Consider the following 231,372-nt stretch of genomic DNA (forward strand, 5'->3'; position numbering starts at 1 on the left):
CAGAATCGCTATATTCTCCATCATTATGATGCACTACTGCAACCTGCAATTTTGGTGCGCTGTTTTTCGGCAAGCAATTTCATCTCTCTAGTGAAACAATCTCCCTACTCGTCGCATTCATCCCCCGAAGACTTCTAATCTGAAGCATAGTTTGCCGCATTCCAAGCACTCCGAGTAAAGCAGGAACTTTCTTTTCTCGCATCATACGGAGGAGGAGGAGGAGGAGCAAGATTTATTAAAAAGAAAGGACAAGCAGGTGTCTTTCTGCTTGTGCGGGAGGCGCCAGTAGTCCAGGGCTCCTGCGGCTCTTGCTGTCTCCCGGGCCCGCCGCATCAGTTGCTGCTGCTTACGAGGGTCCGAACTAGTCAGCACGGCCTCCCACTGCTCGGGTGTGGGGTTGGGTATTCGCGGGGCCGCCTTCACGTTGGGGCATGCCCATGTGGTGTGATATAGCGAGGCGTATTCATTACAAAGGGGACATTTGTATGAATATAGTGTAGGGTGTATTGCGTGTAGTCTGCTTAAATGGGGGTATGTGTTGGTTTGTAGTTGTCGCCATGTTACGGCATCTTCACGTGAGAGGGTCTTGTGTGGAGGCGCGTATTGTCGTCTGTTCAATCTGTGGTGTTGTAGTATGGCGTTGTATTGTAAAGGTACGGGCTCCATGGATGCGGCCGTATCCCTCTCTTGTGGCGCCCGGGAGGCATGAGCTCGGGCTACAGCGTGCGCACGCTGATTTCCACGGAGGGACTCGTGTCCTGGAGTCCACACTATTTCAACGTCCGGGAATTGGGAGGCTTGTTTGAGGAGTCGGTGGGCGATTGAAGATATTCTGCCTCTCGCGTAGCTACGGCAAGCCGCCTGGGAGTCCGTAATAATTGTGACGTACTCGTTGGTTGGACTAGAGGTGATGGCCAAGGCGATGGCTGTCTCCTCCGCTACGAGGGCGCTGGCAGTGCGGACCGTCATCGAGACCACCTCTTGAAGGTTATAGTCGACAACGCTGGCCGTCATGGCTGCTTTTTGGGGGTACTGCGCAGCATCTGTGTATAGTGTGGTGGGGAGACTGCCATATTTTGTCTGTAGAGTTTTTGCGCGAGCTTGGCGACGATCGGCATGATGTTCCGGGTGCATGCTTCTGGGGATAGGGGCTACCTTGATGTGTTCCCGGAAGTTGGGGGCCAGATGAATTGCCTGTTCGTGGCCTTTGCCGTGTGTGGGGTAGCCTAGGCGCGCTAGGACTGCTCTTCCTGTTGGTGTAAGGGCTAGTCGTTCTCGTTGGCTTGTGAGGTGGGCGTCTCTAATTTCTCTTATATTATTATGGACTCCTAGGGCTTCAAGCTTGAGTGTCGCTGTTCCCGGTGGAAGGCCGAGCGCTTGCTTGTAGGCTTTCCGAAGAAGTACGTCTAATTGATCTAGTTCCTTGGGAGTGAGGGGCAAGTACGGGGCAGCGTAGGCAATGCGGCTGATTATCAGGGCCTGGACGAGCTGTATAATGTCGTCTTCTTTCAGTCCGTATTGTTTGGTTGTGATACGGCTGACCATTCGCATGATTTGGAAGGTGGTCTGCTTGAGACGTTGGATGGTGTATGCGCCTCCGCCGTCCTGTTGTATGTGGAGTCCGAGAATGCGGACGCGGTTTACTGTGGGTATTTCTTTGTCGTCGAGGGTGAGTGTGATGTGGGGTAGTTCATTGAGTTTTCTTCGTGATTTCTGTCGAACGACTAATAGTACTGATTTCTCGGGGGAGCACCGGAGACCACTTGTTTTTGCATATTGCTGGACGACGTCGGTCGCTTGTTGAAGGGCGTCTTGTTTCTCTCCTTCGGAACCAGTGGTGGTCCAGATAGTGATGTCATCGGCGTATATTGCATGCCTGATTCCTGGTATTGCGTTGAGTTTGTCAGGTAATTTCATCATAGCAATATTGAAAAGGGTGGGTGATAGAACAGCACCTTGTGGGGTTCCTTTGTTGCGAGTAGGTAACGTTGGGGTTCTGAGTGAGCCAATGCCTATTGTGGCCGTGCGGTTGCATAGAAAAGCGCGTATATAATTGTAAGTATTACGACCACAGTTCGTGAGGCTTAGGTTTGTAAGGATGGTATGGTGAGTCACATTGTCGAAAGCGCCTTTGAGATCGAGTGCTAAAATCGCTCCGGTGTTGTGCGGTGAGATGTGTTCAAGGACTTGTTCCTTCAGCTGAAGAAGGATGTCGTGGGTAGAAAGGTGGGGCCGGAATCCGAACATTGTTTCGGGAAAGAGGTCGCTGGATTCTAGGTAAGGTTGAAGCCGGTTCAGAATTGCATGTTCCAGAAGCTTCCCTAGGCATGAAGTCAGTGAGATTGGTCTCATATTTTCTAAGCTGGAGAGTTTGCCTGGCTTCGGAATGAGAATGATGTCCGCGTGCTTCCAGTCTGCTGGTAGCGTACCCGCTTCCCAATGATGATTAAAGAGGTCAGTAAGAGATAGAATGGTGCCATCATCCAGATTGCGCAGGAGCTTGTTATTTATTTTGTCCTTGCCTGGGGTGGTGTTTCGTGTGAGTGCATGGAGTGCTTGTTGCACCTCAGTGATAGTGATCGGCTTGTCGAGGTCGTAATTGTCGCTCCCGCTGTAGGTTGGAGGTTGTCCTTGTGGGGGTTCGAAATCGCCTATGTACCGCGCCCGCAACTCCTCCAGGATTTCGTCATCAGAACCCGGATGGTTGTGGAGGATACGTTGAATTGTTTGCTGGCTACTTGCCTTGCTTTGTGTGGGGTCAAGAAGATGGCGTAGCAGCGACCATGTTTTGGCCGTGCTAACATTACCCTGCAACTTGTTGCATAGTTGTCGCCAGTTGTGACGGGTGAGCTCCCCAGCATAACATTCCGCGGTTGCCGTGAGTTTCGCTATACGTAGTTTCAATTTACGATTATGTTTTTGGCGCTTCCATCTCCTAACAAGGCCTCGACGTGCTTCCCAGAGGTGAAGAAGGTGCGGGTCTACGGCCGGTATGTCTGTGGTGAGTGTGATCTGTTTTGAATGTCTGGCTACGTCTTGTAGGAGCTCTCGTACCCACTGCTCGAGATCCATAATACCGGTTGAGGAGTCATCCGCTCACTCTTTGCGAAAAGCTGTCCAATCTGTGAGCGTTGTCTTTTTTATCGGGTGGCGTGCATGCGTAACGTTCAATGTTGTGGCAAGTATGCAGTGGTCACTGCCCAGAGTTTCCTCCGTGTTGTGCCAGGCAGCTTGCTGTATCCCTTTAGTGAGGGTGAGGTCAGGGCATGTATCACGGGAGACGCTGTTTCCTAGACGTGTGGGGTACGCGGGATCTGTGAGGATGGTGAGACGGTGCTGCTGTATGGTGTACTGGAGTGCAGTGCCTTTTGATGTGGCTGTCGTGTAGCCCCATGCCTGGTGAGCCGCGTTGAAGTCGCCTACAATCAGCAGACTATTATTTTTGGCTATGCCAATCGCTTTAGTCATCAAGTAGTCGAACTTGGCCTGCTTCTGCTTGGGTGGGCTGTATATATTCAATATGAAAAGGCTCTTCTGGCCTCGTTGGAGCGGCAGGATCTCAATTAGGTTATGATCGACATCACTGCCGTCTATTGTATGTTGTGTGGTTGTGAGCGTTTTAGCTGTAAGTGTGGCCACGCGGCTTTCAGGCGTGGTGGTATGTGTGTTGTAGCCAGATTGAGTTGGGTGTGTGCCTGTTTCCTGTAGTGCGATTACGCTTGGTGTCGTTTTGGCATTACTTATGTACTGTCTTAGTGACCCTTGCTTGCGTTTGTAGCTGCGGCAATTCCATTGCCAGATTATGAGTGGGTTTTCGTTCCTGTGGTTGGGTTTGCTATTCGTCTTGGCTGACGGGTGGATCGGCAGGGTGTCCGTGCTCTACTTCCTGTTGTACTAGTGTTCTAACTTTCTTGCGTCGCTGATCTTTTGCGAGCCGTGTTTCTTCAATAACACTTGCCAGTTGCTGGATGCTTTGTTGCATTGCTAGGAGCTGCCGTTGCAGTACATCAACTTTCTCCTCGACTTGTGCGATTTCTGTCGGTTTTGCTGATTCCGCGAGAATCATCGGTTCAGAACGTTCTGAAGATGATGGCATTGAGGGTGCGGTTATTGGTGTGGAATGCTGAGTGGCAGTACGAGTGGCGTATAGTTCTGCAATCTGCGTGCGAAGTTTGTTGTTTTCTTCATGAAGGCGTTTGTTTTCTTCTCTGATGGCCTTTAGCTCAGCTAGAATTTGCAGTTGAACATCAGTATTGTTTATGGGTGAAGAATTGTGTGGGGTGGGTGCTGTGTGTAGACGCGATGACAGGGTGTTGTCTTGGTGGGCTGTGTGAGAGGGGAAAAGCCGTGCTGACCAGCTCACCGCTTGTGATCCCGGTACAGCAGGTCCGCTGAGGTTCCGGTTCCCTCCTTGTTGGCTCCGCGAGCAGGAGCGAGACCTGGAGCGGGAACCCCTCCGTTGCTGGTCTGTACGTGACCGAGACTTCGACCGTGAGTAGTCTCGGCGGCTGTTTCTTTGGGATGCTGAAGATGCCTTCTTTAGTCGATCAGGGCACTCCTTGGAAGCCGTAGGATGAGGCCCCTGGCATAAGGCGCACCGGGGGTGACAGGGGTGGTCCTGAGTAGGGTTCCGTGTACCACACTGGGGGCATACGATTGCTTCTGGAGTTGGGCATACATCGGTCCGGTGGCCGACTTGGTGGCAGATGCGGCAGAAATGCGTGGTTGATCGGTATGGTTTGCATCGCACTTCACCGCTGTAGTATCGCACGTAGAAGGGTACAGCCTTGCCAGTGAATGTGATCACTGCCGTAGCAGTTTGTCCGAGCATACGGGCATGTAAGATTTCTCGGCCAGGTGCATAGAGTCCGTTAAGGAGGACTTCTGTGGGAGTTCCTGCGGGAATGCCGTGAATGACCTCTTTGACGGAGCTGTCGGGTGCCGCCACGTATGCCGTGACTGCAAATTCTCGACCGCCCAGGTGAATTGTAGAGATGCGACGGATGCTCATAGCTAGCTCTTCGTTTGGTGTGCTAGCAATAGCGATGTTTGTATTGCGTCAATTCTTACAGTAAGGGTCCGTACGTGCTCAGTAGTGGGGTGCTGACATGCCAGCTTGATGCCTTCAGCAACCTGTGGCGTGGTCCAGGTGGCAAGGTTGAGTCCTTCTCGGGGGCGGATGATTACCTTGAGGTCATTTCGGGGTAGCGGTGGTAGTCGGGCTTGTCGGGGAACCGATGGGTGTCGGGGTTGGAGGGGTGGATTGGTGGAAGTCGATGTTTTCTTCCGACCGTACTTAACAGTGAGCCAGTCTCCGCCGGCAGGTTCATCAGGAAGTGGGATTTGTGCGTGCTCGAGATTCATCTCGGTGCCATCATTGGTGGCCATTGGTGCGCCGAAGTGGGCCAAGGTCTTCGGCTAGACCGTACCCGTCGTTAGGCTTAGCTGGGCGGGCTCCTCTTGCGAAGTTCAGAGTCCGGTAATTCGTGAAGCAAGCGACTCACAGTATTGCTTTGGGTGTCCACGTGTTCCGCTCGACGTAAGGAGTCGAGTGAGGCTGGTTGTGGCGGCGCTGACGTCAATTATCCAGGGTTTAGCGATGTAAAGGCGGAACCCATGTGCGGTGTAACCGTGCGCAGCCTCTTCTTCTTCTTCACTCATCATACGGAGCAAAAGCAACAAAATGGAATGCATGATCGATAGGTGAATAGAAGCTCTATTTTTGAGCACAGGAGTGCGTAGGGTAAACCTCCAGGCCATTATCACTATTTTTATTCCCTTGCGTGGCACATTAAAACATAAAGTAAAGAAAATGATAACAACATAGCCGATGACTCTGTAAACTATATAAAGCTCAATAAACTGCGCTAAGAGATACTGCTGCTCTCACATGACTTCTATTTTCATATTGTGCTGACTTTTCCCCTTTAATAGGCCAATAATCTGGAATCTCGATCCCACTAAACAGGCACAACCTTAGTGTCCTGCTAAGCGAAGATGATTTAGTCCTTTCTGAGCTATATTTACTCGTTATCATTATTTATACATTTATCATTATCATGCTTTAGCTAAAAGTTCATGATCCACTGGTTTCTATTACGCCGTACTTTACGCCGTACGAGAAACTGGAGCTTCCAGCCCCACGTAGGCGAATACCTACCCACGCAAATACATGCATAGATACGCACGCACACATACATACATACATACATACATACATACATACATACATACATACATACATACATACATGCATGCATGCATGCATGCATGCATGCATGCATGCATACATACATACATACATACATACATACATACATACATACATACATACATACATACATACATACATACATACATACATACATACATACATACTGTCCTCATGGTGCCGTCGCGGTCACTCCATCGTCGTATTATAACTTCGTCATCCGACTTTCATCACGTTGTCATCGTCACGACATCGCTGTCACACTGGTCGTTGTACGATCGTCATCACTTCGGTAACGTCATTACACTGTCATGGTTACACTGGTACTGGTTACACTGTCATGGTCATTACACTGTCATGGTCATTGTCGGTGTTTCATCGACGTCGATGCTTGGCCGCCGTTTTATCGTCATTAGGCCACCGTTGTCCGGCTATCGCCGTTATTGCGTCGTCGTCAGAAAGTGGCTATCACAATTTCTTGTGTTACAGTTGTCGTCATGCCGTAGCGGTCCTGCCAGCGTCGTCACTATAGCTTCGTTATCCGGCAATCGCCTTGCCGTAGTCGTCACACCATCGTCGCCATACAGGCTTCATGATACTGTCATCACGCCATTGGCATCATACACTCGCAGTCATTCACCGTAGGCATGCCATCGCCCTCCTCGCGTCACCTTTATGCAGTGGTCGCTATTCATTCGTTGACAGATCTTGTATTACGCATTCATCCGTCGTAATGCCGTCGTGGTATCATCGTCGTCATTCTATCTTCAGTTTCGGACTCTCGTCAAGCAGTCGTCGTCATATGATCGTCGTCACACGCTCGTTGTCCCACAGTCATCGTCATAGTGTTGTCGTATTATGTGCGTTGTTTCTCTGTCGTGTTACCAACGTCATCACTTCAGTAACGTCATCCCGATGCATCATGCCATCGTCGTCATACCGCCTTCTTCGATGCATTGACACTTAATTTCTTCATTTGACCGTAACGAATCTGTGTCATTGAATCGGGATTACGCCCCATTGCCACGCCATCGTTGTCACTGCATCCTCGTCAGAGAGTGGCTATGATGCAGTCATTGCCACACCATTGTCGTCACGTCGTGGTTGTCGTTCCATCATAGTCATTTGAGCTTCGTCATATGGTTCTTCACATGCCATTGTTACACCTTCCTCGTCATGCACACGTCGTGAGGTAACTGTTTTTACATCATCGACATCGCGCTGTCATCATTATACCCTCGTTATCATTTTAGAATTGTCATCACAAAGCCGTAATGCCGTCGTCGTCATACCGTATTGTGGCTACATGCATCGACATTATGCCTTCTTCGACACTCCACCGTCGTATGTGTATCGACGTCATACAGTCATCATTATTCCACCGTACCCAAGGACGACTTTCACAAACAAGTGCGATAGGAAAATGGGCTCCAATTCTCGTTGTGAAGGTGGGTAGCCAGCGAAGCTGTGGTATCACCTGATCCGATAGACCAATGTGAGCTAGCCTTCAAGTGGGTCCCACCAAGCCTGGGCACGACGCCCTCGTGCATATTGATGTTGCTGTTTCTTTCATAGCTCATCGTATTAGCACTGCTCTTAAGGCGTCGTAACTGTGTGTAGTAGGCTTTGGGCAGGAACTACTGCGTCCTACCTAGCCTGAGCACGACGTCGTTGTGTACATTGGCGCTGCTGTTCGCGTCGCCCCTCATGTGTTCGCCTTGCTCCTCGGGATTCCGAACTATCTGTGGCCTTTCTAAGGCGCTATCAGAACAGAAATGAAATCATTTGCTGGCCACGTGGTTCTTTTATAATGAAACTGCAGTTACGTCACTCCCTGCTTCGTATGCTACTGTTGCCGCTTCCCAGGATCTGCCGCTCATACAGCCGCAAATGTTTACCGGAAAACCTATTCGGCGAATGCTATGCGCGAAGGCGAGTTTTCTGGGTTTCTTTTTAACGCGACAGCGTTAAGGAGCTCGTGTCGCAGAAAAGCCGGTGTCGTCGGCATCGGCGGCGTTGGCCGTGAGCGATAAATCCCAGCAGGCACTTCATGAATAAAAAACAACTTGCAGCATGGGCCATGGGTGGGAATCGAACCAGGGTCTCCGGAGTGTCAGACGGAGACTCTACCACTGAGCCACGAGTTCGATGCTTCAAAGCGGTACAAAAGCGTCTCTAGTGAATGCGGTGTTGGCTTAGAAACGAGATCTAAGGCTCAGGAACGCCAGGTAGCGTCGAGGAGTGAGGACGTGTTTACGCCGGCTCCGCGAACAACCAAGGATTCTGGTGGTTTTTCTGGCAAAATGATCTGCGATAGTGCTACAATCGATTTTCGGAAGTGACAAGGACCCTGTGGACAGAATTGTTTGTCCCTGTGAGTCGATTTTCAGTGATTTTACGGCTAAAAAACTGTAACCGGAGCACAACGCCACGCTAAGCCTCACCTCGGCTTCGGCATGGCCCCGGCCGTGGACGGCGTCGACGGACAGCTCCAAGCCAGCGGCGGCTCCCAGAGAAGCGGCGACATGGAAGTGACGGTGGAAGGCAACGAAAAGGATCCTAAGGGACCCGACAACGAAGGATGGTTCACCGTTTTGGCGAAAAGGAGGCAGAAGACCGTGCCAGCTGGCGCGGAGACGACGCTCGGACGCTCGGCGGACGCTCGGCGCGACGCGCTCAAGAAGGGAGCAGGGAAGAAGGAAGCGGAGCTATCGGTAGCATCGAACCTACCGAGACTGCCTGCCACGGGCTGGAAAGTGACTCTACGACTACGAGAAGGCCTCTCAGTGCTTCAGAAGGCACCGGAAGTCAGCCTCGGAAGAGCAGTGCGAGAAAGCGCTGGCGTCAGCCTACAAGAAGCCAAGGGAGACCGCTTCGTGATAAACACCAAACAAGGTACGATCATCTACCACACATTATCTATGGAAAATGCTAAAAGAATAAGCAAGATAGATAAGATCAGAATCGGAGATAAGGACTACGGGGTCGTCACGTACGTGAACGCACCGGAAAGCTGTGGGCGTGGAGTTATTCACGGCATAGAGGAAATGTACTCCGATAAAGAAGTCCTAAGCAACCTCAACGAGGACGAAGACAACCCGACAATTCTAGAAGCAAGAAGAATGGGCAAAACCAGAACTTTCCTCCTAACTTTTGACGACGAGGAAGTCCACGCAAGGTTTTCTTCATGGGCGCTATCCTACGGTGCTTCCTATACAAGAAGAGGTACGAAGTATGCTACAAGTGTGGAGGACTCGGGCATAGATCAGACGTATGTGACAATGACGAACCGAGGTGTAGAGGCTGTGGGGTAACCAGACCACAAGAAGGACATCAATGCGAACCCCAGTGCCAGCTCTGCGGCAAAAACCACGTCACCGGGGATAAGAAGTGCAGGAATTTATTCCGCACCCCGTACATCGTGAAGAAGAGACAATGGGAGCAAAAACAAGCGGCCGAGGAGGCGAACCAAGAGGAACTTCGTAAAAGCAGGCCAAGCGAGAGATCGAGCAGCATGACCAGGAGCCGTTCAGAGTCCTTCCCGAGGCTACAGACGCCGCAACACCAGACACAACAGAAGGAAACAAGTAACAAGGTGAGCTGGTCAGACAAAGTCTCCCAGGATTCAGACAGGGATAGAGAAAACCAGGAGCTAAAAGCGCTTATTAAGAGGCAGGAAGAGCAAATCAGAATACTGATTGACGATAGGAAAAAGGAGAGAGAAGAATTTTTAAGGATAATCGAGGAGATGAAAAAAGAGAAGGGTGGAAACAGTAAGACACAGGAAGAGAGTGTAGGGGACAAAGAGCCCAAAACAGATCGGCCCCCGCTCAAAAAGAAGAGAACGGGAGAGACAGAGTCAGATAGTAAGATGGACAAAGTTACTCAGGATATTACTCTGATGAACGGAGCTATGATGCAATTCATGGAACAAACTCGAGCGGAATTTGAAAAGCGCGACATCGCCCTCAAAGCAGAATTTGAGAAACGCGACTTCGCTTTAAAAGCGGAATTCGATTGGTTTAAAACACAATTAATTAACATTCAAAATGCATTGGCAAAAGAACACGATCTGGCAGTGGAATTGTAGGGGCTTCCTGAAAAAGAGGGCAGTCCTACAAACATTCCTAACTAACATCGATAAACCAGACGTCATTGCGTTGCAAGAGTGTGGGAAAAATGCAAAATTGGCCGGCTACACAGCCTACACTGGGCAAGGAGATAACCGGCAGACAGCTATTTTAGTTAAAAGAAACTTAGCAGCAGTCCTACACGAGACTGACACAAATAATATTGATCACGTCCTAATTGAACTAGTACCGAGGAAAAGAAAAGATAGGAGCCTATACGTTCTCAACGTATACAGCTCTCCTAAGCAAAAAAAGAATTGTGGCTTCGATCAGCTCATCGAAAGGTCCAAAAACATTGCAGGTAACAGCCCCATAGTCATAGTCGGAGACTTTAACGCGCAACACACGGCTTGGGGGTACAAAACCTCGCAACCAAAAGGCAGGGAATTATGGGATACTATCTCCAAGCATGGACTAACCCTACTAACAGATCCTCAAATTCCGACGAGAAAAGGAAATAGCGTTTCCAGGGACACCACACCGGACCTTACTCTCATAGGGGGACACATAACCGCACGATGGTGTAACACGGGAGAGGACTTGGGGAGCGACCACAGAATTATAGAGACTGTGGTAGAACACGGCATACCAACTCCCAAACCCAAGCAGATCGAAGCAGTAAATTGGAACCTCTTTAGGGAGAAATGTGCCGAAAACGAGGAGCTCAAGGATGTAGGCAGTTGGAGCAAAGCACTCTTGGAAGCGGTTGAAGAGGCCACCGAGAAGGTGGAGGCGGACGAAACGCAGGAGGTAGTAGACCGGAAACTGGTCGGATTATGGAGGAAAAAGAAGCAGCTAGAACAAACATTGAAAGAGAATAGAAGCAATAGAAACATTAGGAGGGCATTAGCGCACCTGAACGGAGAGATTGAAGAATACGCACTCGAACTCACGAAACGAAATTGGAATAGCATATGTGAACAGATGGATCACAAAATTGGTAAATCAAATGCATGGCAACTATTGAGGCACCTACTTGATCCCCAAAGCAGCAAATCAGAGACGCATAGAAACATGCAGAAATTAGTGTATAAATACGAAGGCAGTAACAGACAATTGTTCGCTGAAGTTAAGGATAGATATCTTAAATGTGGTCCGCAACAAACACTGCCGGACTACAAAGGGGAAGAGAACCCCCTCTTGGACAGCCCCGTCACCGTAGGAGAAGTCAGGGCCGAGCTGAATCGACTAAGAACGAAAACAGCTGCAGGACCGGACAGAATCAGCAATCGGATGTTGAGGAACCTCGATGACAAGTCAATAGTAAACCTAACAAATTTTATGCAAGAGTGTTGGGACAAGGGTAAAATCCCCAAAGAATGGAAGGAGGCTAAATTAGTCCTAATTCCAAAACCGGGGAAAAAGCTCAGTCTCGAAAACCTCAGACCAATATCCCTCACGTCATGCGTCGGGAAACTAATGGAACACGTGATACAATCTAGAATTAGCAGATACTTGGAAGACAAAGACATGTACCCTGACACAATGATAGGCTTCAGAGCACACCTATCTGCGTGCGATGTCATGCTACAGCTTAAAGAGCAAATTATCGACCACCAAACGAGGGACACGAAAGCCATCGTTGGCTTAGACGTGGCCAAAGCATTTGACAACGTAGACCACAAGGCAATCTTAGAACAATTGAATAGCCTAAACATAGGTAGACGTACCTACGCGTATATAAAGGACTTTCTGACTGACAGAACAGTAACGGTCAGTCTAGGTGGTAACGAGGAGAAAGGGATAGAGCTCAGCAATAAGGGGACACCGCAGGGCTCGGTGCTTTCACCCACTCTCTTTAACATAGTAATGATGGGACTCCCGCACAAACTTCAGGACTTACGAGGTCTAGAACATACGATCTATGCGGACGACATCACCCTATGGATAAATAGAGGAAGTGACGCCTACATAGAAGAAACGCTGCAAAAGGCCATCAATAGAATTGAAGAGCATTTAGAAAAAGCCGGACTTAAATGTTCAGCTACGAAGTCGGAGGCTCTCTTCATCAGTCCACAGAACATGCGAAAGAAAATTCCTAACCACGGGATAAAACTCACTGTTAATGGGGACGCAATTCCGAACGTAAAAGCTATACGAGTGCTAGGCATGCACATTCAGGACAATCTAAGAAATACGGAAACGATTAGAAAGCTTGAAATGAGCGTAAGCCAAACTTGTCGACTCCTCAGAAGAATCGCCAACAAAAAGGCAGGCATGAGGGAGGCTAACCTATTAAGGATAGTACAGTCCTTCGCGATCAGCAAGATCACATACGCAACACCGTACCTTAAACTAACAAAGGCCGAGAAAAACAAAATAGAAATCCTTATTAGGAAAGGAGTTAAAACAGCCCTAAACCTGCCACCATGCACATCTACACAGAGGATACTAAACATGGGCATTTCAAACACCCTAGAAGAGTTGATCGAAGCCACACTAGTCTCCCAGCAACAGAGACTAATGCGAAGCAGATGTGGTCTGAGAATTCTAGCGAAACTAGGATACAAAACTAACAACAAAGTAAGAAACACGGGAGCCATCCCGTCACAAATCAGAGACAGGATACGCATACCACCACTCCCGAAGAATATGCATCCCAGCCACCACCAGGACAGGAGGAAAGACAGGGTTAAAGCGTTACAAAAATCACTATATAAACAGCAAGGGGTGTTCTACACGGATGCAGCAGAATATGAAAGCAGACCAGGTTTTGTCTCAGTGACGACACAGGCTAACGGTGAGAACTCAAAGAGCTGTAGTACCCCGCAAAACAGTGTGGAGGTTGCAGAGGAGGTGGCCATAGCCCTAGCTTTGACTCAAAAAGGGGTGAAAATCATAGTGTCAGATTCCAAAACGGCTATCAGGAATTATACCGCAGGGAGAATCTCCAAAGAGGCGCTCAACATATTGGAGAAAGGACCAATTCCAGAAGAATTAGTGAACCTTATATGGACTCCTGCCCACGAAGGCTTGCCCGGCAATGAGAAAGCGCATGCATTGGCCCGAGAGCTTATTTACCGGTCCACCAATGCAGCCTCTACAGCCAGGGAGCCCCTACAAAAAGAGGAAGGTGTAAACACTTACAGCGAAATTCTCGATTATTATAGAATGGGAAGGAAAACACTGCCAGAGGCGCATAAGAAACTAAGTAAGCAAGAAGAGATAACATGGAGGCAACTCCAAGCGGGGGTGATCTGCAACCCCTACATTCTGAAGAGATGGCACGATAGCATTGAGGCCATGAGTTGCAAACACTGCGGGGCAAAGGCAGACATGATCCACATACTATGGACATGTCCTCGATACAATAAACCAGACAGGGATAGACAATCCTGGGAGACTTTAATGACCAGCTCAAAGGAAGATGACCAAAGAGAAGTCATCCGCATGGCCCTAGACACCGCTGAGCTCCAAGGAGCATCAGCCAGCTGAACGGGGAGGAGTAAGCCGAGGAGACAGGAAGACTCTTGCCTCCTCGGGGCTCTTTTTGCGGGTGCAAATAAACGTTATTTCTCTCTCTCTCTCTCTAAGGCTCAGGCGCGTCGCTTGCTCAGGCGCACATTTCGTCGCCGCGCCAAACGCGGCGCTGCTCGACGCTCACCGCGTCCGATGCGGGACGCGTAGTCGCTGCGTCGTAGCCCACTGTCTTACACCCCTTGGCGGGTCGACGGGAACGCTGTCGCGTTCCACTCTTGAAGGCGAAGCTTAAGCGTCCTCCAATTTTTTTTTTTTGCGATAACGATTATATGAACACTCCTAGCGCATTTCTGCCATCGACGTCGCCGTGACGTTTCGTATACAGTCCAAAGGCGATAAAATCATCGCCGCGCCGTATGAGGTATGTGCGAGTGAAAGCGTGCGAGGGTGAGCCGGCGATCCTGCTCAATCTCGCGAATGAAAGAGGAAGCGTGCAGTCTTCCGCCACGCGCAACGCCTTGGGAGCGATGGTAGAGAGTGCGTGGGTGTGCGGCTCTCCTCCACGCGGCCCGTGCGCCCGTGCGCTTCCACCCGGGCCGCTGTATCTTGAAGGCCATTTGCGACGGGCACAAGGTCCACTATGGGCAGAGAGGAAGGTACGCGTTTTACTCGGGTCGGCGTGGTTGGCCGCCCGAGCTGCTACGTCTTGAAAGCCATCTACGGGGTCTGTTCGATTCGCCTGCACCACTGTGAACCAGTTCATGGTGGTTCACGAGAAATTCAGAAACTGTGCAGCTCGATTCAGGAGGTGCAGGATCAGCGAAACACTCGAAACGAATGCAAAGGTGCAGACGCGGTGTAGACGTTATGCTATGTCAGACTAATGTGCACGGAGAGCGTACGTTTGAGAGGTCCTGAACTGCAGGTATGATCGGTTTCTGGGGCGTAAGTACACAACACCAGTTGTGTAGACACATCACACGTTCGTAAGCGGGCTTTTTACGGTGCTCGCGCCCGTGTGCTGCGTCGTCTGCTGCGCCGCTGCTTCGCACCTGTATGCCTGCACCAAGTCGGCACCGACAGTGGAGCAAGTGTAGAAAAATCATGAACCAGCCCTGCACCTTTCCTGCGCCTTTTGAAACGAACGTCGCGGTTCTGCGGGCACCGTTGCTTCACCGCTGAAACGAATGGCAGGGTGCAGCACCTCGCGAACTGGTTCAAGTGGTGCAGGCGAATCGAACGTACCCACGATGTCTACAGAGTACACGGCAGGCTGCGTTTTCGCGAGCGGCAGCATGAAGGGGAATTCGCTCACTGCTGCTGGTGCGCTTACTCACTCCAGCGTTTTGACGGCGAGTTTCCGCTGTCATCGAGTGATATGTGTTCATGATACCTTGTGCGCGGGTGACACCATGGTTGGTAATTTAGTTAGTGTACCTATGTTTACAACTTTATATGTCCTAGTAAGGTTCGTTACTATAGCTCTCTGCTAATCTTCTATCGCAATCGAGGCTTCACCTTTCGGGCGAAATTACGACTGTTCCCTTCCTGCGGCGCTCTCTTCCGCGCCGCGGAGGTGCGGAAGGGAGCGCCATCTGGCGGGGCTGCGAGGGAGCCAGCGGCGCGTGCCGCTTTCTGTGATTGGCTGACTTGTTGCTCACGGAGCGGACAAGTGCGTTGGAAAGTAGCGGTGCACAGCTTCGCTGTAAAATCGAAGGATGCAGGAGTGTATCTCATACAGCCGAAGCAGCGGAACTCTCAGAATTACCACTACCAGTATTAAATAAACGTGACTATATAAAACAATGTGTTGCTTCCTTCCTCGAATGCTAATAGCCGTACGATTGATAGTCATCGTCAGATGAGATTTCTTGTATATTTTAATAAGAGTAGAGCGGGTACGATATGTGATTTATCATTTTTCGGAGAAGGCCCTAGAACGGCGCGCTCCTTCTGCAACTCCCCGTGTACCGCCCATTGTTTGAACGGTAAAGAAACCCAAGTAGTCAAACTTAATCCGGAGTCCTCCACTGCGGTATGCCTCCTAAATGCATCATGGTTTTGTTACGTAAAACGTCAGACTCTAATTTTTTTCTTATTGCTGAGTGGCGTGTGCGTGTAGGCGAATTGTTTTTCTGATGGTGTGATGATCCGTCTCCGTATTACACGGCACTATATGGTCGAGATTGCGGGTGATATGGTATCCTTATCGCACGATTTCTCCTGTAGGCCATCTCACTGCTTTGAGCATCGTTCACATCATGAATTCACGCATGGAAAGCTCATTCTGAAAGCAGATAGGAAACTATCGCTAGCCACACAAAATAAAACAAGCAGTTAGAATCAACTAGTCAGCTGTGTCACAGAGTTAAGGGATGCTTAAACCGCTCGACGGTACATAAATAGGACAAATAGAGAACGCTACTGTGGTTTCTCCGAACTCATGCAGTCTAGTAACGTTTGCTGCCGGGCTAATTGGTACACGGCTTTTAGAAATTGTTTTAGGCGCTAAAAATAAGACGCGGACTACAGAATAAAGACACGGACAGGCGCACGGCTTGTCCTTGTCTACTTCCCAAATGTAGCCATAGCATAACTTCATAAGAAGGCGGGAATATGCAAAATTTACTAAATATTATATCGTAGCTTTCACTACGGCTTTGTATTAGGGGAAGTAAATCACTGTTTTTCGACATTTACTTATTCGTGGTTAACCAATCACTTTCTTTACTGTGATATCATGGTCATTGTGTGCGTCTTGGCCTGCGCTGCGTTGGCCACCGACAAGGGACGTAATTTATAATAGTTTATTTATTTATTTATTTGTAATACGCTCAAGGTATATAATTCTACATTGCAGAGGCGAAGGAGGTGAATAGATTCCAAGAGTAAAGAATCCAGGATTAGTTCTAGAAATTCAGAGTGCAGGGAAGAAGAGCGATATGAAAAAACTAGTAATGCATTCATAACAACCAAAGCGGAGGCTTACATAATATTAAAATACAGAAAGAGCCCACTTTTGCAAACAGACAAAGTGCACAAATAAGTACGTAATTATGCCATTTGTCACAATACGTTATTTTATGTTGATTAGTCCATTCTTAAGAGGAGTGGGGTCACTGATGCTTACTAATGATGTAGGTAGATTATTCCAGTCAACTGAAGTCCTCGGAAGGAATGACTGTGAGCACGCCAAGGTGTTTTGACGGGGTACGTTAACTTCATGTACGTGATCACGAGGATACGAATAATAAGGCGCAGGCTGGATCCAAAGTAGTCATGAACATTCGAATTTTGAACATTCGGCCATTCATATGAACATGTAAGCTCGCGTATGCTTACATACCCATACGTTCTACTTCCCATGCTAATTTGGCAGACTAGTCTGCACAATTATGCAAGTTTGATTTTGGTCGCAATTATAGTTACTCTGGGGCAGGGGAATAAATCTTATAACGGTCATGAAACACATTTATAGCGCTCCGGAGGGCGTGAATACGCTATGGACTACTAAAGCCGCGGTAACCCAGGCCCTTTAACCGTAGCTAACATATCACCTACAACGTACGCCTTATTCTCACCGAATATAGACCAGGTTCCGCGTTTAATTCACCGAGGCCTGCGAAGAAGCCAACTACCAACGTAGTATAACGTAGAAGAGAATGCTGGGGGAGTTGGTGTTCCACAGTGAAGAGAAACAACGCGAAAAACAAGATATGAGAAAGACATACGACACGACTGCACACTGGAAGCTGTAGTTGACCACTAGAAACCCAAATGCTATGTAATATATTTGTGTTTCTGACAATAAAGTACCCTTGCTGTCTGCACTCGTGTCGTATTCCTGTCTCGTCCCTTGTTTATCGCGCTATTCGTCGCCATTGTCGTATAACGCATGAAGAAAGGGCAAAACGAAGTTTGAGCATTTATGTGCAATTCTTTTAAGAAAAAGTAACGAAAGTTGATTTTAAGTTGGAACGACACCATCTTTAATGTAACATGACCATTCAAAATTTTGTCACCTGCATATAAACATGCGTGTGTGTACGTTTGTGTGAATTTCATAACAGCTGTCATAGAGTCGTTCCTCTATTCCTTGTGTGACACTTGTGTCAAGCTCACCTATGATTTCAGGGGAGTAGTCCAGGCCATCTCATGGACAACATCTCCTTAAGCAAAGATAATGACAAAAAAAGAAAACGTGAATGTTGCGTGACAGCTCAGCGGTTAGCACGGTTTGCCACTGCGTCAGCACCTTGAGTTAGAGGCGCTCGTGCGGCGTGTTTCGATTTTCTTCGCGGACAGCGCCATGTTCACTACATAGAGAGGCAATGGGGCGACGTGCAGACAATGGCGGTGCGGCGACCACAATCTAACGGGCATCGTCATCATCAGGCTGGTTACGCCCTCTGCAGGGCAAAGGCCTCCCCCATACTTCTCCAACTACACCGGTCATGTAATAATTGTGGCCATGGCGTCCCTGCAAACTTCTTAATGTCATCCGCCCACCCTAACTTTCTGCCGCCCCCTGCTACGCTTCTCTTCCCCTGGAATCCACTCCGTAACCCTTAATGACCATCGTTTATGTTCCCTCCTCACTACATGTCCTGCTCATGCCCATTTCTTTTTCTTTATTTCAACTAAGATATCCTTAGCTCGCGTTTGTTCCCTAACCCAACGAGCTCTTTTCTTATCCCTTAACGTTACACCCATCGGCCTTCTTTCCATAGCTCGTTGCGTCGTCCTCAATTTAAGTAGAGCCCTTTTCGTAAGCCTCCAGGTTTCAGCCCCGTAGGTGAGTACTGGTAAGACACAGTTGTTACACCCTTTTCTCTTGGGGGATAATGGCAACCTCCTGTTCATGATCTGAGAATGCCTGCCAAACGCACCCCAGCCCATTCTTATTCTTCTGATTATTTCAGGCTCATGATCCGGATCCGTGGTCACTACCTGCCCTTAGTAGATGTATTCCCTTACCACTTCCAGTGCCTCGCTACCTATCGTAAACTGCTGTTCTCTTCCGGGACTCTTAAGCACTGCTTTGGTTTTCTGCAGATTCATTTTCAGACCGACCCTTCTGCTTTACCTCTCCAGGTCAGTGGGCATGCATTGCATTTGGTCTTCTGAGTTACTAAGCAAGGCAATATCTTCAGCGAATCGCAAGTTGCGAAGGTATTCTCCATCAACTTTTATCCCCAATACTTCCCACAGCAGGTCTCTGAATACCTCCTGTAAACACGTTGTGAATAGCATTGGAGAGTTCATACCTGAATGTCTGACGCCTTTCTTTATTGGGATTTTGTTGCTTTCTTTATGGAGGACTACGGTGGCTGTGGAGCCGCTATAGATATCTTTCACTATTTTTACATATGGCTCATCTACACCCTGATTCCGTAATGCCTCCATGACTGCTGAGGTTTCGACTGAATCAAACGCTTTTTCGTAATCAATGAAAGCTATCTATAAGGGTTGGTTATATGCCGCACATTTCTCTATCACCTGATTGATAGTGTTAATATGGTCTATTGTTGAGTAGCCTTTACGGAATCCTGCCTGGTCCTTTGGTTGGCAGAAGTCTAAGGTCTTCCTGATTCTATTTGCGATTACCTTAGTAAATATTTTGTATGCAACGGACAGTAAGCAGATCGGTCTATAATTTTTCAAGTATTTGTCGTCCCCTTTCTTATGGATTAGGATTATGGTAGCGTTCTTCCAAGATTCCGGTACGGTCGAGGTCATGAGGCAGTGTGTATATAAGGTGGCCAGTCTTTCTAGAACAATTTTCCCATCATCCTTCAACAAATCTGCTGTTACCTGATCCTGCCCAGCTGCCTTCCCCGTTTTCATAGCTGCCTTCCCCGTTTTCGTAGCTCCCAAGGCGTTCTTTACTTCGTCCGGCGTTACTTGTGGGATTTCAAATTCATCTAGGCTATTCTCCCTCACATTATCGTCGTGGGTGCTACTGGTACTGTATAAATCTCTATGGGACTCCTCAGCCACTTGAACTATCTCATCCATATTAGGAACGATATTGCCGGCTTTATGTCTTAACGCATACATCTGATTCTTTACTATTCCTAGTTTCTTCTTCACTGCTTTCAGGCTCCCTCCGTTCCTGAGAACATGTTTAATTCTATCCATATTATAGTTCCTTATGTCAGCTGTCTTACGCTTGTTGATTGACTTAGAAAGTTCTACCAGTTCTATTCAAGCTGTAGAGTTAGAGGCTTTCATACATGGGCTTTTCTTGATCAGATCTTTCGTCTCCTGCGATAGCTTACTGGGATCCTGTCTAACGGAGTTACCACCGACTTCTATTGCACACTCCTTAATGATGCCCATGAGATTGTCGTTCATTGCTTCCACACTAAGGTCCCCTTCCTGAGTTAAAGCCGAATACCGGTTCTGTTGCTTGATCCGGAATTCCTCTAGTTTCCTTCTTTCCTCTAACTCATTGATTGGCTTCTTATGTACCAGTTTCTTCCATTCCCTCCTCAAGTCTAGGCTAAGTCGAGTTCTTACCATCCTATGGTCACTGCAGCGCACCTTGCCGAGCACGTCCACATCTTGTATGATGCCAGGGTTAGCGTAGAGTATGAAGTCTATTTCATTTCTAGTCTCGCCACTTGGGCTCCTCCACGTCCACTTTCGGCTAACCCGCTTGCGGAAGCCGAAAGCTTTCGGCTAACCCGCTTGCGGCTAACCCGCTTGCGGCTAATCCGCATATTATTCGGTTCTGCAAATTCTACTTATAACTCTCCCCTGCTATTCCTAGAGGCTATGCCATATTCCCCCACTGACTTGTCTCCAGCCTGCTTCTTGCCTACCTTGGCATTGAAGTCGCCCATCAGTATAGTGTATTTTGTTTTTACTTTAGCCATCGCCGATTCCACGTCTTCATAAAAGCTTTCGACTTCGTGGTCATCATTACTGGATGCAGGGGCTTAGACCTGTACTACCTTCAATTTGAACCTCTTATTAAGTTTCACAACAAGACCTGCCACCCTCTCGTTAATTATAGAATTCCTGTATGTTACTAGCTATATCCTTAATAATCAGGAATCCGACTCCTAGTTGTCGTCTCTCCGCTAAGCCTCGGTAGCACAGTACGTGCCCGCTTTTTAGCACTTTATATGCTTCTTTTGTCCTCCTAACCTCACTGAGCCCTATTATATCCCATTTACTACCCTCTAATTCCTCCAATAACACTGCTAGACTCGCCTCACTAGATAACATTCTAAGGTTAAACGTCGCCAGGTTCAGATTCCAATGGCGGCCTGTCCGGAGCAAGGGATTCTTAGCCCCCTCTGCTGCGTCACAGATCTGACCACCACCATGGTCAGTGTCTTCGCGGCTGTTGGGGACTGAGGGCCGGGGTTGGATTGTTGTATTCATATAGGAGGTTGTGGCTAAGTGCTGCACCATGGTGGCCAATCCTTCTCTGGTCTATCATACGCTAATGTCTTTCAGTTCTAATCAACATGGTTTTCAGAAAGGCATGTCCTGCGAGACTCAACAATCTCTCTTCCTTCATGACATCAGCTCACATCTTCATCAAAACCTACCCAGAACCTAGATTTCTAAAACGCTTTCGACGGGGTTCCTCATGAACGGCTTTTCCTGAAACTATGGCGTCTTAATCTTAACCCTTGTGGTCTTCAATGGATACGCAACTTTCGGAATAATCGTCAAGAGTTTGTTTACGCTGACCAGTGCTCGTCTAAAGTATCAAGCGCTACCTCCGGCGTGCTGCAAGGCACTGTCCTGGGACCACGACTCTTCTTAATATACATAAACGATTTACCGAGAGGGTGTTCGCAAATTCCTTTGTTTGCTGATGATTGCGCATTAATCTGTCGTCCTATTACTAATGACGCTGATTCTCGTGCTCTCCAGTATGAGCTTAACATCATTGAAACTTAGTGTATTATTTGGCTAATGTCTCTCAATGTCCGAAAAACGTCACTAGTTACTTTCCGCCGTAGCAAATCATTTATCTCAGCTAATTACATTATCAACGGTTCTGAAATATGTGCTGTGTTTTCTTATAGGTACTTAGGTACTAACATGTGCAGTAACTTCTGTTTGTGCTTACACATGTGGAGCAGTAGAAATGATGCCAATCGTGCACTATACTACCTGCGCCGTGATTTAGGTCTTGTTCCACCTTCAGTAAAACTATTTGCATATTTAACACTTGTTCGACCCAAAATCGAATCCGCATGCAAACCTAACCTTGCAACACCAATGGAATCCATACAGAATCTTGCAGCAAGGTTCGTTCACTCGCACTACTACTCTTACAACACTAGCGTCACTAAACTTAAGTCACCTGTGAACCTTCCAAGCCTCGGGCGCCACCGCAAAACAGCGACACAGCCTCTCTTTTACAAGTTTTATCACTCGCTGCTTCACGAGACCGACATTAAGCCTGGACATCGCACTTCCTCTCATCCTAGGCATTAAAAGGCTGGTTATCCCCTTGCAGCTCGCGCAACCGTTCATCTTAACTCTTTCTTCGTTCAAACAGCGAAAGACTGGAATCATCAACCTGTTGAATTGGTGCACCACTCCGATCATTCATCGTTCAAGGCATTCATTGCAAATATCACCTAGATATGCCCACCCGTCTTGCGAAACCCCAAATGGGGTATTTGAGGTATAAATAAATAAATAAATAAATAAATAAATAAATAAATAAATAAATAAGTAAATTATTTGAGCATTCTATCGGGAGTCAATCGACGGAGACACGTACAAGACAAAGAGACAACACTTTTTGTAATGAAGGAAAGTCTTTTTCTCAATGCCCTCAGTCCAGAGCATCGCCTTCGGCATGTTTCAGCTTAGCAACGTATCGTACATACCGGCTGTTTTTACAGCGACACTTTTTTTTGCGAACCTTCCCGGACTTTCCTGACCGTGGCTGCTCGGCCCTGCTGGATGCTTATGCGGTCTTATTGAAGGGCGCATACTTACAAAAAAAAATTGTGTGCTCGATGGTGCGACGTATCTTCCATCCCCCTGAACAGTAGCCCGAGGCTCTGATCATTAGGCCAGAATCGCTTTTTCTTTTTTTATATATATGTATTAGACCACAATCCCACGTATCCTTCAATCGCGCCAACGCCAACTAGCCCATCGAGATGTTTGCCGCATGTGTCAAATTGCGATGGACGGCTGCGCGAGGAAATGTGCACCTCCTCCTTTCCACACGCCAATTTCTTTTACGCCGAATGTACAGGAATGAAATGAGCTAATTGAGAACATTTCAATATCCGCATCGCAAAAGCTATCCTTGATATAGAGTTAAAAATGGGCGTTGCATCTGCGTGACTATTCTTCTTGAGTTCGAAGAACAAGAACAGAAGAAGAATGGACAAATATGGAATCCAAATCAGGCATACCTAATAAACAAGCTTGAATCTTTACAAAATAAAGCAGCACGTTTCATCAATAAAACCTACTCTAGAACATCCAGCATCATGCCTTCACAGAGTCCCTCCAATTACCCTCTCTAACGACAGTCGTCGTTAGCAGTGCTAACGACGACTGTTAGCACTGCTTTCCTACTTCCGCAGATTGTATCATACCCCGTCATCCTTTACGGCATCCGATATCGAACCCGTACAAAGAACTTTCCCCCGCCTCGACCATCCCTTCATAGTGCGTTCCATGTTTGCGCGTACGAATGTCCTTCGACAATCACCGCTCTTTGTTCTTATTCATCATTGCAACAAGCTGCCAAAAGAAATTGCTCATATACATGATCGTGGCTCTTTTCTAAATCATTTGAAGTGCAGTTTTACGCATGTAGAGCGAAAACAGAATTTTGTGCCTTTGACGCATTTAAGTGCATTTACATGCTTCGTACCGAGTTTTTTTTTTTTCATAATGTATGCATTTCTTTCTTTTATTTTATTTATAATTATTTTAATTTTCTTGTATTTGGTGATGTATGCTACGGTGCTCTATATTGCCTTAACCCCCAAATTGTGTTTGAAATATATTGTTGTTAAACCCTCCCTCTATGTAATGCCCGTAAGGGCCTTTAGGGTATATTAATAAAAAAAAAACTTTATTCAAAGGTCCGACGAGTTATTCGATAATTGGCGAACATCCCCGCCTAGGCGTCGGCCAGGAGACCTTGAGCTCTGGCGGCTTCCTCCGCCCGCTGGGCGGCCCAAAGTAGCTCTTCGAGGGCGGAGCTGAGCAGCGTAGTCTCCCAGCGCGTTCGAACTTTTTTCTCCCCTGCGACAGCGTTGTTCCACCACCTTTTCACGTGCATTTACGAAGAAAAGACGGGAAAACTAGCCTAAAAAATCGCAATCGCTCGGCACCTAATTAAAACATGCATTAAATAACACGATGATTATTTACTTCAGGGCGTGTGCTACAGTTGCGAAGTTGAAACCACATAAGCGCAGTCATATTTGCACAGCACAACTCGCAAGGCTAGAACCACTTTCCCGAAGGCGTGTTATAAGAAGTTCGGGAGGAACTTCGTTGTAAGTGTAATACGATTTCGAGCATCTTTTTCACTCGTCGAGGCAGCCCAGTGGCTCCCGCGTTGCATCTACCGAGCTCGAGGTTGTGGTTTCAATCCTGGCAGGGCGGCCTCATTACGATGTGCGCGGAACGCGAAAATCCCTCGTGTCCCGTGCCTTGGGGGTATCTTAAAAAATCCCAGGCGTCCACAATTAACGTAGAGTCCTTCATTATGGTGTGCCTATTAATAAGATTGTGGTATTGACACGTAAAACCGCATAATTAGATTTCTTATTTCTAAAGTGACGCTAGTCTTAGAATTATTTCCGTGTGTGCATGGAGTGACTAGGGCTCTGTTAACGTTTCGCCATTTTAATGTGTGCCGAAGTGACTGTGTTAAAAATTATTTAGTGAATATTTCTAAACACCAAGACATTGCAGTTCATCGAGGAAGTAAGACTCGTCTCCTGAGGTTGTTCAACTCAAAAGACCAAACTGTCAATACTGTGCTACGTGTTCCCTTCGACCATAAAAATATTTCGTCTAACTACAACAGTAGCAACAAAAACACACCAAAGTGGAGATGAAAACGCAGAAGTTGTACTAAAGTGTAAAAAAATATGGCACTTAAGCTTTGCATAATCACCGCAACAACATCCAACATGCATCGAAAAAAAATTAGGGTAGTACTTTAAATATCCCAAACACAGGAAACGTAATTCTTCGAGGCTGCATGGTAAAACACCTTACAACGCGATGAAATAATGTGAAAAGCACAAGTGGACGAAGATAAAGTTTTTCGAGTACAAACTGAATACGAATAGTGAGGATCCAGTATGCAATCGATTATAGAACTAAATATTGAATACACAAGCGTGGATGCCCACATTCACAGCAGAAATATTTATTTCGGTATATTTAGGTCTCATATTTGCGCTGATGAATGGAAAAAGAGAGCTAACTATCAACGATGATTTGGATGACTTTTAAACACAAGATGACTCATTTTCGCTAAAAGCAAACCGAGCGAATAGTTTGACCTTTCTTAGATACTGGTTATACACAAGATTTCGAAGAATATATGGCATCTGCATGACTAGATTCCCCAAAGCGCTAAATACATGGTTGCCGAAGAAAACATCAGGGACCGCATACAGCATGCTTTTTTTATGTTATCCCAGGCATTGGCCGGCGGAGTTCGATATTGATATGTCCGGCATCAGGACTGGCCCACTATTTTTCTTGCGAACTGTGCTAAAGCAAGAAGGTTCTGTAAATTTGGGCCCAGCAGTCGTATAATGACACAGGTAAATTACCCGTTGCTAACAAAACATCACAGGTTCTAACGTAAAATATAGAACCACTAGATGCCTAAATTGCAAACAGCACCAAGGGGCAGGCTACAAGGAAACGTGGCATGTTACCGTGTACGCTTCCGCCGCAAGACCGTCAACGAAACACCTATTATCCATTGTGCTTCTACATTCCTTGAATTTTATCTTTTTGACGATGTTTGACTGCTGATGATTTGCGATACTTTGTTCAGCAGACGGAGAAAAGTAACCAGGCTTTATCAGCCGATTGTTGTGGAATGTAACACTACTTGGAATTTTCGGAAAGGCCGAATAGTTCATTTTCGAATGCGAATAGCATGCGTACAAGATACAGTTGGTATTGAAAACGTGGAATATTCGCCCACCCGAATTGTGAACAGCTATAGTAACTTGAAATGAAATGCTAATTACGAGCTAATCATGTGCGCTGACATATTGCAATTCTTCTGCGAGACCATATGCTTATTAGGGGCCGGAAATAAAGAAGTTCATCACCCGAGTTAATTCGAGCAGACAGCCCTCCGAGGCGGCGGCTCATGTAAAAAGCGCGTGTCGCGAGAATGAAAAGGTCTCCAGGAAGCGCATAGCAACACTATGGCGTCGTTTATATCGCGACAGTATAACTAGTCTGCTGGTCTTTCATCGATCATTCTGCACAGTCGCAAACATTTCCTGATACGTTCATTTCTTTTTTTACTATAGTTTGTTCAGGCCAGCCAGAACAATGGAGCCGCTATCGCTTGCTTTTTTATTTTAGTTTTTGCCGAATGCATGTCTGTTGACACGAGACTGCTGCAATGACTTACGTGTCAGCGCCAGGACGAAGCAACCAAACGCCATGCGTCAACTTCGTTTCCTTCGAATACCACGTATTGACGAATTTTATTGAAAAACTACTGGGCTAGCAGCTCTGGGCCGTCCAGTGAGCCGACGATGCGGCCAAGGAGTTAAACCTCCCGATCCCAACGTGGGAATAGTGCGCTCTATTGGGCCTTGCGCCCCGTAGCTACCAGGACCTTTCAGTAAAGTTATTCCATCCATCCATCGCGTATTATGTCGAAGTCAATTATTTCATTATTAACATTCCATTGACTGCCGTTATATATGCATTCAGTTTCGGTCTTGCCCGTTTTCTTTAAATGTGTGCCTATAGGTGACGCTGCCGCATAAATTAATGCATGGCGCTACAAAACAATAAACTGTTGCCTCTAGGTTGCATCGATATTTTTGAGAAACGAGAAGCTGCACTACAAAGTTTTAGCAAGTCACGCATCAAGAAAGCAGGATCACACCTAAACCGCATCACACACACAAATCGAAAACCACATCATACACATCTTAGTGTGATTACAATCTTAGAAAAAAAGATTGCGATAGGTAGTAAAGGGCCCAGCACACAATTGTGCCACTCATTACTACCACATTACAAGCGAATACTATCTTCGATACATCAAACTAATAATATTTGCAACCTTTACTAAAGGATTACTAAATTTCACCGAGAAGTTATGATGGGCAACACCACCGTCACCTGTTGTAAATTAAGTTGGGATCTCGTTTATGAGGGGCGGTTGAGGTCACGGAGCTTTTACTTAAATGTATTGCAGCTCGCAAGTTCCATCTCATGATTGCCATCCCACAACGTCGCCGTTTTTCTAACATAAAAGACCACATTGGCAAGCATGACAATTCGTTCGCCGTGATTGTGATCACTCACCCGTTCGTATTGCATCAAACACTCCTCAACGTCGACGCCATCGGTCCCGTTAAACGTTCCAAGGTCTCGAGGGTGGGCTAACACAATAGTAGTCCGTGGGGCTGAAGCAGATTCCGGCTGGTCTGCCATGGTGGTAGCACCGCAGTGCCAGCCACTGCGGAGCACCGTCGTCTGGCGAGAATAACCCACACTTCCACCACAGCGTGACGGAGTGTAGAATACGTGAAAGAAAAGGCAAGGAGAATTTATATACAGAGAGTTTACTGAACTGGATAAGATGGCTGAACATGCGCGACCGTGATCGTCTTCTTCGTGGCTTGTTACAGAGCTTTGATGCACGACCACCGTAATAGTGAGATAAAAAGGTATATCAAATGCGCTAAAAAGGTTTCCAGCAAATGCGCCACTAAAAAAGCGCAAATGTACTAGTAGTGTGTGTTCGCGCGTGTGAAAGCCCACTTTGTATATACTTCGTGGCTACGTTGAAACACATAGTGCTGCTTACAGACTCACTTGAAGGAAAAGGCACGATGTTAACGTGTGCCTTTGCGTCTTGATCTGCAAGATTTACTGCGTAATCAGCATGAACCTATTACCGCTAGCTGTGTTCGCGATATATACGTCTAAACTTCATGTATAACGCACCTAGAGCGAGAATAGCTAGCAACGTGTTTTACTTGTACTTCAATGGTTCTCAGGTTATTGTTATTGGTTCATAAGGTCCACGCTAACGTAATGTGCTTAGCAGTTACCGTGGTCCTCGACCAGATGACACTACACGTGTAATGATCTCCCCAGAAGCACTGAGAGAGGTGAATTTGCAACCTAGCAGCTAGATATTGCTGTAAAGCTGTGCAGATGGTGGGGAACTTTGAAATTTGGCCGCAAACGTCAATGCCATCATTAACTGTGACATTTTGATCGAAGTGAGTCACGCATCAAGGAACACGTCATGTCCAAAGGTGATTAAAAATATCTATCATACATGCTGAGATGCTTAGACGACTTCAAGTGAGCGACCTTCATAATAGATTTGACGGTTTCTTTTAATTTTCGTACTGATGTTAAAGCAAGCTCCATGTTCAGTGTGCCTGCGAATTTCCTTTTTACTAGGTGGCGTTTGCAGATTGTCAATGCGATCATTCGCTTTCTTCTGCGGGTGAAGTGCTCACTATGCCACTGTACGTCTTCTTTGTGACGTCACGACCTTTGCAGGTAGTGTTACACACACTTTAAAAAAAACAGTGTAAAAAAGACGCACACAGGAAACATACAAGAAGTCGCTAAACAGGCTGTATGTTTCCTCTGTAAGTCTTTTCTTGGCTGTTTTTTTTTTCCTAAATGCAATGCACCAACTAGCCCAAAAACGTGTTTTACTGGTTACGACCACGTTGCTATAGACAGAAAATTTTTCAATGCTCCACTGACCACTTCTTCGTGTAAACTCAGGTTGAAACTCCTACAAATAGGCTGCTTATCTGCCGGAGTGACATCATATTCGATGGCCGAGCTCAGAGCACTCTCCTTGTGCCGCTGAAATGTACGTATCGATAAGCCCAAGCAATCTTACCCAATCAATTCATACCATCCACCATGTTTTTTGCCTCCTGCCTGTCTGCACTTACTACAAAGGGCACACAGGCAATGTTTTGGTTGAACGGCAATACGCAATGCGCTTTAAATTTGTATTCTGAACAAATTGCACTCAACGAGATCGCTGATGACCACTTTAGGGGCTCGTGTTGTGTTCTCCTTTGAATGACGTTTGCGGATGGGTACGCGAAAACATAAAGCACCAAACTAGCGTCGCCTTGTACTGGCAGTGAAGCAGCGTCTTGATCAGAGAGATAAACTTCTGACAATACCCAGTAACTGAAAAACAGTCACCGCGAAAGAATAGACAATGTTCCCTTGTTGTTACAGCTTTTGTCCAACAAAGCTGAAACGGAATAAGAGATGCGAGGTAGAGAAAACATTATTCATTTTAGAACAAGTGTCATAATCTTTGTTAAATATCAGTGATTATTCCGTTCCTCAACTCGGAATTTGAGCTGGAGGATCTCAATCCGAGCACAATTTGTCTTCTGTACGCACAAGCAACGTCCTCTTCGTTAGCTACAGTCTTGCCTGTGGTGACCTCCCCTAAATGCACCTGAAACCAACACCACACTCAAAGGTCTAGACACACAAAAACCGACAAAAGTCGCGTAACGAAAAATACATGGTGCCCTATGTGCCTTTTATGCCGGGGCTTGCAGCCGAATCTCCGCAGCGGTATTTAGGAATGTTTTTGGTGTGTTTTTTTATTTGCAAATTGGCAAGAGTGCAGTCGGTAAAGCTGAGGTGGCCCGTCGACGAGGCGGTAATCAAAACGACAACTACCATCTTTGGCCTAATGTAAACGACAGATAACACCAAACGCACATTCGTGGTCCTAAGGGTTACTGCAATAGATACATAAAAAAATACTATCGATAATGAGCAGGGCATCCGTATCAAAGCATGAGCGCAGGAGCACGTACAGGAAATTCCGGAACGAAACGCTGCGGACCAGCATCTGGTGCAACAGTGAGCGTTACCGACGACCATATCACTGGCTGATCATAATGATGATGATGGCGACGACTACATTGCTCACAGTTCGCCGCGCTCCGGTAACCCGCCGTGGTTGCTCAGTGGCTATGGTGTTGGGATGCTGAGCACGAGGTCACGGGATCGAATCTCGGCCACTGCGGCCGCAGTTCGATAGGGGCGAAATGGGAAGACATCCGTGTACTTACATTTAGGTGCACGTTGAAGAACGCCAGGTAGGCAAAATTTCCAGAGTCCTCCACTACGGTGTGCCTCATAGTCAGAAAGTGTTTTTCGCACGTAGAACCCCATAATTTACTTTTAATTTAACGGGTTGGTGTGCTAGCAGCTATTTTGCAGCGTTAAAGCTCTGACATTAGTTATCGTTGGGCATGAATAAGGATTTTTACACGTCACTTTATCTGCGTTGCTGCCGGCGTGGTAGGTGCTAGGGTAGAAGTGCCAGGCTATGGAACATGTTGGTAGAACTGACAACCAGGTTAGTTGGTAATGATTTGTTACAAGACGGTAGCGCATGAGAAGACAACGACAAAGAACAAAAGTTAGTCTGACCCAAAGAACATGTTAGAAATTGTCCGAAGCGAAGCTGGCGTTAGGCACGTAATGAAAAGCTATACGGTTGCGCGTTTATCGCGTAAAGGAAATTATCGCGCGCACGCTCACTCGCGTACTCGTGCTACGCAGTGTGAGAAATCTTACGTAGGCTTGTGCTGCATTGTTTTCTCCTATTTGTCTTAAATATGCATAGTGACAATGGTCCCCTGTGGTTGGTGTACGACCAAACATGGGAATCATATTCATCTCAAAGGAGTTAATATTAAATTGCAGCATGCTCTTCAAATTCGAAATGAAAGCTAGCTGAATGTATGAAGCATACCTATGCAGTTGAATACTAGGCGATACACCTGCCGTGAGTTGCCTCGAATAGTTAAGTTGTACGTAGCCGTGGTCGAAGACCCATTTTATATATATATATATATATATATATATATATGTGTGTGTGTGTGTGTGTGTGTGTGTGTGTGTGTCGATTACGCCTTTCCTACTCATAATAATAATTATAAAATGACAATTAGATCAAAAGTGTCATGAGCAAATTGTAGAGAGAGAGAGAAACAACTTTATTGAGCCGAGCTCGACATCTTCTTAGACGCCGTCGATGGAAGTGGTTCCCTCTTCACGGGACCCATATGCTTCCCTAGCCGCCTGGCCCCTGGAGATCAGGACGAGCTGGTCTTCCAGGGCGGTGCTGGTTAGCAAGGTCTCCAATCGCTCGGTAAGGGTGGATGAGGCATGGGGTAGGGTAGTGGGGCAGTTAAGAGGTGGGGGGATCGCCTTGATGAAATTACATACTCCAATGACGTGTTGGAGCGTGCCTAAATGAGTTTTGCAGAAGGCACAATCCTTCTCGTACCTTTCCGGGTACATCTTGTTTTGAAGGTAAGGGTGCGGGAAGGATCCTGCCTGTATTTGCCTGTAGATCGCTTGCTGTTCTCTGCTAAGCGATTTGTGAGGATCGGGGTAACGGTGCCTCTCCGTCTTATAATGGTTCGTAATGTCTCTGTAAGTAAATATGGACTGTGGCTCATCTTCCTCAACCGCGGTGTTCCATCTCTCGGGCGAACTGGTGGGCAAGTTCGTTGCCCTCCAGCCCAGAGTGAGCCGGTGTCCATATTAACTCAACTTTCCTTTCAGGTACGTCGCGTTTACTTTGGAGAATATCTAGTGCCGCAAGAGACACCCACCCCTTCCTGTAGTTGTTATACGCCTTTTGCGAGTCGGTGACAATTCTTCCCACCTTGGGCTGCGCGAGTGCTAGCGCTATAGCGGCCTCTTCTGCCACCTCTGGAAAAGACGTCTTGATGGAGGCGCAGGTTACGAGAACATCCCGCGTCGTAACTGCCAGCGTTGCTTTCGATGAAAACTTGGGTAACGAAGCGTCTGTGAAGAGAGTGACCCCCTCTTCCTCTTCTACTATTTGACCCAAAATCTCCGTCAAGGCCGCTATACGAGCTGCTCTGCGGCCGTCGTTACGACCCGACCTCATGTTTCTAGGCAGTGGCTTACTGTGGATTTTATGCACCCACAACCTGGGTAACGGCCCCGTTTCCTTCCGCTCTGCCTCTTGCCAGCCCAACTTGGCAAGAACGCGACGTCCCGCCGACGTCTGACTGAGCCGAACTCTTTGATTAGATAGATGAGCTTCTATTAGCTCTTCGACGACGTTGTGCTTGGCCATGCCGAGAAGCTTGTCGGTCGAAGAATGCTTCGCAATGCCCAGCGCCATCTTGGTTGCCTTTCGTATAATGACGTTCAACTGGTCCCTGTCTTTTTTCAGTAACTTGAGGTACGGCGCCGCGTAAACGATGCGCGACGTCAAGAAGGCCTGGACGAGCGTCAGTACATCGTGCTCCTTCAATCCCCTTTGTCTGTTTGTGACTCTTCTGATCATGTTCGAAATTTGTTCCGTTGAAACTTTGATTTTGTCGATCGACGCTCCCGCCTTGCCATTGTTCTGGAAGATGACACCCAGGATACGTGCTTGCGTGGTTGGTGTTATGGTCGTCCCGTCGATGGTGATGCGTACGTTCTCTTGGTCTCCTTTCTTTCTTCTTGGCTTGATGACGAGTAACTCGGACTTCTGGTGCGAGCAACTGAGGCCGCACGATTTAGCGAACTCGTGCACGGTCTTTGCCACTCTCTGAAGGGTCTCCTCCATCCAACTCTCCGACCCTGCCCTCGACGTCCACACAGTGATATCGTCTGCATAGAGAGCGTGATCTATGCCCTCTATGTCTTGAAGCAAAGTCGGGAGAGGGAGGAGTGCCAGGTTGAAGAGAAGCGGCGAAAGAACCGATCCTTGCGGAGTGCCTCTGTCTCCCAGGGCTATCGGTTCCGACTTCTCCTCTCCAATTTTGATGGTTGCCGTTCTATTGGTTAAGAAATCCTGCACATATTTGAATGTCCGCTTTCCGCATCCCGTTTGGTGCAGGTTACGAAGAATACTTTCGTGTGTGACGTTATCGAAGGCCCCCTTGAGATCGAGCGCCAGGATAGCTCTTGGCGTAGGGGTCTTCGCTTGCTTGATAACCAGCTCGTGTATTTGCACCAAGACGTCTTGCGTGCTCAGGTGCCTCCGGAATCCGTACATGGTCGGTGGCATCTGATCAGTGATATCCAAATGTCTCTGAAGTCTCTTGAACACCATACGCTCGACCACATTCCCTACACATGACGTGAGGGAGATGGGGCGTAGATTGTCTACGTGGGGTGGTTTCCCCGGCTTCGGAATGAAATGCACCTCCGCTTCTTTCCATTCTTTTGGTAACGAACCCTTCTCCCAGGACGCGTTAACGAGGTTTAGCAGTTCAGCTCGGCTTTTGTCGCCCATATTTTTTAGCATCTTGTATGTAACGCCGTCAATTCCCGGTGCGCTGCCTTGATTACTTTCATCGATGGCCGCAACCAGCTCCAGTTCGGTGAAGGCTTCGTCCATCTCGACGTTGCTATCGCCTTCATACTCGTGAGTCGGGTTACCGCTCTTCTCGGTCTTGAGGTATATACTTGTGAGTTCACGAATGAGCTTCTCCCCGTCACCGTCGTAACTGTTGATCGTTCTTGTGAGGTCTCGGACGCATGCGCTCTTGCTTTTTAACGGATCTATGAGGTGTCGCAACAGCTTCCAAGTCTTCTTCGTAGACAGTGTGCCTTGCAGGTCATCACACATCTTCATCCAGTTTTCCCTGCATAGTTGTTCCGCATACTCGGTCACTTGCTTGTTGAGCGCGTGTATCCGTCTGCGAAGCTTCTTGTTATGTCTTTGCCTCTTCCACCTTCGAGTAAGACCGTGCCTGGCCGCCCACATGTGACTAAGCCTGCTGTCTACGAAGGGAATTTGCGTGGTAGTAGCAATCTTCTGCGTAAATTTCTTTAAAAATTCGCGTTGCTTTTTGGCCCATGCCTCGTACGTCTTGGTGTCTTGGTTTTCATCCTCGCCTTCACTGTCTGCGCTTCTACGTAACCGGTCCCAGTCTGTAATGTTGGCTTGACCCAGTTTCGCCTTGATGTCAGTCCCCCCGAGGGTTACACAAATTATATCGTGATCCGAGCCAAGATTTTCCCCCGTGTTACGCCAAGTTACGTCGAGGTTCCCCCGAACTAGCGTCAGATCAGGTGTGGTGTCTCTGACCGTGCTAGTGCCTGTCCTGGTTGGTACGCTCGGTTCGTTAACCACCTCCATGTCGTGGTCCTCTATAGCTTACACCAATTGGTTTCCTCTTTTGGACGAATATTTATAACCCCACATCGTGTGGGCGGCGTTAAAATCTCCTAGCACTAAAATCGGTCTTGTTTTTGCTTCTTTAATGCAGTCCAATATCGTGCCTTCAAAGTCAATGACCCTGCTGGACGGTCGGCAATAAGCATTCAGGACGAAAAAGTTCTTGTCCCCCCCACTCTTCTGCTGTGAATTTCGATGACCGTATGTTCGCAGCCTCGCTGAGCGGTCACGTGTTGTGTGGCCGCCACGTTGCTGCGGACCAAGATCGCAGTACCCTTTTCGCTAGGGTCCGTATACGTAATGTATCCCGCGAGCTTGGCCCGGCCGTTGGTCTCTTGTAACGCTATGATATCCGGTTTTTGGTCCAATTTATCAACGAATAGTTGTAACTCACCGTTGCCAAGATGAAGTCACCATGGCTTAATCTACGGGTCAGGCCGCGAAAAGTTGGTTCCGTGCGCAAATCTACCGCTCAAAAAGTAGAAAATGACGAAGACTAAAGGAAAGCAGAAAGAGACTGCGGTGTTATTTCAATGGAACTGTAGGAGCAAATTGTAGAGCAACATGAAAAATTCCCACTACAGCTTCCTGTTGCTCTGTACGAGCTACATAACAATTCAGCAGAGACAGACTGCCTACATGTGGGAATGCGAAAGCATTATATTCGCTTATTCGAAATGGTTTAGATAGATATTTTTCAGACGCATTAAAATTCTTTCTGCTGAATCCGTGGGCGTGTTTGCGTTTACGTTGGCCACAAGCGGGATACCTTGGGAGAATTTAGCTCCAGAGCGATTAATTTTATTTTATGGCTAACAGTAGACATGTGGTGAGTATGTCGTCTTCTATTGTGTTCCCTTGCCTCGTCTTCTGAGACGTCCTCACCTGCGGGCCCTTACCACCCGCATAGGCAGCCAGGGCCTTACGGAGGAAAATCTGGGGAACACGTCGATGAATGGCTGACACATTACGAAAGGATGAGCAAGAGAAACAAATGGGACTCGAAACCACAACTTACAAATGCAGCTCTCGCTAACTCACACGCTGCTCAAGCGTCTGGCATGAAAATTATGAGGGCACCCTGACAACCTGGAACACTTGCGTTCAAGAAATCAAAAACTGTTCCGATGACATCACTGCCACGAAACAGCATTCCAAGCTGACTCTCACCTAAAAGGCTCGACTTTCTGGTGAGATGTGCCCCGCACACATTGAGGAGATCTTTAGAGCTTGTAAAGAGGGGAACCCATGTTTTTCAGAAGACAAAGTTGGCCATCTACTCAAGAGAATTGCAGAGGACGTCTATAATACCATCGCAGGCAAGGATAACTTGAACTCGGTTTCTGACTTCATACGACATTTCCTTACGTTTTAAATATTGAAGATGCACCGAATAACGACACAGTTTGGTTGGTTGACCGACGCAACTACGGTGGCAATCGTTGACGTCATCTCGTCGTCGAGTCTTGCCTCAACGGCACGCCAAATCGTTCGTGAAAAGCTACTCCAATGCCAAGTTCCTTCATACTCCCCATGTTTCCCGAGTACCTCCCAGCCCACTCCTACCTGGCAGTCGGTGAACGCCACGGACGGCGTCAAACATGCGGAAAATCCACGCGTCATGGCATCATTGTCGGCGAGGTCCGACTACCAACAGCGCTCTCGTTTCACCCGCAAATACCGACGACCCTCAAGTGTTTACGATACAGAGACCAGTGTCGGTTATTCTGCATATCTCGGCATCCCCGCGTACTTCGGAGAGCCGCGCAAGCATCGACTTCCACCTCCCACTATGTATTATTGCTGTGGTGCACCAGCCCCCATCGCACGGTTCGGCGGACCCCGACAGTCATCTCGGTACAAGCTGTGCACCCTCGGTGCTATGACGGACCCCTGAGTGCTCCGTTGCCGACCCACGCGACATCGAGCAGTGGTTCCTGGTAGTGAAGCTTGAAGAATTCCTCACCCACCTGTTACCGGAGACTGACACCACCACCTGAGCATCGGACACGCCGTCACACATCGCCACAGGAACGCTCACTGCCGCCACCACCGAAAAACTAATAATCGCGGCCGATGGGGGTGAGCTCGCTGAAAATTTGCTGTTCGGAGATATACATCCTCCCATTTTTATATTAACGAAGAAGGTCTGCATACTTGTTGATTGGGTGCCTACAGAAAGCATTGGTGGACACGGGTGCAAGTATTTCAGTGATGAGTCTTGTATTTCAGGTAGTGAGTCTTGTATTCAGTAATCAGTCTTGGCAGAAGCGACATTGCTCGCGCACCAGCTCACGCATCTCTCTCTGCTTGTGCAGGCTATCTTCTTAACCAAAATATTCTCAGAAGACCACCCGAATTAGGCTGGACCAACTGCTCGTGTCATCAAGGAAGCTATCTTGTGAAGCAAGATCTTCACAGAAGACCCTCAAGCGGTGCTTGCTTCTCCCGGTTTCGCTACTTAAAGGCCATCTTTAGCTGATGTCGACCAGTCTTGGCAGCTGCGGCAGTGATCGCGCACCAGCTCACGCATTCCTCTCTGCTCGTACGGGCTACCTTGTTAAGCAAGATCTTCACAGAAGACCAGCCAAATTGGGCTGGACGAATCGCACGTCTCATCGAGGAAGCTATATTATCAAGCAAGATCTTCACAGAAGACCACCAGGCGGTGCTCACTTGTCGCGGCATCGATACTTAAAGGCCATCTTCATCTGCTGTCGACCTGTTTTGGCCGCAGCCGCAGTGCTCGCGCACCTGCTCACGTATTCCTTTCAGGTTGTACAGGTTGGTTATGGCAGCATCTACCGTTTTCGTAGGTATCCTGCTACTATCACTGCTGCCAAGAACTGTAGTTATGCTACTTTTGTCCTTGCATTAAGTTTTTAGCGTTTTTAGTATAGCGCTGTTAGATATGCCCAGCTGTGCTGAGCTCACTGAGATAATTGATGAACTGGAGTCAAAACTTCTTAATGAATCGGATCGTAGAAATGATCGCATTTTTGACAGGATTATAGTTAACATGAGCACACCTGGAGTTGCCGTGCTGAAGATAAAGAATCACGTGGACAGCATTTAGTCCAGTCTAATGTTTCTGAATAATCTGGTTGACAAGCTGTGCCGTGAAAAGGCCTCATTCGTGGCAGAAAACAAAGCCCTGAAAACGGGAAACTGTTCCCATTCCCGAAAGGCCTCCGAGCTCGAGAAGTGCTCTCGCATGAACACCGAAATCAGTGGTTTCCCCTGTACTCAGCGCGAGGACTGTGTTGCAGTTTTGGAGACGATGGGCGGGAAATTGGATATCCCGTGACTTCCTCTCACATCGATGTTGTTCATCGAGTCTCTACTAAAAATAAGGGTAAGAAAAACCCAATTGCTAGATTCTGTTCTCGAACGAAAAATAATAGTTTTATCAGCAAGGCACGAAAGCCAAGGCTCTGCCAGAATGACACCGGCAAATAGGACAACAACATTCCTATATTTCTTTATGACCACTTGATACCGCAAAATAAGGCACTATTTTTCAAAGCTCTGAAGCTAAAGAAAGCAAGAACTGGAACCACTTGAGGACGGATAATTGTCAAATTTAGGCTAGAAAGACTATTGAGAGCCGTGTTTGTCGCATTGCTGATGAGTCTGACCTTTCTGTTTTCGACTAACTGCCTCTAACTTATATGTCATTACCATCCACCAAGGATTCTTAGCTGTCAACTTCTGCGCTGAATAAACTCATGTCGCGTGACTACTATATAATTATTCACTTCAACGCTAGAAGTCTCCGCAAGCATTTTAATGATTTTCAGCACCTGTTTTCGACACTAAACACCTTTTCAATTATATGCATGTCTTAAACCTGGCTTAGGGATGATGACAAGGACCTACTCTGCTTTAGTTTATACACTTCTGAGTATTCTCACAGAGAGACGAATGATCACGGCGGTTCAGCTATATTTGTCTCATCTTACATTCCATATAAACGACAGCCTGACTTGGAGTTGAATATCACTAAATATGACTCTGTGTTTGTTGAATTTCATTCCCCCATCTTCAGTCCTAGTGTTTGACTCCATTTATGGCTCAGCTTCTTCGTTAGTTACTACCTTCTCTAGTGCGCTTAGTCAAACCATGGAAAACATATCATCCGCTAATTGTTACACAATAGCTATGAGCGATATCAACAATAACCTCATAGATACCAATTCATCTAATTCTTCTAGTTATTCAAGCATCTTGCATAGCTTTGGATATGAAAGTTTAATCCTAACATCGCCGATGGCACCTTAATTGATCACGCATTATCGAGTTTCACACATTCGAGAATGATAGAAAGCTGAGCCACTTGGTAAGGATTCATTACGTAAAAAAGAGGTGAGGCGTGCAAACAGGACACAAGAGTAGAGAAGTGGACAACACGAACGCCGACTATCAACTGAAGGGAGCACTGAGGCGAAAAAAAAAGACACAAAACTCATCTGCGCAAACTCAGGAATGGTATCACGACGTGTCAGTCGGGTACATGTGCCGGTCTACGTGAGAAAACTGTTAAGGCTCCACTCTTGTGTCCTGTCTGCACGCCTCACCTCCTTCTTTGCATAATTAACACATCCACCTGATGCTGGCATTGTTACCACCAATAATACTAATGCCTATCCTATCGTTACAAGCCTGCGCATTCACTCAGCCTTACCTGACACGTCATTCTACAAAGTTGTAATTGACAGAGTTGTTCCTTGCTAGCCTAACTAAAACTGACTTGTCGAAAGTTGTATCATATAATGAACCTCAAAAAGCTTTTTCGCAGTTTTTACCTACACTTTCATCGCATTTCAGCTCCCCTCTCATAAAATAAAATGCAAAAGAAGGAAACATCGGTACAAAAACCATGGCTTACAGATAGCCTTCTGAAAGCAATGCGGTCTCGTGAAAATTTGTTTAAAAAACAAAGAAGCAACCTTTTCAATACTAAACTAATTACACGTTACAAAAAATTTCTAACATACTTACTGCACAGCTGAGAAGTGCGAAGAGCAATTATAACGAACAAACAATTATAGAACGTGGCAGTAACACAAGGAAAACGTGGAAAATCGTTAACACCTTTTTCAACCGTAGCCCTCAGGACATCCTTTCGAGAATCATTCACAATGACATGGTATACATTATTGCGCTTGATATTGCAAATGTCTTTTATGATGCTTTCTTCAATAACACTTCTGATTCCGCTTCATGCTGTAACATGTCCTTTAAACGCTTACCTCATTCATTTTTCCTTTTTCCAACAACACCTGATGAAGTAATTTCAGTAATTAGAACCCGTAAAGCCACTAGTGCTGGCCTAGATAATATTAACGCTTACTACGCTAAAATGATCGCGCAACATATCACTAACGTACTCTCCGCTATCTCTAAACTGATTTTTAAATAAAAGAATAAAACTTGGTGCTGGGCTAGTTGGTGATGCATTCTTTAAAACTGATGGTAGCGCTAAAAAGGAACGGACACACGATGAAAAGACGACACGACGACGAAAAAACCGGTGTTTTTTCCGCGCGAGATCAAACGCGGTCGAGTCATTCCCGTTTTCAAAAAAGGTGATCGCACGCTTACACAGAATTACAGACCCATTTGCTTTCTTCTATTTTTTAATAGAGTTATTGAAAACTTATCGAAAAGTGTCTAAAAAATATTTAGATCAATTTAGTATTCTTTGCTCTTATCAGTCTGGCTTTCGTTCTGACTTTTCAATTAATCTAGCACTTATATATCTTACTGATTATCTCAAAAAGCGATTGATGAAGGTAAATTAGCAGCCTCGATATTTGACCTATCCAAGGCCCTTCGACACAACTAATAAGACAATTCTTTGTGCTAAACTTGAAGCCATTGGAATAACTGGTCCGCCTCTACTTCTTATCCGCAGTTACAACAGAGGAAACAATTCTTTAACATTTCTGGGTACTGCTCTATAGAACCTACTGCTATAATTGGTGTGCAACAAGGGTCCATATTAGATTTTCTACTTTATCTAACTTATAATAATGATCTGCCTAGTCGCCTTCCTTCATCGAGGTGTATTCTGTACGCTGATGATACTACTATATTTAGTTCTAACAATCGTATACTAATGCTAAAATGTCAGCTAAATGAAGACCTCTTGAAAATTTCCACATGGTGTGAACTTAACAAGCTGCATATTAACCATAATAAGACGAACTTTGTCTTCTTTGCCTCCGATCAGCAATCGCCGGAGCACCTTCAGTCTATTTCTTTCAACAATCACCTAATCACCGCAGTTGATCATCATCCCTATTTAGGTGCGGAATTTTATCATCTTAAATTTCACCTTCACATAGCTAATGTGAAAAAGAAAATGGCATGCGGAATACGCGTTTTAATCAAAGCACCACCATATTTTTCATTTCCTACTCTCGCGTCGCTGTGTTATGCTTTTGTTCATTCTCATATTAACTATAACATTGAATCACGGGGAAACAACAGTCACCTAACTTCGTTGCAAGTCAATAAAAATCGAGCTTTTTGACTAGTAACATTATCATCTCCTAGCATTAGCGCAAATCAGCTGTTATAGGCACATAATATTTTGAATGTGACTGATCTTGCTAAATGTAACCTGGCCATATTTATTTTTAAGGCATTAAACAATGACATTCCAGTGACTAGCATACCAAGGACATCCCTCACTAATATATATAATACTAGATTTGCCGGAAATCTGAACTTCATTTTAGCCTTCGTTCGCACCAACTATGATAAGCAGTCGTTACACTTTTCGCCTTTATCTATGTCGAACTCATTACCATTCCCTTTAAAATTGTTCAAAGCTCACAGATTTCGTACGGAAATTAAGCATTTTCTTTTAGCTTCCTCCGACTTTCCCATTTGAATGTAGTATGCATTGAATTTTCAACTTTCACTTTGTTTCCCTATTTGTCTACCGAATTTTTTTACTTTTTTTTCTTGAGCCATTTTTGTAGTTTCACATTTTGTTGACTAATCCGAAGCTTTTTTAATGTTTTATACATTCATCTGCCGCTTTTCATGTTCATTTATGCCTTGTCTTCTAAATCCTTTATTATCGTGAATTTACATGTTGACATTGTTGTGTGTATTATTAATTCTAGTCATCATGCGCAGGTCCCAGTTCAGTCGCTAACTACGGCCCCTCCTTCTGTATCTACTTATAATGCAACTATCCCCATTTTTCTCATGAATAAAACTGATTCTGATTTAAGAGAACACCACGCTACAGAGTGATGTTACGGCAAGATCGAAGTTCTTCAAGTTCTTTGGAGTAGGTAGCGAATCATTACGTCTCGTTGGTGTGTGGACTGTCGACGTATCATATGCAGTCAACTTTTTACCACCAATATTGTAACTACAGCCCCATGCACGCATGGCGTAATTTTAGGCATTGGCTTTTTGACGCAGTGTGATTCTAGAGCTGACGGTCGAACTGGGGAGTTGTTGCGTGGCAACATTCCACCCGGGCTTCTGGAGAACAACAGCCTATGCCACGAAAGTATCTTTCACTGTCTGTGGAGGCACCATAGTGCCAGTGTTCTCGATTGTCTGCGTTGCAGTGGCTTGTGTGATAACTACACACGATAAGCTCGATGCCACTGTGGAGTCCATTCGTTCGGCTTGTAGGAAAAAGAACATTGTGATTCCTCACTGTCTGGTGCCAGTGGAGCATGGGCTTTTGCGTTTGTGGATTATGAATTACTCCCTGGAGCCGGGGATACTACTTGGCAGCCTGAAACTTGCCGCCTTCCGAGAAGCCGCGCATTTGACAGTTGCTTCACCGACGGATGCAGATTCACCAAGCGAGGTGGGAAGCCTTAGATCTACACACTACTGTGTTCTTCGCATGGTCAACAAGTCATTCAGTGCCAGTGAGCCGAGTGCCTTGGCCGATGTTCTGCCAAAGCGCCTTCGATTCCATCGTCTCGCACACGTCGCAGGATCGAGACAGGTATGGCGCATCCGATGAGACAAAAGCCTTACCGAGTTTCCCTCGCAGAACGCAAAATATTCAATGAGCAAGTTCGCGAAATTCTTCAAAAAGAACAGTTAAAGAGACGTGCAGCCCTTTGGCGGCTCCAGTGATACTCGCCAAAAGGAAAGACAGAACCTGGAGATTTTGTGAGGTTATCGACGCCTAAATTCGGCCACTAAAAAGGACGCATATCCACTTTCGCGGATTCGTGACGCAATTGGCTGCCTCCCTTGAGCCTCATATTTTTCTTCAGATGATTTGCGCAAAGGATATTGGCAGATACCGATGTATACGGCGGACAAGGAAAAAACGAAATTTGTGACACCAGACGGATTTCAATGCAGTTGCACTCGGCCTGGGCCACGCCGCTGCAACCTTTGAGCACCTTAAGGGTACAATTCTGCGCTGCCTGAAGTGGGAGAACTGCATAGGCTACCTTGATGACGCAGTGATTTTTGGTCGCACACTAACTGAACACACTAAGCGCCTCAATGTTGCCATCAGCTGTATCGAGAACGCTGGGCGCATTCTGAACTGAAAGAAGTGTCATTTCGGAGAGCGGCAAGCATTTATATTTGGTCACCTGTGCGTAAGCGTGCCATCCAACCTGATCCACAGAAGGGTGAAGCCGTCAAAGCGTTTCAAGCACTATTGGTCTGTGAAGGAGCTGCGCACTTTCTTGGGACTGTGCACTTACTTTCGCCGCTTTATTCACCAGTTTGATGACATTGCTTATCCATTTGCATGTCTTGTACGAAAGCATGCACCTTTAGATTAGACTGTTGAGTGTGAGGCCTCTTTTTGACAAATTAAGCTTATTTTGACCTCACAATCTACTCTACGACACTTTGACTCTTCCTCACTAAACGACATTGATACAGATGCTAGTGGTGTGGGCAATGGTTCTTTACTGGTCGAACCCATCGATGGCAGAGAACACGTTATTTTTACGTCAGCCGCTCGTTAAGCAAGCTAGAGCGTAGTTATACCGTGACGGAACAGGAATGTCCTGCGGTAACCTTCGCACTATAGGGGTTTCGCTCGTACTTGTATCGCTGACACTTCACAATTGTCACGGACCCCCACTCACTCTCTTGGCTTGAGAACTTGCGTGATCCATCTGGTCGACTTGCGCAGTGGGCCCTTAGACTTGAAGAGTATGGTTTCACTGTATCGTACAAGAACAGCCGGCGCCATGTTGAAGCTTACTGCCTTTCAAGGATGCCACTTGTTTCACGGACTGCGACGCTGACAATTTCGACCACTAACTCGTTTCGCTAGCATCTGTGTTTCCCGACAGCTATGCATTCAAGGTTGAGTCAATAAAGAACTCGAGTTTACCACCGTTCTTTTTCCGCTACATATAATTCTACACTAGCACGCCGTTTCTGTGTTCGCGATTGCGTACTGTACATGCGGAACTTAATTACGACAGATGCACCCATTCTGTTAGTGGTTTCAGAGAGCCTCCAATCATCTGTTCTACGTATCACGCACGATGACCCCACCTAAGGCCGCTTGGGATCAGTGAGGACTCTGGGCTAAAGAACGCTTTTTTTTGGCCGAACATCCCTCAGACTACTTCAAAAACGTTGGCAGCTGCATGGCGTGTCAGCGTCATAAACGTCCGAATAAAGCTCCCACCCGTCAACCTCAGCCTTTGCTGCCTCCAAGCTTCCATGTTGAGCAAGTTGGCATTGACCTTCTGGGCCCTTTTGTAAGATCCTCCGCGGGTAACCGCTGGATAGTCGCATACGTTGACTACAATACTCGTTACTGCGGGACGGCAGCCATACCCACCGCCATTGCAGCAGTGGTCTCTCTTGTCGCACTACATCACCGTCCGGCATGGGCCGCCTCGAGTGATAATCACCGACTGTGGCCGCCAGTTCACCGCAAAGATTGTGCAAGTACTGCACTTACGTCCTTCTGACACTGGACGGCATACTATGACCAAATAAATGGCCTTACAGAGCGTGCCAACCGAACGCTTACCAATATTATTGCAATGAATGTCGCGTCGGACCAAAAGAATTTTGATGGTATTCTTCCATTTATGACATATGCTTTCAAAACTGCGAGACACGAGACGACTTGCACCAGCCCACTATTTCTTCCGTATACACGCCCGCCTCGTTGTACTCAAGACAGCTTCTTCCCTTTGTCGACTACTGACAGACGTTCTATAGCTGAAACGCTCTCGTGCCGAACAGGCTCGTAGGGTTGCCTTATCTGCGTACGCTAGATGCACAGAACACATCAAACGCAAGATACAGCAGTCGTTACTGCTGTCTTGCGTCAGCAGTCGTCGGCAGTCGTCGCAGTCGTCGCAGATCAGCAGTCGTCGTCGTCGCTGACACGCCTCGTTACCTATGCCATTGGCTACATGGTCTGGCTGTGGAGTCCACTACGAGAACGCAGTCTCTGCACAAAGCTTTTCGGCACACTATGATGGACCATTCCTGACACTCGACCGCCTAAGCGAGGTGAACTGTAACATAGCGCACCTCACCAGAAACGGCCGATGTTCTGCCCGAACTAGTATAATGCATGTCGCCAGGCTCAAGCGATACACCCAGCGCGAGGCCACCTGACTCACCCAGCGGGCTTAGTCTAAACGAGGTGCATTGTAATCACGCGTTTGTACGTGCGAAACAGAAGGGAAAGAGAGATAGAAGAGAAGGAAAAGGAAGACTTTGTTTTTCTGTCTGGCCTCTTCCCATCCACTGCTTTCACGCCGAGCCTTCTGAATGAACGTCTCGCGCTCTGTTACAATATTGCTTCGCACTGCTCGCCTTTTCGTGCGATCACGAAAAGGCGAGCAGTGCGAAGATGACGAAGACGATGAGAAGCTAGCGCGGGCTGTTGCCTCTTGGCGAAGTGCAGCGTATTTTTTTGTAAATATACTTGTACGTAGCTTTTCGTCTGCGTCTTCCTACGTAACATATCTGGTGGAGGTGGGCGTTCCCTGTACCTCGTCACGGAGCTTCGAAGTGGACGGTACGTCGAGCCTTCCTTCATGGCTCCCGGCGACGACAACCGGCCTCCCCGGCTCCAACACTTGCTGCCACTTCGACGACCTAAATCACTCTCCCCACTCCCCGTGATCCTAGCGGATTCTCGGGCAAAGATGGGGAAGACGTCGATGACTGGATCAGCCTGTATGAACACGTAAGCCGCAATACCCGTGGGACACTACTATTATGCTCGCCAACGTAGTCTTTTACCTCGGTGGCACACCTAGAGTTTGGTATCGCACGCACGAAGATGAGCTCACCAGTCGGGATTCACTTAAGACACAGCTTCGGGACTTGTTCGGCAACCCCTACGGTCACCAACTTGCCGTGCAGAAGGCGCTTTCCGGTCGTGTGCAGACGTCAACAGAGCCCTATGTCACGTACATTCAGGACGTCTTGGCTCTGTGCCGCAAAGCTGACACCCACATGAATGAGTCAGACAAGGTTGCCCACATCCTCAAAGGAATTGCCGATGACGCCTTCAACTTGCTCGTTTGCAACAACGTAGCGACTATGGATGCTGTTATAAAAGAGTGCCGCCGCCTGGAACTCGCTAAAAGCCGACGTATTGACCAGCAGTTTGCCCGTCTGCCCAACACCGCGGCGACATCTTCCTGTGCCGACACTCCTCATCCCAACAACACTGCCGATGTTACCAGGATCGTCTGGCGTGAGATCGAGGCCGCCCATCCGGCTTCCTTCGACTCCAGTCCCACCAACACATCTGCAGTCACGGTCTCACTGATCCAGGCAGTTGTCCGCCAAGAGTTCGAAAACATGGGTCTTCACACCATCTGCTCGGCCCATCGTCCTGATACCCGCCAGGCTTCTTCGATTCAGCCCCGTCCCACACCTTCTTATCCACCACGTTTCCGCAACCCATCTGAATGGCTCACTGCTGACGACAAGCCCATTTGTTTCCACTGCCATCGAATCGGGCACATTTCTCGGCACTGTCGCAGTCGCTGCAGTTCCCCGACCCGGTGTACTTATACCGCCTACTCTCGCCCCCCAGGTGGCCCTTCTCGTCCCTATGCCGCACGCTCCAATAACGCCGTCGCTGATTCTCCTGCTCCTAACCGCTCCTATTCTCGTTCACCTTCGCCTCAACAACGACAACCTCGCTCTCCCCAGCCTCGTCGCTTCTATTTGCCGACTCCCTTCGGACGCCGCTCCCAGCCGGAAAACTAGACGATGCAGCGCTTCGAGGTGACGCTGCATTGCTCCCTACGCCGCCAAATCCTCTACTGACGTTGCCCACTCATCTCAACCTTCTTGACGTGCAAGTCGACGGTGTTTCTGCGTCTGCACTCATAGACACTGAGGCGCATTTGTCCGTAATGAGCGCTGAACTTCGTAACCGGCTCAAGAAAATTATCACGCCCGCCACGACGCCTGTGGTCCGTGTCGCCGATGGCAGAACAGCCCCCGTAATTGGTATGTGTACCGCCCGCGTCTCCTTCACCGATCGCTCAACAATCGTGCTATTCACAGTCATCGCCCACTGTCCCCATGACATCATCCTCGGCTTAGACTTCCTCTCCGCACATTCTGCTCTCATCGATTGTTCCGCTAGTACTCTCCGCCTTGACCTGCCTGTTCTGGATCCTGCTGAACCACACCCCAGTCGCCTCAGTTCCGTCGACATCGTTCGCTTGCCACCTTCGGCACTGACCTACGTTGACCTAGTGTCTTCCCCACCAGTCCCCGACGGTCACTACATCGCGGCTCCTATGCAAAACGTCCTCCTTACACACGGGATCACAGTACCTCATACTGTTGTATCTATTACGGCGAATTGCATCTGCCTGCCAGTGGTCAACTTTGGCTTGACGACACAAGTGCTGCCCCGCGGGATGTCTCTGGCCCAGCTTTGCTCATTCGCGGATCACTCAGTAGCATCCATTGCAGTAGACGACACTTCATCCGATGCTCCTCTACCATCGCAGTCGGCAAATTGTACCATCGCTGACTTACAGAACCTGATTGCGCCCGACTTGCCGTCCGAGCACGCTCGTGAACTCTACCGCGTTCTGTTTTCCTACCACGATATTTTTTACTTTAACGATCGTCCTTTGGCCCAAACTACAGCTGTCAAACATCGCAATAATACCGGCGATGCCCCTCCTATTCATCGCCGCCCGTATCGAGTGTCACCAGCTGAGCGTCAAGTTATTCACGCAGAAGTTCGCAAAATGCTTGCCAAGAACATTATTGAACCATCATATAGTCCATGGGCGTCACCTGTTGTACTGATCAAAAAGAAGGATGGCTTATGGCGCTTTTGCGTGGATTATCGGTACCTTAACAGGGTTACCAAAAAGGACGTGTATCGCCTACCTCGGATTGATGACGCCCTTGACTGCCTCCACGGTGCTCGCTATTTCTCCTCTATTGACCTTCGCTCAAAATATGCCTCGGGTTGCCACGGCGTGCCTCCAACAAAGGCACAATTGAGGAAGCCCACGTATGCCCATTACCGATATACCTGTCCCACGAACCACTTCGTGTGTATTTACGCTTACTGACACGACACCGTTGCCATCCATTGACGTCTGTTCTACATGAGCGTCCGGAAAGCAGTTTCACAAGTGCACTCCGCTGCCATCTACCCCACATAACAACAGGCTATGTCCTTCCATATCACCCCGTCAAACCACCATGGGTGATGGTTCAACCTTCCGTATGCGTACATGTCCCCCGGCATACTAAAGAAATCATTGGTTCCCGTCAGTGGACTACAACAACTTGCTCTCGCGTACATCTGGTCAGAATACCAGACATATGTTCATGTGTACACAGACGGCTCCGTGTCACCTAAGGTATCGACAGCAGCTGTGGTGATACCAGCCCAACAGATGACTCGAGGTTTCATACTAGACCATAATTCAACATCAACCGCTGCAGAGCTTGTGGCTATTCGGGAAGCGATTCGCCACATCTGCGGGGAAAGACCTCAAGAGTGGTGCATTTTCACGGACTCAAAACCCGCGCTGCAAATTTTGGGATGCTTCCTGCGCCACACCGCATATCAGGTTCTGGCCCTGCAGATCACCGAGCTGCTTTCATACGCTCAAGAAAAACACCACCGCATAGTGTTCCAATGGATCCCGGGACACTGTGGGCTCAACGGTAATGAGATGGCCGATGCTGCAGCAAGGCGCGCCCTCAGCAATGGCCTGCGAACTGTAGTGCCATTCTCCAGACCGGACATCACATGCCTCCTGTCGGAATTAATGAGGAGTGCGACGAGGAGATACTGGGCCCAGCCAGACGCTCGTCACGTCCGCCTTAAAAGCCTGGTTCCCGATATGAAATTTCCTATTCTGCGTGGAATTCCACGCCCTCATACATGCCTGATACACAGACTGCGATTAGGCGTCGCCTTCACGCGCAAATATTTGCACATTATTGGACGGACCGACTCCCCGGACTGTTCAGTGTGTGGCGCGGTAGAGACTATAGAACATGTGCTCGTGGTGTGCCCTGAGTATGCGCGAGAAAGACTGACATTGGCAGGTACATTGAGACAATTACACAATGGACCACTGTCAGAGGACCTTTTGCTAGGCGCGTGGCCACAGATTGGCAGACGACAGAGACAATGCGTGCACTTTCACGTTTCCTAGGTGACACGGGCCTGGACTCACGCCTGTGATACCAGTTGTGTAATGTGTCATTCACCTCGTTCCTCCCATTATCATCCCCCATTGTGACCCTTTTTCTTCCCCTCTTCCCCTTCCCTTACGTAGAGTAGCAGGCCAGATGCTCCATTATCCGGCCGACCTCTCTACATTTTCCATTCATTAAACTACCTCTCTCTTCGCTCCGGCTACTGGCAGATTGCCGTGGACGATCGCGACCGCGAGAAGACTGCTTTTGTAACACCCGACGGTCTTTATCAATTCAAAGTGATGCCGTTCGGTCTATGTAACGCCCCTGCCACTTTTGAACGCATGATTAACTCCCTTCTTCACGGTTTCAAATGGTCCACGTGCCTGTGCTACTTGAATGACATTATCATATTCTCCCCAACGTTCGCTACGCACCTCGAGCGCCTCTCAGCAGTCCTGGACCTCTTTTGTCGCGCCGGTCTGCAACTCAACGCATCGAAGTGTCAATTCGGCCGTAGCCAGATTACCGTCCTTGGACATCTCGTTGACGCGAACGGAGTGCAACCGGACCCAGGCAAGATCCATGCTGTTGCGCACTTCCCTGTTCCGAAGTGTGTCAAGGATGTGCGCCGCTTCATCAGCCGTTGTTCGTACTTCCGCCGTTTCGTGAGAAATTTCGCCGCCATAGCACGACCACTAACCGAGCTTTTGAAAAAAGACGCCCCTTTCCAGTGGGGCGATAACGAGGCCTCTGCATTCTCGCTTCTCACCGATCTTCTCACAACGCCTCCCGTTCTGGCCCATTTCGATCCTTCTGCGCCTACCGAAGCCCGTACTGATGCCAGCGGTCACGGAATTGGCGCAGTACTCGCACAACGCCAGCATGGCCACGACCATGTTATCGCTTATGCCAGCAGGCTCCTCTCACCCGCGGAGCGCAACTATTCCATCACTGAGCGTGAGTGTCTGGCCCTAGTTTGGGCGGTTGCGAAATTCCGCCCATACTTATATGGCCGACCCTTTTCCGTTGTCACAGACCATCACACGCTTTGTTGGCTATGCTCACTGAAAGATTCTACAGGAAGACTTGGTCGCTGGGCCTTAAGAATATTCGTATACTGTCACCTATAAATCTGGCTCTCTACACAAGGACGCTGACTGCCTGTCTCGCTACCCGGTCGACGAGCCTGAAGATGCCGACAGTAGTAGCGCCAACGGCATTTTCTCTGTGTCTGCCTTCGCTAACATCACCGATGAGCAGTACCGAGACCTATCGCTGCGAGCACTTATCGAGCGTCTGCACTCAACCCCTACCGACGCATCCGTTCGCCGATATGTCCTCCAGGGCGGCATTCTGTATCGAAGGAACTTCCTCCCTGACGGCTCTGATCTTCTTCTTTTCGTGCCAAAACAGCTACGAGAGACTGTGCTCCTTGAGATGCATGGCGCACCCACTGCAGGACATCTTGGGGTAACCCGCACGTACGACCGCGTCCGCCGCCGCTTCTACTGTCCTGGTCTCGCTCGCTCCGTTCGATGCTATGTTGCTGCCTGTGATCCCTACCAGCGTCGGAAAACACCTCAGGTGCTACCTGCCGGTCATCTCCAGCCGATCATCGTCCCTGTGGAACCGTTCTTTTGTGTTGGATTAGACCTGCTCGATCCCTTCCCACGTCATCCTCTGGGAACAAATGGGTAGCCGTCGCGACTGATTACGCCACCTGATACGCTATCACTCGGGCTCTCCCTACCAGTTGCGCCACTGACGTCGCGGACTTTCTTTTGCGTGACATTATCTTGCTTCATGGCGCCCCGCGACAGCTGCTTACTGACCGTGGTCGAAACTTCCTTTCTAAAGTTATCACTGACATTGTGCGTTCCTGCTCCATTCAACTCAAACTGACTACCTCATACCATCCTCAAACTAATGTCCTGACAGAGCGGTTAAACCGTACTCTTACCGACATGCTGTCCAAGTACGTTTCCAAAGACCACCATGACTGGGACATTGCCCTTCCTTACGCAACATTTGCGTACAATTCTTCCCGGCACGACACCGCCGGATTTTCTCCATTTTAACTACTGTACGGTGGCGAACCTACCTTGCCCCTAGACACGGCACTTCCTCCTGCTGCGATCTCAACAAGCGAGTATACGCGCGACGCCATCGCCCTCGCCGACCATCCACGCCAGCTTGCCCGTGCTCGACTGACGACCTCACAAGCGACTCAGCAGTGTCATTACCACGCCCGCCATCGTGACGTACAGTTTCCGCCTGGTGCGCTCGTGCTCCTGTGGTCGCCCTCCCGTCACGTCGGCCTTTCAGAGAAGCTCCTTTCGCGATACACAGGGCCCTACCACGTGCTGCGCCAGGTGACACCTGTGACTTACGAAATTGCTCCTGTTGGTTCAACCTCGTCCTCTCTTCTGGCATCAAGTGATGTCATGCATGTCAGTAGGCTCAAGGCCTACTACACTGCTTCCGAGTCCGATCTTTAGTCGCTCCGGGACGGCGCTTTTGCAGCCGGGGCTAGTGCTACGGAACAATATGTGCGATCACGAAAAGGCGAGCAGTGCGAAGACGACGAAGACGATGAGAAGCTAGCGCGGGCTGTTGCCTCTTGGCGAAGCGCAGCGTATTTTCTTGTAAATATACTTGTACATAGCTTTTCGTCTGCGTCTTCCTACGTAACAATATCATGAGACATTATAAGGCTGTAGCTGCTTAGGACAGGGCAGCCATTTCAAAGGTTAGAGTTCGAAGCTTTCTCTTTGAATTAGATTGATGTATTGGAAGTCATACAAGAAATTTCTCCAATTATCCACGCACTCGGCTGACGCTGCGAATGATGGATAAAATGGGCGGAAATATATGACGCACAATAATCTCCTGACGAGTAATGAGTACATGTATTAGATTTTCTGCAGTTCCTTATCCTGAATCTCCTGCCTCACATTCCGGCTGCCGTAAGTGCTTTTCTTATAGACAGTGCAATTGTTTTATATGCATGTTACGGAACTGTGGTTGAGAATTACGTGAAATCGTGCCTTCCACAAGCCGAAATATTGTTTGGCTCGCCTGTACGGCCGCACAAATTTTATTAAGAGCCTTCATATTTGTAATGGCGTCGACAGTGGATTGGATTGGAACCAACTTTATTTATGCCTGCACTTGGGCGCTCGCGCGCCCCGACGAGGGCCTATGTCATCCCCGAAGTGGCCGTTACTCGGCGCGGGTCTCCGCTCGCCGTTGCCGGCTCAATGGGTCCGTGCCGTTTGAGCACCTCGAGGACCTGCTGGACGGCCCAGAGCTCATCGTCTCGGTCGTAGCTCTTCGCGGCTGCCTCGAGCCGCGGTGGGAGCATTCTTTATTTTGCTTCTTCTGGATATTTAAGGCAGTCCTACAAGATGTGCGTGTAGTCTGCCGTCTCCCTCCTGCACACTCTGCACATATCTGTCGGATGTGTCTCGGGGTACATGCGATTCGTCAGTCTCGGGCTCGGTAGCGATCCGGTCTGGTGCTGTCTCAGTACTACCGCCTCCACTCGACTCAGTCTCGGGTGCGGGGATGGGAGAGTTCTGTGAGCCAGGCGGTAGGCCTTCGTGATTCCATTGTAATCCGTCATGCGGTCCTTGGTTCCGAACCACAACGGACGGTCGGTCGCCGGGGCGCGGTTGGTTAGCGCTCGCGACGCTGCGTGTGCCGTCTCATTATGGTTCTCATTGCGTTCCGACGAGTCGCCCGCGTGCGCCGGGAACCACTTGAGTCGTACTTTTCGTTCTTCTAGTTTGAGCGCTCGCAGTACGCGCTCAGCCTCCCTGCAGATTTGGCCTTTGACGAAGTTTCGCACCGCCTGTCTTCAGTCACGCAGCACCATGTGGCAGTCCGCGTCGGCGATGGCCAGGGCGATGGCTATCTCCTCCGCTTGTTCCGCTCCGGCGCTTCTCACACTCGCTGCTATCCTCATGGCGCTGGTTGACGCCTCTATGACGACCGCTGCGACACGAAACTCTCGTAGGAATATACTGTTAGAGGAGACGAGAATTCTTCGCCTTCTTGAATTGGCATCAGTAAGTTCAGATTGCTTTTCGCTTTTAGCTATGATGACATACATGCGACGACTCTCCCAAAGCGCTTCAAGGTATGAGTCACTGCACAAGTTTGTGTTTAGTGTTTGTGCTTGAGAAAAGACGACCGAATTATAGCTGCTACACCAGAATAAGCGGTTTAAAGCGAAGTCTTTATGTAGTCCCTCACGATGTATTTTCATAATGAGAACATTTTCAAGGGTAGCTCCTGATGTTTTATGTTTCATAAACTTATTGCTTGATATGAGAGTTTCCAATCCAGCAGCCGCACCTGTCGTACTGAAGCGAAGCTTTCCTTCTCTCTTTCGCCCACTTTGCGGTACCGGCTGCAGGCTCCTGTGTTGCCCAGTTGGCACGTACCAAATGTATATAAATCTGCAGACCAACACTGCACATAGTGGAAAGAGAGGTAGCCCGATGCGTTCGGTAGTGTACATAAGCGTGGACTCAAGTTCCGACAGAAGCACCCCTTCGTCATCATGACGTCGTCGTCATTCTGTCGTCATTATGTTGGCGCTTTCATTTCATTGTCAGTATTCCTTCGTTGCTATGGCCTAGCCATCGTTCCCCCGTCTTTACTCTGTCATCGATCGTCCGTGTGTTGTTTTTAGACCTTCATTTCGTCACTATTATCGCGCTGCCATCATCATAACGTCATCGCTTTTCCATCATCATCATTCATATTCGCAATCACATCGTCGTAACCGCGTGCTCGTCGTACAGGGATTATCGTGGCATCGTGGCCATTCCACCATGGTCTGTTGGGTGTTGTTCGTGCAGTGTCATCATCTCATTGTTGTCATGTGGTAGTCATCATTCCACGTCGTCATGCCATCGTCGTCGTTCTATAGTCGATATGCGTGGGATCTGAATGTCCGGGCACTGAATGCTGTGCGAAACATTTACCAGTGAAAGTGTGCCCAACTTAGTAGCATGCTCTATACTTGCAAATGGTTGCTAAAATAGGAACAGCGTTCTTCGTACCCAGCAATGAAAGCTTCGCCTTAACTGATGGCTAACACTTGCGGGATCCGAGTGAAAAGCTAGAACGCTTGACATACTTTGAGGAAACTTTCAGCTTTTTCCGTTTCTACTATACGCATGATGCTTCAAGATGGTCTGGGCGTTAAGCTTTCTCAGAGACTACTTGAAATGGAGTAGGCCACAACAGACGGCAGCAACTTGTATCGCTATTGAATATAGTAACTCACGACCAATTGCGGCGGTGGGGGAAAGGCATGCTCAGTACTACTCAAATTGTTGGCTCGAAATTAGGAAGAAAAAGGAGCAATTCATTTCTTTATACATGCCTTTCGCCGCGTTCTTATGAAGTTACAAGCTGGTTTTTGTTCTCACAATCATTACGATTATTCTTACCTAATTTAATATAACAGTAGGACAAAAGACATTGCGTGGTTGGCAATAAACCTGCCATGGGTTAGCCGTCTCACTGCTTCTGAACTGGCTGATCACATCCCACCACATAAAATGTGCCGCACTCGCTGTGTTGTCTCTTCATTGGGAAAGGAAATACGCCGAGGACAAAACTGCATATGTTTGTAATGACGGGTTGTTGGCCAATTTACACCTCGTGAAACAGATCAACAATAGTAGCTTGTTTTTCTATTCAAACACATGTGGTTGTTCGCCTGTTTTTCACCCGCCTTCGCAATATGCAAGTGGCAGGAGCAGCGATCGCGTGAAAATAGGGAGATGTACTGCACAGGTATAGCATCAAAACGAGGTTTCGCATGTATCCGTACATCGGTGTTGCTAGTTCACATGAGGAATAGACATTGTGAGAGGTAGCTTTTGTTTAATTTTTTCGCTCCTTATCAGCCACTCGTTGCTTCATACTATTTTCACATTTATCTTCACTGTTGTTGACGTTTTCGCTGTTCATCTTTTAATCGCTTGACTTTAATGCTTGTGAGTTATTATTTTGTTTATAAAATGGCTGTCAATTCATACACGTGATACGTTCCACTTGAAATTACCTTTCTCTTTGGCAAGCTGCTCATATTCTTTTTTCGTTCTTTTTTCTTAACGCCAGGGAGACTATACCCATGCCATGTTGGCTATATTTAATACTTTCTCGCGTTTTTCGCGCATATATGTCACTCGTAGAAATTATGAGGGCTGCAGAATGCAAGAGAACGCAACACGGGGATAAAACGCAGGACAAGGCGCTGACTTTCAACTGAAATTTTATGTCACGTACAATAATGTAACCGGAGGATAACGCCCAGATCACAAAAAGGAACTTCAGAAACAACAAGCACAGACCAAACTATAATTAACCAATAATTGATATTCAGCGCCTCCGTAGCTCGTTTTTCGTATTCCAGCAGTTAATCTTGCCTTCCTGAATGTTGCTATATGCCACTTTTCAAAACAATTCTCTTCGGGCATTGCACCCTAGGTAATGCTGAGACTGAAATAATCATAAGAAGAAGAATGGGCTGGGCTGCCTTTGGCAGTCATTCTCAGATCATGAACAGCAGGTTGCCATTATCCCTCAAGAGAAAAGTGTATAACAGCTGTGTCTTACCAGCACTCACGTACGGGGCAGAAACCTGGACGCTTACGAAAAGGGTTCTACTTAAATTGAGGGCGATGCAACGAGCAAGGGAAAGATGAATGACGGGTGTAACGTTAAGGGATAACAAATGAGCAGATTGGGTGAGGGAGCAAATGGCAGGTAATGACATCTTAGTCAAAATCAAGAAAAAGAAATGGGCATGGACAGGACATGAGGATGGAAGATAACCGATGGTCATTAAAGGTTATGGACTGGATTCCAAGGGAAGGGAAGCGTAGAAGAGGAAGGGAGAAAGTTAGGTGGGCGGACGAGATTAAGAAGTTTGCAGGGACAACATGGCCGTGATTAGTACATGACCGGAGTAGTCGAGAAGTATGGGAAAGGCATTTATCCTGCAGTGGGCGTAACCAGGCTGATGATGATGATGATGATGATGATGATGATGATGAACATGGTTGATTCGCACTATTTCAAATATAGTTTAGTCGGAATCCGGCGTTGTAGAGCCTCCCAAAAAACTTCGTGTAATGTCCTAAGATGTTCCTCGACTGCGCGCACAACTATAACATATTGTAGGTACACGACAAAGCCGTGATCGTTAAGCGTGCCTAGCAGGGTGTTCCTGGCGCCCTGGAACGTGATCGGAACTGTCCGCAAGCCGAATGCCATAGGGTTGGACTCGTAAAGCCCTTACGGTGTACGCAACGCAGTTTTAAACTTATTTTTTCGGATGCATTGATTTCCCAATACCCAGCTCGCAAGTCTAACGCTGGAAAGAATCTTGCATTCCGTATTGTACCAATGGCATCATCGATGCGGGGCAGCGGATAGGATCTAGTAATAGTATTACTTACTTTACAATATTCAACACAGAACCACACATTTCCATTTTTCTTGTGAACATGGACAACTGGTGTGGCCCAACGACTACACTATTGAATAATAACGCCGGCAGCTAGCATTTACGTACTTCTCCAGCAAGACACTGCGTTCGCGTTTGGCAGATTGTCGCAGTGGTATACGCATAGGCGGATGGCTGTCGGTCGGAATGTGGTGCTCAAGCGAGTCGGAAATTGTGCATTTTGTCGCCAAATAGGGCGCTATCTTTCTTGGGTACGACAGAAAAGATCTTCCTGCCGGAAGGCCCAACTCTCTGTGGCTTAGTATGTTGCGCACACAGGTTTGTGTAGCGCAACCTAACTTTACCGCCCTGAATGCTCAATGGCACGTCGTTGTTAAGGATGTAGTCCGCGCCAAGAATGACGTCCGCCAGCTAATTGTCGAAGACGGAGATTTTGCCTATACACTTTGTACCATCAGTTGTGTGTAGCCGCGGGGCAATGTTGCCTGCTCGATTTACCTTTTGGAGAGTGGGAGGGGTGTGCAGCCGAAGCGGCGCGGAAGGCTCCGCGCCGGTGTCTGCAAGTGCTGTCAGCTCGATACCGCAGATGCTAATTGACACCAACGGCAGCGTGCGGCTCTGATATCACACTTGCTGTCTTGTAGCGTGCAACCAATCGGTAGAGCACTGGCTAGTGTCACCAAAGGAGGAGTGTCCACATTGCAGCAGGGGAGCTTACTAGGTAGCAAACGTGTTCGTGCTGGCAGCCCGACTCCATGTAGTTGTGTCCTGTAGCACTAAAGCCTTATGGGCAAAAGCGTTAGGCGCTGTCGCTAACGCATACACGGAAAGGCAACATGTGTCAGGTCGTGGATGACATCTACGACTTACTGCTTGGCCACTGATCAAGCCAAGGTAAGGCTGCCGGTGCCAAGCATCGGCAGCTTGTCGTAAATGTATTCGGCTATGTCTTCATCTGGAGGTCGTCTGCGTGACCGCATCTGCTTAAAGCGAGTGTCAAAGGTGTTTGGCAGGTTCTCGAAAGCGGAAAGCAGCACAGCGGTCCCGCTGGATCAAGCTGAATAGGCACACTCTTCGAACAGATTCGAAGCCTGAGCTGCACCTCGGAGATTCCGTTCTGCAAAAAACCGCTTCTCTGCGTCCTTCCACGCGTACTGAATAGCAACAGACTCGATGGTTCGCATCCTGGCTGCGGGGCCCTCTTGAAAACGGTAAAAATTAGTAAAGGTCGTCGCTGCTTGCATTTGTCCGACGATTAAAGCAAACGCGTCGGTCATTCGGCGAAGTCTTTGTAAGACAGAGATGGCTTGAGCGAACTTAATAGTGCCGCTGTCCGCAAGAGGCACTGAGCAGGCCTGGACGCCGTTCCCGGATCATGCGGTGAATACTTTCGGTGACAGATGCGGTCCCGTAGTGTCCATATGCTTAGAAGTGGGATGCTCGGGGCTATGTCTTCCGAAATCTCAGCATAATCGATTGCGCTATTGTAAAAGAAAGACGGTATGTCAGACCACGCCCAGACCCCGCGAGCCGTTTCTTGTTCTCCTTCACCTTTAAGGCGGAGGAGATGCGTCTACCCCTCCCACCCCCATGCATTGTTCACCGTTCCACAAAACTCACGCGCTGTCAATGAGGAGGCAAAGCAAACCAGTAGGGAATCCATCATGGAAACCCATGATGTAATAAGAGGAAAGTGAAGAAGCCAACCAATACATAGTTTCATACAATAATTGCTAGGGCAGACTCTGACTCTAGTGTCTAGTGGGGCTGTGATTGTGATTACGCGCAAGGAGCCTTTAAACAGATTGCTGGAGTGACACCTTCCAGAGTTTCCTATCAGCACAGGCGAAGCCACAGGTTGCCTATACTGCCCCGAAAAAGGGAGACCACAGCTGAAATCCGCTCACCGCTCATTTTGTTTTGCTTAGTTATTTGGAAACGTTAGCCTACTTGGAAAATAAAAGCTCCTGATTCCAAGCTAAAATGTTAGGTTGGCTGTATTTTAATATCATAATGAACATAAAAAGTATAAAAACTTTTGTTTCAAACCACAGGCACAAAGGACTGCACGGCAAAATTAACCATTCTAATTGACACTGAGCAGGAACGAAGTGCCTCGTAGAATCACTGCTATTTGCTAACGTTTTTTCCTGCCTTTAATAAAATGGTGGTGGTCCGGCTTCACTTATGAGGCGTCATCTCCATTCCAGTAATTTTTACAGCGAAGCTGTATAGCTCTACCGTATAAGGAAATTTTCGTGTCGTTGGCGTGGTAAGCAAAAAACAACACATGCGTGGGCCGACCCCCGAGGTAGTGCAATGACGGACCAACCCACGGCGGAGATGAAGCAGGCATTAAGCACTCCCCGTACGTGGGCCGATCCCGAAGATAGTGCAACGACAGGCCGATCCGCAGCGAAGGTGAAGCAGGCGTTAAGCACTCCCCATACGTGGACCAATCCCGAGGATAGTGCAATACCTGCCCGACCCCCCAGGCATCCCTACTTCTAGAAGTTACACGCTGCGTTAGCTGGAGCTGGTTAATTCAAGCAGGCCTAGTTGACTATTAGTCACCACCCCATTTCAAAAGGGATGAGAATAAGCCATCATTTTCAATAAACAAAAGCTCCGTATTGTGCCGCGGGTCAAGGAATGCGGCATGCGCGGCGCATAAATTGATACCTGTGCTTCCTCTTCGGTACACGTTATGGCGCCTCCTCGCAAGGTACGAACCACTGCTGAAGAAGCTAATCGTCGAGCTATGCGCGCGGCTACAAGCAGGCAACGTCGGGCTCAGCAGACCACTGTGCAGAGAGCACCACAACCCGAAGCTGACCCTCGGAGCCGGACGCACAGTTCAGATGATTCTCGGGAAAAGGACGGGAACAGACTTCGCCGCAGAGACCCTCCAGCGCGTGCTGCCGAAAATGGAGTTCCTAAGGAGCTGCTCTTCCAGCTTACGCAATGACTGGCCTGTGGCTTTTCCGCTCAGATATGCGAACGAGTTTCTAGTGAGAAGGCAAGCAAAGACTCTCTTCGCGGAATGGCTAACTTGCCTCGTAGGTTTACGTTCCTAGGAAAACAAGGGAAAGCGACTTTTTGGAATGGGCCCCTGCAAACGCACCGACACGGAGGTGCAGAACAAACATAGGTAATGCCGTTCCTTGGATCGTCTAACTGTCAATTTCTTTTCCGAAAACAACTACTCCGATTAAACAGTTCCTTTCTTCTCATTCATTCATATGTATTTGCACAGTCACTATGACAGGGGTGGGGAGGGAAAGAGGTAGAGAAGTCATGAGCCTAGATCAGTCGCATGCATAATGAAAGGTGTAGCATACCTAAAGTCGCACTTCAAGTTTGTTACTTTCATGTACTGTAGAAGCGCTTTACTCGGTAGTGTCATTACTGTGGAGCCTCTTTACTACGCCTTCCTTACAGTATCGGTACTGTTTTATGTAGTGAAAGACCAGTTCTGATTATGGTTGCGTGCATTTATGGCCTCACTTACCAAGTGCTTTATTTTATTGCTTTGTTTGACAGCAGCATGGCCACTCAGATTTATTTGGTAACACTGCGATTGATTTGGCATTCAAGAAACTGTTTCACGTATGCGGAATGGAAAGGAATTATGAACGGTTTTTCTATATTGCCTCTACATACGCAGTACTTTTACTTCATTTCTAGCAAAATGCATCATCCATGGATACTTGCCATGCACATTCTACGCGATTACATCTTGCTTGTAATCATAACGTCGCCAGGTTCCTTAGGAAGCGGTGAGTTTTTTCTGTATGTTCATGTGAGTACTATAAGAGTACTTACCCATTTTTCTACTGCTACAGAAATACTCTTAATGTGAATCTCTTTAATTGTTCAATTAAGTTCATTCCAAGGTTTTTCCGCGTCTAAACCAAGATATAATTTTGAGACACGCCGTAGTGGGGGACTCTGGATTATTTTTGACACCTGGTATTTTTCCACGTATGCCCAATGCACAATATACATTGGCTTTTTTGGGATTTCCGCCCTGTGGAAATACGACCACAGTTGTCGGGATTTGATCTGACGCCTTCGGGCTCAGCACCGCAACGCAAAGCCACAACGCCGCCACAGCGTGTAGTGAATTTGTACCTTACATTCTTGACCTAGGAAAGGACGAGATAAATGGTATGTAGGCATATAAACTATTAAACATAGTGCATTTTATTATAAAATATGGGAAGTAACACTGATAATGCAGAGCACTTCCACAAAACTAATTTCTGCCCCGATTGCACTTTTTGGAAACTTCCAGAGCGTTCTTTTCAAGGCGAAACAAACATCTATGTCAGCAAAGACGCAATCAAGTTGATGTTTTGCGAATAAAAGTGTGTCTCTTTCTTTTGCTTGGGTGACTAACTAAAATTACGTCAGAAGCCCTTCACGGTTCCCTAAATTGAATAAGCTATGAAAGAATGAAGCGTATTCCAGGAACTGCCTTCGACATCCAAAAGAAAAAGTGCGTTTTCGAAAGCTAAGGAACGAATGCCACACATTTATACAGGTATGAGTCCACTGATTATAACTGTTAGGTCCGCGCCTTCAGTAAACAAAAAAGGAAGTTCGTTAATTACTTTTTATTTATGGGTCAATATATCAACGTGCGGAATCTTTAAATTTTTGTTAACGTGAAAAAATGAAATATAAGAGCTCAAAACGTGACGTCTTCAGGCGACATCATGATGCCGGTGTCAGGAAACCATAGTTTCTTGGAAAAGTTACTAGAAGAAGCTCTGGCGCTAGAGTCTACGGGAGCTGTAAGTAATTAGGTTCAGCACGCATTCGACTGATGCGTAGTGCAAGGATTTGCATAAAATATGCAATTTTAGCTTCAAATGTCTTTACGGCATTGCATATTCAACGCTTTCAATAAAGCTGTGGACGAACAATGCAATCATCTGCAATGACTAAACGTAAGTGTTATTGTATGCTGCGCCTTACTGCCTTCATGAAAGGAGGAAAACGTAACTGTTTGGAAATTTTGAAGAAAAAAGAGCCATAAATAATGGGACAAGAATGCAAGTAGTCGCAAGCACGTGGATTTTGTAGATGCACGCAGTAACCATCATTCCGAAAGTTGCTTAACGACTGCTGCGACAGGGCTCATATTATTATTAATAAACAACCCTGCGTGGAAACTATCTTTCGTGGAATGTCATTCTTTCCTTTACGCCGGACTTCCGGGGGAGTTTCACCGGAGTACGAAGTCAAGTAAAGCCACTGTGCTAATCCAGGAGCGGAGCATGGATTTATGAAAGCGATTGCGACTTGTTTATTGTGAGGAAGGGCGACTAACTCCTTCAGCAGACGCCACAGTACGGAAGTTTTTGGATTTGAGCCCGGGTGGCCCAATCGCAATAGAGGCTTGCTTACCTGGGCAAGGAACGTTTAGCAATTCTGGATGCAGGAACAAAATCAGAAACACACCAATCCTAGCACTTTCTCAACTTACGCCAAGTGCCATTCATACATCATCAACGCCATGTATTGATCACGCAAGCAAACGTTTTCTTAAAGCTTCCTTCAACCGTGCTTGCATTTTTCTTACTGAAATGAACGAGGGCATCCGTAATGAGTCTGAAACGTCCATAGCCTGCAAAATAAAGGAATTTCGTCAAATATCTTTTTAAGCACTGAAATATTAATATACAAAGATGTAGAGGCATTTTTCCCATTTTCATTAATATGTAAAATACTAGAAATACTAATATTAAAATGTGATGAAATCTGCCCAGCTGTCGATTTAGGAATCACTGGCATCCTTGAAGCCCTTGGGTTCAGCGAGAGCCGGGGGAAGTAAAGATGTGCGCAATGGATATTAGTAAGAGGCAATTGGAATATTTGTGGAAGTGGGGAAACCACAAACGACGGAAATGTACAGAAACAAAGTTCACAATAGGTGTTGAAAAACTTTGTTTATGGGAAATCATCGTAGTTTTTTTTGTTCGTTTCTTCTTTTTTAACACAGGTGGGAAATTAGGCAGTAAAGTAACAAGACCTTGCTGGCACAACGCAACGCCTCGTCCAAAAGGGGATGCTCATAGCATCCATCCACCCATCCATCCATCCATCCATCCATCCATCCATCCATCCATCCATCCATCCATCCACTAAGGTACAAGTCCAGAGAGGAGATATCTATCTTCCCTCTCGATTTGGTTGAGTTGAGCAGGGTTGATAGGAGGGGAGAGAAGAGGCGGAGAATGGGTAGACCGGATGCAGTCGTGAAACGAGTTAATCGGCCTGCACGGCATGCGGCGAGGCCGAAACAATCGATCATGTTCTTTGTTCCTGCCCCGCCTTCTGGAAAGAGAGCGTCGTAATGAGACGTAGCGCTTCGCTCTACGTCTCATTACGACGCATCGATCTCCCCGCAGTCTCGGCAACCCAGCTACTGTTTCACGGCCGAAAACACGGCTCCGCCTTCAGCCACCTTCTTACGTTTCTGGAGGACACGGGGCTGTCGTGTAAATTGTGAATGCGCCACATGGCTACAGCTGACAGCGGTACCGAACGGTATGGGGCTCTGCAATTGCCTCTCTCTTCTCTCTTTTCTTTCTCTGTGTATACCTCCCCTTCCCAAAGGCGCTGAGTCGTGCTCCCTAGGGCTGCGGAAAATAGTGCCTGTTCCTCTTCACAATCACTTACAGACGAGTTAATGACAGCCTTGGCACCTTCCACTCGCATAGATGGTGGGAGGGCAGGAAAGGGAAAAGGTACTTTGAGAAATCGAGCTAACGCAGTAACTACACTAGCGGACAACCTTCTGTGGCTATAAAGGTGAAGCTACGGATGCAAAGCGCACACAAATGAGAGCGGTTCAGAAAAGAGTCCGGTGTTTTAATCCACATTAGTATAGGTTGGGGAAGCCAAAACATAAACGTCTCATTAGTAACAGTTAAATAAACGACATGCCTCTGAGTGGACAAACCTTCTTATTTTTGCGGCTTTTCCCTTCTGCGTCTGGGGAAAGGCGAAACCATCGCACATGGAAGCGGCATTGATTCCGCGTCTGTTCCGAGCAGCCAAAAACGCGATCTAACGCTGCCGGAATACTTGGCGGGTAACACAAGTACAGCAGCCACGCGATCTTAGCTTTCCCTTCATAGCCTCAGAAAGATGTCCGAGCGCACAGACTCGACGTCGGTTGCGTACAAACTGGATAAATTTAATTTCGAGGTACGCTACGGCATGTTCCTGCTAGTTATGAAAAATAAACATGCAACTTTGTCAAGTGCACAACGGATGCAAGGCGCGCGGACGCACAGCCGCATTATATCGCCATACAACTGGGCGACACTAGGGAAGCGATCCCACGCCAAATCAGTTCTGTGTCCGGCGCGGTATCCCTGCGTCTATGGTACTGCTCCAGCTCGTGGGTTCAATCCCGACCGTGGCAGCCGCATTTCCACGGGAGCGAAACACAAAATCCTTGTGCACGTAGACTTAGTTGCACGTTGAAGAATACCAGGTTGTCAAAACTAATCTTGAGTCTGGCACTGCGGCGTGCCTCATAATACGATTGTGGTTTTGGCACGTACAGCCCAGTCATAGAGTTTCTCACTACACTACCTAGAGGGAAATCTAGCGCTGCCGCGCTGTGGTATGCATGGGAATGCCGGTATATTGTGGATTCGGATTGGCATCGTTCTCGTAGAGACAGGACACCTTGAAGACGCGCTTGGCAAGTACCGTTCCGTCTGTCACAATGATTCATTTTCTACTAGAGCAGCACGTGAAAAGCTGTTTTAGCTTTATTATTACGCGAAAACATGGTTTGTTTAACTATGAGAACTTGTTATTGTGTGTACGACTACATGTTACGTAAAAAGTATCAGCGGGCCGCTAAAGTTGGAGGACAGACGACAAGGTTCGCGCTCGCTTTGAAACAGTTGGTCGTCTGTTCTTGCTCTTCTTCGCTTGGTCATGCATTGTGGGTGAGTAAAGATGTAATATGCGTGAATGGAAACATTTTATGAAGATTTTACTTTGAGAACGCGTTATTTGCGTAGCCATATCCACGTTTTAGACGAAGCCTCTTACGACACCAGCCAACACGAGCCTCGCAGACACATATACCGTCATTCCCATGACGGCACGGTGCCCCCTTAAGAAACTCCCATAGACGGTGGCGCCAGATTACCCTCTAGGTGTTATAGTGAGAAACTCTATGAGCCCAGTAATTCACTTATAGTTCAACGCTTTCGCCACGATGCAATGTGCCATGCAAGGCAATGACAATGCTCAGCCCTCCCCTAGGTTATGAGCAACGGCGCACTACAAGGCCTCACGGAAACACGTCTCTGTGTGTGTTCTGGCACTCCACAGACAAACAGCTGCGCTGCAAGCGAGTTAGCGTTTATCATCAACTCACTACTCTCGTACTCTCGCCATCAACATCACCGATAATTATTGTCAAAGAAAACCGTAAATAAATCTTCACGTACATCGGTTCCCACAGTGCGTGGGATAGGCATCATTTTTATTTTGCACTTATCTTTAAACGATATCTGGTGCGAGTGAAATTTTTTTGCCTTTTGCTTGAGCACTGTAATTCTACAAGCCTCCGAGGAATAATTTTGTTGAGAAACAGATTTGTCAAGGACCTGGTATTAGTAACTTTCGTGTTTGAATGGTTTAGCGTCTACATTGAGTATACGGCTTAGGAAAACACATGGCTTAAATATACATAAATGTATACGGAACATGCTGGCGACAGCGGAAACGTAGTGCGTGCGTGGTCACAGGTGCATATTACAACTATGCAACAAGCAGAAGGACATCACAGAACTAACGCCTTCCCTTCTCAACCGCTTTCAATGTCTCACGCGCGCACAACGCTGCGCTTGACTGAAGATTTCTCTGTTTCGTTGTCAATTATTAGAGCGTCCCATTAAGAGGAAGCTTTAGCTCGGGTGCTCCCACCTAAATACATGTAAAACCATAATTCCTTTTTCTCGCCAACCCCTGCACCGAATTTTGCATTTACAAGTAAAATTAAAAATCTAGTGTCTGTTTCGAATTTTTGATTTTCAGAAAATTTTCAGAAAACAAAACTATCAAGTTTACAAATCTAACTCGTCAAAGAAATATGAAATCACAATTCGGTGAATTGCATCTAATAGTACATCTAAAGCGGACAAAATTGATATGTCACACATAAATCTCAAAAATTTAGGAATATGTAAATACAACTTTTGCAGAACCCCGGTACTCGATGTAACAAATTCACGTACGATATAAACTGACATATCCAATTTGTCCGCTTTTATTGATCTAATGGATGTCTTACAGAACCGCGATATATGTTCTTGATGCAGCGCTATTAATTTGTAAGCTTCGTGATCCTATTATTTTCGAACTATCGAAATTTTGAAAATCCTTTTGACAAAATTCAGGCCCTGAATAGAGATTTCGCTTCCAACAGTCACTCGAATTTAACCTCTTCTCTCATATGCAATAAATTTCATTAAAATCGGTCCAGGGGTATTCCAGAAAAAGTTCTTGCGTTTTACATATATTTGAATAGGTCGCGTCGGAGTTGGGCCCCGAGCTCAAGCTTCCTCTTGAACCTGGTAAAAGTTGGGCTCCGCAATGTTCAGCCGCGAAAGCTAATTAGGTTACTATATTTAACTTTTTAAAGCGAAGCTGTCTTTGCCTCTTCCTTCGGCTTTCCCACTACCGCTGTTGTTGTGGGCTGCTATGGGATGCTGCGGCTGCTGCTGTCCGGCACGCCGCTAACGCCGGCTACGTCAGGACGTAGTTGAGACGCACGCCACTAACGGTGGCCCCGTCGGGATGTAGTCGAGACATGGCCATGTCACAAAAATATAAAAGGCATGTGCTATCGGTGTTTCTTTTACGACATTTGTTTATGAGTTGTGGTTCTCAAAATTCTGAGCAATAACTGTGCAAAATACATGAGACAATGTGTGCGCCATGTGGAGGGCCTGCGCGGTTATCGTTCAGAATGATTATTGCAACGTTCGTGGCGTCGACACCGGATTTCTGCGACACGAGGGCCTAGACGCTATTGCGTTAGTACATCACAGGAGCGTGGCATAAAGGAAGGACGACCAGAGAAGTTCCTGTCAATATTTGCGCCGCGTCGCATTTGCACAACGCCCTCTGGACGCCTAAGTAGGCGTGACCCCTCACAAATGCTGTGCAGGAGCTGCCGCATTTATCTCCGTGCTAACCCGCAACAGCAAGAACAGTTGAGGGAGGAGGTGGGGAGAATATTAGCGAGGGAATAGAGAGAGAGAGGGGGAGCAGTTTTATGCGTGGTTTTATGTAAACCCGCTTAAACTTCGTAAAGTAACGACACTGTCCGCCTTCACTCCTCGTTTCTCCTCTCTTTCACGCGTCCTCCTCGACCGTGGTGCCGCCTACACTGCTCGAGCGTAGCCGACGACCTTTTGCAGTGTGAATGCACGCATAGCCAGGCGATGCGCTTTAAGCATTTGCGTTGGCTTTGTAGCTCCGAGTAACTTCGTGTACAGCGTATAATTTCTATACGGGCAACCGCCCGTATAGAAATTCATATTGTATAGTATACAATTTCAGTGACGCCGGCATTTCTTTCACTGTGTTGAGAAATATTTGCTTAAAAGAAATATCTGACGAGCGCTAACGCTATGCCATGACGACTCCGAATGTATCGCGTGCGCTACAATTAGGTACCCAACATTTTTCAAGTACGTGTCGCAACATCGTGTTGGGAATGGTTGCAAATCACACATTTACAATCGAATGCCAATATCCGGACCTGGAGCAAGCTTTCAGTAGCCTAAATAACCTGCGCCGTCCTCACCATGTGAATTCGTTGCGCGTATCAGCTATGACGTACAAATACCGGCAGGGGGCACGGATTATGGCTGCTCTGCAGGTTCGAAAGAGTATTACAAGCTACAATACCGCCAACGTGCGTGCCAATTTTCAAGCACGCACAAAGGCTCAGAGGTGGTCACTGGTGCTATTATGTTTCTCGTGCCTCAAAGTTGGCAGAAATACGCGTGGCCGATCATCGAGCAGGGATTCTGCGTATATAGAAAATGAAGTCAGTTTTTTAGTATTCGTTCGCGAAGCGGGAATCCGGTTACAGCGCTTCATTCAGGTTAGTGACTCATCATTAAACGCATTTTATCGTGCGGTAGCTCGTCCGTTCACAAAGTGAGGTACTTGTCGCGATGCGAGTTTCACTGAAGTACGTGCATTGAGGACGGTTACGCTCACTCCAAAATAACACTCGCGAGATATGACTTCAGTGAAGTGATGACCGCGCTATGACGCGGCCGCAACTGGAGTAAGTGAAATGATGCAGTCGTTCACTTTGAGGCACCATTAGTTGTGTCATAACGTGTGTCTGAGAGACATAGTGATAGTACGAGGTAATAGTTGAACAGACGAGTAAGCGAACGACTAAACGAACGAGCTAACCACGACTAAACCAGCCAGTGAACGAGCGGGCGACCGCACGTTTTCTTTGCGAGTGCTCCAGCGCCGCATCTTAATCTGCGCACACTTTAAAGCTGACGCGAATTACCACGTACGTCTCAAAGACTTATGATGCTGTCGTTTGGCGACGAACGCGGTTTCGGGAGAGCATGCACACTTTTCCTTTCTATTGCAAATCCACTGGGCGATCGCCAATTATGAACACGAACAAAAGAGGCAAACAAAGCTATTCGCTTTGTTTGCTATTCGCTATTCGCCAAAGCTATTCACTATTCGACAAAGCTATTCGCTATTCGCCGAATCCTAAATGTTTCGCAATCACGTTTTCCGACGCAGCCTCGCATGCCCGCGATATGAAGCCTGTTGGCGTACAATACGATTAAGCGCACAAAATACGACCCCGCACTGCTGATATGAAGAAAGTACACGTCCCGTAGGACTTACTGTGAGAGACTCGCAACTACCTCGTACAGTCGTGTCGAAATGTTGGTCTGAAGTTCTCCTTCCCAATTTGATGAAACCATGTCTTTCTTAACCCTCCAAAACTAAGAGCTGGGTGAACCCGTAGCGCTTACCGGACGGTATCGAGAAGAGCTTCGTGTCATTTCTGAAACTATTTTGGCATAACGAAGGCGCAGCGGGTTATCGTGATCGAAAATGCCGTGAAGCGACGTCGCACTTGCGCACAAACCTTAGTTCAAGGCGTTCGCTAACCAAACAACACAGAATACCAACTGCACCAACGTGCGCTCCTTGCCTTTCCGCAGACGCTTTACAAGCAAATATGGCGCTGAAGCACGGCTTTAAACAAACGAAGCCAGCGCGAGGGCCCACGTCAAGCTATTAGGCCAATAGCGACGCGGCGTCGGCCTCGTCCAGAACGCGCGAGGAGGAGGCGGCATTCTTCAAAGCGTGGCGCTAGTTTACGAAGTTTAAATGGCCCCTCACCAGGCCCCATAGCAAAGTTTGTTTATACGCTGGAAGTCGTTACGTGTCCTCTAGGGAGCGTTCTGCCGCAACTCTTTTTTTTAGATCGGCTCATTAATAGCCGAGACAGTATTTCAATGCCGCGAACCTATATGATTTCAGCAGGCGGGCTCCACTGCCAAGCAAGACGCTCTCACCCCGCGCTTCGTCTTGCCTTCGCAACGAAATTCCTTCCCGGCGTTCTCCCGTATCAGACCTCGAGAATTGCGTGACGCATACGTCATAGGCCCAGCCTTCATTTTTTTTCTTCTCGCTTTTTTTTTCTTTCCCTACGCATTTCCACTGACCACGCCCCGCGCGAGCTGTTGTCTCCTTCGCGCAGCGCACGATATTGAGCGCTGTGTACAAGGAAACATGACTAGTGGTGTAATTCAGTGCTACACGAATACTGAGGCAGAACAAGTGGATCGCAGAGCATGATCACGCGCTGGGACACGGTAGAAAATGGCATAGTTTCGGTACCTGCGCACGTGACCATACGACCGTGAGACCAGGCAGACGAAGCGGAAGTACATCTCTCTTGCTTCGTTGAAAGTAAAACAAAAACTACGCAGACCTTCCTTTCTTGTGTTTTATTATTTCTCTAAACTTCATTTCATCAATGCAAGCAACAGATCGCACAAATAAGAGATGCTGTCGAATAATTATGTAAGTCACGTGTCACCACGAGCGACGTCACACTGCGGACACAATTGCGTAAGCGCAGGATCCCGACTACGTCATCGTCCCTCTCTGGGTGGATTAGCCGAGAGTGAAGATGGAAATCGCGTTCGGATTGAAATTTCAGCCCTTACCGCAGCGCGTAGCGATGCATTTCTTTGCAAACACGATCGTTGTCGAGTATTGTATGCTCTGCGCTTGTGAGCTCAAAATGGCCAGAACTGGTGAGGGGCTTTTTAAGGGGCTTTAGTTTTATGGGCTATAATGCTAGAAGCCATAATGACGCCGAAGCGTGCACTTGGTGCCGACGAGACGAAAACTCGCATAAAGCGCCGAGCGGAGCAGGCAAGGTAAAGTTTCCCATGCCTGCATGACAGTCGTATGCCGCCAACATATCACCATAGAGAAAGAAATTTCAACAAGAGCGGACACTCCCATACAGCCCAGCGGCCGAATTGACTGTAGCACACCAAGCGGAGGTTGTTGACTCCTTCCGGTGTCGGTTTTGGGCGCGCGCGTTTTGAACACCAGTTGGTACACGCCGCGCCGGCTCCGCTGCTCGGTGCGGCATTCATTTTTTTTTTCCGCTTCTGCTGAACCTCGCGTGGCCTTGGCGTGGAATCGTTTCATTATTAAGTAGAAATTATTGCGATTGACCTTTACAAGACTGTGCCGAATCTGTCAGGTGCAATTTCATATAGAAAACTAAAGACGTCTTCTGAAATGATGAAATGTTTATTTTGCTCTATATAAATGCTCGTTCCGGACTTCTGCATTCATCCAAAGTTTTGGCACCAGGTAAGCAGCAGTCATTGCCGTACGATGCTCCACCGGATGCCATCAGCTGAAAGAAAGTAAATTACAAGCATGTATCATTTCGGAATATTGACCTAACAGGAGTATTGCGTGTAGAGGTGAAACGTGCGTAAGTGGTGAATGAGCGGCATTACAGATAAATTCACTTTTAAGTACATTTCGCAGCAAAGACTCCTGCCAAACAATGCCACAAAATCTGAACATCGATTTTCAAGCACCCCTCCTTTCCCGGGCATTATTTCCTGCACTGTAAGTGCACAAATACACGGGTGACTGCGCGTTTCCGAAACAACTTGGCCTCAGTCGACACGATGGTACGCCAAGTACACAAAGGTGGCTACAACACAGGCTCAGCCAGACGATGTTACACGCTCGCAGAATGCCTTCTAATCGCACTCAGCTCAGACTCGTGGGTGCAAAGCCTGTTTTTAGTCGCTCAGAATACATACATGTCATGTTCTTGAGCTCCTCCATGTTATCTTTTACGCGTCCTGCCGACGCATGCAACACTCCCGTGTTATCACTCTCGGCAATCGCTCGTCGCGTTTTCGAGAAGCGTGAGTACCGAAATAAGGTATATGTTGTTGCAGGGCTATAAAATGCGTCACAAACTTGTCCCACTGAAATTCAGTACACACAAAACTAACTAACTATGGCCGGCTTGCTTTTTTGCTAACAGCTTCACAACCCCAGGTGCGGCGAGCAAGCCTCAAGATATCCCAAAAAGTTACCAAATAAATTACAATACTTTTTCGGGTCAGAGAATGCGTCACGAACTTCTACCAGTAAGATCCAGTACACGCGAAACTAACTGCGGCACACAGCCGAGCTGCTTTTCGCTAACTGCGTCAATAAGCCGGGCGCGACAACCGTGCTTCTAAACTACCCCAAATATAATGACGTTAGTTACAATAATGTTGGGGGCCACAGAATGCGCGATAACTTGTCTGTCTTAGGCGCTACGACGTAGTGCACGCATGTACACGGGCAAATGCGTCACACGCCCGGGTCGGTTTTCGTGTACTGCGTCAATAGGCAGGTTGCGAACGTAGCTCCGGCGCCTACTAGGGCGCCCCTAGCGGCGGCAAGCACGGAACCGGCAGGATACGACCGGCCCGCTTGCCTTCGGAAAGCCTGTCTGTGCACTGTTTCGCGCGTAGCTGTTGCCTTTTCTGAGCAATGCCGAAGTGCAACCCTAGCTGTTGAGTAGTGGGCCGCAACAGCATGTATACCAACTCACGAGGAACAAAGTTTTACAGGTTTCCAAGCCGACCGTATGAAGCAGAACGGCGTCAACATTGGATAGCGCTCGTCCGACGGCATAAGCTGCTTTATTTTCCGGTGTTATGCCAAGTGCATTATAACGCTGAATTCTTTGCTTTTACAGCAATGATGGCAGGAACGGGACACTTGCAGTCAGTGGCGTAGCTAGGTCGTCTGGCACCCGGGGCCCATAGGTTTTCTGTCACCTCCCCACCACCCGGGTTTATTCGAGGAAGGCGAGGATATCAACGATTTCCGTGTGTCTTCAGACGTATATGACCCCCCACCCCCCTCGTTGCTACGCCACTGCCTGCAGTGCGTACCAGGATATGCAGCAAACAACGTAGTTTGTTCCGACACTGTACCGCAGTAAAGCTGTGGAACTCTTTCCCAATCCTCTCCCATTCAAACAGCGCTAGGGCTTGCTGAGCGATTTGAGGAGGGGCTGCAGCCGGCTGAGCTGGCATACACCCTTCTGCGCCCAGCATATCAACTAAGGGGCAGTTGAGATCACCAAAATTTTTGACAACGTGGTTTATTGGAACCTCCTTTGCACGCACTGAAAAATCGCAACATAAAAGTATCGCACTTCCAGTAACTTGGGCGAAAACAATTTCCCAGCGCAGTATAACACAACTGGTAAGTTCATGCCCCTTTTTTTGTGTGTGTTTGGGGAGAGCAACGTTAGAATACCTCTGGTAGGTCCTACGAGTCGTTCGTACGCCCCACGTTCTTGGATGAGATGTTTTGGATTCGTATTTACCGTCCTGTATGTACAGGGAAACTACCGCGCCATCCTTACACTTCCCTGCAATGCCAGTACGGCAATATTATCGCAGCTCCCCGCTAGGATTTGTCTGTTGTCGCCGATCTTCAAGAATCAATGTCGCCTATAATTTCATGCGTCCACACCGTAGATAACGAAGTAACTTACGCTGAGCTTCACGCATCTCGCTGGTGCATTATTTTTCGTTAGCGGAATAAACCTAGCAGTCACTTCCGATCAGTGCGAGTTCCACACTTCCCTCACGTCGTAGACGTGCCCCACTTCAGATAGACGACTTCCTTTCTCTAAATTCTTTTCACGAAAAAAGCTATGAAGATCTTGTAATTCCCGAAATCCGGTTAAAATTAATATCGACACGCTGTTTCGCGCCATCGCTACCGTTTGATAGGGCGCCAAACAAGCAGCGCGATCTGCTGACGCCGTGGGCAATCCTACCGCATTCGCGCAACAGATGGCGCTAGGGGTCGGAAAGACGGGGCGCCGCCTAGCACTTGCAACGTGCCCATAAGCCGGGCGCGGCAAGCGTGCCCCAAAAACTACCGAAATAAGTTACAGTAATGCTGGGGCTCACAGAAAGCGTCGCAAACATCTACCAGGATGACGCATTAACTCAAATTAACTGCCCCAGGACGGCGGAGCTGTTTTTCGCTAACTGCGCCACTCGAACTAAGCCTAAATGTGCTTATAATGCGCCGCACACTGTCAAACACAATTTCTCACCTTGCCGTAGTCCCGTAGTGCAGTGGTGCCATGTCTCAATGCAGACGATACGCAAGAGAAGCATAGAGAAGGCCGGGAGACCCCAAAAATGGGCTATATCCAAAACAGACGGGTCGCCGAGCACGCGAGCTTCGCACGTACGACCGGCCTCGCTCCCTCCTGCGGCTTGTCTGGCGCATGACGTAAGCACGCGCGTCTGGTGTGCCGCTAGCTTGTTGCCAGGCAACGCAACGAAAAGTTGCAAAGTATAAGTTCATTTACACACAAAACTTTTTCACTTTTAGTGGGAAGGAATAAAAAAAAATAAAACGTTGTCTGGAAGTTTATTTCACATTCTTTTTTTTTCTGATGCTCGCGTCAACTAACGGATGGTGTTGAAACTAGGCGTGACGTGTTTCCTGTTGCCAGTTTTTGAAGTGTGTCCCCTGTTGTTGAATTTCTTTCTCTATGATATCACCGCCAAAAAACGTCAGTAAACCAAAAGAGCCGACAAAGCTTCGCTTGCATTGATTCCCACAGTGCATGGAATCTGCTTATTTTTGTTTTTTAACAGTGAAGCTGCGCTTACTCGGCGTAAAATGGACCGCGTATCACAAAGCTCCACCGACGCCCACGGACGGACACACTGCGCGCAGCCGGTTTCGCGCCACGCCGCGATCTGCGCATGCGCAGTGATAACGGTTAGGAATGCGCGTGCACTCAACCTTGAAAATGATTTGAAAGCATGTGCTCGGCGGCGCTCGGTCAGTTAACGCCATGGGGTCGCCTAGGAAAGTTCGTACTGCCGAAGAAGAGGTTGCGCATCGCGAAGCGACTTGCTGCGATGCGGAAGAAACAACGGCAAGGCCGCGCCGACCCGACCTACTTGCTAGAGAGACCGAAGCCAAGAGGTGGCGACTACACGAAGACTCAGAACGCGTCAGTCGAGAGAGGGCCTGGATCGCTGCGAAGCATGCTCGGTCTTGGCGTAAGCCAAGACCGAGCTCGCAGCTCAACCGGTGGTGCCAATGCTCAGTTTCAACCTGAGTTCCTCTCGTTGGAATTTGGACATTCCTGCCCAGTGTGCGATTTACTGTGGTTTGACTCGAACCTATGGACGCTCAACATGGTTCAGTCTGTCGAGAATCATGCACAAGGCACGTGCGTGCTGCGAGACATCTTCCCGGAGGCCAGCGACCACGACGAGATGCGTCTGTGTAGGACCTGTCGAGAAACGGATGTTACGCGGGAAGGTGCCGCAGTTCAGCGTGGCCAACGGCTTCAAGTATCCACCCAAGCCAGCGGGGCAGCGCGTTTGAACGAGGTGGCCCTAACTGACCAGCTTCGCTGTTTCAAACCTCGCCTGACCGAGTGCGAGTTTGTACCCTCGCCCCCCCCCCCTTTTTTTATTTTTACGCCATAGCGTTAAGGGCTCCGTGTCGGAGAAAATCCGGTGGATGCATCGGCGCCATTGACTGTTGGATACAAATCAACCCGCACCACTCAGGCCCTCCGCGTGGCGCCCATGCCTTACTGAACTAATTTGACACTTTGCAAAGAAGCTGCTGCGCATGAACGAGCGCGCCGATTGCAAGTGCACCCTATACGGTTTAAAACCTAGCGAGCGGCTCCCCGCCAGGACATTCCGGCACGCTGAGGCAAGCTGCCGTGCCCACGTTTCTGTATGACATGCCTGCTCACTGGGTCGCGTATGGATATATGGTAATTTTCGGTTTGCGTCAGAATAGCAGCGCCCACTAAAGAGTACGTCATGGCTGAACACCGGAAAAACGATTGAATGCAGACTCAGGTCCGTATTCACAAACGGAACTTACCCTTAACTTATGACTTAAGTAGCCGGTCGATGCTTAATGCGTTTCATAGACAACTCTTGTGCTTAAAGTAAACTTTAATCGACACTTGAGTGCCGGAAAGTAAAGTGCGGTCATTGGCAACCTTAAGTGCGACTTTCGCTACTCTGGCCTAGCAAGCAAGATGGCCGCCTGCTACGGCAGCCTCGACGACCTTGCCGATTTCGCCGGACGTGTGCGCAATATTACGGAGAATGAGGCATACCGATACGTGTCGCCATTACGGCCACGGCTTAAGGATTGACAGAATCCCATGGAAGTATACAACGACGCGGAGTTCTCGTGGTGGTACCACTTTTCCAAGCAAGTGGTCCTACGGCTGTTGGAAATGCTGCCACTGGTCCCCAAAGCCAACAAACGTGGTCACACCGTGCCGCCGCTGCTCCAGCTTCTAATCGCGCTGCGATTGTATGGCGATTGTATTGTAGGAAGTCTGAATATGGTTGCGCTTGGTTGGCTCTACTTTTCGTGCTTCCTCCCTTGTTTCAGCGCCAACAAAACGGCGAGAACACAGCGTTTCAGCAGCTTCTCAGCAATGCTGCAGTAAGCCACTTGAGCAGATCGGTTTCCAATGTACGGGCCCATGCGAGTCTCTTCAACGCTAAGTAAGCGTCGCGAACACAAAGCGCGAAGCTCTGGCTATGTTCCAATACTTGCCGTATAGGGCGAAGTACACGGCTATAGGCATACCGCGGCCATCTTAAGTCTCGTTCCGATCCTCACGGAGACGTCGAAGTAGACAGCATCGAAGTCGAAAACCATGCAAGCTACTTTCCTGATCAAACAAGATGGCGGCTGAGCAGGACGCGTCGAAAGCCAACAGGAAGGTTTCTTGCGCATAGGAAAATGTAGACACGTTATCCCACGCGCTTAATGTAAGCTACATAGTGTTTTTGATAGGTTTTTAGGCGCAAATACTTAAAATACAGAAATGTTTGCTTCTCTGAACTTTTCTTGTCACCGCGAGGTGGCATCACGTACCAGAAGCGTCTTCTGTGCTGCTTCTGGACGACTAGCAACGTGTTCCACTACGTGGCCACGAAACTGTCTCAGCTGTCTCTTTTGCTACCTATGTAGACTGTCTCTAATGCTGGCCAGAATTTAAACGCACCCTATATCAACTGTCGGCACACTCTGTCGGCATGGCAAATCGCCTTGAAGGTATCGTTGCCACCCCATCACCGCTTCGTATTGCACTGCGATAAACAAATAGATGGTGTTCTTACACATTGAGGCCAAACAAAGGCAACGCCATGGAATGTATGACTCAGTCACCAAAAAGCATGTGCGTTTTACGACTACCTGATCGAAGTCGGCCACCAAAATTACCAATAAACGCAGCGCGAATATGCGGCACTTAGGAGAGCGAAAAAGTTACGAGTTCGCATACAAGTGGCAACATATGAGATTAGTAATGAGCGAAGAATCGCTCGCTTACCTCACAGAGCCGAGACCATAGCGTTGCGTTGAAATCAGTCCAGCTGATTCTTTGAAGCCAGACCTACCTCCGCACCGCCTCTCGCTTCGCACATGGAATTCGGCAGAGTCACTTGCCGCCATTTACACGTGTGATGCATCCGAAGGCCCAGCAGCAGGGCTTCGTGAACACGGAACTATGTATAGCTACGGCGTCAAGAGGGCATTGTGCACATGCTACGCTGCGTAAATGTTGACACGAGCTCCCCGTGTCGCGCTTCCTTTGTGCCACACTGCTGTCATGTACTAACGCGATAGCGTTGAGAGCCCCGTGTTGCAGAAAATCCGTCGTGAACGTCGCGGGCGTCGCTTGGCGAATAATCATTCCGAATCGCAACCGCACAGGCCCTCCACATGGCGCACACCTTGTCTCATATTCCTTGCAAAGTTATTCCTCAGAATTTTGAGAATGAAAGCTCATAAACAAGTGTCCTGAAGCAAAACACCGGCAGCACATGCCTTTTATATTTTGGCGACATGCCCACGTCTAAACCAGGTCCCGCCGAGGGCGGCGTTAGTGGCGTGCGTCTCAGCTACGTACCGACGTGGCCGGCGTTAGCGACATGCAGTACCACAGCAGCTTAACGTAGCGGAAAGCTTCGCTTTGAAAAGCGCGTGTAGGCGTTCGGCCAATGGGAAGGCCGAACGTCAAAGGAAGTCCCAGGAGAGGAGGACGGCGGTAGTCTTCAAAAGACGGCGCTCTTTTCTTTATTTTTTATTGAGCGGCTTCACGGTTAGCACTTTGAGAGCGCGCTGTTGTGCTCGGTGCACAGTCACAGCTCTCGGCGCATGGGCATGCGCTGCAGGTGTCTCGCCGGCTTGAACCGTGCAAGTGTGCGCGCGCCAGCGAATACAGGTCTTTTTATTGTGAAATGAAATGAAAATCAGGGGCCGTATTTGCTAACGATTAGATTTAAACTCGTCTCATGCCGCATCGCACGTTGCTACACATCCGATAGCACATAGATTGGCTCCTTCATGCGACGAGTTGTATGACACAAATGCAATCTGTTGGAAAATACAATACAAAGTCCGCGATCGTTCTGTGCGGTCACTTGTAGTGCGAAATAAGTGAGCGAATGAAGCAACGGCTGGCCGACGAAATTCAGGCTGCTTCGACAGCTGGTGGTGCGGCAGGTTGGATGTGTGAGCATCTATTCAAGCTACTACAGTTCATAGCTGAGCTTTATTTTAGCTTTGTTTTTATGCATGCACGAAACAGTTTGCGCAGCACTAAATGCGCATTGTAATGCCGGTAGTTCAGCTTCTACCCTGCAGGAAGAGATAAGCAAGAGCGAATACAAAGACGTAAAATCCAATTGGGCTGCCAGTTGCCCGAACACTGCCGCTCAGATTGAACATACCATTTTTCACGTAACCCTCTTCTTTAAAGGGCCAACAACGATGAGCCCGACGTATGGTCGCGGTTGTTCAGTGCAGATAACTCTACACCTGGTCGCTGGCGATCCAGCATCGCGAAAAGTAACAAATGCATTCTGCTTCCAAAAAAGGAAAACGGAATTCAGCTTTCCTCCAATATTTTGACGCGACGTAAGACGACTAAACAAACAACGCAAGCTTAATGTCACTCCATCAAACTCGATGGCGGAGGTAGCAACAAAGGAATAACGGGAAATGTTTTGCACGCAAATACCCTCGCACCACGCGTCCCGAGCGCTTCCCCAGGCCTACAGCACGGGGAGCTAAATTTTCCTTTTGCAAAGTGTCGATTTCTCAAGGTAAGATACGTCAGAAAATTGGTAAATTACGAGCTAAAAGAACCTACAGACAAAAGGGCGCCGTATTGTAATTTGAATAGGCGCGAACACATCATTTTGTTACGCGGAATCTCAAACGCAAACTTCTCTTCCGTCTCCCCTCTGAGGTCTGTCTTAATTATTAGGAGCCGCGGTTCCTTGCGAACCCATCCAGATGCCTCTCGCCTCCGCTCACCCGCGACAGCGGTGGCACCCACTGTTGAGAGGGGGGATAAAAAAAAAGAACGAGAAAGCTCGCCTTCGTCTATAGTTTTCCCTGCTAGCGTTTCCAGGAAAACATTACTTTTACATAAGCTACAGCTGCCGGGAAGCGTGACAAAGGGTCGGGGATCTTTGAATGATGTCTCTTTCCACACTTAAAGTGGAACCTTAAGCGTCTTACAAGTGTTTCTTTTTTTCACAATAGAAGGCATTGGCCCTGTCATATGGAATGGCACATGACAAAGCTTTATTTCAGAGTGAATAGGGGATAAATGAAAGGCCAGGAGGCTAACCCGGACTGTGCCGTATTGGCTAACATGCACAAATCCGTGCGACATTCAGTAGAGCTCAGCACTATGTACAAAAGTGTGCAATGCAAACGTAAATTTGATGCAGCACATGTGCGCGCATTTTATGTTTTAGGCGACGCCTTATTCCGTATGATGATAACCTAAAGGGAGGTTCACGTTTGCAGAGTGCAGGAAGGCGTGCCTCGTGATGTGGTGCCCAGACGTCCAAGATCCCGATATAAACCGCTATATCAAATACAGTTTGGAAGACCCAGGTGAGCTGGATTGTACTTATTTGTTAGCAGTAATAGTTGTTTGAATATATTGTAATGGTAACAACGAACGCCTCAAGTGAAAGAGGAGGAAGAGAAGCGCAAACGCAAGGATAGGGCGACCTGAGAGTGGGTATCGGCGAACGGCGTCTTATCTTGTCTCACAAACAATGGCGCATACCCATTGTTGTGGACTGGCCAAGAAGCACGTGGTTTCCAGTATGTTAGAACTGAAAGCAAACTAGATTTGAATTTCCTGAATTTGAAGTTCCTTTCCGATAAGAAATAGAGCGTGGGACTCATGAAATGGGATTTAGAATTATTATAAAAATACTGTTAGGAATTTTAAATAATGCATGTTAACATAAAGAACCCATTCAATAATCATGGATAGCGCCCACAGTTTTAGTGTGTGGCAGTGGAATTGTCGCGGATTCCACAACAAAAAGGCATCGCTGCGCCAATTAATTAGATCGATGGGGGTCAAACCAAAAGTAATTATGCTGAAGGAAACTTTAGCGGACGAAGTAAAGCTAACCAGGTACAAATCGGTATCTAGAGAAAAATATTCCGGAAGGGGGTTGGCCGCCTTCGTTGACAAAAAGCTACCCTTTATCGAACACGAAATCCATCTCGGATTGAGTAAAATCGGGTATATCCTAGTAGAAGTCGTACTCAAAAGGCACAAGGGCAGGGCGCAGAGTATCTTCTGCCTGAACATTTATAGCAGTCCCACCTACAAGAAACAAAGCTTTAGGGCACTTTTCAACAAGGCACTCGCAGTCGCAAAGAACTCCCCGCTCATCATCGGAGGGGACTTTAATGCCCCCTACCAAGCGTGGGGATACGCTTGGAATACAAAGAAAGGTGAGGGGTTATGGAACCTTGCCACGGACTTGGGACTGTGCCTGATCACCGATCCGTCTTTCCCTACCCGCTGTGGCACGTCCACGTGCAGGGACTACGCCCGACGTAACTTTTGTCAACAACTCGAAACAAGCTAGTTGGGAAAACTCGGGCACCGATCTAGGCAGCGACCACTATATCATACACATAGGTATAGGTATGCCGAAACAAGAGACTAGAACCTTTCGGTGCACGGACTGGGACCTTTTTAGGAAAGTTAGAGCGAAGAGACTAGAATCGGAACCGATAGAAGCGGGCAGACAGTCCTTCCAGACCTGGATCAACCAGCTCGAAGAGGACCTCAGGGAGGCCACTAAAGAAATTAAGACCGAAGAAAACATAGAGAGCATAGACAGTAGGCTCGCGCATCTGATCGAGGCCAAACAATCCATTCTGCAAAGATGGAAAACGCAAAGACTGAACCGAAAGCTCAGGAAAAAGATAGCGTTGCTAAACAGACAGATCGAGGAGCATTCGAGAACGCTCGTGAAACAGCAGTGGGACGAAGTTTGCCACTTGGCAGACGGCAGAATCAAACATGGAGGCAGTTGGAACTTCCTCAAACATCTATTGAACGAGAGCGACACTAAGTCAAACAAGAGAACAGCAATTACAAAACTGGTACATCAAGTCAGCCAGTGCACGACTCAGGAGGTAGTCATGAGACAGCTGGCGGACAAATATCTCCCGCTCGAACAACCGGGCGATCGCGACGAACGCGTGGAGTACATGGGAGGACCATGCGAGGAAATGGACCGCGATTTCACTGAGGGTGAGGTACGGGCCGCCCTCCATGGTCTCTCTAGTAGATCGGCAGCCGGACCCGACGGTATTACCAATAAACTCTTAATGAATCTAGACGATGAGTCGATCACTTTCCTGACGGATCATTTCACCGAGTTGTGGAGAAAGGGAGACTATCCAGAGGAATGGAAGATAGCTAACACCATCCTCATACCAAAACCGGGCAAACCACTCCATCTGGATAACCTACGTCCAATATCGCTTACATCGTGCATAGGTAAAGCTATGGAGCACGTTATTCTCAACAGACTCACTAGATACGTCGTGCAAAATGACATACTCCCGTATAACATGATCGGCTTCCGCCCCGGACTATCGACTCAGGACGCCATGCTCCTGATCAAACACCAGCTCATACACATTAGCCCGGTGCACGCGAGAGCGATTCTGGGACTAGATGTCGAAAAAGCTTTTGATCGCATAGAGCACAAGGCCATCCTCGAGGTCCTGTCCGAGCTGGGGTTGGGCGAGAGGCTATACAGTGTAGTCAAGGCGTTTCTGGGCGGTAGGCAAGCGAGCCTCACGCTAGGTGAACTAAAATCGAAGGTGATGAACCTGGGAAACAGGGGCACCCCGCAAGGGGCCGTACTTTCGCCCATGCTATTTAATCTAGCAATGACCAGAGTCGCGAGGAAACTGGAGAGTATAGAAGGTATACACTTTGCAATATACGCCGATGATATAACCATATGGAGCGCCAACGGTAACGTAGGCCAAACGGAGACCAGACTGCAAGAGAGCATATACGCCGTGGAGAGCACGCTAGGCGAGATGGGACTCAACTGTTCGGCGGCAAAGTCGGAGCTTTTGGTGCTAAAACATCGACGCAGGGGTCGAAGACCCAGGGGCTACGTCCCCGGGGAGGAACCCAAGATTATGTTACACTGTCACGACGGATCCGCGATCAGGCAGGTGGAAAATATTAAAGTTTTAGGCTTCCACATAGCAGCGGGAGGTACCAACCTGAATACCATTCAGCACATTTCAAACAAGACGGACCAAGTCATCAGATTACTAAGGAGAATCAGCAACAGACACAGAGGCCTGGGTGAGGACAGCGCTCTAAGGCTAGTGCACGCCTTCGCTCTATGTCACTTCACCTACGTGGCAGGTCTATTTAAATGGTCGCAGGCCGAGCTGAACAAGCTAAACACTCTGATCAGAAAGTTAGTAAAGGCTACACTAGGTATACCCATCAGCACCTCGAACATGAAGCTCATGAACCTAGGCGTGCACAATACGATAGAGGAGATGGCGGAAGCGCAACAGATGGCGCAGCAGGAAAGACTGACGAAAACGCGAGCGGGCAGGCTTATACTCAAAGCGATAGGGACAGACCCAAATAGATCAATGAACCCGAAGGAATCCGAGGTAGAATTGAGCGCGAAACTTAGAGACGCGATCAGAACCACCCCCCTCCCGAGAAATATGCACCCGGAACACAATGTTAGCAGGAGAAAAGCGAGAGCGAAAGCTTTGTTGAAAGAAATTGAACAGCTAGGACAACAGGCGGCCCTTGTAGACGCTGCCTGGGTCAAAGGCAAAGAGGCCTACACCGCCGTGGTGGTCGACAGCCGGGGTGAGGTACGGGACGCCATCACCATCTTCACTAAGGATTCCACGGTGGCGGAGCAAGCCGCGATTGCTCTAGCCATCAGGAACCGTAAATGGTCTTTCATCTATAGCGATTCCAAAGCAGCAATTAAGAGCTTTGACAAAGGCTATGTAGCTGGGACTGCGGCTAAAATTATCGACAAGGTCGAAACTATCAAAACTGAAATCCGATGGTTTCCTGCACATATGGGACAAGTGGACGAGACTCGGCCCAACCTCAATGAGGTGACAAACGACCTGGCACGAGGACTTGCTTGCCGTGCCGGTCAGAACCGAACCGACGCCCACTACCATTCCGGGGAGCATAAAGATCAGTTATTAACTTACAGCGACATCACTAAATATTACTACTTGGGGCGTAGGCAATTCCCTCTGCCACACGTAAAATTTAACAGGGCTCAGGCAGTGACGCTACGTTTACTGCAAACCGGGACGTACCCCACTCCGTACTTCATAAATAAAATTCCCCCCGAAAGAGAAATTAGGAAAGATTGTAATGTGTGCGATGGCATCATTGACATCAGACACATGCTGGCGGGCTGTCCCGCGACTCTCGCCGACCCCGAAGAAAAATGGCTTTACTGGCGCAAGTTGATAACAAGCTCTTCATATCAAGATCAGCTACGGGCTGTCCAGAGGGTCCACGATGACGCCATAAGGCTCGGCCTGGCGGTGCCGACGTGGACGCGGCCCGCCTCGGTCTGAAAAGACCGGGCTTCAGGACCCTAATGAAGTTTTGTGAATGAATGAATGAATGAATGATAGATTATTTTCGAAATCCACCAAGGTGACAGTGATAAGACCTTTATTAGGGTGTCCTGAAAAACTCCACTGGGGGGAACCGAAGGCTCCCGGATAAAGATGGTGGCTCCGCGCACGACGGGACAGGGAGCTGGTGACTCTCCGCGACGTCGCAGGCCCTCTGGACGGCCTGTAGTTGGTTTGGGAAATCCGAGCTCTTCAGCAAGGTGTCCCACTTGGACTTGTTATGAAAGTCGGAGCCCGCGTTGTACGGGCACAGCCAGAGCATGTGGTCGAAGGAGCAGCACGCATGATCGCATTTGGAGCACGACTGCGGAAAGTTCGGGTCTATCCAGCTAAGCGCTCTCGGGGTGAGGTACGATCTCGTCTGTAAAAGCGTGAAAGTAACAGCCTGGACCCTGTTCAGTTTCGGGCTGGGGGGAGGGAATTTTCTCCTCTTGTGTCTGTTGTGTGACGTAATTTCGTGAAAGGTTGTAAGTTTATCTTTGAAGGGGCAATCCTGTGGGAGAGCCGGACCGCTAGCTCGGGCGCGGTTCGTGAATTCATGCGCCAGGCAGTTGGCCCGCTCGTTAGGGTTGCAAGCCGCTCGGTTATTTGCTTCGTCCATGTGGGCCGGGAACCATGCTATTGTATGACGTGCAGTTTCTTCTCGCGTATTAATACGAAAGCATCTGTTAACGATGTCGGCTGCGTGTTTACAAACTAGAACGGACGAGAAAGCCCTGACCGCCGTCCGCGAGTCGGAGAAAATGGTCGCCGGGCCTTTTGCGGCTTGAAGAGCCAAGGCTATCGCGGTTTCCTCCGCCTCGTTCGCGTGTTTAGCGTAGATTGATGCGGCGCTGATAAGTGTTCCGCGCGCGTCAACGACCGTGATTGCAAACCTGTCTTCGCGGCCATATTTGGCGTCGTCGACGAAGAATGCATCTACCTCGTAAGGATCGATTCGTCGAAGAATGGCTCTAGCCCGCGCTCTTCTGCGAACTTCGTTATATATTGGGTGGATGTTCCTCGGCACGGGCTCAACCTTTATACCATCACGGGCTAATTTAGGCAGGGTGGGTCGGTTGAGCGGTGCCTGTGTAGGGAGTTGACCAGCTTCATCAAGAATCTTGATTCCCGGCTTAGTTGACGAAAGCCTGAAGATCTGTGCAATAAACTGTGCTTCAATGAATTCGCCTGTGGTATTGTGAATTCCGAGTTCAAGTAGTTTTAATGTGCTAGCGGATTGTGGAATACCGAGTATTATTTTGACGCCGGACCTGATGAGCGTGTCGAGTTTGTTCTTTTCAATTTTGCTCCATTTGAGGTACGGTGCCGTATAAGTAATGTGATTGATGAATAAAGCTTGGAAGAACCTGAGTAGGACGTCCTTCTAGAGATCCCCCCTTTTGCTTGCGATGCTAGTTATGGGTCTTAGTATATTTTTCGCCTGCTCGCCCAACTTGTTTAGAGCTTCTGCATTACAGCCTTTGGCGTTGATTAAAAGTCCTAAAATTTTGATGGAGTTCACCCTCGGAATGGGGTGCCCTTCTCGTGTTGTAATTTCGACTGGCAGCGTTTCTAGAGGCTCGAGGTTCCTAACGCCCTGCCTCGACTGTCTGTAGAGGAGGAGTTCGGATTTGGTCGGTCACAGCTTGAGACCCGTGCATGTAAGAAATTCTTCCGTTACATCTATGGGCGCCTGGAGAGATTGCTCTAGATCGGCCAAAGTTCCCCCAGGGACCAGATTGTGATATCGTCTGCATAGATTACGTGGCCTATTTTTGGGAATGCGGCCAGGCTTTCAGAGAGCTTATGCATGGCGATATTAAATAGTAGCGGGGATAGGACCGAGCCCTGAGGGGTTCGGCATTTGCCCAGTTCGTATGGACCGCCCGAGATCGTGCCCAGTCGAAGGAACGCTTTCCTTTCCGATAAGAAAGAGAGAGTGAAATTAAAGAATTTCCGCCCTAGGTAGAGATGGGAAATTTCGTTCAAGATGTGTTCGTGAGCCACCTTGTCAAAGGCCTTAGCGAGGTCGAGTGCAATGATACCTAGTACGTCCCGCGTCTCGTTATCGAATATAGATCTTTTCAGGGGGAGCACTGCATCCTGTGTGGAGAGCTAATCCCTTTCTGAAACCTATTAGATTATGCCTAAATAGTTCGTGGTTTTCTACGTGTTCGACGATGCGATTGTGTACTGCATGTTCTGCCACGTTGCAAATGCATGATGTTAGAGAGATGGGACGCAGGTTATTTATGTGCGGAGGTTTTTCCGGTTTGGGGATGAGCACCACCTTTGCGGTGCGCCGTTCCGATGGGACCTGCCCCGAGCTCCGCACCTCGTTTATCTCTGCCGTTAGGAATTCGATGGCCTTGTCGTCCAGGTTCCGGAGGAGCTTGTTGGTGACCCCGTCTGGCCCCGGGGCCGATCTTCCATTTAGGGTGAAGAGTACGGCTCTGATTTCTGAAATCGTAAAAGATTCGTCTAATTCTGGCCTGTCTAGCCCCGTGTAAGCCGCTCTCGCGCTTATGCCTTTCGAATCTCCTTCCTTGACGGGTAGGTAAGTTCGCGCCAGGTCGTTGACAATTACATCGTTTGTGAGGCCCGATGTGGCCTGCTTATGTATGAGCCTGTCGAAGGCGAGATTTAGCGCATTCCGGGACTGTTTATCGTTTAGGAGGCTTTTAAGCAGATTCCACTTACTACCTCTTCTCATGCGACTGTCCGTTTCGTTGCACGTTTCGTCGCACTGTTGCAGGGCCAGTTGCTTGGAATAGCAGTCTATTTCCTTGTTGAGTGACGTTAGTTTAACTCGTAGTCGGCGATTTAATTTCTGCATTTTCCACCTCTCTCCAAGAGCGTGTTTAGCCTCCAGGAGATGCGCTAACCGTGAATCCATTTTGGGGACTTCAAGTTTTGTGCTGATTTCTTTGGTGGCGTTTTTGACGGCCTGTTTAAGATTGGTAATTAGTTGTTTGAAGGATTCGCTTGAGGGGGCAGTTCCGGCTGGAATTTTCCGGAAAAGATCCCAATCGACGTATTCGTACTCAAGGTACTCTTTCTATCTCTCTAATAATATAGTAAACTGCGAGAAAATCATTCCTGTGGCTGCGTCCCTGTGATGTCGCCCCAAAAGAAAGAATGGTTGGTGAGGTTTGCGATAGCTCAAGTTTGCTAATTGAGTTTTCTAAGAGTTTTCTTTGTCTATAAAATCAATGGCACGAGAGAAGGTAATGTTACATAGATTCAGCAGCATTGCAAAATGAACACAGAAGGGTCATAGGGTGACCACACCTGTGTAAGTAAAAATTTAGAGCCGGTATACGACATCTCACTTTTCTAAAGGAGGCTTCCAATTGTCTTGAAGGACACCAATTGTTATTCCGTGGAAAGCCAAGATGGTAGAATTCGGAAAATGGCGTTAGCATGGATATTGCAGAATTTTGCGATATAGAGAAATTTCTGTACCTAACCGCGGTGACATAAGCTGCTGTCGGCAAAACAGGTATGATAGGACCATTGTGGGAAGCTCGTGTGAGTGAATCAGCCATTTCGTTCAAGTGCAACCCCCGACGTCCCGGTATCCAATAAAACAAACCTTCCTTAAGTACTGAGGTACCATCGAACAAAGTTTTCGTCGGATTCTTGAATTTGAAGATGCAGTAAGTGCTGTAAATACAGACAGCGAGTCGGTCACAATAACAGCTAGCGGGTCATTTTGGGGAAGCTTTCGTAATGCTAATATAATCGCTAATAATTCTGCCTGAAATATGGATGTGAAGTCTGGAAGGCGAAGAGAGTAAGACGATTGAAGTGATTAAGAGAAGATTCAACTCCTGCCATTTCAATGCACAGAGAAGGGTCAGTAGCTATTACATTGTCAGTGGCTAGCTGGTACAGACGGTCGTGTAAGATAATAATTAAATGTATGCTTAGTACTAGTTCAGCGTGATTTGGAAATATGCCACCGAACTCAATATAGAGGCATGGTAAGGGATTATTTGATTCGAAAACTTGACGCGTGCATAGATCCAACTGTTGTAACTGCGCTTGCACAAATATTCTTTGTGGCCTGTGTAATCTCGACCACGATACTTCAAAAAAGTGAGACGGTTCAGTGATAAATACATAGTGCCTAAGTCTTTTAAAAAGTCATATTTTTTTTAAAATCTGCACCGTGAGCACGCAGAATCTTCACAGTATAGTTTGGGTATATGAGCTTCTTCATATAAAACAGTGTCAGCAACGAATCGAGGTAACCTGAAACATAATCGTAGAGCTTACCTTCCTAAAAGTATGAAGCGTTTAATTTTGTAGGCGGGACTACCGGAAAAATTTCGCAGCCGAATTCTAACATGGGCCGAACATGCATATCATACTATATCATCAGTAAGGCATCCCTACGCAGTCTAGAGCGACGGTGGCTGAGCTGGTGGAGCATAGTTACGGCGCATCCTGCCTTTGTTTTAATATGTTCAATGTGACTGCGCCAGGTGAGCTTGCCATTGTAAATAGCACCATGGCACTTCATTGCGTCAACTTGAGGAATTATTTTCAGGCGGCATTGTAAAGATATATCCAGCTGCGCAGTTAAAAGAAAGATTAGTACTGCCCTATTGCCAATATTTAACGAAATGCATAACCCCTCTAGCCATGTCTCCAGCATTCCTATTTCGGCAATGACTGGTGTAGTGAATGAAAATTATTTGCGGCTGTAAGAATTCGACATTGCCCACATAAAAATAAACATATGCTTTCAGAGACAATGCAATTGTACTTACCAAAATGTTAAGCAAGACAGGAGAAAGAACGGTACCCTGTGGTACACCTCTTGTCTCCTTGGGTTTAGACATCAAAATACCGCATTGATAACAATAAAACTGTCTATCCCTCATAAATTCATGATCAAAGCAGTTATAGACTTCGGAAAAATGGTGGACTGAAGCATATCGAGTAGAACACAACATTCTAGAGTCGTATTCTTTCGCTACATCTAGCGTCACCTAAGCTGCGTAGTCTAGTTTGCGGCCAGCAAGTTTAATGCGGCTCTCTAAATCTACGTGGGCACATCACACGGAGTGGTCGGGACGGAATCCAATCTGACAAGAACTGAAAAGTGTGTCATTCGGCATAAAACTTGTTATACGGTCGTGAACAACCCTTTCTAATAATTTCATGACATTAGAAGTAAGAGAAATTCGTCTTATGTTGTTCAAGTCAAGTCCAGCTGCTTTTTTCTTCAACAGTGGGATAAGTTTGGCTGCTCTCCACTCTCTTAAATGCTTTGCATTTTTAGAGGTCAATTTACTTTGTTGAGTAGGTCAGGAGGCACATATTCAAAAAAAACTGAAGCGTTCCTCTTCTAATAGCATCTGGACCTGGGGCTGTCGTCGCGCCGGTTTTGACCTAATAATGCCCTCAAGCTCTGTCGCTGTTACTTCTACGAAGTCGTCTTCCCAAAGAGGTTTATTTAGTCGTATCGGCAATTTGTGCTTGAAACGTCGCGCAAGTCCTTGAGCAATTTTCTGAAGTGACTCTGATAATTATTTTGTTGATAGAACTACAGAGTCGATATTCACGGGCTCCGTTATAACTTTACGGGATCAAATAAATTTTAACAGGGCTTTTTTATTGCTAGGCTTCGCAACATATGCGTAGTGCTTGGAATGATAATGATCCTTAGCTTAAATGCAGTAGCTATATATGTATAATCAGCCCAATTCACAGGACATTGGTTATAGAAACGTTTTCCCGTGCAGCTTCTCGACATCTAAAATCTCGCTCGCAATCAGAATTCCAGCAGGGACAACATGATCCAGCCTTAGTAGATTGTACTTCCAATTGAGCTTTTTTGATTACTGTTTTAGAATTAAGCCTAGGCACATTGCTTTAATATCCCTCTCCATGCCCTCCTGAGCGTTTAAAGCTGATTTTAACGTATTCTTAAATTTCGCGCCATTGCCCAAAGTGCGCACATGACTGTCTGAACTAGTTAACAGGGCAAGCAGTTCAAAAATTATAAGGAGGTGATCACTGCTTGTTCTGAAAGCAACAGTATTCCAGAAGGTGACAGAAATGCTCATGGTAGCAAATGCAAGATCTAGGGCAGATCATGATTGACTCCGAACAAAAGTATGTGTTCTAGAATTGAAGCAAGAAAAATGATTTAAAAGAACCCATTCCCACAAGCGTTTGCCACAAGGGTCCGTTAGGAAACCTCACGATACATGATGAAAATTAAAATCGCCCACTAGTATGATCTTCATACTGCAAGCAATAGACGTATCAAGATAACGGGTATCTTCCTCTCTAGCGGGCAAGTAGGTGTTAATTAAAGGAAAAGGCGTGAAATGAGGAAGTATTGTATGCAATGCTAATCCAAGTATTATATCGAATGCTAACAATGGAAGTATTATATCCAAATGCCTTTTCTATGGAAGTTGCCACAGCCTGAAATATTGAGTTTTCTACGCACGATGTTTGACGGCCCCTTATAGCAGCAGACCTTTCATTCCTCCTATAAATTTCTCTAATGACCTCACGACGAGAGGATTGACGTATATCAATTACTTCGAGGATATGCTTTCCTTTCAACCTTGCAGGCCACTTAGGCTCATATGCAGGGTGCGTACCACTGCAAAGGCAGCATGACTCGTTTCAGGAAAAGCAGTCATTTGAATTATGGTCTTCACAAATTTGGCATCGTGTGCTGCACGTGCCACGTTTTATGAAATGCCCAAATCACCATCATTTCAGACACAGAAGGACACATTTGATAGAGGCTTAACTCGGCATATGAGTTGCAATGCCTTATTTCCGATGAGCGGTTCATTCTAGCAAGTGTAGCAATAGGTGTCTCTGTGCCATGCGCTTATTATCAACGACACGGCTGCAAGCACACAGAGTTCACGCCTGCCACTGCAAGCATTTCCAAAATTTCTTTGGGACATATACCTATGTCGACACCACGGACTAGGATTTTGGCACATGCAAGGTGATCAGGAATGAAACTGCTCACCAGACGTGTCGCGAAAACATCACACTTGAGTAAATATTGAACACAAGCCTTTTCTGGCGGACAGCAACGCTTCGGTCAAACTGTCCAACTTCGGCGATTTATTGAAAATTGGGCGAAGCCATCCGAAGTTCGGTTTCAATTGTCTTGGGATTCTTCATGCGAATCACTTCGTCATCACTCGGGACCAAAGCCACAGGTAGGCTTATCTTCCCACCGCGTAAGAAAAACTCCAGCGGCAGATCAGGGGCAAGAACAAAAGCCGACAAGGCGGAAGCCTCGAGGCCTGTTGATGAGAGACGCATTGCGGATAAGTAGTAAATTACTCGGACAATTTGACAGATGTTGGAACAAAAGGTAAAAAAACAATCAGGTAAAAGACATAGAGCAACAGAAAACTGTCAGATGACCAGAACCAGCGTTCCAAGCAGGATGCTAGCGGCGGTGTCCCATGTAGGCTTTACATCTACATACAGTGGCCGTGGGTCCCGGCATTTGTTGGTCTTTCTAATGGCTGAGATTTAAGTGTGCCATGTGCTGCTCCAAATTTGATCAAAGCGCTGGACACCTGTTACATTTTGGTGACAGTGGTTATGATAAACTGCAGCAAGATGTTCCCCAGTACGATGCTTTCGTTCGCATTGGGGCCGCATTCTATGCGATACCGTCATCGGACAGGCAACTGGACCACGCCCTTTCGCCGAGGGACACCGCCACTACGGAACCATCGTCGTCATCTCTGGCTTCATATTCTTGTAGGAGGCCTTCAAACATTCCCTCTGCTGATGCATATTCCACTCGCCGTTAACCTGCGCCCGGCCTGTCGGCTGTCTTGGACTCTCTTGAAGCACGCCTTCACCTGCGACTACTCTCCGTTGAGAACTGTTCAGTCCAGCGTGTGCCTTTTGTGGAGAGTCGCACCGCCGACCTCAACACACCTGTTTCAAGCCTCCTGTCGCCAGCTTCCACTGATAAAGCTCCATCTGTCTCGGCGCCTCAATCTCCTTTTCCCAATTCCATCACTTAGCAACGTCAGGGAGCCTTCCCAAGTCCACGGCACGAAGTCATGGTCTGGATTTCGTATGCAGTTTGAGTTTGTCGCTGCGGTCCACTCCTGGTCAACTGAACGCAAAGCTCAAATCCTCGTGACTCAGCTTTGTTCTGCTGCCACTGAATTTCTGCAGTTCATGCCGGCATTTAACCACTCCAACTAAGCAGGTCTTGTCTCGGCGCTCGGGTCTCGCTATGGCCACGCCCAACTTCAGCCCTCACATCATATAGAATTACAGCACGTGCAAAAGCGCCACTACAGCTTTCAAGACGTCGCTTCTCATGTCGCGTGCCTGTCGAGGAAGGCCCTAGCTGTTTGTCCAAACTGTACCGACCGCCTCATTGCTACCGAAGCCTTCATCAACGCCATCATTGAAGCCAACGTTGAACGCTTCGTCCGCCGCTCCTAGCTGTCTACAGTTCCTGCTGCCTTAGCTCTTGCACTGGAGCCTCCCATAGTGCAACGCTCCCCTACAGTGCCCCGCCCCCGGCCTTTTTCAAGCCAACAAGCATCAGCAGGCCAATCCCGTCGCTGGAACGCTTACCACCATCGCTTTACAACCATGCGCTGCTATCAATGCAATGAGGTGGGCCATTATAGTCGAGAGTGTTTGCGTCGTACCACATCACCGGAAAACTTCGCAGAATGCCAATGAGGGCAGGGCCCCGCATGAGTCTTCAAGTTCTCCTGTCATTGTGCCCGTTAACACGTATGTCCAAGTTAAAAGTCTACCTAGGTGGTCCACCGGAAAACGTTAAAGCCCTAGTGGACACAGGTGCAGCGCTTCATTTGCTGTCACCTAGTGCACTCCCGATTCATTGCCATCTGAAGACGGCAACGGTCGCACCAGCCGGCCTCCTCGTAGCTGAGGAACTCGTCTACCATGCCTTGGAGAAATCTCGATACCTGTGACTGCTTTCAGAAAATTTTAATGTCCGATTCTTTCTGTTGCAAAACCTCTTCGCGCCGTAAATTTTGGGCGGCAACTGATTCTCAACAAGGGGTTCATACCACTGGGTGCTCAATTCTGGGTGCTCAACGCCGCGTGCATAATAGGATTGCTCCCTCACAATCCGGCAGCTGAACAGGCAGCCAACACAGTCACATATTATGGGCTGTCCTCGTATGTCCGCTTTATTTTAAAGTCGGGCGTCCACGGGGTCGCAGGAGCTTACACCGTCCTGAGCAATGGCACTTCCTCATTCCGGAAATATTTATCTTACTTTCGTACGAGTGAACACTCCCTCTCAACATGGATATGTGAGCTAACGGCCGTGCTTATACCGCAGGCCCAGAAAAGTGAACAAGTTCTCCCGCCACCATTTCTTTCTTTTTGTGATCTGGCAAAATGTACGGCAACCATCTCCTTGTCTTCTGCTGTGCGGGCACCCTTTCTTTGCGACATGGACGCATGCTTAGATGCGGATGACTTTGTTGAATACGCTATCTGCTAGCGACCAGGCAAGGAATTGTCCATCCCGCGTTCTTCACTGCGCTCATCTTCTGCATTTGCTCTCTTGGTGCTCAGCCTATGAGACCGTACGCTGTGCCTGCACTCTGGAACTGTGTTCGCGTCGTCTTCTCCGTCTTCGCAACAGTGCAACGCTGTACTTCTCCAGAAAGTGGCGATGACTCCATCAAGTGGAATGTGTTCCATTTCGGCGCAAACCTAACGTCATCCTTGAAGTCCGATATTCGAGCATTGCTGGTGAAATATGAAAGGGCCTTGGCTTTATCACCGAGCGAACTCGGCCGCACTGCTCTTGTTCCTAACGAAATTAACACTGGCTCCCATGCACCCGTTCAAGACAACCCCTGTGATGTCTCTGCTTCTTTAAATGCTCAAATTACAACTCAAGTGAAAGATATCTTACTGCGTGGCGTCATACCTCTCTCGTTCAGTAGTTGGCGATCGCAAGTAGTTCTCGTGAAAGAAGGACGGCACATGGCGATATTGCCTAGACTGTCGCTGCCTAAACAGCATTACCAAGCCGGGCGTATACCCTCTACCCCGCCTCAACGACGCCTTAGATAAGCTTCAAGGGGCTAGATTTCGCACTGCGATCTCCGGCTTCTGGCAGGTCGGGCTCGAAGAGAAGGACCTGGAGAAGACTGCATTATCACAATGGACGGCCTGTACCATTTTAACAGCCTTTGTTTCGTGTTCTCAAATGCACCTGATACGTTCCAGCGACAAATGAACCGGGTCTTTAGATACTTGAAGTGGTCGGTGGCGATGGTGCATTTGGATAACATCACCGTTGATGCAGTTACGCTTTCCGAACCCTACCGACGTTTGGAGTACGTCTTGCGCGCTCGTATGATGCTGGGCTCCGCGTAAAGCCTTCAAATTGTTTCTTGGGCCATCCAGAATTTACCTACTTAGGTAATGTGGCGGGTGCCCACGGGATCAGCCCTGACCAACCGAAGCTAGAAACTTTAACAAGAATTCCGTCTGCTAGACCGGCTTCGTTTCCTACTTCCGCCATTTTGAGCCTCGCTTCGCCATTCACACGGCGCACCTCAGTGAACTCCCGAAGAAAAATTAGAAGTGTCATTGGTGCCTCGACCAGGAAATCAGCCTTCGAAATTCTAAGAGGGCCCTGACAATTCCACCGACTCTCGCACACTATCAAAAGGATGTCCCTGGCATCATCTAGACCGACGCCAGTGGTCTTAGACGGCCTTGAGGCGGTTCTCTTGCAATTAGACTCTGAAAGGCACTAGAAGCCCGCTGTCTGTGCCAGTCACCACCTCAGTTAACCAGAAAGTCGGTATCATGCTTCAGAACTTGAGTGCCTCAAGGTAGTCTGGCCCATTGAGAAGGCTCGGCCTTACGTCTACGGCAAGCGTTTTACTATTGTTACTGAGAACGTTGTGCTGTGCTGGCTACAAACGAAAACCTAAATGCCACACGTGCCCGGTGGGCCCTCAAATAAAACTCTTGCTTGGGCTAGTTGGTTCATGCTTGAAGTAGTAAAGGCAAGGCGCAGAAGACCAGGACTTAGGAAGAAGAGCACACACGACAAGACCGGCGCCACTCACAACTAAGTTCATTTTCGCAACAAGCCTGCCTTATGAAGGACATTCACGCCGAGTCACGCACAAAACTTTAGAAGTAAAAAACAGCAATCTATCGACCATTCAGGAATGTTGTCTGCACAGCTATCGAAAGAGCAAACAAGAACCACACGTGGATTAGCACAGGAGGCAATTGATCTAGTACCGTCTTTTTCCAAGCCAACGGGGGCAAAAAACCAGACATAAAAAGTACCGTCTACACTTCACTACCAACCAATCTAACCACATCATGTGTCCTCAAACAACCCTCAAACTTGGACACTACAGCTTCAAGGTCGCTCATCGTAGTTCGCTTCACCAAGACACCGACTACCTTTCACGCAACCCTGTCGTTACTAGCTACTCTGCGCCAGAATTTGCAGTACTTGATTTCCAAGTTACACAATCAAAGGATACCAAAAACTGAGACATCGTCCGGCACCTTTCTCATACCAGTAGACCTAAGCGCTGCCTTGAGAAACTTTTGTCAGCTTATACAGTCCGACATAGCCTCCTTTATCATCGATGTACAGCAAGTGGATCATTACTACCAGTAGTGCATGTGACCATTTGACCGTCCCTACTTTGCATGTATCACGACACCCCCTCTGCGGAGCACATGGATCAGCATAAGACTCTGGCTCGCGTTAAAGAAATGTGATGGTGGTCTGGGATGCGCGCCGTCTCATCTTGCACCATTTATCAAGGTCATCAGATTGTAAACAACCGATAACCTGTGCCCTTACAACCAATCGCCCCTTCTAGGGAATTATTGGATAGTGTGATCACTGAGCACATGCGCCCGTTTGCTCGCAGCAAGGATGACCAAAAATTTGTGATTGTGGCCGCCGGCTACCTGAATAAATGGGTAGAAGTTCGAGCATCCCTGACTTTGCACCCGCTCATGTCATAACCTTTATTATCGAGTGCCTCATGTTCCGGTACGGCACGATGAAGTTGCTGATTTCTGACCGTGGCATGGCATTCAGACCGCGTGCCTTCAAAACTTCCTTGCCTAAACATCGGCATCCACAAAATATGGACCGTTTGAGAGCACCACATCATTTCTTCCTATGTCTACCGCAGCAACGGCAACTCGGTGACTACGTCGAAGCTGTGGCTTTCGCTCTTAACATGTCCCAACCGGAAGTCACTCGCACTACGCCGTCTCAGCTCCTATACGGGAGGACGCCAATGTTGCCGCAAGGACAACTTCTTGGCCTAAATGCGTCTCTGCAAGAAGGCCCCGTAAACTTGTAATCCACCAAGACCATGCGCCAAGCTCACCTCCAAGCGTGGCTAGCAATCATACACCACCAAGTGGAGTTCAATCCGTCTTCTCAGTGAAGTCCTGCTCGTTCTTTTCAACTGGCCAATTTCCGTATGGTTCGACGGGCACTGCGCTTACCTCGGCACTGCCAAAAACTGTTAGCCCAGTTTTCAAGTCGTTTCTATGTTGTTGAAGCTTTGGGTCCTGCGACATTTCGTTTAGCCGTGATTCCCAAACTTGATGACAACCCTCGCAAACGCACTTTTCCTACTCCTGCCAGCCAGATGAAGCTTTACGTCCTTCGTGAAACCTTGACTAAACATCTGCCTTACTCCTGTGCGAACTCGAATGGAGAGGGGTCGGCTAGCGTAGCACGAACGAAGAACGCCACAAGTGAAAGAAGTGGAAGAGAAGGACAAGGCAGAAGAATAGAGTGGTAGTCGGTAAGGGGAATGGGGCAGAGGTAAGCCGGTTGCATGGGGCAGAGGTAGAACATCGCACTTGCAATCTGAAAGTCGTAAGTTTGAAGACTCATCCAGTACAGTGTATCTCCAGGTTCGGAGTGGCACCTGACATCCGCAAAAACGAAAAAAAAAATGCCAAGTGTCGTGGGGGCTATACTAGTTCAGGTGCAGCTAAATTAGGGAGGCCCACTAAGCTTCACCAAAGGACACTCAATCAGCCTTCCTAGGGCAGTATTCGGCCATTACTTCCATAATGACTCACAAAACATGAAAATACTTATTTGTCGGGTGTGCGGCGGGTCATGGACAAGTGCAAATCCTACTCTATTTTGTCCTATATTTGCCGGGATTTTAACCCGCTAAACATCTTGGCTCACGACGTGTAGTTCGTGATAAAACATCAAATTTTGACATTTCTTCACAGAAACTCTCGGCAGTAACACGAGGACAGAGACAGAAGGAAGGCGCTTTGGATCAGAGAGCAAACGAGTATATTTGCTCTCTGACCCAAACGGCTGTCTTTCTGTACCTTAACATTACGCCTAGCATTCTTCGTTCCATCGCTCTTTGCGTGGTCCTTAACATGTTCTCAAGCTTGTTTGTCCGTCTCAAACTTTCTGCCTCATATGGTAGCACCGGTAAAATGCACTGATTGTGCACCTTCCTTTTCAATGATATTGTAAGCTTCCACTCAGGAGCTGACGCTGTCTGCCATTTGCGCTCCAACCTATTTTTATTCTGTAAATTTCCCTCTGATAATCGGGGTTCCCTGTGAGTAATTAACGTAGGTAACCATACTCCTTCACAGGACTCTAGAGGCTCACTAGTGTTCCTGAACACTTGTTCCCTTGCCTGCCTATTCATTATTATATTTCTCTTGTGCACAATTATCTTCAACCCCACTCTTAAATCTACTCTGTTAAGGTCAATCATTTGTTGTAACTCCTCTCCAGTGTTGCTATACAGGACAATGTCATATGCAAACCGTAGGTTGCTGAGATATTCGACGCTAATCCTTGCTCCTAAGCTTTCCCAATTTAATAGCTTGAATACTTCCAAGCGCGCCATGAATTGCATTGGAGAGATTTTCTAAGATAATTGTGTAAGTGGCCAGTACTCCTTGATTACGTAATACCTCTATGACTGCCGGTATCTCTGCTGAATCAACTGCCTTTTCGTAATCTATGAAAGCCATATAGAGAGGCAGATTGTAATCTGCGAATTTCTCGCTTACATGATTGATGGCTGGATGTGATCCATTATAGAGTATTGGATCCTGAAGTCGGCCTGTTCCCTTGGTTGACTAACGTCCAGCGTTGCCTTTATTCTATTGGAAATTATCTTGGTGAATACTTTATATGTTACTGGGAGTAAGCTATTGGGCCTATGTTTTTCAATTCTTAAACGTCTCCCTTCTTGTGGATTAGTACAGCGTTTCTTCCTGATTCTGGGACCCTTAAAGTTTATAAACATTCGTGAAGAGACCCACCAGTTTTTCAAGCATTATGTCTCCTTCATCTGTAATCGACTGTTATTCCATCTTCTCCTGCCGCTCTTCCCCGTTTCATGTCTTTCAAGGCTCTTCTGACCTCATCGCTCGTTATGGGAGGTGTTTCTGTATCCTGGTCGTTAGCTTTTCGAATTGAGGTATCCTGACTCCTCTGGGTACTGTACAGGTCAGTATAGAATTCTTCCGCTGCATTTACTACAGCTTCGAGATTGTTAATAATATTACGCTGCTTATCTTTCAGTGCATACATCTTGGTTTGTCCTATGTCATGTTTTCTTCTCGCTCATTCCATGCTTCCTCCACTTTTTACAGCTTCCTCAGTCTTTCTGATGTTATAATTTCGAATATCCCTTATTTCCTCCTTGATCAGTTTTGATGGGTCCGCGAATTCTAGTTTATCTATTAAATTGGACACTTTTATTCTTTGTCATCTCCTTATTAGGTTCTTTGTTACTTGGGAAAGTTTGCGTAGTGATTCCCTTCGTGCGTTACCTCCCCTTTCAATTGCTGCCTCCGAAGCCAGCCTAGTTACAGTTTCGTTCATTACCTCTATGTCGTCTTCATCTCTCTATTCTAAAGCTGCATATTTGTTTGCAAGTAGCAGCCTTAATTGGTCTGCATCTAGGTTGGCCTGTTTCTTCCTGACCAATTGCATCCTTTATCATTTGAAATCGAGGTGAATCCTTCACATGACGAATCTATGATCACTGCACTCTACCTAACACGTCAACATCCTTAAACATGTTTGAAACAGTAGAAACTATGAAACCTATTTCATATCTTGTCTCACCATTAGTGCTTTTGTAGGTGCACTTTCTGCTGCTACGCTTCCTGGAGAAAGCGTTCATTAATCGCAGCTCATTGCTTTCCGTGAATTCTGCCAGCATCTCTCCTATGGTCTTCCTATCATCGACGCCATAGTTGTTAATTGCTTAGATGCGTAGATTTTTTTGAGGCTTATACCTATATATAAATATGTTGCTGCGAGGTTTTGTGTATGCCTGCTGTAAACATTGTTTCCAGTGAGATTTTTTTGCCCTTTATCAGGCTGTATCTTCGCACTTGTATATTCGATTATATCTTCGCATTTTTAATGTACGAGGACGAGTCCAATGACATTGACCCAACCCACCGAATGCAAGAACCATTCGGCTCATTATCTGCGAGGCATGTGCGTAGCACGGAGGCATCCCTCATTTACGGTGAACATTGCATTTTATTGGCCACTGTGAAGCAGTGGAGCAAAAAACAGTTCAAAGATAGACGTGAAAGCGGCACAGACTATGTAAGACCGGCCAAAGCCACCGTTACATCACCCCCTACACAATTGCAAAGGTTGATGAGTTCATTAGACAAGAAGGGAGCATAAGCATCGGTGAACTGGCAAAGCGTGTAGACATTAAGCACAGTTCGGTTCACAACTTAATTCATGAACATCTCGGTTATCGGCTCTTGTGTGTGCAATGGATGCCCAAAATTTTGAACCGTCGCCGGAAGACGGAGAGATTCGGCACTGCCTTGACTCATCCGATCCGGTATCACAGTGAGGGTGACTACTTCTTGTCTGCAATTGTGACTATGGACGAATGATGTTGCCACTACTGCTACGAGCCTGAAACATGGCGGGAAAGCTTACACTAGAAACATACGAATTCAACAGCTCCATGCCGGAAAGGTGTTGACTTTTTTTTCGGTTATCATGCGCCATTACTGATCAAATTTGTTAAACGTGGAGAGACTATCAATCATTCCCGATATTGTGAAACGCCGGATCGGCTGCGTGTAGCAATCAAGAACGAACGAACTGGAAAATTGACGAATGGGGTCATCTTGCTCCACGACAATGCCCATCCCCACGTATTTGATGTGGTCAATACACGACTCGCAAAGTTCAAGTGGGAAACGCTGCAACATCCGCCATACGGCCCAGAACGGTCGCCTTGGGAGTTCCACATTTTGGGGCATTTGAGAAAACAGCTCAAGAGAACCAGATTCGTGTTGGACGACGACGTGAAAACGTCAGCAACATTTTGAAGCAGCAACCCATGGTGTTTTATGAGACGGGGATCACGCGACTCGTAAGTCAGTGGGACAAATGTCTAAATGCTCATGGAGAGTACGTTTAAGTAAGGTATCCCGTTTGCCATATATTCGCATTGGATCACTTTCCTTTGACTCGCCCTCGTATATATTGCAGAACTTCTGCTCTATAGACGTGCTCTCTATTGCGGCTATAATTTCGGTGCAACTACTCACAATAAACGACCGGTGAGAGCTGCTCCTGCACAATACGTTGTGACAAAGGACTGTGTCATTGATATTTTTCCCTGGCCATTGCATATGTACCAAAATATAAACAAGGTTCTTGAATGACAAAGCTTTATTACAATATTTGTCCTGAACTTTTTTATTTCATGGCCTTTTCATTTTTCATATCCGGCTAGCACTGCTTTGCTGGTTTCCAATTTATATAGTTATAAACTTCGTGTGATATGTTCTTTACTTATTAAATAGACAAAATCATGGAAGCATTGATATCAGTTATTTTTTGGCACAATTTTTGGGACCATAGGAGTGAATTATTTTGTGAAAAAATACATATTTTAGTTTTCTTCATAGTTGTCTTCATTTCTGGCTACGCCACTGCATATGCATATCAAAACCGGTAGACCTCTCCAACGATAGATAGGTAGTGATATCCAAGTCGCAAATTTTTACGACTAACGCGGTCTCGAAGAAGCAAGTGCGGTTTAGGCATCGTAGCAGTATTAATCCGAAATATTCTTCAATAAGTACGGCTGGAGCCACCGATACCCCAAGCATGCCCGTAGGGAACGAGCACGCGGCAGCCGAGCGAGCCGGGTGAGCCGAAACAAGCGGCGTCCTGACCGTGACGTCACTCACGAGAGGGTACCACTCAAACTTTTCGCCGCTAATAGCAACCACGACCTCCTGCTCAGATGAACACCCTCACCACGAAGCCACGCTTAAAGCGTCCATCTTCAAACGAATTTGTAGTACAGGGCACGCGATCTTGTTTAGTATGGGATTGTATACAATTCTTCAAGCTAGCAGCTCCCACTGAATTCTTGAAACTGCGAACTTTGGGACTCGACGAAACGCAGAGGCTTGCTTGTCATGTACTTTGCTTCTCAGTTTCTGTCATCCCCATCGTTTCCTTTTTTCCCGCCTTTCTTGCCCCCACAGTAACACCTCGTGCTGAGATCTCTCCACCATTATCAATAAACTTTGGCTTTATAAATGCAGGCCTTGGAAACAGCGTTCGAAACATTTGGAGGAAGCTTAAGCTTTGCGTTTAAGAGTGTAGTTTTATAGCATTCAAAGATCTGTAGCGGCGTGGCGATGGAGCTGTGCATCATCCCCGCAGCCATAAAGAACTCCTCGAGGCGTCCAGCGGGCCTGCCGTAAGTGGACCTTCGCGAGTGTAAGACACGAGGCACACGGACACATGATCCGACTCACTGTGCCGAACGTCGTGCGTGAGCTCCCTTTTCTGATTACTTTGTTTACTGCTTTCCTTTCGCACTAGGTCCGCGCACCGCACATCTTTATGCTCCTTCTCTCTCTTTTCTCCTTTCTCTCTCTAAAACCCTCGCCCCTTCCGGCGCGCTGCGCGCGCCCGCTCAATGCTCTGTTTTGACAGAATAAACTAGACCTTGTTACCGAAAAGACGTGTGTCTGTCTCGTTTACCACGGCTCTACAAAGTGGTGACCCGTAGTTTTCTTAGCGGCACTGCCGAAGTTATTGTGGAGCCACGCACATCAACGAGGTGCATGCAGACACTGAACCTACGGGCATGACCGAGCAACAAGACGTCTCCGTGGTTTCTATCCGACTCACACCATACTGAGACCGCAACCCTGCAGTTTGGTTTCTTCAAGCGGAATCACAATTTATTCTCTCTGGCGTTCGCAGGAACAACGCAAGTACCTCCTAGTTGTTTCGGCACTGAAGTACCTCCTAGTTGTTTCGGCAGAAGAAGTTGCCGACCTGCTATCTGGACCACCTCCCGCCACATCGCAGCGAGCCCGCATGCAGCAGTTGCTCTCCGCAAAGGACTTTGGAGACCGTCGGCCAAGTCAGCTCCTTCGCGGTATGCGACAGCTCATGAGCGGCAACACAACAGTAAACGATGACCGCCTCCTGCGGGAACTGTTCATGCAGCGCCTTCCAGTAGACGTTCAAATGGCACTCGCTACAGCCATGGTAATGGACCTCAACAGCCTGGCCAGCTTGGCGGACAAAGTCATGGAGCTGGTGACACCGGCGGTGTGCAACGTAAAACCATCAAGCACCACTGAGGGTTCAGTGCCGCAAACATCATCCTCGGCCGCTTCTCCGATCGACGCGCTCTGCAACTGCCTTGAGCAATTAGTTTGTGCCGCGAAGCGTCATCGCACTTCACCCCGTCACGGAAGGTACCGCAGCTCGAGTAGATCACGGCGTACAAGAAAAGAACGCTCCTGGTCTCAAACACCACCACGACTATGCGTTCATCAGCGCCGCTTCGGGCAGGAGGTGCGCCGCTGCCTCTTTCCTTGTGCATGGCAGCGAAACCAACCGCCCGACCTTTAATGGCGACAACCGGTCAGGGCCAAAGCAAACGTCGCCTATTTCAAGTCATGGACCGAACCACATGCCAGCAATGCCTGGTGGACACCGGGGTGGAGGTCAGCATTATTCCCGCGCAACGTACCGACCGAATGACACCGCCGACCTCCTATCTTCAAGCTGTCAATGGTAGCAGGATATCTGTTTACAAGTCGTGGTCCCTCACCCTCAACCTTGGCCTGCGCCGCGTGTTCCGTTGGGTTTTCCTCGTCGCTGATGTTCGCCGTGCTCTTATTGGTGCTGATTTCCTGGACCATCATGGAGTGCTGGTCGATGTGAAACGCCAACGCTTGCTGGACACTACTACGTTACTCTCTGTTCGTGGCGTCGTTTCCTGTGACTCGCCTGTAGTCGTCCCAACCACAAAAATTGCTGGTGATCCTTTTGTTTGCCTCCTTCAAAAGCTCCCCAACCTCATGCGACCACCCGACTGGACAAAGCCCGTACAACATGATGTACGTCATCACATCATATCAACTGGTCCATTTGTATTTGCTCGCCCATGACGACTCGCCCCGGACAAACTCAAAATTGCCCGAGGAGAGTTCGAACACATGTTGGAACTTCGAATCGTACGACCATCGTCCAGCAGCTGGGCATCTCCGCTCCATCTGGCCCCTAAGAAATCACGTGACTGGAGGCAGTGTGGGGACTACCGATCCCTGAATGCAAAAACCATTCCGCATTGGTACCCACTGCCTAACATCCAAGATTTTACGTCGGCACTGGATGGCACTACAGTATTTTCCAAAACTGACCTGGTGCGAGCCTTTCACAAAATTTCTGTAGCAGAAGAACACATTCCCAAAACAGCAATTGCCACCACATTTGGCTTCTTTGAATTTTTGAGAATGCCATTCGGTCTCCGAAATGCTGCACAGACATCACAGAGGTTCATCGAGACAGTCACACGTGGTCTGCCGTTCGTGTTCGCCTACGTTGACGACTTGCTTGTGGCAAGCTCATCACACGAAGAGCACCTGCAACATCTCCATCAGCTTTTTAAGCGCCTATCAGCAAATGGTATCGTTGTCAACACTGCCAAGAGAAGTCATAAACTGCCAAGAGAAGTCATCAACACTGCCAGGAGAAGAGAAGTCCTGCGAACATCAAGTTCGTGAGAGCGTCGACGCCCAGCTAAGGCGTCTGGAGAAGGCTGGGTTCCACGGAGAAATCGGGGCCTCGGTGATAGCCAGATTCGAGAGGTAAAAGGTGGTCAGATGCGCAGACAGAAAAAAGACGCACGCCCGCTACAGCGCCCTGTCGTAGTGTCCTATTGGCACCAGGTTTCGCACCACCTTCAGAAAGTTCGCAACAGGTGTGGGGTGCGTGTTGTGTTTTCAGTACCGGAAAAGCTGGGACGAATGTGTCGCCTAGTAAACGAATCCGAGAAGCCAGCCTGCAAAATAAAACACACCAAATCCCTTGCGGAATGTGACGTTGGTGTCGTGTATAGTATTCCCCTCGCCGGTGGGAAATGCTATATTGGCCAAACCAGCCGCTGTATGTATGAACACCTGCTGGAGCATCACAGGAATGCTACTTCATTAAGTGGCTCTGATAATTTAGCCGACCACATTCGCAGTTGCTCGCACAAGCCAGCATGCAAGGCGTTTTTTGAAAGAACACGTGTGTTGCGCAAATTCAACAATTAGAAAAACCGGGAAATTTTTGAAGCCTTTTGTATCGCTAGTGAAAACGAATACTGCATCCGTGCTCCTTCTGTTGTGCTCGGGAAAAAATGAACTTGATTATCTCAGGGCAAACGTGTGTGTCGCATCAGCTAGGTAATGCGAGAGGTGAGCAACATTGTACTTGAGTGATGGGAAAAAAGGTTTTACCATCTTTTGTCACCTTTTCACTTGTATTTGTATTCTTTTCACTTTTTCTTTTGGTTTCGACGCCTCTGATGATTGTCGAACGCTACAAAGAAAAAAGATTTTTTTTTTATTCTGCGGAGCACTAACATCGCCCCCTCTCTCCCCCCTCTGCCCTCGCCTGTGTACATAAAGCCCTGTTTTCCGTGAATAAAATTTAGTTGAAGTCCGGCGTTTGTGTTGTTCCCTTCTCGTCCATGTTCAATTGTGTGCTGGAACGATGATTCATAACGCCGAACACAACCAACTAGCCCAGCTATCCATACTTAGCCAATTTCCAGGCTGATTTCCTGGCCTTGTCTGGCCAATTTCCGAAAGACATACAAATAGCTCGAGCACAGCCGGTGTTTGAAAAAGCTGACATAAATTACAGGCAATTATTGTCCAATTTCGATCTTAGCCGTATTCTCGAAAGGCATTGAAAAAATAGTTCATAATAAAGTAATATCATATCTTAACAAAAATAATTTGCTAGGCAATTACTAACAAGGTTTCAGGAAGCATCTTCCCACACAGGCAGCTCTTTTCAGTAAAAAAGAAACTATTCTGCAAGCGTTCAACAATAAAAAATAGTTATGGGAACATATGTAGATTTCTGCAAAGCATTTGATCTTGTGAATCATAAAATTTTACTCGCTAAGCCTAAGGCTTATGGTATACGTGGTGTAGCCTTAGAGTTCTTTGAATCCTACTTATGGCTTCGAGCAAAATATGTAGAGATAAAAAAGGAAAAGTTCAATCTTCAGGTTATAAGAGTAGGAGTACCGCAAGGGAGCATCCTTGGGCCACTCCGGTTCATAATATATGTAAACTATATGCCAAAAAGCTCAGAACAGGCCAAATTTATTTCTGATGCAGATGGAACTGTAATGTTTATTACTGCTACATCGGAGGCTGAACTGGAGCTTCAAGAGAACAAAGCGCAAAAAGATTTTAAAGAGTGGACTGATGCAAACCGTTTACCAATAAATGCGAACAGGAACGAAGTTGTTTATATGCAAAGAGGCAAAAACTTACGAAGTTCAATCAAAATGAAAGTAGGTACAAATAATGTAGCGTATCCAGCTTTTCTGGACACAAGGGTTATAGTTCGCGTAGTGCCACCACGTGGCGTACTGACCTTAAACTTTTCAAACTTCCCGCGGTGACGCGTGATGACGTCAACAAAACAAAAATAAAATAAATAAAAGCTATCCCTGCGCATTGAACTTCGCCACAATGCTTGTCCCGCCGGCGTTATCAGTGTTCTTGATAAAGCGTAGCCGCTCGTCGCCTGGAAATCGCTCGTCATCCTAAAGCCTGTTTCACATGCAAGCGATTGAGCGAATGGAGCGAACAGCGGCGCGGCGCTGCGAAGCTTTTCGCGAGGTTTCGTTTCACATGCATTGCCGCCGCGCGTTTTTCGCCGCTGCGAATATCAGTGTTGCTGGCAAAAAAAGACGGGACTTTCAGCTAGTTTCGGTAGTTTGCGACTACCAATATAAGCATGGCTTTGTCCCTGCCACTCGAATCTTTATTTTATTAATACATATCCTGCGCTTAGCAATTATCAATTCGTTGAAAAGCTCTCTTGGCATGTCGCCCGTACCACGTGTAGCAAGTAAATAAACATCCTCTTATGCGCAGGCTTTCCCGCACTAGTCCTCCACTGGTCACGTGTCGAGACGGGCCGTTCGGAAGCGGTGCTGCCGCTCTGCCGCTGCGACGAAATTCCAACTTGTCCGAACCTCGCCGCCCCCGCCTCTAGTGCCGCCGCCGCCGCTCGAAACAGATTTCTGCGGTGCGGCGGCAGGATTCGCGAGCATTTTCGCTTGCATGTGGAACAGGCTTAAGAGCGTTTAATCGCGACGAGCACTGGTTGATTCTGGGCTTTTGATCGGTTCTTTTCTTTTTTCTTTTTTGTTTTTTCTTTTCCTTTTCTTTTTAATTTTTTTTTTCATTCTACGGAGTAATGAAGCTAGCCTAACTGGCCTAACCGTCAGAAGCACTTCGGGGAGCCTTTCTTCAGTTGGCACACATTGTTAACGTCCGAACATCGCACAGCGTCTTATAGAGACGCCGTCGTGTATGGATTTTGATTTTCCCCTATTGAATTCGTTAAGGTGCACACAATTATTTCACTAGCGACTTTGCAATGCGCACTCATGGGCTACCGCCGCAGCTGCAAATCTAGATGTGCTTAAGTATTAAGACATATACATGGATATGTTGGTTTCTCCTTCCCAAAATTCCCGCATTTTTGTCGGCCTCCGTTCATATTTTGGAGGATTTTTAATAGACGTGGAAACCGTTGCGTGGCCCGCTGACCAAGCTGCTCAAAAAGTCATTTTATATCCCTGAGGTCTTGTGGAAGCTTCCACCTTCTTGCCGTTCAGCAACCTCATCATTTCCCTGTCAACTGTATCCCATTTTGACGACTCCAATCCCACGGAAGTTGGCAACGAAATAATATCCATGCGATTAAAGCCATTTAAATCAATTCTAGTGTGGATACCACAGCCGCTTTTGCTCACTGTTAATGGAAATATTGCGTTAATGAGCGCGTTTCTGAAGCATTTAAATTGACAGTCAAAAAATTATGTGGATCCCATGTATGTGCTAATCGATGTAAGCAAAGCTTTCTGTGTTGTCATTGTCATACGTAATCTCCAAAAAGTAGACAGGACCTTTCTAATGAAATGCTGTCAATGTTTGCCTGAATACGCCTGCCATTGTGATGCAAATAAACGGAACTTCAACTCATTTTCTCAGAAATGAACGCTGAATGAAATGCTGATGTCATCCTAAACAAGATCAACAAGCGCCGTAGTGTTCGATCTTATGATGTCCCGATTTGTATGCTTATATTCGTGATTATTTTTGGAGGGGGGAATCTGCTCTTGTACCGTAGAAATGTCCCTCGGACGTCTCTGATGCGCTCGTTTTTATTCTCAAGTACACAATGAAGACTCTAATCGCTGCAACTTCATGATGTCCTGGTTGCAGGCCACCGTGGCGTATCGCGCAAGTATGACCACGCTGATTCATTGTGGGTTGACATATACTATTTTGTGCGTCATACTTCGCCAAATTCATTTTCAAACTATGGCAGAGCTCGAAAAGGCCGGCCAATTCACTACGTCCCTTTACTCTGTTTACTTCCGCAAAGTGTGCATCTATCGCTGTGGTTACCAAATACGCCCAGCGGTATGCTACCACTCTAGCCTTTCAGGCGGATAAGCAACTGAAGTGGCAGGCTTTATTCAACATGGCGTGGACATTCAATATGGCTATCCTCAATTACTATTCGTGGACTTCGCTCACCGCATTCTCTCCAGTGTCATCTCTTAAACTACTCGCTCCCGCTAGACACAACACAACCACACAACGGCCTTAATGAAATATCAATTACACGCTAGTTGACACGCTGTCGATGTATATTTCCGCTGAGCACCGGGATTGAAGGGTGGTCCTGTCTATGGTGACATTATCCATCTACAGCCTCGCTCAACAACATCACTCGTTACTCATCGCGTTTTTTTTTCTTTCTTTTTTTTGTTGACAAGAGCATAGCGTATTTCCTCTGAATGTGCTTTCGGCTTTAGGTGTGACCTCGCACACCCGCTTATTCTGTTATGTTGACGGTGGCCGTTTTCGTCAGGCTGCCGCCTCATTCTGAGCTTCGCAGTCACCAGAGAGCACAGAAAGCTGTCTTCACAAACAAACCACCGGGATTCGAGCCCATCTCCCAAATGCACCATCTTGCATTTGGGAGGTGGGCACTCTAACCATTACGCTACCACCTACCTCCACCAATTTCTGCCTTCCCACTTCACGTTTTTGCCGCAGACGCAGGCAGAACGGATGCAGAAACGAAAAGTACAGATTGCTTGAGCCGTCAGCTGACACATGACCTTAACTTTGGCAGGTTATTCTCATTGGAGTGCATGTAGGCTTGCGGCTGCGTGCAGATTGTGGGTCGCCTTAGCTTTATTGTAAATTTGCTTTCACCGACTCTTTTCAGCTAAAACTGCAATGCCGGACAAAAATGAGACCTACCGTTGAATATTCTTTTTCTTGTTTTCTAGGTTTAAACCAAAAACGCTCATTTACACAAAAAGTGATTTTTTTTAAGAAATGGGATAAAGATACTATATTTCGAGGTCATGTTGTGTCAGTATGGGCCGGCACCACGTATGGACGAAAGGGCATCACAGCGCCGATGCACGTGGCAGGTTACTGAATGAAGAACACAGGAAGCGACTGTTTTTCAGTTCTCGCAACATATTGTACACAGAACACAAGTCACCCACAACCATGACGTTTTATTTTTGACAACAGCGATAGACAATGGCGGACTGATATACTTCCTAAAGGGGTTTCATTTTATTTGTTCATCGCAGAACCGCAAGCACAGGTTGCGTCACGCGTATACCGCAGCCGCGTACTGTGGCCGCGCTCCTTTTCCTCTAACAATGTGGCCCCCGGCGGCTTCACGCGCTCCCGTAAATGGCGGATTGGACTATCACTCCATAAGCTCCTTGCATAGAAACGACGGCATGATTGTTAACATATTGTTGGCTTGGATATGTTTGGCACCAGGCCCAAGACCCTGTCTTCTAACGCGTTCTTATATATGTTTGCGTTCGCGTCTCTGTCTTGAAGGGACGTGCACCGTAACATGCTGCAATGGTGCTTGCGTTGAGCGTATGTAAGGTGAAAAAGGCGGTTCTAAAATGTCTGTTCACTAATTTGTACAGTAAACCCATGTTTATAGTAATCGCGCAGTATAGTAGTAGTATAGTAAGAGTCACGAGTATGGCATCCGTAACCGCAAGCGTCACGTTATGGTCGTAACTTGTCGGGACAGCGTAGTTGTAATCCACAGACCCTGCCACTAAGGAATGCGTGGCTAGGCATGGCTGATGAAAAAGTAATTGCGAAGATTGCTTTTCACTAAAGGTTTGTTACCAAGAACGGCGGGAGCTTATACGGCCGCAAAGGATGGATGCTGGGCGGTCACTCCAATCATTTACTCGGCACATCACACATCTACACTGGAATTCAAATAGTTTCGCCAACACTTGCTCATATTCTCTGGCCTCTAAGCTGCGACTTCGCCTGCCACCCGGGCCCTCGCTTTTCCTCTTTGTCCCCCGCTTTTTTCCCAATTTGCTGAGACGTGCTTCCACTGATGCTTGCTCCTCCTCTTTCTCAATAGATGAAGGCATTCATTCACGCATTCCTAAGTTACTGCAGAAAATAGCGTGTCTTTATCTCCATAACCACCCTGTCTCTCACCTGGACTCTCCCATCGCAAAACAAAGTTGCTGTGTTGCAAATGGCTGGGCGTCACATATACAATTTTCTAGGAATGGCCAGTAGCACGGCGGGCATTTTCCGGTGGGTGACGAGACAGTATATAGAACAGCTTCCCTGCCATATCCACACTCACACTCTTAAAATTTTCACACCCTTATGGGTGTAATGCGGGTGTATTCATCTTTTCACCCCTTGTAAACACCCTTGAAACACCCTTTTTCAGCGCAAAAGGGCGTTCAACAAGAAAACACCCTTGGAACACCCCCAGTCTTTCTAATTTACACCCTAATTATAAGGGAGTAAGTGAACAAGCTTACAGTATATGATAAATGAACATTGCCAGTTAAGGCGTTGATATTGGCTGTACATGAAACGCGCGCTACCTGCGCTTGAATCAGGTAGCTGGAATGATTAGATCGGGGCACCTAGGCAGCAGCGCACTGGCTCCGAACAGTGGTCAAAAACGAAGTTTCCCACGAATGTTGATATCGAACGGATGACACTAACGCGCAGACTTTGCATAGCCAGATATCTGCAAAAGGCTTCATATGATCAATAGCAAAATATTTACAATGCTATCACTCAATGCTTAAAGGTGTGCAACCAGTTAGACTGGGAATGGTTAGGAGTGAGGGCTAACGGTAAATAGCTCACCAACTTACGGTTTGTAGATGACATTGGCATACTCAGCAACACTGCAGACTATTTGCAACAAACGTTTGAGGAACATGTCGAAGGAAGTGTAAGTCTGACTGAGAGTTAGTATGCAGAAGAGAAAAGTAATGTTCCGCAGCGTGGCGAGAGAACGAATGTCATGGTCGGCAGTCAGCCTCTAGAACCTGCGCAGAAATACGTTTATTGAGCTTAATTAGTCGCAGGGGCCTCTGATCAAGGAAATTAACAAAAATAAAATATTAGCTGGAGAGCTTACGGCAAGCATTACTAAATCATGACCAGGGAGCTTACTGCTAACCATTGCTTTCTACCGTTAGTAACGTATGGGGCCGAAACTTGGAAGTTACCAAAGAAGCTTTGGAAGACGTTGAGGACCGCGCAACGAGCGATGCAATGAAAATTATTAGGCATGATGATAACAGACCGGAAGACAGCGATGTGGATTAGAGAGCGAACGGGAATAGCTGATATTCTGGTTGACATTATGAGGAAGAAGTCGTGCTGGGCAGACATTGCAATGCGTAAGGGAGAGAACTGCTGGTCTATTGGAGTTGCAGAATGGGTGCTAAGGGAAGGGAAGCACAGTCGAGGACGGCAGAGAATAATGTGGACGTGATGGAATTGGGAAACTTGAAGACACGTGGAACCAGTTAGCACAAGACAGGGGTATTGGAGATCGCTGGAGAAGCTTCCGTCCTGCGATGGACGTCAGAATAAGCTGATGATGATGATGACGTGACGACATCCATGCTAGCTTCGCGGCATGTCATTCATGTTATGTCATGCATGCGTGTCATGCACGTTCTGATAGCTCGATTTGCGTCGATTGCGCGGGGGGGAGGGAGGGGGGCTAGTAGCGGCGTAGCCAAGTGGGGCACGCCGGGCACTTGTAACGCTCACTAACAGTAAAATTTTTGCTGCTATGGCAATGGCCCCGCTCCTTCCCCCTCCATGGCCAATTGGGACCCCCCCCCCCTCACACGAAAAAATTTTCTGGTTACGCCACTGTCGGGAGAGGGTGTAAGATTGCTCTAGACCCCTCCCTGTAACTTGTCAACGGAAACGGGGGACGGGAGGGCAGCTGCCGCCGGGCCGCAAACCTTAGGCAGCCCAATTACCGGCTGCATTTCCCTTTGCACGTGAATACTGCTCTAATGCCATTACACTGTAGGATCTGTGGCGGTTCGAGGGCATGCGACAATAAAAAAAACCCATACAGCCATCAGCAAGTCTTAGCTTGAGCAGATCTTTGGGAGCTGGGCAAGACTCTCACAAAAAAAAAAAGCTTGGCACCCCTCTTACAGGCATTGTCAACTCTGGGTCCCACCGCTGACTGTACATTTCCGGTAAAAAAAAAAATCACACCGGAACTCCTCTCGGATTTGTCTAAGTGTGCGTAAGCATTGTGACTCTTCCTCATCTACACGCAGTCCATGTCGTTATCAATGTTATGAGACTTGAGCCGACAAGTATAAGCGCCAGCGCTGCGGCGACACGAGCTGCTCTGGTCGGCGGCGCAAGCAAAGTACTGCAGGTGGCGGGGCCAGGCGCGCTGGTGACGTTCCGTTCGTTTTGAGCTGTTATCGCTCTTTAGCCCTCCTCATCCGCGCCGAAACATTATCAACCGTTCTCCGGCGGCGCCTGCTTGTGGCACGGCCGCGCGAACCGTATCTTGAAAGCGAACTGCATTGTGGACAGAGTGTGCCCACTGCTGAAACCTTCCCGCGCTGTGTTCGCACCGTTTACTTCGCTTTGAAAACAGACGCGCGTACACCTATCTTGAAAGTGTTCTGCGAAAAGCGCATAGTGCGGCATGAGCTGAGAGCTTCGTGACCGCAGTGTTCTCGCCGCTTCGGTCGCGTTGAAGCGAGAGCTAGCACGAAGGTGAATTCACTCGCTGTTGCGGGTTCTATTTTGAAACGTATCGTGTGGTACGGACTGACGGACGGATGTTTTTTCTTGTTGGAGAAGTATAGAAATGCTTACGTTATAAAAAAAATCGCAGGGTTCGCGAATTTCGCGATAAGAACCAACACCAACCCACTCCTCGGCGCCCCGCGGAGCGATGCCGTCTTGATCGCCCCCTCCCAACCCCGGGAAAAGGGACACTACCTATCTCAGTTGAAGAAACGATGATGAAACGTTAACGACAAGAACGGCATCTCCTAACGAGTTGTCTTATGGCCTCTGAGATTTGCGCGCGCAGCTGGCGCGCGCGAACCTGGGAGGCCCTAATTGGCCGCTTAATAGCATAAAAAGACAAAGATAATGCCAAATGACACAGTTAAAAATTCAAACAAATAACTGATCTTAATTATACTGTTTGGGAAAAAGAAATAAAAAATTAGACAGCCGCAACACACGCCACTAAAGCCACCACCGCCGGCATAACGCGGAACCAACAGTTGGCAACATTCATTCGCGCGTCATTGCTTCGTTCGCTTCGTCTTTGCAACGAGAGCCGCCATCTTCTCGCGCCTAACGTTTTGTATGGCTTTGTTCTCTGCAATCCGCGCACGCAGCTCATCGGTGGATGCACGTCTGCTCGGCGTCGCAATGCGGCCTGCGTCATTTTTTGGTGTTCGCGCAATCGGTGTGAAGCATGTCGCATGTGAAATGTTTGGTAGAAGTGCCTCACGTCCAAGTCAAGCCGCCGTACGGGTGTATGGCTGTGCGCCCTGTTCTCGGAAGCGTCAACGGCTTTCCGGCATGCGGATTTCAGGTACGTGCAAATGCGTTTCGCCCTCCTATTGAGCTCCGGCGCAAAGCGTGCAATATTTCATGTGAAAGATGCAGTGCCCGTCATCATGGTGTGATTTCGAGCGGCAAACGAGAACTTTGGCATTTAGAGCTCACCGCGGCTTCTAAGTTAGCGTGGAAATTGTTTTACGTTACCGTAATATGTTGCTGTCAGTCTAATCTGCGGCTTGTGGACAGCTAGCCCATTGACTTTTGCTTGTGGCAGCGATAAGTATATAAATGGAAGCGGTAATAATTTTCGAGAGCAGAGAGTTGTTTCGCTCGATGTTTGGTCGTGTTCATGGCGTTATGAAAGCTAGAAAACTAACTGGCTTTATCGTGCTTAGTTCCAACTCCAAGGGGCGTAACGTTGGCGCTGTATATGCTCGTTTTCGGTGTCACGAGTACCACTTTCATGCTTTTGTTGCATGAGAGGTAGCTGCTGCATGCCGTCTGGGCAGAATACAACAAAAGCAATTTCCTCACTTTCATACGTATGCAATGTGACGTAACAAAATTTCCAGCGTTTTATTCGGAGCGTAAATATCCAGTATAGTTTAGTAAGAAACTCGAATTCTGTCTTAGCTTAGTAGGCGTGAAACAAGTGAAACTCTTTCCTTTTTGAATTCGCCCGCAGATGCGTCATCGGGTAATTGACAGTAGCTTCGCTACGTGAGTTGTTTTATGCGCCAATATTGCCTGGTTAAGTATCCTGTTAATTTATGCCGACGCTCGTTCATCTTGATTTTAAGCGGTTACTATCCCCGAGTACCGGACGATGCCAAACTTGTGAGGTGCAGCAAACGCGGGAAATTCAATGTGGCGTGGCTGCAAGTTCCTGTTTTTACGTTTCTTGCATTCAAAGCCAACAGAGTATCACTGATTTATTTTCCATTTCTGCTGTACTTGATCAATCTAATGTGACAACTGCATTTGCTCTTTAATGTTCTCCATTTACTGTGTATTCAGCTTGGCTGCCGTCCTCTCTTCAGAGGATGCTGCTGTGATAGCTCTTTCGTATAGCACATGCCTCTAGGCCCTTGTGTTTCAAGGGCTCTGGCGAGGCAGCAGTGCTCCAAGTAATTTTACCATCCTATATATTTTCTATTTTGCATCATTCTTCCACGATGGATTTTAATGTTCATACTATTTGTCATTAGTCATCGCCATAATTTTATAGCACGTAGATTTTACGCACTTTACAGCGACAATTTTTAGGCCAGTTTACAGCCAAGTTACGTCTTCCATAATACATCGTCAACATTACCACTTGTCATGGCCCTCTTTGGCCAAACGTGGCCCTTGCGCCATAAAACACCACACATCATCATCAGCTTGGCTGCCAGAAAATGCTTGAATTTCTTTCAGTATCCAAGTGACGAAATATTCCACTGACGGCCGTGTGTGAAACACGCAAGATGACAAAACTGATAGCAAAATGATGAGATATTTCTTTTATAGCGTTTGGACTCGACTTTTGGTGAGGCTGTCGATCGACCTTGGGCCTGGTGACAGCACACCCGACATCGCCAAAGTGCAGCCTATCAGTTGAGTGCCCCCGAATGGACCATCAACATCGGAAACTGAAGCAGAGCCAGGTAGGGCCAATTTTTACTTTGGAACAGAATACTGACAGCTGCCTCTTTTTTAAAGAACTAAATAACATATTTACAAACCAATCCTTTCTCTTTCTGCAGCCTACATAGAATTGTTTTTTGTTCTTATACAGACCTTCAGAAAGCAGTTCTTCTGAACCCTTTTTGCATGCACAAATAAATAAAGAGGAGTTCACTTTCTGAAGAAATTGATGCACTGAAATGTGCGCTCGACACACAATGAGATGCAAGGTAACCAACAACTTTAAAGCGGTAAAAAAACAAGTTTGAAACAAGTTCTAACATCATAACCCGCCTTGGCATACGGATCTAAATATAACAGCAACAGAGGTGCATGCAGAGAAGTGTTTGTAAATGTTTGCAAGATATGTACATTGTCTATGAAATTGTTTTATTTACTTAGAGCTTCTTGGTGCCATGGCAGTGCAGTAAAAGCTCAAAATGATGCCCCTGCTCTTAATAAATCACCTTTAGATATTAAAATTAAATTATGGGCTTTTACATACCAAAGTCACAGCCTGAAGTTTTGGGAACCTGGCCTTCTTTAATGTACACCTGAATATAAGTGCATAAGCGTTACTGCATTTTACCCTCATTGGAGGGCAGCTGTCATGGCCTAGATTGAAGCTGGTACCAGCATGACTGAGCAGCATGGCATCATAGTAAGTGGGCTATAACACTAGGTCAAAATGAGAAATACTGCTTAGAACTACCAACTTCTTGGCTCACAAGCACTTTGCACTAAGTTAAAGGAGTATGGAGTACTGACAGCGACTGTTTATGTACCAATTTCTTTTTAACCTGACTCCATTATTAAAGTGCGAAGCTTCAATTAGTCAAAACCAGCCTAAATTACACAACCAGCTCAAAACACACACCATGTATAGCTGGATTTGGACATGAAAATGGAGTCAATTCATGTCGCCGAAAATGGAGGTGGCAGTCACACTATTTCATGCATTTTGCCTAAAACATAGTCAATAATTAATCAATTTCTAAAATATTCTTTTCAAAAAGTTTTTTTTCAAGCATGAAAGGAGGAGCCAAATGGTGTTCAGGTGCACGAGCGGTTAGTTGCACGGCACTTGCATGTGTTCACTGGCTTCTTTCAAGCTTGAAAGAAACATTTGTTGCACCTATTGAGCAGTAGAAAGCTGGATTGGGAATTTTTCAGGGTGCTCTACAATTTTCGCACTGACACTTTTGCTTTGAATATAATATTTGAGCAGTTAAGTAATCGTTAACTAATTACCTAATTACGAAAAATGCAAGAATTGGTTTCACTTCCTCAAAACGATGGCAAACGACATTACCTTGGTGCTGTCCAGCTACGTTGCAGTTGTACATATTTAAAGCTTGCATGTGTTATACAGACCACCTGGTAATTACAAGGTATATATAGAAGTGGCTAAGTTGTGTAAGCCAGCCATGTGTAGCGAATCATGAGAAACAGCCATGTTTCTTTGACTTAAGGGCATGATAAGATTGACATGCTCGACACCTTGTATCAGTGTGTTCTAGGCCTGTTCGTAGTTTAGCTACTACATAAACAATATTTCTCCACGTGTAAGCTCATATGCATCTTTCAAGTATATTGCCTCGTGTGTCCAAAATAAACCATCCTCGCGCTTCCTTCATTATGTCTTTATCTGTTGCTGTGCTAAATTTTTAACATGCAACTGCACAAATTTTCATCTAGTTTTCATGTTTCCTCGTTGTTTGGTGGCTTTATTTCTGAACAAGTTGTTTTCGTTAAACCCTGTTGCACACAGCAGTACACAGCATTTCTGCCTAGAGTGGAAATGGTTTTTTTTTTCAGATTGACATATACACCTTGCCTGGGCAATGTAAGGCATTCTACATAACACTGCCATGCAATAATGTTTATATTGTATTCCAGCATCATGCAGAACTGTTTACTTACCAGATTATAATATGTATAAGTGTTGGAAGTAACAGAACTGGAAGAAGCCAGCAGATAATGAGGCCAAGGAAAGCATACAGGAACATGTGTTAAGTTTTTTTATATGAAGTATAGAAATGATAAATTCTGGGTAAGTGAAAGTGGATTAAAAGATATCCACCTGTGGGTGGAGAACGGACCCATAACCTTCACATTACACATGTGATATACTAACCACTGTGGTACTACTGCCGTGCTCGAGCGTCGACAATCTTAGGGGCCATTGTGGACAGTTGAATGCTGCCTCGGTGGCACAGTGGTTAGTGCATCGCATGCCTAATGCAAAGGCTGTAGGTTCGTTCTCCCCCCATGCCTGGTTGTTTTTTTTTACGATTTTCATTTCCGTTTATCATTTCTACATTTAAATAGAAAATTACAAATAAGTTTCCACGTGCCTTCCCTGGCATCTTCCAGCTGTGATTCAGAAAAATTTTGACCCTCAGTATCCTTTCTTCTCCTTTGGAAGAACAGGAGCTTCATTTTAAAAATAATGAATTCACCTTGTTCAGTATCTCAATGTGGTCTCAAATCTTATCATAGCATGTGTATTACTAAGTGAAGTTTTTGTTAAGATGATATAGCATGGGACCTAATTAGTAGCCTTTGTGTACAGATATATGACTAGTCTAATAAATAGGAGGATTTTAAGAAGCACTTCTAACATGGTCTGAGCATGTGTTTAAAAAAACTAATCTAGCATGATTTCAGGCATAACTGTTGCCCCTGAAAAATATTTGGATAATATGCATTGGCATTGTTTTTAGAGAGCACCAATACTGCTTTGATAGAGGTAGCCTCGTGGAACATGAAGCATCGCTTCTTGCTGAGTCAAGGAAATATTTGCATATCTGAGGTGCATGTGTCATAAGCTCGAATGCTGTTTAGAGGCTGCTAATAAGAAAATTACTTGACTTGCCTTCCAGAGATTGCTTCAGTAGTCTATGCTACTCCATCATAAACAATTTACCAGGGTGAACATTCACCACAGTTGGCTTTGCAATGTTTATGCAAAATACCACAATTGGTTACTAGACATGTGACTGCACTAAAACTTGGAATTAATGACCAGTAAGATTTATGGGACCAGCAAAACTTAGTTTATTACTCCAGAACAAAATGCGAGGCACTTCGGTTATTTCTGCCATAGAGTTTCTTACAGTAATTACCAGAGGGAACTCTGGCGCTGCAGTCGTACCACCATGGGAATGATGGGAAGCACATGGATTTGTCGGATAATCGTGCTTGTGAATTCAGATGTTCTTGTGGCTTCGTATATTATACGCTATATAAATCTCATTGTCGTAAATTTCAGCGCAGTCTATACTCTTCGAAGTGCAGAAGTTGGCGTCAACACGCACAATTGCTATTAATTGCAACGATTGAGCTTGTCCAGGTAGCCAAATCGAAGGGCGCCAAGCGTCTCAAGGCACTGGTATGCCCGCGATAAATTCATCAGGGCGTTGCACTCGCTTGTCGTTACATTCTTCCGTGGCTTAATGGTTTCAATATCAGACTTCTGTTCTAGAGTTCCTGTGTCTGAATCCTGTCGTCGGACGATTTTCATGTTTATTTATTTATTACACAGTAAATTGTTGAGAATGACTAGTTTACAAAGTCACAAAGCCGTTTGAAGCCAAACAGATGAAGTTTAGGCAAATCCATGTACTTCCCATAATTTCCATGCTGCTACAGCCGTTCTTGTTTGATCTCCTGTGGACACTAACGTCAGAGTTCCCTCTAGTAATTATTGTATGAAACTCTGATTTCTGCGCCTCACTCGTGCAGAAGCGGCACCACACCTGCTGCGTAAACATGCACTACCTTTCGGCCAAGTGCAGGGAATGCTGTGAACTCGCCCTGTACAAAGCCTGCACTAAGTAAAACGAATCACAACGTGCAGGTGCTGCCACGTTGAACTGGTGGAATGAGGAGTGAAATTCAGCACCTCCTGAACTAGTTCAGAAAGTGCAGGTTAATCTAGTGGAGATTATATAGTAACAGAAGTTGAGTGATTCTGCGTTACATTCACGAAATATACTTCATGATACTTTTCCATTTATTTCATCAGTTATTAAGAATCCCTTTTGCATTGTTGGACAAAGCTACAGAATGCCAACATATTTTCTAGCATTCACTGGTAACAAACATGTCAAAACTTGTTCTAGTGTCTGGATTGCCGCTTTAGCCGTTAACCCCCAAGTTAATTCCGGAAAAATGCACCAAATTTTTTACGTACTCAATTTTTCGGCGTCATTCTCATTCTAAAAATATATTACTTCATTGGTCTCTGGTTAGAAATAACACAAAAATAAGAGCTGCTCTTGAGGGCAGCTTTCCCTCAATGCCGACTGTAACTCATCTTTGACAATACGAGCAGCATAACATCGGGCAGAAAGAGTGCAACTCGTCATTGGCGATATTGGTACTACCTCCAGTCACTAGTACAGCTTGGGATCAATGGTTAAATGTTGCGACTTTGTTGATGCCCAATTTTAATTCTGCAGCTGTTACACTTGGGTGTAGCATGTGTATGTACGTGTGCATGCATTAAAATGACTTCACGCTAGAGCAAAGCAACTGTAGTGCAGAGAGGCATTAGTCATCTTTATATATTTGCTTTGTAAAGATGCACTAAGTTTATTTTTTGCAGTATAGGCTTGGCGCTAATTGGCCAAAGATGCCCTTGTGCTACTAAAACCTATCAATTAATTCGCTTTTTGCAGTAGCAGGTGCTTATTCCTTTTTCAGGATCGGTCTGTGAGTTTTAATTTGTTTTTCTTGAACTGTGCAATTTCCACTCACAGGACTGCATGTCATGTGAAGTGTTCCTTTTTCAATCAAGAATGTTGAGGTTGTGTTTGTGAAACTCGATTTCTTGCCTCAAACGAGCTTGTACAAACTGACCAAGCTGATAATTCTACCTGCTTATATATTAAATGTGTTGCGGTTATGAACCCTCATAATGAATGACACATAGTATAAAAATTTTATCTAATAAAACGATTTAATGAAATTTTTCATGTTTTTCGCGTTCGTGTTCACTTCTCTACTCTCGTGTCCTGTCTGCATGTCTCACCTCTTTTTTTTTGCATAATAAATATCGTATAAACTTAACCATGCTTTTTTACCACAATGCAGGGGGAAAAAGCTCCGGTAACACCATGCATTCAGTATGGTGGCCCAGACGTGTATGCAAACAACCTCCTTCATGTGGACCAAGAACTACTCTGCAGTGTCTCACAGACTTCCATGCGAAGCCCTCAACATTCTCGTCTCAGTGGAATGGCTGCCCATCTGTCTGCGTGTCCATCACCAAGACGGCTAGTTGTAAAGCTCCTGTACCCGTTTAGGAAAGCTTAATGATTTTTTTTATTTAGTTTTCACGGTTGGCCGTAGAATCTTAACATTTTTGATGTTTCTAACGTTTTTACCTGGCACAAAGTGGCGCAATAACTTTAAACCAGTGTAATGTATTTAAGTGATGCTCACTCTAATGCCTATCTGGTTTTGTTTGTGTTTAAGAAATTTGAATGTCTGATGAGGTAACAGCATTTAAATTTGTCATCGTGGCTTGTTTCAATGAGCTGCTAGGAAATCAGATGCAAAACTTATCACATGCCAGTTGTAGCATTTTTGTATTCATGACTAAAGTATACACGTTTCAAAAGATGGAAAGTGGGGAAAAAAAGCCTCAAGAACATAATCATCCTAGGATTGTCATGTCCTTACAACTCTGCAATGACTAATGCCTCATGCATCTTGGGAGCACAATGGTCGCAATGCCTACAGGTATACTTGATAAGAGACTAGCTTGCAAAAATTTAGTTGAGAGTTAGCGCTCATCCTGTCTGCTTCTAGTCTGTGTCCATGCCACTTCGCGCTACAATCCAAGATCATGTTACTGTACCAACTCGCCCAACTTTTTATCCTTGTGTTAAAGACACACTCAGACTTGTTCTTACTTATGTGACCGGTTATTTTTGTGCTTTATAATAAGATGCAGTGCTTTTCGAATGAAAACGTGATATTTAGTAGTGAGGTTATTTAAAAAAACTGTTCTGCTTAAAATTTAATTGAGCAAGCCTGTGCCATTATTCGGTGCTTATGTCTTTGTATTGGTATGGTTTTACTCATCTTCCTTTTTACTTTTAAAATGTGCAAACATTATTATGTAACCATTTCTCTTGAATGAAATAAATACTTCTGACATTTCGTCACAAATTTTACAATGATGTTGTTCAATTACGTAACCTTAGACTAGCTGATTGTTGTTCTGGTAGCTTAACTTACAATGCCTTTGCAATATTCAATGCAAGCACATGGTGAAAAATAAACTAAGTTATTGGGTATAAGCAGGTATCTTTCAGTAAATGGAGCATACATATATTTCAGGAAATAGTGCATGCTTATATATTGAACAGCAAGGACAGCTACACATGCTGTTTTGTTCGTAAATGCTGAAACATGATTCGACGTGGAAGCACTTTGTTCTTTGGCTTTGAGTGCTACCTTTTAAGTCATGTGTCAAAGTAGTAGTAGAAGCATCCCGTGGCGATAAATGACAACTTTGATGAATAGAGGTGTAAAATGTGTGCTTAAAACGGCAAAAAACTGTTTGACAGGCAAACATATGCTTCTGTAGTACTGTACTTGTTACCGTCGCCAATCCATGCATTGCTTGTGCTCTATTGCATTCAATATGAGCTACAACAACGAGCTGTGGTGTCTTTCCCTCCTGGTCGAGCTGGTGTTGCGAAAATGTTTGACCAAGAAAAGTGGAGGTTTTTAATTATTTCTGAAATGCATGTAACTATGCTTTTGGCTGTGTGCTGTTTCCACGGGGTTATAAGTACTGGTGCACCAAGGTGCGGGAGATCCTGTGTCCTTAGTGCAGCGCGCATTGTTATTGCGCTCTGCATCCGACCGGCAGTGTACTATCACTGCAGAGGAAGATTACGAAAAGCATGGCCTGTGTGCCTTGCTGCGATGGTGAAACCTTCAATTGTTTGCCTGAAAGGGTCGCACGTTATGCTACCACATGACGGACCAGAAGCGCAATATGGCGACGCCTCACAGATTCTGGCTCATACTGAACAAGGTAGTACCGTAGCTAAGGCTAGGCAGCATTCACAACAGCTAGTCTGCCCATTAACTACATGGCTGTAGTGAACGCTAAAATACTTGCAGGGATAACACCCTTTTGGAAGCGTGTTGTCCATGCTACACCCATATTGAAAGGGTGGTGTCTCTGTTACACCCCATATAGAAAGGGTGTTGTTAGCTTTACACCCATAGGCGAGGTGACGTCATATTAACACCCCTTCTCTTGTAGGGTGTTAATTTGCACCCTTTGCTTGAGGTGTAGCAATACACCCAAAAAGGGTGTCACCCATGGGACAAGTCATTTACACCCTTAAGGGTGTTAAAATTTTTAGAGTGCAGTGCTCTGCTTCGTGAGCTACTATTAGCCGCTACGACGAAGTACGAAATGAAAGAAACCTAGCTGGGCTGGTCGCGGGCAGCTCTTTTTGGATTCGTGATGCATCGATTTAAAATATATATATTTCTTATCTAAGCGCAAATGCCAGCGATATAGGCGATGTGAGTTACGGTAGGTCGTTACTTGGACTAACGACGCTCTTCACGCAGCACTTTCATCTTACGCGTGTTTGCGAACGGGAATGAAAGACAGCAGGGTAACAAGCCTTCCTGAAATTAAACATTCGGAATAACCCTTTGTTTGGTGGTTGGACATATGTCGAGGGTTCCCGATACGAACCACCTGCAAGTCTGTATCACCTTGCAAAGGGGAACTCAGATGAAACGTTGTCAAGCGGATAGGCTTTTATCATAAGTATATATTGTGGGGATTTGGGGAATTCGACGCACCATTGCGCTGGCGAATTTCACCCAGTTCTGTAATCCCAGCCATGCCGTTCTTGCTCCGAACCAGTTTTAGCGGTGGCGCTCCACTCGCCATGGTTCGTGGGTGAGGGCGGAGCTAGTGACGTCACGGGGGTGGCCCCTGGTGGCTACTGCCGTGACGGGACGGTCTCTCTTCTCCTTGGGGACAGCACCCGGTACGTACGATGCTCTCTCTCATCCGCCGACACCTTTGTGACTAGGATTGAGCTCACGCACGGCGCCTTTGCCCGTGCGGGGAGCGCGTACCTCGTGTTGTTTCCTATCCCGACGCTAAGCCTAAGAACGGGTGCCTAGTGCTCGCGCGAGGTCGTACCACGCCGAGCCGCACTCATCGAAGGCCCAAGCCGAAGGAGATTGCCCGAGCTCTCGCGAGTTGGCCCATTGGTTATCGCCAGAGCAAGTAGCATAGCCGCCGGGACTTTTCCTAGCGGCGCGTCCCAGCTTGAGCCTGTGCTCTCGCAGCGACGTGCTACAGGCGCCCCTAGCTGTATTTTTCGCCCTTGGTGCGGGACCCCTTTGGTTCCCCGCCGTCCCGGGACCGGGCGTTTGTGCAGTGTTGGGTGCCGTTGGAAATAATAAACGGTTTCCTTCATTTTAGGGCAATACTGTGTTTTTGCGTGCGTCGCTCGGTAGCCCCTCGTGGCCTGAGCTCGCGCGCAGCGGCGCTAGAGGCTGACGGCAGACGCGGCCCTGTGGCTCGCTAAGCTCGAACCCGCGGTGGTCGGTACTCCTGTGAGACCGAAGACCCCACAATATTTATTGAAATTCCTTACCATAAGGTGAAAGCCGACTAATAAGCATTTAAATTTTTTGTGTTGTTAAAACATCCTGTTAATAAAAGGTTGCTGTGCCTTACAGCCCCTTAATTTAAAGAGTAAGTTATGAAAAATAAATTGGTGAGGTAAATGTGCAAACGCAGACGCAAGAAAAGGCCCAGTCCGTTTACCAGTATTCACTGAATGAAGATGGAGCACCTCTATACTCTCACGTTGTAGTAAAGTCAAGAACAAAACACTTCCAAAAGACTCAGTCACGAATGTTACTCATTATAAGGTGAGCTTGCACTGCAAAAGAAAATAACACTCAAACATAACGGTGGCTGCGCGCGAAGTGCTTCCTCTGATTCCGATCTACGGATCAAGGCGCCGGTTCGTCAGATTGGAATGCTCGCACATTGTAGCGCAATCTCGGGTCGTCAAATGTGATGAAGAATGTATGCCAGTATTCGCTTCACGCGCGCCATCTGATAAGATAACGCTTTCGCTATTGCATCCGTGACAACGTACTAGATATTAGAAACATATGCAGGCGCATCTTGAGCTAACTGATAACTTTGAAACTGTGGTTAAACGCTAAAAAAAGCCCCCCCCCCCCCGCACCCTTATAAACAAAGATACAGTTGCTTTCAATATTAGCTGAAACATAGTGCGTTTGCTTTAGAAAGGGCCTCCAACACTTGACAGCGGCGCCGACATGCAGAAAATTCAAGAACAACCGCTTTCCAATTACTGGTGTTTATCAAACCAGCATATCATGGTTCAATGTAGCCCTGTAGTCCAGGCGCCAGTTCCACCACGGCTACTGTGTTGGAGCTCACATTTCATGTCAGCATTAACTGTCACAAAATCATAGTATTTTTTTAACATGTTATCATCAGACAGCTAAAATACATCCAGCGAAACCTTCACCTTAATATTTCAGTTCTTTTCGTTCTAACGTACATATCCATGCGAATCCATATGTTACAATGTATTGAAAATGTACCCAATGCTTTCCTTCAGGAAGCTTGTTTTATTCCTTCTGATGCCAGGAAACCGAGCCTGATGCCACCAACGCTCAGAAACCTACTTCGGAGCGCGCACAATGTTCTCGCACACCTTGTGGGATGCACCGTAGCGCTGAGGTGCTTCTTTTATAATGTATGAGAATCGGTTGAAAAGACAGAGACGCAAGGTTAGGCCACGTTCTTAAGCTCATGAAGTTGATTTGTGCCAAGATAACCTGTCCAAGCTTTCACACTTTATAAGAAGCCTGCAGCACCATCCATATGCCGGCTGCTTTTAACTGCACGAAGCAAAATTATTGAAACGATACAAACAATGTTAACATCACTTTATCATTCGAGTGTTCAGATTGCTAACCTCTAGATGCGGAGTAAGTTGAGAAGTTGTTTGCGTAATTAACAAAGCTACGTTAATTAAATTTTCAGTAATGCTTCTTACGTGGCTAAAGAAAATGAGCAGTTTGAAGCCCGTCCTCGAGATTATGCAGCCAAGCGAAAAACATTCGACTAAACATGCTACTTTAAGAGCCATGCGAACGAAATTTTTCCAACACTCGTGGAAGACGTAACTGGCGCACAAAAAAAAACATCTGTAAAGTCACAGAAAGAACAGCAATTCACGACGGGACACAAAGGAGGAACCACACACAAACTGCGCTAACTTTAAGCGCTATTCTTTATGTGATAATGAAGCTACTAGCCCGTCAGTCATTGCTTCCAAACCTGTAAAGTCAACCTGACCACATCTAGCGTTTTGTGATGCTGTCATCAATAAATTGGCCCCGTGAACGTGTTCCCCATGGCCACATAGTCGCGTTCCATTTTTATTCATGCTGCTTTCTCGAAGGCAAGCATTTTAAAATTTTGTGTCAATACGGCAGTGAACGTGTGCCGCCGCAAGCTTGCTTGGTCGCAGAGGCGATGCATGACTGAATGACGGTGCAGATTTAGCGCGTCGCTGGCATCAAGACAATGCGCTGCCGCCGAGGGAAGGAAGATAACGAAAGTGAACCGCTTGGTAGCTGCGCACGGAGCCGTGCCGATGGTGGCGGTGCCATCATGACGAAATCTGAGGCGGCGATATTGAGGGCTGAGGCGTTTTTTTTTTTAACGCGATAGCGTTAAGGAGCTCGTGTCGCAGAAAAGCCGGTGTCGTCGGCGTCGGTGTCGGGTGTCGGCGTCGGCGGCGTTGACCGTGAGCGATAAATCACGGCAGGCGCTTCATAAATAAAAAGCAACTTCCAAGATTGGCCCGGTGGGAATCGAACCAGGGTCTCCGGAGTGTGAGACGGAGACGCTACCACTCAGCCACGAGTTCGATGCTTCCAAGCGGTGCAAACGCGCCTCTAGTGAATGCGGTGTTGCCTTCGAAACGAGCCGTGCAAAGTTATACTGCGGTGTATATCGGTAATTATGAACATGTAACGTACAGAAGTCACAATTACACGAGTTGCGAAGTGCGTTTCCGCTGCATTTCTTCTGCGCTTTCCGCACACGCAGAGCCATCTTGCGGCAAACACAGAAGACCCCCCTCCTCTCAATGTACGGCGCTGCCCCGACAGGAGGCGCGCCGCGCGCGCATTGGGACCGCTGCCAGGCGCGTCGCGGGACTCCCTCTCCCCTGACGACGCTTCGCCGTGCTCCCGGTTTAGATAACTATCTATCTCTCTGCCCGTGCCGATCACGACGTTTGGCTGGCGCAGATCGTTTCCCCTCCGAGACACCGAGTTCTTTGGTTCGTTCCGTTCGCTCAGGCGCACGTTTCGTTGCCACGCCGAACGCTGCGTTGCTCGACGCTCACCGCGTCATAGGTGGGCGCTAAGTCCGATGCGGGGCGCATCGTAAGTGATCGCTGTGCCGTAGCGCATTCTCTTATACCCCTTGGCGGGTCGACGGGAACGCTGTCGCGTCCCACTCTTGAAGGCGAAGCTTAAGCGTCCTCCAATTTTTCTTTTGTTCTTTTATTCCTTTTTTTTGGCACCGAAGTCGTTAAGAGTAAGCTTTAACTCGGGCCCAACTCCGACGCGGCCTATTCAAGTAGATGTAAAACGCCGAAATGCTTTTCTGAGATAACCCCTGGGCCGATTTTAATAAAATTTGCTGGATTCGGGAGAGAAAGGTAAATTCTAATGACTATTGGAAGCGGAATTTCCATTTAAGGCTTGAATTCTGGTAAAATATTTTCAAAAATTCGAAAGTGCGAAAAATACAGAAGCACAAAATTTAAAAATTAATATCTCCGCATCAAGAACTGATATCGCAGTTCTGTAAACAGCATCCTTTAGACAATTCAAAGGGGACAAATCAAATATGCCGATCTATATCTTACGTGAACTCGTTACGTTGTGAACAATGGTTGTGGAAAAGCTGTATTTCCACATTACTAAACTTTTTTAGATTCATGCGTAATATATCAATTTTGTCCGCTTTAGATGTGCTGTTAGATGCACTGTACAGAATTGTGATATCGGTTTTCATTGCCGAAAGACAGAGTTGTAAACTGATGGTTTCGTCTTCTGAAAATTTGCGATTTTTGCCAATTTTGATTAAAAAATGTTGAATTTGAAGTTGAAGTTGAGGTTTATTTTCCTTCAAAGATGAAAGAGGTCACAGTTCCCCAAAACAGTCGATACAGCAGTGAGCAAGACAGAAATAAATATTAACATAGTGTGATAGTGAACAAAACACATTGCATCAAATACATTGCATCATAGTATGGTAGTGAACGAAATACATTTCATCAAACGACAGTATTACCATGAAAAATATTACTTTAGATACAAAGACAGTGACCATAAATCAAAAGGCAGTGTATAAACATGGCATAAGGTCGCTAAAGAAAACGCGCACATAAACAATTTGATACGAAAACAAGAGATGCTTCGCTAAGTAAAAAACTGAAATTATATTGAGTCAGTGCTGATTACTAACTTTCTTATGTCTTTTTTAAATTTGTTCTTAGGGAGATCAAAGATGACACTTAAGCATGGCTTATAGCGAACAACTGGAATCTGGTAATCAAGCTTTTGCTTGCCGTAATTTGTCCTCGTTTTAGGTACCAAGTTTCTGTGTTGCCAAAGGGGGTATTTAGAAGGAGGGCGGTTTGGAGCAATGGAATACAAACAATTACGATGGATGTACTGTAACAGGCGATATATGTAAGCATGGTTGGCTTTAAGTAAATTATGCCTATGCTAGAGTGGTAATGTTGGTAGGTTTTCGGGCCTACCATGGCCTACCCTCAATAGCCCGCAATGCCTTCTTTTGCAAAAGCAATAACTTCTGAAAATTAGGTGTTGTTGGAGTGCCCCAGACCAGTGCACAATAGGACAATTTGGAAAAACAGAGTGCATAGTATATGGACACTTTTAGGAAAACGGGCAAGAGATCGCTGATCCGGTAAAGACAACCTACAGTTTTACTAAGGTCCGTAAGTTTTCAAATATGTGTGTTCCACGATAAATGTTCGTTAAACCAGACACCAAGAAATTTCTGAGTCGTTACCTGTTGCAGTTTTGTGTTAGCGTACAATAGATTAAGTGTGTAATGAACAGAAGCATTAATAGGTCTGAAAATTATGTACCTTGTTTTTCACAAGTTTCAACCAAACTTATTCACCTGCATCCAAGCGTATAATTAATGATGACCTAAATCAAAAATTCTAAACCAACAGTCACTAGATTTTAAGCTTTTCTTTAATGTGCAACAAACCTTGTAAAATTTGATGCAGTGGTTGTGGAGAAAAGCGAATTCTCCTTTTACATGTATTTAGATAGGACCACCAGAGCTAAAGGTTCCTCTTAAGGGCTATTTTCCCCACTATCGCGTCCACGTGTAGAGCAAAGTCCTGAAGCTAGCGTAATACCGGCCTGAGCCGCAGCGGAGATGAAGCAAGCGTTCAGCTCTCCCCATACGTGGGCTGATCCCGAATGTAACGCCATGCCAGGCCGACCTGCGGCGGAGGTGAAGCAGGCATTAAGCACTCCCCGTGGGCCGTGCCGATACGTGGGCCGATCCCCAAGACAGTGCAATGCGGGGCTGACATAGGCGGAGGTGCAGTTCGCCATTAGGGGCCTACATAAACAGCTTTGCTGGTCATCTTTCTTCACAGAGTGGGATGCAACTGAGATTTTTTTACTTATCAGACATCAGGTCATCGACGGCGAAACCAGGGACACCAAAGCCATCCTCGGGCTCAACCTAGAAAGTGCCTTCGACAAAGTGACGCACTGTGCCATCTTCGCGCAGGTATCCCATCTAAACCTAGGCGAGAGGTCATACAAATATTTCAAAGACTTCCTCACCGACAGAACGGCGGAGCTCAGAGCCGGCGACCTGAAGATGGACGAGAAGACATTAGGGTGCCAGGGCACTACTCAAGGCTCCGTCATCTCACCCATGCTATTTAACCTTGTTATGATTCAAGTTGCCAAAATACTATGCCAGCTTGAAGGACTGAAGCACACGATGTACGCGGACGACATTACGTTGTGGGGGGAGGGGGGCAGTGATGCCCACATAAAATCCACGCTACAGACGACTGTCGACACGATCGAAGAAAGCCTGGAAGGTATGGGACTGCGTTGCTCCCCAAGTAAGTCGGAGCTCCTGCTTTACCAACCGATCAAAACGCACAGAATCAAGAAGCAAAGGAAACACGAAAAGATCGAGATCCGCACCAGCGATGGGAACACAATACCGACGGTCAGCAAGATCCGAGTCCTAGGCATGACGATCGAAGCGCTCGGCAGGAAAGGAGACACCGTCACCCGCATCATGGGTAAGGTGGCCAACGCCCCCAGACTGCTCAAGCGCGTTACCACCAAGAAGACAGTCATGAAGGAGGAAAACTTCGTCAGACTTATGCACTCCTTCGTACTCTGCCACATAGTGTACGTGGCAGCCTTCCACAAGTTGGTGAAAAGCGAAAAGAACAAGCTAGACATCCTAATACAGAGGGCTTAGAAGACACTCCTCGCTCTACCCGAAACTGCCAACACGATACGTTTCCTCCAGCTGGGCATGCACAACACGCTCGACGAGATCGCCGAAGCGCAAAGAGCCGCACAGTTGGAAAGACTGTCATCAACAAAGGTCGGCAGAAAGATCCTGTGCAGTCTAGGCATCGGTTATCATGAGCAGCAGGGACCGAAATGCCCCGTTCCGACCACGTACGACGGAATGTGCGGATTGAGCCCTAGCCGAGGAACATGCACCCGGAATTCAACGAATGCAGAAGACGCGCTAGAGCCAACGCACTGACGGGCCTGCACGCCAAAGACACAGGCGCCAGATACGTGGATGCAGCCGAATATGCTGGCCGCAATGGCTTTGCGATCGCGGTGGTCGACTCCGGAGGCAACGTGCGGGCGACCGCCAGCACATCGAGGAAGCATGCGGAGGAAGCAGAAGAAATAGACATCGCCCTGGCCTTCGTAGACCGAGAATGGCACGTGATCCTCAGTGACTCCAGACAGGCGGTGAGGAACTACGCCAAAGGAAGAATTGCCCCAACGGCGGCACGCGTCCTGCTCCGACAGGCAGACCGCAACAAGAGGACTCGATTCAAGTGGTTCCCGGGGCGCACGCAGGACAAGCGTCGGAGAAGCATGCCAATCGCAATGAAATGGCACACGCCCGAGCGCGAGGACTAACCGACCACGCCGAAGGCAACGGCTGCCCGCTGTGGTTCAGCGCCACAGACCGGATGACCAGCTTATAACGAACTGGCCAAGGCTCTCGGCTAGCCCGCATACTTCTCCCGCCACCCTGCCAAGGGCTGAGCAGGTCGCAGGCCGTGCTGTTCAGGCAACTACAAAAGAGAACGCTGCCAAGCCCGGCGCTATTGCATAGCATGTACCCAGAATCGCACCCCCATGACAAATGCAGAACGTGCTGCAGGGAGGCGGCCACATTCGAGCACATGCTATGGGATTGCTCCAAACATCCAAGCGAAGCTAACTCAGGACGTATACCGCCGCAGCTTGAGGAAGCAATACGGAGCGACGACCAAGAAAAACAACTCCAGGCTGTCCAGCAGGTCATCGAGGCGCTGGCTAGGCAGGAGCCTGGCGAGCCGGCAACGGCGAGCGGAGATCCTCGCAGAGCCCCCGCCTCGATGACGAAGTAGGCCACGTCCAAAGCGCGCCTTCGCGCCTTCACGCTTTACTGCAGGCTCAATAAACGTTTTCCCATTCCAATCCAATTACTTATCCGCGTTTGTCCTGCCTGCGTCTGCGATGAAAACAAGAAGCAGGTATGCATAGAAAATCTGAGGTGGCGGCGGCAGGTGGTAGCGCAGAAGTTAGCATGCCCAGCCCCTGCACGTACTTATATCTGCATTGACTATCATCGTCGTGATGATAGCGAATAAAGCTCTACTTCTGCGCGCTCTAGCGATTGTGAAATAAGAATGTAGTTAGCGTGCCCAGCCACTGAATGCAAATTGCAGCAGTTCCGACTGGTGGAAACCCGCTGGGGCTGATTGTGAAGAAAGCTTCCTTTCTCTGTCCACTCTCGCGATGGTGAAGCTAAAATGAGGAGGAGGCCTGATGGACACAACGTTGATGGTCACCATAACAGAATGGATGGACGACTTGCGGAAAGGACAAAGCACACCAAGTTTTTAGCACTTGTCCTAGAGTAAAGCGCTACAATGCCTAGTATGCCCCCATGGGGATGGTAGACCGAACTGCTTCTCACTGCTAACACTGGACTGATACTAAGAAAATACTCCGTTCGCAGACACCACGCTACACAGAAATTAGCAAAACAATATGAGTTTATAAACTGATCGTGTCAATTATCTGGTGTCCTTGCGTCTGTGGAGGGCATAAAGGTCCTGTCGATGAAATGGTAGTATCTTTGTTTTTGCTGCAGTTGCACACAAACAAAATTCGTCGAAGTGATCGGACAGCGATCTACCAGCGGAGAAGACCAACCCGCAAATTAAAAATAATTGCTGGTTTCAGATCTTCCAATGTACTTTGCGCTTAGCTACTATCTGTATTATTCTTTTCTTTTTGTGCTCTTATGAAGAGGAAAACTCCACATTACTACAATATCAACAACAGTACACAGTACTGGGGCAACAGTAGTAGTACTATAACATTACACAGTAGTATTGGGGCAACACGTTTGAGCAAAATGATTAGGTTTTCAGTCAAAGCACTGTGACAGGCGGGAAGAAATCGTTGTCATGCCCGGTCGAAACAATACCGTCTGAAATCTTATTTACTTATACATATTTTTTTGAAAAATCACTATAACCCTTTATGCGTTTTCTTCATATAAATTATATACTAGCTTGCCTCGTCAATCTCAAAAATGTATTCTCTTTGCGGGAGAAGGCTTTCGTGAAAAACAACGCAACATAACAGTAAAACATCCAGCAAGGTTCCTATCCAGATGATTGACGAAATTGTGCACTGAGAACGTATCGACTAGCGTACAATTGAAAGTTGTATTATGATCGTTGTAAGCTTGTGTTACGTCTAGCTCGAGCGAGTAGTGTTAGCGATGACATTGGTGTGAAAATGGTCAGCTCGGTCTGCGATTTGTTCTTGTGGATCTCCACATTGAACCTCGCAGTCGTCACGATGAGAGCACTCCTGTGCCGTTATTAGCTCAGCGGGCTGGGAAGGCTTGAGTGGTAGCTCACCTTGAGGGGTATCGGGTAACAATTATTAATATACGTACTTTGCGATGATGATAAATATGCAGAAACACCACTCGTGTTGTCTAACTATTCGTAAACAGGCCCCTAAATTTGAATTGGCTTACCCCAAACATTAAGTAGGCCCACCCCTAAATTTCAACTTGGCACACACTCAAATTTAAATTGGCCCACCCTCAATTTTAAAGTCGGCCACGCCCGATTTTCTTTTCGCCCAGCCTTAAAGTTCAAGTTCGCCCAATCCCAAATTTCAATTGGGCCACCCCTAATTCTTAAGTTGGTCCACGCACGAATTTCCGTATATCGTCCTCCAAATTTCGTGTCGAGGCATCCCAAAATTTAGGTTATCCCACCCCCATATCAGCTCCAAACTTAGACTGGCCAACCCTTCTATCACCTCAAATTTAGGATGGCCCACCGCAAATCACTCCCACATTAAAGTTAGCCTAACCCCATATCACCCCCGATTCAGCTTCGCCCAGCCCCATATCATCCTCATGGTTAGGATAGCCCACCCACATATCCCCCCTAATGTAGGTTCTCCCACCCTCGCATCATCTCCAAATCCAGGCTGGCCCACCCCCCATATTCCCCAAAACTTAGGCTTATCCGCCCCTATATGACCTCAAATTTAGGTTGGGCCACCCCCATATCAGCCTAAAATTCAGCTTAGCTCATTACCATTTCACTCCAAATTTAGGTTGGGCCACTCCCATATTGCTACCAAATTCAACTTGGCCCATCTCTGTATCACGCCCAAATTTATGCTGATGCCACTTCTAATTTTAAGTTGGCCACCCGAACCCTTTTAATAAAGACCTATGTATTCATGTGGGAAATGTGTTAAGTTTTTTGGCGTTACAGACACGATTTTGCACGACTTTGCTACCAAATTGCTGGGATACTCACCAAAGAATGCTGCGCATTAAAAGCACCTGCACCGAATGAGTAACGCCATATGTTGATCCTAAATACTGACGGCTAGCCAAGCTAGCTTCTCTGTAGAGTGACCGGGGCAGGCACAGCACGGGACATTTATTCAAATGGTTTTTTTACGGCCGCACCTATGGATTCACATCACTTGGCGGTAGGGAACACATTAACAGCAGCTGTTAATCCACACGCTGCACATCTTTTCCTAGTTGGTGCATTTCTTATTTGGATGAATCTTTAGAAATAATTGACGTTTGGGCAAGGACTCAGCTTAGCAGACCCTTTGTTCCGCACGAATGTTGCATAAGAATGGCACTGGCCACCGGGTGGCATTGTGGCTTGGGTGGACCTGATTCGCTCGGAGTATGTGCCATTAAGGACAGGCGAAAGTCGAAGAAAACGGACCTTCCAAAGGAACGCAATAAGAATAGGCATTTTGTTCTCCCAGGTTCCACGCTACAAAGCACGAACGTTTTTTTTTCATAACACGAAGCTATGCGCAAGCTTCTAGTTATGATGTCCAACTAATAAAATCTTCATAAATGCAATGACTTATAAAATGAATACGACACTGCTATGTTCTAGCAAAAAAAAATTGAAACATAATATTTCAAGAGAACCACTGGAAAACCAGAACCGAAAGGAAATCATGAGTTTTGTGTTCCTGCCACCTGGTGGCAGACTATAAAACTAAGTCCTATGCGGCTTTAAAAAAAATTGTGCCGCTGAAAAACCAGAACCGAAAGCAAATGTTGGGTTTTGTGTTTCTGCCATCTAGTGAAAAACTACAAAACTAGGTCCTATGCGGCTTAAAAGAAAAGTACGAAGCGGGAATCGAACCGCGGCCACTGCGACGCGGGTCTAAAGTTGCGCGCGATTCTACCACTCGACCACAGCTTCCTTTCTTTTTTTTCGTTATTGCCGGTCATTGGCCCAGATAAAAAATACACATTCACAAATAATCAAAAGACACACTCACAATATGTTAAAAACGACCGCAGAACTTGTCTCCTCCAGCCTGCAAATTGTGCAGTGAGTGCCCCAAGGAACAAAGAACCCTCTTTCAGCCAGCCACGGTTTGACAGCCAGCGTTCCAGTGTGCAATTTAAAAAGAACGTCTTAGTGCCGGACGGTACTAGCATCGCCTTAACGCGCTTTAGAACATTGTGCCCATGGCTTGCTCTGTAGAGAGGCCGATATAAAGGCACAGGAAGAACAACATCACACAGGTCCTTGTGCAGTTTTTTCCGGTTGACTTCACTCAAATATTGAAGAAAAAAGTGCGCTGACAGAAACCTGCATGAAACCACAGCTTCACGGAGAAAACCATAAACACCCCCTGGCAAACTGCCCATTGAGACAACCATATCGGGCAAGTGTTTGCCCAGGCGAAGTTGGCAAACAGTGTATAAGAACGGGTTTTTTGCGTCCCTGAAGAAAAAAAAGCCATTTACTACCTGTCTCAAAAACAAATGTAACAATCGAAGTCCTCCATTTCGAACTCGAAGAAACAAATTGGTGCGACTTGATCTCTCTCAAGACGATGCCCACACGAACACTGCGAATACCCGGTGAATTTTTTGGATGTTTACCCTTGAGCAATGCAAGACTTCGAGGATGTATCAAAGTTTGCTCACTAAAAATATGTTGCAAGTTGTGGCTCTAGACAACATGGACCTATTCCAGCTATTCCATTTGTTTACTGTGTCCCGAAGCTTATCCACTTCACTCCTCCAGTACGACTCACTGTCTTTGAAGCACTGAAGGGGAACACCCAAGTATTTCACCGGAGTCGTAACGAAACTCATGTTGGCAAAAGTGTCTGGGGTCGCCCACCAATCCCCGTGCCACAATCCCAGGTACTTACCCCAGTTTACCGCGCTGCCGCTCACAGCACAAAAACTTTTAACACATTTGACAGCCTGTGTTATACTGTCCAAATCAGTGCAAAATACAGCAATATCGTCTGCATAATCCAACAGGCGGACTTCAACCTCGTGCAGTTTAAACCCGCCGACACAGTCATTCTCCATGACACTCAAACAAAACGACTCTATATACAAGCAAAACAACAGCGGCGAGAGAGGGCAGGCCTGCCGCACCGAAAACTTAACTTGGATTCGCGCTCCCAACATCTTGTTGACAATAAGCCGCGTCGAGCCCCTCTCCCTCTCTTATTATTCCCCTCTCTTATTATTATTATTAACCCCCTCTCTTATTATTCTACCCAAATTCACATATTCTAGAATGCACGAAAGAATGTCATGAGGCACCCGGTCGAACGCTTTCTCGAGATCTATTTGGAGCATTGCCACTCGTGCACCCATTACATCGCAACATTCGAGGATACTGCGTGCTACGTGTATATTTGAGAAGATAGTGCGGCCTTTAATGCCACACGTTTTATGCGGCCCCACAAGCTTCGCAATGCCAGTCTGCAATCTCCTTGCTAAGATTTTCATCGTTATCTTATAGTCTCCATTGGTGAGACAAATTAGGCGGTAAGAAGCTACTCTTCGCAATGCAACGGGATCTTCTGACTTGGGTATAAGAATAGTGTGGGAAGATGAGAACGACGGGGGTAATACTTTGAGCTGGAAGGCTTCGTTGTATACATCCCCTAAGGCTGGTGAGATCGCACTTTTGAAATATTTATAAAAAGCTGAGGTTAGACCATCAGGGCCAGGGGACTTCCCCGGATGCATACTTTCAACAGCAACTTTCACTTCCTCTTCCGAAATTGGCTCCTCCAATATTTCTTTCGTACTTTCATCTAGCCTTGGCATCAACGACAAGAAGCCCTTTTTAAAACGATCAACGTCGACTGCGCAGCTTCCGAGGCTTCGCTCAGTGGTACGCTTATCTTTTTATAGATACCAGGTGAATTTTCACGACAGTGTTACAAAATATGCTTTTGGGAACAGTGTTATGCCATGTGTGGAGAGTCGGGATAGACATCAATCGGAAGCTGAGTCTCCGGACTACATACACTGCACTGGGTATTACGATAGACGCCGTAGTTTAATAACAGGCAGAGTTCTCGCCTCGAAAATCGAGCAAAAATTTTCGGCATTTTCATAGGCTTCCATTGCTAAATCTTTAACCGCTGTAGGAACAAAATTCTTACTTGCCATAGAGGGATCACTGCACTTGGCCCGTGTGGATTGTCTTCCGGAACACGTCTGTCACCTGCCCTTTTTGATAATCAACCTGCAGCTTTTCTTATTCGCGAAAAACCCGCTCGTTCCATTGAAAACGCGCTAGCTTCATGCCGGGGCCGCTTGGGGCGCTAGTTGGTACGTGTCCATAAAACCCCTCAATCTCCCAAAGTAGCGCCATTCACTTCCCTTCTCCTCCGCTCGGCGCGGCCTCGACGGTGGCGCCGCCGGTGGTGGGCCTGCCGCAGCAGACGACGGCTAACACGCTACGGGAGGAAATCTGCGGAAAAGTTCGTTCGAGTCCTGCGGAGCAGTTTTTTCAATCTAGATCTTGCTTTGTCAGTCGGTAACTGGCCTTAAGAATGTCGTGTCGGATTTGCGGAAGAAATATACAAAAGCACCATTATTCAAGGCGTATTTAAGGCGTAAAGCGCGCGCACGTTGAAATTTCGTGTTGCTGAAACACGACACAAGCACGCGGTGTGCTCAGACACGCGAGTAATTACCAGAGTTTCAGGTTTTGACAGCGTGAAAGTATGTGCACGTGGTTTCGTAGGTTAATTTACTCACCTGCAGGATGCTTTTGTTCGGCCGGCGCGTGAGAGATTCCGACTGTCTGCGGTCAGCAATGCCTGGCAGCAGGGCCGTTTCTGTTCCGCGCCTTTTACAGATGTACGTAGCTCATGCACAGGTTGTGGTGGCCATGAGCAACGTTTTCACACATAGGCGGTATAGATAATTTGAACAACGCACCAGCATATGAAATCGTTATTTATTTATTACAGTGCAAATGGTTAGAATTTGATAGAAAAAAAAGAAGGAACTTGATGGGACAACTGGAAAGAGGTTCAGAAAATAATTATCCCCCGCCCCTCATTGGCACCAGCAACACTTTTGTTGAAGTGCTAATTTTATCTCTGTTTACTACGTGCGTTTGTATTCTTTTGCGTTGTATGTTTTCACAAGGAAGCAGTGTTGCGTTAACTGGAACAGTCAAGGCACACAAGACAGAAAAAAAGTTGATTCTTGGGTTTTACATCCCAACACTACGATCTCATAAGGCACGCCATAATGGGGGCTGCGGATTAATTTTTTTCCAGCTGGGGTTCTTTAACGCGCCCCCAATGCACTGGACACGGGCCCGTTTTGACACGGGCGTCAAAAGAAGAGGTTGGAGGAGCCGTGGCACTTACTTCACAAAGCCGCGCGTTCTTTGCCACTTGCTCGAAGTCAGCCCGCCCGATCTTGTAAATCCACACTTTTGCGCCCGGCGGATGGTAAAGCAAACAGCTTTTTGCCGTCACTGGGTCTGTTGTGGTAACCGTAGGCGCAGCAGCACGTCATCGCAATTAAGCACTCGGCCCTAACGCATTGTATAAAACTACCGCGCTCTTTCAAACCGCCTGCCGTACTGTCGTCGCGCAGGCCCAAGAATGTGGGTCGCAGCACGCTGGAAAGAAAAGATATACAAAAGCGCGGCGCCTGCTCTGCGCCGGAAAGAAAAAAATATACAAAAGCGCGGGGCCTGCTTTCACGTGACACAGATTGGCCAATGGGGGAGCGGAGGAGGCTGGGGCGACAGGAGAAGTGGAGGAGGAAGCGCCTGGGTGAGCGGGGTGGCGGAAAGATCTAAGAATGGCGCTACTTTTGGAAAATTGAGGGGCTTTACATGTCCACTAAAGCTGGATATGAAATTCTTAACACGGCCTCTACATTAGGTGCAACATTCTCTAAAGACGTAAGCTGGAGCAATCATGTAGAACAAATCAGTAAGGAGGTGTCTTCTACTGTGGGAACAATAACAGGTTTGAAATGTTTTTTTCCTATTAAAAGTAAAATATTACTTTACGATGCGCTAGTGTTCAGTTTTACAATACGTCAACCTCGTTTGGCGCACCACAAGCAAGGCAAACCGCACGAAATTGCATTTGCTCCAGAAAAGAGCAGTGCGATACATTGCTAATGTTCCTTGCACATTTTTTACGAAAAATTTGTTGGTAAAGTTGAAAATTTTACCTGTATTCTTTCTATACTATTATTTTTTAATTTTGTGGTACAAGCCATATTTGAGGTCTAATGAATCTATTATGTTTTCTTTAGGAGAGCTGTACGTAAACCGTAGCATCCGTGATACTAGGCATAAAGAAAAATGACATGTCCATAGACCTCGAACCAAATACGATAAGCAATCATTAACATACGCTATGCCCATTCTACCTAATAAACCCCAGACGAAGAATTCGATCTCTTGTGTAATCCGAACCATGCAACAAAGCAGTTTTTTTTTAAAGGGAAGCTGAAACGGTTTTCAATTTCCATGAATTGCTGGGATTGGAAAGAAGAGACCTAATAATTTACGGTTCCGAAATTTTTTTCTTCGTTTTTTTAATATAAGGGCGGAAATCGCTTTCTAAATCACCGCCGTGGACACGCCCCCATCGCTTCCCGGAGCACCGGGTGAGGTGGTTGCCAGAGGAGAGAACCGGCGAGAGTGACGTCACTGGCGGGGACCGAGCTGCCGGACCGGCGTGCTGGCATGCGCTGGCATGCCTCTTTCCGTCCTGCGCTTTACTGAACGACGCTACGAGAGATTTGCCGCCGCCGCCGCTCACGTTTATTTTGCGATTTTCGTAAACTATTCTTTCCTTCTGTGCTGCGTGAGTGCCTACAGCCAAGGGCGCCCAACATGCCCTCGTTCTTTGCAGCATTCGGCTGCGCGAACACACGCGGGCGAGAAGATGTGGTGTTTCACAGGTTCCCGAAGGACAAGAAGCTTGCAGCGCAGTGCGGTGAGGAGAGATAAGTTCGTGCCGACGAAGTCAACTGTGCTGTGCTCGGACCATTTCCTCGATAGCCGGATAGCGTTACGACAAATGCGGAAACGCGTTGTTGCTAGCGTTGCTATACTCCGTTTCATACATCAGGTGCAACGCTGTGGAGGCTTGAGATACTTCTTGCAGTGGCTGCGTTCGCACTTAGAAAAAGTTCGGTGTTTCTTGACCCGATTTTTGAGAAAACGTTTCATATATAAGCTCAGTTCTGAATGAAAAAAAAAAGAATTTACCCTTAGAAACAATCCGTGTACTTATACGGCTGCTAACACGTTCTTTTAAATCAATTTTCTTTTCGGCATTCTTTAATTGCAGCCCGTCGCGGCAGCTTCACGTGCATGCTCGCGCGAGCAAATGCCGCTGGCACGCTGCGAACCATAGACGGAAACGCGCGCAGTAATAAATTTTAGTAACCGGACTTCGTGCGTAGCTTCCACAGCGTTGCACCTGAGGTATGAAATGGAGTATAGGCTTGCCTAGTGACATTCGACGTACGGTTGCAGTTATCATGTTTACCACACGGCGGTGCTAAAACTGCCTAATATCTTTATGTCAACACTAGCATGGAGCGCGCATACCGATTCTTGATCCAGCCACAATCGCAAAGTCGTCGTACCATATTCTGAATACTGCACCTATAATCCCCCTAACCATCTCGATCTGGATGTGTATGATAAGCAACTTCCATGACTGTACCTCGCAGCACTGCATGTGTGCGCTTTGAAACGCGGCACTTATGTTCGCGATCGTGTATCAACGCTCAGAAAACCACGGGACTTTAGACAAGCAGTGGCAAGGGGCTTGACATCGCGGAATTGTACCCGTGTTTACAATCTAATGAGAAGTTAGTGCTTCGGCATTCTTCCAGCAGCAAGTTCCCAGTGACACTTTAGCGCATTTTTTCTCCCGTCATTGGAACGTGCAGCTACATGAAAAAAAAGCATACGTAACAGCTAAGATTTCCAACGCGCGAGAAGGTGCACACATCGCTCTTGCTTTTGGCACACTCAACATCGTCGTTGCCGCCGTTGCCGCCATCATTTTCCGTATCGGCTGTCGGTTCGAACATGTACGGCGAAAATACAAGCTGTCCGAGAAAGCGAGAACGTTCCATAATTCTTACAACTCAGCTATGAAGCCAGAACAGAACAGCGTGCTACGCTCTGAAACGGCGGCGCCGACCGGCGACTGCCGCCATTGACGTCACAGCGGCTCCGACCAATCACGGGCAACAGCGGCGTTCGCGCGATACCCTGAGGCACTGGTGGGCGTTTTCATAATAAAACAGCCGCTTGCGCTTGTTTCCGCCCTTTTTGAACGAGATATTCGTGTTCAGGGGACTCAAAACTGTAGAATGCCGCAGAGAACTCATTTTTTTCGAAAAGTGTTTTAGCTTCCCTTTAAGTTACACCAGATATGAAACTAGTGTTGTCTATAATCTTTGTGTCGCTTACAATGCAGTCACACATGCGCGCTAGCGTGGAACCTCTATATATATGTGTATTGATCTATGTGCATATGCTTGTGTATATGTGCACAATGTGTGTGTATATATATATATATATATATATATATATATATATATATATATATATATATATATATGTTTGTAATGCAAATATGTATGTATACGGGTATTCCTGTGCATGAAAGTAAATTTTGTTCCAAGCATTATTTTCTTTGCAAGTGGCGCATGTTTATGATGTTCTGCACTGTTCTGCTACCAACACTATAAGGGGGAAGGACGCTCGTCAATCTGTACCCTACAGCTTTTATTCCTGTCCTCTTTTTCTAGGTAACAAAGAAAAACGATTGATTCATAGATAGATTGATTGATTGATTGATTGATTGATTGATTGATTGATTGATTGATTGATTGATTGATTGGTTGATTGATTGCGGCGGGATGAGGTAGGTGAGGGTTGGGCTTGTGCCTGATGTACGCCTACCCCCCTCCTCTCTCCCTCCCCTTGGCTAGGCCCCTATTACAACGCAAGTTCTGCATTTAATGCAGATGACGAATTTCGGTGCGCAACACTATGGTGCCCTGCAGTCAAACAAGTTTCGCTGAACAAGTACCTGTGCCGTTCAGGCTTAGATCCAGAATTAGCGACAACGAACACGGCTACGACAGAAGTGACAGAAGAACCAGAAGAACCAACCACACGCCGTAAGCATTGTTTCAAACAAATCTTCAGAGGCATTAGTGGCGTATCGTCAGGGGAAAACATTTTGCGTACGAATAACCAAAGCATTGTTGTTAAGAAGTGATATTAAAGACCTGACGATTTTACCATGTGCTTAGAACTCTATTCTTAACTCTTAGAACTAATATTCGCTTATCGTGTTGCGGCCAAATCGCAAACCGACGCAAGAGAAACGTTTTAGGTATATTTGCTGAGATAGTGTAATAAGCACTTGAAACACATTTGCCGTAGGTAGTCATATTTTCATGGATAGAAAATTTCATCATTAGTAATGTTGTCAAATGAGCGGTTTCATAACCTTCCAAACTTTAATTACCAGCCGCGTACAAATGCACGCTTTGCAGAGTGTGAGAGTTACGGCTGGTAAGTGGCCATACATTTAAACATACTTCCTCTATAGACATGATAACGGCATGAGTAACCAAATTTGCTGAAGAAATCTGCACGGCTTTCATTTCGTGGTGAAGAAATCTCTGAATTCTTGTGGCCTTCCGTTGAGTCTGTGTACAAAGGTATCTATCATGGAATCCGAAAACAACGTTATCCGAGAGAAAGCTCCGAAGTTGAAAAAAAATTGGAGGTTGTTTAAGCTTCGCCTTCAAGAGTGGAACGCGATAGCCTTATCGCACCCCATTCGCACCGCCCACTCAAACGATCTACGCGAGCCAAACGTCGCGATCGGCATGGACAACCGGGCCGCTACGCGCCATGAAGGCGGACGCTATCATGAAGTGAGTGGCGCCCACGTGTCGGAGCAGCGCCGTGCATTGCGAGGAGGGGGTCTTCTGCGTTTGCCGTAAAATGTATCTGCATGGGCGCAGAGCGTAGAGAAAATGTAGCGGAAACGTACTTCGCTACTCCTGTAACTGCGACTTCTGTAATTTAATGCTCATAATTACCGATATACAACCCAGTATAACTTTCTACGGCACGTTTCTAAGGCAACACCGCATTCACTAGAGGCGCTTTTGTCCCACTTTGAACCATCGAACTCGTAGCTGAGTGGTAGCCTCTCCGTCTCACACTCCGGAGACCCTGGCTCGATTCCCACGCAGCCCATCTTGCAAGTTGTTTTTTTTATTTATGAAGTGCCCTCCGGGGCTCATTGCTCACGGCCAATGCCACCGACACTGACGCCGGCGACACCGGCTTTTCTGTGACACGAGCTTCTTAACGCTGTCATGTTAAATGTCGGAGTTCCTCCCGAAAGGTGAACCATCAATTGCTATAGCAAATTAGTGGACAGCTATACGAAGTAATGGTAGCAGTTTTATCGACCGTATAAATATATAAACGTAGGCACATTAATTAAACAACCATGTTATCACGCGCGCACAAGCAAACATGATCAGATCTAACTCGATGAGCCCACAAACTCCCTGTCAAAATGCTGGCGTGAGGAAACGCGGCGGCAGCAGCCAGCGAAGTCACATTCGCGCTGCCTATTGCCTCAGCGAAAAGTGGTCGCCGAGAACACACAGCACGCACATAGCAGCGAGTCCTCGACGCACCTAAGACTCTGTCCCTAACGCAGATCGCTATGAAGATAAGACCGGGCGACCGCATACATGCGCAATTGCAGGCGGAGTAGAACGCCGACCCTCCCCCTCCCCAACCCTCGGTGCCTCCTAACGTCAAGTGCCTCGCACACAGCAAGAGACTACGCGCTTCCAGGCCGATGTTGTCGCTTTCACGTGGACGACATTCAGTCGCGACCCTCGGCTCCATTACCAGCCTTGACTCGCACATACAGCATAGGGCGCGTGGCGACGGTGTTGTCGCCCTTGGACTTCATACGGAGCCTCACAGCCATGGCGACGCCGACGGTGGAATTGCGCTTAGAGTGTCCATGTATTGCTGTTGCAATAAAAGAACAGTCGTCCTCATATAGATATCGAACTCGAGACCTCCGCTTTACTGGGTGGTGTACCATTTGAGCTAACCAGGAGGCTAAGAGATTGCAGTTATGGGTAAAAATAAATTGACAGCTTCCAACGCAGGTCAATAGTATGAAAAAATAACTTCTGGAGCAATTCGCAAGGTCGAGGAGGTTTTTCATCACAGGAATGTATGTTATCCACCATAGATAAAAAAGAAACTACCCAAAATGGTTTCATTATAAAAAAAATGTATCGGCTTCTCCCAATAGCGGTTTCGCTTTCTACATTACTGGCTTGTGACGCAAGAAGTGATTCGAGACGTCTGTACTTAACCGAGGAGCTATAATAAGTATCCTGCTTTCAGACACAAATACAGAAATTCTAAGCCGCAAAATTGGAGCGACCCCCCTTGAGTAACCAAAAGAAACCGTCCAACGCTTACATTTTTACACGCCAGGTAGCTCGCGGCAGTATTTGTACCGCTTGCGGAGGCGCATTCAGAGGGCTTGGGGTATTTATGCCATTGAGACTACGGGGTTTCACTTGAACAGGAAACTGCGGTATGCGTTTGGAGCTCGGATACAGGTGTCTCAATCCAAGCTTGTTTGTTCGCCATCTTGAAATACTGGTCCAGCGCCAGCAAAGCGTGTACACACAAGACAACATAAACTCAGAGAAGAGAACGTAAACTTAGCGGAGTGTGCATGTGTTAATGTTCACTTCTTTGTCACTGTCTCGCTTCTGTTGCACCAGTATTCCAATCTGCTCCTACGTCAGACATCTGGCGATTTCACAGGGTGCTTGGTTAGCCGCAGGTGTGTACAGTGCCTAGATCCGGTCGTTCTACCGAACCTCATTTGTGGCTGTGGTCGCGCCCCTGGTCGCACCAATGCGATACGTCTCGTTGCTTTGTTACACATATTTTTTGTTCGTGTTAGAAGCTCTCATTTTTTTCTTGTCCTCAAGAAGCAGCAAATAGCTATGGAAGTTTGGTGTCCAAAAAGACAAACGCTTGAGTATGCTCGTTCATAGAAAATAAATATGCGAAATAAAAAATAAGAACATGAAAGTATTTGTATGGATAGTTTCACTGAGGCTATAATTTAACTGCACATACTATGATGAATCGCTTTCGCTCTCCCTCGCCTGGCTCATATGCTCAAAATCTTGTTGCATCGAGAAAGGACGAAGATGTAGACTGTCAGAATTTTGGAGGACGATCCCACCGCTGACATCCAGTTGTCGGAGCTGGAGTCGGCTCGTAGCGAGGAACTTGGAGGGGACAGGACTAGGCGAGCGGGGTTTATTTACAGTATTTACATTTTAAACAAGAGATACATTCGACAGTCTAGCGTGGCTCCCAAATCGAGCACGCAAGACGAGCATACAGCGCACAGCTTACGAGCACGATGACGAGCACACACTAGCAGCGACAAACAGCTGCTTATCAACACTCCGTGTTCCCTAGATCCCTAGGTGAGGGAAACGTTCGACCAGTCAGCGTAGAAAGGCCTCGTGGCCGGCCCACCATTGAGGGAAGGGGGTAGGGGGTTTACACACACACACATTCCGCACAGGTTTCACTGCCCCCTCCGAGGTGAGACCGGCTTCGCAGAACTCGGGGCTTACGTCATAAAAAATTTTAATTATGGGGTTTTACGTGCCAAAACCACTTTCTGATCATCAGACACGCTGTAGTGGTGGCCTCCGGAAATTTCGACCACCTGGGGTTCTTTAGCGTGCACCTAAACCTAAGCACACGGGTGTTTTCGGATTTCTTCTCCACCGAAATGCGGCCGCCGTGGCCGGGATTCAATCCCGCGACCTCGTGCTCAGCAGTCCAACACCCTAGCCACTGAGCAACCACGGCGGGTACATACGTCTTGAAAGGCGCGTTGGTTCTCCTAGCTGACACCCGCAGCGTGGCCGCCGGTTGTCCATTCTCTTGCGTCCTGTAGTCGCCACGATTGTCAGCAGACTGTGACGAATCCTGGGGCCCATGTACCACAAAGCACCCGTTTGTTAGGGCAGCTCCTCTTGCTGGAGAGAGACCATATCGGCGGTGGCGGGTTCAGTAACAATAGCTGGTCCGCCGATCGCGTTTAATCACAACGGTGCCGAGGAGAGGTTGAAGTGGCACCTCGAGGTCCCTACGAAATGAATCACCGCAGCAATTGTGATAGGCTTACATGGTTCTATTCGGGGAAGCTCGGAACACTCGCAGCTGCAGCTGGCTGAGAAAACTTGCATGTTGCCACCTCGGCAGGCCACTCCTGACAAGACGATATACAGCACAAACACTTACTTTCAACTCAGGATTTTGTTAAAAAAAACATTGAAACACATATAGAAACACAAGCAACACCTGGTCAGATAAAAATACGAAGGGTGACAAAGCATATGCGGTAAAAGAAGTTAAACATTTTGACCGAGTTGCATGTCTGGTTGGTTACTCATTTACGACATCCAAGTGGTTTCCACCAAAAATAAGTTTATTTTCTCGATGTTACTTAACCAACTCGGTTCTTTATTCACAGGGGATGCAGACAGAGATGCCGGGGCGCAACTTTTTAATTTTCATGGTCAAGGGGGCAGAGGTTGTTCAATTCTTCTTGGCTACTTGAGGATGGTAGGCCGGGTGCTTTGCGTGATCGTTCTGTGCTTATCGTGAATAGAACCTGACGGCTGGTTTCTTGGTTTAGGCTGTCGTTTTTCTTTGTGGCTCTCGGTTGTAAGAATTTTGGTTTCTTCGAAAGGTCCGTGTCTTCTGAGTTCGGCTAAGGTGGTTTCGCTGTGTGGAAAGCATTCTGTCATCGTTCTTGTGTTGCTTATGTGTGGCAGGAGGGTTGGAGGAGAGGCCGGGGGGTGCTTCATTCCTCATGGCTACATAAGGGTGGTAGGCTGGGCGCGGTCCGAGATGTTTCTTCGTTTTGGCTCTGTTTAAACTGTTAATATAAACTCACGATAGGTTTTCGTTGGAACGGTTTAAGCTTAAACCTTGCCTATTATCCCACCGCTCGACTTTCGTTCAAATGAGTGGACAGGTCCTTTACTGCTTCTCAGGAGCCGAGAACACCGTGTCATTGGCATCATTCCATAAACCGTGTGAGAGCTTGTGAGCGCACGGCACTACAGTAAACCTCTTTCATTTTGTTTAGTTCCCTTTGACTTGCACAAGCTTGATTCTTTACCCTTTTTGTAAGTCTCCCAGATGATCTTCACAGCACTTGAGTGGGATACAGCCTGTCGATCTGTTGCAAGAAACTTGACTGGATGCCGTATGCACGTGATTTTGTTACAGCTCATCTGAGAGCCGAGTACACCATCCCCTTGATTTATAACTTTTCAGTGACTGGAAGAAAAATCAAGCAGTCATTCCTACGTGTTCTTCCTTTCGTGCTCTAACAACACTCTGTTGCTGTACCAACTTGCCCAACATTCGATCATGCGCTCAATTGGCTGCTCCATCAAGAGCTACTCGTGTCGCATTCTCCTTAACCACAGCACAACCAACCTTTTCATTCATTTGTGGACGTTCAACGATGGGCAGCTCTTGCATTAGCGGCACCGAATGGGCCTTGTGGAAGAGGATTCTTTTTTTTCTTTCTTTAGGACAAGTAACAAATGTACAACCTATTACAAGAAATGTGCAGGCTAGTAGGCCGCTTCATAATACAGTGAAGCGGCTTTTACATATTTGAGATATGATGTACCCTAAGCTTTACTTTTGCGCAAACGCTTCAGAGGTTGTTCTATATTTTATTACGGTTTGTTACGGGACATTTCAGTAGCGGTAAATCGTTTCACTGTGATCTGAGGCATATACGCGTAGGAGGGCAGATGGCCTTGTGAAAATCTCGAATTGCCAAGGATAGACATTGCCTGAAACCGTAAATGAAACCGTAAAGCTCCATGGTTTGCGACCTTACTATGTTAAAGGTTAAAAACGAGTTCACTACAAAGAAAAGAGTTCTTGTCCGAACAGTAAAAGAACCATAATATAATTTTATTCCTTGTTTAACTACATTGTTATCTCAGAGGAGATGGGCAGAATTTTTGTCAGAGCATTGTCTTTGGGGCACCGGAAAGCACATGTGGCTGACAATCCATTTTGTCTTCATGATCCAGGCCCGTCCCGCCTTCCAGCTGGCTGGACCAAGTGCCTTCATTGTTACCTGTTCAGTCCACATCTGCGAGCTTCAAATCGGTAGCCACAAACTTACGAACGATTCCCGGGATGCACGGATGACGTCTGCGCAATGACGCTCGGGTTTACGTTTCAGTGCGCTTGGACCATCACCTCTTCGAAGCTGCAACGACATTGGCAACGTCATCGATATCAAAGACCTTAAATAGCAGCTGCCTCCACGACACGGCATTGGGCACGGTGGCATCGGAAATTCCGTGTGGCTGACAAACCCTTTTGTATTCATGATCCAAGCCCTTCCACTCTTCCAGCAGGCTGGACCAAGTGCCTTCACTGCCACCCGTTCAGTCCACATCGGCGAGCTTCAAATCGGTGGCCATGCGCTTACGGACGATTCCTGAGATGCGCAGCAAGGTCTATGCATTGACGCTCGGGTTTTCATTCCGCTGCGCTTGGACCATTACTTCTTCGAAGCTGCACCTATATCGCACCCTCTTCGATATCAACCGCCTTATGCCAGCTACTTCCACGACTTCAGCATTAGGCGTGGTGGCATAGGAAAGAACATGTGGCTGACTAACCCTTTTGTTGTCATGCTCCAGGTGAGCAAACGTTTTGGCAAATCATGCCGTAGTTACAGTCTGATTCTTCTTGTTCTGCCATGCCCATGGCAAATGTGTTCTTTGTTTCGTAATTGCATAGTGTCTTTAAGATGCCTGTTGTTGGCAGGATGATATCTCCAGCATACCAATGAAGGCCTGGGAGGGGATTTAAAGAGCGAACCTGGTCACAGCATGCAGGAACTTCCTGCCGAAAGTAGGAAAACGGCTGTCGACATCAGGGCTATAAGAAACGGAAACAAGAGACAAAAATAGGTGTTTAAGTGAGGTGTTAGGTGTTCGCGTCACACGAGATCCTTTAGGAGAGCTTGAAAGTCGTATGTCAACCGTCGAGGAACGTGCATGCAGCTGTAAAAACCACGAAATCATTTTCGCGTCAGGTTGATGACCTTGAAAATATAAGCAGGCGGTCGAACCTAATTATTTACGGGTTGAACGAACCCGAAGACAAAATACTAGAAAGCCTAGAATAAGAAAGTATCAAACTAATAAATGCGATAAGGTCTTCCCGTTTCGAGTGAATTCACCGCCTTGGTGTGAAAAAGGCTAACAAGACGCGTGCTGGGATATCCAAGTTTTTCGATTACACATAAAAGTCACGATATTCAACAACTGTTTTAGACTGGAGGGTTCCAAAATCTGTCAACGAAGATTGTTCTTTGGCGGTACGCAACATAAGAAAAAACTTTGGGATAGTGTCCAACGTAATCGAAAAGAGAATGAAAAGGTAAGACTCGTCCACGACAAGATCAAAGTAAATGAACACATTCAAGTATACTCCGAACGGAACAGGGTATACTTTCACTTCTGCTTAACACCGACATTAAAAGGTATTCCACGTAGCTTTCTGAAGAGATACGCAGAGTGGATCTCGAAATACCTCTTACTTATTTTTAAAACATCTCTACAATCGGCTGATGATGTACTGAAAGACTGCAAATGACAAAAATTGTTCTAATCAGGTTACCCAGCAAACCCATCAAATTACCGACCAATTTCGCTAACTTGTACATCTTGCAAAATTCTCGAACACATAATAAAACACATCGTAACCATTGCGTACGATATTAATTTGCTTAACAAAAACGAACGTGGTTTCAAAAAGACTGTCCACCGTTAAGCAACTCATACAAACTGTGTATGACCTCTGTCTAACAATTATTAACCGCGGGCAGACGGATATAGTATTTTTACATTGATCAAAGGCCTTCCACTGGGTATCACATGCTAAACTCCTGAGCAAACTACAACACATTCTATATAGCAGCGTAATAAACTAGATAAAAGCTTATCTTCAAGGTTGACAGCGAGTGGTTGAAATCGAACGCCTACAATCGGATAGGCTAGAGGTATCATCCGTCGAACCACATGGGACTGCCTTAGCACCACTTCTCTTTCTACAATACATCAATGACATGGCAGAAAACACGAAATAAATGGTTCACATGTTTGTAGACGATTGCATTATATATAGCGAGATTAGGAGCCATGATGATCAAGGAACACTATATTACGAACCTGCGCAACGAGGATTATTTAGAGAAGACTGTCTTCATGAGAGTAAGCAGACAAAAATACCCACTAAAGTTTTCCTACATAATCAAACAGCCCAAATTCAACATTGTCGATGATTATAACTTCTTGTGAATTGTTCTACCATCTCATATGAAATGGGACAAATATGTCACACATATATTCCAAAGAATTTTCAAGGTTTTCTTCAGTTAAACAATTTTTAAATTTGTCTCAACTGACACTCGCTCGTTCCGTACTAAAATAGGAGACTGCCTGTTGGTTCCCCTATACGAAACAGTGCATACACAGCCTAGAAGTAATACATAAAAAAGTCATGAGATTCATTTGTAATAAGAAAAACTTTAATGATTCTCCCTCAGAACGCCTAAGGAGAGCTTGCCTCCCGACTATTTGATGGCGTCCTTAATTTTACTGGCTAAAGTTTCTATTCCCCTCCTTAAGTGGGGCTGCAGACTGGACAGTCGTACATATGCATCTTTGTCTGAACGGCAGAACTTCAGAACACCCTAAACATTTAACTGAATATAGGTTCCACAATGACAAATTCATGTATCCATTCTTTCCTCAAACAATGAGAGATGTAATTCATTACCAAGTGATATGATAATTTGCTGACATGCTAATTTTCTTCCTATGCTTGAACAATACGTCTATTATTGCGTGTTGTGACGCTAAAGATCACCTAGAGACCGCTTTTTTTAATTGGATTCGATATCCCTTATGTTGCTAATTTTCTGCTTCTCTTTCAGTTAATATATATTTAAGGGTTGGCCTGTGGAGTTCACACCCTCTTACTGTATACTGCTTAAATAGGTCTTGTTAACTGAACTGCAGTATTAACAAGTGCATAAGTTTGTCTCCATAATTTGGTGCAATATTGTGATACCGTTTATGCAATGTGTTCTTCACCTCACTCCTCCCATGATCACCCCCCATAGTGACGCTTTTTCTTCCCCTCTTCCCCTTCCCTTACATAGAGTAGCAGGCCAGATGCTCCGTTTTCCGGCCGACCTCTCTACATTTTCCAATCACTGGACTACTTCTTCTTGGTACAATATATTTTCCCATGCCTGCAATAGCCTCCTATGGAGAGTGGCAGTCTGCATGAAAAAGAAAACAAATAAAAATTAAAGTGAGCTTTTATGGCTACACAGGAGACATCTGTTATTCAGCTGAATGCACTGCGTTCATCGCATTTATGTCGTAGCTTTCGCTCTTCACGAAGCTAAACTATTAAACATACTCATTCAAGATACAAATCCTCATTTATCTAAATTATGCTTCTGTGAAGAAAAACCGAACTTCTCGGAGACGTTATGCGCCACATTTGATTCACGACTGAAAACTGATCAACGAATAAGATTCAAGGGGTAATCCTGCCAAGGTAACTGAAGGAAAATACCCATTTAGTTCTCATTAGCCTACTGTACTGATAAGTTTCTTCATTTTGGTGCTTTTTGTTCTCTGCAGATGCGCCCCCTGGAGAGGAGCAGAAACCAGCAGATGATAATCCTGTCCCGAGTGGACAACCAACGGCACACGAGGAAGAAACAGTCGGACTTCGGGTGCCTTGGGTACGTGATGGTTTGGGAATTTCGTGTTCTGAAGAGAAGTAAAGCGTAGGAAACGGCTTCGGTGACTACTGCGAGGGCACATGGCTGGCTGGCATATGTGGCTATGCACGAATAGTGATTTTTGCGACCGAATCAAATAAGAATTTAATAGCGCCAGGAGTGAATCGAATCCAATGAAATACTGAGCGCTTTCCAAATAGCTTCCTAATTATGAGCAGTCCTGATCACTATTGATGTAAAACCACCGTCTCATCTCAGTATTCTAAATGTTAAAAGCACAGATGGAGCATTACAAGCAAACAAGTAGTTTCTTCGCATGTACAGCCTGTAGAGTATGGCTACCTAAGTGGCATGGCCCGCTCAACTATGCAAGCTCTCATGTTTTGTGTCTACACTGTGGCAGCGGGGGGAGGGGGGGGGGCATGATTCATCATACTGTTGCTCCGATATTATGTTTAATTGGGCACAGTTGGCATGTTACTTTTATTCACATTGACGAATTAGTGACTATTAGATTTGAAGAGCGAATCGAATAGGACATCGTTCGATTCGATATTCTAAAGTTTCGAATATTCGCAAATTCTACTCGGCAGTGAATCCGTGATTGTTCCAGTGAGATTTACAGTTACACATGTACAATTTTTTATTCTTCTTCCTGATACCCTATCATGAACGGCTACTAGTATCTGTATTAGGATCGTTGTCATGTATAATTATAGAGCTTTTGTATTAAAATTCGATAACTCCTGATACTTATGTGCTTGCCCGACAGTGAACTGATTTAGTGTAAAGGTGGGGGAATATGACGGTGGACGCCATCACTTCTCTAGAGAGCAATCTCTTCCTCACAGTGGTCGCAACGTCGCCTTCATCCTGTTTGAACCGCACCGATGGCACCGGCTGTTGGAATCTCAGCGCTGCCACCAGCTGTCGGAACCTCAGTGCTGACACCCGTTGTTGCAACCGGACCGTTGGCGCCCGTTGTTGCAAATGGGTCGCAAGCCCCAAGGGTAGCGTTGGCCTGGCGGCCTGGGGCACACTGGAAGCATCCGAAGGTCCCAGCAAAGCATGAGGCGACTGCTAACAGAACAACTTGTTTATTCTAGCATCGAAAAGAGCGGGCGGTCAGGTCGACCGAAGTAGAGAGACGGGAGAGCACGTTACTCAACAGAAGAAATCGGAGCCTCTCTCCTGGCGTCCGGGGGCAGCTGCTCTTATACTCTTGGCGTCGCGGGCAAGAAGGAAGGTCACGAGATGACACCACGTGACAGCGAGCTACGGACGGACTGAGAGACATGTAGAGACAAGGAGGTGACGCATCAGCCGGGCCGGCGCCGGTCAGACCTCCTCGCTTCACACTGGGGGAGCTCCTCTCCCCGGCTGCCGCGCTTTGACAAGCGTGGGCACACACACACACACGCACACACAAAGACACGTGGCACTGAACATGCCGGGACGCGCTCGGCGGGGATGCGTCGCGGCCGCTCCGAACGGGCCAAAATGTCCGCCGCTTTGAACGAAGCCCCGGCGTCCGTTGAATCCGCGCCGGCTACAGCGCGCGTCATAGGCGAAACGTAACAGACCGCCCCGCCGGGGGAAGGAGATCCCGATGGTCAGGGGACTGCATCCGCTGTCCGGAGGGATGTCGCTCGATGATGCTCATAACCGAAGTCGGTCGTCCCTCGGCGTTTCTTGAGCGCAGCGCACCGAGAAGGCCTCGTTCTCACGTTCAGGTTCACATAGGACACTGCAAAGTGACTTCGGGAGAGTTCTCATTTTTCTCTCGTTCCCAGCAAGCGTTAGAACTACGCCGAAACTCAGCCGCTCAGTCAGCAAGCAAGGCACAACCCTCACTAAGCCATGCCAGGCTCTTTCCCCTTTTATACTACTGCATAGTTCCTTACAGTAGTCTAGCAGCACTCAGAACGCGTCCACAAATCGGAAAATTGCACTAGAAAGCACATCATCACTTTGAAACACTACACAAAAGCAATATGTTAAAAATCCTGCCTCAGGAAGAAAAACATCAATAACAAACAATTTTGAGGCTGATTCCCACGTTAGGGGCTTCGACTTAAGCCATCGGCGTTACCGTTGAGACTCCCCTTTTTGTAACGCACCTCAAAAGAATGTTGTTGCAAAGCGAGGCTCCAGTGCAGGAGGCGGCCATTTGTGGAAGAGATGGTCTGCAGCCATTGGAGACGGCAGTGATCCGTTTCGAAGCATGCGAAGCGGAGATCGCAGCGAGCGACCGTACACTGGCTCAGCTGGCGAAAACCCCGTAGCCGCATGCGGCGCGGTCCTCAATGCAAACATCACCCCAGGCAGAAACAGCTCCCAGTCAGTTTGTTGTTCAAACCACAAGGCTCTCAACACGCGCTTCATGACGGAGTGGAGCTTCTCAAGGGAATTCGACTGTGGGTGGTACACTGAGCTGTGTAACAGCTTTGCCCCACACCTTTCGAGAAAGGCTGTCGTCAAAGCGCTAGTAAACACTGTGCCCTGATCTGATTGGATTTCCGCAGGAAAACCAATTCGCGCAAATATGGACAGTAGTGCATTGACTATCTCAACTGAGCTGAGTTCTTTAAGCGGCACTGCTTCAGGGAACTTTGTCGCTGGGCAGATCACAGTCAAAATGTGTCTGTACCCCGTGGCTGTTACCGGCAGAGGTCCCACTGTATCAATAACGAGCCGTCTAAAAGGCTCCGTAATGATAGGTACCAACTTCAACGGCGCCCTCGATTTGTCCCCTGGTTTGCCCACCCGCTGACAGGTGTCGCATGTCTTCACAAAGTGGTCTGCGTCCCGAAAACACCCTGGCCAATAGTACTCTTGCAAGAGACGGTCCTTAGTTTTCTTAACTCCTAGGTGTCCGGACCACGAACCCCCATGAGACAAGCGCAACAGATCCTGACGGTAGCACTGAGGCACGATCAGCTGATCGAACTCCACTCCCCTGCGGTCTACATACTTCCGGTACAGGGCCCTACCTCTTTCCACAAAGCGAGCATTTTTCTTGGCGATACCTTCCTTGACAATGCAGCGTATGTTTTCTAGGCTGCCATCCTTCTTTTGCTCGGCTATCAAAGCCGACCGGCTGACTTTTAGCAACCTATTAAGTCCGTCCGACGTAGGCGCGATGAGCAAATCTGCAGATATCTCCTCTAACTTTCCCGCATCGGGCATTTCCTCTCCAGTATCTGGTGCCTTTAACGCTACAGACTCAGTTTTATTCAGCTCGGGCGTGCTCTGAATATCAGTTTGCTGCGCCTCTGACCCTTTCTCATCGTTCGACAACGTCGGCCCCGCAACTACCGCCTTTGCAGCGAGCTCCCGAACCTTCGATCTGGTTAAGGCCTGAACGCTAGCCTCACCAAACAAAAGCCCCTTCTCGCGCAGGAGGTGATCGGACCTGTTCGAAAATAGGTATGGGTACTGGGGGGGGGGCAGCATAGATGACACTGCCGCCTCTGTCTCAAGTGCTCCGAAAGGTCCTTCAATAAGCACTTTTGCTACGGGCAGACACACGCTGTGAGCTTCCACGGCTTCCTTGATCCATGCGCACTCGCCCGTGAACATATCGGGTTCTACGTAAGAGGGGTGAACTACATCCATCGTAGCTGCGGAATCGCGAAGCACTCGGCACTCTTTCCCGTTCACGAGGAGGTCTCGCATGTAAGGCTCGAGAAGCTTCATGTTCTCGTCAGTGCTGCATAATGACAAAAACACGACTTTTGTTTTCGTTTCCGGACACTGCGCCGAAAAGTGACCCGGCTTCTGGCACGTATAACACACGCGCGCTTGCCTCGCCTCGAACCGCTTTCTGCGTTCGGCTTCGGCTGCCGCCGTCTCCTTACGTTCGGTCGGACTGCTTTCACTCGCATCCGCACTACGTGTGTCCCCCTTTGCTCTCATGGGCGTGAACTTCGGCCTCTCAAACTTGGAGCCAAATTCACCCTTTTGACCGTCCTTAGCTCCGCGAGCCCGACGCGTCACAAACTCCTCGGCTAGCTCAGCGGCTCTAGCCACCGTACTAACGTCTGGCCTATCCAAGACCCAGTACCGCACGTTCTCAGGTAACCGACTATAAAACTGTTCTAGCCCGAAACACTGCAGAACTTTCTCGTGGTCACCAAACGCTTTCTCTTCTTTGAGCCACTCCTGCATGTTTGACATAAGCCTGTAGGCAAACTCTGTATACGACTCACTTTTGCCTTTCTCATTTTCTCGAAACTTCCGACGGAACGCCTCCGCTGACAGCCTGTACTTTTTTAGCAGACTCGATTTCACTTTGTCGAAATCCTCTGCCTCCTCTCTCTCCAAGCGAGCGACTACGTCGGCCGCCTCGCCGGGTAACAAAGTGAGCAAGCGCTGTGGCCACGTTTCCCGAGAGAACCCCTGCTTCTCGCACGTTCGCTCAAAGTTAACCAGGAACAAACCAATGTCCTCTCCAAGCTTAAACGGCCGCATCAGGTCAGTCATTTTAAACAATACTCGTTCTCCTGCACCATGTGCCTGACTTCCATTACGAGCGCGTTCCATCTCTACCTCGAGACGCTTCATTTCCAAAGCGTGATCGCGCTCTTCTTTTTCTTTCTCTTTTCGTTCTTTTCGTTCAAGCTCATCTTTTTTCTCTTGTTGCTCTCGCTCTTTTTCTTTCTCTTGTTGCTCTCGTGCTATCTGTTCTTTACGTTCACGCTCATCTTTCTCTAGTTGCTCTCGCTGTTGCTGTTCTTTAAGTTCGCGTTCCTGTCTTTTTGCCGTCTCCCTCTCCTCAATGGTCTCAAGGCATTCCGACAGCTCGTCATCCTCAGCTCCTAACTCAAGAATAGCCCTTAGCAGTTCTGGTTTTCTGAGTTTGTCTGAGACATCCAGACCCAACTCTCTTGCAAGCTCCAACAATTTCGGTTTGCGCAACGACTTCAAATCCATGGCTGCTCTGAATGCTGCTTTCTCTACTGCCTACTATTGTCTTGCCGCAACCCGGCAGCAACGACAACCACAATTACCAGCTCTGTTTCTGACACTAACAAAAGCCTGGCAAAACTCAGAAGAAGAAAGTCCCGCACTCACCAAACCTCGCAGCCAAGAATTCAGCGCAGTCGTTCCGCTGCAGGCAACCAGTCATCACACAGGGCTCGTTGCACTGCTCCCGGATGGTCGTTGTGCTGCTCAGCATACAGTCAACCGCATATCTTCGCTGCTGGCCTCCGTTGTCGCGATCTCACCGCTGGCAACCAGCTGTTTGAATCCCACCGCTGCCACCAGATGTTTGAACCGCACCGATGGCACCGGCTGTTGGAATCTCAGCGCTGCCACCAGCTGTCGGAACCTCAGTGCTGACACCCGTTGTTGCAACCGGACCGTTGGCGCCCGTTGTTGCAAATGGGTCGCAAGCCCCAAGGGTAGCGTTGGCCTGGCGGCCTGGGGCACACTGGAAGCATCCGAAGGTCCCAGCAAAGCATGAGGCGACTGCTAACAGAACAACTTGTTTATTCTAGCATCGCAAAGAGCGGGCGGTCAGGTCGACCGAAGTAGAGAGACGGGAGAGCACGTTACTCAACAGAAGAAATCGGAGCCTCTCTCCTGGCGTCCGGGGGCAGCTGCTCTTATACTCTTGGCGTCGCGGGCAAGAAGGAAGGTCACGAGATGACACCACGTGACAGCGAGCTACGGACGGACTGAGAGACATGTAGAGACAAGGAGGTGACGCATCAGCCGGGCCGGCGCCGGTCAGACCTCCTCGCTTCACACTGGGGGAGCTCCTCTCCCCGGCTGCCGCGCTTTGACAAGCGTGGGCACACACACACACACGCACACACAAAGACACGTGGCACTGAACATGCCGGGACGCGCTCGACGGGGATGCGTCGCGGCCGCTCCGAACGGGCCAAAATGTCCGCCGCTTTGAACGAAGCCCCGGCGTCCGTTGAATCCGCGCCGGCTACAGCGCGCGTCATAGGCGAAACGTAACAATCCACTGCGGTATTCCCTGCTGCGGCTTCGGAAATACATACGCAGAACACACCGCAGCTAGAATCTGTGTCGAGACCTAAGCGCCACACGCATTGCCAAGGCCAGTGTTGCCATCCTCCGCCTATTTATGCAGTAGCTTGAATAGCACTCAATTTTCCACCAATGGACGGTACGCTGAAGCTGCTTCATTTGTTACAGGATAGGAATACAGCCGTTGTCGCCATGAAAAAGAAAACGACAAAATGGAGCGTGACATAGAGTGGGGTCGATGAAGGCTAACAGGACCATGCAGCGCGATGAACGGTTGTCCAAAAAGTACAGTCTAGCAGCCTGGGTAATTGGCGAAGAACTGCACGTAGCCAAAACGATGCCTTTCTCATATATGTCAAGGCGTGCGGCACTGATAGCTACTACTTACATAGACGAGGATTTAGATTCAGATTCAGATTCATTGCTTCCAAAAAAGAAGTGCATACAAAGTCACAAATATACAGACGAGGCTCCCAAAGGGAAAGAACTGTAGTGGGACGCTCGGTTCATAATAATAACATTGATGGTGCTATTTTTAGACAGCAAATTAGCGTTATTGTCAGATAACATCGATGGATCAAAATACATTATTATACATTTCATTTCAAGTCAAACACGAAAAAGCACATTATAAAAGACAGCCGGGGAAAAAGCAGGGATCATCGGAAATTCAAGAAAGGACATGTGACACAGAAGTCAAAGATACAAAGCCAGATCATGATGTTTAAAGTAATTTTTAAACATTTCAACAGAAGTACAGTGTCTTATAGTTGATGGTAATTGATTACAAAGGAAATTTGCGGTGAGCACAAATTTCGTTTTTGCCGTAATTTGCATTAACTACGGGTAACAAGAAATTATTGTTAGCCGCAAATCTGGTTATATTTTTTCTGTAAAAGTTCAACTTCAATCAGTCAAAACGTAAGGTTATTATGAAACAAATAGTGGAATAAGACGGGTATGTTAACCTATAAGAAATTGTTACCAGTCAAGATATTGTACGCGGCAAGTAACACAGAAGCATTGGATTGCAGGAACCTAGAAGTGATAATGAGCATTTGGATACGTTGAATTGATGCTAAGTGACAAGCGTACTTGTTGCCCTATGAAGCAATGCCATAGTTAATGTGACTGGCAATGAAAGCATTATACAATGCTGGCAGAGCCTCACGAGAAAAAAAGAAGGGCAAGCTTCGATTAATGCAAGCTTACCAAACGCAGTCTTCTGCTTGAGATGTTGGAAGGGACAGCAAAATGTAAGGTTAAGGTTAAGGTGTATGCCGAGAAAAGTAACATCGTTGCAAATTGGAATAGAATGAATTCCCGTTTGATAAATTAGGAAAAATATTACAGATGCGACAAACGCTTCGTGCATGGCGAGTGAGCTTCGTGCATGATGCTGCCAAAAAGAAGTTTCCACCGCATGTAGGTTTCCGACTTAGTCCAAATGGTTGTCTGTTGCTGTGCGTGCTGCGAGCGACTCAAAGAACACATTCAGATCTTTTAAGTGCCGGCACAAGAAAACGTTTTATGGCTTACCGCAGTATAGAAACAAAAACTAGCGATGTTTTTTTTTCACTACCTCAGATAGTTGTTTTTATGCTTGCCCTCACACACTCGATGGTAGCATTTATAAATAAGAGATCCAAATTAAATATTGGCTATCGACTGCCATCCGTTTCGAATAATGCGCAGGTTGGCTACTACTCTGAAGACTGCAGGAAGAAAGATAGAAGTAATGCACCTGACGGAAAACTGTGCTTGGTGAGTAAGCATGTATTCTAGTTTGATATTTGGACTGGTTATATTGCCGAGGAAAATGTATTGGCAATCAGTGCTTGCGTTTTTTGTGCACATCTTGCCTTACCACGCAACGAAGTAAACTTAACGCGACTGTAATGCAGGGAGACCAACCTTTCCTTAAGCGCGCTCTTAAGCAAAGTTACACCCTTTTGCCACACAACAATAATCGTCTTCTGTCTGGTCCGCATTTCCTTTCTTTGACGTGGCTAGCCCGGTAATTTCTAGTAACGAACGACATGCGCGTTATCAGCATGACATAGCATTCCCCACAGGAAAGTGGCGGGCGCCGCGTTTTCAAGAAAGGAAACGCAAGCAAGCAGATGGCGATTATTGTTGTGTGGCAGAGATACGCCCCATAGGGTGTAACTTTGCCTAAGAGTGTATATACTTTAGGTATTGAATGCAGCCTCCAAACTTGAACGTACTTAGATTTTTGTACCTGCTGCGGTTGGCAATGGAACGTGTGACCTCGTGCTTAACGGAAGAACGCCAGATACAGTCACCTCGGTGTATTGTACTGGCCGGTATTGTAGTCTTGGAGTTGGGCGGTTCTCTGAGGTTCGCTCTCTACACTGCATCCTTAGAAAAATTTACACCCTTTGGGGCTTATCTTGTCCCACAACGATAATCGTCATCCGTGTTGCCCGCGTTTCCTTTCTTTAACGCTGCAGCCCGGCACTTTCCAGTCACGAATGGCATGCGCGTTATCAGTGTGACGCAGCATTGTCGACAGGAAAGTAGCGAGTGCCGAGTTTTCAGGAAAGGAAACGCAAGCAGGGCAGAAGACGATTATTGTTGTGGGACAAATATACACCCCAAAGGGTGCAACCATTTTAAGAGTGTAAAAAACGTTTACACCCTTTGTGGTGTATATCTGCTACACAACAATGATCGTCATCTGCTTTGCTTACGTTTCCTTTCCTGAAAACGCCGCACCCGCTACTTTCCTGTCGGCAATGCTACGTCATGCTGATAACGCACATGCCGTTCATTACTGAGAATTACCGGGCTCGCAGCGTTAAAGGAAGGAAATCCGGACAAGACAGACGACGTTTATCGTTGTGTGGCAAGATACGACTCAAAGGGTGCAAACTTTTCTTAGAATGTAGTCTACGCCTCCGCTACGCATCCAAGCGGGGAGCTGGACTACGCTAACGGGCGTCACACGGAGACTAAACTCGCCCCCACCATCGTCCGAACATCCTTTAAAAAAAAAGAAATAGAAAGGGCTCTTTATACTTGCGAAAAACGCAAATTCTTACATTTCGGTTTTTGGAGAAAGAAGTCTTCATTCAACAGTCAGCAAATACTGGTATTGGTGCACTTGTTCAAAAGGAGGTCCCACAGCACATGGCTCAAAGGCGACTTTCTTATTGAAATTGAGTGCAGATCAATACAAGAGAAAGTCAACAACCAATCGAATAATGCAATGGCGAGTTGGGAGGACGAGAGGTTAGAGGAACCGAACAGGGTTTTATTCACATGGCGTTAATGGGGACCACTTATTTACAGACACATGCACACTCGTACTGGCGGAAGTTGAGAAGCACATCACATTTCAGCAGCCTATCCCGCAGCTAGATTGTTCTCGGAACATGAGCTAAATCATTCTGAAAAACACACCGCACGCGGAGGATGTCTCCCAAAAATTATCGGCGCATTAAACCTTCGGAGATGATTGGTGACGGTAATGCGATTAGCATTTTTTCTCGCGACCGGTGTTTAATTAGTGATTGTGCGTATTACGCGTGATGAATTCTTGTGATGGTGGAATTAACGAGAAAGAGAGGGTTGTATAATATGGTAATCGGCGCTATCTATTGGTGTCGCCGCAAAGCCTGGGCGTAGACTCCGAAATGCAATCGCAACGACTGTACGTCAAAACGCTGAAAAACGAGTCATGCGGCGACCGGGCTCCCCTCTCACGTTTCTTTCTGTACACGCTGCGCCATCTAGTGTGGCAGCACGAAGTCGACGCGTGACCTCGGAGAGGAGAAGCGGGGCAGTCTGGTGCCTTCGAACGCTGTTCGCTTCCTTGCTGTGAACTGTGTGGTACATTCTCCATTACCCAAGTTGGTGCAAGGTTCAGAGGCAGCACCCTGCCACACTCCGCCTGTGATGTTGCACCTTCGATCTCGTATATGACGCAATGACTAGGCATTGCGAGCGTCAGTCGACGCTATTTTCACGGTCATACGTTGGCTCCTTGCAGCAATTAACTGAGCAGGATGCATCCCTCATGCTCGTGACTCGTTTCACAGGCAGCGACAAGTTGCAGAGTACTCGAACGGACGTCGACCTCGTGCACTGACCTGATGTTGTCTAGGCGTAATATTTCGAATGATGGTCATGTTAGAGCTCCCGTGACCCTTTCTTTTAGTCTTCTACTAATGCGCCAGACGAAGCAGTATGCACTTATGGCCACCTTTAGCGACGTGAACACCCCGGGCGCTGGCTCAAAGCGTCTAGGACGCCTTCTTGTTTATCGTCCCTTTGTCGTGTTTATATTACACAACCACGTTTAGCTCATATCAGGCCCTTCGTGGTGGGCACTTTGTTGTTCAGCCTAATTTAAGGACTCTTTAATAAAAGTAAAATTCAGATCCCATGCCACGATCGAATAGTACTGCGTGTGACCACTGCGGCAACATGGAAACTATCGAACGCGTTCTTTGACAATGTCCCCGATACCGCACACAGAGGCAGTCGCCCGCGACCACGCTGGCGTGGGTGACCACCGGTCGCTTTCGAAGGACACAGTCCTGAAAAGGCGAACTATACAGTCGTCACACCACAAGAAAGTCCAAGCAGTCTTAAAATTTTTGTGTTCTAGTGACCTATTGACAGAGTCTAGTCCCTTATGGACATTCCCAGGCTTCACAATTTATTTTTCGCGCCCTTGCACTTTGGCTTCGTTATTCTTTCCGTCTTTAATTTTTCCTTCTCCTTCCCCCGTACATGATAGCACTCCGTATATATATATATATATATATATATATATATATATATATATATATATATATATATATATATACGACTTTCAGCACAGGATACGGATAGTTTGAGAACGAGGCCCCGATCGCGCGCCTGTTTCCTTCCCGCTTAGGCAAACTGCGCTCGCGGGCAACTTACTGTGGCAACAAACGGAAATCTAGAAAGGCAACGGGCTCAGGAGTAAGAACGTTGCTGAAAATCGCCCAAAACTCTCCGCTCCGTTAATTAGGCAGGGGAAGAGAGTGAGAGAGAGAAAAAGACAAAGCGACAGACCGAGAGAGACATGGAGAGGTTTCACCCTCACACTCGAAAAATAGTTGGTATGGCACTGTATTCAGAGCTATTCTGGAGCATTTGAGTTAAGCAATAGGTGTGCTGTATACTCATTGGGCAGGTACAGAAATAGGGTCGCCAAGATTCTTTCCGTGAGCAAAACTCAAACTCCTTTCTTAACATACAAGAATTGAAATTTCGGCAAATTAGTAAGAATTTGTACTTGACTTCAAGCGCAATAAAGGAAGCACAAGAAGGAAAACAAAAGAGGACGAGAGGTACTGCAAAGTTTATCCTCGGCGAAAAAAAAAACTAAGGGCGCCTACTTATCAGTCGACACAAAGACCAACAGCAAAATACATCAATTAGGCAAGCCCGTTCCAAACCCCCTAAAATGTTTAAGGTAGTTCTAAACGTTAGTTGTGACACTGCAATGTTCGTAAAAGAAACATGAAAAGCGCAAAGCTCCGAAAGCGTAACAAATATAGAAACGAGCTTTGCCTCAGGCCTGTATAATGTGGGCCAGATACTGCTGGATTTACAGCGATAAGCTACATATGGAGAGGAGCTGTATCGCTTGTGCGAAAGTTTATAGAAGGCTGAATGGCACACGCAGAACCATGTTTTACAGCGTCCCTGTATGTGGCTAGCCGATTCATTCGTCCGTCCGTCTGCCTGTCACCTGTACGTCGAAATCTCTTCTGGCGCACTCCATGCCCATGCGCGAAAGGAAAGAAAGAGATGGATGCGCGCAATTGGCGGCGCCAGTAGTGACGTCGTTACTCTCCGTCACAGCCGAGTGCACGCGCAGAACCTACTCTCCGGCTCTGACGTGGGTAGGCCGCATGTCATACGTACTCCTGAAGAAAAGCAGCTTTTGATTAGCAATGCCACGAGCAGAACCGAGAACGAACTCGTCTGGGCCGTGCCAATGCTGCAGCCCTGGCACAAGAACATGCTCGTGCAGCCGAGTGCAAGCAGCAACAGCGTACCGAGGAGCCGGCAGCCTAGCAAGCCATCGTTTAATGAACGGTCGGTATTGACCCGGTGAAAAACACGGGACCACACGTTTCAATTTCGCTGGTAAATCATCTGCGCGGACTGCTTGGACAACTATATTATATTACATGCTGTCTAATACTTGGTAAAATTAACGTGTTCCGCTACTTGGATTAAATAGGAAAACAAATTTATAAACACATTTGAATGTAGAAAAGCTATGTAACTGCCCTAGCTGCCCCTCGTTTATTGTGCTTTAGGTCAACTTCGAATCACTTGTTCCTTTCTTGCTTTCTTTGGATTCCCTGGCCCGTAGTGTCTCCCAACATTGTGTGCCACATTTCTAAAACTTCCAATTTTGTTGTACATCCTCCTGGCACGAATAATTTTTCTTTTTTTTTTGCAGGTTACACCTAAAAGACATAAGCTTGGAACAGGTCATGGGTGCTATTGGGGAATTTGTAAAAATGGCCGATGTGTAAATGCAGTCTATTCTAGATGCGCAACAATGTAGGATTTGAACAGCTATGAATAAGTGTTCTCTGCACATTAGCGTTGCCAAAATATTATGTGCTCAAATGTCTGACTTTGTAACTTCCGCCTTAGGTAAGTGGAAATAAAAACAATGTGCTGCAAAAAATTGCACCGTTTCCTGGACTGCAAAATAAGCAGTTTCTTCGAATACTGTTTCTGCTAAATGTTCGTTGGCATTACGTCAGAGAGTGCCGTTGTATGGCTATTATGAGCGCGGCTACGGACGCTCGATGGCGGAAGCAGTATTCCTTCCAAGGTGAAATATACAGACTACATGGGTTCCCTCGCTCATCATGCTAGTTTCAAGTAGCGTCTACGAGCACCTTTTCAATACACATCATAGCTCTACAAAGCGCACGAGGGTTGTTCAAACAGAAACAGTAAAATTCGTAGCCTTCACGAATAAAAACATTTTTTTTCAATAGGAGGGTGCGCTGAGGACACATGCAGGTGCCTAAAGCAGGGAAATGGCTGCTAATATAGAGTGGTGCTCTTTATATCAAAGTGAAACTGTCACCCTCCTTTGCTAGCGCTGTCAGTGAAAGACCATGTTAAGTCTGGTCCTGGCGTGAAAAGCCACACGCACCAGGTGTGCAACGCCTGGTGCGTGTGGCGGCAAAAACAATCTAGCAAAGTCGACGGACCCTGACGGTACGCTAAATCGGCTTTACGGCAGAGCCAGGTTGGCTCTCTGCTTCGCCCTTCTGGCGTGAGTGTTGGGCGTCTAATCCTACTCTGCAGCAATGTGGGTTCCACCATCATCATCATCATCATCATCATCAGCCTGGTTACGCCCACTGCAGGGCAAAGGCCTTTCCCATACTTCTCCAACAACCCCAGTCATGTACTAATTGTGGCCATGCCGCGCATGCAAACTTCTTAATCTCATCCGCCCACCTAACTGTCTGCCGCCCTCTGCTACGCTTCCCTTCCCTTGGAATCCATTCCGTAACCCTTAATGACCATCGGTTATCTTCGCTCCTCATTACATGTCCTGCCCATGCCCATTTCTTTTTCTTGATTTCAACTAAGATGTCATTAACTCGCGTTTGTTCCCTCACCCAATCTGCTCTTTTCTTATCCCTTAACGTTACACCTATCATTCTTCTTTCCATAGCTCGTTGGGTCGTCCTCAGTTTGAGTAGAACCCTTTTCGTAAGCCTCCAGGTTTCTGCCCCGTAGGTGAGCACTGGAAAGACACAGCTATTATATACTTTTCTCTTGAGGGATAATGGCAACCTGCTGTTCATGATCTGAGAATGCCTGCCAAACGCACCCCAGCACACTCTTATTCTTCTGACTATTTCCGTCTCATGATCCGGATCCGCCGTCACTACCTGCCCTAAATAGATGTATTCCCTTACGACTTCCAGTGCCTCGCTGCCTATTGTAAATTGCTGTTCTCTTCCGAGGCTGTTAAGCATTACTTTAGTTTTCTGCAGATTAATTTTTAGACCCACTCTTCTGCTTTGCCTCTCCAGGTCAGTGAGCATGCATTGCAATTGGTCCCTTGAGTTACTAAGCAAGGCAATATCATCAGCGAATCGCAAGTTACTAAGGTATTCTCCATTAACTTTTATCCCCAATTCTTCCCAATCCAGGTCTCTGAATACCTGCTGTAAACACGCTGTGAATAGCTTTGGAGATATCGTATCTCCCTGCCTGATGCCTTTCTTTATTGGGATTTTGTTGATTGCTTTATGGAGGACTACGGTGGCTGTGGAGCCACTGTAGATATTTTTCAGTTTTTTTATATACGGCTCGTCTACACTTTGATTCCGTAATGCCTCCATGACTGCTGAAGTTTCGACAGAATCAAACGCTTTCGCGTAATCAATGAAAGCTATATATATAAGGCTTGGTTATATTCCGCACATTTCTCTATCACCTGATTGATATTGTGAATATGATCTATTGTTGAGTAGCCTTTGCGGAATCCTGCCTGGTCCTTTGCTTGACAGAAGTCTAAGGTGTTCCTGATTCTATTTGCGATTACCTTAGTAAATAAATTGTAGGCAACTGACAGTAAGCTGATCGGTCTATAATTTTTCAAGTCTTTGGCGTCCCCTTTCTTATGGATTAGGATTATGTTAGCGTTCTTCCAAGATTCCGGTACGCTCGAGGTCATGAGGCATTGCGTATACAGGGTGGCCACTTTCTCTAGAACAATCTGTCCACCATCCTTCAACAAATCTGCTGTTACCTGATCCTCCCCAGCTGCCTACCCCCTTTGCATATCTCCCAAGGCTTTCTTTACTTCTTCCGGCGTTACCTTTGGGATTTCGAATACTTCTAGAGTATTCTCTTTTCCATTATCGTCGTGGGTGTCAGTGGTATTGTATAAATCTCTATAGAACTCCTCAGCCACTTGAGATATCTCATCCATATTAGTAATGATATTGCCGGCTTTGTCTCTTAACACATACATCTGATTCTTGCCAATTCCTAGTTTTTTCTTCACTGCTTTTAGGCTTCCTCCGTTCCTGAGAGCATGTTCAATTCTATCCATATTATACTTCCTTATGTCAGCTGTCTTACACTTGTTGATTAACTTCGAAAGTTCTGCCAGATCTAGTCTAGCTGTAGGGTTAGATGCTTTCATATATTGGCGTTTCTTGATCAGATCTTTCGTCTCCTGCGATAGTTTGCTGGTATCCTGTCTAACGGAGTTACCACCGACTTCCACTGCACACTCCTGAATGATGCCCGCAAGATTGTCGTTCATTGCTTCAACACTAAGGTCCTCTACCTGAGTTAAAGCCGAATACCTGTTCTGTAGCTTGATCTGGAATTCCTCTATTTTGCCTCTTACCGCTAACTCATTAATGGGCTTCTTATGTACCAGTTTCTTCCGTTCCCTCCTCAGGTCTAGGCTAATTCGAGGCTGACATTCCTTGAAAAGGTCGTCATATTGAGGAAGGACATTTATATGGAGCCTATACGTGAAAGATTGTGCTGAGGCGTGAAAGAGAGCTTGGAGACCAAACACAGCGCAGCTTTAATATCTCTTCTATAAGCACATTTCGAACTTCTCTCGCGCAACATGAGCAGGCTGCATCAGGGTGTGTTGTGCCCCCTTCTTTCTCATGGCTGGGCCACAAATTTACTTGATTGCAAGCACAAAATTTTGCTATGTTGCTAAATTATCCTCACCTTTCTTGGACCACTTCAAAAATGTTCCTTGGAGGAAGATTCCTGACTTTCATTGTACGGTTCGCGGAATATAGGCGCTTATACCGGCTAGCGCGCAGACAGGGCACAGCCATTGGCCGAGCACTCACTGGTCATTAGCCGCAGTTGATTTATGTTTATATTTGGGATGGTCACTCTAATATCGACTAAGCTACGGGGTCTTTACACGGAGGATCGGGTGGGAACTCGATAGAAAGTCTAACCTCACACAGCAAACCGTATAATAGAAGATGACGTGTGTACCGCTAAGACCTAAATAGGGGGGAGTTTAGTTTGCGCAGCAAACGAAAGTTTTGGTATGTTAAGAGAAAGAAAGGGAGTCGGAGTGCATATGTATACAATATAATTATCCATTTGTCGCACTAGGAGAACAGGCACATAAGGAGGAAAAATACAGTCAAAGCTGATTGGGTATTCGGAAAAAAATATGAGGAGATTTTCTAAATTTCTACTGCGCCGAACGGCTGCATTCGATGAAGAGAAAGGGCAATTGGAACTAGTCTTGAGAACCCCGTGATGCAGTGTATCATCGTAGACCAATCACATTTATTAGTTCGCAGTCAGCGCTGGTTTGCGGCGCGTGAAAAAACAGCAGCTGCCGTGGTAGAGGTCATGCAATAGAGTTTGCTGTTGCGTCAGTCGAATACGAACAAGGAAACCACCTGCTACGTTCAAATAACTTGCATTGTGGAACTTGCAAAAACTCACAGTGATTTCGTCGAATACCTGAGGGCAAAATGTACCTGCCCTCTGGTTTAACCATTAATAGATGCAACAAGAAAAGCTGCAAATGAATCATACCGAGGTGCTGCGCACTGCGTCATCAGACATGTGCGTTTAACTGCCGAACTACAGTGACACAAAATAGCGCTTCCTTCTTTGTCATTCACGCTGATGAAGCCCGTGAATTTCAGCAGCAAGATATTAGCACTCTACAGGACTCTCATGACCGAAGCTACGCCCTTTGGCCCTACACCACGATTCTTGGGGACAGTCTTCAAGTACGGACTCTGACCCAACGTTGCGGTCTGACAGACCGTAGTAACTATTGTGTGGAAGTATTCCTAACCCTGGTATAACATACTACAAACAAGGGCTTATTCGCTAATTTCGGTGTTTGTCCAGCTCGTAGCAATGTGTCATCATTCTTTGTGTTGTAGTAGAGTGTGTATGAAATCTTATGCTTATTCAGCGTAAAAGGAAATAATACTGTCTTAAAATGACGCTAACAAAACATACTTCTCGGCAGCTTTTGTTTACAACAGTCGTACTGACGCAGTTGTTTGCAAGGTGCTCAGTGTAACCAACGAAGCTACGAAGTACCTCTGCTGTCTTTTCAATGTAGGAACAAATATTAGAGCATTCTAATTTGAATACGAAAGTGAATGACGCTTTTTCTTTTTCTGTCCCTAATGTGCGCGTAATTTACACTCATAAGACTCATAGCATACACTCATAATTTACACTCATAACATAAGTTTGTGCTACAGATTATAGGACCTGATATATATGTTTGATAAAAAAAACACTCTGGTTATTTTGTGTGATCCTTGATTTTATTCCATTAACATTGCAGCTGTGTATAAGTATTAGTTACCGCCTATTGAGTAATTTTTCTTTATTATGAGAAAGCCTCACGCCACAAGCACGGTAACTAAGATCATATTCATCTCTAGATAGATTCTGCGAAATACCTTTAGATTGACGTCGATGGTTGCGCAGTTTCGCGGCTGTTGGTGCGCAACAGGAACCATCCTGGGACTCAGTTGCGGACGTATTCAGAAACTAACTATAGCGCCACCACTTCTTTCCCAACTCAACCGGCTTCAGTGATGCAACCAGTGCGCAGTTATCTCTCTTAGCTTGAATTATCGCTTGAGGCGAAGCTTGTAAACCCGCCCGGAGTCTGTGAAACCGAAATTGCAGGTAACTTCACGTGTACCATAAGAAAGCTCAAACCTTGTACAAAATTTTTTGATATTCTTATTAGGTTGAAACATGTAATAAGGAATTAAAAACATTGCAGCCTCTTTCTCCTGTGATAAACATAAGCTCTCACCTTGGTATCGCACTGCGTTTGAGCGTGTTTACATTCTACAGGCGTTTTCCGCGTAGAAGAAACAGCGAAGAGCTTTTTTGTTGTTGTTGTCTTTATACGTGGCACTTTTCTCATTTAGAGATGTTCCTACAGTATAAGGAAGTTCGGAACTGAAAAGCAAGAGAAATGAAACTTTGCAAGGAATCGGTAGACAAAAACCGCAGTGCGGTACGAACCTGGTGGTGGGAGTGCTCATTAAGTGCATTGCAACTTGCTGAATATGGGGAAGAGCGGTTAAAGCAATGTGGAGTCAAGCTATACTACACTCGAAGGAAACGATCGTGGACGTAGGCATTCTGCCAAATGTTATCTTTCCATGTGTGAGTGTTGCAATAGTACGAATTGGGCAAGGGCATGTAAAGAAACCAATGTGAGCCTTCCGATCCCTTCATAGCTGCTGCATAGCTGCTGCATAGCTGCTGCATAGCTGCCATTGCACGAAGGCGGAGAGAAACACGCTTGAAATGCTTAATCCAGTTATAAGACAACGTTACTGTGAAATAAAAATTGCCACCAAATTTGCAGGCCGCTCAACGCGAAGTGATGCGGCAAAATAAATAAGAAAAAGCGAGATTAAAATCCCGGCCACGGCCGCCGCATTTGTTTGCGGCAAACTGCAAAACCACCCGGGAACTTTGCATTTGTTTCACGTTAATGTAGCCCAAGTGGTCAAAATAATCCACAGTCTCCCACTACGGCTAAAAAAGGTGGTTTTGGCACATCATACCAAAGAGTCATACTTTTAAGAAGCTAGAAAAATCACTATGTAATGTCCAACGGGCAAATTTAAACAAAAACAAGCATCACTCAGACTCAAGCTACAAATTATGGAAATTTGAACTCTCCTGATTGCCTTCATGAGAGCTGCATATGCTCTGAAAAGCCAAAGTTAAACATCGTACTGAGCACCGAAAAAATGCTCCATGTATTCACAGTTATCACGTCGCCATCTATAGCGGGAACCGCCGTTTAGTTAATATAAATTGAAAGCACCACTCTTATGTTTTCCCTGAAGGCGCCCGCCAATAAAATTTCGCAGTTTTAAATGAAATAAAATTTCAAATAAATTTTGCCGCAGCTTTGATAGCGCAAGCAAAGAAAGGTAATCGTGCGACACATCCGGGGACAGTGCGGTGTGATGGCGAGTGGCCTAACCACTAGCGCAAGTGAAAGTGAATCTGACGCTGGTGCAAGGTATGCGGGAACTGCTATCGAAGCTTCGATAGAAAACCCCAAGCCTGCGAAATGGCGACGCATTGTAACGATCTGCGTCTACGGTACACACCTTCTACAAAAAAGGGGGAAAAAAGCATATCACTCCACCGCTGCAAGTGGAAGCCACCTCTTTATCTTACCCTACATGGTGGTAATTGCTTCAATTTACACGACCATGACACTACGACCGGCACAGGAAGAACCACCTTTATTGCGTAGCACGCTGTTTTAACTGTGCGGGTGGGACCAGAGGGGTCTGGCCACACCACGTAGCACGCCACATACCGATACATCTTGCCTCTCCCGAGGAACATAGAGTAGATAAAATGAGGGGCGTTGACGTCAAAATACATGCGTGAGTCTTAGACACTCACGCATGAAAGTCTAAGGCAATTGTTCAGTCTGCGGAGCACATAAGCCTGGTTGGCGCGCGTTTGATGCGTGTGAACCTCCGTAGATTGCCAACATCGTCAGCCACAGCGGATGTATCTTCTCCTGACTGACATTTAGCGCCACTTGGCTCATGTGATCAGGTCTATGTCACCGACGCATGTGAGACGCTCCGATCAGGTGACTCGTACTCTGACACTGGCTGCTATGTTGCGGCAGCTCTGCCATACTTAGGAGGAGCATTTGGGCCAAATATTGTCAATCAAAGCCAACAGCGCCGAGAGCTTCGCTTCTATTCATTCCCAAAGTTCGTGGGATGTGCATAATTTTCTGCACTGTGAAGTTATATGAATAACGATAGCGCTCATTAATGAAATAGTTACGTTCAAAGTGGGCAAAAGCGGCTCTCGTGTCCACGGTAAAGTTGATTTAAACGGCTTGAGACCAATACGTCGCTGCACGATATCCTAATTTTTTGGAAATGTAGTCGTCAAAATGGGCTACAATTGATAGTGAATTCAAGAAGTTGGTGAAAGGCAAAACTGCAGAACCTTGCAGACGGCCTCAGGAATATTACATGGCTTTTTGAGCAGCGTGGTCAAGGAGCTGAGCTATGGTCTCAACGCCTATCAAAAATTCTCCAAAATATTAACAGAGGCCGACAAAATTGCGGGAACATTGGGAAACAGAAACCGACGGAAATCCACCACAGGACTAACTTAAATATAAGGATAACTTGAAGATGAGAAAACATAATGCACTTCGGCAGGGGGCCCAAATTTCGGGACAAACAAATAGGCCGTTGAAAGAATGCCGCTGAATGCAGATGGTACGAAATAAGGCAAGAATGTCGGCAAGCGTTGAAGAGAGGTCCAGCAGGTCCTATGGCCAACGCCAGCGCCCGGAAACTATCGGATGACTGACTACACATATAAGCGAGATGCTTAGTCCTTAGTCGTACAAGGTGAGTCCTTGCAGGGTGAGGCATGGGTTTGAAATTTGGGACGTGGACTCCATCACATTAATTACAACGCACTTTACGGTGTCATTCTTCGAAGGCTGATACTGATTTTCACACAATGAGGATGCGAACAAATTGTATCATATGCCGACTGTCACCTTCCTCGAACTGCCAACATTCCTTAAAGGGACACTAAAGCGAAACAACAAATCAGTTTAGATTTATAAAGCGTTGTTTGAGAACACTGCAGACAGTCATCTCACAACAATAGTTTGATTATTAGATGAGAAAATGAAGGTCCAAGTATCAGTATTTGAATTTCGCGCCGAAACGCAAGCGCCGGTACGTCAGCATGACGTCAGGGATTCCAAAGTATGTTTTCGCATTTGGGCCGCGTTGGCTGAATAAAGGTTCCCGAAACTTGCCATGTTTAATATTTGGTTCCTTTAGAAGACAATGTAGTCTATCTGTACCGCTATATATAATTAGTAGGCCCTAGAAGATGCCATCAAAATCCAAGACGTCACAGCCCCCAGGTGCGGGAACTTAAGTAGGTGTCGCCACCCGTATTTCGTTCTTGCACTTTTTCTGGCTTACCAAACGTCTTATCGTTGTAAGAGTGGTGTTTTTGGCGTTGTAGAACGGTAATTTACTGATGCAGATGAAATCATTTTTCCCTTTAGTGTCCCTTTAATGATGTCTTCGACAGTCGCCCAACTCGTGAATCTTGTTACGTATAAGCGGTTTTGCGCGAGGCCTGTGAGTACGTGGGCAGCCTTTTTGGCGTTCGATACCTGCTAGTCTTCATTGCGGCTCTATTACAAAGGCCGAATAGCAACATGGTAGACAATATGAAGAACCGACAAATCCTGCATGTATTACTTCGCAATAATCTTAAGCAGTGGTCATCTCATCATTCACACACGTGAATAATCGTGATAGGGCGGTGCTGTTACAACTAAATTCAAGTATATATGTGATGCCCAAGGGTGTACCTGGCCCGGTGACCAGTAAATGCGACGTGATATTGTGAGTAGCTTCACCCATAGAATGCTAATGAACGATGACAAAGAAAGAGATTGAAGAAGTATTGTGTCATACCTTTTGCCCCTAGGTGCAAACCCAACTTGTTCATGTGTCCATCTTAATATCTAATCACATCTTTTCTCGATTTGCAGCTGCTGCGCTGGCCCGTCAGCGTGGAAAGCAATATTGCTTGGGAAATAATAGGGGGTGCCTTATCAAACTGATAGGCGAAAATCAAATGCCGTCCACGATGGCGTCTCTCGTAGACGCTGCGCGACGCTGAGAAGGCTTTTGGTCGGGCCTCCTATTTAAATACAGAGAAATGGAGAAATCGTTTTTCTCGGCAACCACAGCACCAACTTTCATGAGGTTGGTTGAAATCAAAAGACAAATTTTAAATATATTGAATTCAGGCTGCGTATTTTTTAATTAGTTCATCAATTTTTTTACAAATATTGACAAAAAACACCTATTTTCACAAAACGAAAATATTTGTAGCTAAGCAATCAAAAAGATATCACAATTTCGTCAATTCCACCTAAAGGTACATATAAAGCGGACAAAATTGATATGTTATACATGACACTGAAAGCTATCACTAATTTCAGAGTAGAATATTTACAAAACCATTGTAAACAATGTAACATATACACGTGAGATGTAAATAGATATGTAAAATTTATCCACTTTGCACGCTGTCATGAATGCAGTTTACACAACTGCTGTATATTTTCTAGTTGCCGAGCTGTGAGTTTGTGAGCTTCTGCTTCTAATTTTTTTCAAGCTTACCAAATTTTGAAAATTCCTTTCACGATATGCAAAACTAATCCGAAATTCCACTTGGGACACTCACCAGAATTTAACCTCCTCTTGCAAATGCCAGAAATTTCAATAATATTGTCCCAGTGGACGACTTTCGTCCACTGGGACGAAAATCGTCCCAGAAAAAGTTTCGGCGTTTTACACGTACTTGAATAGACGACATCGGAGTCAGGGCCGTGCTAAAGCAGCCGCGAAGTGCTTCCGGTGCGTGACTCCGTGCTTACCCGCAACAGCCACTATAGTAGAAGAAGGAGGCGCGGAGAATGTTGGCGCGGGACCAGGCAGTTTTGTGAGCTGCAACGCTACAACCAAGAATTGCCCCGAAGCGTGCACTTAGTGCTAAGGACACGAGGGCTCGCATAATGCGTCAAGCGGAGCAGGCAAGGTGACACTACACACTCCCGTCACGACTGTCGTATGCGTCAATATATCACCGCCAAATAACGTTAAACACCTCGCTTACATCGAAAGCCTCGCTTACATCGCTTCCCACAGTGCGGGGGATCTACATATATGTTTTTTTTTCATTGTGACGGCAATTATATGAACTCCAAGCTGGTTTTTGCCGTCACCATTAAAAAAAAATCAAATTTTAGGCGTTTACGTGCCGAAACCACTTTCTGATTATGAGGCACGCCGTAGGGGGGGGGGGGGGGGGGGACTCCGGAAATCTGGATCACCTGGGGTTCTTTAACGTGCACCTAAATCTAAGTACACGGGTGTTTTCGCATTTCGCCCCCATCGAAATGCGGCCGCCGTGGCCGGCATTGGATCCCGCGAACTCGTGCTCAGCAACCCAATACCATAGCCACTGAGCAACCACGGCGGGTTAGCCGTCTCCATTGCTGTAACATTCCGTATATATTTAGCTATATGTATGCTATTTGCCGCGCCATTCAGTACGACATGCGATGTATGGGAAATATTGCTACAGCAATCTATCACTAATATGGCCCATACTAATCATAGATTCATGACAAGTTTATTCAGCAGAATTTTCAGAATGGCAGCCCTAAAATAAGTGCAACAAAACGACACACAGACATTGCATACCTTTTATCTTAAATCTTCTGACACCTATATGTTAAAAGTGCCAAACAAAAATACAGCTAAAACCTCAATGTGATGTAATCTTATTGGCGCGGCTGTGGACTACATCCGGGATCAGAAAAGGAGAGATATTTTAAACGTACTTGATGCGGAAAAGTGTTGGTTAAGCGGCTGAGAAAGGTGCTGGCGGTAATTAATAAACGTAAATAAAATCTTTCGATGGCAGGATTCAGACAGAGAACCGCTAGAACAACAGATCGTTTACACTTAGATTACATTTAGTTCATGCTAACACTACATCTACGAGCTTTATACCTTGTGTAATATTGTAGTAAGTTCCTATCACATTTTTTGCTTGGCCCTCATGGAGAAACTGTGACACTAATTTTTCTTTTCCCACGGACGGCCGGCACCGCCGCTTCTGCACATGCGCAGAGGCAAGCGCCCTCTGGTGGTGGTGCAAGGTCCCTAGTAGCGTGCCTGCCGCACTGCGATTGGCTTGGCTAGTCGGCCGGTGAAGAGCCATGCCACAGCCACGGCAACGAAACCTGGCGATGTTCGCAGTGTCCATTTAAAATACGGTTAAGGGCAGCCGCGGCAGCAAGACCATAACATCTAAGAAACACTGTACGTGACAGAATTAAGGGCCACGTGTCGCAGAAAAGTCCGGCGTTCACCGCCGTTTCGGAAATAGTCAACCCTAACCTTGCATACGCAACCACGCAGGCCCTCCATGTAGCGCAAATAAGTTACTGAACTAATTGAACATCTCAAGCTAAAAACTATCAGAAAAAATGATAAAGTGCGACTTAAGCAAAACCTACATAGATGATACCGTGGGATTGTAATTTGAACATACGAGAGAACATAATTCTCTGACGCGGACACTCAAATGCAAACCCTTATTAGCGCGATAGCACTCTCCATCTGTAGTTTGAGGTCTTCTAGGAATGGCACCCACCCCTCGTTTCCTTACACACAATCGAAAAGAGAACCAGAAAGCTGGTTCGTGCATGCATGGCCTTCGTGCATAGTGTTCGCCGCCAGCGTTTCCTGGTAAACATTACGGTTACATACGCTGCAGTGCAGTTCCCTCGTCGTCGTGTCGTCTGTTCACCGTGTGTTCGTCCCTTTTAGCGCTACCATTAGGTTTAAAGAATGCATCACCAACTAGCCCAACACCAAGTTTTATGAGCTACAGTTACCGGGAAGCGTAAGTAGCATTCGGGGATCTTTTAAGCTATCCTGTTCTGCTCTTACGGGCGAAGCGAAAGCGTCCTCCAAATGCAATGTAATTAATAAAATGTAAGAAACTTTTTACCGAACCAAAGAAATAAACATACACACAAACAAAAACAATAAGCCTAAAAGCAGGCAGGCCAATTGGCAAGCAATTTGCGGTCTGCCTGTCAAAATTAAGAAAGGTCATTATTTTGACTACAAATCCAAATTTCTGGAAATAATTTAAGAGCTTTCTGTGTATTTGGATAAAGAATTTACTCTTGATCCGGAATTCTTCCATGTGTTTTTCTTACTAGCTACTCTGCAACGCACTCTGAATGTTACGTTGCAAAATATACTTTGCACACCCAGTCCAAGGATTGGGTTTGCTTGAGATAACCCGCAGACATGAGATGCGACACCTTGGCTCGCAGTGCGGAAGCGCTGCTAACTGTTCTCTGTATTAGAGGCGTTCTTTAGTTCACACACTTCTCATGAAACCATTACAGCCCTAAAGCATAAAGAGATTCAACAAGGGTGGACATTTGCATACAGCTCAGCGGCTGAATTGACTGCAGCGCACCAAGCGGATGGGATTAAGAGGAAGCTTGGGCCCAACTCCGACGCGGCCTATTCATTACATGTAAAACGCAAAAGCGTTTTTCTGAGATAATGCCTGGATGGATTTTAATGAAATTTCTTGCATTTGAGGGAGAAAGTTAAATTCTAGTGACTGTTTAAAGCGGAATTTTGATTTCGGGCTTGAATTTCGTTGGAACGATTTTGAAATATTCAACAGTTTAAAAAGAATAGAAGCAGGAAGTTTACAAATTCATAGCTCTGCATCAAAACAGATAGCGCGGTTCTGTAAACGGCATCCATTAGCTCATTCAAAGCGGACAAATGCTATATGTCAGTTTACATCTCACGTGAATTTCTGACGTTGGTTACAAGGGTTCTGCAAAAGCAAGATTTCCATTTTACCAAATATTTTGATATTCATGTGTAAGATATCAATTTTGTCCGCTTAGGATGTACTATTAGGTCCAATTCACAGAATTTTAATATCATTTTTCGTTGTTGAGTTACAGCTTTGTAAACTTGATAGTTTAGTTCTTGATAGTTTGAAACTTGATATTTTCGATTTTTCCAATTTTTAAGAAAAATTGACAATAAACCTCAACAAATTTGGTGCAGTGGTTGCCGAGAAAAACGAATTATCCTTTTGGTGTATTTAGATAGGAGCACTCGAGCTAAAGCTTCCTCTTAACACCTACCGGTTTCGGATTTGGGCGCGCTCGTTTTGAAACCCAGCTGGTACCCGCCACGCCGGCCTGGCTGATCGGCGTCGCACTTTTTTTTATTTTCCGCTTCTACTGCTGAACCACGCGCGGCCTTTACGGGAAATCGTTTTAACGTGACAGCGTTAAGGAGCGCATGTCGCAGAAAAGCCGGTGTTGTCGGCGTCGGCGGCGTTGGCCATGAGCGAAACATCCCTGAATGCAATTCATAAATAAAAGCAACTGCTAAGATGGGGTTGCCACTCACCCGTGAGTTCTGTGGTTCAAAGCGCGACAAAAGCGCCTCTAGTGAATACGGTGTTGCCTTAGAAACGTACCGTAGAAAGTTATACTGTGGTGTGTACCAGTAATTATGAGCATATAAATTACAGAAGTCGCAGTCAAACGAATAGCGAAGTACGTTTCCGCTACATTTCTTCTCCACTTGGAGCAAACGCAGAGCCATCTTGCGGTAAAAAATGGCTGTGGCGTAGGTAAGCTTAAGCCCAGGATGCGAAGCATACTAGCCTTTATTTTAGTTGTTGAACCACTGTTTAGCCTGGTGAGCTGCTGTTGCTTGGCTATATTTGGTTCGGCTAGACGAAGAAACTCATGCGTTACTCTGCTTCGCCTTCAAGAGTGGAACGCGACAGCGTTCCCGTCGAACCGCCAAGGGGTGTGAGACAATGGGCTACGGCGCAGTGAGCGTCGAGCAACGCAGCGTTCGGCGCGGCAACGAAATGTGCGCCTGAGCAAGCGACGCACGCCTGAGCCTTAGAAACAGCTCGTTTCTAAGGCAACCCCGCATTCACTAGAGGCGCTTTTGTGCCGCTTTGAAGCATCGTACTCGTGGCTCAGTGGTAGCGTCTCCGTCTCACACTCCGGAGACCCTGGTTCGATTCCCACCCAGCCCATATTGCAAAGTTGAGCCAAAGCCACTTCTCCTCTGTCGTGACGTCACTGTGTCACGTGGTATTGACGGCGACACCGCCGCGCCTGAGGAGCTGGGTTGAGCTCTCGTAATATGCTTCGCATAAAAAAACAGAAGACCCCCTCCTCGCAATGTACGGCGCTGCCCTGACAAATGGCGCGCCACTCGCCCGCTTCTCCCCTTCGTCACGTTTGAGCGCATTGGGGCCGTGCGGGAACCGGTGCGAGGATGCCCCATTACCCTTGCGTTTAATAAGTTTTCTCGCTCTCTCCACTTCCAGCGTGCGGAACTCGAACCATCGTGGTTATGCGACGGGGCTCCTCTTTCCGCTCAAAACGCGATTCCTAGGTGCAGCGTCCAATGCGGGACGCCTGTGACGGAATCGCTGCGCCGTAGCGCGTCTGGTGGGAAACCGTCCCCTGTGATGTGTGCCGTGCTGCTGCCGAGGAGTAATGTGTCTGCGTAGTGCTCCTGGAACAAATAATTAGAAAAAAGTTGTGCTGTGGACTTAGAACCGTTGTATATGAAAACTATGTCTTTGTGCGACTCAAGTGCGTGCCGATAGAATGAGTGGGCGGTGCGAACGGGGTGCCATAACGCTATCCCGTTATACTCTTGAAGGCGAAGCTTAAGCGTCCACCAATTTTTATTTAGTAAAAATGATTGTGTACAATCTTTACAAGCCTCCACCGAATCTTTGCCCCGTGCAATTTCATAAACAAAGGCATGACGTCTTCTAAAATGATTAAATGTTTATTTCGTTCTATATCAATGCTTGTTCCGGGATTTTTGTGCATTCATCCAAACTTGTGGCATCAGGTAAGCAGCAGGTGTTGCCGTACGAAGCTCCATCGGACGCCATCAGCTGAAAAATTGTAAATTAAAAGCATGTATCATTTCGGTATATTGACTTAACTGCAATATGGCGTGTAGAGGCGTACCGTGCGTAAATGGTGAATGGCAGGCATTACAGATAAATTCACTTTTACATACATTTGGTGTTAAATAGCTCCTCCCAAATAATCTCATAAAATATGAAGAAAACATTGACTGTCAAGCATCCTCCTTTCCCGGGAAATATTTCCTGCACTTTAAGAGCACAAATACAACGGTAACTGCGCGTTTCCAATACAACTTGGCCTCAGTCGACGCGATGGTACGCCAAGTACAGAGAGGTGGCCTCAACACAGGCTCTTAGGCAGACTGCACGCTCGCAGAATGCCTTCTAGTCGCACTCAAGAAAAATTCGTGCGTGCAAAGTCTCTTTTCAGTTGCTCACAAGACAGAATTGTGAAGTTCTTGGCTTCTTGGATTTTGAGCTCCTCGGAGTTATCTTTTGTGCGTCCTGCTGGTGCAAGCAACACACTCCGCTGTTATCATTCTTGGAGATCGCTCGTCGCGTTTTCGACAAGCGTGAGTACCGAAAGAAGGTATATGTTTTTGCCGGGTCATAAAATGCGTCACGAACTTGTCCCACTAAAATTCAGTAAACGCTAAACTAACTGTCACCACGGCGGGCTTGCTTTTTTGCTAACTGCTTCACAACCCCAGGCGCGGTGAGCATGGCTCAAAAGTCTCCCAAAAAGTTACGAAATTATTTACAATAATTTGCGGGGTCAGAGAACGCGTCACGGACTTGCCCAGTAACATTCACTACACGCGAAACCGTCACTCCGGTCGAGCTGTATTTTTCTAGCTGCGTTACATAGCCAGGTGCGGCAAGCGTGGCCAGAAACTACCGAAATAAGCTACAATACGGTTAAGGCTCATAGAAAGCGTCGCAGACATTTCCCAGTATACGAGTCATTAACTCAAATTAACTGCGCCAGAATGGCAGAGCTGTTTGTCGCTAACTGCGCCATTAGTATCCGTTTTGTGCTGTAAGCCTAAATGTGCTTGAAATGCGTCGCAGACTCTCACCTTGCCATAGTCAAATAGTGCAGTGGTGCCATATCGGAATATTGGAAAGAGACAGGTCGCCGAACAGACGAACTTGACATCCGCAGCCGGCCTCGCTCCCTTCAGTGGCACGTCTGGCGCATGACGCATCATATGGCGCGTCTGGCGTGCCGCTAGCTTGTTGCTAGGTAACGTGAGAAAAATAGGTTGCGAAATATAAGTTAATTTATAGGCAAAGCTTTTTAGTTTTAGCGGGAAAGAATTAAAAAATAAATCACTGTCTGTGGGGTCATTTTGCATTCTATTTTCCGATGCTCGCGTCAACTAACGAATGGGATTTTCCTTACTCAATTCTTCTTCGCTTACTGCACTCTATGAATTATGTAGGAAAAAGTTCTTGCCTCTTATACGCACGCATTTCTGTTCGTTATATAGGTGACTGAAAGTGCCCGTGACGCCAGCGCCAAATGCCTCAAAAAGCCAGTCATCTGTCGCACGAGATGAGTATGCGAATATGAAATCAGATTTCTACAAATTGAAAAGACTATGGTCAAACAATGTGATCTTGTCACTCACCTATGCCTCCGCAGTATATGGAAGACGCATATGCATGTGAGGCATGCAGTTGTCAACGTACCATTTGCACTTGAAAACTTGACAATATAGTGCATTTGAGTTACACCGGGCAGTGTGAACCTCCTGAAGGGTTTAATGTATTTGATATGATGACTGATATGAAAGAAGAAATTAATAATTAGTTACCGCCTCTTTTTTGTCATCAGCTTTGTTGTTATCATTTTCTCTACTTTCTGTTTTAATGTGCCGAACAAGGGAATAAACATAGTGATAATGACCTGAAAGTTTAACCTACGCACCTGTGCTCAAAAGTAGAGCACCTATTCCACTATCGATCAAGCATTTCATTTTGCTACTGATGCTCCGTATGAGGCGAGACAAGCACCTTCCTGCTTTCCTCCAAGTGCCTGGAATGTGGCAAATTATGCGTCAGATTAAAATTCTTCGGGGGATAAATGTGAGCAGTATGGAGATTGTTCCACCATAGAGATGAAATTGCTTGCCGAAACATACCCCACCAAAATTGCAGAGTGCAGTAGTGCATCATCATGATGGAGAATATAGCGATTCTGTATCGAAGGTTTCGTTGCAGAGCACGCGCACAATCTCTCAGATGGTTCAGCGCAATGTTGGAAAATGTTTAGTAGCAACATTTGCTCAGCATTAGGCAGTTCCGGGCACTATCAGTGTAGAAATATTTCATCTCCAAAAGTTTCGTGAATGTTCAGCGAACAAACGGCTTTCCCAAATAGAGTGCTTCTGATGTTCCAGCAATGCTTCAACGGTTACTAAACGTAAGGAAAGGCACACAATTGATGGTCTCACCTTCGTGCAAGGTGGAGGTGCGTCCGTGTTTTTTATCTTCCGTGGCATGCTAATGGTCTTGACGAAAAGGCTGGGCCTACACCAGTACAATTCATTCCTTTGCGCATACTTGCAATGGGTATATTGAAACACTTGATGTATTTGTGCCCGACTCTCGCTCAGTTCCACGAGAAAGTTGATTTTGACTCTTTGTACCGTCTGTTAATCGACCTCAACTCCGATTAGGAGTCAAAATTGGTCTCATAAAAATTGCATGCGCAAAACCATGCCGTGTCATGCTCGTACTGCAGCCGTAATTGCCTAAGCGTCCGTTATCGTCGTCCTAGAGCGCAACCGCATTTTTTCGAGCAAACGGACGGGCGCCGCTACGCTCTCTCCCACTTTGCTCACTCACTGCATGAAATGTAGGGACAGACCTTGCATTAATGCTTAAGTCATAGAGAAAGAAATTCAACAAGAGGCGACACTCAGCGAAAACTGGCAATAGCGAACACGTCAGGCCTAGTGCGAATCCCATTCGTTAGTTGTCGCGAGCATCGGAAAATAGAAGGCAAAATGACCTTGCAGACAGTGGTTTATTTTTTAATTGTTTCCAGCTAAAACTAAAAAGCTTTGCGTATAAATTAACTTATGTTTAGCGACCTATTTTTCTCGCGTTACCTAGCAACAAGCTAGCGGCACGCCAGACGCGCCATATGATGCATCATGCGCCAGACGTGCCACTGAAGCGAGCGAGGCCGGCTGCGGATGTCAAGTTCGTCAGTTCGGCGACCTGTCTCTTTCCGATATTCCGATATGGCACCACTGCACTATTTGACTATGGCAAGGTGAGAGTCTGCGACGCATTTCAAGCACATTTAGGCTTACGGCACAAAACGGATACTAATGGCGCAGTTAGCGACAAACAGCTCTGCCATTCTGGCGCAGTTAATTTGAGTTAATGACTCGTATACTGGGAAATGTCTGCGACGCTTTCGATGAGCCTTAACCGTATTGTAGCTTATTTCGGTAGTTTCTGGCCACGCTTGCCGCACCTGGCTATGTAACGCAGTTAGCAAAATACAGCTCGACCGGAGTGACGGTTTCGCGTGTAGTGAATGTTACTGGACAAGTTCGTGACGCATTCTCTGACCCCGCAAATTATTGTCAATAATTTCGTAACCTTTTGGGAGACTTTTGAGCCATGCTCACCGCGCCTGGGGTTGTGAAGCAGTTAGCAAAAAAGCAAGCCCGCCGTGGTGACAGTTTAGCGTTTACTGAATTTTAGTGGGACAAGTTCCTGACGCATTTTATGGCCCGGCAAAAACATATACCCTCTTTCGGTACTCACGCTTGTCGAAAACGCGACGAGCGATTGCCAAGAATGATAACAGCGGAGTGTGTTGCTTGCACCGGCCGGACGCGTAAAAGATAACTCCGAGGAGCTCAAAATCCAAGAAGCCAAGAACTTGACAATTCTGTCTTGTGAGCAACTGAAAAGAGACTTTGCACGCACGAATTTTTCTTGAGTGCGACTAGAAGGCATTCTGCGAGCGTGTAGTCTGCCTAAGAGCCTGTGTTGAGGCCACCTCTGTGTACTTGCCCTACCATCGCGTCGACTGAGCCCAAGTTGTATTGCAAACGCTCAGTCACCGTTGTATTTGTGCTTTTAAAGTGCAGGAAATATTGCCCGGGAGAGGAGGATGCTTGACAGTCAATGTTTTCTTCATATTTGATGAGATTATTTGGGAGGAGCTATTTACTATGAAATGTATGTAAAAGTGAATTTATCTGTAATGCCTGCCATTCACCACTTACGCACGGTACGCCTCTACACGCAATATTCCAGTTAGGTCAATATACCTAAATGATACATGCTTTTTATTTAAAATTTTTCAGCTGATGGCATCCGATGGAGCTTCTTACAGCAACACCTGCTGCTTACCTGGTGCCACAAGTTCGGATGAATGCACAAAAATCCCGGAACAAGCATTGATATAAAACAAAATAAACATTTCATCATTTTAGAAGACGTCATGCGTTTGTTTATGAAATTGCACGGGGCAAAGATTCGGTGGAGGCTTGTAAAGATTGTGCACAATCATTTTTACTAAATAAATATTGGTGGACGCTTAAGCTTCGCCTTCAAGAGTATAACGGGATAGCGTTATGGCACCCCGTTCGCACCGCCCACTCATTCGCTCGGCACGCACTTGAGTCGCACAAAGACATAGTTTTCATATACAACGGTTCTAAGTCCACAGCACAACTTTTTTCTAATTATTTGTTCCAGGAGCACTACGCAGACACATGACTCCTCGGCAGCAGCACGGCACACATCACAGGGGACGGTTTCCCACCAGACGCGCTACGGCGCAGCGATTCCGTCACAGGCGTCCCGCATTGGACGCTGCACCTAGGAATCGCGTTTTGAGCGGAAAGAGGAGCCCCGTCGCATAACCACGATGGTTCGAGTGACGCACGCTGGAAGTGGAGAGAGCGAGAAAACTTATTAAACGCAAGGGTAATGGGGCATCCTCACACCGGTCCCTGCACGGCCCCAATGCGCTCAAACGTGACGAAGGGGAGAAGCAGACGAGTGGCCCGCCACCAGTCAGGTCAGCGCCATACATTGCGAGGAGGGGGTCTTCTGTGTTTCTCGCAAGATGGCTCTGCGTGTGCGCCAAGCGCAGAACAAATGTAGCGGAAACGTACTTCGCTATTCCTTTAACTACGACTTCTGTAATTTACATGCTCATAATTACTTATATACACTGCAGTATACCTTTCTACGGTACGTTTCTAAGGCAACACCGCATTCACTAGAGGCGCTTTTGTCCCGCTTTGAACCATAGAACTCATGGCTAAGTGGCAGCGTCTCCGTCTCACACTCCGGAGACCCTGGTTAGATTCTTACCAAGCCCATCTTGCAAATTGTTTTTATTTATGAATTGCTTACCGGGATTTTTCGCTCATTGCCAATGCCTGCGACGCCAACGACACCGGTTTTTCTGCGACACGAGCTCCTTAACGCTGTGGGAGAACACCACGCGCGCTCGTCGAGGTCAGACGTGCCTGAACACTGCTCCACAGCACGTACGTCGGCCCGAACCGCCGCCCCCAGCCGGGGGCCCCCGAGGCACCGCGAGCGGCACGGCTCGCCCCGAGACCCCGACGACTCCGGCTCCCCAGCTCCGGAGAGACGCTCAGCCGTCGAGCTAAGCCTCACTCGGACTCCGCCACTCCGCCTGCGACGCCAGCCGTTAACATGGAAGTAACGGTTGAAGGACACACCGTAACCGCACAAGAGCTCCAGTCAGACGATTGGACACCAGTTATACATAAAGCCTATGCCTCCCGACCGGCCAATTCGCCGAAACCACCTCAACGCTCAGACAACGCTACCTCCGAGGCAGCAAACCCGAACGCCAGGAACGCGGCGCCCGACGCAGCAGCCGCAACTAGCAGCGGCAAGACGCCGGCCCGCCTACCACCTGCAACCAAGGAGGCTCGCCTCACAGTGCAACGCAGCAAGCAACTGCCGCCACTCCCACCCAACGCTATTAGAGTGGTCGTTCGCCCGCGAGGTGAAGTGCGACTCCTTGACATCCCAACACCTCGACTCAGTAAGGCAGTGCAGACCCAGCTCCAAATCACTCTACCGGACGACTTCTGCCTTCGCATCCACCCGACCAACAATACTTTCACCATGGCAACAACACATTTCCCAACTGCCGAGACTCTGAAGACACTGACCTCCCTCACCATTGGAGACCGAACCTACCCGGGCGCATCTTACGTGGCACCCCCACCGGGGGCTACCAGAGGAGTCATCACAAACGCCTATGACGACGAGACCCCAATGCAACTCTACCAAGACCTGGTCAGAAGAAATCCAGAGCACACCATACTAGCAGCCCGACGCATGGGAAAGACGCACTCCATCCTAATCACCTTCGACGCAAGCGCAGTCCCGAACTCCATCAAATACATGGGAGCCATCCACCGCTGCACCCAATACCGCGGCAGTCCGGAAGCCTGCACAAATTGCAGACAACCGGGTCACCGTCATGACGTATGCCCAAGCCCCAAGACCAATCTCTGCCCCCGCTGTGGGATACAACATCCGCAACAAGAACCTCCTTGCACGCCTAATTGCATTCTGTGCGAGGGCCCTCACCTTACCGGCACGGGATCCTGCAAGGGACGAAACCTTCACCAGACACGGAAACAGCCGAGCCACCCACAAACGCGGCATCAAGAATTGATCACATCCGGGGACAATTTTCCCCAGTTGTCGCCCAATCAACACAAGCAAGCCTGGACAGCGCCGTTGAAGCAAGCCTGTGACACTCCCCTCTCTTCTCACAAGCACATGCCATCCATGACGGCGACTCCCAATCTGCAACACGCCCTTGCAAAATCCCAGGAGGAGGCAGCGGCGGCCAAAGCAGAAGCTACAGCAGCCCGGAAAGAAGCCGCCGCCCTTCATCAACATATCGCCAAACTGGAAACGCAGATAAGTGCTCTTGCCTCTGGATCTCCCATTCCACCTGCCCCCGCTCCTGCCGCATACCAGCCTCCCACCCCCAACCCACCCACCGCCCATACCTTACCCAGTCACTCCAACCCTACTTCCTCTCCTGATTTGCTAGCAATGGAAGCTGACACCGAACCCTCCGCAAACTCAACTGCATGCACAGCACCCACTCCCCCCACCGCTACCTCACGAGACGACATTCCAACCCTGCTTGAGTCCTTCGCTGCTCGCTTTGAGGCAAAATTGCAGGCCGCTATTACTCACATCAACCAGGAATGTGCAACGCTCAAAAACGCGGTAATCCACTTAACGCAAGATAATACTTCTTTTAACCAACGATTAGATGTGCTAACCCAAGGCTTCTCTGACCGATGTAGCGATCTTGAGTCCCAGCTCAATTCTTACTCAACCGCCCTCCCGAAGCGGGACCCCACCCGAAATAGACGCAAGAAGGCTAAAGCAACGGAGGGAAACGACAACCCTATGCCTGTCATAGCTCACGACTCCCACCCCCCCCCCCGTTATTCCTTCCCCTGCTATCGATTCTCATGATGGCAGCTCCAAACCGTAATCTTACACTCTGGCAGTGGAACTGCCGGGGCTTTCGCCGGAAGCGTCACGTGGTCCACCAACTGCTTTCCTGCGCAACGGGGCCCGACATCCTTGCCCTGCAGGAACCCTCCAACCCACTTACCCTCCCTGGCTATACTCCTATTTTGCCCACATCTCCCCTACCCTCCCGGGTAGCATTTCTAGTTAGTCGCTCAGTCACCACCATCTCCCATACCCTACCGATTCAAGACTTTGATCACCTTCTAATTGAGCTTGTGCCGCAACACGCTCGAGCGATCAGTCTCTTCATCCTAAATGTATATAGCCACCCAAAGTGCCTACAAAGCAACTTCGAACGCCTCTTTACACTTGCGAAGCGCATAGCAAACAAGTGCCCCTTACTCGTTGTAGGAGACTTTAATGCCCCGCATACGGCTTGGGGTTACCCACATGACACACCGAAAGGCCGTCGTGTGTGGTTAGCAGCGCAACAAGCCGGTCTCTCTCTACTCACCGACCCTACCTATCCTACACGCACGGGAACCAGCGTCTGTAGAGACACTACGCCAGACCTTACGTTCGCACATCGCCTCCCTCACGCCACATGGTGCAACACACAAGAGAATTTGGGTAGTGACCATTGCATCATCGAAATTCTCTTAAACATTCAACTACCCCGCAGACCTCCCAGAGGCTCCACTTTCACGAAGTGGGACTCTTTCCGATCATGTAGAGCAGCCCGCACCTCCGCCCCCATCAAGGACATCACCGAATGGTCCAAACAACTACAAAGTGATGTCCGACTCGCAACTCGTCCCCTATGGGAGGACTACCCCAGCGACACAGTTGACTCCCACCTTCTACATTTATGGGAAGCTAAAGCAAGCCTAGAACGACGCTGGCAAAGGCAGCGTTGGAACCGGACACTTAGACGCCGCCTCGCCCGTCTCAGTAAAGAGATAGAGACACACGCAGCGACTCTTTCACGACAAAACTGGGAATCACTATGCAACAAGCTAGATGGCAATATGAGTTTACCTCAGACCTGGAACCTCTTTAGACACTTAATAGACTCCACACAGTCTAAGACTACACAAAGACACAACCTCACCAAACTCATACATACTTCCGATACACCTCCATTGGAACTCCTTCAAGAACTTCGAAATCTGTACTTCCCCACACACCCTCCTTTAACACACCCCGACTATGCAGGCCCCCCTAACGACTTCATCGACCAACCCATTACAGAAGCAGAAGTTCAGGCTGAACTCCAGAGACTTAACACGTGCTGAACCCCCGGTCCGGACGGGGTACATAACAAGGCACTCCGGAATCTCGACGCCGAATCCATTACGGCCCTTACCGAATACTTTAACGGGTGCTGGCAAAAGGGCACCCTCCCATCGCAATGGAAAGAGGCCAAAGTCGTCTTCATACCTAAACCCGGGAAACCTCTGCTCACCTCTAACCTCAGACCCATCTCTTTGACATCTTCGGTGGGCAAATTGATGGAACACGTACTCCAGACTAGGCTCTGCCGTTACCTAGAAAGCAATGATCTGATGCCCACCTGCATGTTTGGATTTCGTCCTGGACTTTCCACACAGGACGTCTTCCTACAGCTAAAACATCACATTCTAGACTCTCAAACCAACGACACCAAAGCTATTCTAGGTGTGGATCTTACTAAGGCATTTGACAACGTTACACACTCAGCTATCCTACAAAACCTTACAACCTTGGGAGTCGGAGCCAGGATGTACAACTACATCCTAGACTTCCTCAGCCACCGCACAGCCACACTTACTTTCGGTGACCACAGCCTCCCAGGTATCACAATCGGGGCACGAGGTACGCCCCAGGGAGCCGTCCTTTCCCCTATATTATTCAATATAGCACTCCTTCACCTACCCCAACAACTAGCTGAAATCCCCGACATCCATTTTAGCCTCTACGCCGACGACATCACTGTCTGTACAAACCGAGGCAGTAACGCCGAAATAGAACAACACCTACAATTGGCACTAACCACCATCGACACACATGTACGAGAGCGTGGCCTGACCTGCTCCCCCTCAAAATCGGAGCTCTTTCTATACCGCCACAAGCAACACGATTCAGTCGTTCCTCCCATCACCCTTACGCTAGGTACTCACCCCATCCCACTAGTATCAAAAATCCGAGTGCTAGGGCTAGTTATCCACTCTCATGGCGCGCACGGAGAAGTCATAAAAACTCTCCAAACACACGCTCAACAGACCACCCGACTGATTCGCCGCATAGCGAACCGCCGGGCTGGCTTACGCGAGGAAAACACGCTTCGCCTCACCCAGGCTTACATAATAAGCCGCACCGCATACGCTCTTCCTTACCTACCCCTTCGACAGAAGGAGAGAGATCGAGTAAACGCGCTCCTACGGAATTGCACGAAAGCAGCTCTACGCCTTCCTCCCAGCACATCCAATGACCAACTCCTCAAACTCGGTGTCCACAACACCTTTGAGGAACTCAGAGAAGCCACCTTTACGGCACAAATATCCCGTCTGTCTAACTCAGAGCCTGGCCGCACTCTGTTATCAAAATTAAACCTAACCCCTATTACACACCCTACCGAGAGGGTCCCCCTTTCTCCTATCCTCCGCTCTAACCTCAACATACCCCCTGTCCCCAAGAACATGAACCCTGAGCGAGACGGGAACCGCCGAAGAGCAAGGGCTCGGGCCCTCCACAAACAGTAAGGCGAGGACCATGAGGTGGTCTACGTGGACGCAGCGGAATATACGTCAGGCTCCCGTATGGCCCTGGCGGTAGCCGACAATCGAGCAAAGCTTCTAACCTCCAGTTCAATCATCACCAATTCCACCAGAGAGGCAGAAGAGGCAGCCATCGCGCTTGCTCTCATCTCTTCATCTGCCACCAAAATTATCACTGACTCCATATCCGCCATTCTCAACTATGCCAATGGCTACATATCCCGCACCGCTGCGCGCTTACTACGCTCCTGGCAGCCCCGGCGCCGCATAACGCTAATCTGGACGCCAGCACATGCTGGCCTCCCCGGCAACGAGGAGGCTCACTCCTTCGCCCGAGGTCTCACATTCCGGGCAGTGGGAGCCGAGCCCCCTCTACGGGCCGGGGAGTGCCTGCTCTCCTTCCGTGATATTCTCTCGTACTACCGGGACAAACAAAGGGAATACACACCCCCAGCCCCATCCCTCACCATAGAGCAGGCCGCACACTGGCGTCGACTACAAACTCGGACTGCTCCATACCCCATACTACTACATGCCAGATACCCAGACCAATTCCCCTCAACATGCAAACTTTGCGGCAAACCAAGAGACTTCCTGCACACCCTCCTCACGTGCCCCACCTTCCCTCATCCCCCATCACCTGCCGTGGCGGTGTCTTACTGGGAGACTCTTCTGACCTGCACTTCCGCTCAAGACCAGTGCCGGATCATCTCCAATGCAATAAGAAGGATTGTGCTTCAAGGACTCTCCTTTGCTTTGTAAGGGTGCCCCCTCATAGTAAGGGAGCACTCAAGTGCCATGTAGGGGGCTTCGCCCCCACCATTCATATCATTGGCAATAAATGTTTCTAGCACCACCACCTTAACGCTGTCGCGTTAAAACGATAACCCGTGAAGGCCGCGCATGGTTCAGCAGTAGAAGCGAAAATAAGAGAAAGTGCGTCGCAGATAAGCCGGGCCGGTGTTGCGGTACTAGCTGGCCTACAAAACCAGCGCGCCCTAATCCGAAACCGGAAGCTGTTAAGAGGAAGCTTTAGCTCGAGTGCTCCTATCTAAATACATGTAAAAGGAGGATTCCTTTTTCTCGGCAACTACTGCACCAAATTTGATGAGGTTTGTTGCATATAAAAGAAAATCTGGTGACTTGGTTTTGAATTTTCGAGTCAGGTCATTATTTTTCTTAAAAATTGTCGAAAAGCAAACATTTTCGAAACTATCAAGTTTGCAACTCTGTAACTCAACAACGAAAAATGATAATACAATTCTGTGAATTGGATCTAATACCACATCTAAAGCGGACAAAATTGATATGTTGCGCATGAATAGCAAATGATTTAGTAAAATGGAAATATAGCTTTTGCAGAACCCTTGTAACCAACGTCACAAATTAACGTAAAATGTAAACTGACATATCGCATTTGTCCGCTTTGAATGAGCTAATGGCTGCCGTTTGTTACCGCGCTATCTGTTTTGATGAAGAGCTATGAATTTGTAAACTTCCTGCTTCTATTTCTTTTTAAACTGTTGAATATTTCAATATCGTTTTAACGAAATTCAAGCCCGAAATCAAAATTCCGCTTTAAACGTTCGCTAGAATTTAACTTTCTCTCTCAAATGCAACAAATTTAATTAAAATCGGTCCAGGCGTTATCATAGAAAAACGTTTTTGTGTTTTACATGTAATGAATAGGCCGCGTCGGAGTATGGCCGGAGTTAAAGCTTCCTCTTCATCCCATCCGCTTGCAGCGCTGCAGTGAATTCAGCCGCTGGGCTGTATGCGAGTGTCCACTCTTGATGAATCCCTTCCTCTATGCTTTAGGGCTGTAATGGTTTTACGAGAAGTGTGTGAACTAAAGAACGCCTCTAATACAGAGAACAGTAAGCAGCGCTTCCGCACTGCGAGCCAAGTTGTCACATCTTATGTCTGCAGGTCATCTCAAGCAAACCCGATCCTTGGACTGGGTGGATAAAGTATTTCTTGCAGTGTAACTTTCAGGGTGCGCTGCAGCGTAGCTAGTAAGAAAAACACATGGAATAATTTTGGACCGAGAATAAGGTTTTTATCCAAATACACAGAACGCGTTTACATTTTTTTCTAGAAATATGGATTTGTAGTCAAAATATATACCTTTCGTAATTATGACAGGGAGACCGCAAATTGCTTGCCAGCTGGCCTGCCTGCTTTGTGGCTGATTGTTTTTTTTTTGTATGTATGTTCATTTTTTTGGTTTGGTAAAAACTTTCTTACATTTTTTTAATTACATTGCATTTCGAGGACGCTTTAGCTTCGCCTATAAGAGCAGGACACGATAGCTTAAAAGATCCCCCAGTGCTACTAACGCTTCCCGGTAACTGCAGCTTATAAAACTTCGTGCTGGGCTAGTTGGTGATGCATTCTTTAAAACTGATGGTAGCGCTAAAAGGGACGAACACGCGGTGAAAATACGACACGACGACGAGGGAACTGCACTGCAGCTTATGTGACCGTCATGTTTACCTGGAATCGCTGGCGGCGAACACTATGCACGAAGGCGAGCCTTGTGGTTCTCTTTTCGATTGTGTGCAAGGAACCAAGGGGGGCGTGCCGTTCCTAGACCTCTAACTACAGCTGCAGGGTGCTATCGCGTTAAACGGTGTGTGCGTTTGAGTGTCCGCGTAAGCGAATTATGTTCCCTCGTATATTGAAATTACAATCCCACGCTATCTTCTCTGTAGGTTTCGCGTAAGTCACACTTTATAAGTTTTTCTGATTGTTTTACCTCGAGAAGTTCCATTAGTTCAATAACTTCTTTGGCCTACACTGAGGGCCTGCCTCGTTGCGTATGCGAGGTTAGGGTTGACTATTTCCGAAACGCCGGTGGACGCCGGACGCCGAATTTTTCTGCGACACATGAGCTTTAATTCTGTCGCGCATCATGTTTCTTACATTTTATTGTCTTGCTGCCGCGGCCACCCTTAGCCGTATTTTAAAGGGACACTTTTCTATGCGAATCTCGCCAGCTTTAGTTACCGTGGCTGTGGCGTGGCTCTTCTCCGGCCGACTAGCCAATCACAGTGCGTAACGCACGCTGCTGGGGTGGCGCTTGCCACCCCAGCAGCATGCCACCTACCAGATGGCGCTTGCCTCAGCGCATCTGTGGAAGCGGCGGTGCCGGCCACCCGGGGCAAAAGAAAAATAAGTGTCACACTTTCTCCGTGAAGGCGAAGCAATTATTGTGATAGCAACATATTAGAATATTACGCGAAGTACAAGGCTCGTAGCTGTAGTGTGTCAACATCAAATAAACGTAATTTAAGTGAGAACGAGCTGTTGTTTGTTTGCTTGTTTAATGGAATTTAATGGCGCAAAAGCAGCTAAGGCTATGCTGCGCCAAACACAAGGTGTTCTAAAGTACAGTTTATAAAGTCAAGGACTGTGTTAATAATCTATGTTTTATGTAAAAATCCAGTGTCGTCTAAAAATTTACGGACATCACAAAATGGGACTAGTGGATCATCGCCTAAAATTAGAGCAGGGTGTAACGGTGTGTGTTGTTCATATAATTTGTGCAAGAGTGCTCGTCTGTGTGTTTCAATCTGCGTACATGTGAGTTATATGTGCATAACTGGTAGTGGCTGTTGACATTTATCGCATGTTGGTGTGTCTCCTTTCCTGAGTAGGTAATTGTCTGCGATGTGTGTGTGCCCGATGCGTAGTCGGCACAAAACTACTTCGATGAACCGCTCCTGATGATAGCATGACTTCCACTCCCCAACTATGGGTTTCGTGAGATGTAGCTTGTTGTCGGAACAACGGTCCCATTCGCGTTGCCATTTTACCGTTAAGGCTTTTCTAATTGCGCGGATGCTATCTTTGTATGGGAGTGTTGTATTTGTAATGTCTTCGTGTGCTGCCATCAATGCATATGTATCAGCTGCTTCGTTACCCGGTATCCCAACATGGCTTGGGACCCAGCAGAAACGAATTGACCTCCCGTATTCATTAAAAGCCACCATGTTTAAAATGTCTCCAATCAGGGGTTCACACTCAGATTTCAGATGTAGTGCCTTCAGTGTGCTTAAAGAATCTGTGTATATGACTGCATTTGTGTGTTTATCAGCGATAATTTTTTTCACAACAACCCATATGGCGAAAACTTCGGCCGTGAAAACAGAGGCGTGTTGTGGCAATCGAATACTTTTTCCCAATTTTCCGTGATGACCGCCACACCCACGTGTTCTTTCGTTTTGGAGCCATCAGTGTAATATTGCACGTTATCTTTATATTTCTCCTGAAGTTCACGGAATTCTTGTGTAATGTGTTCGCGTGGGGTGTCTTTCTTCTTTAAATGTGTCAATGTCCAGTCACATAACGGTTCAAAATCGTACCATGGGGGCAAACGCTGTGGCTTTCTGGCAACCTCGAGGACTTCGCAAGGAATGTCATAATCCCGGACATATTCCTCATATCGCAGGACAAGCGGTTTGATCACGTTCGGTTTATTTGTATAGTGTAGGCGTGAGTTGCATTGTGTCAGGATGTTGTAGCATATGTGTTGTGGTGATGACTGAATTCTTAGTACGTAGGAAAAAGTGAGGAATGCTCTGCGGTGCTGTAAGGAGCGTCCATTACACTCGACGTATAAACTTGGAATAGGTGAAGTTCGGTAGGCACCACTTGCCAGTCGCAGTCCAAGGTTATGTACCGGGTCAAGTCGTTGGATGTAGGACTGTCTGGCTGAGCCGTAAACCACGGAGCCGTAGTCTAAAAGGCTACGCACAAGAGACCGGTAGACACGTAAAAGGCACGTTCGGTCGGAACCCCAGTGCTTATGAGACAGAATTTTAAGGATATTTAGAGCTTTATTTGCTCTAATCTTCAGTGCTTTTATGTGAGTTAGGAAGTTAAGTTTGGTGTCAAAAGTTACTCCTAAAAACTTATGGTCTTGTTTCACCGGCAGTATGGTGTCGTTCAATTTTAGGACTGGATCGCTGTGTAGCCCTCGTTTCTGAGGGAACAAAACAGTGACTGTTTTCTGTGTGGAGAAACGGAAACCATTTTGGTTAGCCCATTGTGTAAGTTTATTAATTGTTATCTGGGAGCTGCCTCTCAGAGGTTAGCAAATTTGAGGCACGGCAAGAACTTGGAGATCGTCTACGTATAAGGAGTGCATAAGAGACGACGGTATGATCTTATTAACTGTGTTCATTTTTACTATAAAAAGTGTCGTGCTGAGAACACAGCCTTGTGGAACACCATTTTCCTGTTTAAATGTATGAGATAGTACTGAGCCCAGACGTACCTGAAATGTTCTATTACTCATAAAATCAGCTAGGCAGTTCAGCATTTTACCCCGGATGCCGAGGTCAGCCAGGTCTTTTAAAATTCCGTATCTCCATGTGGTATCGTAGGCTTTTTCTAAATCGAAGAAAACTGCTAGACAGTGTTGTTTGTGTAAAAATGCATATCGAATTTCATGCTCTAGACGGACAAGATGGTGAGTGGTTGAACAACCCTTTTTATATCCACACTGATGGGGGTCAATAAAGTTTCTTGATTCTAAAATAAATGAAAGTCTTATATTGATGATGCTTTCATATGATTTTGCCAAACAGCTCGTGAGGGCAATGGGTCTGTAGCTGCTTGCGGATGTGGGGGATTTATCGGCTTTTAGAAATGGAACTACTATTGCCTTTTTCCATTCTTCCGGCATTATGCCAGATTCCCAGATTAAGTTAAAAATTTAAGGAGAGCGTTTACAGATGCCTGAGACAGATGAGCCAGCATGGCGTAGTGAATGCGGTCGTGACCTGGCGCTGTGTTTTTCCCTGCAGAACGAACTCTGTTTATTTCTTGTTGTGTGAGGGGGAAATTGTATGGTTCATTTGATGCACCAGTTGTGGGCAGCTTCTGTTTTTCAGCAGACTGTTTGTATTGTAAAAATTCCTTTGTATAATTCCCTGAACTGGATACATCACGGAAATGTTCTCCAAGTATATCTGCTTGTTCTTGTATTGTTGTTTGTGTGCCTGGTCTTGTAAGTAACGGTATTGTGTAAGATGAGTACTGTCCTCTAAATTTCCTAACCTGGTCCGACATTCGTTTCGATGTTACCGTACTATTAATTGAAGAGATGTATTTTTGCCATGATGATTTTTCAGCATGTCTTCGAATGAATCGTGCTTTGGCTTTGGCTCGTTTGAAGTTTAACAGGTTGCTATAGGTGGGGTACCTCCGTAGGATCCCCCAGGCCTTATTTTGTTCTTTTTTAGCGTTAGTACACTCCTTCGTCCACCAGGGGTTTAGTTTTTTGCGAACTATATCCGATGACAGGGGTATCGCCTTTTCTGCCGCTGTGATTATGACTTGAGTGATTTTTTTATAAAGTTCATTAATACTAAGCTCTGGCAAAAAGACATTTTCCAGTTTCGCGTTCTCCATAAAAACCTGCCAGTCAGCGAGCTGTAGTTTCCATCGGCGTGGTCTGGTTAATAAAGTTTGGGGTGATGGCAGGAGTTTGATGAGTGCGGGTAAGTGGTCGCTACCATATGAAGTGTCGAGAGCTTCCCATTTAAAATCAGTAAAAAGAGTGGGCGAACAAAAAGCTAAATCTAAACAACTAAATGTGCGGGAAGTCGGTGAGAAATAAGTTGGCGCACCTGAGTTTAAAAGACAGATATCATTTGATAGAATAAAATCTTCAACGAGTTGTCCTCTTTGGTCAGTCTTGACACTGCCCCAAAGAGTACCATGAGCATTAAGATCTCCTACCAGGACGAATGGCTCCGGCAACTGATCTGTTAGTTTTTCTAAGTCTTTAATAGTAAAATGTGTGTGGGGTGGAATATATAGTGAGCAAATGGTGATGGTTTTGTAGGACAGAATGGTGACAGCTACGGCCTCTAAAGATGTATTTAATTGGACATTCCGGGTGGGAGTGCCGCCCTGTACGACTATGGCCACTCCTCCCGACAAACGGCTGGAACATTCGCGGTCCCTTCGGACAACGGTGAAGCCTCTAAGGAAGTGACTTTGTTTAGGGCCTAAATTTGTTTCTTGTAAGCAAAATGCGACTGGCGAAAACTTACTTGTTATGTCTTTAATGTCACCCAAATTGTGAATAAGTCCTCTACAATTCCAATGCATGATAAAAGCCATAGTGACAGAAGTGAGAATGTTAATTCATATATGTGTACTAAGCAACTGTAGGTGACATTTATTATCGGAATTGTACTATTGGAAGAACGGTAACCGTTCAGGTTACCAGTCCCTTTGTTCGCGTAGTTATTTTGATCTTGTCTTTCTTAGTGCGCTCCAAAGAGCGCTGATCTTTTGGTGTCGATGACGCCGGAGTTTTTTTGTCGACCTCCATAGCCTTCTCTGAGGCGCTGGATGATCGAGAACCAGGCGCTGAGACACGCGTCTCAGGCCTAGGAGTTCGATTTAGCCTGGGGCCCTGTGGAACCGGGGTCTGCAGGCCGGTCTGTGATGATGATGATGGAGCAGCACTGGCTGCTGCCACCAAGGGGACGGATGGAGTTACTACTGGGCCACTGACTGCGGTCCCTGTAGACTCCTGAGACCACTGCGGTGCTGTCCCCTGTCGCACCGCACTGGCGTAGGTTGTTTGAGGTAAGTGTGCAGGTTTCTTTCTTGCTTCATAGAAGGAGATCTTCTCTTTCACTCTAAGTGCAGTTATCTTTTTTTCTTTCTTCCAGCAAGGACAAGATCGTGAATATGCTGGATGATCTCCTTTGCAGTTTGTACAGTGCGGAGCAGCATTGCAGTTCTCCGACTGATGGTCATTGGCGCTACACTTTGCACATGTTGATTTACCTCTGCATGACTGCGATGCATGTCCGAACCTCTGGCACTTGAAACACCGCCTCGGGTTTGGGATATATGGTCTTACGTTGATCTTCAGATAGCCTGCTTCAAGTGTAGTAGGTACAATACTGGTACCAAAGGTAAGTATAACGTGTTTGGTCGGGATTTGCTCGTTATTTCTTCGGAGAGTTATTCTTTGAACCTTGATTACATTCTGTTCTTGGAAACCCTCCAGGAGTTCTTCATCACTGAGGTTTAAGAAATCTTCTTCTGATATTACGCCCCTGTTTGTGTTAAGCGAACGGTGTGCTGAGATTGTGACTTTGATGTCACCGACACTGGCGAGATCAGCGAGCTTTTCTACTTGGTCTTTCGTTCTGAGTTCAAGGAGGAGGTCCCCACTTGACATCTTTGAAACCTTGTATTGCTTTCCAATTTTTTTCGGCTAGGCATTTTGCTGCTAGGAATGGGGATATTTTTCTCATTGGCAGAGGTCCTTCACTGTGGATCACGTGGTAGCGTGGGAATGTTTCTATGTTGGTTTTTAAAGTGAAATCAAAAATTGCTTCGGTGCGCCCTCTTTTGTTAGGACGATCTGGAAGGGGGGGAATGCATTTGCCATGTCATTCTTAGAATATTCAGCGGCGATGGTAGCCACCCACCACCGCGCCCAACAAGGGGACGCTACGAGGTTAGGAATATACCTGTATACGTCAGCTATGCAACGCCGCTATAACCTAATATATGTACCCAAGGTTGGGTAGATACACACGGTTAACCCTTGCTGCCTGGAAAATGAGAAGTAAACTGAAGTCAGTAGAAGACAGGAAAGATTCAAAGTGATAGAGAAAGACTAAGAGTGGAGAGGGGGACAGGAAAAGGCAACTACCGATTTCCCCCGCGTGGGTCAGTCCGGGGGTGCCGTCTACGTGAAGCCGAGGCCAAAGAGGTGTGCTGCCGCCGCCGGGGGGCCATAAAGGTCCAAACACCCGGCATTGGCTCAACCCCCAGGATCCCCTTTTCCCCGGACACGGCTAAGCCGCGCACGGCTACACGCGGGAGGGTCCAACCCTCATGTGTTGTAGTCGTTGTAGTCGTTGTAGTGCTGTTGTAGTCGGGGTACTCTGCGTGAACCGTTCCATCGAACAAGTTCATTTACGTTTATTAATTAACGTCAACAGTTTTCTTAGCCACTTCACCACCACTTTTCCATATCGAGCGTGTTTCAAACATATTTCTTTCTGTGATCCCGGAGGTAGTGCACAACCGGGCCAATAATATTACATCACATTCAGCCTTGAGCTGTATTTTCGTTTAGCACTTCATGTATTTAGGGAACGGGGCCGCGGTAGCTCAATTGGTAGGGCATCGCACGCGAAATGCGAGGGTTGTGTGTTCGGTTCCCATCTGCGGCAAGGTTTTTTTCCGTGCACTTTATTTTCCATTACTTTATCGTTTCTTTATTTCATTTATTAAGCACAAGTAATTTCCCCTATGTTGCCCTTGGTGTGAGTGTTTGTTGGCTTGTTATGCTATGGCTATTAAAAATCGGGCACTTCGGTTGAACCCCTTGCTTCTCGTTTATTACATAACGAGGTTCTCGAATCCGTCAACATTGATGCCTTCAGGTAGCATGTGTGGGTTATTGACAGGACCAGTGCCCGGGATTTAATCTCGCTTTTTCTCGTATATTTTGCCGCCTCACTACTGGCCTTCTCGTTGAGCTGCCTGTAAATTTGGTGGTATTTTTTTTATTATTTCACAGTCACGTTGTCTTAAAACTGGATTGAGCATTTCAAGCGTGTTTCTCTCGGCCTTCGTGCAATGACAGCTATGCAGCAGCTATGAAGAGATCGGAAGGCTCACATTGGTTTCTTTACATGCCTCGATCTCGGCGCGTCAGAGGGAGCTGTTCTACGCACTATTCTACCATCTATTGAAATGCATTTCGCACATCCAATCGCTCGGCCTCCTCCTCAAGGAACGCCAAACCAAGAACACCAATTCCCATAGCTACCACCATTTTATCAAATTAGACTGCGCATTCGATCCGAACGTGCCATTCCGTAGCAACAGTCGCCGTTTGGATCCAATCTAACCCAACAGACGTGTCATGAGAAGCCGGCCTCGTAGTGAGCGCTTGATCGCTCCAACGGAACACCTCTCGTCGCGTTCGGTTCCTAGCTGATGACGTGTTTCGTTGGAAAATAATGGACAGGAGCACTTGGTCATTTTGTGTCACCAAAAACGTACTCGCGTCTCGCGGCTTACGATGTCGGCGCGGTCTAAGCCAATCATCTGGGACAAAACTAAACGCTCGTTCCGAACAACGATCTGCGATCGCGCCCTAGATATCAATAACTAAATCCAGAAGCGTTGGGATTTGATGTGGGCGGAAGCCTCAGCCGGTCATCAGTCAAGATAAGGAAGAGACGTTTAGAGTACTGGTGAAAAACAGCAGTGAAAAGACTGATACAACCGGATCCGTTACATGCCTGTAGCAGTAGAAGGTAGATAGAGAAGCTCGGAGGAAGAGGAAAAAAGCTCACAAAGATGTATACAAAACGCGAGAACTTAAGGCATGTATAGCATAACTGAGTAACCCCAGCAGGCTAGGTTACTATTTGTAAACCGCCCTGTTTCAAAGGAGATGCCAATAAATCATTATACTCATTATCATGTCGGCCTCCAGGGCCAGTATAACTAAACTCTTCCAATCTTTGTGCCCGTATGGGCGAGGCCTGAGCAATTTTGACCTATCGCGAAGGGCTAATGGCATATTTCGAAAAAGGCAGCTGGGAATAGTTTTACGTTGTACCAGCCCAGGGTCGATTGCGGCTCTCTGTGTCTCGTGTGACGTATGCTGGCATCGATTGAACCGCATAGTTTGAGAACATTTTTTCCTATCATCATGAGCGAGCGTCGGTGCGGGAACATATAAGTCGGTCGTAGTGCCACACGTTTTGCGGTTTTACAAGAAAGCACACGCCCCGCCACCGCTCGACTCGCTCTTACACATTCTAGTGGGCTCTCGCTCCAAAGTGCGCTTCTACCGCCCCGCGTTGTGATTGGCTTGCGGCAAGACGAGACCATTACCATTGTGTGGAAGTGGCTTTCATTAAAGCACAGTAGTTCATAACTTTTGCTTCTCCGTACGGCCTGTTGATGAAGCGAATTTCCAGGCATCTAATCGGCACTATCGAGATATTCCAGAAGAAATACAATTATAAAAACGAATGTGTTGTACTACTTTTCAAAACATCGGACTCACTATTTCAAAACGCGCGTTTCGTTTTCTTTTCTTTTTGTGATTCCTACCCAAAAATTTTAAAGGCACTATTACCAAAACTTGCATGCTAGACGGTTTCATTATCAAGATAATCTGCTTCAATATTCAGCCTACGCCATTGCTTAAAGCAGTTGCAGCACAGCACTCATGTTGGTTTAGTCGGTGATCCGTTGTAGTCTCGCAGTGCGCGGCCATACTCCTGTATTCCACCGAAATTCACATTGGCCTGCTCCAAACTACTCCGAGAAGTAATATCATGTGCTCCTAATTGCGCCAAAATGAAATTTCATCTGCTCGAAGGTCCTCCAAAAATGCAACCCCGTCTGCTCCAAACTGCTCGAAAGCGCAGTTTTACTACAAATGACTTTGGGCAGTCCCACCTCTGTACACTCTCGAGTGAGGCTACTTTAACAGACCTCTTTTAAGAATTACCAGGAATTGCCTATGATATTATTGGCCTTCGAGAGGTTAGATGGATTGGAGAGGTCTATACACTGCCAATTAACGGCTGTGTGCTCTCCTACAGAAGTTTTCCCGGTAAGATGGAAAACGGGTTAGGATTCCTAATCCACACAGCCATAGCAGGCCGCAATGATGAATTGTACAGCATTAATGAGAGGATAGCCGTCATAGTAATAAGAGTAATTAGAAAATATAGATCAAAGACAGTAAACGTCTACGTCCTCCAACCTCCACTAATGGGAATGAATAAATAGATCCGTATTGCAAAGTTTACAATTAGGAATGACTAAGGTGCAAACTCAATATACCGTAGGCCTTGGCGACTTCAGTGAAAAAGTGGGGGGAAAGCAGGCGGACGAACAAGCAATTGGCAACTATTACATTCTAAACAAAAGTAGAGAGGAACTGATGGCAAATGCAAGTGAAATAAATAGACATCGCATAAAGAATATCTTCTTCAGGAAGCACGGTAAGTAGAAGTGGACCTGCAAAAGCCTCAATGCAGAAAAAAGAAATGAAATAGATTTCACACTATCTGCCAACCCCAGCATATTGCAAGATGTAGAAGTGTTAGGCAAGGTAGAGGGCAGTGACTTCAGGTTAGTGAGGTCTACGATCGTTCTAAATTGGGAGCAAAAATAAAATTCATCAAGAAGTAAACAGGCCAGCCTAGACTCAGTAAGGGTGAAATGAGACGACTTCTTCCTAGTGCTGGAGAAAAAATATGAATTTTTAGATCAGGAAGATGAGATAGGATTGAGGTAATGAATGAAAACGTAAGTAGGTTGATTTCAGAAGCATCAGCTGAAGTGTGAGATAGGTATGCTCTCCCAAGTAAAGAAGGACGGAATAAGCGAGAGAGCATGAAGGTGATCGACTCACGAGATCAGACAGCATTGAAAGTTGATATACAAAGTTAGCCATATTCGAAATTATTACATAAAGAAATTCAAAACACTCGTGCACTTCTCTTTAGGTTGCACGTTATAGCTCTAAAATTCTGAGAACTGAACTGAATACCTCACAAGCTCATCGCCAGACGTAAAACACTAGAATTTGTTTAATAAGATAACAAGAAAAAAAGAAGGTAGCTGCATTCTTGGCTTTTTTGTAGTGGTGTAAAAGAAAGAAATTATTCTCGAGTATGGTTTCTGAGAAAAACATGTTACGCTTATCGTATATTGCATACCTAAATATGATGTCCTTCCCGATTGTACGTCCACTCAACTGAGCAGCTTCTGTCTTATAAACGGCTGCTTTCAGTTATGCGGTGCACTACCATAATGACAATAATGAAGCATTTAAAGGAACGGCATGCCTCACATACACCTACAGATATTTGTAGGCCTGCTCTGTCCATTGAAGAAGTGTGGTACCACATGGGGCAACCAGTTCAGCGGGTTGCAGTCTTGCAGACATGGTGAGACTGTCAAAAAAATATTTCCTAGCCTGTATCAAGTTTGCAGATTTAAAGGCTGTCCCAAAAAGGCGCGTTTATTTTTAATGACAGCTAGGAACTTGCTCACCAGAACCGATTGGCACCCGTGCGTTAATTCTCTGAGCAACTGGTGCGCCATTGCGCAACGGCCACGATTCTGCAGCAGCACAATTATTCGGAATAAGAGACCTCATTAGCATCGGCCCCTCACCTACGAGATTTCAAAACTGCTGTTATTCGTTACATTAGAACGCAAACGGCTATTTAATCATTTTTAATAGTGAATGCTGAAGTAGAATATGATCTGAATGGCAAATACCGTTCGACTAGACTACATGTTTCTACTTCATTTCGCCTGCTGGCACGTTGAAGGAGATCGCAGGACAAGTCACAGATGTTACTTCGGTGAAGGCTTCCTGGTCTCCCCGATTTAGTCTGAGTGCATACGCAATATCTTGTCCCTAACACTGTTGCTCATATTAACGTCCAGTAATTGCCGTGATTCCTTTTCTCGGAAACTTGACTCGTTCACGTAGGGATGGTGCAGATTTTAAAAGAAACACGCTTATTCCGGTCAGGAGTTCTCAATTTTTCAATCAGTTCATTTAGAATATTTGAGAATGGTTCTCTTGCGTATATGCCGTGAATATATATGTATATGTACCCTTATATTTACCTAGAATGCTTTAGATGCATTGGTCATCTGCATCTCTTCACGCAGCACAATTAACAAACCTGGTTTATTTCAGCATAATATTGTTATCTTTGATCATTGTCCCTGGTCAAAACTGTACCAACAAGAAGGGCGTGTAAAATCACACGATATCAATAACATTTTCGTGCGTAGCTTCACATAGCAGATAGGTGGCTTCTGTGCCAAAAGTAACCCGTTACTTTTAGAAAACAATGGCAAAAATAGCAGTTTACCTCACGGAGGCTACCATTGGTGCCCGATTGCGGAGTCGCGGGCGCACCAAAACAAGTAAAACCATAAAAACATTGTACTGCACAGAATTTTTCCGAGAAAATCTGGGGCGTCCGCCCGCGTCCGCGCAAAGAACGCGCGTTCGCTATCCGGTGACGCGCTTGACGACAGCAAAATTGCAGACGTGAGGTTGTATAATCCACGCTTAATATATATATATATATATATATATATATATATAGCAAAAAGGTGTCAATATAACTTTGAAGTTTATATAAAACGCCATTAAAAGAGCATACACGCGCAATATGGGCTCATCGCCCACAGCGAAATTACGTTGAATATGCCGCGAAGCGCGTCTCAGCCCCAATCCAATTCCTTCGCAGCGCCCTCCAAAAATTTCTCCACAAGCGGCGCCTCCGCGAGAGAGCGTCGTTCAGCCCACTCGACCATATTCTAGAAAAAAAATTTTTCCCTTGAAACTATGTTGCAATATGGCTGCAATATGGCTTACTTATTATGTGCACGTACTTTATGGCCACTGCAATTCCCCTTTGTTCGTCTTACTATGCACTACGTTGTACTTTGCTCACGCGTATTGTCGAGCCGCGATTAAAAAAGAACTACGTTCTATATTACTGTTACGTTCATGTTTCAATATTTTTGCCCACATCGCAGTGCTGATTAGGTAAAGAGGCATTGCCAGTTTGAAAAGGTATACATAGTGTTCAACCGACTTCCTATTCTGGTCTATAGTGCTTGAATTTCTTAGAAAAAGGGGTTTACGCTGTACTTAACTTCTCGACAGCGGTGCGCGAACCATGTAATTGATTTTGTGTGTTCCCTAAGGGAATTTCATTTCTTTATATTTGTTTAAATTGCACTAAAAGTACGCAGTCCCCCTCGGAAATTTGCCAACACATGCATTCACAGAAACTTACGTACACGTTTTCAGATCGCGAGAATGGTGCTGGTGAATCCATGTTTAAATATTCAGCAGTTCAACTCTTTTCGACAACAATACCGCCTGGATTATTGCCAGCGCCGTTATGCAGGTTGCAATTGAAACCATCAACTTGAATTCACCTAATCTGTTGTGGGCCAGCACGTCGTTCTGCCGCTTCTTCGAACGAGGAAAATGCGAGAAGGTTTCAAGTTTTCTCCAGAGTCCAGTGTGCCTTCGATGAGCAGCATTAGACAACTCATCGTCAAGCTGCTTTCGAGTAAATTGAACAAGAAAGAGAGAGCGGGAGAGAAATAACATGAGTATTTTATAAATCAAACCTATAAGAAAGGCATCCTATTTCGATGCTTTGAGTTGGGGCCGCCTTTTGGGCACTCGATGGTGACCCGCCGAATATGATTCTCGAGGTTGGAACGGGCAATATTTGGCCCGACTTTTATAGAAAAATTCCTCGGCTGAAGTGAGGCGTGAACTAAAGCAAGTAAATATCAATACCGTCTTGAGTAAATCGGATTTGGTTCATTGTTAGTGATGTCTAAATGTGGCGTCAAAGTGCTGCCTAAATTGACATTTGAAATTCACTGGAATTCTTTACGCAGATCTTTAGGCCATTGTTGTGCTGGTTGGATGCGGGGGAAGTAATTTTAGAGCCGGAAAAATGTGCGGTTACAGTTCGACACCATCCACACCATCTGAAACGTTGGGAGTGCTTTTCGCTCTCGGAAAATTGGGTCTGCCTATTCTTAGGCTACATTTTGAGATCATTTGGCTCCTTATTGTTGGGCTCATCTGGCCACCCTGGCTGCTCCCGAAACAACACGCTGGGACTCGGTCTTGCAAACAAGGCTGTGGCTTTTTCGGCGTCTCCTTTTTTTCCGCTTCGATTCTATGCACAGCTAGTATACCGCCTTGGCAGTGTGAATGGTTTCGCTGTTGCAGTGCTCTTGCAGTCTGCGCAGTACAATCGCAAGAACTTAGCGTGAGACGCTTGCAAGAAAATCTCACTTGTGGCCGTTCTTTCGCCTGTGCTCTCCAGCAGATAACAATATCTAGGAAAGCACCCAATCATTTTGTACGTAGGCGTATTTATAAATGGGCAGCTGCCACAAAAATGTACAGGCTGGTGGTCGCCATCTTCGAAGTGTAATTGTCTAGGAAACACAGAAACGTGGAAAATTTGCTAAGGTAAGCAAACTTGTTTTGCGCATGGGGCAAATGTTTTAGGATGCCAAATAAGATGTATTACAAATTGGCGCATAAAAATTGTATGTTTTAAAAAGAATAGCGTTTTTACGAACTATATTTCGCCATACCGCTGCCTTCAAATAAATAAGCACTTCTCAAGCGCTTTCTTTGCGCCATTTTATTTCGCAATTTGTGTCGATAGTATCGATAGATTAAATCACGTTTTCAGAACTTTTTTTCAATTCTTTCAACATCTGGATCCCGGGACACGGGTCCGTGGCAGGTAATCTAGTGGCCCACGCCGCTGCCCGGTTTCGCATTCTCCGGAGCGGGTTCACGAGTCTTGGTTTACCCGCTCGATGGTGTCCCGAAGAGATACACCGACATGCTGAGCCACTACAGACTGGGTAAGGGGAACTACCCACCTTCGCATCCCGAGCTAACAAAAGAAGACGCGGTGATGTTCCGCACAATAGAGACGGGCACATTTCCGCACGGCAGCCTGCTGCACGCATTGCAACCTGCGAGCTACGCTAACAAGTGCGCCTTCTGGTCTGCGCCCAATACCCTCTACCACATGGTATGAGAGTGCGGGCACAACCCATTGACACCGCACATCACCTGACCAACTATCGAGCAGTGGAAGGCCCATCTGACAAGCCCCAGCCTTTGAAGACCAGCATCGTTTGGTGAGCAGGGCCAAGCTATCGGCTCATGCGCACGGCCTCCTGGAGTACGGACGCCGCCCACCTCGGACGATTCTGTCGTGAGCTCACTTCTACAAACAAATCCTATTCCTCTTCCTCATCCTTCGATAGTGCTGCAATTTATTCCCAGCCATGCGGCTTCGCTCTATATCGAATAAACTTAAATTATGTTCTTTTAGTTGACAAAACCCCGATCCTAATATGGCGCACGCTGTAAAAGTATACTGCGGAATAATTTGGGGCCCGTCAGGTTATTTAAAGCGCACCCATGCACGGCTTATTTCCTCTTCTGGCAAGAAAGGCATGCAATTGCGCGAGATTTCGTCGAGCTCGGGCGACTCTAGCGTACCGGGAAGCCGTTGTGCTTCATTAGCAACCCCGCGAAGACGAACTCGACAGCTGCGTAAACGGTTTTGCTAGCAGTTTGGACAGAGCATTAGTGCGGCTACCAGGTCTTCAATCCCCATGATCGAGTTCAGTGGTTTCCCCACTGCGAATGAATAACCCTCTGCGAGGTCTGCGAACAGGGCGCTACGGTCAGTGTCGCCCGCTAAAGATTTAAGCTGCCGGCTTGCTCAGTGCCTCGTTGACGCCAACTTCACTTCCGCGGACAACTCGACTATGGCATCTGTCTGCACCTGTTGTTCCGCCGTGCAGCAAACACTGTGCCTAGTTGTACATATGTCATTCCGTATTGCAAACAGCTGCTTTGTCCTAAATTTTCATTCCCCCCACCTGGCACTCCCTCACAAATCCCATTTTCGTCACCTCCCATTCCAAGTCTTCGCGCCAGGAGCCAAGACACGTCGACAACTTGCAACTTGGCGAAGTGTAAAGGGCGGAGTTCACACTGCAGTGCAGACAACGAGAAAAGAACGAGCAGGCATTCGCAAGGATGGCTTCCGGTCTCATATATATATATATATATATATATATATATATATATATGAACGAGAAGAAAGGGGGTTAACCAAGGGGCCCAATTTTTATTAGTCATATCATAAGAAGCCAACAAACACTGACACCAAGGACAACATAGGGGAAATTACTTGTGCTTAATAAATGAAATAAAGAAACGCTAAAGTAATGGAAAGTGGATGGGAAAACGACGCCGCGGTAGCTCAATTGGTACAGCATCGCACGCGAAATGCGAAGGTTGTGGGATCGGTTCCCACCTGCGGCAAGGTGTTTTTTCATCCACTTTTATTTCCATTACTTTAGCGTTTCTTTATTTCATTTATTAAGCACAAGTAATTTCCCCTATGTTGTCCTTGGTGTCAATGTTTGTTGGCTGCTTATGATATGACTATATATATATATATATATATATATATATATATATATATATATATATATATATATATATATATATATATATATATATATATATGCGTGAGTATGTGTGCGGCTGATATAGCTATATGTGCATCACGCATATGCTGTGAAGAACACGCCGAATGACGAGCCGCCGTAGAACGCTATGAGGGTCAATAAAGTAAAGCTTGAGTAACATGAAGGCAACAAAAAAGAGCACCACATTAATTTGAATAAGCAAGCATTTATTCTCAGACTAAATGACAGAAATAAACACAGTCGGAATCAATCGAAGGCCCACATGTAGCGTCTGTGTATTCACTAGCAATTCTCTAAACAATGTCGAATCCACGTTGAACGGGCCCGCATATATTTTGCTTCCTTTCTCAGCGTGAACTTTTGAGAGCCTGCAGGCCCAACGACGAAAATCATTACGCAAAGATTTGTTTGTGGCCTGTATGACGGGTGTTACTTTACCAACATCAGTGACTGAGTTGAAAGCAAGAAACTGCTTACGTTATTGCTGCCGGAAAGAAGAAATGATGAGAAACCATGTGTAATCCTCGCATATTCCTGTCAAAAAGATCTACCCATTATAAACTCAATACGCACTAATTCCATGTATCTAATCAAAGCCCTCGAATTCAATGAGAGGATACTAGGCTTCTTCAAGCCAGCTTTTCTCGACTCCCTCTTTCTCCCATGGAGACAAAATAAAGCCTGACATCATGTTAAGTCAACTGCTCTGCAGGGTACCAGACGTATCATTGCGTTATGTAACATTCACCGTTACTTTCTATTCCGCGCAGCAAAATCTCTAAATATAGGCGTAATTCTGCGTTGCTCTAAACCTATTTGCGTCCCAGGGGCTGCTACTATCATAGTCATTACTATGCACTCTGAAGCCTCCTTCAGGTGTACCTCCCGAACTTCTGTCAAATTTGTCAAATGCGCCACTCAACTTATCGAATACAATTACTGGTAATGCCAATCCATCATCGTACATTCCTCCGATGCTGCCTTCTTGGCGATTTCCCACATCATCAGGAACACTTACCACGCCTAATAACTGTGGTGTATATTTCCAGTAGGGGCTTCTGCCTCCGCCTCTGGTTAACCCTCGTTCTTTGCTAAACGCAAATGGGAACCGTTCATTGGGATATAAAATGCCGCCGCGGTAAGGCCTAGGGCGATGAAACCGTCGTTGTCGTCTGAAAAGCCACGACAAGAATCTGGCAAGGGAGCCTCCTGAACCAGTCATGTCACTCGAAGTCCCCCTTATAGATTCTAAACTTCTGCTTCGTCGGTTAATTTGCTCTGGTTCACCCGATGTTTCCAAAAGGTCAAGCAGACTGCTTTCACGCAGACTGCTTGAAAGCAGACTACTTGAAAGCAGACTGCTTTCAGACTGCTTTCAATCTCAATGCTTCCATCGTCTTGTACACCCCCCATAGAAGCTCTACCAGTTATACCTCCTAAATAGTCTGCAGTTGAATAACGCTGACGTCCACGAAGCTTAGGGACTTGGAGAAAACTCTCAGTTTGATCGGTGTCCCCAGTATTCCTGCTGAATGGACGTAGATTGATTTTTGCTAGGGCACGCTTACCTTCTGCTCCAGTGGCACTGAATTCATCGAATGCCGGCTCCCCATAAGAACTGCCTTAAATAAATGTCTGGTACAACTTCACTTTCACGTCTACGCGGTTCAACACCAATCAGCAAAACATAATCTTCGCCAAATCCAGCGCCAGAACGCCTCCGTGCACTTGTTGAAGCAAGGTGCGACGCTACCTCCGGCCCACTGAATTCATAGAATGCGGGCTGACGGCTGCCCTCCCATAAGAACTGTATTAAGTATGCATCTACTGCATCTTCCCTTTCACGTCTACGCGGTTCCACACCACTCAGCAAAACATAATCGTCTTCGCCAAATCCAGTGCCAGAATGCCTCCGTGCACTTGTTGAAGCAAGGTGCGACGCCACCTCCGGCCCACGTTGCCCTGCATTTCTAAAGAGGCCGCCCAAGAACGCCTGGACACCTTGCGATTCCCCGCCTTGTTTTTCTCGCCATGGCCCACTCTCCTCTTCCGATTCTGGGCGGGGTCTATCGAGCACAACAGACCTACGTTGCGAAAGGCCATCCTCACCCTCTTCCCTATCCATGTAGTTCACTGCATCGTACGCACCACCGATTTCTCTTCCCCTCAAAAGCGAGTTTTCATCTACTAAAGTGCGTTCTTGAGGTGGGCCTGTGAGTTGCTCTCCTATTCCATCCGCAGGAAGGGCACCACCGCCAATTGCGTAGGTGTATGTGTCTGTAAAACAAATATTTAGGAATTACAAGACTCATCAATAGGAACTAATCACTATCCCTTTCTCTTATGTGATATGTTCAATAATGCACAGTTTAACGGCACCGAGTACAGGGTCAGAGAGCCAGATAAATTGGTAATGGTTATAGGCCGTTTTATCATGGGCGCCACCATATTGCGTGCGCAGTGGCCCCATCTATGGGCAGTCGTCATGCTGGCATGCGCGAGCGCACCCTCTTATATGTGAGGTACGCACTCGGTGCTAGTTTTTGATGTTTGTTTCCATGCACGCGCAGCCTGTTTAGTGTGACGTGGCGCCTTCTACGTAGAAAACGGTTCTGCGTGACGCACTGAAGCGGTTTAAGTCGCTATGGCCGGACTTTCTGCTGGCGTTGAGGCGGACGGAGCGCGCAGTGCGATGTGTGCGTGCATGTTTCAGGCTGCAATCATCATCGGTGATCAATTGTGTATTTCTGAAAATTCTGTTCACTAATGTGACCTTATATTAGTATTCTCCTTTATTTCTAAGCAGCGGTTTAGGAGTAATGAAACATATGGGACGATCGTAACAGCGTGGGCACCGTTCTGCTACGGTAGACGTTGTGCTAGTATACTTTGAGAAGCGTTCAAGCTGTTAGTATTAGATTACATTGTGTGACTATTTGGTTAAGTGGACATGGTTTCCACCCATGAATAAGATAGATTTGATTAGTGATAACAGGATACCCTACAGTGTGAACTGCACTTGTCCAGCAAAGCGACCGTTTACGAACTGCGCGAGCGTCTGAAGCAGTGGTAGATGCTGGATTACAGATATCTTTGCTCTATATAGCCCATGGTCAAAGCATGCGCAGTCAACGTTTATAGATCCATAGATCCATAGATGAAGCAGGCGTCAAGCACTTCCCATGCGTAGGCCAAAGCCAAAGATGGTGCCATGTCGGGCCATCCCGCGGCAGAGATGAAGCAGGCGTTAAGAACTCCCCATGCGTGCGCCAATCCCGAAGATAGTGCAATGCCGGGCCGACCCACGGTGGAGGTGAAGCAGGTATTAAGCACTCCCCATGCGTCGGCCAATTCTGAAGATAGTGGAATGCCGGGCCTATCCGCGGCGGAGGTGAAGCAGGCGTTAAGCACTCCCCATGCGTAGGCCGATCCCGAAGATAGTGCAATGCCGAGCCGGCCCGCGGCAGATGTCTAGTTCGCCATTAAGGGGCCCACGTACACAGCATCGCTGGACATCCTTCACAAAATGGAAGGGCACTGAGATATTTTGTCTGTCTTTTTTTTTGCAGTGTGGCTCATTTTGTTACAATGTAACGTTAGCGCTTTAAAAGACTCTGCTTTCAATATTTACTCATTGCGCACGAGGCTACAAACTTCACCGCCAGGAACTGTGTTCGCCGAACACAATTGCCGACGCGTGCGCTCGGCAGTAAGTGTCACTAAGCGTTTACGTGTGGCAGCCTGCGAATGGCACTACTGTCGGAGAAGTGCACTCGCTCAAAGTGCGCTCAAGTTTGCCCATGTGACAAGGAGTATTACTGTACAAGGCAACAGCAAACATTTCCCTAACAGTTAAGATAGGTCTTATCACTAAAAAATGTTTACATGCCGATACCACAAGGAAACCCCACGACATGCAGCGAAGACAATATAGACTGAAATGCTTGAAGTGTGAGTTGGGGAACTCCCGTAATATTTGGCGGCCCACATGTACCCACGTCTTGGACAAAGCGCAAGAAAGGTATTTACGACACAATATTGTTCATTCTGTTCTAGCCATTGAAGCAGCGAGTATTTAAAGTGTAGTAATCTGTAGACATCTACTTGAAAAGACGCAAAACCAGCTTAACCCCTAACAAGTTTCGTGGGCGACTGTCAAAAATGCTCTAACGCTCTAACCCTTCACTCCGTCGCATGATGAGGCGTGGATCGTTACGAGCATCATTGGTTGACTTTGTAGCAGCGACACAGTGGGATGAGCGCACAGGCACAAGACATAAGCATATTAGCATCCGGAGCCACAAAAATGCGCGTGGCAATATAGCAAGACGCAACTGTTACGTGCACATACCAACGCTGCCAAGGCTTACGTCACTCAGTCGAAAAACGTGCTTTGTTTGCATTCAGGCGAAAATCCTAGGCACTGTGCCTAATCGCCGTTCAATGATCCACACTACTTCTAGTAAAACATTGCAAGTATCAGAGAACCGTAAGAGACCATGGATTTTCTCAGGCAACACGAAAAAAAGTAGAGCATAAACCGAAACCCGTCTGGTTGAGATGACGCAAATTTAAAAGAGAGGGTCAGGACGCCAACAAGAAAGAGGATCTAAAATCATTGTTAACGTTGTTAATGCTGAAATGTTAACAGCGATTTCAATTACTTTTTGGTTGGTACCCTCAACAAGTGTGGCAGTGCCCAAGAACAAACACACTGAGTGGTTTTATATGTATGTTGCCTGTGCAGTTACGTACCCTAGTTGGGCTTTCCTGCATAATTTTTGCTAGACCTTCTCCGGACGCATTCGCATCATCGTGTCTGCCTGCCAATGCCTTCGAAGCACATTCATCACGCGTTGTTGTAGCTTCCTCATGAACCCCCCAGAGTGCAGTTTCTCTTCAGCGATTTATTTCACGAGAGGCTCATACACGAAGAACTCCAAATGTGCCGTTGTGTCAACGACCAGCATCGTCGCAGCAGTATTGTTATCACCATCCCCTGTATGCCCTTCATTTGGTTTCCTCTTTGTTTAGAATAAAGTAGGAAGTTACACTACCACATGCTCGGACGGCGGTCTCTGTTTTTCTCTATATAAGTTCTGCTGTCAGTTGCTTGAAATCCCAGGTATTGAATGCGGCACGTCAGTTCAAACGTCCAGATTCATTTGCACTGTATTGGTGACAACTGCGTTAGGTGCATTGCATACATACTGCAAGAGTACCCTTCTTAAATTTTTACTCTTTCTGGTTTAGCCTTCAATTCACAAGCCGATACGCCATTGTTTGCTGGCCAGACCATTTTTCATTCCACAAAGAGAAGCACCGTGCCACTATTCCTGGTAAAAACATCTCTAATTATAAAAGCCACCCTGCATACAGCCATGAATAGTCAGGAAGCTCTGAATATGTGGCTCAGCACATTAAGACACAGGAATATTGTCGGCAAAGGTGATAAGATTATGACAACGCAACATAAGCCAACTTATACAGCGCTTCGACGAAAATATCGACAAGCTTACCTAAATGACGCTTTAGAGGTTCTAAAGAGATTCTAAGAGATTAGAGGTTCTTTAGAGATTCTAAAGCTATCTAGAGATGAACGATAACCTACCTTTGATTAGAAAGCTTTGTTGCTAACTAAATATTTGAAATCTGCCATGAATATCAACAATACTCTGCTGCAACTATGTGATATTATGCCAAACAATCAGCTTCTGAAAATCATTCCTTAAGGCATCGTGCTCATCTGCCACCATACTACACAAGTATTATAATTCTTAGTAGTAGCAGTAATAATCAATGTGAAAACACACATCTACAATGGACAGAAAGTATAATAAGAAGAGAGCATGCTGGCGACTTCAAAGGAGACGTGCACGAAGCCTGCCTACTCGTTAGGAATAAGGGGAAAAACAGATGTTCAAGACAGAAAAAAGGAAAATCAAAACAAAAAAACAAGATTGCAGGCCACGAAGGCTAAAGTAAAGCTACGACAGAAATAGAGTACCCCAAGGAGTTTTACTTCAGGCTCAAGCGGAAATTCAAGCAAGCCCGACTCGTGTTTCAGGCAGCTAGCTAGGTGTATTCTGACCATTGTAGTGAGGTACTCATTAATTAAATTTTGTGCACCAAGTTAGACTTGAGGGGGGGGGGGGGGGGGGCTTATTTTCAGTGTCACTTAAACATTCTCTCCTGTAATTTAAGCGTTCTAATGTTTTTTTTCTTTTTTCTTCAGCACAACGCCAGTAAAGAAGAGTGCTGTCAAGCAGGTTAGGCGTACATTCGAAATAATTGCTTAAATCTGTCCACAGAGGCTGTGACCGTTCAAAAAGGTTTGCGGCTATTTTATATGTCCCTTTCATTACACCTTCAAACTTCGACTATCTCATAATGAGACAATATTTCTTCTTTTGATAACCTTCTTCTGGCGCTTTTTTCGGCTTGTGCACATTTCTACGAGTACTTTTCCATTTCAAAAATTCTTACGGGTGCGCTGTCGTTCTAAAAGCAGACAAAACAGGCGAGATCCTGATATTCTATGCCGACATTCAACTCTACTGGTTACAGAAACAACACTCCCCGTCTGATTCTGTCGCCACCATCATCTACGTTTTTTACAAACACCCACACCTTCAGAGCGCTGTCCGAATCCTGACGAGAGGCCTATTTTAGTCCTTTCTTGGGGCCTTATAATTATGTAAGACAGCCAACACGATGCGTTTCAGGGTAACTTCTCTGCATTGTTTCTTTCATTACTCTTCCACGCCGGCGCAGCAGTGCCAGACTTTTGCACTTGCTTAGGCGGGGAGTCACGTATACGAGTCGCTATCCTGCACCCGACGTAAGGAGTGTCCAGCTGTGTCGTGTCGATTAAACTAGAAAGCACCTACTATGCAAATGCCCTTCATAACTGGAATATTTGCAGAAGCTGGCTAATACGCTTGGCCATCTCGACAGCCAAACGCTGCCAGAAAAAATGTCCGCCTTGGCGTTACTGTAAACCTGTTTTGCCAGCTTAGCCTGTAGTTTAAAAATTATTTTTATATGAGCCTCTACTTTAGGCAATGATCGCCCAGACCGTTTAGTGCTTTTCCTGTTTCATTTGTCGTCACTGCCAATAATATTTCTTATTATTTGCATTTTCTCTTTCGCGCCATTCCCTTAACGCAGAGGAGCTAGAACAGGAACCTGATTCAGAGCAGCCTATCTTATAAATAAATTTCTTTCCCTCTTTCTCTTTTGCTTTTTGTCACTTGACTACATATTGGACTGTAAAAGGCAGGCGCAGTTACTTACTTTGTGCTCGGGAACCCTGCAAGCCACATGCTGTAAAATATTAAAACAAAATAAGGTTTATTCACTCTTCTTCGCGGGGAACGAAACGAGGATTGATTCGCTCTTTTCTAAAGGCCCATGACTTGGGCTACGCTCACATGAAGTTCAGTACATAATACCAATGAACGTATAGATATTTTTTCTTGAAATGGCTATGTATCTTGAAGTTTGAGGTTTATTATCTCCGCAGAACACATTTCGTTTCATAATTCTAACATTTTGTTGCGAAGATTGTATGTCGTAGCACTGCAGCAGGCAGCTTGTCTTTTTACTGTGGTTTTTGTTCTAACCTATCCGCTGTACCTCCTACAAAAACATACTGTGAAATGAAGAACATTTGTAATGCAAGAATAAATGTAAGGCACGTCCGAGCAATACGCGCCATGTTTTACAGAATAGCTGCGCTCATGCTTTGGCACGAAATGTACTTAAGCTGATAAAGCTTTCTTGATTGCTATTTTACCATACCAGAAAATTGAATGCTATAATTATCACACAGCTAAACATTATGTTCACACTCACCTATAAACCCGATAAGGAGCCCAGCAAACCGAAGCGTGTTCATTGTGCCGCTGTTTGCAGAAACAGTACTCACTAGGAAAATTTTTTGGTTTTTTACATATTTTTATGGCAATTTCATCGCGTGTGCGGCAGCTTGCTCTGACACCTTGCCGGCGCACATTTATTTTTAGCGCTACCTTTGCTGCATTCTATTGTTGTCACTTTCAATACATAATAAAGGCAACCAGAATGAATCTTGCAGTAGCTGCTGGCCAATGGCGTGTCTCATGCAGGCAATCTAGCTGCAGTGGATGAAATAGTGTCTCTGCAAACAACCACTAAAGCTTCACATGACGGCTTCTTTATGGCAGTGGGTCATTTATTTCATGGAATATGGGTAAATATTCGGTAAAGTAAAGGAAAATTATGTTCCCCGCTTTCCGTATTCAGACAATAGCTCATTACTAGGTTAAATATTCTTGTTCTGTATACGTATATCCACAAAAGTACCTTGTTAAATAGAAACTGTCAAATATTAGCTTATGTTAAATCAGTGTCTTCGAGTGTGTTATATAATTTGCCTGACTTTTATATCTCTCTTCAACGTACAACATTTCACACAGATTATTAATTCTTTTATGCATTGCGTCAGTTTTTACTAGGGGCATTTTTAGGCAAGCTAGTACTGAAACATGGCAAGATTGTTGCGTATCACGCGCGATACGTTCTCGAGATATTGCTCTGAATTATTTTGAACTTCAATGTGGCTGGCTCCACTCTTCCGCATTGTTCTGGCATAATGGGTAATGGGAAATCTCCAAATGTACACAGCAGACGCGAGAAGTCACGCAATGGTCCCTTCGCGCTAAATGACGTGACCTCAACGCGTCCGTTGTGCAGCTCTAACAGCGTTGGCTTCGTACAAGGAAATAGTGTTGCGCTGGTGTCCGCTGTGGTAACTGAAGTATTCTTGAAATTTCCACCAATGTGTGTCCTTGCCCTGGAAGAATCGCGAGAGCGCCGTCGTTTACCCGATGAGATATCATACCAATGCCACGCTTCCCAACATTATCTGCACCGGGCGCGAGAAATTTACCGATTTCTTTCATTCGGCGGTAAAGCACGGGAGCTCGCACGCGCACCGATTTGTATACGGAGAGTGCGCCATAGACGAAGCGCAAACACATGTCTTCGTGCCGCACCACGTCCCTTGTCGCACAGGCGCAGAAGTAAATAAGCTTGATTTCATAAATACCGTGTACCGCTACATTGTTGGAATGCTATTCTATTTCAATGGACAATCATCGTCGGATGAGTTTTGTCGTAACTTTATCTACTAACCTAAGTTTCCAACTCGGTTCACTCCACATATAAACCCGACGCTCTAACCGTTAGGCCATGCAGGCATGCCTGAGCAGGGGGAATAAAGCACCTTAAAACTATTCGTGCTAGCGAGCTTCTAGTGCCCGCTGGCGCTGCTGCGCAGGGACGCTATGGTCAGCGGTCTCAGCCGGCACCTTAGTGCCGGTTTCTATGAGACAAATTTAGTAGAGTGCATGGTGCGTGCTCGAGGCCGCTGCGCTGGTTGCCGCAGCCACCGCTCCACTCGCCACCTTCGCCCACCTGCGAAAATAAATGTAGGGACGACGGTACGGCTCGAGGGCCGCCATGACGACTTCCCACAAGGGCCGTCCTCTGCACTTTAGTGCAGAGGACGGCCTAGGTAACTTATCTTCTATAGTTTTCATTCGTGGCCGATTGACCCGAGTCAGGTCTGTTCTCGGTATGGATTTGCGCAAGGCATATGAACCCGTCAGCCACGCTACCCTCGTTGAAGTGCTACGCTGGATCCACTTGCCCGCCCACATATGCAAGTTTATTCACACCTTTCTTACATGTCGTGAATTTATCATCCGCATCAACACAGACAATGTGGGATCATTTCGGCCACATCGCGGTGCACTGCAAGGGTCAGTGCAAACCCCCATACCTTTCATCATTAGCCTCCTACCCTTGGCATGACATTGCTCACCTACACGCACTCATTTATGCGCATGATATCACAGTCTGGTCCATCCACCTATCTCCCCAAATTCAAGCCACAAGGTTGTAGCTCGCTGTTACAATTACAGCTCAACGCCATTATTTTGTAGAACTCAGGTTGTAGCCTCAAAAGACAGCTCCCCTTCCTGCGCGCTGTGGCCATGCTATTACCATCACCCCTATCGCCCCCCCCCACCTTCTTTTCTTTTTTTTTTTGCACATGAGCAGAATTCCGGTCGTCAGCTCACTCCGAGTGCTCGGCCTGGACCTGTATTATTCCGGCTCCGCCCGCCCCTGGATTCGCACAGCACGCCAGAAGGCATCCCGAATGCTGCACCTCCTCCGCAAGATGTCTCAAAAACCAAGTGGTGTCACAGCCACCATCGCCCGCCTCCTCATACGTACTGTGTTACAGCCAACATTGACATACCAAGCCCAGTTTCGCCACATGACACGCGAAGAGTGGGACCGATCAGAATCTATCAATCGAGCAGCAATGCGTGTTATTATGGGCCTTGCATAAATTACTTTCACTCCCGCGCTCCATGCCGAAACCCAATTAGATACGCTTGATGAACTGGTTCACCAGCGCCATCAAGCTCGTTCCGTAAAGTGCCATATCTCTGAAGCCGCAGCTCTTCAGACGTACTGGCAGATGGTTCGGTGTTGCCCCGCTATTCCTGCCCGCCACGACCACCGTGGCTTTATCAGAAGTTACGGACAATCGGCCGATGACTCGCATACACACGCAATCCGTTCGCCACGTCGGTGAGTTCAGTGTAATGCAAATAGCTCATCAACTTCGCGTGGGAACTCTTCCCAGAGACATGTCGCGTTTGTCGACGCTAGTGTGAGTAATGATCACGTCACCACGGCTGTCGCTTGTCCGAAAATATTGACAGAAATAGCAAACTGCTTGTATGCTTGCTCCCCTGCCTGGTCGTAATATCGCAGTATCCGCAATATCCATTCTCTATCCATTATCCATTCTCAGTATCCATTCTCTGGACAGAGACGCAATTTCCATTCTCTGTCCGCTATTTTAGACGTGTAGTAGGTACATTGACATCTTCAGCTGTCAACCGTTGTCTGCGGCATGTTTTGAATTCCGATGTTTTCTGGCAGGAGATTCAGGACGCACTTGATCATTACCCATTACAGTACGTGTACAATGGAAACGTCACAATGCACATCACACGCAAGCCTTGGTGGATTAAGCAACTCACAACAAAACTTCTAGTCCCCTTCAATCGGCCCCCACCTCTCCGGAGACCGGACTCCTCACAGATAAAGAAAGCTTTCGGCGTGCCACGCGAGCATTTCTTCCACCGTGTGGCACCGACCTCCCTGGCGGCCTAGCACGCTGAGAAGAGGTCATGCTACGAAGGTTGCACACCTACGTGTGGCCCGTACCCCTGCGGCAACCTGGTCGTGGTCGGCACAGTACCGTGCCGCAGTCAGCGGTTCCTGCCCCTTCTCTCCCGCTCCTGTCTGCGAAGTGGACACTACGCACCTCCTCGGGAGCTGCCCTCTCTACACGCCCTCCGCCAGAAACACCTGCTTCGCTGCTGACCACCCCCAGGTCGGCCGCCAGATGTAGGCAGTTCGATGTTTGGGCCCCACCACCGTACACTGGTGAACTTTCTCCGGGAGTCCGACGTGTATCTATACTTGTAAATAATTCTTTATGCCAGAAGCCACGCTGTCGCAATAAAAAAAAAAGACTTCCTACAAACACATTGAAACGCTTGGTGCGTTAGGCACTTAGAATTGCAACTATTCACAAATAACAAATTATGTAGATCTTGCGGACTGTAGGAATTGGCGGTATGAAGAGCATTTTGCAGGTACCTGGCTATCCGGCATTGGAACCTACCGGCGCGCGCGGCGTGCCCCGGTTTGATTGGTTGCCCTATTCAGCAAGCGAAAAAGCCAGGCCGCAGTGCCCACTGTCACTAAACCTGGCGAGGTCGGCAAAGAAAAGCTTTGTTTTCTATATCAATTGTACCCGCAATGCCGAGATTCATAGCCTCAGTATGTGTGTTCGTAATCCGGCGTGTTATCCGCGAAGGCTATGACGTTCCCCTGCTGAGCAAGCAGTTTCAATATCTATTCCGGCCGCGGCGGCCGCATTGTGATGGGGCGGCATGTAATAAACCTCGTGCATTTAGCATTGGGTGCAAGTTAAAGAACTGCAGCGCAGGTGGTCGAAGCTATGCCGGAACACTCCGCTATGCGGCGGCCTTATTATCAGATTGTAATTTGTTTGATCCAGCGTGTTTATTTTTATTCTGCTTGACTTATATATTGAATTACTTGCCTTTTCTTTGTGTTTCAGTAACTTCCCAATATTTTGGACGAAGCATCTTTGTTTACTCGCGCTGACGCAAATGTCAGCAGCGATTTGCGAAGCTAGTGTAGTGCATGCGTGCGTGCGTGCGTGTGTGTGTGTGTGTGTGTGTGTGTGAGTGTGTGTGTGTGTGTGTGTGCATGTGTGTGTGTGTGTGTGTGTGTGTGTGTGTGTGTGTGTGTTACCTCCTTTACGCATCCCTCTCCCCCCAAAAGAGCGCGCGCAGCAAGCAACACAAGATGGGGCAGTGGGAGACTACAAGATAAAATATCCAAAGGTGCAGTTGGTCCGTGTTCCGATTTAGATCTGCATTCGGATTAAAGTTCACAATAAGCTTAGCAGTCCAGTGACGTGCTGTATAAATCTGCAGGACGGGCCTGACTGTTGCGATCCGGACGACGTCTGCATGCGACGTAATTCGCGAGCACTGATTGTCGTACACGTTCAGCGCTTGACACAAGTGAGAACAGTTCAAGCGCCTTGAAGTAGCTGGGGCGGTGCCTGCTCATGAAGCTTGCGCGGACGAAATGATGCATGTTGGGAGTTGTCTTTAAGATATTGCGTTCACATGAGATGTATCGTTGGCGCATGAATCGTCTCGCTTCTTATGGTTGGCTAGCACGTTGACGTGTTCCATGTTGCATCCATGTGTTTATCGATGCTCTTCATCGTCGCGTGCGCTGTGGTTGCCGCCGTGGTAAATGAAGCTGCTGATGAAGTTTATGTTGATATTTCTGATGTTGCTGCGAGAGCTGCTGAGGTAGCATTTCCATCAGAATGTGTGTTTGTCTGTGTTTGACTTGACAGGGTGCGACGCTTAGGACTTGCGACGTTTTTGCAATGACAGCGGTTCTTAAGGGTGTCCTATGCGCAAAAAAGTTTGTATGCTGCGGATTGGTTTGGTCTCCAAATGAACATGGCTCATCCGTAGCCGCTGAAAGTGCGTTGTTTTGCTTGTGAAAAGAGCACATGGTGTTCGTGGTTTCCTTTTGTTGTCTTCGAGGGAAGGTAGTCTGCTTCATGCCAGCGCTGCAAGTAATAGCTGCGCTCTTTCCTTAACTGGTGTGAATGGTACCGTAATCTGAGTTAATGTGGCTTGGAATCCTGGATATTCAATCACTAGACAAAGCCGTAGCGGACGTAGCTTCATCACGTGCTTCCTGTGATGGTTCTGTCTCAGCAAACTTCGAATTTTCATGCGAGTACGAAGTAATGAGCTTCATAGAAGAATCGCGGGACCTGAAACTAGGCGGCGGCCCGCACGTACAAGAAGCAATGAATGCATTCGATGCTTCAACGATGACAGCTGTCTCATGGAATGATGAAGACGCGCATAACGGCAGTTTCTGCTTGGTGAATAGTCCTGGTAGAAGGCTTGCTCTCGATGAAGAGCGACTTGGATATCGCTCAGTGAACGGAGGCTTTACTTTGTCCTCTGTTCGGGGTGGAATAACGTTAGGCATGTGTCTCTGTTTTGTCTTTTCGGAAATATCACTACGTGGGTAAGTTGTCGATGATCTGGTCATACGTGGCTTTGGTTGGTACTGATGATGATCGCTATGTGGAGACTGTGGGAGGCTGCGGCGACCCAGTTGAATTGCCTTTAGCTATTGGATAATGAGGGGGTCGGGAGCGTACACTTTGAATCGACTGATCATCTCTTCCTTGATTTTCTCGCATGATTGGTTGTTTTCAAGAATGTGCGTGATGTAGAAGCGAAATGGCTTCACCGGCGACGTAATCATTGAAATTTACGACCATATCCCGTTGTGACCATGATGCAGCGGATGCGTGGAACTTGAAGAGCCGAAACCAATCTTCCATGGGCCCATGGCCCGCTGATCCGGCGTACTTGGGTATGTCCAACGCTTGCCGTGATGCAATCATCATGCTGGTCGGTGTTGGTAGTGGAGCTATGCACTCTGGCTCGCGCCGTTGTGTTGATTACTTGCATAATGATGTGAGGCCGATGAGGTGGCTGCCAGGTCCTTTATACTGTCGACTTGTGTGGCGCGAGCAGAAGGTTGCGGGTGGAGACAGACATGGTCGCCCGAACACACACACACGAATATATACATACATATATATATATATATATATATATATATATATATATATATATATATATGGGGGGGGATTTCGCACTGGGCTAGTTGGTTCGACATAATGAACACCGTTGCGCAAAGCGACGCAGGGACAGGATTTTAATCGTGAAAAACAACTCGGGTGCTTCGCGCACACTTGCGATAAGGCGAGGCGCGCGTAAGTTTTCCCACTTCCAACATATATTCTAGTTCAGTGTACATCTACTAGCAGCCGAACTGCTCTGTGACAAGGCATAATTTGATGCAAGCACTTCTTGTGCAACCCAATTTGGGTATTTGACGAAATGGAGACCGAATAATAGACAGAACAAAGGATCAATATGAAAGTTCATGTGAAAATCGGCAAGAACGGCGCACAATTTATCGACTTCATCAAGTGTTATTGTAAGTCCAAGAACCTTGTTCAAATGGTCCCAGCGTTTTGTGGTGGTGGTGGTGGTGATGGTGATGAAGTGGCACGATGATGAAGTGGCATCCCCTTTTTGAAGGGTGGTCACAAATAGTGACCAAGCCTGCTTGAGTTAACCAGGGCCAGCATGCAGCGCGCCACTGCTCTGCAGAACTGCTACATGTCGGGACATCTCGTAGAATATAACGGAACTGCAATGTAAAATTTGTACGTATGGACGCTACTCAACGCACATGTAACATCACGTCTAAAATGGAACGATACGATGCTAATGATGGTGATGTTGATTTAATGGCATTCACTTTGAAACAGGACGGTGACACTCACGTAGCTTTCCTGAATTAATCAGGTACGCCATAGATATTTCATTACATCAATATATATACATGTCCACAATCTTCTTTTTCTTCCTCGAGACTTTTCTGTCTAACTTGTACCGCTCTCTATGCAACTGCCACATGGCATGGCACATGGTGTAATAATGTACAACTGCAATGCAAAGGGCGCGCGTATAGTCGCTATACGGCGCGAATCCCGCATCGCCGGGCAAGTGGCACGGTGCGATGATAACGATGATGATGATGATTTATTTGGAATTCACCTTGAAATGTGCCGGCGACATAGTCACCTATCCGGCTTGATTTAATTAGGTACATAGTACATGTACCATCTTTTTCTAGCAGTATTTTACACATCTCCTTCAATCACTTTTTGTTCCTCAAGGCTGCTTTAGCTGTTTTGTACCGTTACCTGTGCATCTCCTACATGGCGTTCTACCTGATGAATTCAACTGCAATACAAAATGTGCACGTATCGACGCTACGCGGCGCGCATGTCACATTGCGTGTCTCTCTGCGCGCTAGGATGCGTTTATAGGGTATTCATACGCAGCATGCTAGCGTGCGCTGGCGAGCCTCAGTGGTAGAGTTGCCGACGCCCACGCAGGCGGCCCAGGTTGTAATGAACGGCTATTAGAAAGAGCCCAGCAACCGCTAACGCTGTAGAAACTGCGAATCACAGGACTAACTTTTATTGGGTGACCTTGTTTCCACACACAAAAAAAGACAAGGTACGCTCAGAGCACAGCGATAGCGGTGAGCACAATCAGCGATCGTCAAAAAGCTGATCCATGATTCAGATGCATCAGCTATTCCTTCAATTACTTTTTATTCCTGAAAGCTTCTTGAACTGACTTGTACCGCTGCCTGCGCATCTGCTACATGGCGTTCTGCCTGGTGCAATAATAATCTACATTACACAATGTACATTCCAGAGTATTGACTGGTGTTCACGAGCATTCTAGAATATACAACACCATTCGCGTCACGCAAGCTATCGGATTAAACAAGGTTCGGCAACAACTTAGATAAAACATAGGACTATTATACCACTTTCCATCCGGCGATAACGTTGTAACAGTGGTGGTTATCAGGGGAAAATATGGCACTAGAGAAAACATACACAACATACACGTGTCAAAGCCCCTCTCTTCAAAAACATCTTCGTGATGCTACAAAGAGAACGCGAAAGCAAAAAATGAACAAGAGCACACGTAACGAAGAAAGATAACAAGGAACCCAAGAAATAAATTCGGAAATTCTTTACGGCGAGTACAACTGCTCAAGACGCACTACATGCACGAGTTCAGGTCGGCAGTGGCGCTACTGTGATTGCGTAAGGCCGTCCAGTACGATCTCATAGTTCAGTTCCCCAATACATTGCATAATCATGTATGGTTCGATATAATTTCACAGACGCTTTTCACTGAGTACGCGTCGACATGTTGGGGTCCGAACCCAAACACAGTTGCGGGGCTGGCATTCTACGTCACGCAGTCAACAATTGTAAATTAGGCTGTCTGTCCTCAGCTAGTTCTTCATGGCCGGGCCAGCGTTCTGTCGGCCTTCTTGGGCATGCTTAAGATAGGCGTAAACGTAGAGACTATCTTTGTCACTGATGTTCTGTAACATAATGTCAAATGCCGTCGCCGGGTTCCTTTCGTAAACCTACTTTCCGGGCAGCGTCCGGTGGCTATATTGCCTTGTCCGCATAAGAAGCGTCTTCTAGGTGGTTGTGACCTCAGAAAAAAGTTCAGCGATAGTCTTGAATGGGTTCCCTAACAATACGGTGAGGGGCTCTCGCTTTGCACACCTATGAGGAAACGACCTCGCTTGTCCTCAGGGGTATAAGTGTAGGCGTGGCGGAAAGCACTACTTAACTCTTCCGTAAAGACGGCAAAGGTTTCGCTAGAGAGTTGCACTCGGGCTTCCAACAGAATTTCAACCTTTCCCTTTCGAACAGGATAGTGAAGGTCTTCCAGAAGGGGCTGTGAAAGAACTCCGACGTTGCGAGGAAGGACTCCTGATTCTCTAACCATGTCCTCGCAGCGTCATCCAAATGAAGTATACGCGGCACCTTTTGCCTTCACAGCTCCCCTTGTTGAAGGCTGAGACCCTGTCGAACGACTCCAGACATTTTTCGGGGTTCTCTTACGAAGCGCCAAGGAAGATACGACTCATATGAGGCTCCCTAGACTGTTGCAGCATGATCATTGTGGCCGGCACTTCAGCTGTCATTGTGGCTGCTCACTTAGCACTGAACTTTTTTTTTCTCGCTTAGAAGTCCATGCTCTGGGGGCAAATTTTCCGACCTCATCTTAGCTGAGTGGCCTGCGGCGACGTTGGTGTTCTCTTCACGGTTCTAGCTTGATATACGGCTTTGAGGCGGTGGCCGGAACATAAACGCTGCAGCTCCTCCAGCAGAAGCCACATTGTAGTGACGGGTCATAACGATACAGAAGAAGGAATCTCCGAGTCATGAAACTAACTGTTTATTGGGCGAACGTGTGGGCACAAAAACAAGTTACGCTCAAAGCACAAAAATATCGTTGAGCACAGCTGACGATCGCCTGGCTCAGACACATGGGCTATTTGTGCATCAATCGGCGTAGATTCCAGCATAATCAGTGGTGTTCGTGTGCATTCTTGAATGTACAACACTACTGGCATCGCACATGCAATCTTATAGCACAAAGTAAGGCAACATAGATAACATATAGAACTAGCAATAACATGCGGGAACGTATAATAAAGGCGCGTCTCGCGTCTGGCGATAACTCTCTACCAACGTTGTGACGATGAAAGCGGTCACTGGGAAAACATAAGCAATGTGCACGTGTCAGTTGCAACTCGAGACATTCTTTCGAGTCATGCGCGAAAATTTCAACACCTGCCTACACTGATAAGTGAAGAACTGGTGAGTTCGGTCTAAAGCACGAGTGTACTGTGAAAAACGTCAGTAACATTTCGTAGTTCCTAGAGCAGTCTTTAGAACACGTTTACAGAATCGGCGACTGGTAAAAAGATATTGGCGCGATATTTTTCCCCCATGTTTCGCGAACGGCTTCACCCTTCAAGTCAGGTCCTCAAGTTATGTGTGAGAAAAAGATAATAACAGCTAGTCATTCGGACATTCATGGCAATTGAGTCAATCAAGTAATCAAATAGGACATTTTCACCACGCTGTACTTCCAAAAAGAGCGGCTGGAAAGAAAGCTGCTTTATAAGAATTTGGCAGGGTCCAAGACCCCGATCCTGACTCAAAGGAGGTTAGAGTAACAATGTAACCCTTGGTCTGACCCGTAGACCAGGAAGGACGAGAAGTACACAAAATTTTAAATTCAGTATGCAAGAAGGGCTTTGCATTGGACAGAACAATGTCCACAATATGACGATACGGCACGGCGCCGACGGCAGCTGCTGTGTCTGCAAGCCCTTGCGATACAGTTGGCTGGCCTCTGCAGAGCAAGGCAGTTCATTGTAGAGCATGTAGAAATACTCGAGTGCCGCGCTTTATTCAGCGGGTTGAAATTTCTTGAAAAGCGAAGAGCCGCAACGCCGGGGATCTGTTGCCATCCCGTTGTATACCACCAAATCTCTCACCGCCTCAAAAAGGTGGCTGACAAATATGAAGTCCCGGCGGTTATTACGGCGCCCAAGAAACTGGTGGGCATCTGCAACATGGTGCAGGGAAGGAAGAAAAGGAATGAATGCAGTATCAAGCACGTTGACAGGTTCATCCCATGCAGAATAGGGGCAGTATACCAGATGCCCCTCTCTTGTGGCAACAGCGACATAGGGTAGACGGAACGGTGTTTAAACGTCAGATTGCAGGAGCACCGAGCAGGGGTAGAAGGATAGGTGGGGGGTGGCAAACTGGCTGACGACCACTGTCGCCCCTGTCGTAATTGCATGCCTAGGTTCCGCGACACAAAATTCTTGAAGATGTTTGCGTCACAACTGAGCCCAGAAATATATGAATCTTACTGTGTACAAATGCAATCTGGAAGCTGCGAGAGCAGCTCTTTAGTGTCACTGAGTGAAAAATAGTTAAATTATTTACATAGAAATTTGTGCCACTCAGGCCCGCATTCCAATGTCGAGGTATGGTTGTCCGATGATTATCAAGCGTCATTATGATACATGTATAAATGCGTGGCTTTCCTGGAATAAATCTGAGTTGTAGTTCCGCGCTTGTCCTATGTGTTTCCTGCTTCGTTCGCTGTCGTTTGCGCGCTTACAAAATGCATTCCAGTGCCAACGTTTGCCTGCAAGTAGTATATAGAGCAGACGTAGACAATAACTTTTTCTACAGACCGACTGTCCTATGGAATGAGAGCAGAAAGAAATAAAAAACTTATACCTTTGGTCCACAAGGAGTCTGTAGATTTTGTACACAGAAATGAACGAATCTGTAGAAAAGCAAAGTCGTGTAAAAGAAGTCTACAGACACCCCATAGACCGTCTACATTGGTTTTTGTAAGAACATGGTGTGCTGTAGACATATCCTGCTTGCAGTGCTGCAAAAAGGTCGTTGATTACCGGGAGTTGGTGCTGCTCTGCCACACAGGTGCCATGTACTCTTGGCTTGCAATCACCACATAATAGACTGCTCCGTCTTTCTGCATTACGGCAAATATCGGCGTCGCCCACACCTATCCAGCAACCGGGTAGAGTACGCCAGGTTTAGCAAGCCTGTATAGCTCGTTAGAGACCCTTTCTCTCATGGTACTGGGGGCGAGGACTTAGGGAGTCGCCATCTGTCCGGAGTACCTCGCTTGCGTAGTACAAGGGATAACGCGGCGCTACTCATAGGTTTCACTGTCGGCGCTCATCAGGACCACCAAGCGGGATCTCCCCTGGAGATTTCTGTAAGTACTGTCGAAACCAGAGAAGTTTTATACTATCAAAATAATAATCTTGGGCAAACATAATGCAGATAATGGCTTACAGATGCTATATCTCTTTGCCGAATATGTATATTGAACGCCCACCGCGGCCCGTCGCCGAGATGGAGTCACCCGGACCGGCTCCCTGTGTGAGAGACAGACAGTTTCCGAGATCAAACTAAGTGATATATCCTACGGCTGTTTGTACACCCAAATGGGTATAATGGAGCATACAAGAATGAAGCCTCAATGCAGCTATCGCAAGGGTTCGCAGTGAACGACGGCGCATCTGCATGCATGGCGGCACGCATTGTTTCGCTTTCTCTGAGAACACATTCTCACACAGTGCCGGGAGCTTTAAGGTGCAACATATGAGCATTTGAAAGTACACATGCAATCATTGTTGCGTGGACACTATCGGAGCTGTTCAAAAATAATTTCCTCATAACTAGATTTCGACGCCTACAACGACTTGTGTTGCGTCGTCAAAACGATTCAATTTTTTGTTATTTTCTTCCTAATTCTTGGACGTTCCAATAGCATTGTTTCTCAAGTTGCGTCGCGCTGTATGTTTATCCTTCTCAGCGAGCAATTTCGCGCTGCTTCTTTTTCTAAATCCCACGTGCATTTATCGTTTGGTGCTAGCACAAACATGAGAATATGCAAAAATTTTTTACACCGAAGCTGTTAAGGGGCTACTTTCCCTCTACTGTGTCCGTGTGCGGAAAAAAACTCCCGAATATAGTGCGATGCCGTGCCAACCCGAGGAGGTTACGCAGGATGGCCGATGCTGAACATAGTACATTACCAGGCTGACCGGTGGCGGAAGTGAAGCAGGCGCTAAACACTCCCCACACGTGGGCCCATCCCGAACATAGTCCAATGCCGGGCCGCCCCGCAGTGGAGGTCCACATAGCCCATATGCACAGCTTCGCTGGTCATCCTTCTTCACAGACTGAAAGGGCACTGAGTTTTTTAATGTGCTTCTTACCGCTCCCTTTCCATTCCAGTGAACGTGCCAGTATCTAGCACCAACACCTTCATAGACCAGAGCTTCATGACATTAGCCGCGTAGCGCACGCCGGAGAGCATCTCAGTGCGCGCTTTTTGCTACTCACTGAACATCGCAGCACCGACGCCTTAGCAGAAATCTTCCTGCCGGAAGTATTTGCTACACAGCCGAGTTGTAGCCGATGACTGTTTCCGGGTTCTAAGTTCCACGACGCAATCTTCACGTAGCTTTTTGTCCTGTGGGTACGCGCGAAGGCTACACGAGCTCCGTTGCGTACGTCCGGCACTGTGGCACCATGCCTACTACGTTGGATTCCTTTGAAAGAAGCCACTATCTATTATATTCTTTCAAGTGTTGCCAAGCGGGCACTCGTAGCGAGAAGCAGCGCAAGTAGGACTTTCGTTTTCCGATCGCTTCAGTGTTTCAGAAGTAGCCGACGCAGCCGCTGTGTCCACGTGATCCCTCACATCACGTCACGCAGATGGCTGCGCCAGTTTTTCCAGTGGTGGAGCTCGCCCCCAATGCCGAAGTAGCCTGCTTTGTGAAACTTTGGAGCTGCATCCTCCTTCATGTACACATGAGCGGGCGGAACCTTGAACGCAGTTAGACCTGAAAGTAGTTGAGGCCAAAACACGTCCGCGTAATCACACGAGACCGCTTACATGTTTTGACCTTGTTCTTTACCGCTCGTCACGCTCACAACCGCAGCACCTTCGTTGTTCAGTGCCCGGATGAGGTCACGGCCGCACAGGCTTAGTCCGAAGAAGCGAACTACGGTCTGTGATGCCATGACAGTCATGCCGCAGTATGAAACTGGGAGCGTGAGCTTCCCACCTATAGGCAACGGACCCAAGTTGCGTGACAACTTCAAGCTGAATGTTTTCGAGACAGAGCAAGCTTGTGCGATGTTGGCCGTAGAGATCCCAGGATACCATGCGCATGAGTGAATAGGCACCAATTACTGCGTCGTACCGGGCTGACGAGTCCACTGTCTGCCTGCGATTTCCGGTTTAGTGTATGCAACTGTGCGGAAAGCTTGGTTTCGGCATATTCCATTCAACTGCTGTCCAACACCAAGCTCTGCTTCGGTCGCTTTCCTTTACATTTGTACACAGTAGCTGTCCTTTTTTCTTACAGTTGAAACATTTGGCGTGTTTAAAGGGATACTAAAGGCAAATATTAAGTCAGGCTAAAGTGATAGATTAGTGCTTGAGAATCTCTAAAGTGTCACTATCGTCTCGAAAATATTCTTAATCATCGAGAACCTGAAGTAAATGCAGGACGTGATTCGAGACCCCCGGGACATTCAAGTACTTGCCCGATAACGAAAGCACTCCTCAGTTAAGTTCTGTCACTAGCAGTCAACAACTAGTTCCAAAAAACATCATTGTATTGTACTATAAGACGAACTGAAATGCTACTTGTCGAGTTATATTTCATTTTTTAGGTAAAAGAACTCATTGAAGTTACTTTTGACAACGACGTGGGCGGTCGAAAGGATTCGTTTTAACTCGACTCTGCGCCGCCCACGCTTTCGTGTTCAAGCAGCTTCTTTATCGCGTAGTATTGCGCTAGTTTTGCTGGCTCGCGAAACTCGCACAAACTGCAAGCAGCAGAGAGATCAACTTCCATTTTATGTCACGGGATGCCTGAGCGGCCTACGCCGCTTGAGCAAAAAGCCGCTGCAGCGGCAAATCCTTCTTGGCTCGGCGCTGCCGTCTGTCGGGGGCCGTTTTACTCACCGACGGCAGCAAAGGGTGGTGACGGCACCTGCCGTGTCACCATTCCCCCGGTTGGATGACGGGTGATTTGAATTTCTAAAAAGGTATTCGGGGCCTTAAGATGCAATTTTCTCGTAAACCTTCCTTCTCCTCCCTCAGAATGAAACAAACGTTGCAATGTTTCTAAGTGGTATTTAAACTGTTGACGTCGACCTATTATTTGCCTTTAGCGTCCCTTTACAGGCCCACGTCGCCTCAGCGTGCTTGCGACTTCCAAACCAGTGACAGCCTTTGGACGGTCCACTCGCCTGACAGTAGATTTTCCTGTCTGTCGCTGTTGTCTATCGCCGGCCAGCCTGTGAAGCTTCGGCTCTGTCTTCGGTTCCGTCGGCTTCATAAGCTGAACACCCTGTCCTGCAGCCTCTGCTGGAAGCACGGCATTTTCGGCCTCCTACAAGATCAATTTAGGGTGGGAAGCTAGGGCATTCTGCTCGTCACTGCTGCAAACTCCGCTCACTATCCTGTCACGTACACGAGGCGGTTGAACACGCTTCCGTAGTTGCATTTGTCAGCCAGGAGTCGCAGCTTCACAATAAGCTGCATAGCTGATTGCTCTTCCCTTCAAATGCGGGATGAAAACTTGAACGTTGAAACAATTTCATTTGGCTAGAAAAAAAGCTAAACTATGGGGTTTTACGTGCCAAAACCACTTTCTGATTATGAGGCATGCCGTAACTGGGGACTGCGGAGAATGGGTTACTTGAGGTTCTATAACGTGCACCTAAATCGATGCGGGTGTTTTCGCATTTCGCCCCCATCGAAATGCGGTCGCCGTGGCCGGGATTCCAACCCGCGACTTTGTGCTTAGCAGCCCAACACCATAGCCACTAAGCAACCACGGCGGGTAAACTTCATTGGGCTAGGGTGCGTAAAATTCTTCGAGAATTGTAACCGCTTCAGCGTAGGTTAACTGGCTCACTTTCCTTGGAGCACAACGCCTGTTTAATATGTCGATAGGCTTCGAACCCAATACAGGATGAGAAGCGCTCTTTGTTTAGGGTCGTCGACGATGTCGTTACCCACGCCGTACGACTAGATTCGGATGTAACACGACGACCACTTTGGTGTCACGGAACTGTGGAACTAGATACGCCATGGCAGGAACCTTCTCCGTCATCAAGATACTAGCTTGTTGGTTGTCGCCACTGTTGCAGCTGCTACCGAGCAGGTACTCCGACGGCAGTCGGCCGGGCGGCGAGGCGCATCAAACCGCTCACGCAAGAACGGGAACACTACGAAACGATTCGTAGTGTTCCCGTTCTTGCGTGAGCGGTTATCAAGCACTTATGGCACTATGATAACGCAAGCCTGGCGTTACACAGACCCGGTTTTCTGTCTTCGTTATCGCTTTCACTTGGCAGCAATTACAGAAAGTAAATAGCACTTCTTTCAAATACAGAATGTTAAATGTCGACGTAATTACGTCATGGGGACGTAGGCGATGTTTGATGCTTGTCCAAAGAAGAGTGGTGAGCAGAGTTGTAGTCATAGAGAAGTACGACATGAAAGATAGCGGAACGGTTAACTACTATTTGCCAGTTTCATTATACTGTCCGCGGACAACTGAAAACTAGCGCATGCTTATTTGTCTACCCGTGTTAACATGTTTGCACATTTCTCGAGCGCACGTCACAAAGGTGAATCGCACATGCCAGTCGCGTGAACGTGCCACCTGGTGGTAGGAGGAGAGAAGTACGCCTGCGATTGGTCGCCTAATCTTTGCTGGGAGACCGAAGTTCGACTATACCCTCTAGGCACATTATTTGTTGTTTGTGTGCGTGTGTGAGAACTGTTCTACAAGACAATAGATGTGACGATCAACACAGTCCAGCGGGCTTCGCTAAGGAAGCTTCAATTTAATATACCATACTTCAATACCACACCAAATTAAGCTGCCAATGCCACACCACGTGATAAACTGCCACCATTTGAAATGTCATTCCCTTATGCTCAACTTGGTAGCATGCCTCATCAAGGTTCGAAGGAACACCTCTGGGATGATAAACCGAAACAGCAAGAGAGAGGACAACCGCAATGTAACGATAGATCGTCACAACTAAAGGCACGTGCAAAAGTAAATAAAAGTAAAGACAACCGCAAGCAGCACCCTTGGACGTGTTTGACGTTGTTTGC

General features: G+C 46.9%; 1 protein-coding gene and 1 long non-coding RNA gene across 5 annotated transcripts; both read left to right on the plus strand.

Moving 5' to 3' along the window:
• The first annotated feature begins 51,658 nt into the window (after positions 1–51,658).
• On the plus strand, positions 51,659–163,128 carry LOC139055981 (uncharacterized). Of its 4 annotated transcripts, XM_070533704.1 has the most exons (7): positions 51,659–51,783; positions 59,997–60,088; positions 78,822–78,911; positions 140,473–140,628; positions 150,319–150,422; positions 158,127–158,195; positions 162,907–163,128. In XM_070533704.1, exons 2-7 carry the CDS (start codon positions 60,001–60,003, stop codon positions 163,012–163,014), a joined length of 615 nt encoding a protein of 204 aa, XP_070389805.1. In that variant the 5' UTR covers positions 51,659–51,783; positions 59,997–60,000; the 3' UTR covers positions 163,015–163,128. The 4 variants fall into 4 exon arrangements, with proteins under 4 accessions (XP_070389805.1, XP_070389808.1, XP_070389806.1 ...); XM_070533707.1 differs by lacking the exon at positions 140,473–140,628; XM_070533705.1 differs by lacking the exon at positions 59,997–60,088 and having other exon boundaries at positions 51,720–51,783.
• LOC139055466 (uncharacterized) lies at positions 112,270–120,374 on the plus strand. Its single transcript, XR_011511776.1, has 3 exons — positions 112,270–112,557; positions 114,036–114,172; positions 119,292–120,374. It is a non-coding gene; the product is annotated as an uncharacterized lncRNA (long non-coding RNA).
• Positions 163,129–231,372: the final 68,244 nt, after the last annotated feature.

This window comes from Dermacentor albipictus, chromosome 2, assembly GCF_038994185.2.
Source record: "Dermacentor albipictus isolate Rhodes 1998 colony chromosome 2, USDA_Dalb.pri_finalv2, whole genome shotgun sequence".
In the NCBI taxonomy this organism is placed as follows: domain Eukaryota; kingdom Metazoa; phylum Arthropoda; class Arachnida; order Ixodida; family Ixodidae; genus Dermacentor; species Dermacentor albipictus.

What these genes read in the sequence shown, in the direction of transcription:
- LOC139055981 (XM_070533704.1), top strand. Translation starts at nt 60,001, where the DNA reads ATGCATCATCCATGGATACTTGCCATGCACATTCTACGCGATTACATC. An exon ending in ATACAGTTTGGAAGACCCAG is followed by an intron (nt 78,912 to 140,472) that starts GTGAGCTGGATT and finishes CATTTAATGCAG; the next exon opens with ATGACGAATTTCGGTGCGCA. An exon ending in CTGACGGAAAACTGTGCTTG is followed by an intron (nt 158,196 to 162,906) that starts GTGAGTAAGCAT and finishes TTTTTTTTGCAG; the next exon opens with GTTACACCTAAAAGACATAA.